Source organism: Meleagris gallopavo, chromosome 1 (genome assembly GCF_905368555.1).
Source record: "Meleagris gallopavo chromosome 1, MGAL_WU_HG_1.1, whole genome shotgun sequence".
Taxonomy (NCBI): Eukaryota; Metazoa; Chordata; class Aves; order Galliformes; family Phasianidae; genus Meleagris; species Meleagris gallopavo.
In genome coordinates, this window is record NC_139404.1 from 39,067,322 (window position 1) to 39,270,332 (window position 203,011).

The 203,011-nt window shown below is 38.3% G+C and overlaps 3 protein-coding genes and 2 long non-coding RNA genes across 34 annotated transcripts; 2 read left to right on the forward strand and 3 right to left on the reverse strand.

Annotated features, from left to right (window-relative positions):
* Positions 1-762: 762 nt before the first annotated feature.
* Positions 763-123,972, reverse strand: PPP1R12A (protein phosphatase 1 regulatory subunit 12A). Of its 10 annotated transcripts, none has more exons than XM_085221791.1 (27): positions 123,736-123,972; positions 79,047-79,177; positions 61,494-61,612; positions 51,175-51,334; positions 49,307-49,451; positions 46,692-46,766; positions 46,173-46,261; positions 45,887-46,044; positions 42,236-42,342; positions 38,731-38,847; positions 38,154-38,369; positions 37,294-37,388; positions 34,414-34,536; positions 31,966-32,127; positions 31,353-31,529; positions 28,897-28,987; positions 26,969-27,166; positions 26,625-26,793; positions 24,209-24,327; positions 23,573-23,638; positions 17,161-17,177; positions 15,783-15,924; positions 14,980-15,084; positions 14,006-14,053; positions 9,218-9,268; positions 7,532-7,693; positions 763-2,923 (listed from the first exon to the last, which is right to left on the reverse strand). In XM_085221791.1, exons 1-26 carry the CDS (start codon positions 123,970-123,972, stop codon positions 7,559-7,561), a joined length of 3,252 nt encoding a protein of 1,083 aa, XP_085077917.1. In that variant the 3' UTR covers positions 763-2,923; positions 7,532-7,558. The 10 variants fall into 10 exon arrangements, with proteins under 10 accessions (XP_085077917.1, XP_085077943.1, XP_085077941.1 ...); XM_085221817.1 differs by lacking the exon at positions 7,532-7,693 and adding an exon at positions 10,314-10,326; XM_085221815.1 differs by lacking the exon at positions 7,532-7,693 and adding an exon at positions 10,296-10,326.
* LOC146545260 (uncharacterized) lies at positions 120,460-122,645 on the reverse strand. Its single transcript, XR_014882779.1, has 2 exons — positions 122,129-122,645; positions 120,460-121,154 (listed from the first exon to the last, which is right to left on the reverse strand). It is a non-coding gene; the product is annotated as an uncharacterized LOC146545260 (long non-coding RNA).
* On the forward strand, positions 123,032-130,544 carry LOC104910134 (uncharacterized). Of its 14 annotated transcripts, none has more exons than XM_085221861.1 (5): positions 123,032-126,263; positions 126,437-126,520; positions 127,636-127,939; positions 128,483-128,687; positions 130,375-130,544. In XM_085221861.1, exon 1 carries the CDS (start codon positions 123,032-123,034, stop codon positions 123,770-123,772), a length of 741 nt encoding a protein of 246 aa, XP_085077987.1. In that variant the 3' UTR covers positions 123,773-126,263; positions 126,437-126,520; positions 127,636-127,939; positions 128,483-128,687; positions 130,375-130,544. The 14 variants fall into 14 exon arrangements, with proteins under 14 accessions (XP_085077987.1, XP_085078028.1, XP_085077977.1 ...); XM_085221902.1 differs by having other exon boundaries at positions 127,819-127,939; XM_085221851.1 differs by having other exon boundaries at positions 123,032-126,072; positions 126,189-126,263; positions 126,437-127,939.
* A 10,325-nt stretch (positions 130,545-140,869) lies between these two features.
* Positions 140,870-198,459, reverse strand: LOC104910147 (uncharacterized). 8 transcript variants are annotated; one of them, XR_014882790.1, is made up of 5 exons: positions 194,651-198,459; positions 185,010-193,161; positions 148,794-148,950; positions 146,534-146,658; positions 140,870-141,278 (listed from the first exon to the last, which is right to left on the reverse strand). It is a non-coding gene; the product is annotated as an uncharacterized LOC104910147 (long non-coding RNA). The 8 variants fall into 8 exon arrangements; XR_014882789.1 differs by having other exon boundaries at positions 146,534-146,670; XR_002112682.3 differs by lacking the exons at positions 140,870-141,278; positions 146,534-146,658 and adding an exon at positions 148,248-148,681 and having other exon boundaries at positions 194,651-194,788; positions 195,306-198,459.
* A 107-nt stretch (positions 198,460-198,566) lies between these two features.
* On the forward strand, positions 198,567-201,531 carry RPS16 (ribosomal protein S16). Its single transcript, XM_003202105.4, has 6 exons — positions 198,567-198,673; positions 198,753-198,808; positions 199,474-199,575; positions 200,073-200,169; positions 201,159-201,206; positions 201,334-201,531. The coding sequence occupies exons 2-6, from the start codon at positions 198,761-198,763 to the stop codon at positions 201,477-201,479; spliced, it is 441 nt and encodes a 146-aa protein (XP_003202153.1). The 5' UTR covers positions 198,567-198,673; positions 198,753-198,760; the 3' UTR covers positions 201,480-201,531.
* Positions 201,532-203,011: the final 1,480 nt, after the last annotated feature.

Here is a 203,011-nt window from a genome sequence, read left to right on the forward strand (position 1 = left end):
GACACAGTCCCTCCATCCTCCCTGCACCTGGTGCTGCTTTCCCACACATGGTCACTCCTCCTCTGGGGGTTACAGATTCGCTAATGGGTGGTTCTGTGCATTCCCACTGCCCCTTCCTTCAGCTCTGTCCATGCTTCCATCTGTATTTGGTGTTAACTTGTGGCACGCAAATATCCCTCCCTTTCCACACTGGGAGAGGTCCTCCGAAAATCTAAGCTGCTGTTTTGAATGACCATTTCAGCTAGTGGTCACTTAAGCAGGCTTGCTGGAGTGAGCAGCTGGCAATAATGTATTTCTCATATGCAAACTGTCCCTAAATCACAAAGCAGTCTTCTGTCACTATGCTGTTTCTGGATCAGTGTGATTTTCCTAGGCTGCATATGGTCTGCAACACAATGGGTACAGTATGACCGTGACACACGGTTGCAATTGCTCTATGAGCTTGTGATAACATCACATAAAAAATGGTTCTCAGATTCTGCACACAGACAGGTTTATGTAAAATATATAAACATTTGTCCAAGTTGTTACAGATTGCATAAATATGGCATTTTTACTGTAGCATTTACAGATGTGCATGTACAACGATGTGCAAATAATCACCATTTGATTACAATCTTTGAAAGGTACTCGAATTTGGCATCCCAATGACGCGATGAATGAAAAATGCCCACCGAAGAATTTCAATAGCAAACTTACAACATTGATTAAGTTCATAACAAATTTCAGTGTCTTCTCAGTAAAACTTTCACACATTTAAAATAGTTTGTATTCATTTTATTTGTATATGTCAAAATACTTTTTTTTTTTTTTCCAAAATAGTGGGTTTTGCAACTAGTTTCATGCAGATACAAGGTCTGCTCAGTACTACCAATAAAATCAATATAGCACAGTAGCCATTCATCTTTTTTAAGATATAAAGAATAAATAACCTAAATATAAAACACTAAAATATTAGAAACACGTATTTAATCATTCACAGGCATCCAAACTTTACCAAATATAATCGAGAATATGCCTAACTGTCTTGTAACAGAACTCAGTACGCTGCAGCCATTCAAACCGTTCAGTTCTCTGCTTATTTTATGTTAGCATATGACAATGGAAGTTCCCTGTGGTTCAGCCCCACCTCTCACACAGATCGATTACAATCAGGTATCTCAGACTATCCGTGTACCTTTGAAATCAAGAATCCTGAGCTTGGTAGTAAGAGCATAACCTTACATCTTCAAAAAACCAAACGACGGAGAGAGGACATCACGTCTTCCTTCCCCAAACGTATCCCACCCCCCTAAAGCTAACCCCACCCCCCAGGAGGCAGTAGAACACAATGACCTTTTTAAATGAAGGGGTACAAATTCACATTTAATATAGTATACAATATAATCAATAATACAATAGCTACTACAAGCTTTACAATGTACAATCGGTTTTAATGGCTGATCTGGTCAGTGGTTTTAGGCAATAAAGTATGTGCCGATAGGATGTCGTATTCTGAATGGTTTAATGAAATATAAAAGCTGTTTCTAACAAAAGCAATCTTCACTTAAGTACTTTTTTTGTTTTTAAAGGCCACTGAAATGTATAAAATGGTCTGACAGGATGGTGTTATCAAATTAGATGCCTTCTCACATGGCAACAGTGCATATAAACATTAATGTGAGTGTAACGGGTTATGTTTTTCAAATGATTTAGTAAGATTACTTTGGCTAGCACAACAGTTTTGGACAGCACTCAGATAAATACAGGTATGTGAAATGTAGTGAAGCAGTTATATTTATGCATCTTTTATTATGGTGAACACTATCAAATGAAAAAAAAAAAAAACATGGGAAGAAAAGATAATAAAGTATTTTATATAGTTTAGACCTTTTGTAAAGATAGGGCTCCATACAATGTACAATGTCTAAATTCTTTATACCATAAAAATTAATGAACTTTGTTAAACACACTATTCTGGAGTAGCCTAATTTGCATTAACAGACATTTGCAATAGGGAAATATATTCAAGCATGCCACGTGGTGGTCTGAAAAATCAAACCAGTACACATTTATATATACAGCATCACTCAGTACCTGCTCAAATGAATGTGACAATTACAGGATCTAGCATCTTTCACTACAAACTTTTTTTTTTTAAGTGACCGATGAAGGCAGAAAACAGGACTCTTAAAATAATTCTAGTTTCAACTGACTTTTAAAGCATTCTGTATAGGAAATAAATGCATATTGCACAAACAGTGAAAGCAAACGTTCCACCAAACATCTCTGTTCCAGGTGGTTGGACAATACAACTCTAGGTAGCTACACGAATATGTAATTTAAAAGGGTGTGTGGTCTCTGCAAATGGTAAAGCTGTGAAAACACTGTACAAGAAAATCTGGTACATGAATAATTAGAAGGGAAAAAAAATCCAAACTTACGATTTAAAGAAAAACTGAGTATAGAAAAAAAAAACCTGGGAGTTGTGGCACAACAAAAACATTATTGAGTAACTGTCTTCTGTGAGAGCTGAAAGCTTTTGTTGATGTAAAAGTGTTTATGTACAACTAAGGCTTACTGGTTAAATATCTGAGGCGTATCTGGCCTTGAACACTTTCCTTATAATGCTGTAGCTGTAAACAAGATTTCTCAGTCATTTTTCTTCTCAGCAGCTGCATTTTAACAGAAACAATGATCTTGATACAAAAACACACAGGTAAGAGGGCGTTTGGCAGGATATCTGAAAATGACAGTCTCCAAGGGATCTTCCCACACTTCCAGTGACTGCCATACCATGGTCCACTGGAGTTACTCATGATGTGCAATACCGTTATCTGCTGCTGTAGTAAGCCCTTTATTTGGAAAGTTTGCTTATAACTCTGATCAAGGCCCCATTTTCATCTTTTAGCCTCTGGTTGTCTGCCTTCAGGTCTGGTAGCATCTATCAAAAAAGAAACACAATGGTTATTTGCTGTTATACTCCAAGTAACAGCAACAAGAGCAGACAAGCACTGGGGATAAAAATCTTCACTCAGTTGAAATATTTTGGTTGTTATTGCCCCCTTTGCATCAGCAGTTCAGAAAATTCTCATCTTTTAGCACGACAGAGTTAGGAGCCTTATATTAAGAACTTTCAATTGCCTGGTGTAGGTGCACTAAAATGAAGCGGTGCAGATGAGCAGCCTCTCCACAAAAGCATTTAGAATAGCATGAGGAAAGCAATTAAATGCTTCAGATTTCAGTGCAAAACAAAAATGTTAATCAGTGACAATTTAAAGAGGCTCGTCTACACCGCACTTGCACAGTTTCAAAATAACATGCCGTAGCTAATTATATCTGCCACTGTTCTCTTGGATGATTTCATTCTGATCAGATACAGTGTGATTCAGCTTATTAGCTGAAAGCATTAATCTTTCAATCACTTCCAAACTTGTGTGCAAGCTCACATCCTGTTCTTTGAGGTCCCATCCCTGAATAGCACGGTTCACACAAGATCAGATCACCGAAACACCAGGCTGCGGCTCAGGCATACCAGTTAGGAGATGGCAAGTTAAGGTTGCCACAGGAGATGGCTGACACGCAAACACAAGAGCTGGAAGGCAGAAGCCAAGTGAGGTGAGAGTTGGACAGGATCAGATAGGAGAGCAGGACAAGCCAGTGCACAGAGCTTTGTACTGGGAGAGCAGAACTTATCAGAGAAACTAGAAGCAATCTCAGAAATTCTCAGTGTCAGTATTCACACACTGATAACAAGCCACCTATAAAACTCACGGCTATATTCTGTGTATGGTTTCTAACAGCAGGTTTCCACAGGAGGCAACAGCCTATTTCTGCAGTGTAATTATTCAGGAACCTTCAAGGTGCAAGAGCACACAAGAGGTCCAAGTCCAACCGATGACCTATGTAACAACCACTACTTAATTTTTCTTGATGAAACTTCCATGCCACTAGTTTTGTTTTCATTTTATCCTTGCAAAATCATACTTGTAGACCCATTATACTCAGAACATTATTATGGAGCAGAAGGAACTGTGAAGTTTAAGCCTTCATTTACACATCTCCTCCAAAGGATTCCTGTCCACGATCAGTTCACTAGCAGCAGATTCTCAGAGTGAACAGGATGGTGCATAAGACACAACTGAGGCTATGGGTTCTCTACTTTCTTTACCTGCAAATACCAGAGTATGTGAAACAAAAGGTATAACAGGATAACAAGTGGAAAAACAGGTCATCTCCACAATTAGAATCATTCTGCTAGCCTGGATTCCAGCTCTACTCCATAGTGTGGCCCAGGGCAAGCCACCCAAACCAAACTCTTCACAGGGAGTCAGTGTGCTTTAATTCTACAGCTTCCATCACAGTCAAGTGAAAGCTGTGCTCTGAATATCAACAGCTATAAATACCAATTGCTTTCAAAATCCATGTCAACATATTTGAACATGAGCAACACAAGCCATCATTTGACAATTTTCAAATATTATCTGTGATTTTTACACTGTACAATAGCTTATTACCACCACTTCATGTCATTTATCTGCTCTGAAGAGACACTGATTTACTTTCTGAAAAACTCACAGTGAGAAAATTCACCAAAAAAAAAACCAACAAAACCCAAATCTTAAGAGTAAGAGGAGATAATTTTGTGTTCTGTGAGTTTGGACCGTTACATTAATAAATGCTGCTACCTCTTCCATGAAATGCAGTGCCTGCAAGAGGAAAAAAGCAAGAAGCTATTGCACTATCCAAAAGAATTCTAATATATACACATATAGGGATCAAACGCATTCTGTATTTTTCATTCTGATGTCTTGGATTTGTGACCTCAGATGAGTGTCTTGTTGTGACTGGGTAGGGTCTACTGGGACAAGAAGGGGCAAGAACCAATCTGGACAATCAATCTAACCACAGCAATTCCAGTTACTTTACAGTCCTTCAACTTACTGACTAGGGAGCAGCAGTCAATAATATGTTATGCAGGCAGACCCAGAAACTGCTGTATTTTCTGATTAATCATTTTAATAACAACAGCAAAAAGGCCCCATTCAAATTTAGATCTTTAACATAACCCGGTACCGTTACATGTCTGCAAATCTCCGTGGATAAATTTAAATCCTCATTAAAGTAATAGCCAGAATACATATTAAAAAAATATTTTCTTTTGTTATAAGTCTGCTAAAGAATAGAGGAAGATTGGTGGAAGACAAAAGAAGTTGTAAGTAATAGGAGGTTTCTTGGAAAGGATAAGGTTAGGTAACATAAAATACACTTCCCATCTATACTAATCCTGACATATAAAACTACATATTAAGCCCAACTAAAGACATTTATGCAATTTTCTTGGAACAGTGCATTCCTATGGTACTCAAACTTATTACGAGATGGCATCACATGCCTTTCACGTGGAGAAGCAGAAAAAAAGCTTTGCATGAAACCCACTACAATTTGCAATTACATACTGTACTTAGTATTTCAAATTCCAATTTCCTTTTCAGTTAAGTAATAGAGTATCTTGACTTGATGAGATTCTTGAATAAGATTAAAAATGCATTATTTTGCCTACCTATATTATATGATTAGCTGGTAACTTTGCAGTACTGTAGCAGATCAAATAATTTTTCAATAACCACTTGCTGGAACCAGCTCAGTAATAATGTCTGTATTTGCTGGAGGATTTAACAGTTTGTATGTAACAAAGAGCTTTGTACATTAAGATTAGAGAAAGCTCATGCACTGTCAGGACAACTGTTCAGATTAATCAGCCACAGTGCTATGGTCAAGCTACCATCAAAACGTCCAGCCTCCCTGCTGTGTAGCCACTGCTTTTCTTTGCTAGTGCTGCTCCTTGAGCTTCACCACGATCTGCCTTCGAAAACTTCCTCTAAAAAAGGGAATACTCAATGATTTTATGTGGTTTAACATACTGAAAAGGCTTAGCATGGTTAAAGGAATGCCAGTGCTTGCAAAAAAACCATACTAGGGACCTGTGGCTGTGGACAGCTTGACACTAGATTAGCTTGGCTGTGTTGAAAACCCACGTTGTTAGCTGAAGCTGGTCTAAGACAGGCTGCCCAGAAGGGACAGTTCCCCCTCCTCCTGCAACAACACGCTCCTGCTGCTGGGTGCTAGCTTTAGTTACACAAGCACGCTGCAGTAAGATGGATCAAACTGTACAACCACTAATGGGATTTCTTTTCAGCCAGGTCAGACAGCTGACCAATTCACTAAGGGTTAACACAAGGGAATGTTCAGGAATGCAGGGCGCTGACTAGGATCAACCTTTCTATCCACATTCTATTGTTAGGTCACCTTCAGGGAGACATAAAGGCAAAGGATAAACTTGCTATTTATTTCATGCCTCTGACTGGGAAAACCGGAGATCTGACTCCGTAAGCAGAAAGGAAAAGTGTGCACTCATCTCTTCGCTTCTGAGAGGGAAGGGGGGCAGGAAAGGAGAAACATGTTAGCAAGAATCACTGTGCAGAAGAAAATTGTTTTATCTTCACCTACAAATCTTAAAAACTTACTGAAACCTCCACCTCATACAGCTGTTATGTTAGAGGAGGAAGAAAACCTAATAGATCTGTCATGGAGTGAAACTATATTCTGTTCCATGCAGAAGTTTTGAATCTCCAGTGGGTTTCCCAAACAGCCCTACAATAACACTACAACAAACTCATGTTTTTTTCCAAAATAGCAGCTAAAACAGTTTGTATCTTTAGCAGAAGGGGAATGGATAGGATGACCCAATAAGCGTAAACCAATCTAACACTCTGGGCAGAGTATTTTTGTGTCTGTTTAGTCCTTGCATGATAGGACCATAGGTCCATAACTGGAACACCTGCGGCGTATGTAGCAATATATATCAGTAACTCTCAAATTAGTGCTAAAATTGCAAATTCTAAGCTTAGTCTAGATAAAAATAAGGATTGTACAGCACCACGCAGGAATTTTGTAAGGAAAAGACGAACTGACTTTCAAGTCAATATTTTTAAGGAAGACTTTGACAATCTCTGAACACAAAATCAGACAAATGTAAAAAATACAGTTGCTAATGCAGCTGTTCAGAAATGCAGAGTACTGCACCAGAATCTCAACTTTCACCTCTCAAACTTTCTTTAGTTGCAGCTAGATTTGTTTTAGTTCTATGCATTTTAGTTATACTGCAGTAAGAAAGACCCATTCTTAACTTCAATTTGTTAGAAAACCGGAGATAAATCTGTTGATTAAAGCATTTATTCAAACATCTAGATGGTGACTTCAGGGTCTCCTACTGCAAACTCAACACAAATCCTTTCAAATTGTTGCCAGGGTGTTAAGGCGTCAAAGATCTCGTGAACCCTTGCCAGCTTAGCTACAAGGGAAAAACAACAAGCTTCAGTGCTAGTATCAACAATACCACACCATACCAATATAGCTGCAGCATCTCCATTTGGTACACCAGACACCATGCTTTAGCCACACTTCCATAACCAAGCAGTAAGTCAGCTTCCAACACACAGGTGTTAATAGTACAATTCTACCCAAGCACAAACTTATTGTCAGCACCTGCCTGGCTACACAAAGGAGAAGGAAGAAATTACAAGTCCACAGAACGCAGTTGCCTACAGGACCCTGACAGCTTGGCAACCACCCGGGTCAAGGCCCTATTCTCAGTCACCAGTCGCTCATTTATGTGCCTCAAAGACTGAATCTGTTTTATTTGTTGCAGGTTCTGCGGGAATCAAAGAAATAGAGGTGAAAATAAGAAAGAAAAAGCACACATGCATATTATGTTTAAAAGAACTAGAGATAGCAGGATTGAAAGAAAACTTAGAAGAGACAGTCCTGTTTAAAGTAGATAACTTGCTGTGAAAGGCAAGTATCAGACAAGTGGCACATTCCTGAAAAGCAATCTAAGAACCAGCAGTGATCAGTCACAGCTTTCCAAAACAGTTCACGACACATCAACAATGAAAGTTATTCCTGGAATTCTTTACTTAATGTTGTAGTTGTGCCAAAAATAAAAAAAATAAAATAATAAAAAAAATCTATTCAAAAGTCTGTAAATAATGCTGCACTTAATATTTATGTACATGACAGTGCAAGAAACAACAGGAAGAGTACTAATCTTTAATTCAAAACTTTCACAAATTGAAAGTTGACTTTTGAAAAACACAAGGTATTTGCATTCCCCTTTTTCCTCTGTATCCCAACTATCCCTAACAACCATTTACAGGCCTATAATAAAAGTTCATATGTCCTTCATCCACCTCATAAAACCAATTACGTTTCTATGCCATAGAAAGCTTTATACAGATTTCACTTCTGAAGACCCCTCTAAGAACCTCATATGTTGCATCCTTAGATGCTAACTGTCTTGTCCCAAATACTGTTTACTTCTGCATGTCAGGTTCGATTACATCAACAAACCTTAGTGCATGTGTTTTAATGACAAGGATTTGGTAGTTAATACAGTTTCCAAGCACCAGAGGGAGCTCAAAAATGAGACTGAAAGGAAACTTTTTAATTGATGACAGCTTTCAAACTCAAAACAGTCTTTTTTCTTTAAAATTATGGCATACAAAGATGTTTTCATCATGTTCCAATGATAAAAATGATATCCTGATAAACCAGGGAATGAGACAAGTTAAAGCACGACATTTTATTATTCAGTGCATTGGTAAATGGTGCTTTTCTGTTACAATCTGAAATTTAAATTATCTGCTGCTCTTTTGGTCACTAAAAATTGATTATTACTAACTCTACATAAATATAATTTTTTCTTTTGACACTGGAAACATGCTTCCTAATACATAATTTAATGAACATGAGATAAGGATTGAAGCAACATTTAATGCTTAGTCTATGAAATTATCTATGCTTAATCTACAGAATTATACAGCATTATTTTTAACTGAATAAACATGAGAGTATTGTATCCAAAACAAAGATTGCAATTCTGCCTTGATCAGATCAAGATGTATTTCACTGCCAACATCTCTGAATGCTTCTCATCAGTGAATGTGCTATACCAGTGTAAGTCCCAACACCCTCCCAGAAGATGAGTCCTACATACATGACTGCTGATAACACCAAAAACAACTTCACTACAAAAAAAATGAAATTGCTGACTTTGAATGTGCCTATAGTTTCTTTATTTTCTATTGAAATTCTAAAGACTGGAAATACTGCTAGATTAAGTGTTGTTTTAAGCCACTGACATCAATACACTGTGTTAGTACTTAACAATACTTACTTTCAGTTCCTCTTCCATTTCAGATATCCTTCTTTCTAGAGCTCTTCTTTCCTAAATCCAAAAAAATGTATGTTAACACCAAATAATGCCTTTTTTACTAATTACTGCTTGTAAATACTGTGATAACTGTGAAATATTTCAAGTTTCAAAGATCATACAACCAGAAGCACAGTGTAGACAGGAAACTTGTGATGGCAGTGATAAATAGAAAATATTTCAATGCTCAATTTTAATAACTTAGGAGGAAGAGATATCAAGTCCTACAAAAGATACCCCTTCTTTTATATAAATTTAGACAGCTCATAAGCACGGTTTATTTGGGCTTTATTTTTTATAAGCTAGGCTTCTGGAAAAGCTTAATATACAAGAAATGCAGAAAATGATCAGAATCAAACAAGAATATTAAAAGAAAGAAGCACAAAAGCGTAAGCTTTCAAAGACAAGCAAATGTAGCTGAAACATCTGCCTCAGCTCACTGGGATCTGTCCACACTCTAAACTGCAACGTAGTGTAGATACAACCCAAACTTAGGTCAGTTCAGCTGAGTACCAAAGAAATCTAGCCACATAGGACCACCTGCTTCTTCTGTAAATGCTTCCTGAGTATTTTCTGCGTTTCTAGTATAGTATGTTTTTTTTTTCCTTCTTACTTGAGAAGCAGGAGAAATTAGCCTTTGTCAAGAACGTCAGGTTCTCATTTAAGTACCCAAGGTAGCTTACTGAAAATTAGCTTATGGTTTTCTATACTATGCTGCAGTCTGCAGTGCAGATACACTACCATGTTTCTAAGCACTATTGTTTTGTTTAAACCTTGTTTTCACACATCTGACAGATCAACAGCTACTGCAGTAGACTTCAGGGGTTCATAGCTTGCTTGCTTTCCTGTGTCAGACAACGCAGTGTATCTCGTTTAAAAGCAGTTGTGGTTATTCAGTATTCTACATTCATATTTTTTCCAAAGTGTGAAAGGCAAAAGCAACAGATTATTGCAAGGTGTACATATGCATCTGCATACAATGGTGTTATGCAAACAGCAAGCAGCATTGACTGAGGTGTGTAAAACTTTGGTTAGATCATACCGCCCAGTAGATACTGACTCTTGCCGGACACCTTTCAGATACAAATCATTTGAATTTAGTTTAATCATAGTGCACTTATTCCCCAACATTTTCCCATCTTAGCAAACAAATCCAAAGGTTTATCAATATAATAGATTACTGCAGTTGTTAGTACTTAAGGTACTTTACTCCTTCAAGTTACTAATTTTCCCATAATGATACCGACTGGTAATAATTGCATAATAAATACCAGTGAGTTAACTGCAGCAAACAAGTGACTAACAAAAAAAAAACTCATACCATTTTACATTAATTAGAACCTTAGTATACCCAGAAGTTTTGCAGGATAACATATACTATCAGTGCTGTTACAATAAGCAATATTGGGCAATTCCTGTAATTACCGTGAGATGAATGACCGATCAAATAATCTTACAATTTCAGATGGCAAAAAACCTTAGTCCTTTGGATGAATTTACTTAACTTGCTTGTTGAACTTGTTTAAGAATAACTACTTGCAATAAAGGCCAGTTAAAAAAAATCTTTATTTCATCACCTTTGCATGCCTCAGATTATATAAAATAAACATTTAAATGGACTGGACTAGATGTAAGATTTGTTGTAAAAAACATATAGTTCTAATTAGATGAAACTATGTTCCTTTTTTTCATAGAATCTTAGAATGGCCTGGGTTGAAAAGGACAACAATGATCATCCAGTTTCAACTCCCCTGCTATGTGCAGGGTCACCAACCACCAGACCAGGCTGCCCAGAGCCAGATCCAGCCTGGCCTTGAATGCCTCCAGGGATGGGGCATCCACAACCTCCTTGGGCAGCCTGTTCCAGTGTGTCACCACCCTCTGTGAAAAACATCCTTCCTTTTTTCCTGCACTGCCTGCTATTTCAGGAAGTGGCCAGCAAAGGACATACTCAGTTTCACTGATAAGATTTGCCAATATCGTCTGATTAGTCTCTGAACTCAGAGAAAGGCTTTGAAATTTACTCAGCCTAGGATGTTTTGTATTTCAACATTTCTCTAAGGTATGACAAAAAGTATTTGCAATTCTCAAGATGAAGAAAAAAACACTTGGCAGTTTCTGAGTGTATAAAAGACAGTAGCTCATTGCCACGTATTAAAGCAACCAGAAACCACAGTCGGTGCAATAAGACTGAGGTACGTGGATATATACAGGTTAAAAACTCATACATTCAGTAATAAACAAACGAAAAAGCCCACCTCGTCCCATCACAGATTCTTAGATGATGAATCACAGAATGGCCTGGGTTGGAAAGGACCTCAAGGATCATAAATCTCCAACCCCCTACCACATGCAGGGCCTCCACATTTAATACTGACCAGGCTGCCCAGAGCGTCATCCAGCCTGGGCTTGAACACCTCCAAGTATGGGGTATCCACAATGAATTTGGAGCTAACTGGGTAAAGGTACCTACAATTCTGATCCATAATGAAATCTTGCAGTATGGGTTTTAATATACTTTTCAGAGTGATAGATAACTGTTAATGAAAGCCATATTTTTGCCTAATAACTTATTGCTAGTCCTTAAATGAAAAATGTTGACTGTGCATAACCAAAACACATAATAGAAATCGACTGATGAAGGTTTTAAATTTATATTTTCTAAATTCTGTCACAGTGAACTTCTAGGTTTAATAAGCATTCCCACCTTCTTTGCTGTAAAAGTATTTTACAAGTGGAATATATTGTAGTTCAAAGACGTTGTCAGGTTTTTCTCTGCCAGCCTTCTACTTCTCCTCATCTGTTCTCGCTACTTTACTTTTGTCCTCCGTTTTTCTTTTATGAACTTACATCGGTATCTTGAATTTTGTACTTTATTTTATTCAAGTCATACTTGGAAAATTACACTTAGAAAAATTCTACAGTTTGTTTTTAAACCTTTTTCATTTATACTATTATTTCACCCATATATGGAAGACTTCTTTAAATTATTCCTAAAGCCCCACAATTAGTAAGCTTATTTCTAGACCTGAGCTAGTTATGACTAGCAGCTGAGAATCCTACTTCAGTCACTGTCAAAGTGAAAGTAACTCTGGATCTAACGGGGAAAACAGAATCACAGATAAACTCCTGTTCAAAATTACTGTCTGACAAGAAGTAAATCGAACATCATAAAATAGAAGATCTCCTAAATCTTGTGTAGATCAGGTTCCAGCCGTACAGCACTACCACTAATTTTATTTACCTTTTTAAACTGCTCGTAACAGTCGTAATAACTTCAGAAAAAGTAACGTTTCCAAAAGACATTTCTGCTACTGAACTAAGCGTTAATATGAGAAGAAGGTGCAAGAATTCCCAAAGCAGCCAATTGTCTTAACACAATGGCATATCTGAGGAACAAGCAGCACAGTAATTTAATGCTGAAATAATGTCAAGATATACGGTACCGAATGTGGCATCTGTATAATAACACATACAGTCAAAGTCAAATCTATGAAATAATTAAATGTCCACTTGTGTGGCCATGATAGCAAGCAAGAAACCAATTAAAGCTGCTGATGAAAGTTTTTTACTGATGAAATCACTGCCTACAGCACGAGGCCACAAGAACAAGCAGAAATAGGTACTAAAAGGTTGCTTCAATTATCTGGAGAGATTATTAAGATAAAACTAATGGAACTTCACAAACTGCCTGAGAGGATTTGTGCATCTTTATGTTCTCCAATAAAAGTGAGTATTTATGTACCTCATAGGTTTGTAGAACTAAAACTTGTTTTCTAAACCTCAAACACTGGAAAGTAAACGTACAGGGCTAGTAAATGTCAAGTTTACTAGGAATAAGTAAATATATACCATACCACTTAGTACCATCAAAGTCCATTTAGTTTTCTTCCCAATTTAATATCTAACGCGTCATTCCAGGATCAGGAAGGAGAAAGGTACGTGTAGCCAGGGACATAAAGGAAGCCAGGACCACATCAGAACAAACTTTGTTTGCTTTAAATTGTTGCTGAAACAAACTTTTATTGGGATGGGTTTTAAATGAGCGTAAAACTACAGCCTAAAATTATAATGGGCACAACTACTGAAATAATCCCTGCAGTCTGTCTCATATGTGGATTTATTACATGTCTCCTTTCCCCATCAATTTAGGGCTGTCTCTCTCTAATGCCCCTCTTCCTACACCGCTCATTCATTTGCCTCCACCCTGCCCCTACACAGCATTATAGTTCCTCTAGAAAAAGGTACAGTACAAGGAAAGAGACAGTCTGTAATTAGTGTTATAACACGAGCAGGTTCAAGGTCTGATGTCTGTGGGACAGACACAGCTACTTCATTACCAATAATAATTGGTAAGATGATGCACATGCCTCCAGAAAGCTCTGAGGAAATTAAGGTCTCTGAATGTTGGAAATGCACTAAAAGATGAGATGCTCTGAAAGTGCTTAACTCTCTGGAGTGCCAATATTGTTTTGGAAGAGATGGAACAAGTGGCAAAATCCTGGAGGACAGTGGGGTTTAGAACCTGGTTATCAACAAGGCAACCTGAAGGCAATTCTTAAGAGTAATTCCATCTGGCAGTCCTTCATATTCACTGCTACTCTGAAAACTAAAATCCCTCAGTCTTCTAAAAAATGCAAGTTATAAGAAAGGCTTCTGTTCCCACTAAAACATATCCAAGTCAGAGGTTGCAAAACAAACTAAAACAAAACCCAAATCGAACTACTCAAGAGATGTTTGGCAGTAGCTCACCCTTTTCTCCATTTCCAGGAGCGATCTGTCAGCAAATCTTTCTTGTCTCTGAAACACAAAATTAATGAAGATATTGTTACTTGTTCTCAAACAGCATAACAGTGAGGAAAAGCAATATAAAACGCATTTCAGATAAGGGTAACTGCTACTGTATTCTGTCCAAAGCATGCCTTTAAAAGCATTTTAAAATGTGTTCAAGGAAGTACCACTGAAATAAAAACTAAAGAGGAATGAGCTGTATTTATCACAAGCTTCCTGTGTCACCATCCTTAAGTAACTTAATCTCTGTGTAGCCTTTGGCAAATAGTAGTAATATAGCTTTTCCTATTTAAAAGCTCTACAAAACAAACATCTTCTTATTCATACTTTACTGATATTTACAGAGAACATATGGAAGACACTGAAATATGTACACAGGTCAGTTGTGGCAAATGTGATCTGAGAATGAGGAATATTCTTTCTACAGCGATTTAAGAAGAATTTCAGTTTTGTGTACATACTTGGTGTTCCTGTATGCAGCACTGTTATCTGACAGCAGTTACCTATAAATGAAGTGCACTATTTGCTCTTCAGCTCTCAGGTACAGCTATTTAACTAGGTAGGAAGAACTAGCAGATTATGCCAATCTGCCAGTAGGTTTATGAATTAATCAATCAAATCAGACTGACAGTTTGAACACAGGCTTAGCAGTGTTCAAAGTGTTTATTCCTACCTGCACAGAAGTCCCACATATGTGCTGGCAAGAACCACCAGCACTTAAACAAGCAGGAAATGGCCTCACACATTTTGTTCAGAGCTGAAGACCAGAATCCTGCACTCTTTTCTCTTTATGAACAGAGAGGTACACTTCTTCACTCCCATCTTTGGATGAGAAAAAAAGCTGATGCCTAGTAAATAGCAGCCCCTATGCTAGGATGCTTCTCAGCTTAGTTTGCTTTGTCAGCTAAGTATGGGCCTTTTTGTTTAATACAGACCTGAGTGGTCTTCTCCAGCTGCAGTTTAAGATCTGTAAGTTCCATGTTGGTATCATGTAACTGTGCTTTCAGCTTCTCGTTTTCAGCTAGGATCTGTTCATAAAGCTAAGACAAAATATTCATTTAAAAACATACTGAGTAAGAATTCAGTGACATTAGATAAACATTTTAAAAACCATGACTGAGCTGCATGTAAAATGAACAAATACATTAACAGCCTAAGAAGTAAAAATCAGTTTTAGAGTTTAAGGATGGTTAGAATTAGCAAACGCTTTAAAGAATTGCTACCAAATATCTCCAGAAGAAAGCAATTTTGCACAGGGAGCATGTAACTTACCTCACACATTAAAAGACACTTGCCAATTTTTTGCTTCAGACATTACAGATGAGACAACACAGTCCTTTTCTTTTTTTTACCAACTCCAATTTTAAAGCAAGATTTAAATGTATTTTTGTGTGTATGTAAGGTAGCAAACATCAAATAAAGGATTTAATGTATGTACGAAGGAGTTTTAATTATACAATGAATTACAAAAACCTTTTGATCAAATTTGTCATAAAATGATGAAGTATTTTGACTCCCCAGGATTTCCTTGCCTATGAAGGGAAAAGTGCAAAAGCCACAGGCTGTTTTGTAATGTATATTTCCCCCCATGGCAGTGGTTGTTCTGCTCCTCCACTTAGCCAAGTTGCTGTAAGTTGTGATGCAATAGGAGACTGTTTCCAAATAATTCATGGGAAAAAAAAAAAAAGACAAACAGTAATAAAGCATTTTTTTACAACAAAATTACTCTATCAGTTACCTTCTTAAAATCAGTGCTATCTTCTTTTTCTAGTCTACTGCAGTAAGGTTTTCGATCTTCAAGGTAACTCTGTGACCCAGATCGCCCCTGCGCTGAATCGTAACGATCACCCGAAGACACACTGAGTGATCCCGTGTCATATCTGCAAAATAAAAGTTGTTAGTCTTTGTTTCTGTATTCAGACTGATAGCACTCACTGTACCAGACGCTGTAAGCGTGCCATCATTCAAGTGAAAAAAAAAAACAACCACATGCAATTATGTGTCTTAGTTAAGCCACTATAAACTAACTCGATGCAAGTTAGATTTTGATGTTCCTTTACTGTTCTTCAGTACATTTCAATATTCTCTCCGTGAAGAAGTTTAAAAATTCCCAACTAGTCCAAGTAAATGCCAGCATTTTATGCTGAGAATTTAAAAAAAAATTAAATTAAAACATTTAATTGAGGTATTGCCATGTCTTAAAAAACTTACTGGTTTAGATACTACTTGGTTTTTGAAAATCTATTTTTAAAAATATGTAATAGAATCACAGAATATTTGGCATTGGAAAAGATCCCACAAGGATCATCATGTCCAACTCCTGGCAAGGAGCACTTTAATTCAAGTACTACCTTAAATGTACTACTTTAATTGAAGGGTTTTTAAAAAGTAATCTCTAAAACACTGGCCACAAGCTTTACTGGATAAATGAAGATTTCAAAACTACTTATTGCAAATTCTAGTATTTCAACAGAAGCAGTTTATGAAACAGATCTTCGGCAAAATCCTTCCCCTGTCAAGCACTAAATTACAAACAATATTAATACAGTTTTAAGCAGTTTCATAGTGCTCACTCATCATCGTTCATGTGCTGTGGTAGTTCTGTTTAACACATTTTCAGCATAAACAAAACATCATTAATTAATTCTAAAGGTCCAAAGTCAAATGCAAACTTATAAAAAAAAATTATTGATACCTGTGCATTTTCATTTTTAACAAATCTTAAGGAAATATGATTTTCGGAGGCTCAGTATTTTTCTGAGATTCCTTAGAAATAGGAATTAGGATATTCTGTGTTTTCTTCATGCTTAAAAATTTGTAGGGAATGTTACCATGTCCACTAAATTCTACAAAATGCCTCGCTGTCCTTTGTGTACTTCAAATACAGCATCCAATACATTCTCCAGTATTGACCGTCCCACCCACAAATGGGGAAAGAGCCACCAAAACAGTACTGTAGCTTTACAATCATATTCCACATAAATTTTAAATATCATTATTGCCTTTTAAAATCAACCCAACTCACTGCTGAGTTTAGGCTAATTTTGTACATCAATTGAGAATATGTGACTAAGAAGTGTAATAATTTTAAATTAATTTACTTAAATTGCACATACCTTGAAAGGCTATCACTCTGAGGGGGGGGGAAGGAGTAAAAAGAGAGAAGAAAAAAAGATCAAGTCAATAATTTAATTAAGTAAAATATATAATAACCTGTGAACAAACATAACTAAAAAGTTACATCAAAGTGCATGTACTATCTAGCACTACATATCGTAGTATTGTCAAGTTTCAATATTGTTAGGTCTGGAACCAAAGAGACAGATGTGCCTTCTATGATTTCCTCTTCTTATCAACAGCATCAGAACCATGTTCCCAGAATTCTCTCTTCCTCTTCTGTATTCTGTTTTTGGAAAGTCAACTTAATATTGACTTCAGCTTAAAATAAAAATATAAGCTACAAGACCATTGCTTCAGCATCCCTCAATGGGAGATGACTAGCTATTAAACCAACAACATACAGAAGTACTTATTAGACTAAATTGAAATTATGTCATTTCATTCTTCATGTTACTTTAATTAATTCATTAATTACAAGTGAATTTACAGGCATACAGCATACTCACTTTACCTGATGAGTGAAATTTAATTAAAAGTGATGACTTGAGAGCGAAGGAGTGTCCCCTAAGCATTACATCACCCATACAATCCTTTTCCCCTCTGGGTAGTCAATACAGACTCATCATTTATTCCAATTATTATAATAATCTTGGGTGAAGATATTTTACTCCAGAAATAATCCTCCGGACATCCTGCAATGATGTTCACTTAGCAGTGACTGAAGCCTTAATCAGTGATGATTTTTATTTTTTTATTTTTTTTATGGGGGGTGTGCTTGGATACAGAGGTTGCTTGCCTTCTAAGAAGGGGCCGCATTTTTAAAAATCTGCATAGAAGACATTAGTCACATTCTCCATAACATGTTAAATTTCCCCTTTGACACCTTGAAGAGGACTTACAACACACAGGCTTCCAAAAGTATGTGCAGCAGCCCATAGCCCTTCGTATCACAATAATGCTATTTTCTGTAGGAGCATGAATAATGTTAAGAATTTAAGGGAGTTTTATAGAAAACATCACAGCTAGGTGTAACACAGATACACATTTCTGGTTTTTAAGCTTTGGGCCACAACAGTTTTATTTTTCACCCATGAATCTTATTTTGCATATTTTACGATTAAGTAAGATCCATGCGAAATCATAGAATTCTACTACGTTATCAATATCCTACAAAAAACCCCTTCCCACTGCTTGCTCCTTCTTTCTCACTTTAACACAACAGAGGAACCTTTGTCCATAAGAACTAGGTTTTCTCTTTTTACCTTGAAGGAATGCCATCCAAATGAAAATGCTAAGCAAGCCCCTTCTAGCCTTTAGCTACAACTGCTAGCACAAGAAATTAAACCATTCCTATATTATTTCTTAACAAATAGGGTTCTAAAGGCTGCTTTTCTTTGCTTCTAGTGGGCTCCCCGTGGTGCTGTGGGAATGTGAAAACCTCCGGGCTCTCCATTAACCTGCTGCAGTGTAGCTTCCTGAATGGAAAGCAAGTTATTAAGTCATATGCAGAACAGAAATTTCTAGCTATGCAGGGAGATAACAAATGAGCTGGTGAGGTAAGAGTCCTGGATACAGGAAAGCACTAATTCCCACAGACAGGAAAGCAACAACCCAGCCCTTTCCCATTCTCCAGGCTGGGATGCAGAGCAGCACAGCCTGATCTCACAGCCTGCAGAGAAGCGTGCCTCAGCAGCTTCCGCTTCCTGGGAGCTGCGAGTCCTGTGGCTGGAGGGCTGGAGCAGCAGCCAGGATGAGGAGTTCACGTCTTAAGCACATGCCTGCTCTTGTCTCCTGGCTTTTCAGAAGCTGTCTCTGTTATTTTTTGAGGTGTTGCTTTAACTTTTTTTTTTTTTTTTTCATCTTTCCCTTCAATTTCTGTCAGTTTGGTCACAATTTTTCATATTTTTCAATCTTTTTTTTGGCAAAAAAAATTAACTAGAAGTCTACAGATTTTGTATGAAGCTTGTCTGAGGAGAAGGGAAGCCAACACTGATCTCCCTGTACATCCAAACTACATGAGATGGATACCCCTAATACATTCACAAAACTGAGCAGACTGTGGTAGCCAAAGTTCCATGAGCAGCATGCAGGAAGGAAAAATAAAAAGGTATGGGTCCTCATGTATACAAGCTGAAATAATACACGCTTCTAATCTTATACGAGCAGTTTCTATAGACCGTAAGAGTTCAACTACCAAATAACCACGTATTTGAAAATGTACAGTAAGCTTTCAGATATTTATACTACATTTTGGTGAGTTAGGATAATTACTGGTAATGGAAATGAAATATACAAGTCAGGTGGAATTTTACATAGTGTATAATTGAATGGCTTTGTAAAACTGCCACAGCCATGAAAATGAGGAACAAAAATTTGAGTGCAGCATTTAATCAATACTAATAATGACAAATTCTTGTGTCTACTGCCACAGAATTAGAAAAGTTAAAAATATTTATTATCCTAACATTGCTAGCTTTCACCTTTCAAAAATCATGAAACAAAATTAAGTCAATTTAATAGTAAACTAACCAGTTGTAGTGCATATTTAAATTCTTATTTTTTTTGAATACATCATCCGGGGTGGGGTGAGATGTTGTTTTGTTGTCTTCTGGTTTTTTTACTCTGCCTCCACCCTTCCCACTTCTATAGGTGTCCTCCTGAGTATAGTTCAAGTGCACTCCAAGCTTTGGTGCTAATGAAAGAAGGACAAACTGCTAATAAAAGCAATAAAATTTGAATCATTGCCATTTGATGTTTCTCTCTTGCCCATTCCTGAACAGATTATTTCTTTACCGTTTTCCCATTCTGATCCCTTGGTCAAGTAGAAGTAATTTCTCATTTACCACATATATTCCATATTATGTCCCCTGCAAATACTCTTGTAATGAAATGCTTAACTCTCAAATATATTTGATAATATTTTGTGTGCTTAAATTCTACCCCATTTTCCTTGCCTCATACAAGTTCCTTTTTTTTCTTTTTCTTTCATTATCTCTTACTGTGCCTCAGAGGGAATAAAGGGCACCATTTTCAATAACAGCAGCCAGATTTCCATGAACAAAAGATGGCTGGAATGGAATGATACAGTGAATCATCTGATGTAATATGGGGAATACAATTTTTATAAGAATAGCAAACACCACACTTTCCTCATTATCAACAGACTTGGTAACTCTGTTATACCTTAAGTCCTTTTTTTTTGTCTGTCTGGTCAACATTCCACTGTTAAATCAGACTTTAATCACATATTCATACTTTGAACTATTTTTGCTTAAGGCCAAATAGCTAACCCAAATAACTTCAAAAAGCAAAGAAAACTTGGGAATCTTAATACACAGACCAAGCTCTAATCAAAGTGAAATCTAATTATCAAAAAGGAAAATAATACACTAATTCTTGAAGTCTACATCAACAAAACTTCAAAACTTCTGTAATCAAATACATCTTCCTCTTCCGCCAGCAAGCAACTAATTGCACTGTTCAGACATGTTTAACAATCATGGGAGCTGTCTCACAGCTCACTCTGATACACTCATTCAAAGCTATTCTTTAAGGAAACTTACTAACAAACTGTGTTTGGCAGTATTGTTCTCTCACCTTACAGGAAATGTATTGCGATTTTCCAAAAGTTCATCTTCAGTGATGTACCAAATGCCTATACTGAATAAGACTGAGCAAGCCTATACTTTCTGCTGTTCTGTATTTACTAAATTCAGGTCAGAGTTATCCATACGGAAAAAGGTCTATATATACTTCTGGAATAGTATGGCTATGAATAGCATAGTTCCTAACTCCCATGTCTTTCAGACTTATGATTTCAGACATAACTGTTCTCAGAAGCCAGATGATGGAACAAATTACACAAATAAAGTTCTTCGGTGCCCAAGAACAATGCTTTTTGATGACTGAATGCATTTATGCAAAATCAATTTATTTTTTCATAGCCTCAGTTTCAGGAAGAAACCCATAAGATGAGAGCTGGAAAACATGCAAGCTAACATGTAACTGAAAAAGAACAGTTTGTTGTTTTGAGAATCTGAGTTGCCAAAACGATCTTCAGGCTTGCTTATTTTTCAGCTACAATCCTACAGCATATTTCTAAGATTATCCTTCTAGAGGAGCAAGGATTTTCTGAAAGCAACGTGGCATTCTCAGCTCTTTGCACCTAAAATCCCAAATAAAATTTAATTAAAACAACCACCAACTGTCACAGTGTTAGCAAAATTTTACTTCTTTTTAATAGTTCTCCCCTATGGACAAATGATCAACTAAGATTGAATGATAATTCTGTATAGGGAACAAGAAAGCACAAACTGAAATCTCTTTCAAACCACTCTGAAATAAATGGTATTTGTCAGGTTCTAGAAGGACTTCAAGCTAGAAATTATTTTGTCTAAGGCCTTTAATTTTCTTTATAGCATGTATAAGGCTTATTTCTTGACCTATGAATTCTTGAATTACTGCCAAAACTCTTGAAATTTATAGTTAACCATCTTCTACCACTGACTTGTAGCTTCTCCAAGCAAAAAGAACTCAACAGCAGCACCACTGCTGAAGGGAGTTAACAGAGAGGCTTCTGTCTTCTGAGCACTACATCAAATAATCAGTATAGAAAAAGAATAAATATTTTCAGAATGTTAGTACGCCTTTGTAATTCTAGTTTATTCCATCTCTCTTTTCTCAAAATTGAAAAGGGTCTATCAGCAAATAATGGTGAATTTTCTACAATGAACTGTGCAAGATGTGTGCCAAGGTGAAGTAGATTTAGCAACCACAGAAAGGATTTGCAATTTCTGTAAAATAAAATACTTTTTGTCACTGAATTGGGAAGAGTTTGCCATTATAATGTTCAGTCTATATTCCATTTGCTTTTTCTACAGGTGGCAAAATACTGCACTGTCAGAAGTAATGCATCCAGTTCTTAGTTTATCACTGAAAAACTCTAAATAGTTTTTCATCAAGGAAAGCTAATAATGTTTTAAATTATGTTTTAAATCTCTGATAAACTGTATGCAAAAGAAAAAAAATCACACCTTAATATGAAAACACTGCAATTATTGTATAGAAATTTTAAGATGTCTCTCAGTTAACCAGAAAGTAATAGTAGTTAGAATATTATCTACAGTTCTGCTACTAGACTGGAAATTCAATAGTAGGTTCAACAGTGTTTATAAACAAACCTGTTAAAAACACCTTATTACTTATTTTTACTCATTTACTCATTACTTATTTAACTCATTTTCACTCTGTTTTCCTACTTTCTACAGTTGATCTGGCAAAGAGCTTTCATTAATAATAACAAAATGAATCTATGTAGTTAGGTGACAGTGAGTTTGGTTCACATGTTTATACATATTTCAGAGCTCTCTATGAACTCAGATCTGATAATACATTACCAAACAGCCAATATCTTTTTGGAAAAGTATATGCAGGCTGTGGGAACACTTACAATTTGGAAACGGATTTTGTGCTACACTTCTAAGACGAGCCATGAATTAGGCAGCAAATTCTGTACTCTTCACTACTCCCCCCCTATACGCTCATCCTTTTTAACACAGATCACACTTGCAATTATAGGCCCGTTTTACAAAATTTCATTGCGGTTTTATAGAGTTCTACTACAAGCATTACATTCTACCAAAACGAATTTCTACGGAGTAGAAGATGGAATAATTACAGATCTAACAACAAGTAGTGGTGGGAGAAATCAGTTATACCTTTTGAGTTTTATTACTCAAATAATGACCCTAATTCTCTAGTATTCTTTCAGAGATTAGGTAAAAAAAAAAACACAGTCTGCTATACCATTTAATTGTACAGACTAAGTCAGTACTTCCCTTTTAGTTCTCTTTATCCTATTCTCATGCACAAATCAGTTTATAAGGATTTTTCCCATTAAACCAAGCTTATTGTACTGCTTGCCACTGCCTTTTTAACAAAATTGACAATACTGAATTAGGATGCTCAGAAATTCTTCAGCGCAGAAAACTGTGCTCTTCAACAGTTTTTCTCATATTACATCTCAATTACATTTTCAACACCACTTTTTAATTAAATTTCAAAATTTAAATGTAAAAGGGTTCAGATTAGTGTGCAATAGTCACAGGACATCATTTCACTGAAAATAAAAAAGCAGATGAAACAAAGATATTTGCAATTTAGAAGCAAAAAATTTCCTCCAGTTACTTGCTGCAACATGTCCCTGACATGTATGTCTGAAATTTCACCAATACTTTCTGGGTACTAATTCCACATTAGCCAAATTAAACCTGCAAAGAAAGTGGCACTGAAACACAACATCAGGTTATGAATCAGATAGTATGTATTGCTTTAATTGAATCCAACTGCAATAGAAATTTTACAGTCATAATATATCTGTTAAGAAGTTAATATATATTTTTTAATTACCTGAGCTTCTTTCTTATTTGTTCCTTCTTCTGAATCAGACTGGTGCTCTTGTTCATTTTCATCACTCTGGTGAAAGAGGTGAGAGAGGAAAAATAGTTAAGCTGTTGAAAGCTTTATGAAAACTTAATGTATTCTAGATTTTTCGTATCAAAAGCTATGAGTGGTAGAATTCTACCTATCTAAAATCTACAAAACATACCTGGGATATAAGATTAAAATTCTCAAACAATAATTATTTTCAGTACTAACAGGAAAGGAATCAGAATTTTGCATTTGGCACAGAAAAATGTTCCTTTTACAAAAATACGGATCCCATGACAAAGGAAAGGGCAAGAGAATCTGCTGAAAAACTGACCATACCCTTTCAGATCTTACAACAGTTCATTCAGGTTTTAGTAAACACAGATCAAATTTTTAGCTATTTGTAACATTCTAGATAGTGAATCTCAATCTCGTTGCTTTGGTTTGCATGCAAGAGAAAATAATAACATTAGAATTATTACAGTAGTCTAGAATATCCTTCAGCATTCTCAGCATAACTTAAGACTTCATACTTAATTTGTTCCTAAAAGCTTCAAAACTGAGAGAAACTTAGAATGCATGGCTACAAACCAGAAGTAGCAGTCTTTCACTTACATCTTGAGTCCAAAATGAAACTCCTGTAGATCGTCGTTTTTCTCTTGGTCGCCGCCTTTCCCGTATAGATTTGGGCTGTGACTTATCTTCTTCTTTTTCTTCCTCTTTTTTGCCCCCTTCTGTTAATAATAACTTCTTGTTCATTTAAGTATAACACAATTTTCTGAAAAGTTACTGAAATATTTCTTAGTCTCTAAGATGTTTACAGTTAATCACACAATCACCTAATAGCAGGAGTTGGAAGGGACCTCTGGACATCATCTAGTTCAACCTCCAGCTAAATCAGGTTCCCTACAGCAGGTTGTACAGAAAAGCATCCAGATGAGTTTTGAATATCTCTAGAGAAGGAGACTCCAACACCCCACTGGTCAGCCTATGCCAGCACTCTGTCACCCTCAAGAAAAATTTGCCTGATGTTTGTATGGAGCTTCCTATGTTCCACTTTGCACCTATTGCCCCCGGTTCTGTTGCTGGACACAGCTGAAGAGAACCTGAGTAATGTTTGCACCTGAAGTAAGTTCACTGTAGAGCTTCTTACCATAAACAGGGTTTGCTGTAATAGAAATTCATCAGAACCCAGCTCTAAATAAATACAGTTCCAACTGTTGAACAGCAATGGCAAAGTACTAACTCTACTTCAGCCACCTAAACAAAATGTTTTAGTTTAACAGTAACACACTTCAAAAAGCAATTTTCAAATCTCTCACCTAATAATTCAAATTTATGCCAGTAGTTGTATGGAAGTACAAAGGAGTAGTAGGAGATTATTCCTCACACTATTTTTCAAACAATATTTTTTGCTTTTATCCAAAATTCCTTATTTTAAAAAAAATTCAAAAGTCTGTTAAGTTCTCCTTAAAATTCCCTTTTTCATCACAGTCCTCTTTATTTTCCCATCTAAGGAAGATTAGAACTCCAAGATTAAATTAATTCTATGTTACAGATTTCCCTTTTCTTTAAATGAAATGCAACTGCAGTTTAAAGCAGGCATAATACCTCAGGAGTGCTTGATCCCCTTTATGTTTAGAAGCAACTTGCACAAAGAGAAAATAAATAAATAAAACAGACTTGCCAAAATTGATGTTATTTACCTGTTATGATGTTTGTTCAGTTTGCTATTCTTTTATTAGAAATAAACCATAGAGTTGAGTTCAGATTGATGCATCCCTACTAATCTAACTGTACCATAACTGCTCTTCAGAGGTAAATGAAAACTTCAACATGAAGCAAGAAGTAAAAAATGAAGTAAATATAAGTATTCATGGTGAACACAGACCTTCCCTAATTAAATAAATGGTGATTTTACCTTTGGTCTTTCAGACAGTAATGTATTTCTCCTCCTAAAATCATAATTTGAAAAAAAAAAACTGCTGTAGCTAGCTGGTATTTAGCCACGACAATCTTTTCCATAAAACAGTCCAGAAAAAATTGCCTGAAGTAAGTATGCATATGCATTACCTAAAAATCTTATTCCAAATTTCAGTTAATTTTAGGACAGAGAGGAAAAATCAGAAAACTTATCAATAAAGCTTAGTCATAATAACTTCTTCAGAAAATACCATGTGGAGAATATAGCAATACTGCTACATAGTTCATGAAGATTTTATCAATAAATTACTTGATCTGATCCTCTTTATAACAAAAATATCAATTTCAGTCAGTAATTACATACCTAATCAACAGCTTGTGTTAAAGTATCTCTCCCAAGTTATTAGTGACACACCCCAGAGAGAACAGGAGATCACAACATGTGTCAACAGCCTCCTCCTTTGACAACTGAGCATAGTGTTTTTAAGAATTTTAACAGATTATTCACATTTGAAAAAAACTCTGGGCAAAAGCTCTGTGACATCAAATAAAAGCATCCTTCTATCTCTGAATCAAGCATTAGTGTAAGATTTTATAAGCCAGTCAAATATTTAGAAGAATAGTTCAGTTAAGTATTATTAACTAACACCACACTACCACCAGAGGTATCCTTTCTCTCTCCTTTGTTTTCAGATGTGTATTAAACAGTTCGTTTTCTGAAAGCATTACAGCATTGCTCCACTCCTACATTATAGAACTAAAACAAAACCCAAATTATTTAGAAATTATCAAGAACAATTCCTCCTCAATACCTGCACATATTTAAACTCTGACTTGTAGTATTTTATTACAGTTGCTGAGTGAAAGCAGAAATCAACCCAGACTCACATAACAAAATTGGTGATGAAAAACATCACCAAGTCCTGAAAGTCCTTTTTCTCCTCTCTATATACAAGTTTTGGAATTTCTTACAGAAGTAGGAGCAACGTGTATCACCCAGTGGTCCATAAATCACACCCCATTTTGAACAGTCTTTAGAAACATAAACTGCCCTTTGGCAATCAAAAACAATAACAAAAAAACCCTTCACAAATGTTAGCACTCCTACCTCTCTCACTTTCTTTTGTTCCACTCCGAGAATAGGCAGAAGTTATACCTATAAGGCTGTTTGGTCTGTTTAGCTGACTTGAACTTGAAAGAGAGCTAGTGGAGGTGGAGAGCGAAGAGGTGGATGATGAAGAAGTCGAAGTTGAAGTCGGTCTATAGCGATGATATGGCTATTCAGCAAAAAAAGGTCAAAATTAATTTACAAACATTAAACAAACCTAAACTATAGGATATTAAAGCTTTTAATAAAAACAAATAATCGTGGTAATATCAAAATTGTAGTATTATTGTTGTAGTTAAGATTCATATAATTTCTCTACCTAATGAGATTCATCATGAAAATACCTCTTCAACAGTTCGGGAATATCTTTGTCTATAATCATCATCTTTAGTTTCAGATTCTTTCTTTTCTTCTTGTTTTTCTTTGTCTTGCTTTTCTTTCTCTTCCTTTTCTTTCTCTTCATTTTCTTGTTCTCTGGTTCGTGTGGAACGACTTCTTCCTATAGTTTTTTCAGCTTCTTGAAGATCTGTCAGTGTTACACCCTGTGAAAACAGCAAATAGTACAGTATGTAACTTAATTTGTGCAAAAGTAGATCACCACATTATATAAATATATTATTTACATACAAAATTCTGCTTAAGAAAATTAATTATATTATCTACATATTTTACTTATAAATGTTTCTCTTGAATCCTGGAAATGATATCTGCACTTTTTGATTAACAGCAAGTGTTTGCCCTAGTGTGATCTACCAGAGTCTTCAATAACTCCTTTTTAGTTGAATTAGCACATAAGTATCAAGTAGAAAATCATGCAGAAACCCCTGAAGTATCCACTAGATCCCTTCAATATCATCATAAGCATAACAAATATTTTGGAAAGTCTGAAAATACAAGACTTTAACTTTTTTCAGAAATACTGATGATTTACAAATTCACTCAGTGGAAGTGGATTTTTAAGCTTAAAAGCACATCAAAGAAATACACCGATAGCACTTGAGAAAGATGTAACTTGTTTCTTATTTCCTTGCTATTCTGCAGCTAAAAACTAATTTTCAAACGAGCTCAGAGAGCCAATGATTTCCTAGTTAAAGAAAACTTCTCTGTACGGTAATTTTCACCTCACACATCTCATTGAGACACTGTTCTCAAACAGCATGAAAACACTCCTGACCTATTCTCCAAAGCCAACTTTGTATTTCATTAGTTATTTGATTGCTTTTTATGCTGATAATGCTCTAATATGGCAGTTCCTTGCATTTTTTCCCCTGCAAAGATCCAGAGTCGCCCGTGGTTTGACAATCTTTGAAGGCACTGAATTTATATCAAGAGGTTAAAAAACAAACAAACATGTCCAAACATGCATCTCTCAACAGGAAGAGTTACCAGAGATATTTGAGGGGTTTAAAATTAAAAAGGCCTGAAAGTAATAACAGCAAATCATAGTTATAGATTTGGCCTTAATGCAGATCAGGATACCATATGGAGGATTTCATTGTTCTGTTTTATCTAAGGACTACTTCACAGCAGAACAAAGGAGAGACGGGTAGACACATCTGATAGAGGACAGTAGCTGATAATTGCTCCAATATTCACAGAGCGTCCAAGTAGTCTTAAGACATCATCTCTTTTGCTACCGTGACATCCTTTTCTGTGCAAAGTTTGCACTGGTTGTAATTCAGTATGAAGTAGTTCTGGCAAATATGAGCCATGAGTGTTAGATTTCAGATTAGTAGTAACTCTTCCCAGTATTCTTCTGTGTCCACAGAAACCAGGCTGAATGTAGTTTTTCTACGCCACTGATACTACCAGTTATCTATATGTTTGGTCAACTTGATCACGTTATCTTCGACAGTCCATATACAGGAGCCTTTGAAACTTAAGGAAATGTAACTACAGTACTCCAGTAAAATCCTGAGACAGAAGCTGTTAGTTTTTGAAAAATTAAAAGTTACTCTACATAACATCAGAAACAGCTGCTTGAGTAAGCCACTATAACATAATGCAAACAAAAACTTTTCAGTGGCTGCTTCTCTGCTTTCAAGCTTGCATTAAGTTTGTCTTTGCTAATTAGAAAAAGTTACCTTCAAAACACAGTAAGGACTCCTCAAGCTTTCAGGAGAAGCAGGGAAATAGAACATATTCATTGGGGACAAGTCATTTATGTTTGGAAGACAAATTGGTTATTTGAAATTTAGTGGGAAACTAAAACTTCACTGTACTTTCAGAGTTTTATGTTTCCATAAATGTAGAAGCTGTAATAAAATTGTACCTGCGTAGATCTTCTGGACTGTCTTGCTTGCCTGGATCTGGCTTTTCTTTGGGACTCTGACTCTTCATCCCGTACTGGAGTGAGGTATGATCTAAAGAATTAAGTACAAACAAGTTGGCAAACTATAATTTTTAGACAAATTCATCAGATGGTCAGAAAAATACAAGATGGCATGACAAAAACAAAGCAGTTTGAGAGAACCTTTGACTGTATGAGATGAATTACATTTTAGGCATTTCATCCATAGCACTTGTTCATCAAGATTGCAACCTTAAAACTCAATTAGAATACATATGCTTTCCTACTTAATTTAGATTTATTTTTATCTAAATGTAACTTCTTTAGTCAACTAACATTGGGGAGAAGACCTCATAAACCTCAGCCAGTTACACATTTGCACACAAAGTATATGTCTGTGTGTGCATGCACATGTAAACCTTTAACATAACGTTAAGGCTTTAGAAAAAACTAATGTATTCCTAAGGCAGAAAATCTAATGAAACAATCTATTGCTTCTGAGATTAAAAATTCCTGAGGAAGTGACTACCATGTCTTCGCATGAATCATCCATGCATTAGACAATCCAAAAGACAGATCCTGGGCAAAACCTCTCTGAGCTTCTTTAGATCATCAATTTTAACTATGTTAAAAACTGTAGACTCAGATTCTATACTATTTTCTGATTGTCTATATACTACTTTCTGCAATTCTTTATTTAAAAACTGGCTATTGATTCAAATACTTTGTTTGAGAAGCTATCACCTATTGACGCTTAGAAGATTAATCTATGGAAAGAGTGCTTTAGCTAACCTGAAATACAACTGGTCACGTGTATCTCATTTACACTGGCTCTAGTTTACAGTTAGTCAATATATAATTTAGCCACAAGTATCAACCTACCTAAGACAGTTCTGGTTGCGGAGTAGGTATAACATTTAGAGCTTGCAAATTACTGCAAATTACTCAGTAGTAATTGGTGTACATACTCCTATCCTCCAAGAAATGAAAAACTTTAAAACTCATTGAAAGAAAATAAAAACTCAATATTTGTCATGTGCACACTTGAAACTGGCTCTCCATATGTATGATTCACAGGTCAGTCATGCAGTGTTATTCAAAAAATAAAGATTTTACAGATTTACATTTGTCATTCTCCTTGCTGTTTCTCTGAAGCAATCCTGAAAATTCAATAAAGAATGTAACTTCTTCAGTACATTCAAAAATATGCTTCATTACATATTCCATTACTAAAATCAGTTCATAATGTGTTTGCTTCTCAAATATTATTTGAAATGCTACTTCAAACATACTTTCCAAATAACGTTCTTTCATGCTACAGATATGAATTCACCAACTTCATTTCTTAAGAAAATATTTAGCATATAATATTTCATAAATAGACACAACTTACTCATGTGCATATAAACATACATAGATACACATACACACAGAGAGATATATGTATCTGTATATATACAGATAGATATGCATGTGCACATACTTAGGGTATGACATGCACACAGTAAATATCCAAATTTTGCTGATTTTTTTGAGATTTAATGGGTATTTTAATATGCCATCAAAAATACACCTACAGTGGTATATTATACAATCAGCACTGATTAATCAGATTAAAAGCAGAGAACTTCAGGCCGACTGCAGGTATGTAAGATGTATGTAGCATACGCGCATTAGTATACATACACTAAGTGAGAGCAAACGAGACAGTGAAAGCCTTAGTTCTACACTTTCGTGCTTTTCTAGCTCATCTGCTACTGAAATAGCATTTGCGTTTTAAAATTGGAACTGTTTTTTGAAACTGATGTACTTTGTTGCCTTATGGCTTTATTTAAAATGGTTGTGGCACCTGTGGGCACTTCCTGAATCACGGTGGAGAAGAAAACACATCTGTACATTATGTTTCACATGGAAAAGATCCTAAATGATGGAATGAAATGAATGAAGTTAAATACTCTTTACTCAATAGTGTCAGGCATAAGTGGTAAAAAAAATACCACACAGTAACTTGTCAGCATACTGCCTTTGGCACAGCAGCTCAAAAAGCAGCAATGTACTCAAAGTAAGAAATTACTATTTTTCTTTTTTTTTATTCAGTGTTTTTAATGTAGTTCCATTATGGGTATTTTTAAGAAAATCCATGTAATCTATTAACAAAAAATGCAAATAAATAATTACTGAATATCAAAAGAGAACCCAAAGACAGTAAAAAATAAACAGAATTGAACTTTGAAGTTTCACGGATGAGATCCACCAGTACTAAGTTCTCAGATAAACTGAGGCATGCTGCTAGTTGTTTCAATGAACAGCAAGCAAACACCACTCACCGCTTTTCATATTGTACTATCCCCAATTGAGGTAAGCAACACATTCCTTTAAATAAGAAAATAAGATTACTTTTGTACAAGAGCAACATTACTCGTAGGACCTTTACACACCTCCGTCTCTCCCTGACCTCTGATGTTGAGGACACAGTGCCAGAAGTAGCTGTAGTCATGGCTGTGGTAGTGGCCGCAGCATTTACAACAGATGGTGCAACAGGAACCGTCACTGCTGTAGGAACACTGTCCTTTTCTTTCTCAGTACTATCCTCAGCCCACAAACGATTTGAGGTACTACAGCATAACAAGTAGCAACACAAAAAAAGAGAAAAGGAAACAGCTAAACAATGAAAGCACTTTACTAAACAACTAATAACATGTAAATTGAGGGATGGATTTTTTAAAAAAGCAATCTGAGAAATGTCTCTACGGTGAAAGCTCAACTTGAGCTATTAAATTGATTTAATTAGGAAATGAAAAGTTCAAAACAATCGAACTCTTCACACTTCTCATATTGGATTTATTCTTTTAGATCAACATGGCTGTCACTTTACAGTAGAAAGCCATTCACAATTTGAGCCAAATTGTGTAAAAATAAAAGAAATTCAACAGGAAAGTGAAAAAATCCAGAGCCCCAGGATCTACTAAACAAGAAAGCATGCACGTACATAAGCACACAGTAGACCTGACAAAAAAAAAACAACAATAAAAAGTACACTGGTGGCACTACCTGCTTTGTACACCTGCTGAAGTTGAACCCGTTGTACTCTTTGTAGTAGTGTTTGCGCTGGCAGGCAGTGTTTTCTGAAGACCAGCAGAAGAGGTAACTGTTGATGCAGTACTTGGAACATTAGAACTAATCAAATCATCTTGTCTTCTACCAAAGGAGCCACTGAAGGAGAGATATTTACAATTCGTGCATTTGTATTACTTATCTTTCTTTGTTCAAAAAATATCACAAAGCTGTGAATAATTCATTAAACTCCTGCCTGACCACTCTGTGTCCCAGTTGAGTCTTTCTGGGGCAAAGGAAGCATTTTTCCAAAGCGTTTCTCTTCATTATTTCATGGAATATGACTTTTAACTTATGGCCTATGAAGGCAACAGACCTAACCATTTCTCCACAGGAAGAGAAGATGAAGAATGACATTTCACTGGTTTAGGTGTTACTGTCTTGACTGCATCTACTGAAATACTGACACAGAGTCCCCAGTGTTCCATTTTAAATTGAAAACACAGAATTTTTCACAGCTTGTTAGAAAAAAATATGTCATCAATACCACTCCTCTAACAATTTCAAAAAGTTTAAATGTGCTTTTTTTAAAAAACAAACAAGCAAAGAACAAAACTCTTAATTGATCTCCCACTTATGCTTTTCCCCTTCTCTTCTAGTTTTAAAGATGGCAGCGGTTTCCACATCTTTATCCATTAGTTCTGGCTGAACGTATTTTGCATTATGAAGTAGGATATTTTCACATGTTAACTCTACAAGTTAAGACAGTTAAGACAGAACATCACATTACTAAGTACAAAAGGCTTAAGGAAAGATGGCTATTTGTCATTCTTCTACTGATCTTTCTTCTATTGCAGAAAAGTCTAAAATGAAAAAGGAAAGAAAAACTGTACAAGAAAAACTAAGAAAATCTACAGTGAAAGCACTACATATCATATCAAAGTGATGAGCACATTGCATTTGAAGTCTGAAACATTAATACTGATAAAGACTAACATGCAAAGACTGTTTTCTTAAACCAAACTGTTAATACTTCCCATCCAGAACATGAAATCTGTGCAACAGTTTTCCTGAACTCAGTTAAGAAAACTTTTTGTTTTAAGATTAGAGGTTAACAAAGACAGAAGATGCACTAGGCTGTATGAAATAGACTGCATGCCACTAAAAATGGTACAACTGAAAAAAAGAACTTAAGCATCTGTCACCACTTACATCACCAGCACATACAAGTACAAAACTTAGCTACCCAAATGTCAAACTCACCTTTTTGATCTACTTGTTTAGATATTTATTGATCACTTCATTAAAATAAATGAATTTCACTTAAATATCTGCCACTGAAACTATATAGTGGAGTAAAGTTAATCATGTATATAATTGCTGGATATGACCTCTTCCAATATAATTCTGTGAGACAGGAACCATGTACAACTGGAAATTATTTTCCTATCAGTCACCATTCAGTTTTAGTTTTACATACACACTCTATGATGGTAGAACTCAAAGTAGGCGTGCCTATGATCTACTGCTACGGACAGCAGTGCAAGACCTCCGACATCTTCATGTAAAAACAGAATTCAACACTTCTCTTTTCAGATATGAGGGAGAATTACTTCTGCTCCAGCAGTTAAAACTGTTATCTCTGGCTACTAATAAAAACTGGAAAGAGTCGAAAGAACCTCAAAATAAAAAATAGGAAAAAGAAAGCATATAACTCTGTATACGAGGGCTGCTCCAAAAGTAATACCTACTATTTTATTCCGCTGGCCCATGACATTAATGGCAGATGTTGGTGGTATGGAAAGAGAGGTGGAACCTTCCCACCCCATTCCATTCCATGTTGTTGCTGTGTGACTGATGGCAGCAGAGGGGCAGTCTGAAACAATGGCATCTGAGATGGAAGTGCGTATGAAGCAAAGATATGGCACTGAATTCCTCCATGCAGGAAAAATGGCATCCATTGACACTCATCAACGCTTCTGAATGTTTATGGAGACCAAGCAGTGGAAGTGAGCACAGTGAGGCAGTGGGTGGTGCATTTCAGCAGTGGCAACAGCAACACTGATCACCTCTGCTGGAGCAAATTTTTATGAGCACGGCATGCAGGCTCTTGTTCATCACTGGCAAAAATGTACAGCTAATGGTGGTGGCTACCCTAAAAAATAATGTTTTGTAGCTGATAATTTGCTCTATCGAATATTATTGTGCTCTTTGTAACTGCTGTAATTTTCATGGAAATAAATAGGAGGCATTACTTTCAGAGCAACCTATGTAGCATTTGATCTAATGCTCTAAGCTGGTAAAAATAGTATGGCTTAAGTACATACTTTGCAATTACTATGAACACTATTTTATCAAGGTTCAAATTAAGGATTCAGAAAAGATTTTTTTTTTCCCAATCTGAAATCTCATTTGATCAAAAAAAGACAAGAGAAAATCCCACACCTTCTTTGATAACTTGTGTTTAAGGATGTAGGACCTTCATTCAAACTGTTTTTCTTGACATCTTCCTCCCATTTTCTCCTTGCATAGGAACTGCCACTACGTATTGAGCTAGCAGACGAGTCCCTGTAAATAAGATTTTGTTTTAGCAAATTCATATTAAAGCAATTGGTTTTGATGAAAGTTGCAAACGAGTTAAAGATGGAAAAATTGTGTGTGGAAAACACACTTAAAATAAACATAACTGTAGAGAAAAAGAATAAAATGACCTGTTATGCACAATATTTTTCAAATTTCTATCAAAAAATAAAAGATCCATATTAACACTGTTTGAAATAAAACTGAAAAGAAGTATCAGAAGAAAAACTGTTAAAGGAGAAGTCAAACATCAGCTTTTATCTGTGACCAGTGCTGGCTTTGTTTCACTCTAAAAAGGAGTAAGATGCTTCTTAATTGGCTGAGATAATTTTGTGCCATCAAGGGAAAACTACTTGTTGTTTTAGTAGTTGATTTCATGAGATTATGCATGTTAGAACTCACGATACTTTAGACTAGTGTAAACTGGCCTGCAGTAGCCATTCCTGACTGGTCTGCCATATATCACTAGTTGACATTACTTCAGTCATGAAGAATTTCTATTCTATTGTTATAGTTTATAGCATCAAGAAATAGCCTAGCAAAACTATTCTTGGAAAAACACTGAAGACTGATGCAGAGATACAAGAATTTGAACTTCTAACAAAAGCTTCTAACAAAAACACAAGGTTTGAAGTTCAGATGGAAGAAAAAAATATCTTGCACAAAAGTACAAAAGGCAATCATATGTGTGTAAAAGTAAAGTCCTGCAAGATGTGTTTTATGTTCAAGATACCTTTGGACTTCAGATTCTACTCCAAATATATCCTTTTGCACAAAAATGTATGGTAGCACTTTGGTGGTCACAAGCAATTTCAGAAAAGAATCAAATTCTAGCCAATACAGGCCACTACAGACATCAAGCACTATAAAGGCCCAGCTGAGATTAATCTTGAAAATCTGGCATTTCCATTAGGCACAGAAGGAAGATGGATTGCATTACATCATCTATTATCTAGACAAGCAGTTGTTCAGACAGGTGGAACAAGAACAAGGCATTAAGCTAAGCAACAAGGATAGAGATCTGGGACAAGGCAAAACTCTTAGTAATTAATTAATGTACCTGTAGAGCAGATAGTTAAATTCCACATGTAAGAGAAGTCAGACTAAGTGTCAAAATTCTCTTATGACTTTAAGTAAGTTAAATTGTCTGCCATAACATATACTAGGCAAGGTACAGGTGCCTAAAAAAGATGGCCTAAGACCATGCTTTATCACTTGCACATCAAGGAATAAAGAAAGTTCTCAGGTCAACTGTTTAGTCAACACCAGGCCTAATGGCATTGATGATCTCTGGTCAAACATATCAGGAAAAACATGATATAACTGGTAACAAATTTTGGAACTTGGTCCGTGAATAAGTCATGATGGTTAAGACTGGTATATCAAGGAGACAAATATACCTCGACACTTCACCAAAATTTAATCTATTTGTGACAAGCAATGAAAGTTTATAAGAAATATAACTGCAATTAAATATTTATCCCAAAGTTAAGGTATCACCTAGCCAAGACATTTTTGGATAGTGAGAGTATTTGAGAAAAATCTCAAAAGAATAGAACTTGAAACAAGAACAATCTATAATCAAATCAGGACTGTACATTCAATCTCAAATAAGAATATAGTACTCTCAGAGACTGACAACAGAAATCCCAAACTGCAATGTTAACAGAAATACAGATTTGAAAATATGCTCAAGTAACACAAAAGATGCCAAAATAGTGAGATGAACTTTAAGGGAGCATGAGATCTGGAATACCTGTTTCAGAACAGAATTTGTCACTCAGAGACTGAACTTAGCCAACAGTATTCCACAAGCATAAGAAAAAACAGAATGCATCTTGTGCTTGCTCTTACATGAGCTATTCTCAAGTATATCAACAGAAATACTCCAAAAACAGGTTAGTCAGCTTTAGATACAATGATTACAGAAGCACGTTTTGATCAATGAGAGGTACTTCCGTTTTTAAGTTATTCAAAATTTGGCTGTCTAGATACAATCTGACAGAAACAAGACATTAAGGAGATTTCTCTGCTTTATACTACACATTCTATATTAAAACTCAAGAAAGTAGCCAAGTAGAATCTTAATAAAGGAGAGAAGTGAAAACTGGGAAGATTCTCACAAGGTATGTCATGGAAGTAGTCTGAATCCTAATGAGTGACAAGCCTCTGCACCTAAACTTTTTATTCCCTTTATACCAAAAGCTGAAGGAAAAAATACTAGTAAAGGATTAAGCATCTCCAAAAGATGATGAAAGACCAACAATCAAACAAGAAAGACAGAAGTGGAAGTTAGAAAAGAACTGCTAGGATTTCTGTAAATGGCTGATACCGAATGATATGGTTTTAATCAAGTACTGTAGGAAAGAATATGGTTTCTTTTTTTCTGCAAAAGTAATAATGGAATCCATTAAACTGTGGTTTAAGACAAAGCAGTAAAATTCCTTCTATATCCTTCATTAGCTGGAATTCTACAACTTACTATTTTGCATTTAATTTTATTTTCTCCCCCAAGATGACAACACTCAATGCCCAGAACTGCTGCTGCCACAAAATAATGTGGATTTTAAAAGGAGTTATCATGACTTACATGACAAAAACTCTTTCAGAATTCAATTACCCTACAGGTCAGCATAATCTATGAAACAGGTTAATGCTACGAACTAGCATCATCTTCGTATCTGTATGTTTTTCAGCCACTCTAAAATCACATAATTTAATATTTAGCAGTAACTTCAAAGTCACCTGTTTTCTTTTTCATCAATGTCAGAGGTACTGGCCAGTCGTCTTGGTATTGTAGGTGCAACATAGGCAAGTCTAGTTCCTTTTCCATCTTTCTCCTGAAAGACATAGATTTTTAATAAGTGTTAGTATTATTGATTATACTCCCTGTTAGCAGGAAAATCGCCATTATCACAACTTCATTTGTATTTACTGTGACTCAATTATACAAGTGTGATTTAAGTTTCAGTTAAATATCTTAAGGATTAAAACAGGAAAAGGGAACTGCTTGTGATTTCATGGTAGTAATGTAAATGACTTGATTTCTCGTTTAGAACTGTATTACTGGAAAGCAGGAAACTACTTACTGAAAGAAACTATATTAGTATTTTTATATACTATAGCTTAGTATTATTCCTGAGAACAGATTTAAACATTTGTACTTGAAACAGAATCATAGAATCACAGTATCACAGAATGGCTTGGGTTGAAAGGGAATATCAGGTTTTTCAGATACCTGTTCCAAATCAGTCCTTCACTACAGTATATTTGCATTTAAATATTTAATTTTTTTTTTTAAATAAAAAATGACCACAGAATTCAGTAAGAGCTTTCTTTTTCAGAAAATTCTTTCAACATCATTCTACAAGTGATGCCAAAACTGCCAACCCTCAGATCTCCATAACTGTAAAAAACACTACTACTGACAGTGCAAGTCCCTTAAAGAGGTAAGTCCCACACCTATGTACCAAGTCACAAGACAGTAAAGGTGCATACTGTACTTTTAAAGAGATTACACAACAGCCATATAATTTAACAGCTTGGAATTTTACTACAGAATAAATGTGCGGTAAAAACACTGGTTTCACTCTGAAAACAATTACCTTTTCTTTGTTGTCCAATGAAGAGGAAAGTCTAGGACTTGAAGCAGAACGTATAACACCTGCAGAGTCCTTTTCTTTCTGAGCTTCTTTAGAAGCAGTAATTTCTGCAAGTGCACCATAACTACCAGTTTTTCGAAGACCTAACCTCCACGAAGCAGGAGATTCATCTTTCCTTTCTTCTTCTTTGGGAGAAACCTTGGTTGTAGATGTTGGAAACTATAAAACACAGTAGCAAATAAAAGGCTATTAATTTGCACTAACTGTAGTAATTCATGTTCCTTGCAGAGATTTGAGAACACAACTACATTTAATAATCACAGAAGTACTGAATACATGGGGAAGTTGTGGTGAGAGACAACCTAGGCAATCTTCTCTCTTATTAGTTAATGAGATGAGAAACATAAAAGAGGTCAAGGAGTACTACTCCTCTAAAAGTTAGCTTGGAAAAACTCACACTTTGTAATACACACAGTGATCATGAGATACAAAGTTAAAACCATGCAAATCTGCTATCAACATTTGATTAAACATGTTATTTTGCAACCTGTACACAAGTCTGTGCACACCAGAACCTCACCATTGCCTTTTCACCCTTATTGGGCACAAGAACAATGCCAGTTTTGCGCAAGCCCTGCCTCCATGATGCAGGATCTACTGACTCCACGACAGGCATGATAGGAGGAATGAAATCATACTAAAGCCAATTGAGATAAGACAAAGATGAAAGAAAGGAAAACAGAAACAAAAGGTAGTTCCAAAAGCACAGTTTGTTCCTATGTTTATGGGATGTAGCTCTTCGTTACACCATGAAATACCTAAAAGCAGTAAGATAATTAAAACTTCAGTAACAGATTCTTATTAAACACAACACAGTTCGTTTAGCTAATTCAGCAATGGAATTACGGTTTGCAGAGGAGAGGATAGCACAGCCTCTAGACCTAATAAGGTTCATGCCTAAATCATGGTATATTGGAGAATATTTCAAGATTCACACTAACATACCCATTACCTTTCTTATCTTCTTTCATATTCCATTCATATCCCTTAATCTAATCACAATCTAACTTAGCTATCAAATCTTATACCTTTATTTGCACACTTGCCTAAGTTTAATGTCTTCAGATAGAATGCAGCATTACTGAATGCCATAGAGATTGAAGAAAACCCAAATTCAAGTTTAGTACACTGCATCTGCAGCACTTGTGAGCAACACACGGTTCAGCCATCTATGTTGTAAAATCAGAAGAGTAACTGCAGTAGTACAGATATTGCAAGCCTGAAAAGGCAGGTGCATGATTAGGTTCAAGGCAACTTGTACCTGTACAAGTTTTACCTTTTTTCAGTCAAAACATCTTAAATCATTTTCCTTCATTGACATGAGCTGCAACTGCTTCTTCAGGTCACATGTGCATGCTATGTTACAAGATGATGAGCCTCAATATAAATATGCATTTATTTTGGAAATACAGAAGACATGGAGTTTTTCCACATCAAATATTAGAAAGACTACGGCAGTGTACTTTTAATCTGCACCTCTCGCCTTTTAGACCAAAAAAAAAAAAAACCAAAACGAAAAGCAACATAAGGTAAGCCATTAATTACTGCATAATAAAATCAGAACGAACTAAATGCTTTATAATTTACAAAAGGTTCTTAGCTAGCTTAAAGTCATACTTACTTCTTCTCATTGAATTTTTTTTCATACATCATCATTTAAACACATACCAGAAAAATTCTGCTTAACTGATCATACAAGTCTAGAATATGAAGCCACGTTCCAAGCTTGTAATGATTTGTTAACGTCCTATCACTGAAGATCACATAGCTTGGAATACTTTTGTGCAAGATGAAATAACTTGACCGGGAGGCACAAGCTAGGAAACTTTTAGTGAGACATGAAAAACAAAGATTTCTGAAGTGCTGGATACCTTAGAATATGAATTCTGGTATAAAATCTGCCTGGAGAGTGTATCACTTAAACTGAACAACTGTCAGAAATGCATTACTAAACTGTCTTCCAAAAATAAACTATATAAAGTAGATCTGTCTCCTTGCAGTTAAATTCACGCTACATGTTTGCATTCTGTACAGTTACAACATTTAGTAAAGCAGAAATTAATCAGTCTTCCCTATCCCCCAGCTCCCCATTTGCTGTAGTTTGCATAGAAAACTTGTGTCTCAAGTTCTGTGCAGCTCTTGAGCACACCAAATGCAGCTGCCATGACAGAGAACCATAATTACTAACTGAGCCAGTGCTAAGTGTTTAGACTAACATAACAAGGTCAGCCTGGAATCTAGCTGTTTGATGAGACGCAAAGGCTCAGAGCTCAGAGTGGGGAAACAGCAGTCATTTCTACCAGGAAGACATGGCCACAATTACCTTCTGTTCTTATCTCTTTTTTAAGAGAAATCTCGCGGAAGTCAGTTGTGATGATTTTTACAAAGCAGCTTTTAAGATCAGGAAGGCTGGTGCAACCATATTGTACAGTATCACAGAATATGATGCAATTGGGCATTTTAAAATATACTGCCTGGATCTTTTACATAGAATCAAAGAATCAACAAGGTTGGAAAAGACCATTAAGATCATCAAGTCCAACTGTCAACCCGTCACCATGTCCCTAAACCATGTCCCTAAGTACTACATCTGCCCTTTCCTTAAATGCTTCCAGGGATGTTGACTCCACCACTTCCCTAAGCAGCCTGTTCCATTGCATTACCGCTCTTTCAGAGAAGAAGTTTCTCCTAATATCCAACCTGAACTCCTCTGGCACAACTTAAGGTCATTACCTCTTGTCCTATTACAAGTTACCTAGGAGAAGAGGCGAACCCTCCCCCTCCTTGCTACAATCTCCTTTCAGGTAGCTGTGCAGAGCATTGAGGCCTCCCCTGAACTTCTTCTCCAGACTAAACAATCCCAGTTCCCTTGGCCACCTCTCATAAGACTTTTGGTCCAGGCTCTTCAACAGCTTTGTTGCCCTTCTTTGGACATACTCCAATGTCAGGACCATTAAGATCTAACCAACACTTTCTAAGATGAATTATCATTAAGTTCTGTTATGCCTATGAAAGCACAACTCCAATTAGCTCCAGGGAGCTGAAAAATATAATAATACATTGTTTTCCCTCCGTTTTCCCTTTCCTTCTCTCTCTACTGCGGCTTCAGTGCAACACAGTCACTATTTCCCCTCAACAAGCTTTCCAGAAGAACCTGTAAAGAGTTAAGCCTTGATTACAACATGCACAGAAAACCTTTGACAGATGACAAAGGAAGCCTTCCCAGCTTGCTATCCAGTTTACTCATATATTATGAATGTTTGACTTGTATACCATCTTGTGACTGTGTATTATTGTCAAATATATTTTTTTTTCCCTCGTCATATACACCTCTCCTTTGACAAGCAAAATTAAGATTTGTTCTAATCAATTTTTTAAATCAAGCTTCCTATAAGCAGTATGGCTTTGCTGGGTGTGTTTTTGTACTGGTTAGGTTATTTGCACTGAATAAATCATTATTCCCAATGCTCCAGTTTTTTCATTAGATCCTAACCACACTTGAATCAGTGTTGGAACCTACAACATTTTCTACTTCTTACTTCACACATTATTTCAAATTTCTGTGCTTATCAATTTTCAACTTCTAGCATTAACTGAGTGCTACTAAGGACCCCAAAGCACTTTAGTCGTGCATGGCTCCCTTACCTTAAGACCAACAATACTTTCTAAAACTTTAGGAGGAGTCTGGCATAAAAAAGATTTTTGAGAGATTAAGTTTAGCTTCAGAAAAACAAGAATTCCAGTTATTGTGCAACAGACTTTTTCTTTTTTAAATGGATCTTGTGTTCAGCTATGTTGCAGCTACATGTTTCAAATTCCTCGATTCCTGTTTAGAATCAAAACTGTTCATTCAAATTTCAAAATTTATGAAAATTGAACATAGTTTCTGTAGAAAAAAAACACAAACAGTATTATAAATTGGCATGTTTTCATTAGCTCACTGGATAACTCCATTCAATTTCAAAACAAAAAATGTACGCTTCCACTGGAGAACAGATGTGTAAAATCACAAGATTTTATTTTACCTTCTTAAGAGGTGATGTGGGTGTCCCTTGACCTCCAGCTACTGAAGCAGTCATCGATGCTGACTGTGTACTCGTGGTATTTGCATTAGCCAAGGTTTTGGTCTTATCTGAAAAATATATACAAGATTTTCATTTTCATTTTTAATCTGTCATTCTTAAGTCCCTTATTTCTACAACAAAGACTTGAATTTGTTTTGAACAAATTTAACAGTCAACTTTCCCAACAGTGCTTTATTATTTATTTCTCAGCATTTTCCCTATCCCTCTCAATCTGTATCATAGTTAAAGTGACCTTTTTTTCCATGACATTCATGCATATAATATTTTACTTGTTTTTGTTATTCAGAAAGACTCAAGAGATGCAGTGACAGAATCACAGACTAGTTTAGGTTGAAACTGAGCTCAGCAGGTCACCTAATTCAATCTCCTGCAAAGTCAACATTACATACAACCCAGGATGCTCAGGCCTTTGATGAGTCAGGCCTTGAAAACACCCAGAGATTGAGGTGCTACAACCTCTCTAGGCAGACTATACTTTAGCCTTTGGTTAACGACCCTAAAAATTAAACAGTGGGAGTTACATTGGCATATAATAGTTAACTTGAACTATGGAAGATGCCAATTCAAAGTAAAACATTTATTCTTGGATAACTGTGTATGCTGAGTATAAAGAAATATTTGACTGCATGGAGAATCCAGCCAGGAACTATGGACAGCAGAATTTAGCTGAGACAGGAACCTGCTGTTCCTCTGAGAAACAACAAGAGCTCTGACTTCCATTTGCTTTCTTCCTTCTTTGTCTCTTGTTTTTCCCACCTAAGTTTCACTGCCTGATTAGTCTAACCTCTTCTGGTTGTCCTTCTGGCCCAGTATTTCTTTCACTGCATACCTTAATTCCTCTTAAGTAAACACACAGATAATGTCCGGGTTACTGCACAACTGTTGTCACTGCACTTGCTCGCGCTGCATAATCTCATGCCTCATTTGTTTCACATATTCAAATTACAAATTCTTTGGAATTTCTTGCTACATCTTATTTCTGCAGTGCTGAGCAACAGGGGATCAGTCTCTTTTGATTTTGCCCCTCCTATAAACATGCCTTCATTTCTACATTACCCATTCAGTACTGAGCAGTGAATAACTTACATGACTAATTACACTTAAGAGAAAGCTCTTTTTAAACACAAGGGGAACGTTCCACAGAGCAATGCAGGCTGACAGGAGAAAGTGAAAAAGCTTTACAGATGCACAGACATCTGGAAATTTGCAAGCAAATAATTCAGCTTAATAATATACAGAAAAAATTATCAGGAGCGAGAGGAAAAGATGGAAAAAATGGATTTTTCCCAATTGTACTCTGAAATTGTTGCAAGGACAGACGGAACACAGAATCGTGCATGGCTGAGCTAAGAGTAATTTTCGAAAACCACAGAACTATCTCAAAGAAAGTAAGCTTAAAAACTGAACTGCTCTAAGTTTTGATTTTTAGTTTGTTTCCTTATCTTTTTACTTTTGTAATCATATTTCACTGCTTCATTTTACAGAAAGAGAAAAACATTTATTTTTAAGCTGTACTCTCAAAATGGAAGTTTTAGGAAAACATTTTGAATTTACTAACAGATTGGAAATCAGACAGTTTACAGTACTTCAGAACATTGTTAACAATGTTATCATTTTCAAAATGTAATATTTTAACAATGTTAAAACATTCTACAACCAAAATGCTCTTCATAAGCTTAAGATTTTTCACCAGAAAACCACCTTAAGGTGAAAAATGAGAACAAAGGGAAAGCACAAGCTTGAAACTGAGAGATGCAGTTCTGCAGAGAAAAGCTTAAAGTCCAGCTTGCCAAATAAAGTATGATAAAGCCTTGTTGATATTAAAAACCCCAAAGTTTACATAAATTAATTCTTGTGTCACAGTCAAATTTTCCTGGCACAAACTGTCCACTGGAAACGAAGAGAACACAGTTACCAGAATCAGAAAGTTCAGAAGACATTACAGTTAGTTCAGTGACTGAGAAAGTACTACATGTTATGTAGCACAAGTGTTCTGAGTTTGTCCAAGCTCAGTCGCTGTAAATAAGAGATGCAAGTATACGAGGTGAGAAAATAATCTAAAGATGTGACAAACTTTTGTTCCTGTTTAATGAAATGTTAGCTTACAAAAAAAACCCAACACCTTAAAAAACTCCAAGAGCTATTTTGATTTCATGTTTTATTTTTATTTCTGCCTAGATCAAATATTTAAGATATATTTACTAGCTCTAAAATCCCTTTTTAACTGTAGCATTTCATTTCAATACACTAGAAAAAAATGCTTTAAAATAGAACTGACAGCTCACCAAATAGGTTTACTCACTTTAAAAAGCATAAATATAAAATATTAGCAAGATACTTCTAATGACATTTACTTCTGTGTATTGCATTACTGAACTGTAATTCTGAACCCTTTCATTAGGATTGAATAGTTATCTTCAGAAACACTGGCTACTTGATATTTGTCTTCTAATTCGAAAGAAAAGATTGCTGTGCTGTTCTTACATTGTTATTTGCTTTAAGACTCTGAAAATCTTTCAAGAAAAAAAAGCAAGCTAAATTCCTCTGAAGGGCACACTGTTGACCAAGAGATGCAGTACTGAATGACTGTGCCTGTAACTTCACTGTAAATTTCATGTACACTTAATCAGTCACCACAGCAAACAGTGAAAAACAATACACGTGACAAGACAAGCAACAGAAGGCAAACATGGGACAAATAAGAAGGAGTAACAGTAGAAGGAATAAATGAGTACACAAGGGTACTTTTCTATATTCAGTAATAATTATAGGAAGCGCTCATAAATCTGGATAGCGAGAATGGCGAAATAAGAATACATGGATATAATGATCATCCTAATTCTCTTCACTTCCTCATTTCACTGTTTCTGCTTCTTCACTTTTTCCCACCTCATTTCACCACGTGAGGACTTTTGAGATTCAGACAACTTGCATAATTAGACAAGGAAGTTCATGTCTCCCCTAGTCTAGGCTGCATGAATTTAAATTAAACATCAATATTCAATTGTATGTATACAATTCTAAACTTTTCCAGGAACATTCTTCTTGAAGTGAAGTTGTATATGAAATGTTAAGTTAAAAAGCATTTCTGGAGTTCATTTCAATACATAATCAAGAGTAAGCATATACACCAGCACTTTATGAATATCTACAATTGCCATATCCATTGGTATTTACTTCAGGATGATAAGCACAAATGAGAATGCTTGTGCACCTGCTGTTTCAACCTCTATGCCAAGTCCACGAACAAAAATTGCTAACAAAGACTTCATCTCTCCACTGACCTTTTAACTTCTTCAATGTTTTTTTGACATGCTACTTGAGGCTTATACATTCCACATAATTAATTAAAATTAGTTGCTAACTAGACAACCAAATAAGTAGATTAACTCCTTTAACCATGAGCACCACCAATAAAGGCACCTTTGTATCTGTGTTATGACTTGAATTTAGTCATACATAAATATCCTTTAAAGTGATTGGAAGCATAGTGAAATGCAGAAGTGAAACTTAATATATTTAATCCTCCATCCTGTGATACTAAATAAATTTCTAAAGCAAAAACTTAAAGACAGTAGTCAAATAACATACCTGTCTCTGCTTCGGATTCTGAGTCATCATCTTCTTCTTCCTCACTGGAACAACTGGATTCATCCTTCTTTCCCTCTTCCTCTTCATCTGCTTTCTCCTGCTCCAGAGACTCTATACTAGATGCATTCTTTTCTTGCTCCATAATCAATGTCTCTTTACTGAATTTGGAAAGAAAAATACCTCCTAAGTACTGAAAAAATTACTAAAACCTGCCAGGTAGGACACTGTGACAGCTGGTGAAATTATATCTTTCATTAAGAGCACATCATTTCTCTGGTTTACTTACTTTTTGAATGTTTTCTGTGTCTGGTTATTATCCAAGTTAGCTGTGGATTCAATTAGGGGAGATTTCTTTTCACGTTTTTCACTATGAAGCTTCAAAACAAATAGAATAATGCAGTTAAACTGACAGAATGGCATCTATGTAACAAAATCACTAGTAGAGAGCCCTCTAACTACTTAGAACACTGAAGTATATACACTTTCAAAGTATCTAACTTCAAAATTCTAAAATCTCAGAATCTGTTATTTCCAGCAAATTGCTGACTGATTGCTGCTGCTTCAGATCATAGAATACCTACGGGAGAAGACAAATAGGTAAGGATTTTCTCTAATCCAGAGCTTTTTGGTCACCATAACTGACCAAATAATGGCATGAAAAGACGGTTGAGATGACAGCTGGCATTATTGTAGTTGAAGCCTCAAATCAAAACTTTAATTTTAATCTGTATGTTATTCTGAGCTAACCATGAAATATCATCATATGCATAACAAAATATAATTTATACATATGAAAAAGGCCTACCAGATTTTGCTTCTTTTGTAATTCTTCTAAATATCCTAGAATATCCTCATCTGCCACATCAAATGCTGTCTGCCCCTGGAGAAAAAGAAAAGTGAAACACCATTTTTGTACAACAGAATTTCAGTGCAGTAGATTATGATGCCTTATCCCATTGATGATGTGGGTAAAGAGCACAATCATTCTGAGAAATTAGAACATATAAGACAAGCTCTATTACAAACTGTTAGTCTGTCAGCGATTGAAAACAATTTTGTAATATTACTTTTTCTTTTGTAATTGAAAAAGAAACATCTATACCTAATGCTAATGACTAAGCACTTTTTAAGACAGAAAAACATGACTTCAATAGAATGTTATTGTCTTTTCAAGGGAAAAAAAAACCTATTAAGGAAAAAAAAACAAAACAAAACCAGTTGAAAGAATGAAATACACAATATTAGTTCCAAACAGCTATTCCAGTGGCAACTGTTTGCATCAACACAAACCAGTTAGCATCCTGTCCATCTTCAGACTAGGAAGTATGATTGATTTTTTGAAATTAAAATTATTTAATAGTTGCACTTTCATACTTTGACTTTAAAACTGTTTTTACATGTCCTGTTCCATTTTGGAAATGATCTGCTACAGTTGTTTGTTCTTATCTCCCTCTGTGGGTGATTTTCAGGGAATGTGCTCGAATAAACATCACACAGTGATTCATTAATAGAGAGTAATGCCATCAGCTGGAATTTCTTCACCTTGATGTATCTTACATCATCTACATGGTCAGTACAATTCTTGACTAGACCAGATGCCCACAGAACATGAGATTCTTCTATCTTTAAGATCTGAATTGACCTTTTAAGTCACTACTTTTTGACAAACATAAAGCTTCTAATCATACAGCAGAAGCACATGCTCCTTCCAACAAACATTACCCAAAAAAGCTTGAGGTCCTCCGGTGGGAACCATTCCATTAAACATAGCACATCACTAACTTAGAAACTAAACAACAAAATTATCTATAATTTATATTTGCATCGTGTCACAGGTTTTAATCTGGCTATTTTTAGGCAGCTATTAAGTGGGTTTATTTCCAAAAAAAACATCACATTAGACCTACTTTGATAACAAAACATAATTTAAAAAAAAACAAAACAACTCTTTTGTAGTTGGAAGGATGTATCTAAACTCAGTACACAGATATTAATACCTGAAGTCAAGTGTCTGAACAATGATGTTCTCTGTGGTGCTAAGCACCTACAACTGAAAGCAGATGTAGTGGAGTTCTCAGTCTCTACAAGCAAAATCACTTAATGGCTTACTGAAGAACTTAACAGGCAAACACTCTTAGCTTGCACAGACAAGTCCATCCCCCAAATAAACAATTCCTAACTCTCTGTAGCTCCTTTCTTCTTATTCTTGCCTCAGTTGAGCTGAATACATTTTTACAAGTGTTCTCAGGAATACCACCCCTCACATTCTCATGAATCCTGTTAAAATGTCTAGCACATAACTTGATAAACTGGCTTCAACTAATTGCACCATAGAGTCATAGAATGGCCTGGGTTGAAAAGGACCATAATGATCATCTTGTTTCAACCCTCCTGCCACAGGCAGGGTCGCCAACCACTAGAACCACTTCTGATTATCTGATACAATCATAGCTGATCTCAAGTAGTTCTGTAAGTATTATACAGAAACAGAGTTAAACTACTTGAAATATAATTTCAGATTTCATTTATTTTATTATTAGCAATTGTAACTTTGCTTTTATATAAATACTGGCAAATTCATGATCTAGTTAAGAGTCTGTATGTACCTATTTCCCTAATTAACTTAAAAAGAAACGTAAAAACTTGAAAAATGAAAATTCAGTGAAGAAACCGTGCTAAAGGTTGGGCAGGAAATCTACACATACAATATTGCTAGAAACTGAGAAGCAGATCAGAATGTAGCTGTAGAATGTGATGCAAAGAGAAGAAAGGGAGCTTCAGCACTTACACAGTTGAACAAAGAGTCTCGGGTCCTTACGACACCTATGTGAATCATCAGTATACTTGTACCTGTTGGGAGCAAGGTCTTGCAAAGCCAAAAACTTCACAGGCCTTTGCGCACAAGTCAAGGAAATACAACTTAGGTAGCATCCAAGTTACGTCCAGGGAGTCCACAGATGCCTAGAAGTTTCTAAGAGTACCTCCAAACCAGCACAGTGATCTCTCATCAGTATTTCAACACAAGCTGATTTTAAGAGTTAAAAGCAGATGCTAATGCCCAATGCTACCCAAAGGCATCATGGTTGTCTCTGGCAAACAAATGCTGACTGCCTGTTTGCAGTCTATCTAGTCACTAATTTCATAAGTCCGAAATATCAATAAAACTATTTTGAATTTCACTGTAAAAGATTACATGGATCATGTGATATAGAAATGAGTATAAAGTAGGCCTTGAAACTAATTTAGACAATCAGGGAATTTAGTTATGGACACAAACATGCTGTTTTGACAAAACATGCATTATATAAAGCTCCATGTACAGTAAACAGCAGTTTATCATCACTTCTCTTACCCTGGCTTCTAAAGTCACTTTAGAGACCAGAACTTTGTATCTTGACAAGGATTACATAAAAATCCTACCACTTTGTTGACAGCCTCCATATCACAAAGGTTTTCCACTAAAATGCGACATGCTTCTTCTTTACCCCAGTGAGCAGCAGCATGAAGTGGTGTCCAGCCATCATAATCTTTAATATTTACATCATAGCGAGCCTGTATTAAAAGCCTGAAGAAATTCAGAGAATTAATTCTTGACAGTGCTGAGAGAGATAGTAAATGCTGTAAAATGATGGAATTATTGAACAGCAGTACCTTTCTCCTTTCTCATAAACTATACATATCTTAGTTGCATTAATGTCAATTGATTAATTTTATTTCTTCCCAGAAATACCTGTGTTCATCATATTTACTTTTACGGAAAATTCAAGAAAAAAAATCATTTTCTGTTTTCTTTCTTAGTTTTTTCTCATTCAAATTCCATTCTGCCTATATAGTAGGTATTTTTCTCTATATGTGCAGCAATGGTGAAAAGCCTTTTCAAGGAATATGAAGTGTCAAAAATTGCTAGTGATATCTTATATAGTAAATTATTAAAACTTCCTTTTATTCTAATATTAGTTGCTTGAAGCTTTCATCTCCTGCCACTAACATTTGATGCTGTAACAACTTAGTGTTTACACGCTTCAGTTGTTCTCTGAGTAGTAGCAGAACTCCTCAAATGGGAGATCTGCTTTTCAGCATGCATTTAACACATGAATTTGGTACAGCTCTGAAGTGAGTGCTGAAGTGACGACACTCAACCTGACAAACAGCTCTCTGAAACACACCCTATACTTAATAAAAATCACATAACCTTGACGTGTTCTTCTGAAAAAATTCTATTCATAACTCAATAGACAATATACTTAAAGTAATAACTACCACAACTTCCACACAAAGCCTTGCAGCCTTGTATCCTTCACAGAGCACATTTTTTGCTATTTTGAAATCAGCAAGAAAATTGTCAGGGTATGTGTTTTCTCTCCTCCTAGGATAAGTACATGGACTGGACTACAGAAAAGACACTGGCAGAGGTTAAAAATAAGCCCAACAATTATAAATATAAACCTTTTACAGATGCACACTACTCTAAAATAAAAATTATTCTTTCCGACAAATCACCCATAACATCTAAAAAAGTTCTGTCAGTCAACTATGGCATTGACAAAGCTTTACAAATCTTAACGTTAGCTATACTTACACAGTGTGTGCTCTTTTTCATTCATTTTTACAACGTGTAACTATTACTAGTCCTGCCAAAACAGTCAAATACATTTATAATCGCAGTAAAGCAATGCATTATCAAATATGGTGTTCTTCTACTTCACTAAAAGCTTAAATGAAACCTCCATTACTGCATATTCGGTCTGCTATACTATATTACTGAAAAGCTATCTGTGAATCAGAGGGACACCAAAAGCCTGAAGACTTCCATGAATGACTTCAAGAGTCACGATCTTCAACAACCTCGAAAACAGCAGAATTCTTTATTTTTTAGGTGTGAAAGCCTTTAGTCTAGAACGTGGATTCTGCTCTGGGTATGCAAATTAACCCAGGCATCTTGAAAATACTCTTTAACTAGAATGCTAGCTGGCATTATAAAAAGATATTAAACTTGTTTACACAATTGGCTTTGGAAACGGGTAAAGATTTTTTGTCAACTTCCATTCTGAGTACTAAGGCTCATCATGTCATTCAGTTCACATTTTGAATGACATCTGGAAAACTAAAAGCATCAAGATTTATGAGTGCTTGAAAACATTAAATCAAGCTTCAAGGAAAAGGCAGTTCTAGAGACTGTAACAATTTCCAAATTTACAACCCTCAGAAGACAGATGTCCTACCATACCAAATCCAAGCTGCAATATCTCAACCAGGCAATCAAAAATTTCCATTTAAATCACACTTACTTTAAGACTTCTGTATAGCCCTTAGCAGCAGCAACATGAAGTGCTGTACCACCAGATTTCGCGTGCCTGACATCATTTATATGGCCACTGTTAAGCCACTGTCGTGCATCTCTAAGCATTATTCGCTCTTCTTCTTTTCGAGCTGCCTCTATATCAACCCCTAATACAGACACAAAGGGGAGAAGGAAAGAGAGGACACAGTGTTAGAATTCAAATACTTATATTCAATGATGCGACAGACCTTATATCACACTTCCATGATACAATAAAATTATGTGAATATTTACAGCTAGATATGAGTATCTTGAAGATAAACCCCGAGAACTTACAGAAACATCCATTGAAACATCAGTAACAGACTTCGTCTGCGTAACAGAGGTTTTACCAAAAGAAAAAAAATCTATAAAAACGAGCCCTCCAATTTTAAGAACTTTTACCATCACAATCACAATTTCTGAAGTGACACGTTACATTAAGAGAAGAAATTTCAAGTTTAATCTTACAAAGCCCCAAAGTATTAGTCTTGTCTGCATCTGTAGAAACCAGAAACTGGCTACAATTTTTTAGTAGAAGAAATATACAGAAAGAGGAACAGCTTAGCTTCTAAACATGCTGAATATTTACAAAAAAGACAAAACTATGTCTTTATACAGGGATAGAACTACATCTGCCATACTTTCTTAAGACTTTCTTGTTAAAAAAAAATATAGTCTTCAATCGCTATAAAACAGAAACAGTGTAATCTAAGTCTTTTGAAATCTCAAAATCTTGAGAGGAAAAGAAAACACAGCATGCTTTAAAGTCATTTTTATAGCACATTCTACAAAAATATCTCTGACGCTGATGAAAATGGACAAACACGATATAACGTTTACAATTACATACAATAGTTTAGACAGAAAGAAGGCTCAAGCTCTGAATACACAAAGCAAAATATGTATTTGTGAGCATTTTTTAACAGCTACCACACAGAGAGATCTAGAAAACACAGCAGAAAAGCGGTCTTTAGAGAGAATTATGCAGGAGTATTGCTCTATGTTGACTGAAGACTGACATCTTTGCAAAGAAAAAGGTCTTAAGGAACTGTGGTTATCATGAGCACAAAATACAACTGAGTGAACTTCTGAAAGTAAATTCATCAGTAGACCAACGTTCTTCAAAATGAACTCATGTATATGATCTGTCTAATCTTTAGATGCTGCTGTGCAGGGTCTTGGGAAAAATTTGCTGCTCCTCTGAATTTTTATTTTCTTTTGGAGCAAAACATAATTTTGTAATGGTTATCTGAAAGCATGCACTGATTTACTGAGTACAGTCACAAATTTCAACAATAGCCTTACACAGCCCATAAAGCACTAGATAATTATTTTTAAAATACTTGGGACAGATACAAAATCTCTCCTGCCTCTTGGTTCAGAATTCTACTTTCTTTCAGTATTTCCTGCAGAGGCTTCATATGTTCCCAAACTTCTTCTCCAGCAAGCAAGTTTGCATTATGTAACTTTTCTAACTGTCCAAGTAATCAAAGTAGAATATAAAGAGACCACAAACAAAACTATGGAAACCTAGAACAACTCTTTTCAACCTATTCTACCTAAATAATTAACTTTAATTAATTCTCAAAGCCTTTATAATGAAAAGCAATTTCAGGCTGTACAGTCTTTTAAGAAACAGAGCTATTCATTCTTTACAGACTGAATGAATACTCAGAATACAGGAACCAAACAAAATTCAATCTAACTCTTGCCTAACAATTGAGCTGAGGGTTAAAATGGTCTCCATTAAAGAAATTACCAACATCATAAATGGAAAAGAATAATACACAGATGATCATTTGTAGTGTAATGCATCATTCCTACTGCATAACATATGGTAAAACAAATTATAGTAAATCACCTACACCAAGTTTTACCAATTGTCTGACAAAAAAAAGCCAGATGTGGAGAAACAAACAGGCAAACTGAAAGTAATTAGGATGGCACTTCTAAAACACCCAGCAGGCAGTGGATGGCAGACTGAGATTTGTATTCTGGTACACATGAATTTGCATTTCCTTGATTATTTTCTATAGTGCTAACATAATAAAGTATTTCTCACTGAGAATGCCTTTGATTAATTTAGTTAATTACAACACATCTATTGTCATAACAAAAGCTCCAATTCTGCTTTATACAAGTGAAAAAAGGCACCTTCAAATGGCGTGCCCAAGTCAAAAACTTCACTGACGTGCAAACAGAATGAATGTGACGATTAAATGCTTCTGGAAATACAACATAATTTGTTTGGTGTCAGGTAACGTATGACAGAGCTGAAATCCCTTTCACACATGAAAAATGCCTGAACTAAAAGGAAGCTATAGAGCCTATTTCTTCCCTTTTGGTACATGCATAAAAACAAACAGTGCTGAGATCTAAACGGTCCCTTCAGAGCAAACTAACAAGAGATCACTACAGCTGAAGAAGCGTTGAGGGTTTCTGTTTGTTTGTTTTTGAAATAAGTAACTAGCATCTTTTTTTACTATTTGTAAACAATATGAAATACTATTACATTCAATTCAGCTGCAAGCTTCATAAAAAGGCCTGCAACAGATTTTACTTCTTCACTTCATTCCCATCGTAACAGATACTCCAAAGCAACAAATATGCAAACAGGAATTTCTTTGTAAAAAACTGTACATTAATGATGGACATAAAGATGCAACTTTACTTGGTATCATAAAATAACCGAGCAGGTAATATATAAGTATTTTAAGCAGTTGACTGAATTTCTACATTCACCCTCTTAACCCACAGATCAATCATCTCAGTCTTCGCAATTTAATAAACACAATTAATTTTGATTGGAAACTGAAGAAAAAATCTGGAGGTCAAGTCTGCAAGATGCAGGAAGACATAAACCATTGCTGCAGCACTAAGCAGAGTCCAAGGAAAAGCTGAAATATTGAAGGAAAGTGAGACAGAAATTAAAGAAATTGTTGTTTATGAAACTGCCAATTTCAATACAAGCCATGACAAACAAATCTGCAGACATTAAATTTTACATATCTAAAATCTTTATAAATCTGGTCAACATGAAGAATGAAAAACAGGAACTTTGAATCAATAACATTTTTATATCATATCTTCTCATTTCTCCAGAAGACTTTTGCAAGTTTTACATATGAACTAGTGCAAAGCATACATTTCTGGGGCCTCTGTGTTTGTTTGTTTTCCAGAATGACACAGCAGCACATCAGCAGACCTTGGGAAAACAATTCCCTAGAGTAAAATCATTTACATTTTACTGTTTCTTGCCAGACACAATTATGCAAATAAGGAGTTTATGTATCATGCTAGTTACAATTATGTCCACCCTCTTACTGCATGCCAGAGTTCTAAGTGAAAATACTTCTAGGCTCAAGTAACTTTTCCATGCAAACAATCCTACATAAATTCCTTTCAGTGGACAATTGCTCACGTGTGCTTGTTCTGATGTGGCTTTAGTGCACAGTGAGAATAGAGAAAATCCTTGACGCTGATATTCCAATGGCTCAAGCCCCAAACATAATTTTCACATACATCTGAAGAATTAATTATGTCAAAACCATAGAATCAAAGAATGATTTGGGTTAGAAGAGACCATAAAGCCCATCCAGTTCCAACCCTCTGCTGTTGGCAAGGCAATCACCCAGCAGCTCAGCCTGCCAAGGGCTCCATCCAACCTGGCCTTGAGTGCTTACAGGGATGGGACACCACAGCTTCTCTGGGCAGCTGTGCCAGTGCCTCAGCAACCTGAGTGAAGAACTTCATCCTAATGTCTAACCTAAACTAACCCTCTTCTAGTTTAAAACTATCCCGTCTTGTCCTATCCCTATCTATTCATGAAAAAATATCAGTGCTTTTGCAGAAAGTAATATTAAATATAGCCTCCCATCAGTATCACAACTGAATGCATTTGCGAAGCCCGAACAAGGCAGAACAGCTGCAGAGGACAAACATCTGCATTAATACTATTAGTAATTAAAATTATTAATTAATTATTAATAAAATAATGATGATTAATATCAAAATTATTAATTATTAATAATTAAAAATAAAATTATCAATAATACTAATAATTAGCTAACAAGAAAATTTCTGATCATGTTTCAACAGGTGAAAGTAGAAGAATCTTGCCAATCGAAAGAAAACCACTCACAGTACTAACTGGCAATTGGACTTTGTGACAAAAAAAAAAAAAAAGAAAAGACAGTGCTTTGAGATAAGCTAAATATTGCTCCCTTTATTAAATACAGAAAATGGAATATGAACGGCCTTTGTGATCCCTTATATGGACCTTCCTCCCCGCTCTTGCTTTCCAAACTCTGCAGTAGGGTATCAGGGACAAGAAGATAATGCTCGGCACACCTCCCGGCCACTTTCTGCATGCGGCCCGTAGATGGCAATGTGCGGCCTCCCAGCTCCAGCCCCGCTGGAGCCTTTGCTTACAGCTCTACTTTGCTTAACCTCTCTGGCTGCCTGACGACTGCTTAAATTGTTAATAATTCACTGCTAAATGCTTTCATTTTTTTCTGATCAACAAGTGCTATTCAACAGTTCTGACCTGATTTGATAATCCTGCACTGTTTGGTGAGTGTTCAGAGAAACTGAGCGTGAACCGAAATGCTGAATCATTGTTTCAGCGCTGCTCGGCCATATAAAGGCATGTTTTATAGATACTACAGGGAAGATCAACCCGCTTTTTACTTAATGTAGTTAATGTTTATATACAAACGTAATAGTTCACATTTTGTCCACATAAACAAAGTTGAATTAAGCAATGCGTTGCAGATAGTGTCACTGCATTCACCTATGATGAAGAACGAGGAACACCGGCTTCTGCTTCAAAAACAAGAAGCAATCTCCCTAACACACAGTAAGTGCTGCCCTGTATCATGAACTCCCGATTCACCTCACGTCACCTCTCCCCACTAACTCACCCCTCAAGAATGTCTCCTATAATTCAAAATAACTGCTCAAGCAGTTTAAAATAATTTTAAGAGGGCATCTGATGATAAATAACCTTCCATCACCAAAAAATCGCTTCAACCGTAATGCTTAACCCTACTCGAGACGCCAAGGAGTGCCAACATTTTAAGCCGGTGAGTTTTAAATATTACTAAAGGGGTAGCTGGAATTAAAGTGGTAGCCTAGCAAAGTGGCTCTCAAGTCTGTTAGCTTTCTCCTACCCCCATGAAAAGGCTTTACACTACTGGCAAAAGTCAGCTTCCTTAACTACAGCACACTGAAATACCGCAGAGCAGAAATACAGGGAATCATATCAAGAAATTGGAAATACTGGTATTTTTACTAAAGGTAAACATTTCCATGGATTGCAGTGACACCTATATACGTGGGACCAGCCCATGACAGAGACATTAGCCATATGGAGAGACAACAAAACAGGCCTAAGAGGAAGTATTTTGTAAAACAGAGGAAACATTTAAAACACAAGGCATGCAAAGATTATAGTTGTTCTAGACTGCACTGGAATAATTTCCACAGAATGCATAATTTTGCTATTTGTGAAGTGCCATGTTCATAATCATGTCAAAAAATCTCTGTAACTTTCAATGGTATGTTTACCTTCTCACATTTACCTTCTCACAAAGTACAATTTACCTTCTCACAAAGTACAAAATGAAACTAGGTTTTAAGCTTAAAAAATAATTAAGCCATTGCATGCACACGTTAGAAACAATATAATAGATTTATCTTATTATATCAAATACCAGAGACAATACCAAAACATCAGAATAGTGAATGTTGCAAAATTACTCCAAACTAGTCAAAATTCAGTACAAAATTTACTCCCACGTGAAAGTTTAGGTAGAAAAACACTTTCCCTACTGTAGAGTGCTGTGGCTTCACCTATAAGGCAGTCAGTCTATTAGTTCACAATGACAGCAAAGCTTATATCAACCAGTCTTTATATATGCTTCCCAGAATACAATGTGTCCTGGTTTAGGGGCCCGTGGCCCACAGGAGAATTTATAAGAAAAGAAGTGTGAATCAAGGGTCACAACTGAGAAGTGTTGCACAAGGACTCCAGAATAAATGAAAAAAGATATTAGTAATACATAAGCTATATTTTTTCACGTACGACACTCCTTATCATTGGACTTGTAAAACAGGAGATTAATTTGGGTAGATGATCATTTCCTCTCTAGGTAGTTTAGATTTTGGAGTCTGAATACTAGAACAGGATGAGTAAACATTCTGGATCCCTCTTTCTACTATGCCTGTAACATCATATAGAGCTAAATTGTATGCTGTTCTATAATTCGCATATGTGAATTTTGTGTTATAGTCAGATAAGTCTGTAAAATATAATTCAATGGTTTTAAAAATTGGTCAAAAATATAAATAAAGAGATGAAGATAGAATAATTGCACTATTGGAAGGCTCCGACTTCAACTCTGAAGCAGCAAAAAGGATAAGCTAACATGGTAATTCTCCCCAGATTTCCAACAGAAACAAATGTCAAACATCATCACTACAAAATATTTGAAATCACAATGAATCAGACTGATCTCTCCAGGCAATGTTCTGCCACAAAAAAGCCCTGTTGATGTCAACATGTAGGAAGCCATAATCAGAGCATTAACTAAGCAATAAGGGAAAAAAAGAAGCTATAGTGAATGTTTTATCTACACAGGGCTAAGACTTTTGTCACTTGAGTTTGTTCCTTTTCAAAGTAAATTTGCTTATGTTCCACTACCAGTAGCACTGAACTGGGGTTTAATGTTCCACAGATTTCACAGTTCATTTGTTTTACCTAAACTGTAGTACTGCTTTATGAGGAGCAATGCTAAAACATTTAACCATACGTACTGTCAAAGATGAAACTGTCACCATACATCAGTGTTAATTCCACACTGAAACAAACAAGTTATTTTAGAGCTTAATTTTAGAGCTTTATGTTAGAGGTCTAACAGCCAAAGCTAGGTAGAATATACACATATATGCATATAGAAATATACATACGTAACAATCCATATAGATAAAACAATTAACAAGATAAATTCACATAGAACAACACATACACGAAATTTCTAGTCTAAAACTCTGCAGAACTAATCTAGATAGGTTTAACTGCAAAAAATACCAATGTTACCAAATCCTGTAACAGACTTTTAAGTAAGCAAGCATTAAAACCACTTCCAAATATACCTATGTATATATAAATGTATATAGATATAAAATACGTCTGAAATTTTCAGTGAATTGTGGCATTTAGTTTAGACTGCCAATGCTGATTTTACAACTGGGCTGTTCAAAATAATTAAACTCAATAAAAAAATAAAAAATAAAAATAAAATCGCATGTTGATTTTTTACACTGTAAAAATATGCATTAAAACATGTAATTATATATATATACATTATCGTGGCTTCACCAGGGAAAGGTCATGCTTAACCAATCTGGTGGCCTTCTATGATGGAACGATAGCATTGGTGGACAAAGGGAAGGCAACCGATGTCATTTACCTGGACTTGAGCAAGGCCTTTGACACGGTCCCCCACCACATCCTTATTTCCAAATTGGAGGGATGTGGATTTGATGGGTGGACTACTCGATGGATAAGAAACTGTTTGAAAGGCCGCAGACAGAGGGAGGTCATCAGTGGTTCTATGTCAAGGTGGACAGGGGTCTGTCTTGGGACCAGTGCTCTTTAACATCTTTATCAATGACATCGATGATGGAATCGAGTGCACTCTCAGCAAGTTTGCTGACGACACCAAGCTGAGTGGTGCGGTTGACACGGTGGAAGCAAGGCATGCCATTCAGAGGGACCTCAACAGACTTGAAAGGTGGGCCTGGGTGAACTTAATGAGGTTCAACACAGCAAAGTGCAAGGTTTTGCACTTGGGCCGGAGAAATCCCAGACATCCATACAGACTGGAAGGAGTGGTCCTTGAGAGCAGCCCTGGAGAGAAGGACCTGGGGGTCTTGATGGATGAAAAACTTAACATAAGCCAGCAGTATGCTCTTGCAGCTCAGAAAGCAAATGGTATCCTGGGCTCCACCAGAAGAGGGGTGGCCAGCAGGGACAGGGAGGTGATCGTCCCCCTCTATTCTGCTCTTGTGAGGCCCCATCTGGAGTACTGTGTGTCCAGGTCTGGAGCCCCCAGTACAAGAAAGACAGGGAGCTGGAGAGGGTCCAGAGGAGAGTCACAAAGATGATCAGGGGACTAGAGCACCTCTCCTACAAACACAGGCTGAGGGAGCTGGGCTTGTTCAGCCTGGAGAAAAGAAGGCTGGGGGGTGACCTCACTGCAGCCTTTCAGTACCTAAAGGGAGCCTAAAAACAGGAGGGGAGTCGACTCTTTGAAAGGGTAGATAACAGCAGGACAAGGGGAAATGGTTTGAAGTTGAGGGAGGGAAGATTTAGGTTGGATGTCAGGGGGACATCCCTTCTTTACAGAGGGAGTGGTGAGGTGCTGGAACAGGCTGCCCAGAGAGGTTGTGGATGCCCCATCCCTGGAGGTGATCAAGGCCAGATTGGATGGGGCCCTGGGCAGCCTGGTCTAGTATTAAATGGGGAGGCCCTGTCTGTGGCAGGGGGTTTGGAGATTCATGATCCTTGAGGTTCCTTCCAACCCAGGCCATTCTGTGACTCCGTGAACTAGTCAATTACAGCCATGTCAGTAAAGTCAAATGCATCGAAATCCTCCTAAATCATTTAGGTTGATGTACAAGTTAGACATAACTCTCTAGCAAAGACTGACAACATTCTTCTGGAAAAAAAACAGAACAGCTGCACTTTTTTTTTTTTTTTACCCCCAAACCAATTAAAATAGACAGATGGTTGCACTCACACAAAAATATTCAAGCCTATCTAATCCGGAGTTCTTTATGTGCTCACTATAAAAACTGTCAATTAAAATTCATTTAACAGTAATACATGAGTAAAAGCCTTTGTCAAATCTACAGTCTTCTACATATTAGCACTTCTTATTTCCCTATTTATCATGCCACCCATTTTCTTTTTAACATTTGTTTTTGCTATTAAACAGGTTTAAGCATTCAAACTACATCATGGCAAAGGTTCAAGCAATTAATTGTTTACTACTGCATTATGTAAATCCCTCTTAGAGATATAAATTCTCTGTTACAAAAAAGTAACATTTTCATGGAGGAAGGAGGCTGTTAAGAGGGAGGAAGGTGGTTGGAAGTGACGGAGATGCAGATCCCCAGCACATCCCTCACAAAGGCTCTGTCTTCACTGAGTGCCATCTTCCTTCAGAGCATGATGCAACTTAGACCACATCATCTCATTTCTTGTACTGGGAGCTTTGGGATAGTAATGCATGCCTCATGTCATATCAGTAACGCATCGTCTTATATCATAAGACTTGAGACGATGAGACGCCATCTGAATATTCTCTCCTATGTGGAACAGAAAAACCTGAAACTTTCTAATAACTTTCCCTGGAAAATAAGCATTGAAAATGGGAAATAGTAGAATAAGGAGGGAAAAAGTATCAGAGAAAAAGGAATAAATATTCTTTTTTGAAGGCCAATCTCTTTTATAAAGTCAGCACTGCTAGATTTGCCCTACTAATTTTATAGGAGTATACTGCCCATATTTAGGATGTGCACTTTAAAATGAAACTATCAAAACGTGACACTTATCCATTAACTGTATGGTGCTCTCAGGTGAGCACAGAAACTACTGGAATTAATTTTTGTTCTCAGACCTAAAACAAGCGCAATTTAAGACTCCTTATCTTACCAGGTAGTTTCAGACATTTGGCATTGTGTAGCAGCACTCAAAAGGTCAAAACTAGATACAAAGGGTTGCTTACATGATGGGGTATAGTTGTTTACTTTTGGTTCAGTTATTCCAGGGTATCAATGGAAAGAAACAGTTATCTTCAGGCTGGATTCATCTCATCCTAAAAGGGACATCTGAGTCACTCTAGAAGTGCATATTTTCCTCTTCTCTAATGTAGTTTCCTTCAGTACAGATTTCTGGCTTTAAACTTAATCTAAACTGGGATAGATGAGTCTACGCTCCAAATGGATGGTACACCATCCATACTATCTAAATACCACTTAAATTCTGCTGTGTGAATGTAGGAATTCAACCAACATCTGCGTTCAGTACTTCCACGTTCTTTCTTCTGAAAAGGTTGGGATGAGCTAAAATGCTTGGAAGACAGCTTCAGCAACGTACACAGTATTAACAATTTTCTTTAAAAAAAGTTGACTTTAAAATCGTTAATTTATACATACACTTTCAAAAACATATTTAGCATTCAACAAACAAAACCAGCCTTTCACATTTAAAATTACCTTGTCTATTCACTTCATTCTGAAGCAGCTCTTCCATTGCTTCTTCTTCAGCAATATCTAATGGAGTGTCTCCTTCACTATTTACAGCTCCTACATGTGCTCCTTGACTAATTAAATACCTGCCAATAGAAAAATAAAAGTCAACTTTTTGGTAGACAAAAAGGGAGGGTGAATTTCAGCGCACTGAAGTTGATGCAGAAATAGCAGCCAGTAGGATATAGCATATAATAGATGCACACATGATACACCTGTACACGCATAATTAATAGAATAAACTATATTTGGTATATACAGAAAAACCCCTTCATGACTCCTTACAATCACAGAATGTCAATACGACTTTGTACTCTGTTGGCTCTTCAGTTTGTCACAAACATTTCCAAACATATTAAATATGTACTTGCATGAACTGGGAAAAAAAAAAAAAAAAAAGTAGCTATATGATGAATAAAAGTGAACACATAAACAATGGTCAAGACAGCATTTCCCATAAGCTCCATGTATTAAGCCACACCTCCTAGAACATCCATATTTAGTCATCTTTAGTACATCTTTCCAAGGGGTATCCCTTATGGCCTAGGAGATGAAGAGTCATCATTCTGAATGAAATAAGAAATTAATTCTGAATAAAGCCAAAATCACCTCTGCTGTCAAGTATTCACAAGGTTAGGTTTTGGTGGGGTAACAGGAGAGACAAAGAAACCAAACAGTACTCGGCATTCTGTTTAAGATACACTGTTCTTTATTTAAAGTACAACTGACTTAGGAGTCAGCAATCCAGCCTTACATACCTCCCGCCTTGCAGAATTTAATTTGTACTTTACATATACTTGTGGAAAACAAAACCAACAAACTAAAAGGAAATACTCAGACCTGAAGAACTAGTTACCCATTTGATAACAGATAAAAAAATCAAAAGTGCTTTCTTAACCTCACTACAGCAGAATGTTAAATTATGCAGGAATCGATCACAAAATTAATCCACCACTAATATAAACGCTTTAAAATATTTCTGTTTAACTACTGTCAGTTAATAATGACAGATTCCTAGCCTAGGATCATTTTATCCTTCTCTATATTCAACAACTCAGCACCTCATGTACCCTCCTACTTCTTTTTTCCAGTGTATGACTTAAATAGCACTTGCTATTAAATCTCTGCAATTACGTCAAGAAAAGGTAAGGACTAAGAGATCACAAACTGGAAATGAATTCCTAGAAGTGTAACTGTATCTCCTGGGGCATGTATCATCAGTTGCCACCACTAACTTTGATGTCAGTATGCTGTGCTGTTTTTATTCTATACTTCTTGGAAGAGCAGAGCTGTGAATCTTAATGTGTCTTGATCTTAAAGAATTAACTTTTGCAAGAATGAAAAAATAATTCAAAGTAACTGCATTTCTCAATGATACCACTTGCACAGTTTCAACTGTTACACAGAATTTCAGGCTATATATCTGATACACATAACTGCTACACAGGGTATTTGCTAAACACACAAAAATAACAATAGGGATATGTAACTTTCTCACAAAGTCAAAACTTTGGACTCAAAACCAAAGTCAACCACCAACAAAAATGTCCTTGTTAAAAAAATCCCATGTCGGTGTTCAGGTAATTTTCAATTTCCTTTGTCTAACACAGACACAAAAAAGTGATGTTTAATAAAACTGTTTTTACCTGTTTCTACTTAACAGTAGAAAATGAAGCTACTTTTGTAAGGAAAATATTTACCTCACTGAAGCTGTTAATTTTGTTCAACTAGTTCTAGGTCTGATGAAAAGAGCAGTGCATAAGAAAGCGTAGGTAGCCAAGAAAAGGCTGCAGTAGCACTTCACAAAGTTATTTAGCCATATGAACGACTTTGTAATCAAATGATCCTTTAAAGCAGAACCCAAAACCGAAGCAGCTTACAGACCAAAATGAGACCAGCAGGGCTTTGGGACCAGTAGGGCTGGAGAAGTGGAATTACTGAGTTCCCCTCTGCATATACTTACAGGGTTTGGTTTTTACTGGGGCAGCGAAAGAAGAACCAGCTGATGAGTTTGAAGGGATAGAAGAACTAGGAGAAAGATGACTCTTTGGAGAAGTGAGATCTCCATGGTGATGATGGCCCTTTCCCAGCCTTTTTTCAGCTGCTCCATCTAGGCACTCCCTCTGCTACCCCTACCCCATAAATCAATAATGAAATAGCAACACAGTCTAAAATATTATTCAAATACCAACTTTTTAAATACAACTTTCCAATTAAGCAATGAGAGTGATGTTTGTTCTGCCTTCTGCATCATTCAGTGACAGACGATCCCAACCCAAACAAGTTTATGCATTTGTTTATTTTCCTTGACTGCAAGAGTCATTTCAGCAAAGTAATGGCATGGTTCAGATGGTGCGTGAAGTTACCTCGGTGCCTACAGCATCACAGCTGTAATTGGGAAACCTAGCACTGCCAAGAGAAAGGAGAACTGTTTCAGACATGTAGGAAACCTGACTGCATCACATACGGAAGGGAGACAGATTTGCTAGCTGAGAGCAGGAGATCGATGCTCTGTGTTTTTAGGACACAGCTGAGCCTACAAATAAGAAGGTTCATTTTCTTTTTTTTTTAAGCCATCCTCCAAACTTTCAAACTTTCACGTTAATTGAAACTGATAGTATGATTTCACATATGGGCATCTTTGACATCATCAGAATCATTAATTCTGATACCATACTAAAATTTTCACCTGTTACAGCATATTGTTCTGTGTAGGTTTGTGTATTAAAAAGTCATCAATGTTTCAAACTAAAAGAACATTTACTGCTTTTTAAAATCTCTAAGGCTACTTCAAATTTCCTTTTTCTAAAATAAGTAAGCAAAAACTAGCTTAAATTTCCTCCACTGATATTTATTCGATACAGCTACATGGTATACAAAGAAATTAGGACAGTTTAATAAAAATCTACAACCATAGCCTTTGATATCAAGTCCAGAAAAAGATGCTTTTTGCCAGGCTGAATGCAATGGAAACGTAAAAATCTACTGGATTCTTGCAGTCATCTCCTTATGAAACCTTTTGCAATTAGGCAATTAAATTTGTATCTTTTGTAATTCATTCATTGTGACGTTCAATAGAGAGCTACAAAAGAATAATTCCAGAAAATATGACTGTTAATTTACACAATATTCTTGTAAGTGCTATTCAAAATATAAATAAAAAAGAAGGAAACAGTAACTTGAGCTGTATCATGCTTATTTTTTGGAGCTAAAGCTTTCAAACATTGATATTCAAGCTAAAGCATCTCTTCCAGATACTTCTGTTGTCTAAGTAAAAAGAATTGCAAGTATCAGACAAATATCAGAAAAGACAACAGCAGGAAAATAAAATTGTTTGTGATACTTTTGCCCTGATGTTTCCATGACAAGCATTATGCAGCCCAGGTAAGACTGGAAGAACAAGTTTGCTTTGTGATTATGTTCTATGAAGGTAAAAATACTTCCATTTGAAATCTGCATTTTAGGAATCCTCAATATTCCTCAATTGAAGTACAGAGTGAAGTTAGCAACCTTGAAAAATGTGAAATATTTACTTTAAATAATTATTATGCAACCCAGACCCTCCTATCACTTGTCAAAAATACATTTCAGTGCTTTTTATAAAAGATTGGAATCTCAGCATCTCTGAGACAACAATTAACTCCGTATGAAAGCCAAACAGTACTAACCCAAACTAAGCTCAGGAACTGGAAATTAAAAACGTTACCTTACAACTTGGCCTACAGTTGGCCAAACAAAAAATACTTTGGATTTTCTAAACTTCAACAGCTGCAACCAACTTGATATGGTCAGGAAACATTTTAACCATATTTACTGCAGCAAAAAAAGAAGGACATTTGTTTACATTCGAACCTCAGTTCACAGTATCTGGAAACAAGTTTACTAAGTAATTAGGGATATAATTAACTTTAAGAGCTTGCTGAACCTGAAGGTCACAAGAAGCAGGGTAAGCGAGGAGCACGGCAGAGCGGTGGCTCCTGAATGGATTTGGTTCTTACCTGCTGCCTGCTGAGCTCATGAGGAAGTCAGCAGTGAAACCAAGTGCTACCTTCTGCCTCCTAACACCATTGGACAGGGCCCTCTGACCCCAAGATCTGAAGAGAGGGACCGTCCTAAAACCTTTCTGCTATTTATCCGTGTAAAATAAGCATGTCTACTTCAGCCTTGCAGAGAAATGAGATTTCATGTTAGCAAGGCAACAGCACGACTGGACTCCCACGGCCTTTTAACCAATTTCCCATTTCAGCTAAGCCCAGCTGTTTGTTTCTTTATATCCATAGATGATGGAGTTCCTATTAAGTCCACGAGAGCCCCCAGTGAATGGCAATAAGGAGCCAAAAACAGCAAAGTGTCACTGCGCTCAGACAGATGCCATCAACTGGAGACACAAAATCCAATTCTGCCAGAAGGTAACAACTGACAGAAGGTAAAAACAAATTAAAAAGTTTCAAATCATTGGAATATATATTTTAATGGCCTCCTTTTAAGACAACTTCCAGCAAATAAAGTCTTAAAAATATTTAAAAGTACATCTTCGTAAATCATATCAATTCTTTTCAAAAAGATACTGGCATGGGGCCAAACAAGCAGACATTCAAGCCACATCTTACAGATTGAAGCTCTAAAATGTTAATATTACTGTTTCAAATTTATTTTATTTTTTAAGTACATTGAAGCTGTAACACTTGATCCTTTTAAAGGCTTCTATTGGTTTGAGCGCCTGGGAATATTTCTTAAAAGAATCAGTACCAGAGAAGTTTCACTTTTAGGTTCCTAAAAATGTTAACATTAACTCAGTCGGAAGTGGAAATGCTAACTCAAACTCCTTAGGCTTTCTCAAAACTGGTTTTGGTTTGTTTGGTTTGTTTTGTTAGATTTAGGGGGAAAAAATAATACTTAAGGGCAAGGCAAGGTAAGCTGTAAGTTGTACAGGCCGTCCAACTCACCAAGGGATTAAATCACAGCTTCCATACGATTCTTACGGTGAACTTGTCAACGTAACTGCTTAAAGTAACAGATTAAAGAAAAAGAAAACAGAAAACACAACTACAAATACTCCAAAGCTGAAGCTAATTAATACCCAACGTGACTCAGAGGTCTCAGGAAGCACGGCGAGTCCTTGCCCACAGAGGTGAGATGGGGCGTGCGGCTCTGCACAGCGATCCCTGAGCCGTTCTGAGCACCAACCTTCAGATAATTCCCCTGCTCCCACCTCCGCACAGGTGGGATATTCCTGCAGTTGTCTCTTCTCCTGGGTCTACCCACAGATGCTCTAAAGTAGGAAATGAAGGTGCCAAGCGAAATACCATAAGCAAAATGATACAAATTTCATTGGGCTGAGAATATCTGCTGTGAATAATAAGGCTGATGTAGTGAGAAAACCAAATGGTTTGAGAAACAAGTCAAACTAGCAGGAAGCCTTATTCAGGAACTGTGCAAAATGCAACTGATGCCAGCAAGTCATGGCTGACGTAAGAAAGGCTTCTCCAATGTAACTTAGACTACAATTGATCCATCAGGCATTTTTAAGGTTATTTCTCTTTGCACATCTTAGCAGATTCTCTCATCTTTCTCATTTGAGAACAAAAAGCTGCAACAGGAACATTTACCCTAAGAGCAGTATGAGCAGCTACACAAAACTCTGGGGTAAATAAGGCCAGCTAGGATTATTTGGCAAAACTTGCTGATTACTGCTCCTGAAATACATGAGTGAAGATTTGCAGCTAATTGGTATCAACCACAGATGTCAGGTGAATTTATGATTTCTTCTGGAAATTGTTAACAGTAGGGAATATTTTTTAAGTGATTAAGAAATCATTGCTGGGAAACAATTGACCAAATGACTTAAAACCAATTGGAAGTGATGATTTCTTTTCAATTTTCACTTGTTTAGCCCAAATTTCTAAGTTTGTTTTTCCTAAATTATGGACTGATTTAGAAATGTATACCCTTCAGGTATGCAAGAGCTCTTCCAAATAGAGCAAATCTAGCTTGTTCTCATTCTCAAATCTGCTATGAAAGCTTCTTCAACACACACAAATCTCTGCTTCAGAATCATCAAATACCCCTCAGTGTGATCCAAGTAGTATGTCACAGAGACGAGAAAAAAAATCTCCCTAGGCAAACAGCTCTTTCTGTTGATTCTGAATAATGTATACAGATAAGAAATATATTTGTGTTTATGAAGAGTACTTATGAACACTCTGAAACGTAGCAAAACAACACTGAGCTGGCTGTCCCTAGCCTCCAATGTAACTTGCACACCCCAAAGAAGCACAGTAACTAAAAAAAAAAATCACATCTTTTCACATGTTTTCCTTTTTAGTAAGCAGGAACATGGAAGAAATGGTGCAGATAACTGTATCTGGTTAGCCTTAAGTCTTCCTGAGTGCCAACAAACCTATGAAACAAGACAGCAATAAGCTCTAGAGGTATTCGTACGTAGGCGGCTACCTAAACATTAACAGGGCAAAGATGAAACAGTAAAAATTCCTACTTGCAGCATATGAAAAGGAACTAAGCCTACATATTTTACCGTATCCATATAGAGGAAAAGACACACGAGGGGTGGCAGAGCAATGTTTAGGTGAAAGTAAACAGTGACTGAGAAGAAGAAAGTAGGAAACCCGAAGAAAGCTATATAGGGAAGCACATGCTAGAACCTAATCCCACCCCTGCCCCCCAAAGAAGAACTGCAGCCTGGTAGTGCCAGGACGAACACAGTGCAAAAACCTCATCAGGAATGAAATCAAACGAAACAAAGATACTTTTCAAGTGCACATCAGAGGTTAGTTTCATTATACGTTTATTCTGAAAAATTAGTCAACACTTTCTCTGCTGGCCAGTGAATGCATGACAATTATTCAAGCTCAAGCATATGAAATGTTGTAGGAATCACTTTCAAAACTAACACGGTTGTTTAAATAAAAGGAAAAAAAGGATTTCAATAAATCAAGTGTTAAGATACCAGACCAACATGTTTTGAAGTCCAATGTTCTCAAAAAATACTAGAAATAAAGAAGTGACACACTGCAACATCTGACAATAAAAATACACCATTTTTCAACCACAGATGATAATTGGCATTTTTTTCTCTAGAAATACTGTTTTTTTTATATAAAGCTGATTATCTCTTTTGCATCCTAGAGTGCAAAAATGATTAGGTTTGAAAACGTCTTGTTACACCTGTGAGTACAGTAACCGTACTACATGATGGTCTCAGTGCTCAGAATGCTTTCCTGCAGCAAATCCTCCAGCGTTACGGTGTCATCAAGATGAATACTTAGGGCTGACTTACACCGGTTTAAAAGAAGAACAAACAGCAGCACTGAAGTAGAAAAGGAGCCGGAAGGGAAATCATGCTGCTGCACACCCTCCTCAAATGAACGCTCGCCAACCAGAGGTGATGGCAGAGCCAGAACATTGTCCCTCCTGCCTTTTGCCAAGGGTAACATTGCTGCAGGTCAGAATCTGTGATGCTACAGAAGGCTGATGCCTTTCTGTTACACTGAAAGTTATGAGTATGGACTTGACAAACTTATTTTCCTGCAACAGTGACGTGTTGGCATTTATACCAGAGAAGTTTAAACCGAGATCAATCCTGAAAAACCCTTTTACTGTACTTAAACAAATATAAGCAAAGATATAATTTCTACACTATAGAATTTACCTTGTTAATAATTAAATTACACAATACTATAGTGACCAAATCTTGGTATAAAAACATTGCTGCCATAGTGCAGCTTCTAGCATCATGCAGCAGCACTGAACTCAGTCCGACCTCTCGCTAGGAACTGTCTGTCCATCTGCAATGCACAGCAGCTGTTCACCTGCTTGGTTCACTTCAAACTTCTTTGAAAACACATTTCCTCCAAAAGCACTTTCATTCTTCATTCAAATATTTGATGAGCAGTACCCTCATCTGCAATCAGCAGGTGCCAATAATTCCTGTTTTTATACTTTCATCTTGTCATATTTGCTGTTTATGAACAGAATTACAGTTTTGATCTCTGTCTCTGAATTGTATCTCTGTATCTCAATCTCAGAGTGCAGCAGCCCCACATCTCTATGGACACCACTCTAAATCTACATGGATTTCAAAATAGTTCCAGCTGCCTTAATCCTGCCTCAGTAAGAGATAAGAAGACTAGAAACATGCACACAAGTGATCACAATCACTTGCACTGAAATGACGTAGCTGGGAACATCCAACAAAAGACACAACTTTAAGAAAGGATAAATAGGTGCATAAATGGCCTTAGTGTCATTAGAAAACTTACTGCATACTGCAGAAGAGGATCAAGCTCAAATAAACACATTTATGCAAAAGCTTAAAGAATACAAAAGCTGAAGTGCAAAGAGGTGACAACTATACCACACCCATGTTTTCTCCTAGAAAACAGCACTTGAAACGAATACTCCTACATATTTGTCACTCAGCTGCTCACATTTAATTAACTTCAGAATTCAGAGGTAAGATAACTACTGTTAATTGTTCTTGGGATACCAATAAAATCTATGCTCTGGGAGAAACAATTAAGATCTTTCCTATGCATATCACATCTTCAAGCAGGATTTTTTTTTTAACCTCAGTTGCACTTTTAAACTCTCTTTCAGCCAAAAAATTAGGGCACTTTGAGCTTTACTCCAGGCATCTGTTCCTTGATTTTTCATTAGACCCAATGAATTAGACCCTTCTACTCAATCATACAGCCTTGCAGAAGATATGTCTAAACTGAAGAATACATTACGTTTACTTTTCTAAGAACAGAAAGGCAATATGCTTACAAATAAAGTCACAAATGGCAGTGCACACAGTGATCCCATCTGAAGAAGGCAGCTATAGAGCACACACAGTTTTTGTGCATCCTACAGTGACTATCTCCCCTAGACACCCTTGGCTGAACAAAGAGGTATCAAATCAGGCAGGCCATACAATTTCTGCCAACCTATCAACCATATCTTAATGTGCATTTCTGCCAGTTGGTTTATATTCAAATGCCAGATCACTACTTAGCTACTCAGCAGTAAAGATTAAACTCTTCCACGTAATGACATGATTTTAAAGAGCAGATTTCACCATCAACCTAAACAACTCAATCAGTGTTTTGTTATTCCTAGGAGAGATGTACATGCACAAAAACATACTGAAAACAGTACACTGCCACAGTACATCTTCATGAAACAAAAAGCCAGTTGATATTAACTCAATGATCTTCAAGTTTGACTGTTCTTTTCTATTACGGAATTTAGCTTTACCTTTGTAAAGGTCTCATAAGAGTTTGCAAGAGGAGGAACTTTCATGTTCCTGATAATGAATGAATACTATAGTTGGGGGGAAAAAAAAGAGACTGCAATGCGAGCCCGTGCTCCGTTTCATCCCCCGCTGACCAATAAACAATCTTGCAATATCCTTAATCTTCTTTTTGCCAAACCCTTCTTTCAGAAAAAAACAAGGCAGCAAATAGAAAAGCATTAACTGAAACAATCTTTCAAAGCTTTAGTGATCTTTTCCCAGCTATCAAAACAAACACTCCATCTTTACCACTGTCAAGTTGTAAGAAGTCAGTCATTCTTCTAGAAAGCTGTTATTCTGCGGCTGGAATAATTTTTCTTTGCCTGCTTTTATTTTGCCACCTGATTAGTTTTACAACATATCCTTCTGAAATCCTATTCTCATTTCCCAAGTGGGTCGTGTTAAGGTTCATCTTAGGTCCTTTTTCATTTTCATCACAGAATGGTTTGGGCTGGAAGGGACATTAAAGACGATTCAGATCCAATCCCCTGCTGTGTGGAGGGACAACCTTCCACTACCTCAAGGTGCCTAAAAGGCCATCCAGCCTGGCCTTGAATGTCAAGGGATGGAGCAACCACAGCTTCTTTCGGCAGCATGCTCCAGTGCCTCACTTCCCTCATAGTGAAGAAATTATTCTTATAGCTAATCTAAGCCTCTTTTAGTTTAAAGCCATTGCCTCCTGTCCTATCACTACACTCCCTGATGAAGAGTCCCTCCACAACTTTCCTGTAGGCCTGCTATTTCTTTCCAGTAATACCTCAATACCTGCAGATGATCAAGTTAGCAAAACTTGGAAAAAAACTGATTAGAAACTGCTTTGAAAGCTACGTTGTGGTTCCACCATTCTGAGTTATTGCAGAAGAACATTCAGCAGCACCAGCTGGCTCAGGGTCGTGATGTGGGGGAACAAGGAGAGACTTCAGCTCAGCAGAGTCAGCGTTCCACAGGCAGGTTTCTGCTCAGAGGTGTCTGAAAAGCAGCCCAGACTTTTTTTTTTTTTAAAATGCCTGCAAATCTGTGCCAACTGCTGTTGGCAAGCCAGATCAGCTCACTGATCCAAAAAAGAATAAACTTTTCAAAACCCCTGCAGGCTAGTCTTATACTAATGGTTACCACGCTGCTGTGTGATTGTTAGCTACTGCTAGAGGGGGAGTAAGAGTCCCAAGCCTGCAGAGGAGGGGAGAAAGCAAAGAGAAGAAGGAATGGCTGCCTGTTTCTGCAGTAGTCTCAAGCTAGATCACTTAAGCATATGGTGAAAATGTCTTGGATTCCCTTCATTATTTGTTGCTCAATGAGCATTGGAATCATCCCTGTAACAGGGGGGAATCCCTATCATCCAGTCTGTGCAGCCAGTCCTTTTAAGGCAGTGAGAACTTTAAGCAGAACACCTAGAACTGAATATCTATGTATTCAACTGCAGGATGGCAGGGTTGTCTCTCAGTCCCCTGTACACAGGACAACAATCACTTGTGCAGTCTCACTGGGTTGTCACTAAAATAGAGACATCTTGGGATAAGGGCTTGCTGAGGTCTCAGCAAACCAGTTTGGCTGGGTTCACTTACAGGCGGCTGGAGCCCACAGACACAGACAGGCGCCAACAGCAAGACAGTGGCTACTCAAAAAAAAAAAAGCCTTTTAAAATGAGCTTTACACACTGGGGGAAGGAGGTGAGGCAAATTACGAAACTTTTGACTCCTTCATATTCTTTGAATTATTCAGACAGTTGATACCATACACATCATTCAAAATAAGAGCAAAACATTTACCTTCATGTTCTGTTTTTCCTTCCCTCTCTGTGCTTATGATTCCTAACAAGAGAACAGTGCTTTTGCAGACAAATCAGTGCCTTTGGAGGTGCACTGCATTATTGCTTTGTTAGGAAAGGATATGTTAAGCCACCAATGAGTCTGGGAAGGAAGAAGTGGAACTTCTAGCTGCTAAACACTGTGATCAAGTTCTAACTAAAGAGTATTACGAGGGCTGCTCTGAAAGTAATGCTTCCTATTTTACTGCGCTGGTACACGATATCAGAGGTGGATCCTGGTGGAATGGCAGAAGAGAGTGAACCTTCCCACCAATACTCCATTATGTTTTGCTGCTGGGTGACAGATGGCAGTGAAGAAGCAATCTGACAAAATGGTGGCTGAGATGGAAGTGTGTATGAAGCAAAGGTGTATTATTCAGTTCCTCAGTGTGGAAAAAATGGCACCCACTGGCATTCATCAATGCTTGCTGAACGTTTCTGGAGACAAAACAGTGGATGTGAGCATAGTGAGGCAGTAGGTGGTGCCTTTCAGCAACACTGACAGCAACATGAAAGACAAGCCATGTTCCAGATAGCCATGCACGGCTGTCACACCACAAAATGAAGAGTGTCTATCAGCTCACCCATGCAAATCGGTGGATTATGACCAGAGAATTGTGTATGGAGTTGAATACTGGCTTCAATGTGTTGGAAATAATGGTGGCAATGCGGAATATCACAAAGTTTGTCCCAGATGTTTTCACAGGGTATCAGAAAGAACACCGTATGTGAGTTTATCAGAACCTAGTGAACCAATATAAAGCTGAAGGCAATGGTTTTCTGGATTTTATCATCACCGGTGTTGAGATGTGGTGTCAGCACTACAAGCTGGAGTAAAAAGAGCAGTCCATGGAGAGGCAACAGGTGAATTCCCCATCAAAGAAAAAGTTCAAGAAACAGCCCTCAGAAGGTAAAGTGATGTGCACTGCCTTTTTGTGTAGGAAAGGGGTGATCCTTATGCATTTTTTTCTGGAACCCTGATTGCAATGCTGCCTAAGCTGAAAGTTCCAATTTCCAGAGTCAGTCCAGAGAAAAAGAAAACCTTTCTCTTGCAGCACAGTAACTCCAGGCTCCATACCAGTCTGAAAACTCTGGAGCACACTGCTAATCTTTGCTAGACTGTCCCACTATACTCACTGTACAGTTTAGGATTTGGCACCTTCTGACCTCCATCTTTTCAAGCCAATGAAAGCTGGACTGCATAGGAAACATTCTCAACACTGCCACAGCAGCTGTTGGTGCAGAATTTTATGAGTACAGCATGCAGGTTCTAATTCATCACTGAAGAAAATGCAAAGCTAACAGTGGTGACTATGTAGAAAAATTGTTTAATAGCTGAGAATTTGCAGTATCAAATAGCATTATTGTGCTCTTTACTGTTTCTAAGGAAATAAATAGGAGGCATTACTTTCAGAGTAACCTATGTAGAAGTGCTGTAGCAGTGATGGCCTTGGAAACAAACAAAAATAAAATTAAAGGTCAATTTCTGGACTGGATTCCATCTATAACGCAAAGGACCTACAAATTAATGTAGATTCCGTTTTGCAGAGCCCAGAAGAAAATGAATAGCTGATCTCTGTAAGGTGCTGGAAAGTATTTAGATCATCTTCAAAGTGCCACAAAGACTTTGAATAGATATTTCGGAAACATCTATTAGCAAGCTCAAATTCTGAACGATTAAGGAAGCATGGCCATTAAATACTGCCAGATAGTCACACCCATCAATTACACCAAAGGCCGATGGAAATGTGTAGCCACTGCTTGTCATTAGTAGGGAACACATTTAATCATGCATTTTAAGAAAGATCGTGGCAATTTTGCTCGTTTCAAAATGGCAAGTTTGAAGTCTAGCATTTAAAATAAGGAACTTCAGGGACTACTGATAAATACAGATGAAAATTAAATACAAACTGGAAGAAAGTTACTGTCAACCAAACATTTATTTCAAACAACTTGACGAGATAAAGGGAATGTGAGCGTACAGTTTGGTGATCTCAAACTCATCCCAGCCCTGCACACTGTGTCAGAGGACGTTCCTCAATTCAAGCTATCTGCAAAGTTTCCAATACAATATTCAGTAGAAAAATTCTATTATTAACTTAAGAGACACCTTCCTTTCTCTCTTTTCTTTTTTTTTGGGGGGGGAGGAGGGGTGAGGACAAACGTGTAACTGTCAAATGAATAATTAATTCAATTTCATTTGTTTTTTGCTTTTTTTTTTTTTTTAAAAGTCTTTCATACATTTTCTGAAAGATAAACATCCTTCCATTCTGGTAAAAATGAAAATACATTCGTAGCAGTAAAGCTACATTAAGCAGTAAAACTACACTGTAGCCTGCAAATGCTCACAAGCAAACTCAAAACTCAATCCCAAGCTGACAGCTAGGCACGGGAAATGACTCACACGAAAGTACACTTTCACACATACTTTTTCAACAAGAGAGAAATATATGCCATTTTACATTTATTTTATATTAATCTGGTGCAACACAAAGTGGTGTAAAGAAAAAGTATTTTAAAATACCACTCTGCACTATTTCTTGATACACTAGTATGTTTGTTCTTGTCTTCTGCATTCTAAAGAGTAATGTGTTTATTACCCAATACTAAAACAATATGTAAGCTTTTAAACTGCAGAGGAATTCTATCATACAAATCAATGCGTTACATTCACCTGAATAGTTCTATTAGATGTGTTCATGCTTCTGTGAAAGCTCAATTTAAGGGTCCTACATATTAAACAATATCTTAAAGAATGCAGATACAAAATTTCTGCTAAAGGGCTTCTGCATTAGTTTGCTTCCACATTACTGCAATTTTTCAAAGCATTTGATGTTGACATTTTAATCTATGCTAACAAAATGAAGGCAAAGAAAAATCTCCTTCATAGAAAGCTTTCTGTATAAGAAAAAGAAAATAGAAACAAGTACAAGGAGACTATTCTACAGAAAACCCACCTGTTTTGGCAACTCTGAATAATATCCAACACATTCATATTACTATTACTTGTAAGCTAATTCATATGATCATAAAACAGATGAAGTGTAACTTAGAGGAAAACTCTAAAATTGAAAAATTCGAAGAACTTCCAGCAAGTTGAAGCACTCCCAGCATTTGCAGATCTCAGAAACAGAAAGAAAAGGTGCTGTTGCCGCTTATGGTTCTTTCTTTCCCAGAATAGCCCTCCATCTGCAACCAGCTGACACTCTGTACCACATCAAACTACATTTTTCTTGCTGTATTTCACATGAAGTATACTTCTACAATGCTGACGTTTCTTAAAGTAGAAGACACACGTTTTAATGGAGACAGGAAGCACATTCAAGAGAAGAACATTCCAAAGAAGCTACAGACTGAAATGGGACAGGAGATGCTGCTGGGAGAAGACGTTAACAGAACTGGTGAGTGCAAGATGCACTGGAACTGGGAATATACCTGCAGTGTGCAGCCTGCTGGCAAGACAGCAGCATGTGCACATTAATACATAGAGAGATGATCGGCAGTTCTCTGAAAGCACAGAGAGATAGAAATGATCCTACACTGATCAAACAGCCACACGATCACCTGTTAACCAGGGGGTGATTCTCTGCCATTTCCATTTACTGTACAGAATATGAAATGGTTGCTAATAGCAAATGGATGGAATATTTAGAAATAACATCTGAATTGTAAGACGATGGTGTACTGATTTAATTATAAAGCAGTATGAGCAGAAATCTTTATCACTCTGTAAGACAGTACATTATCCATCTCAGCATAATTCTATGGAGGTCAAACAAGCATCAGAAGAAGCCTGGGATTAACTTTTTTTTTTTTTTTCTCTCTCTAAAAGCAGAAAGAAGGCTTCACATCCTATTAATGGATCTGCAAACTCCAGCACAACATATCCTGGTTAGATCTCACAGAAAAGCCCTGGTTAGTGATCAGGCAAGAGTACCATGCATCATTAACAGAACTTCTGCTTTCTTTCCTCCACTTTCCCCCCACCTCTTTTAATTCTAAAAAGCAATGCACACAAATGCACAAAAAATATTAAGGTTGCAAGTGTGCACATATTCAACACAGAGAGGACATACCTAGAGTGAGAAGTTCCCCATAATATGCTGTCAACACATAAATGCCCTTCATAGCAGAAAAGATGCCAATTTCCTAACTCTGTGCCTTACATACAATTTTTGACTTTGAGAAACAAAATCCTGAAAAAATGAAGTATCCTATATAGTGCTGATTTTTTCTTATGAGTTCTAAAAATGTACGCATTGCAAACAAAATCAAAATATTAACAAAATCACCATATTTGGAGGATTTTACAAACTATGCTGTTCTAAGAGAAAAGTTCCACTACTCACATTTGAGGGAAGAACACCCGAGGTGGAAGCAGAGAAAGCTAAAGCAGATTGCTGAATCCCCACTTTGACAGGGTATACAAAGCTATGCATGAGGTAAAAGTTTTACAGAAGGAAAAGAAAGGAAAGCACAAGTCAGACTCTCCTTGGTTGTTTACTAATAAAGCTGGAAACACCAGAACACATTCCCTGATCCTTTTTTTTCCCCTCTATTTCCTTCTAAGAAATAGGAAATGAGCAGAAATCATTGTACAAAAATACCAGTCCACATCATAAGGGACACAGAAATGTCAAGCTACTAGCTGTATTTTTTTTTTCAGAACTTTAAATATAATCTCCATAATTTCTCCAAAGATCCCATCTATCCAAAGTGCTCCTTCTCTTGAACAAGAAAATTTACCACTAAAAATGATACATACTGGGTTCAGCCACAGACACACAAACTTCTGTGCTTTCCAAGAAAGGTATATTCTTAGTGGAACAGATGCTGAATCCAGTGTGTGCCACATGCCGAATAAAATTCCTAATGCATGGTAATTTCTTACACAACCCCTTCCTCTTCCCCAAGTCTTGCCTGAGCTGCAAATTCTGTTGTCAATTTTGTAAACTATTTGAAGCTGAGCTCACTCCTGGAGGGGTAGTCAGAAGGAAATCTAAACTCCGCTCCATTTAGGTCAGGTTACCCCTCTCTCTTTGATGTACGTGGGAAACAGTTTCAAGAGCCTATTTTTAAAATTCCTTGCACCTTAAAAACCCCGATCTTCCAGCAGTTTAGATGTCTCGCATCCTGCAGAATTATACTCCAATAATCTCACTTCTTTAAAGGACATTTCAGGAAAGTATGTGAACAGGTCCTCCCAAAGACTGAGAGAATAAAAATCACTGGAACCTTCAGAAATATTATAGGTTTCAGATTACTAAGGTTTCTTGTGGATAAGGGAATGCATTGCTCCTTCCTCGCTGCACAGCTGCGTCTAGCCTAGGTTGCAATGCCAAATAGAGAACATTTACTCAACTTTTTCCTATTATGGAGAAAGGCAGGTGTTTTACCTCTACTATACTGAAGAAAGGCATCTATTATCTCAGTCTGTAGGGAAATTCTTGTCATAGTATGGCCAACAAGTCAACACTTCCAACATGCATGCAAGAGAGATTACAGCATCAAACATCTGCTTAATGTAGAAAGGCAGATTACAGAAGTCAGCAGTCACAGTGTCCCAGTTACATAAAGAATACACAAAGCACTTCAATCTTTGAAAACCAAAAAATAAAAAATTTGCAGGAAAAATGAGAAACAGAAGAATCTCCAGAACTTCTCCTTTCCCTTAAAATTCGAACAACCAAATCTCTCACACTCACCAGACAGAAAACCAATAAACCATCTCCTGAAGTTACAATTGTCATCTTTTTCAATTGTAGTCAGTACATCAGTGGAACTGCATGATAGATTACTACCCTACATTTGATCTAAGCCTTACAATGGATCAAACATGACACAGTGTTTAGCAGAATTAGTGAAGTCTGCATAAACCCAAAGGGTATTCGAAAAACACTGTTACCCTCTTTACTGCAAGAACAGCATTCTGAACAACAAATGCCCCACATTTTCTCGAATCAGTCGTTGCTTCAGGTTAAGAAATACAATCTCCAGAAAAAAAATGATTCTAATGCATCTTCAGTGGTCCTCAACAGGCTTAGAAAATAACATCAAAAATCACTTTTGGAATTCACTGTCAAGTAAGCCTTAACTAATGCCGTAACAGGCATCTAACTTCAACAGTAAGATTCTGTTCTACAGCCAAAATATTTAGCAGAAGTCATCAATTCATACCACACCTGAAAAACAAAAGTTTCAAGACTGGAAATACAATTGCAAAATCAGTCTCCTACACATAGACATATCCTGGGATAATGTTTCAACTACAAACAGAATGTAAATTAGAACTTTCACCCCATGCCTCCCCCCAACAGTGGAAAATAATTTCTGAAAATCACCCAACAGTCTACTTCTGGTACCCCTCCAACAATATGTTAGCAAAATGCATGTATTTGAAATATAGAGGAAAAAGCCTTACTCTGCTATATCAAGATATCCACAGGAAGCAGCTGCATGTAGAGGTATCCAGCCTTCATTATCTGGTTGATTAATATTTGCTCCATTTTCCACCAGAAATTTCACCATATCTACGTTATCATCTATACAAGCCTATAAAGAAAGAAAGATGTAAGAAATAAGTTCACATTAAAGTTGTTTTTACAATATTGTGCATCATTAAGAAACAACTTCAGAAAAAAAATAATCGCTTGCAGGTACGACGTGGAAGCAAGTTTTATCTGTTGGGATTTGACAGCAAGACAAAAAGAACTGGAGAAAAAAACACCAGTTAGAAATTTGTCAGCAAATCCTTTAACACAATAATTTAAACAGAGTTTAACAAAACCAATGAATGTGATTTCCTCAGGTAAACTGGCTCTGTTTTTCTGAAACCAATTCAGAGCCACCAGTATAAATTTTTTGTCCTGTACAAAGTCATTCCCTTTACCAAGCCCCCAGGCTCTAGCTCTATCCTAGGTCCAGCTTAGTCAAATGAATTATATTACAATTGCCAATAGCCAATCACTACACCACAGCAGAATTATTGTAGTCAAGAGATGTGGAGCAGTTTTGAAAACAGTGTTGTAACATGGTTTTAATTATAACGTAGTTCAGACTAAGGAGTGTGGAAGGGGATGCTAGGTTGCATTTCAACAATACCCTGTTGTTTTCTACTGCAGCATGTTTTATACCACCATACATCTTTTAACAGTCTTTTAATCACTCTTGTTTATAAACTTACTTGAGTATCAGTTCAGCATATTGCAAAGATATTATCTTTTGTGCACATACTATACTTTTGGAGCACACATTTTCATTACCAAACAAGTAGTGCTGCAGACATGCACAACTACTGGCACTCTCCAGATCCCCATCTTGACTGGCTCCTATTTTGCCTTTCTTCTCTGTGTTTGAGTATTTTTCTCACAGGGTGCTCAGTGCGTTTTCTTGCCAACTTCCATACTGCTGCCCTTAAAAGGGCAGAGTAACACAGACAAAAGTCCCTCTGCACTTCAAGACAGCAAGGACTCAAAACAGACTCCACAAGACTGCTATTAATTTTTTTTTTACCTTAATAAATCAACAATACTACAAAACGAAAAGACTGAAACAAGAACTGCTACTACCAGGCTCCCAAATCCTTCCAGAGAATTATCTGTCTCATAAAAATGCAACTAAGGTATAACTCTTACTTTTTAGCATACTTCTAAAACAATCAGGATTGAAAATTACGTTCTCCTTTACTACTGTAAAAACCGCAGATTTCCTTATTTAAGCAACTGTGCTTTCCAAGACAAATCTCAAAGCTTTCCCTCATTCTGTAGTGCTGACACAGCAGTTAAAATATATGGGAGACACACTGCTGTCCTGTTTAACCAGACAAACAAAAACAGCAAGAAATTATCCCTCTTTGACCCCATTTGCTTTAGTAAGGTATGAACTTTAAGCTTCATTTAGAATGCAACAAAGAACTGCTTTAACAGCAAGTCTCCTCTGCGCTTCTTCATCAGTAATCTTTCTGCTGGACTGCAACTAGACTGCAACAAACTTTGCATTATTTGTTCTTCAATTAAAAACAAACACTCTTAAAATAATAACTTTCATAAACCTAAGTTCTTCCCTACCTTTTCAGGTACTCTTGAAATGTGCCCTCTTAAAGGATTTTCTAAATTATCTTTTTAGTAATTTCCATCTCTATAATCAGCAATTCTTCCAATAACTGGTTTATCAACATACTTCAACAATAAAGACTACCAATTCCTCAAGGATACTGCCTTCGTTTTCTTCTAGTTATTATCATCAGCACACAATGCCCACATGGTATTAATAAGCACTTAAATAAAATAATCACCTTTCTTTGCAAGTCATTTTCTTACTCAGAATGAAAGGAACTAATCGTAAGACGTAGTAACAGATCAGGAAGAAAAGCAATTCAGGAAACACAGATGTTTACACTTCACAGAAACATTAGCCAAGCCATGCTTCACACATGTATTACATCATGTTTTTCTGGAAAAAATGCTATTTGCCTGACCACAGATATCCTACCTATCTCATAATATCTACCAGTTTATCAAATGCAAAATAAACTTATATCAGAAGAACTCACAACCTCCTGAATACTGTTAAATTCAGATCTTTCAGTATTACATTTCAATATGCTACATACTCATGTTTGTTGCAATCCTCCAAAATGCATAATATGTGAAAAAAGGATATCTTAAAATTGATCGGCACTATTAAAAAAAGCCAGACCGTCTGTTAGTGACACAACCTATCAAAGAGCAAACTTTGCCTGTTTTTCAATTACACGTAAGAAAAACTGGCAAGAACTACTCATAAAAATACTGTTGCTAAGTGAATCAAAAGCTTACATATGCAGCACATTAAAAGACATATGACTAAGTGGCTAAAAATATTTGACCAAATTTGGGCAGTTTATTGTGCCATATATGGCAAGAATCAGGGGAGCTCAAATGGACTTCAAACGTATCACCGCAGATTGCACGTCCACGACAGGCAGAGATAAACAACCTGCAAGACTATGTATACTGGGATGAGAGAAGAACAACTATTAAGATAATAAAGGAATTTACTTGTATATGCAAATGGCAAAGTACTGGCATTGCTGGTGATCACATTTATGTAGTTTAAATAATGTTTCTCAGAACTTATTATCCAATAACACTGTCATTACAGAACAACGGGACTCACAGAAGCTGACGTTGAGGAAGAAGGTTGTATAATTTAAAAATATATCACTTTTGAGTTTCTTTTAACAAAGATTACTTAAAACTACATCTTGTACCTGGAAATTCATATAGGAAACTCACTGTGGACTCCAAGAAGCCTATTACCTATCTTAAGGCGAAGAAAAGCAAATGGTCTTACTGCTGAAGAACATGTACATAGTATGTTCTATTTACCTCTGTCCCCAGAGGTGTCTGATGGACCCTCTCTCACTCTCATCACTTGTCACGCAAAAGACAATTTTGACTATCAGCAAGTACCTTAAGTCAGAATGTCAAGAAACAAATGTTATTAAAGAAATGTTATCTCCTCAGTTTTCCATTTCTATTCCGATTGTCATCGTATTATCACCCTGGTCCCTTCTAAGAGCAGGAATTATCAAGTGCCAGAAGTGCCTCTATTGTTAGAGAATGACATCTCAGCCCCAAAAGGAAAGCATTTCAGAATTGCATGATAAACTTAAAGCGACAGGCTCAGAAAAGTCTGCCCTCCTACACCTCAGTAGGCCTTTATCTAGAAATTGTTAAAAAGGAGAAAGCAATGTATATGCAACATGCAAATAACAGGACTTCCACTGATATCAGAGTGAATTAAAAAGATAAACTCTCACGAATGCATCTGGGAGTCTTCTCACAGAGTACAGGCATAGGCCCTCTTCATCCATGACTGCCACGGCCCTTCTAGGATCCATTTCCCTTCCTGGCTCCATCTCTCCCTCCCTAGTCTCTCTCCAGGCCCCCCAGTTCCAGCCCACAGACTCAGTTACTGCTAAAGCCACTTCCCAGTGCCAGCCCAGCACCAGAGCATGCACACTAGGCCTCTGGGCTCAATAGAGCCGGCTGGGGATTTCCCCTCTGCCTCCTCCATTTTATGCTGTCCCTCAGCCCAGTTCCCACTCTCCTCTGATGTGGCAGAAACACAGTATTTCTCCATTCACTGTTCTGTCAGTTCTGACAGAAGTCAGCCTGCAGGCCCTAAACTCATCAACAGCTGGACAGTGCAAACAAATAAATCTCACTTCCTTTAGAGACTGATTTAGAAACTAGGCTTATTAGTCATAAAGGAAGCAAAACAAAGCAAAGTTGATCATACAAAGCCTGCCTACCTTTTCTGATTAGAAAAGACGAAATCGCGAAGGAAATCTATTAAGGCTGAGGAACTAAAACTACTTTCTCTTTCCACAGCACCCTGCAGCCTGGACTGCACAGAGCAGCAAAGAACAAACAAATGCAGGCAGGTCCAAACTGTCCTGGAAACAAGATGCCCATGTGAAGCAAAATGATGCTTTAGAAACTTTTCCCAGAAATACTTTCTGATCGCTCAGTAAGGGGTAAACAGAGGCCTGCTGAACACACTAGATTTTAACAGTTTCCAAGAGGACTCGATATCCCAGTGTCAGCTGCATGTGATCAAGATGGCTGTCTTTACAATCAGGTGTTCAGAGGTGAAGGGGACAGACTTAAGTGAGTAAGTAACCTTAAAAATAGATGGTTTTAAAAGAGATCTCTAGTGTGTCATGTCCCTCAGTGAATATCCATCTTAGGAATCCCCTAGACAGCACTCCTCCCTCTCAAAAAAACAAGAAAAACAAGTCTGTGTTTCTTAAAGAAAATTTAGGCAAACTTTGGAGAGAAGAACAATCAGTTAAACAGACTACTATCTTAAATACATGAAGTAAAGCTATGTCGTATCTTACACTGAACTATAATTTTACAGCCTTTAATCAATGATGAGATCTAACTATGTAATGAAGTTTAAAAGTTCCATTTTTTACCATTACTTTCTAGCAAGAGACTACAACTTGCCTTTACCTGATCCATTTGACAAATCAAGATATTTTGCCTCTAGTGAAAGGAAAGAAATATGGCCTGTTTAATCTCTGTCACCACATTTCATTCTTCCTCATTTACCCTTAGTACAGAAAGCATTCAAAAATTATGAATCACAGAACAGCTTAGGTTGGAGAGGATCTTAAAAGATTACCGAGTTCCAACCCCCTCCCTGCCATGGGCAGGGCTATCAACCACTAAATCAGGCTACACAGGAAAACAAGGTAATATATTAGACATCGAACTATAAAACAAGCCAATCATTTTGAAATCCTGTGGAAAAGCAGAAACCAGGAGAAAGGAGAAACCCCTCTCACAGTTGCCTGTAGAATAGTTTATCTCTTCCTTTTGATTCAGCTAGTGAATCACGCCTGGCAAGTACACTGGATCTAGGGAGGTTGTTAACATCTTTGTTAATGTACCTGAGAACTAAATTAAGGGATAGCATCCACATCCACCAGCACAGCAGGTTATAAAGTTTCCTGTTCTCTTCACTCCCAATTGCTTGTTCCTGATTCCATTACATACAGCTAGGCTGACAATCTTTACTGAACTGGATCTAAACTGGATCAGAGAACCAATTATAAATTAAAATTATATAAAATAAGAAAATGACAGTAATAAGCTCTCATCCTTATTGAATTAAAACTGAATTTGATTATATTAAAGTGCCTTTTCTACTCAAAGATGTATTGAAATTCATCTTCATGTCCTAATCCAACTACCAGAATAATAAAATTTTGTATTACTGTGGAATTTCACCCATTAGAAGCCATTTGCTAAAGCTTCTTTTTTCAAACTGACTTTTCTAAATTTGCAACCCACATCTCTATCACTCTCACTGATACATTTTACAGGCCATTTTAATCTACTTTCCTGTCTGCATGGATTTCCATGGAAAATGACATTACTTGCTGTCTACCTCTGTCCTCCATCCCTCAGCAATGTCAACTGAAATAGGGCTAGAAGTTGCAGAGAACTGAAGTCCCTCCTTTTGACAAACATAATGGTTAAAGAATGAGTCTTCTGAATTAATGCCACCACAATGAAACTTCTGTGTGCACTAAATAGCAGTTTAATGAGCAGTTATACCACAGTTTGAAACCAGTCTCAGTCTTCAGTGAGGATAGAGATTTTTGCTTGGACGGAAGAAATTAAGGTTCACTAGTCACACTGTTTATCAACATCTTTTACTAATCACTCCTTGGGGAAAAAAGAAGAAATTCACATTTTGCAATTACATTTACATTTGCAATTCCTAATTTGTTTTTTTCTTTTTTAAATTTCAAATTACAAAGGTGTTAGCAGAAATTTGGTGACAAGATCCAAAGCAAGTCTGAGTAACACTCTCCATATTTGTAAGTCACGTTTCATTTTTTCATTAATTAAGAACGGAGCATAAACAAATGAAGTGGCATTAAAGTATATGAACTGAAATCATAAGATGTAAATAACTTCCAAGCTACAGATATGAGGTAATCTGGCAGTTATAGGCTCTGAAACAAAGGCAAAATACTCTTTTTTTTGCACTTGTAACTTGCTTGTGGGACATTAATCCAACGCTTTCATAGAAACCATAACATCTGAAGAGCCTAATATTAGTAATTACAATGGTCAAAGACTTACTGAATATTTGGGAACACTTCCATGATAAAAGTTACTAAGAATCATCAGCAAATTTGGTCACAGAATATTTCTGATTATTGTATCTATTAATGGTTTAAGGAATCAGTATAAAAGCAGGCATTTTATATTTGATGACTATTCTTTTCAATACATTACATACCAGGTAGAAAGACTGCTGTTTATGTTCACAAAGACGGTAAGGAACAGGAAAGGCCTGGTGTTGTAACAGAACTTTACTTTAGTATTAAGGATGAGAAGTGTTGCTCAATTATGAAATGAACTATAATCTTTCCAGCATTCATTTAGCCAACCCACAAGTTATAGCTTATATTTTTCAGTAAGCTGGGATAATTCTGAATATCTCTGTATATTAATAAAATACAACTTTTAATCATTAAGTATTTTATTTTTTAAAGTATATTTACTAGTAGAAATGGGACAGCTTACAGGTATTCTTGATAAAACTAGTACTGGTTTTTGCGACACTAGCCTAATTTAGTTTAATTGTTGGTAAATACTGCGTGCATGATGCATCTGTTATTTTCAGTTAATAATGGCCTATTACTTACAGTCCTGCACGATTGATCCACACAAACTTGTTAAACTGATTGTTGCCAAATTAAATAACTGAAATTAAGAAATCATTTCATAAGCATTTATTGCTTCTGAAGTTCTGGAGGTTTGAAATGCACTGTTTCTATTTTTCTCATTCAATTTGGGCATAAATACCAGCTTCAAACTCTGGTACCCCACTTCTCGAGAGAAATTTCTTGGAAACCTTTCACTTCTAAGTACAGAAAATGGGGGTCCTCCATAGATGCTTTCAGAAACAGGTGGAGCTCCTAAGAAGAAAGCAGTACTTGAGGCTGATGCAATCTTTCATGTCCGTTCAAGTCTTATGGGGAAGGCATGCAGAGACTATTGAAATTAAGCACCCATTAAGCATCATTACTTAAATCAAGTGCAGTATAACTGTCAACTATGACAAAAACAGACAAATCATTCCAGAATTCAAACTTCTCTAGCTATTATTTCCACTTCATGTAAACAGCTTGTCATATGCAAGAAAGAGTGTATCTCAGTAGAAGTTCACCCAGAAGATATTTACATTCAAATACGTGCACAAACCAGAAGCTACATACAAATGATCATTGTCTAGCTCAAATATTCCGTAAGAAAGTGATGTCATTTCTATACTGACTACAGTTTTGTCCTGTCTTCTCTGTTATACTGAACTACTAAATAGATCACATGCAGGTTTGCTAGTTTGCAATTTACAGTTAACATATAACTTAATCTACAGTACAGTTCAGGAAAACACTACAATCGACAGCCACTGAGATTGATATAATCTGCATGTTTTAAAGCTGATTTCACAGGGATTTCCAACTATTTGAAGCCTGAAGAATGCTTAATCATGGTTCTTACCCAGGACTGTAATAGAACACATATATTCAGGTGTTATTCATGTGTTTCAAGTAGAGGTGCAGTCACTCTTGTCCTCTAACCTCCCTTTGAGATAAATAAGGGCAACAGGAGAGCTGGCCACAATGTGGTACCTGCTATAACCACAGATGCTATCATTCCTGCTGGGAATCCCAGGAATGGATCAAGACTCACTCCTACAGACATTTTATGGAGAAAACAACACAGGTCAATGCTTTAGTATTTTCATTCAAAAGAAACAAACAAACCTCAAAACCTGGCTACCTAATATTACGTGCAAATCTACTTTCATTTCTTTGTTCGCTTTCTTGTTTAGCTGCATGCAAATCTGCTTTCAAGAACACTTGAAATTCTGCTGTTCCAGTGCATTCTACAGAACAACAAAACATGCTTCTAGATGTAGATTCAGATTTCTCATTAGCTTTGTAATAGCACCGCAGGTGAAAGAGCACGAGTTCACTGACAGAAATGGAGAAAAGAAGATCTGACTGACAGTATAGTATTACAGCTAACATGATGTACAAATTCCCAAGACTTTTTGAACCCTAAAGGCTTGGGCATGTATATATGCACAAATCACATATGACAGATTCACATTTTACATACACATTGGTGAAACTTCTGTCATTTGTTCAAAGGCACCAAATCTGTGGGTGCCGGAATATGGGAGTTAAATCCAGAACAGACTTTCAGGCCACAGAAACTGCTGTCTGAACAGAAAGGCATTTCACAAATGGGGCGTCCTCACTCTCCTGAGCTGAGTCTTCACAGTTTACTTTCTGAGACAGTTACAACAGTCTTGACTGCTGCACTGTGCTCACTGTGACACAGATACACAGCACTCTGCACTATCTGCTGATAAGAACAGAAGCAGTCTTCATTAGTTTAAAAATATGCTTCTTAGATCAGAAGTAAGCAAAAATTTTATACTGTAAAAATAAAGTGCCAAAACGCAGCTATGATTTTATTGTAACTGTTTTGGCAGTTAGTGCTAGTTCTCATGACAGAAATCTGGTAATAAAATCTGGAAACGTTAAATTTGAGAAGAAGGCTGAAGAGTCATATAGTATATGTATTTATGCCCCAGACAAATTAAAGAATATGCCAATTGTATTTTAAATTCTTATTTTTTTTTTTTTTCCCAAACATAATCTTCTTTTAGCATACTGGCAACTAAACAAGCTAAACAAAGCTGCCAAAGCAGCTTTTCAGTTTAAAATACCTAACATTCTGATATCCCCTAATACAATTTCTTAACCAAATTAAACATCCAGCAACACAAAAAGGCATCAAGAAAACTTATTATAGAATTTGCTTATATAAATAGGTTTGTTAAGTTAGTTTCTTGGATTTAATTTAAAACACAAGTGCTAACTTCCCCTTTTTACCTCTGTGTCTAACTATTACCTCCACAAAGTTCTTAACTATTAGTTCTTCAATGGGGAAAACTCTGCTTTCTTGGTGTGAAAAGACAGGAAGCAAACAGAACGGGCTGTGAACTCTTAGGGACTACAGCAGAAAGCTACAAGTCACCTGGCCTCCTCACCCTCTGCTTGAGTGGGACCTCAGTAGATCTTCAGTGCTTCCTTATTTAAGCCACAAGAAGTGGCTTAGCTGAGTAGAATAAAAGTAATAACCCTGAATTTCATAAAAGCAATGATAGGCCTCCATTCCTTCAGGCAAAAAAAAAAAAAAAAGCTCAGATTTTGATTGGGAATACTGAATTATGTGAGACAGACTTTCTGTGAGCTCACTTTTTCTATTTCAGTTTACTATTTTCAGGAAAAAGCAAGTTTAACAGAAGAAACCATGATTACAGGAACAAAAAGGCAGTAAGATGCTCAAATTTGCTAGTACAATTTGCATCTATGCATACTTCCTCCAATTAGCACTAATTACGTGTGGTTTAATCCTCATCCTTATATGAAATACTAGAAGCAAATGAATAGTGTTAATATGCTGGCTCAGATGGTATCAGTCAAGGCTTTTAATCCATAAGTAGGATTAAATAAACTGTAAATAAACTCCTAATTTGTACAATTTAATGAAATATATAAAATAAGCATATAAAGAAATAATATAACCATGTTGCACCTGCATGGACACAAAAATTAAATGGGAAGCAAGTAAAGTGGCATTGTGTATTATCTTATATGTGGGTAAATACACTGAAGTTTATCAAAACCACATGGTTGCTGTACATGAGTAAATTTTAAAATAGCTCAGTGTGTTTCTGATTTCAGAAATATATTCAGTTCACTTCTGATTTCAGAAATATATTCATCCACATATCTCAGGAAACGAGGAAGTGGTTTCCCTTTCTGATAAGCTGAAGACCGAAGGCATTACTCAGGAGTACCAAAGGCACACACAATGTTGACGGACAAACTGACAAATTCCATGACACGTAATTGGTTTTTTATTTTCCAGTGCAGACACACACTTGGCATCACTTTGAACACCTAATCTGATCTGTTGAAAAAAATGTCACTGTGATCCCCAAAAGGTAGGGTACTTCCAACAGACAAACATCACTAAGACATAAAATCCTCTCCATAAGAGGATAAGATTGACACAAACTGCACCCGAAGCCAAAATTCAAACCAGAGTAGGCACTTCAGGAATCTCTTCTTCCTAGTTAAATCAGGGTGCACTCACACTGTGCCCTAGTTAAATTTGCTAAACAATCTTCTCAAATAGCTTACATGAAATGCACTGCAATGTTTTAATATAGTAATCAAAAATGTTTGTATAAGCAAACAAGATGATTATCATATGTACTGTAATCCTGTTAGGTATAAGAATAAAGAAAAAGCGTACCCCACACCAACTTCCTTTCTCTCAAAGGCTGGCTATACAGCTGTTCATCTACACAGACATGGTTTGTAACTTCTGAAAAGGGCATTTTTGCCACAGTGTAACTGAATACTCTATTTCCAATAGGCCAGTCACATCACACAGATGATCCTCCTGGTTAGAAGGACAAAGCTCTGCATTCACTTTTGTGTTCTGCCACCAGCCCAGCAGAATTCCCACTCCTACCTCCAGCTACAAACATAAGACGACACCCACTTTGTGGACCTTCTCTTTCCCAAAAAGGCCATGGCAAAAAACACCAGCTTTGACACCTGACTCTTTCTGTTATATCTCTACAGGAAATACCATGGTACACGTGTCCCATTATAAACTCATTATGACATTAATGAACAAATTGCAGGCAATCACAAGTGCCTAGGAAACCACCTACCTTCCCCATTACATTAAAAAATGGACAGGAAGACAACAGTCAACAAGTGAAACTAAGTTTATACATACCCATCTATCAAGTCTACATACATGACATTTCAAAAGTGGTAAAAGAGCTTCCTTCTTCATTTTTCTAATGTGTACCACATGGATTAGAAGCAGCTATTCTACATGAGAAAGCAATCTGATGAGGAAAGTACAATAGTGCACATAAAGCCAAACAACAGTGGCAATTAAAAATACAATATTTACACTATAAAAATTTTAAAGGGTATAAACCAGTATTAGCTGTAGAAACTTGTAAAGGATAGTTATAAACATCAATGAAAAGCACAGCTGGTGGGGGCACAAGCGCTAAGGCATTTCTTAAGTATATTAAGAATTGGAAAAAACCTGCCACTGATGTTCAGATATATATGAATAATACAGGGGGGAGTGAATTGGTCAACAAATATCTCTTCTGGGTGTTTTGAAAGAAGGAGAAGGTTTAATTTGTATTACACAATAAGGATTATATACCTATCACTCTACGAGTAATAAAATAAATGCTAAAACCCCACTATGTAACTCAACAGGCTTCACAGGTCTGCTGAGGCAGCTCTCTAGCCATTATTGAAGAACTCAAGGCAGCATCAAGTCTGCTGATACTTATTTTCTGAACAGATCTTGAAATACCTGAGAAACAGCAGAGGACTGGTAATGCTGCATTAGGAGATGTGCTGGTTAAAAGAACTTAAAACAACAAAAGAACATCCGTGACATGTCAAGATAACTGACATTCATTAGGCTCATTATCAGAAGGAATGCCATGCCAGTGCTACACTGCTTCAAAGGCTCACTCAGCTTCACTGCACTTTGGCATCACTGAGCCAGATCCAGTGACCAACACTGAGAGACCCAGACTGACTCTCACTTCTAAAACCCAGGGCACCAGCGATCACTATTTTGAACCACCTTGGGCCCACTGAGGCTTTTTACACCTGTAGCATTGCCATATGAAAGCTGACTCAACACAGGCAACTGTCTCTGTTTGTAAATGCTTAAGAAAGCTCATTAGCATTCATGTAGCAAAGACACAGTAGCTGCTGAGCCTCAACAGGCTTCCTTGTCAGAGGACATCCTCATAAATGTCCCCCCAGATTTGAATTAAACACATGCCTCATTTTTTTGGCCCTAATAGGCCCTCAAAAAATACCAAGTACCAAAACCTCTCCACTGTCTTGGCACATAATGTGTGAAAAGCCAGCAGAAAGGGAACATTTTAGAGGAATAGCTCTGTAGACAGCATCTGAAACCACTATTAATATTCTTCTCACAAAATGAAAGGGAAAAGCAAACCAGACCCCTCAGCTCCATACATATTCTATACAGGAAGGAAAAAAAAAACAGCCATATATTGACTTTCTGTGATTATATTAAGAAAGCCAGTACCAGGAATGCTACACCAGCGATCAGCATTTTAAAAAAGCAGCTTACTATTCTTCAAACTGTTGTGTGCCCCCCTGCCGACATCTCTAGCTCCATTCTGGCCGAGCTGTGTGTACACTACAGCTCACACTGTGCCACCTTCCCCACTGCCACCAAACACCAGCACTGTACGCTTGCAGAATCTCACGTGGCAGGACTTAAGGACTCTCCAGGTCACAGCTGTTGTCACTGTCTAATTTGTGTGATAAGTACTGCCTGAAGAGGTACCGCCTGCTGTCCCCGAGTTCTCTGCTGACTCCACCACACTTCCTCCAGAGACCTTCCTATTTAAGGAGACAGAAATGTAGAGAGGAGCAGCAAGCAACTACTGTCTCCTGACACTCGTTTTTATGCCTCCACTGACATGTTCTATTTGTGCAGTAGAAAATGTCTAGGAAGGAACTTGTAAAAGAGGAAAGGACGCAGCTGTATTTTCCCCATCTTCTACAGAGCCCTGGGTCCTCAGAAACCAAGCACAAAGTTAAACATGTAATCTAGTTACCTGTAAGTTTTATACTTCATATTAACCTTTTGAAGAGCAAATTTACCCATTCAAGCAGCCAACAGGAAAATGCCATACCTACGTAAATAGTCAATTGAGGACACTCACCAAAATCAGCAAGACATTCACATCACCTGCTCTTTTTCCAGAGCACCAGAAATTCATATGTGTTTACACATGCAGTGGTTTGTTTCTACCATGCCAGTGCCATCTAACAGATGTGGAAAGTGTAGAACATCAGTTTCAAGGCCCTGAAAAGAACTCTCTGGGAAATCAACGCATGTCTTAAAATGGCTAAGTACTTATATTCACTTATATTCAACAACAGTGACACTTTGCAGGAAGGCTGCACTTCAGTCAAAATTTCTTCAAGCGTCCTTACTGGCACGCATTGCCACTTTTAAAAATTCAGTAAAAGAAAACTTTGGTCAGTTATTTAGTCAGCCGCTGATAAAAACACAAAAGTATCCTAACTGAGTCTCTTGGATGTTGGCAGTTACACAGAAACGCTCTCCCAGCTGATAACAACTAGGCCAACAACTACGAAAATTCATTAGAATCTCTGACCTTCAGAAGATGACAGCGTTTCAAAGTACTTGTAAAATATCCTTCCTATTGAATAACGTTCTGCATTTCAAGATGAGTTTTAGGCAATATTCTGTTCTGCACAAGGCAGTGTTATAAAACGAGCAAAGCATAACATCTTTGAGCTAACCACCCAGGGCATGATTTTGCAAGAGCTCACTGTTGACAAACAGGGAGGTCCCAGTCTCCCTCCTAATTCTCAACTGCACACTCCCAAAAGCATTGTCAGACTCTCAGGGGAAGGAAAAAACGTGCTGGGAGGAAGAAGCAAGAGCACACCCTTTCAGGGCAGTGAAGCATTATTATTATTTCAGCTGCACCTGGACCTGCAGCCACTTCTGACTGCTCACTCTCAGGACCAATTCTGGAGAAAAGGGTAAAAGCCTGCATTTCTAATTGGGTAGTACATCCTTTGTGCTGGCTTGTGATTTTTAAGAGACCACTGACATCTCTAAATCCCACCAGGGCATAACACACACTGGCCTCCTCCTGACCAGTAGTACTGTGTCAGTTTCAAAGAATCGAGAACCCAGAAGTCCGTTGTTTACCTGTCCTTAGCAGTGTGTGTGTCATCATGAAACTGATTGTAAATGCTTTGAAGTTTGCTTCCTGTACATCAGACTGCTTGTTAAATATTATAATTATCAAAGAGCATGGAAATGAAAGTCAGGTTTAAAAGCTCTGGGTTTATTCAAAACAGTGGGACTGACTTTACTAAGTGCATTTCTCCTGTAAATACTTAGGAACAACAGCTCAAGTACCAAGGGGAGAAAATGCGAAGAATGAAACAGATTTCATTATATAGAGAAGGTATGCACACTGCCTGAAAATGGGGAAAGCCCAGGTGCTGCAGCACTGGGGCAGGCGGCACTTCAGGGGCCCTGCCAGGGACATGGCAGTGCCAAGGGCAAGAGTAGGCTTTGACAGGAAGACTCCCAGCTTTCCCCATCCCAGACAAACTGACAGAGGCCCACGCAGCTTTCTCTGCTACTCAGTCACCTTCCACTCCTCCTGCAAACCAAAAGCTCTACTGTGCAAACTGTACTGAGGAAGAGTTCTCAATTCAGACTCGTGAAATATGCAGCCATCTGGCCAGGGGCTATGCTTCATATACCTCAAAAACAGCACAGTAAGAAACTTCCTCCACATTAAACAGAAAACTGAAGCTCACCCCTTAATGAGCCAGGAGACTACCTCTGCTGCCTTGAGCTTGCTTCTTCTCTATGGTGCACATCTTGACAAGAATTCCTGAAGGGGAAAGCTGTTCTGCCACTTAATTTACAATATTAAACGCGCTTAAGCTTTATGCTTCTCTAAGGACTCTACTTTTACATTAAACATTATGCACAGACCTATATTTGAGCAATAGTAAGGTGAAACACACAAATACCTCAGGACTAAGAAATATGTTAATTAATGATGCTCAAGCCAAATCAACTGGCCACACAAGCATACAACCTATGTACAGTCCTACGTGATCACTACTCCTCTGTGTTCAAAGCATCTCAATTCAGCCAGTCTACGAGATGGTCAGTGTGCAGCTATTCAAAACTTTGGATTTTTCATTACTGTTCACAGCTTGGCCCACAGTACTCATACTTTGTTCCTAACAGAACTCACTGCCTCATGGGCTCGTCTACACATCAATGCTTATCACCATTTAGGTGCATAAGCAGTACTTTCATAAAATCTCTGGCACGAAAGAATGGTATCATCTTACAGGCGGTAAACAAACAATGTCATCGTAAGTAGTATTCCCTGATTCTTCCACACTATTTGTAATGCCACAAAACTGAGATTTTAGAATAGACACCATTTCATACATATGAAGAAGTTTCCTTTCATTATACTTTCAGCCATAAGTATATTCTGCTTCTACAAAACTCTCTGCAGTCTCCTACCCCATATACCATTCTCTTCTTTTCCTCCCACTGACACAGCAGATGTCTCCCACACAACAGCATCTTTAATTGGTTTGTCTGTATTATCTCAAGAGCAAATCCTTTATTCGAGCCCTATAAGACAGGTATGATTACATAATAAATTAAAGAATTATGAGGTTAATGCATCAAAGTCCAAATACAGATTTCACCATTTACATTAACTACCTGGCATCCAGTACTCCACCTTCAAGTTCCACTATTTTGATGTTTCCAGTATTATCTTTTCTACCCCACTTCCTTTTCCACACCACCATTTAATTTTCCTAACTTGTAGTTCACTCTGACAGCCAGCCCACATCTGACATCTCCCTTCTGCCCCCTCTCCTCTGACTCACTTGCCATCTCTACTCTATTTTTGCATCTTGTGGCTTCTTCCTCTGTGCTAGTGAAGGCAAAGAGGTCATGGCACAGACAGTACTAGCACATCTCTAAATGCATTTCAGAGGTCTGCAGCAACCTGACATCTGTGCTGTTCCTGTAATCTGAATTGCCGTGTTTGAAAGTAACTTAAATATAACACTGTACAGTACTACACGACTCTTCAGCCTAGAAAAAAATTACTTTGAAGACCATATAATAGATGACTATTATAAAACATAAATTATATGGAGAAAGTGAGTAGGAATCAGCTGTTCACCCCTTCTGCTAGGACAAGGAGTAGAAGTCATTACAGGAAGCTTGCAAGAGCTGGGACCAAGAGCCATCATAAAACAAAAGCTGCTTTCTGAAAGCTGATTGGAATGCCTCGTATCAGCAGAAGCAGAGATGACTTATTACTGAGCTCAGAAGATTGGCCTTTCCTTTTAACACAAATCAGGCACTGGAGCTATGTGATTAACTGAAAGAGTCTTAAAGGCCTCAGGCAGCCTAGATAGAGAAAAAAAGAAAACACCCTCTTCAGTACAAACCCCATGAACACTGTAGCACTTCTATTGCATGCTCTTCTTGGCACAGGAAGTAAGAAAGAAAGTGTCTGTTTATTCCTTCTGTGACAGAATATGTTTGTGCTTTTCACCGATATTCCAAAGAAAGGTACTGAGACTTACATTCTCAACTGATCATAGTTCCAGTAAAACAGGATTCCACGTATCTGGATAAAGAGATGTGATTAGTTGCAGTCTCTCACTCAGGAGGGTTTTTTAAAGTACAGGTATGTAAGTTACCACGGAAGAATTACAGTAAAGCCTACGTGCACCCTAATACTTGGGAGTAAATACAGGGTAGCTTGCACCTCACTACAAACACAGTCATTTCCAATGACTGGTGCCACTCTTTCCAGAGGAACCTGAACCAGGTCTCTCTGAAGCAACAGCTGCATATGCAAGCCTCAACAGACACTTATTTGAAGTGTTAGCATCTCTTCAAGCAGTGAACAAACAGGTCAAACATACAGAAAAAAAGGATGCCGCACTGTGCCAGCTAATTCTGTTTATAGCAACTACAGGAATTATCATCAGTTTACAAGCTTGGGGAAAGGCACAACAACTGATCTGATAGCGAAAGTTCAGAATACAACAAAGCTGTATTATCCGTGTGTTACTACTCTTTATTAAAATAGCATTATCTCCTCAGCATACAGTCACTGCCACAAAAGCAATTTCTTCCACTAGCTACATAGGCTCTTGCCACATTTTCAGTTTTAATAATTAGCTACTGTGCTACTGAAGGAGGCCAAGAAAGAGGGTATTATAGACACAGCTAAAGCCAGCTGGGCTGTTTATTTTTTTGTTGGATGGCTGCCTTCATTTCACTGAAACACTACAAAGCAAGTTGACCATATAAGGCACTGGGATTCCCATGGAAAATGCTTACACAAATCAGACCCACACAGCCTTTTCAGTTTATATATTATAGTCAATACGAACACTTGCCGTACATATTTAAAACACACTTCAGAATCAAATCTCACAGACAGAACATTACTTCTGCTCTAACGGAGCTTATGTAAGTAGCCTTCCAGAAGTATCTACAGCCCAGCACCCAACTGAATGCATTTCTTCACACAATATTAGACCAGATCAATTTCAGAATTGCAGGCAGCATTATTAAGCACAATGTCATTGATTTTGGTGCAAATGAGAAGTACCAGAAAAGCCTAATTCACAATTCAGGGGCTGACAACGAGCAAATCTCCCTGCCAACCGCTGGCTGCAGCCCACATTTATCAGAGGCAGCAACTTGCTGCATGGAAAGATTATTTGTAGCCCAGATTCCAACAAGAATAACTCCAACAAGCAAGGGCTTATAAGGAGATGGTAATACAGAGTCTACAGAGAAAGGGCAGAGAGAACTGGAGAAAGCACCATTCCTGAACAGCCGGGGGGTGTGAAACAAGAGGACTGCGGCAATTCACTTCAGAGGGGAAGGAAAGCTTTGGAGACACTGAAGGGAAATGTTGAGAGTTTCAAGAAGGAACAGGAAAGAAATACATGAGGGCTCCAGTGCTACGACAGGCAAACACAGGAATACAGAAAGCTTTATTAGAACTGAGCCAGCACGATGATGGGAGCTTCTGAGCTCCAGGATTCATTTTTTTGAAGGAATAAGCCCAGAATGTTGGGAAACAACACTTCTAACACTGTATCAGAATTACTACTCTGTCATTCCTCTTATGTCCCATCTTCACTTGCTTTCTGTATTGAAAGTTCTGGGGTTGTTTTTTCCTCTGTAGGTATGAATTTCACAACACGGATAAACACCTGGAGAGAAGTTTATTTTGCCAATGTGTTGTACAGTTTGGTGAGATGTCCACACCTCACAGCACTCTGTGCAGCACATTGCTTGATCTTGTAAATGAACCAGGATGTTTGCATCTGCTGCGGCAGGGACCAGAATAAAATTCTTCCAGCAACACCAAGTCTGTCGGCTCATAAAGACAAAAAATGTGCCTGTAGTTTAAGGAAACCTGAAGAGAACTATTCCTTCTGATAAATGCCAGCTGCTGCTTTCTTGCAGTTCATAGAATATCTTCCACTGCTTTTATTTAAAATAATATTCAGCTATTTTTGAAACCATCCCTACTCCCTTATTAATATACTGCTGACCAATGACTGTATGACACAGGCTTGTGCAGCGTGATGTTGGAAGTTGGGATTTTCAGTATAGAATTCTCCATCTAAAAACCCCCTTCCCCTAAGGGAGAAATGAAATTTTAAACCGTCGCTATCCTGTCCATCAGGGGAATAAGATATGTTCAGTGAAACAGCGTGTAGTAATAAGAAATAGTAATTAGTATCAGCCACCAATGATTCTACTCATTAAATACTCAAAATTTAAATGCTTCCTCGGCTGCATATAGCTTATACCATTCACTTTAATAGCTGTTCTGGGATTCCGTCTGCCATGATCCAACTGTTTACAAATGGAATGACTATGACACCGACCTGTTAGCTACTATTCCAAACCCTCACATCAAAGGATATGTAAAACTGCAGGTAATGCCCTCAACTTTGTACACCCTCTATAAAAACACAGGCGGTTCTAATTGAAGTAGCCATTTTCATTACACTGCCTACAAAAATATCTGAGTTTTTCCCACACGCACACTGGAAAATTCCATTAACTGTCAACATGCAAACACCATCTGCTCTAATACCGTGCTCCCCATCACATCACTTTGGCACCCCTACATATGGCAATTTTTGAAACCAAAAACTACACTTCACATATTTATCTTAAATATAACATCCTCTACGTTTGTTCAGATTTTTTGTTTGCTTTGTTTATTTGTTTTTAGTTTTCTGAGGAAAAGAGGAAAACTATGGTTCCAATGACACAAAGCATTAATTTTAATTAATGCATAGCTGACATTTTTAGTTAGGTGACTGCCAGAAGACAGAGTTTTGATTTGGAAAAGTAAAATAACTTACAGAAGGGTGAACATTCTATTCCAAGTACAATACTGCTTTATGCTTGCAGCCATAATCAGAATACAACAGCCATAAATTATAAACGTGAGCAACTCTCTTCTCATTGAGAACTTTCAGGACAAACTTCTAAATATTAGGATGAGGTTTTTTTTCCCACCATGCAAATAAATAGATTCAGAATCTGAATGGGATGAGTTGATAAAATTAGAAGTTACTTTGAAGGGACAGTCCTCAAGATTTGGGATACAACGTAAAAGCAGTAAGATTCAGAAACCCACTGCTTTCTTTTCCCATAAGATATTTCCTTCAAAACAACAATTCTCCAGTGGTGTGTGAGTGGGGGACTGTCTTTCCACAGTCACTAAATATAAAATGATATTTAAAGTCAGAACAGAAATTTCTGTTGAGATATTTTTCCTATTAAACCGTATATACACATATATATCTCCTGAAGATGTCTTTTCTATTGCAGTTGAGAAGCTGAGTTACTGGGGAAATTCTGAACACTCACTGAGCCCAGACATTCCAGAAATCTTTCACTTCGTTTTTTTCCTGGAAGGACTTGTGGTCTCGGCGTATAACTGAAGAGAACTTAACCACACAGCATGATTTTCACACTTATCGTGCTCAGTACTGAAGTCCAACTAAGAATCTAAGGTTATCCTAGACCACTAACGTCAGAACAATGAATCTGAGTCAGATCACTAAGATTTTACTGCTGAGTTTTGCCTCACTACAATAAAACAACCAATCAAACAAACAAAATAACACGCCATGTTTAAGGCAGCCTTAAATCTCACAGACACTAAGGTTTATGAGACATATAAGATAGGCAATACCACTACTAAAAAACACAGGAAGAAAAGTAGCACACTGCCAAACAGGACCCATAATCTGTTTTATTGCAGAGCATTAAAGTACATATGTGACCATGGTATAAATACACACACAAAGTGGAAAGAGGCCAACTACATTTCTGTGTAAGATGAAATTTCAGTCTGTTCTCAAATTGACCCCCAAAGCTAAGCACCTTTGAAACCTATGTGCCACACTAGGAACCAGAGCTTTTTATATGCAACTTTGGCATTCAGTTCCCCCCATATTAAAAAGAACCCTTAAGGATCACTAACGTGTTTAGATTTATGCAATTTCATCCACTGAGAACTATGACTCAATTTCTCAAGGTCTCATTATTGGGTTGTCCTAAGCAGTAATTTACCGGACTGTTCAATTACTTCTTGATACCAACGTTTTAGAAATTACTGCGTTCCTACTGCTAGCTTGTCTACCACGTGATTTGCCAAGTAGACAAATTAAACTTCTTTCCATAAAGCACAGAACCTACAGGAGCTGTCTACAAGTAAGTACTGTGCTTAAATAAGCATTTAGTCTGTAATAATGACAGCACCATGTCTCCACATCCCTAACTAAAGCAAATGCATGTAGTCCAGGAAAAAAAGTATAATTACACCAGGTAACTCTACGGTAGCTACAACCATATTTCTGTTCAGTAAGATACCAATTTGCAAGTTTGTTTTAGGCGGCCTTGGACTCAAAAAGCCACATATACGGACTCTCCTTTGATGTTCCTTCTCCTTTGAAGTTTCTTCTAAGGAAGTGTACTCATTCAACTTCTAAGCATCCTGTGGGACAACCAGGACCAGGACCTTTCTTTTGGAAGTACTGCATATGGCACTGAGATACTTTTAGAACCCATCAAAGGTAGTCTCAAAAAATGTTGCACCAAATATGTACCATCACTTTAACATTGAGGCAATACAGCATTACTATTGCTGATGGGTAGATTGTTGGACTGGGTGATCTTGTGGGTCTTTTCCAACCTTGGTGACTCTATGATTCTATGAAAATGCTGCTGGCCTTAGAAGTGGCACACAAAATATCTCCTGCTCTGCTGAGCTCATACTTCTTAGATTAAATTAGGTTAGGTAAAAATCACAGCACAACCATAGTGTGCAGCAGGCATTTGAACTCCATGACCACTACAGGTCTCAGTCCTCTGCAACATGCTAGTAAGCAAGAGGAAGAGGAAAATGAAATGGCAGGTGAGATTTTATCTTCCCAAGTCAGTCTAGACTATAAATTACCTCATTCTCGAGAAAACAACAATACCTGAGACAGAACAGGTTGCTGAAACAGCTAAGTACTTTTCACTTAAATGTCCTAAGCTATGGTGAGGTGTACAAGGATTGGGGTCCTACACAGACCATATCTGATGCTGTGTGGTCACTCTTGACCTCCTTGTCCAGTCACTGGACTGGCAGTGGCTAAAGATTTCAGAATCAGTTAATATCTCACCCACTTCCCCTCCTACTGCCTAGGAACTGTGAAAAGGGCAATCACGCATCAAGAGAATTTAGCCCAGCAATCTTTGTGATCACTTAGAGAAGAATGGAAATTCAAGTCAGGGCAAAACAAAAGCATACACCCTTATTAGTTTAATGAATGACAATTTAGAATGTCTTCAGCCTTGTACGGTCACAAAAAGTAATAAGCACTCCTCTCTCAAACCTGATCTTGATCACATGCTGGGGCGCCCCTCATCCTCATTTGTATCACAAAGTCACATTTCACACAACTGTAAAGGACAGCTGTAAAAGATGACAACATTGCAGAACACAAGTGTCACCTCTTGAGGTGAAAGTGAAGAAAATTTCAGATCCAGACTAGTTCAATCCAAATCCAACTAGGTAACCTGGCCAAGAAGCTTTCAGCAACTCTGCAGCTGTTTCTTGTACAATGCCATATTGTTGAATATTCATTGATACAATGGCACATGCACACACTTGCATTGAAATCAATCTAGGTGTTCCAAAAAAAGAAAGACTTTGTTGTAAGATACCAGTGAGAATCAATTCTCACTCCAATCCTTAATGAAAAGCAACAGGATATCAGTAGTACCAGGAGCAACACCCTTATGAATGAGGTCAATATCAGAAGAGAGGAAACAGAGCTGAGCTGTGTCCCTCAGAGTTTCCATATGAAGAGGTCAAAAACAGTGGTGACAAAGGAGACATTCACACCTTACTGCTCCAGAGGTTTCAGTTTAACCACAGGATCCTGAAAGCAGTGTGTATAATTACCAAGCAGACCAGACAAAAAAACAAAACAAAACAAAACACCAGCACTTTGATACTGTCTGCAGTAAAACAGGTTCAAGTATTATCATAGATGGCTCCCTTCACTAGCAATTTATTTAGTAAAAACAGATGCAAACACTGTGCTTAGATAAGAGTTGTTTACTGTTCTAGAGATGGGGAAAATAAAGCATTTGCAAACAGAGAAGTCACCAGCACAAGTTGTACTAAAATTACAAATACTGTTTTGAAGAATCCAGAATATATATATTTAAATGTGAACATTTACAGAAGGCTAAACCTCATGAGTAAACCTTACAGATAATCTTATTAAAGCTGTGGAATTTACAGGAATTTAAGTGTTTCCAGGTACAGATACAACATTCAGTCACTGAACACGCTGTGCTCCCATGTCTATCTACAGCAGGAGCCTGGCAAAGACATTCCGATAAATTAAAATCAAGCATGGATAATTGATTTTTTTGGATGAAAGTGTCACAGCTGGGTTAACAGCATTCTTAGACCAATGTTTAGTATAAGCATCTATCAAGCATAATTTGAACCAGTTTCATCACAAATAGGATAAGAAAAACTGATGAATCCTAGTAATTTTCCCTGTGGTTTAAATTGCTGCATTCATGTGATTGTAAAGCTTTCTCTAACATGACAAGAAAAACACTGCTGGTTTTGAACCTGGTCAATGCTCAGAAAGATAACAAAAGCCCTTGCTTTAGAATGTCTCTATTCTTACTTAGAAAGCTAATGCTATCAAGGGATACAGCCTATGCATATTTGTGCTTTGAGCCACCTTTACAATAGGGCGCGTTCAACACAGCAGGAGCTGAGAACATCAGACACTGAATGTGGGACAGTAAAATCAGGGTGAAACAGAATTATCACTGGAAAAATGATTAACCAGAAAGTTGTTGTCAAGTCCAGGTGGAGACCAGCAGCCCAGTTTAGGACTGTATGCTTTAACATCTTTATCACTGACATAAATGATAGGATTGAGTGCACCCTCAGCAAGTTTGCTGATGACACCAAGCTGAGTGGTACAGTTGACACAACAGAACGAAGGGAAACCATCCAGAGGAACCTGGATAGGCTTGAAAAGTAGGCCCTCGTAAACCTAATGAGGTTCAGCAAGGCCAAGCGTGAGGTGTTGTACTTGGGTCAGAGCAATCCCAGATATACCTAGAGACTGGGAGAACTCCGCTTCAAGTGCAGCCTTGTGGAAAAGGAGTTACCTTGGAGTCCTGGTAGATAAAAAACTTCACATGAACCAGCAGGATAGGCTTGGAGGCCAGAAGGCCAACAGAATCCTGGGTTACATCAAGACAAAGAGGGCCAATAGGAAGAGGGAGACTGTCCCTCCACCCTCATGATACCCCATCTGTAGTAATGTGTCAAGGCCTGGGGCCCCCAGTGCAGGAGGAACATGAAGCTGTTGGAATATGGAGAGAGGGGCTAAAGATGATCATAGTGCTGGAGCACCTCTTTACAAAGACAGGCTAAGGGAGTTGGTATTGTTCAGCCTGGAGAAGGCTCAGCACAGATATGATAGCAGCCTTCCAATGCTTAAATAGAGCTTATAACCTGGATGGAAATCAACTCTTTACACAGGTAAACAGAGATAGGTCAAGGAGAAGTGATATTAAACTAAAAGAGGGGAAGTTTAGACCAGATATCAGGGGAAATTTTTCACTGAGAGAGAAAAGAGGCCCAGATAAGCTGTGGGTGCCCCATCCCTGCAGATGTTAAAGGCCACACTGGATGGGGCCCTGGTCAGCCTGACCTAGTGCTTGATTTACTTGGCAAACCTGCCCACACCAAGGAACTAGATGATCTTTGAGGTCCCTTCTATCTCAGGCCATTCTGTGATTCTAAGAATTTTCACGGTAAGTTGTGGTAAATCTCTTCCTCTTGGGAAACCTGCTAACAAAGTCAGTCTAATTTGGAACTCACGAGCATGTCAAAAATTAACTCTAGCTTTTACATGTGTTGTTATGTTACATGTGGGCATACATTTAAGGATCACTGAAGTAACAAGAAGTGCCCATAAAAATAGATGTCCACTCAATTGCAACACATTTTATAACAAAAGTTTCAAGTACTGTTTTGGTAGGAACCAACTACATGCAAAGCACCGTAGAGTCTGACACAGAACATGACTAGGTAGTCTGAATAGCAGGGCCGCTCTGAATATAATGCCTCTTTATTTATTTCCATGGAAACTACAACAAGGAGCACAATAACAGTATTTCATAGAGCAAATTCTCAGCAATAAAACACTACACAGAATATTTTAATTGTTAGCTCTCATTTCAAAAACAATACACTTAGATAGGAACTCAAGGAAAGAAGCATGCTATTGTTGATTTAATTTATATGGTTCCTCAGGAAAGATGTTGACGAATTTGCCTCACTCAACTATGAAGTAATGACTCATTAATTACAGCAATCTTCTCTATTAACACTAAGTACAGCTTAATTTTAAATACTAAAAGTCTTGAACTGAAGATCTGAGGTCTAAATGAAGTGAAACGCAGAACTGCAATACATGATTTGTCTTGCTTTAAAGGAAACAGAACAGTTGATACGATGGTATCAACTGTCAACCACCTTATCACTGAAATGAGGTATGCATCTCATGACAAAACCAATGGATGATGAGAGAACTCACACCACCCTTACTGTCTGTCATTGAAAAGTGTGCAGAATGAGTTTCCTCAATTAAGTTGTACCTTAATCTGATGACTGCACGTCTCTGGCTTTGGGTTCTTGAAATATTGAAGCACGGAAACTGTTTTGCTAAACTGTGAAGGTTTAGTAAAAATGACACACGAACACTATTAATGAAGTGCTTGCAGAACTGAACAAGAAACAGAAGAGTGACCTTCAATCCAGATGTCAGAATTATTAACGAAGTGCTGAAATTTTGCTTCTGTTGTAAGGATCACCATGTATTTGCCTTTTAGCTAATTTCTATTTTCAACTTGTGCAGAGTCATGTTTTCCATTACTGTAAGCTACCTGTTTTTATTGGATGCTTTCAGCCTAAGCATGTTCATAACATCACATCTTCAAAATTATGGTTAAAAGCAAGATAAAATTTGCCAATTTTAACAAGTAAGATGAGCCTGAAGCTATTGCTATCGCTATCTACTTTTGAAAAGAATTCAATACATCCCAAAATATGAACTTAAACCATTTCTTCTTTAACATCAAGTATAACAGTTTTACCAGCTTACGAATGAATATTAGCAAATCAACATGTAAAGTGTGTCACTGGGCACCTTACATCACAGTGGTTAGAAGGTAATTAACTGAGCTGTTTTAATTTCTTACTTTAGGATCATAACACTACATAGATGAAAACTGAGTAAAAACTACAAACCAAGTCTGCTGCTTTGTAATACTACCAATAAAATTCTTAACAGCAAGATGGTGTAATTTTTTTTAATAGGCATTACATTAAGTACAAGCAAACACTATTACAGAAAAAAATACAGCTTAAACCATCTGATAGTTTCACATTTGTAGAATTTATGCCAGTTTTCACAGACAATACATTTAAGAGTTATAGCAAAATTACTCTAAATAATTACTCCTTCCCAACTATTCAAATTTAATTCATCAGGTGAGAAAAATAAATTAAGTAAAAACACAGTATACATTTTTCTTAGTTATTATTATAGCTCCCCAAAATTTGCAGGTATAGATACAAACTGAGTACAATCTACCTTTAACAGAATGATATGACAAATGTGTTTTCCTTCAACTTGAAATTGCTTGCATTATCTCCAAATTTTGCACATCTTCCACTTCTTCAGACTCTTCACACAACAGAAGCTGATGTTTCATTAGGAATTTCTGCTCACTCTGTATTGTCAGGCAGTTTATGGCTAAGAACAAGCGGTCAAACAGTTAGCACAACTTCCTAGTATCTGTATTACTGTAATAACCTAGGAGCCTTAGCCACCAATCAGGATCTTTGGATGAAATATAACATCTGGGGAGCAAGAAAGAAGTTTCTCCTTTGACATCCACACCTTTTTAGACATGGCAAAAACAGGAGAGCTCACAAAAAGAAAAGGGGGGGGAGGGGAAAAAAAAAAAAAATTGAGCATTAGTTAGCATGCCACCAGAGGTCTTGAACTCCATAAATAACACTATGGAAAAAGCTATCTACGGCATCTGAATTTCTGCATCCACTTCCAAGCATGACTGTTCAGTATAGATCATCTAAACCATGTTTTAATTATGTTCAAATTGACTTCTTGTTTTGCCAGAGCCTCCAGCCTCTTCTCTTTTAAAGTTTTCACATTTTCTATACTACAAAAAGCCAAAAGATTCCTTTTGAACATAAAAGCCCCAGTCTCAAGAAATCGAGAAGACAAGCTAAGGCACAGACTTCTGCAAAATGTAGAACGAAGCTGCAAAGCAACCGATTTATAAATTAAATGCTTCTACTCACTGAACTGGATTTTACACTGCTGCACTGCAGAACAAAGAATAATTTGGTGTAACAAAATGATTACTCTTTTCAGTATCACATCTATTCTGTACACTATCAATGTCCCTCCCCTCACTTCTCCATTCTGCTCTTCCTACATTATGCTTTCCAGAACCTATGACCACCTAAATTAAGCACAGCTTCTGCCAGGTCTGGGAGCAGACTGAGCACAGATATATCCCTTCTCAACACAGAGGAGGCTATGTACTTGCACACAAACTAGAGTAAATCTCCTCGCTTGGTTCCGCTGGACTGGGAAGAACCATACCAGAAGCTATAGAGGTCAGTAAAATATCAACCAGTATTCCAAAACTGTGTTTACTACAACATATTTAAGAGAAGACCTGAGCAAAGATTACCTTACTGCCCCTTGTAGCCTTGAAAAAAATAAAGGTCAATCAAAATACAGTACCTGACTGCAGTAAATATCTAGACTCCATAAATACGTCTTCCACAGCCAAGAACCTGAAGGTAGAACTCCTTAGATCCTCATAAATAAAAGAAGATATGAAACAGATTAGAAACCATCTCTCTCGAAGTAGATGCAGACATCCCCTCTCACTTTACTCCACCTAAGAATACTCAGGCAAAAATTAAGGAAATATCATTCAAGTATCTGAATGATAAGAATATCTGATGGTACAGCCTTCCACTAGGCACTCAAAAGAAGGGGTCTAAAGATCCTTTTTTTTCCCCCCTGTAGGTTGGGGTCCTGCCTGTGGCACGGGGGTTGGAACGATCCTTTGGGTCCCTCCCAAGCCAAGCCATTCTCTGATTCTATGATCCATCTGTTACATACTTCAAAAGCAGACCATTTCCTAGCAGCAGGCAGCACCACGATCACAGTACTGACTCCTTGAGCTGAATCAAGAACAACATGCAACAGCAGCTTCTAGTTGACAAGGCCCAGTAGAAAACACTTTGTCTCTGTTTGCCACCTCAAAGAAGTTTTTAAGCATGCCACAGCTCTACTTAATCTTTTAGCTTTCCAATGATCCTCCAAAACAATACTTTTCATGAAAATAAATTACTAGTGTGACTTGAGTACTGGGCAGGAATCCCAGCCATTCTGCATATATATGCCATTAGATTCATTTTGGGGTTGAGGTTTTTTTTTTTTTTTTTTTTTTTTTTTTTTTTTTTTTTTTACAGTTTTAAGGCACAAAAATATTTTTCTTTCTTTGAAGGCGAGGTCAGAATACAGCTACCAGGCATGACAGATAACGCTCTAATGAAACTGCATCATTTTTCTTTCCATTTTTGTAGGACCCTTGAGAACATGTAAGCAGACCCACTTTGTAGTATGCCTGAATGAACACCCAGCTCTGCTTTTGCTTAGAAGCAACTCATGCAGTGCTAGCAGCAGATCCCCACCTAAACCTGGAACATATAGCAAGCCTTCCCTTAACACTAAGAAGTCTCAGATCACTCAGATGGTTTTATAAGTTTAAGTAACCCTTCATGAATAGCACAGACCACTACCAACAGTAGTCCTACAATTTCAAACAGGTTTTGTCCTTTATTTCCAAAGCAGAGTCAAAATTGGAACAGGGAGCCTTCCATACAGGCATGAAGACTCCTGCTCAGCCACAGTGAAGCACAGACTGGTAGAAGCACTCATAACTGAGCAGTTTCTGACTTGCACTTAGTCCCTCAGCAACTCCATACCTTTCTCTCAGGCTGCAGGCAGTCAGTCACTACTGCAGGAAAAACGTGTGCATACACAAAGCTGTCTAACTCCCCTAGTTCCAAGCCATTCAGCTTGAAAATCTGATTGCGTATGAAATAACAAAAGGAAACAGCCACACAAGTAAAAGTTTGTGGTGTATAGTGAGAGATTGTTGTTTTGGAAAAAAGAGTGAAAAAGTCAGGGAAGAAAAGAACTATGAGGAAAAGGCTTTAAAAACAAAATAAACACGAAAATCCACAAAGACTTAGATATTAAACAATAACTTCATACAGCTACAAGCTGACTTCATGGAAAAGATGTTTCACTCACAGAAGAAAAAACAGTAGCAAATGGTGGAATCAATTGTCATTTGGTTGTTGAACCTAAGTAAAGTTATGAATTTGCCTCAGTATTTCTCTCCTGGAATTCACAGCTGCTTGGCTCCAATTTCCAACTGCAAAATGAATAATTTCCATTTTAGGAGAGCAGCTTGCAGGAGGTCAGAGCAATCTGGCTATCCTTGATTATACACCATGGTTAGTTTACCGGCTGACGGATCTGCTTGTGCTAGTACATGCACAAAAACAATCTAACTTCATCAAAGCAAATGTACTAGAACTTCAGCTGAAGAAGCTGTATTAAGTTTTACTACAGAGATTCAGCTACCACTGGAGAACTTTACATCTGCTTTGGCACTTTTAGCTCAAGCGCTGGATGAAGTTAATATTCAGCCCCACCTAGCAGTGGTTTCACAACATTCAAAGACATTTCTTCTATCTTCAAATTCAGCAGCACGAACAAATCAATGTATGTTTAGCAAGTACAGAACATCCACCCTCATCCATGCCACGGAAGAAGTCAAAGATTAGTGGCTTATTGTATCTAGTGGAAGTATACAAAATGGGATATCTGCCTGCATAAAAGAAGAACGAACTATGACTATGCAAAAAAATAAAAATAAAAAAAATAAAAATCACAATTATTTCATTCAATGTGGCACGTATACCAAAGTCATGGGTCAAACTCAATACAAACTAATTAGAACAAAGTTAAAACTTGCCAATTTGAACATCCTTCTTCTATACAGAAAAAAAGTTACTGTTAGTGTCACCTGAACAGAGCTCAAAAAAGAATGCTGTCAACATTTATTACATTAAATGTTTCAGTTAAAATTCTGGCTTTGTCTCTATTTGTTTTACAGCTGAAGAGTGTTCCTAGTCTGCTAAGCATCAGTACTGTTAGGTCACCAAGGCAGTCAAAACTCTAGTAAAAGCAGTGTTAAGCAATAAGTATTGAGATTAAATGATGACATGGAGATATTGCATGTCAATTACATCACAACTAGATATCAAGAGGTTCTAGTACCCATCTGCCTATTCAATCCCGAGCTTGAGATTCCACAACACAATGTCAACAAAACACATGATGTTGAAATGTCTCCTCCCAAAAGCTATTAGAAAACAATTCTAGAGTGTTTAAACTTGAGGGGGGGAGGACAGAGGAAACATAACCTCACAATCACCACAAGTCCATTCTGAAGATATACTACCATTCTTCGGACCAGAATTAAAAAGTTCTGTGAAAAAAGACAATGGACTAGAAACTCAGACTCTTCTAAAGAACTTGAAAAATAGACAAGTAATCACAAGCATTCTGAGTTCACTCTTATCTATCACCTCTCAATACTTACTGATAAAGGACATTTAATTCTGCTGCAAAACTTAACTTTTGTTCTCCACAGTTACTTATGACTACAGCAGCTTCAACAAAAGATTTCAGCTCAGAAAGCAAATGGTATCCTGGGCTCCACCAGAAGAGGGGTGGCCAGCAGGGACAGGGAACTGATCATCCCTCTCTACTCTGCTCTTGTGAGCATCCCATCTGGAGTACTGTGTGTCCAGGTCTGGAGCCCCCAGTACAAGAAAGACAGGGAGCTGTTGGAGAGGGTCCAGAGGAGAGCCACAAAGATGATCAGGGGACTGGAGAACCTCCCCTACAAACACAGGCTGAGGGAGCTGGGCTTGTTCAGCTTGGAGAAAAGAAGGCTGCGGGGTGACCTCATTGCAGCCTTTCAGTACCTAAAGGGAGCCTAAAAACAGGAGGGGAGTCGACTCTTTGAAAGGGTAGATAACAGCAGGACAAGGGGAAATGGTTTTAAGTTGAGGGAGGGAAGATTTAGGTTGGATGTCAGGGGGAAGTTCTTTACAGAGGGAGTGGCGAGGTGCTGGAACAGGCTGCCCAGAGAGGTTGTGGATGCCCCATCCCTGGAGGTGATCAAGGCCAGGTTGGATGGGGCCCTGGGCAGCCTGGTCTAGAATTAAATGGGGAGGCTGGTGGCCCTGCATGCGGCAGGGGGTTTGGAGATTCATGATCCTTGAGGTCCCTTCCAACCCTGGCCATTCTATGATTCTGTTTCCACTGAGCTTTACTTTACACTGCAAGTTCTATGGCATTTATCATAATCAGTCCTATCTAACATTTTCCTGTCCCCTACTCAACAGGATACCAGCATAAGAATACACATTCCCTGTCAAGATAGGAAAGTAGCCAGAACTACTGGCCTTGGTGGTTGAAGAAAGGATTCTGCTGGTATGACTGACCATTTCATTTGGTCATTACCCAGCTGCCTAATTATAGTTCTATTTGACACTGTGCCAACTCAAGGGTGTAATTTCACAAATTAAGTGCTGTTCTCATTCACTCTATAAAGAAGGAGCAGGCAAATTGACTTTCTTCAGTTATTCCAACAGACCACCAACAATCTGCTGCTTACCCGTCACACATCAGTGTAATCTTAGAAGCAAGACATTTACTTTACTTGTTCTCTTCTTTTAAGTTGGCAACAGTTTTATTTTTGTAAAACTACAGCAGGGAATCCTATTTTCCTGCAAGAGACTGACAACCTTTCACAATAACCACCAGACTGTTAAAGCTCTTCTCCCCTTCCCAAGCACAGAATCAAGTTCTGATAAAACTCAGTCACAAGTATCTGGAACTTGAAATCTTATATTGAGAAAAAAAGACAACTGTGAGGAAAAAAAAAATAAATCAAAAACTGTATGCTGCACCCAAAATAGGCAGACTATCTGCATCTTAACTTATGAATTAAAAAAGGATTTTAGAATTACTTTTAAAGTCAGAGTCAGACTTTACCCAGAAATACTTGAAATTAAGAAGGCACACAGCCTAACAGAGATCAATATTCTCAAAGAATAAGCTCTCCAAGAAAGGACTGCAGACACTTCATGATCAGCAAACCGTAGACGAAAAAAGCAGAAGATCACCAAAACCTCCAGTTCTCACAGATGACTTCATACCTATCACATGTTGCCACTGTGCAGTAAAGTTAAAAAGATTCCAGAGAAATAATAATGAAGACACAGGTTTGGGAAACTGGGGTGTCATCTATCCACTTGAAGTCAAGAGGAGCAGAGAAGTAAACATCTTGTGTTTCAATGGACACTGGCATTACCAAAGAAAGGAAGTAAACCTGCAATAGATCTTCAGTGGAGCAAGAAATCAAAGCAGGGTATGTGCTCTACTTCCATAAGCCCCAGAAACTTGCTTACCTTTCTACAAATGCAAACTTCAATTGAGTCTGGTTTTATATCTCAAAAATCATAGCCAGCAATTCCTACTAAGAGAATTTAGGAGGCAACAGAATTCAACCATCAAGACCCAGTTTCTACAAAACCAGCAGAGCAAGACAAAAAAACAAAACAAAAAGACAAGGAGATTAGAAAAAGGGGCTGTTTATCTGTACTCAAAAAAAATTCCTGCCTCTGTCACTGCTCTGTCTTACGCTCAGGGTGATGTTCTCTACCTTGTCTTTCCCTGTACACCCTTTCACCGGTGCTCAAGATCTTGGAAGAAGAGCAGTTTATGCAACCACGGGATGCAGCACAGGTCTCACAAATCTAAGGCAGCTATCAAAAACAAGATACAGAACTATATTAATAACAAATCCAGAAATTTACTACTATTTATTATTTATATGATATCCATCAATTTTACAGCCAGCCACTTGAGCTCAAATGCCATCCATTTGAAGTCAAATTTTAAATCACCTTTGTTTTAAAAACAGAAGGCTTGGCTTAGGTAGTAAAACTCTCTAAACCTTAAGTAATATTTAGGGAGCTGCAACAGAACCACCCAGATCAGCTGACTTAAGCTATTATGTTTTTAAATTCTGCAGAAAGAAACACCTTCTAATTACTGACAGAATGAAAATAACTAACGTTATCTAACATGGTATCTGCAACAGGGGAATATGATAAAGCCAAAGAAAAGGGAAAAATAGCAAGAAAATTCTTCCAAATTTAACTCATCTAATATCATTTACTCTATCTAATTATAGAAGTGTAAGAAGTCCTCAGAGTAGACAAATTAAGAGTCCAAATGTTTGCAAAGAGAGCCAAGAATAAAAAAAGAAGGTTGCTGTATATGCAGGTAAACAAAATGCTGCAGAGAGACAAAGTCCCTGGAGGAGCTCCAGAAGAGAGGAAATTGGATATCAGCTCTTTCAAGCAAGCGCTTGAGTCATACCTGTGCAGTTGGTAAGCTGTATCAGTGATGCATCTATGGCTCTGATGTAAACAAGGCTTCTTATCAGAAAACTACTTTAGGTCCTGTTTGGTCTTTTATTGGAATCCTCCACACCTCCTCCCTTCCCCCTCCCCCCCGTTCACACTTTCACCCTTCAGCAATACTGTAGTTAAACATCATTGTTTTGCAAAAATAATTTAAATGGAAAAATATTTTTAGAGATTTCCATTATGCAAGTTTTTCCATGTCAGTTTTTCTGTTTCCATGCTTTAACCCAGCATTTACACCTGACATGACAAGGCAGTTATTCTGACTGTTTGGCATTCTCTTTTAAGATCATCAACAGCTTTTAGAAGCCACCACTTCGATTAATCAAGTACTTTGTTTTCGTAGAATCTTCAAGCTTTTGTAACTTTACTGTCAGTCAAGACTCCACTTAACACTGTACAACTGATCTTCCCTCAGGAACTGCTTCATGTACACCCAGAAAGACTTGCCTACTGCTGTGTTCCTTATGCTAGAGGGTCTCCTATCAATTAGGCTCCAAAAAACTACAGTAACTTGCTTACAGGTACAGCAATTCACCGTAGTGATTTCCTTGTAGTAACAAATAGATGCCAGCTCCACACAGAATGTCACTCAATGTAGCATGCACCCCTCTAATTTTGAGATTTTTTTGTCCTGTTTTGGTGATAGGATAAACAACAACAACTTGATAACTCATTGTTACAGTAGGATATTTTAACTTCAGTGAGAAACCTACAGTCCTCAGCAGAATTTGGAAGGTTCAGAAAATGAGTGTAAATAGCACTTTGCAAGAGAGTCTGACAAATACTGCACGACCCCGGACGCAACATCCTACTCAGACTCCACAAATTAAGTTCACATCTACTAAACTTTGATTGGTACACACAAAATAAGTTACTTACTCAACCAGTTATAACACTACAATTATCCTACCAAGTATAACCAGGTCCTGAATGTGGTAGCTGCTAATTATATTTTATATTTGTTTGACCTTACCTTCATGAACTGTGAACTGAAAATGCTGATTGAGGGAAAAAGTTATCAGAACTCCAGAAGTAATTTCACTAACGCACTGCATTCTACTCAAAACCACAGTAGATATTCTTACTAGTCTTTAGTAAAGAATGTTCAGGGTGGCAGTCTTCTTACAGGGAAAAGGGAAATGATATGTTTGAGCACAAAGTTCATACTGAAGACAATATGACATTCAAATATTTGGGAAAGCCTCTAGCCTTAAACAAGACCCAAACCATCAAACTAAATCTTAGTATTAGCTAACCTACAGCTAGCAAGAAGATGAATCAAAACAGTCCTTCTGAGGCATACAAAGACAGTACGATGGAATCACTCTGCTTTGTATGTGAAGCTTACAAAGCATATTTTCTAGCTCCAAACAGGCTTTACCTGCCTTACATTTAGACCTATCAATATAGTACGATTCTGCTTTCCCAAAGACTGTAAGGGAAAAGCAGTGCAAGAACTTAATTGCTGGAGTCCACTGAGTATATCTAAGGTGGTTTTGGTTTTGTAAGTATAACAGGTAGTATAGCTGAAGCTGTCACAGATGAATCGTGAGATAAAAAAAGGCAAAGGGACAGTTAACTGAAACCAGTTTTTTCTTCAGTTACATAATAACTTTCTCTTGCATGTTTTCCTTCCTCTTGCATGTTTTCCTTCATGAAAATGAAAAGGCTACAACTAACTGACTTTCCTGCCTCAGTATGTTAGTATTAACATAACACATTTACCTCACACCCTGTAAACAGTATCTGACTCTGAGTATTTTTCCTGGTTAATGGTAGCAAACTGGCTAGAACTAACACTTTGCAAAGCAGGGGTCACCCTGCCGGAGAAGAAAGAAAATATTCTGTCTGCATTAATTTAACATAACCTCATTGTAAGACAATGTTGTTTTTAGCATTGCTTAAACACTAGAACAGCATATTGACTCCAAACTCAGTCCAATGAAATTAAATTATCATTGGTATTCATTTGTGAAATGCTAGCCCATCAGCAAGGAATTAGTCAGGAATTATTAGTTTTAAGAGAAAGACAGCTACATACAGAGGTTAGAGCTAGGATAATCAAGTTCAAAAATAACTCTCCAAAGGAAATCAAGGAAAAGGGTAAAATCCCCCCAGTCTCCCATCCTATTTTCAGTATACAGGATCAGAAAAGCAAGCACTACATCTTTTTAACAAGAATTCCTATACAGAAACAGTGAGAGGCTGCTCACATTCCCATACTTCACATCAGTATCTACGGTTGCATCCTGTACCGGGATGTGTTGCCAAAGCATGAATTTCTCAACACAGCCTCTTCCTGAATTCCAACAGCAGCTCCTCTGAGAGCTTCCTTTTCACAAGCTATTATGTTCTATAAGTGATTTTAGATTTTTCCCTGAGTTTTATATTCAGTCTGTTTACACCTGGAACTATTTACATACCAACTGGAGAAAATTTTTCTCTTATTCTAGAGGCAGCAAGGAGCCAGAGTAACACAGGCACTTCTTAACAGAGTGTTAAGCTATTTTCCACAGACTGTGAGGCAAAGCAAGTAGTACTTGTGAAAAAGAAAATATCATTAAAGAATAAAATAATTCAAGTTGCTGAACATAACCAGTGGTGGTAAACTGTTAAGCCTGGTAAGCTTTCTAAAAGCACTGTTCTATATGGTTTGATAGTGGCATAACTACTAAATAACAATGCTATTCATCCCAGTCTTCTCTGATTAAAACATAAGGCAATTCATTTTTGCCCAAGTTCTCAGCAAGGTAGGCATATAAAGTACCTATGTACAAAAAGGTCAGATGGGAAACATTTCCTAAAAAGACATATACTGAGATGAGTACAACAACTTTAAGGTTTGAATTTTTTAAACTTTTTTTTTTTTTTTTTTTAACAATTTTTAAAAAGCTAACACTGCAATAACAACAAGCAAGGTTACTTATAGCATACAAAAAACTTCTACTGGAAAGAGAGTGAAATTTCAGATCAAGTGAGAAGATCAATAGCTTTGGATTATTTCAGTTCTAGGATTTGGGTGAGGGAACAGGAAGGTACTTATGAAAACTTAACTGTTTTCATTAAGGTTACACATGTAATTAAAGCTTTTTTTTTTTGTATTTATGTATAATTGCATGCATTCATAAACATATGGCAAACAACAACACTTGTTAAAACTTGAGATGACACCTTCTCTAATGTTTAAATAACCCTTTTTCCTATTTCAGTAATGGAATTACAGGTTTTCAACCAGGAACGCTGTAGCAAATTTCAGGACAATACTAAGCCCAAAGTTTCAGAGCCAGAATTCCTAGACAGCATTTTGCTTTCAAGAGGCCCACAAGGATCTCAGATTTAACAGAGGAATGCAGCTCATCAACGTAGTCTTCATTCTATTTAAGTATTTCAGAAGGTAGCACTGACAGCACATGCAGTAGCGTATGCTTTCCATCAGCTGCATTTACCTTTGTTGCCATACTATCATTTTGCCTCAGAAAAATACTCATACGTGAATTCCAAGAAAAAAATTATTAGGTAAGTCATTACAAAAAGCTCGAAGCAGAACTGTTAACAAACGGGTTTCGTGTTGCCAACTCATCTTAGTCATTTTGTAGAGAAACTGAAAGAAAAAGTAACAGGAAAACAAGTCCGCAAACAGTGGCACATAAATATTTTAGATGCACATCAGGGAACTCCATACATATGTTGCAGAAGAAACCTCAAATAAAGTATGTACACAAGGTGCTTGGGTTATTTTTCCAGTTGATTATTTGGATAGTAAAACAAGAAACTAAACAATCACCTGAGAACTAAAACTTGGGTAGCAATCACTACCTGCTGTCTAACTGATCACATCAAAGATAACTGCCACAGTTTACAATCAAAGCCATACGTTATCATCACAGACTCAAAATAAACAGAAGGATATTTCAGTCTGATTTTAATTCAAAAGTTATTCTGAAGAAATCTGTCTCTAACAGCCACTGCTTACAGCTAGTTCGGTACCACAGTATATGATTCTGTACTAGCTTTAGTTAAAATGTAAAACGTTTGTATGAAACTACAGTAATATCAGTACTACAAGTAGCCTTGTAAACAAACCTACTGCTATTTCACTGTGTAGGCCCAGAATGAGGCTACATTGGCAAGTCAACTTCTTTCCTCAGAGGTGTTTTGCTAACTTCTTAAAGCCAAATCCTCTCCTCAACCATAGTAACAGACTTTCAGATGCCATTAGCCTAAGAAATGTACTGTTAAGGGAGGTAAGCGCTAACTTTCATGCATAACAAGGAAAGTGCCTTGTTCAAAGACTTTATCATATTGTTACAATTGTTTTTGTAAGTCAAAGACTCAATGTTTGCAGGATAAACACAGTGGTTGAATCTGTGTTCTAGAAAATAAACGACAACAAAAAAAATAACCCCACAAACAAAAGCTGGGTACCAAGTCTCGTCAAAATAAAGCATTAAGAATAACTATATATTTATAATATATACCTACATATAAATGTATTTCTCAAAACATATATACCCCCATCAAGTATCCTGATCATCTTTTGATTTCTTGTTCTATCCTTACACTCCTGAAAGTGCTAGAAAGGAAACAGCTGAGGAATGCCGCCACTCCGATGCCATGCTTTCCATCGACTGCCATTTCAGGAATGCATATAGGGAAAGTAAAGCAGCATGGAATGTCTCCACCCATCCAGCAGCATAAGAAGCTGCCCAGCTTACCAATAGCTCCAACTGCCTCGCAGCTGCATTCCAATAGGCATTTCTACAGTCCTACAGATCAATAAAGAAACACTGTTAAGCACTGATACGACCTTTGTTGGCTAAGCATCACCATCTGCAGCATCTCCTACCCGCCACATACTACATATTGGTAGTACCGCAGTAACAAGGTATAGCTCACAATTTCTTGGTTGCAGAAGTCCCAGAATGATGTCACCATGCTGCAGTCGTCCAAATTTACAACCGCATTTCACTTCAAAATTGTGTATTACTAGTGTATCTAACTCATCTGAACATACTCTTGGTATGGATAATGTAAACTCTTGGATAATGTAAACTTAAATATTTCAATGAACACGTGCATGTTCTTCAATCCTGTCAGCTCACCCTCAAAAGAGACGACTGTACAGAAAGCAGGAAGAAATGTACTGGGCTCAATTTCTGAGTGGATTGCAGAGCCTTACTAGCCCACGTCAGATGATAGAGAGCATGCATGAAGGGATAAACAAGTACAGGACTGGCCAAGAGCCTGTCAAACCATCTGTTCCAACTAAAATTTAGCATATACCCTTAAGCAGATTCTCAGCTAGAAGACTTATGTCATATCTCTACTAATGATTTATACTGCCTAGTTCTCCATCTCCTAACCTCAGATCCAGCTAATAAATTGAAAATTTCTCATTTGGTAAGTAGTAACAAAATGGCAATCAAGAAACTTGCTATTAAGATGTCAAGATCAAAAAGGCTTCAAAGCAAGCATGCTCACGTCAGATTTATTAACACTTACAATTGCTCATACCTACTCTCAAAAGGTGCTTTTGATGATTCATTATGAAAGGAATATTCTAAGATACAAAGCATATGCCAGAATATATACAAAACCATGGATAAAGCTTTACTGTAAAAGCAATGTTAATGCTACAGTGGAATTCATAGATAGAGACCAGTAGAAATTGTCCCTGACCATTACACTTCTGGGAGACAGATAACGTAATTCAGATGATAAAGCTTTGAACGTAGAACTCTTACAGCGTGACTAGATGAATAAGTGTAATAAATCTGACAAACAAAGGAAATTGCTTTAAACAATATAACTGACAGGTGTTAGAATTCATTTGAATGTTCTGTGAACAACATCCATAGCACTCAAAACTATTTGAAAAAAAATTCTGACGTCAAATTTGGCAGAGCAGACAGGAGATAAGAAACCTAGAAGGGCAAAAAGAGTGTTACTTCTTTTCTGCTTGGTATAATAACGGAAACAACTGTTGTAAATGCAGCATTTAAAATTTCCACTGTTATATTTAAAGTACATTTCAAACAATCACTTTTTTTTTTCTCCTCTTGCTCCATTTCAAAGGGTGCAAAAACCAAAATCTCAGATGACACGATCAGTAGGAAGTTAACAAGTACTTACTGTAAAATCAGAACCTATCTACAGTAACTATGGAGGGAAGGATCCATGGCCCACACAAGAACCAACTCCCATTACAAAGGGGATTTTAAATGAATGTGTCTCTGTAGTTTAATCGCTTACTGAAGTCAACATTACACTTATTTCAGGATTCATTTTCTCGCTGCTTTGTTGTAAGTTGGAGAATTAAACCAGGATAATGTAATACAAGCTTAACAATGACTAAAGTTTTCACTTGTGTATCACCTACAAGAGTTTTAGGGCCTGTGTGGGTGGGAAGCTGCTTCTCCTCTGAAGAGGAGGTTTTAGACATTGAGTTCATGGCTAAGGACAAAATCTTTATCCACAAAAGGAAGTTCTCCTTGATAGCCTTGGAAAATCAACGGCTTCAGAGCATGCAGTAATATTTCCACCCCCCCAAAAGAAGCAGTGCAGAAGTCATAGCTGGGAAGTTACCAAGATAGCTTCGAACTATTTCCATGCCTTCCTTATCCTTGGTTGTTGGGTGCTACTGCTATGATGCAAACACCCTGGAGATTTAAGACTGTAGCAACCTGTTCTTTGCTCTTATGACTTTACATGCTCTGCATGCTGTGGCCCCAGCACAAATATATGACCTGTGTTATCACTTGTCAAAAAGGATCCCAACAGTACAGTCTTAATGCCCTCTATCTAGTCCTAAGGCAATGGGATCCAGAGCAGGTAAAACTTACAATCCTTTTTCACCTCCTGTTGGAAAAGTAATCATAACAAAGGTGATAGTTGATGCCTACTGCAGCAGTACCCTATTACCATACTCAGTTAACTATGACCACACCACCAGGAACCCTGACAGAATTTTTCATTAAACTACTGAAGAAGCTCCCCTCATGGAAGAAGAACCCAAGAAGTAAAACCCAAGCACAGGACTGACGGAGAATAGAAATTGTCCTTCGCTGGTTAGTAAGAATGAGCATCCTATGAAACACTTGCAAATTGTTTCTCAGCATCTTAATTAGAACTGATGAACAAATGCAGACCACCGTTATCAACAGCATCAACTAAAAAACTGTATTTAGCATTGCAGAGTGCCTATTTGTAAACTGTTATAAAGTGGACCAAACAGTCAATGTCATGTGTTTATTTATTACTTGGAGAGTTGCTAGAAAACACTGATATTCACAACAGAAAGAAGGAATAGCCTATGGGAAACTGCTCAATTAAGCGGTACTTGTGTGCACTTTCACACTGAGGATGAATTCTCCATTACAGGTTAGGCAGTCTTCTTGTTCAGCCTCCATCACTGACAGTACCTGGCACACTCAGTGATCCTGTGCACAGCCAGGACAACAACACTCTTCCAAGCACAGCACCCTCTCAGGCAGGGAAGAGCAGCAGCACAGCAAGACATCTTCCATGCCTCATGGTGGGATGAGATTGCAGTAGTCCTCTTCCTCCCCAAGGTCCAAAAACCAAGCTATCGCCTACTAAATCTGAGCTGCCACAAAGGAAGAGGGTAGCCAAAAAGCAAGCTGCCTGAATTGTCATACATACATACTTAAGTGCAGCTGTCTTCTTTCTCAGGAGCAGGCAGGTACTCCAGAGCACACACCCATGCTCCCAGGGGAGAGGCACATGCATGAAATCCAGGAACTCACTCACATATCAGGCCCTCCCCAGCACATGCAGCCCTCTCGCGCTGCTGCCCAGAAAGGCTGCCCTCCTCCTTCCTGGACAAGCTCTGTGCAATTTCTGTCTAAACTGCTTTCACTCACTTAAGCAGTATGAGCCAGCAAATAAGTCCTCTTTCACAGAGGGCAAGAAATGAGAACGGGAGAGAATCCAAATGCTTTGAGGAAAGACAGGTGCTTGGCCTTTAAGAGGACAGAATTGAATCCCATTCTTAATAAATACGTATGTATGCCCTAGAAGGGACTAGGTTTTATTGAAAACCATACAGCCTCTTCTTATTTCAGAATATGCCACATTCCTCTTCTCTGCAGAAACCATTAACTTGTGAGATCACAGCTCACCTTCGGGCCGTTTTTCTCCAGTTCAACTGTTCTGGCAGATAAGAAAGGCTGCACTATCTGTATGTTGGATCTCACCCTGTGTGACAACTGTCAGGGAACATAGTATTATGAACATTATCCACTTAAAAACCAAGTTTATTGAACAGACTTCCAATGTGAATTTACAACTTAAATTTACAGGTAAGTTTTCTGGTCTTCCAGACACTTCATATACATGTGTGTACATAAGATATTGTAATAGGATGCGTAAGAGTATCTTCCTGCAATATCCTACATTACATACATTCTCCTATAAATGGATAAGTTACACACCCAGTTTCATCCTTAGTACTGAACATCTAACCTGAAGGTATGCTAAAAAAGTTCTTAAAGGAAGAGAATGACATCTGGATCCAACACCATATACAGGAGTAATCATCATCATCTAATAACAAGTTTGTCCTTCAGTTCTGCGAGATTTATTTTTTTAAGCTCAAATTTAATAAATGCCCTCAAACGTAACACACTATGTCCATTCGTCTCTGCACAGCAAAGCATACAAGATTACAGAGTGGCAATGACAAGAGATGAAAGAAGAACCTGCACATGCTCTTCCCATTCCTCACAAGCTACCAAGCCAACAGGAATTTCTTCCCCCTGTACATGTTAACGGAAACAGACCTACATAAAGCTTTCTGATATTCTACCCCACTGAAATGGGAGAAGTCCAGCTAATTGCTTTAGTAACAAAATGTGATGCTCCAATAAGGATCAGATCTGAATTTCAGTATTAATAGTACTTCTTCCTTCAGCACCTCCAACCACTCAGGCTGTGGAGACAACAACAAAAAGACACAGTTTAAACCCTTTCCAGTTAGATATGGAAGTTACAAGAAAAACAAAGGCTGAACGACAACAGAATTAAACATTCAGATACAGAACGTGAGCACCAGAGCTAGATGATCTTTAAGGTCTATTCCAACCTAAGCCATTCCGTAATTCTATGAATTCACCCTCAATGACTGTAAAAAAATATTAGATGCAAAACTAAACCATACCCAAAGAAGGTAGGATCACTCTGTCCCCACTAACAAATTCATTCCTGTAAAGCAATATAGTGTACAAGGAAACTGACAACAACAAGCAGCAATGCAACAGCAAGGACAGTAGTTTTCAACAAAATGGACTTCAACACTATTGATGTTAGTCAGAACTGTCAGGACAAATGACAAGTTTTTGAAGAATATCCCCTTTGGGAACAGATACAGCTTTGCTTTATTCCATAACCAAATCGGATTAAATGAAACCGTATTACGGACGGCATACTGCATGATGTGCACCTTTCATATGATATATTAAGAATCTTGATAATAATGAAATAACAAAGCAGTCATGGGAAGAGGTTTGTTATTTTGCTATCCTCCGTCATTGTCTTTAAAAAAAAACAAACAAAAACAAGAACAATAAAACCCACAACAAAGAAAAGCACACAAACCATAAGATGCCTGGGCTGCCTCAAGAGGATTATCATCTCACAACTGATCTTCTTATTTGCTTTTAATATTGTAAGACCAGAAAAAGCTCTCTGGTATCACTACAAGAGAGTGCAGGACAACAAGCAGAGTCTTAGCAGTGTAAATCTTTATTCTACTAGACTTTGCCCTTTCAAATTGCAAACATCTACAGGTGAAAAGATAGGCAGAATAACAGCAGAGTAATTCTGATGCGGGCTTCGCTGTACGTAACATCAAAACCACTTTGAAAACGCTATTTATACTTCATGGAGAAAAACAACATCATTCACCTCTCATTCTCAGAGAGCCGAGTCAGACATCATCCCTGCCCACCAATCGCTGGTGCGCAGTCGGTGACTTGCAGATCCAACGATCTAACCAGTTAAGGAATGACTTCTAATACTGAGTTCCCTTCAAGCACAAAGCAATCATATCCTGATTAGAGAAGAATAAATGCACAAAACCAGGCTTGTGAGCAACAGGGTAGCCTCAAGTCAGGCAAGCCTGCTGCAGTAACACTCTGACAGCCTTAACCACAACGCAGTCATTCTTCCAGTTGAGTTCACAACTGAAAGCAAACCTTACACTGCCAAACAAGCGATGACACACACAGGAAACAGAGCAAAAAGCAGTGAGATTTTGTATCTGATATTCAGAATTGGATTATATTCTTTATTACTAAGGAGCAACTTATATTTGTAGAAATTCACATCTCCGGATGTCTATATGGGTAGGATAACACCCACTGAGTTCACCACCTCATTTTTGTTTAAGTACAGTGCAATATAACAGTGTCCCAATTACCTCACTTGACCATTCTGGGAAGACTGCAACTTGATCAACCCACATCTCAATCTTTTTCTTCCCCTTGAACTAGCAAACAAGTTCTGAACTTCAGAACGACAACCGGGCCCGTCAAAGATACATACATATAATCTATGTATTTTTTTTTACTTTTTAGCTATCCAGGGAATTTAATACGGTGGGGAAGCTTTTGGCCTCCTAGAAAAAGAAGAACTATTCGGGCAAACCCGCATTATCTCCGGATTGCCACAGCCTTTCCTTATTTGGCTAACGTTTTGAGATTCCAATCAGACTGCTATGAAGTTCAGCGTGCACAAAGCATCCATTTTGAGGAAACTTCACAGCCTGTCTCCCCGCCGTGCCCCTGCCCCGAGTGAAGTTCCCCCTGGATGGCAGCAGCCCCGGCCACACACCCACGCCCAAACAAAGCCACTCGGCTTCGTCGCATTGCTCTCCGACACGCGGAGGAAGGCTGTAAAAGCCCCGCTTCCCTTCAACTTCAGCTCGCACACTGCGGCAGAAGCCATCGCTCGGGAGAGAAGCGGGCTGTTATCGACACGCGTTCCTCTATTAGACACAAATCGCGAGTTTCCCCTCGGAAACGGGCTGGCTCTCTCCGCGCACGGAGGAGAGAGCTTTTATCGGCCCGAGCGCGGCCGAACCTCCGGACGGACGGAGGAAGCCGGAAACCGCCGCGGGGAGCGGCGGCAGCGGGAAGCGACCCCGCCGAGCGCCTCCCCTCACCTGCGGCCCTGCCCCGAGAGCTCCCGGGGGGCTCGGGCGGGGTCCGCACCCCGACCCCGGCTAGGGTAACTCCCAGAGGGCCCTACAGCGGAGAGGGGAACCGGCCCCTCGCCCTCCCGAGCCGGCCCGGAGGCTCCGGAGCGGAGGCCCCGCCGCACGGCCACTCCCCCGCCGCCCCCGAGCCCGACCCCGCTCCCCGCCGCCTCCCGCCCCGCGGCCCCTCCCCGCCCCGACACCCCCCAGCGGAGGGGAGAGCCGCCGCCGCCGCCGGTCCCTTCCCCCGCGGCCGCTTCCCACGGGGACGCCCCGCAGGCCTCGCCCCCGGCCCTGCCCGCCCGGCCGCACCGACCTGGTGGAGCGCAGTGAGCCCGTCCACATTGGCGTAGTTGATGTCGGCGCCGCGCTCCAGCAGCCGCAGCACCTCCTCCGTGTCCCCGCTGGAGCAGGCGGCCAGGAAGACGGCGCCGTCGTCGAACTTCACCTTGGTCTTTTTGCGCTTGACCACGGGCGGCTCCAGGTCGGTCTCGGAACCGATCCAGCGCTTCAGCTGCTCGTTCCGCTTCTGCTTGGCGTCCGCCATCTTCATGCCCCGCTCCCGCCTGACCCCCTCGCTATCGCCGCGCCGAGGATAGACTATATACCGCCGTATCCCACAGCACACCGCGGCCCGCGCTCGCCCTCGCTCACGCACCCACCCAGATGGAAGCGCAGGGCGGGAGGGAGCTGAGGGGCGGGGCGGTGGCGGCGGCGGCTCCTTAGCATAATCCCGCGAGACTTGCCGGCGGGGCGGAGCCCCAGGGAGGAGGGCGGGGGCGCGGGGTGGGCGAGGTGTGGCCGTTGGCTCCTGACGTCACGGGCGGACGGGGGCGGTGACGGGGCCGGGCCGGGGCTGTGCCGAGGCGCGGTTGGCCTTTGCGCGGCCCGCGGGTTCAAGAGTTCAGCCGGAAGGGTCAGCGGTTCTGTTAGGGCAGCCGGAGCGGGCCTCGGGAAGTAAAGCGAAGCTGCAGGCGTGCCGCTTCCCTGTTCGCGTTTTCCTCCGCTTGCGCCTCTGTTAGCAGAGTGACTGTAGCCGCCCTGAGAAGAAGACGCGCGGGGCTGCTGAGGATGCCCTGCTTGGGAAACTTAAGCGTGCCCGCGTTTGGGCAGCCTGGCGTCAGAGCAGCGTCTCCTGAGGTGTCTTGCACAAACCCCCCTGCGCTCACAGGGGTTTCTGTTTCAAACCCTTGCTGCTGCGCTGGTTTCTGTTACGTTTCACTTTTATTGCCTGTAAATCTGGAGCAGTGCACCCTGTTTCAGTTGGGAGAGGAGGAATTACAGCGCGCGCAGCCTTTGAAGACACAAACATTGTGCTCAGAATTGCTACTTCTGGGAACCAAGCTGTTACAGGCAGTTAATTTCTTTCCCTGTGCATAGCATGTTTTCTTTAGCTATAAACAACGTATATTTTCTTCTATATTGAATAATCTCTAGGGGTAAAACGTGGCTTTAAGCTTACTGGAAAAGAAGTTATCATTTCAACTAATTATAGGAAACAAAGTATAGTTTGAGAGGGTCACCAAACCTCGCACTCATCAAATTTTGTGTGGTTTGTTCTTTCCTGTAATCTCTCCTTTTGCTGCAGTCTCTCAGCCTGCTCAGGCTTCTTATTTCAATCATTAAAAATGTTGGTGGCATTTCCCAAGAAGCAGTGGTCAGAAGGTTGCATACCTGCAGCAATGTGTTTGGTCAGAAGGTTGCATATCTGCAGCAATGTGTTCTCACTAACACTCTTCAGAGCAGGTTTTCACCTGGAACTATTTGCATAGCACCCATCAGACGTACTCATACAGCAGTGCATGACACACAGCCCACTGAAAATGTGCAGATGTAAATTGCTGGCATTTGAAAGACGGCATCTGGTAGACAAGATGAAAGATTTGCCAAAGAGAGGTTTGCTATCCAAATATGTCAACAAAAACCCAGGATCTAATTAATACGTTCCTATTGATGATCCATGTGTCTACTCAGAGATACAGCTTAGGTTCATGGATCTGAAGTATGGCTGATTGTGCACAATCCACTTCAGAAGTGGTCATCGTAACATTTATTACTCACATGGTTAATTGAACTATGGCTAATACACACATTTACCAGCCTACAGCTTGGCTGCATCTACTGACTCACATCTAAGGTGAGGATCTGTGCATGATCCAGCTACATACTGCAGTCTTGTCCTCTTCAGTACATTTCCTTGGGGATGGACTCTCAATCCAATTACGTTTGTGAATTATACTACTTTCCCAGAGAAAAGCAACTCAGGAAAGAACATCCTCTGTCCCCAGATGTCTCCAGTATTTTAAATATACCCTCCCCAATAGTCTACTTCTTTCTTTCCCTCTCAATTGGCTGTCTGAAAATTTGACTCTTCAAAGAACCCGCATACCTACAGAACACAATACAGTGATTTCAGCAAGATTTAAATCAAGTGCTCTACTGGCAGTAAAGTAATTCTAGGCAAGTTGATAGGTACTTGTTTGAAATGCCCTCTGAGGAATTTCATTGGTATGGAGCACTTATTTTAGGTTTTCATAAAGTTTCCAGTCACCTCTCCTTGACTTCATTCCTCTAGCTCAGCTTTTTCTATTTGATCATCAAACCTCCTTCATTCCTCAAGCAATAACAGTAGGTTACACAGGAAAGCATCCAGGTGAGTTTTGAATATCTCCAGAGAAGTAGACTCCGCAACCTCTCTGTTCTAGTGCTCTGTCACCCTCACAGTCAAGAAGTTTTCTTCATGTTTGTATGGAACTCCCTGTGTTCCAGTTTGGGACCCTTTGTCCTCTCACCTTGCAACCCTGCAAAGAACCTGGCCCCATCCACATGACTCCCAACAATGAGGTATTTATTTTATTTTTCTTACAAGCATTGCAATCATTGTTGCAAACTAATTCATGCAAGTTTCTGTACTACAGAAGTATACCAATGTGTTACTCAAAATAGACATGTTCTGGAACATAGGATTTCTCTTTCGACCTCTTAAGGATAATTGTTGTCTTCCATCTTGTCATCAGCAACAGAAATCTGACACATTGCGGCTTCTAAAAATTTTGTCCCAATGTTTTTCACTCTCCAGTGAAGACAACCAATATATCAAGGTTAGTTTCATCAATTCTAGCTCTGGGAAGAGTGGATATTCTGAAGAAGTAGTGGCAAATACTTATATATTGACATAAAACTCTATTCTCCGTGGTTTCTATAAAGAATCATAGAGTTTAAAAGGAGAAATGGGATACAAAAATATGAAACCCTTTTTCAACATGGAAACATAGTGGAGATACTTATCATAAGAAAAAGGCATTTCTTTCATATTTTAAATTTGACAGTCATATTCATTTCTATTTTTAAATATGTTGCATTCTCTTTTCTAATTGTGTGGCAAACCCACACAAGAAACAGTGAAATCTCCAGTACATTCCTTATCCAGAAAAAAAGAGATGGAAAGACTATGCACAAAGTGCTATCAAAATTTTGATGTAAATTATGTAAGAAGAAAAATTGTTTTTTTTCGGTTCAGAGCAATGTTCTTACACAGAAATGTCAAGGTGGGTTACTTTTAATACTGCATAGTCCTGAGTCACCAAAACCAAAACTAAAACTACCATAGCAACCCAGGCATATATTTATAGGCTGTGCAGTTCTGAATCAGATTTGCAATAGTGTCTTCTCCCATCGTCTTTATTGAGCTTTACAGATTGCCATGTTAATGTTCTTGGATGTTAGCTAACATTTAAGCTTGATTCACGTACAGATTCTCTGACATATTTCTACTTGTACCAACTGCTAAACTGGCATTCATTCTACTGATAATTTCAATAGTGCATGGGTTACGCTAGAAATAGTTGATTTGGTTACTGAAAAGTAATACCATGTCCTTTGCAAATGGGAGATATGCTTATTTATAAAACTGACTTTATAAAACCATTTAAGTTTTGCATAGCCTCTTCATGAAAAAAAAAAGAAAAAAAAGAAAAAAAAACAACAAGAAAATGAGATTGAACTGTATTTTGTACAATAGAAATATAGGCACTCTGTTTGATCTCTGAGGTCCTTGAGATTTCTCCCCATGTGTAATTGTAGATCTCTTGTTAGACACTCTGCCATGACAATCACCCATTTTGTCCATGTGCTGTTGAGAACAAGTATCTTAGCTTTATTCTAATGTCCAAATTGTCACATAATTTTATGGTTGTTTTTATCAATCTCTGTTCAGCATTTCTTCAGGTGAAGTGTTTCCTTTCCACTCTTCTCTGTGGCGTGATTCAAGGAGCGAGCTGTTGAAATGCACAATATAAATGCTTGGGGGAAGGGAATGACCCATCACTGTGAAATGCATGCAAGATGTTCTCTGTGAGCTGCATTCTGAACATATCACAGCTGAGAAATGTGCTTCCAGGGCTGCAGGAGGACGATTTGAACAAAGAGAAATTAAAGACATGCTGATCTAGCTTCTTACAATGCAAACATACATATACTGAAGAGTTATTGGCTGCAATGACAGATTTCTGCTACTGGAGGTACTGGAAGATTTTCCTGTTTTGATATCTGAAAGTCTTTCTTCAATTAAAAGTTTAAAAACACTAAAATCTAAAATTGTTAGGCCAAACAATTGGCTTGGGTTGGGTTTTGATATCTGTAAGTATGCCCTGCTGCTCATAGTGCCTACAGACTCCATTTTTATGAGCCAGCAGATCATATGAGATAACTGCATGCTCGCCTCAGGACTGGTCTTAGCAATGTAGTAACATAAGTAACACACCTGTAGCAGTGACAAAAATAACGGTGTTGTCCTTTGGCCTATCCAGGCAATCATATGGAGAGCCAAATTGTTTTCTTTGAAAGAGAACTGGCTGATAGTACAGTGATGCTTATGTATAAGAATATTTTTGAAGACCTTTTCCCCTGAGTGCCACATAAACAAGCAACCAAAAGCAGTTTTCTTGCTCAGAAATCACTTTTCTAGTCTAGTTCAGCATCCTTATAAACAATCCTGCCATTGCTTTGTTTGCCCTATGTTTGTTATGGCCTGTGTGTTTGCTACACAGTTTTTTCTTCTGTAGGTGACTCCTCAGGCTACGGATTCGCTGATTAGACTTCATTCTATGTCATCAAGTGACTCCTCTGGTGGCTTCCTATTGTTCCGTAACACAAGTCCACAAAGAAATTGAATTGCATCATCCTGTCAGTTCTAAAGAAGGATGGCTTAACTGAGTAAATTAATCTGACGTAACATTAAGCTGTGGCAACCTCTTACATAACATTAAGGTACTCCAGAAGCTTTAATTTCAATATCGTGACTGTAGAGATGCGCACTTCAGAATCTTTTCAAACATCTTCTCGTTTGTCAGGTTTATGACTTTCAACCCTCATCTGATGAAATCACATTTCTTAACCATTCCTAAATTGGATTGCTGGCCTGCATCTCCTCCATTCAGACATCACTATAACTTGAAAAGCCCAACTGAGAAGAGAGCCAGAAGAGTTTTTTTTTTTCTAGTACATGCATAAAGTAACTCAAAACCAGCTTCTTCCCACCACAACACTGTTTAGTCACTTCATATAAGAAAATGAAAAGGTCATTCTCTCTAGATCTTAATCAAAATGTATGCTTTCCTTAGAAAACTTGGATTTATGGCAGAACCTACTATCTGCCTGAAAGAGACAGCATCCATTCCCAGCATTTTCTCTGAGTCTCTTCTTCTGAGACTGGGGATGAGTCTTCAGATAACTGAGGCATCCAGACACGGCAAGAGCCAGTTCTGTGCCCTCTGTACAGTCCATTCTCTTCTCCCAGACACAGACACTATTCTCAACCTTTCCACAGACTGTGTTATTCGTTTGACACCAGAGTATATTGTCAGCACTGGCTGACTTTTTGGCTTGGTTAGTTCTGTGCTGCTCTAGCAAACCAAACAGACCTGTCACCAAGGGGTGACAGGAGCTTTCCAGAGGGATGGGAGTGCAGGCTTGCTGTTCTCAGAAGCAGGGAGACATTAAGTAGAACCAACAATCATAAGAAATCTTACCCATAGTTCTAGCTGTGAGCATTGTCATTATTCTCCCCTCTTGAAAGATATTTTTTTATGATTTGGTGTACTTTACTCCTAGGTTCTGGCCTGTGTAAGATAAACCTACTAGTTAGAGTAAGACAAGTGAGCACAGCTGAGACAGTTCCCCAGGTTCTTTCACCACCATTTTGTCTTTTGAGCAGAGGTGCTGTGTCTGTCAGCATTTCTCTTTCCTTCCATGTGACAACTGGCAAATAGAGCTTTGTTCAAACATGGTAAGGAGTGTAAGGCTAGATAATTTTCATATTAAATAATAAAAATAATCTCATTCTTGACAGTCTTCATTTTAAAGCATCTTGAGTGTGCACACTTAATACTCAGTCCTGGGAGTATAGCAACTGCAGTGTGAAGAAAGCCAGGAACCTCACCAAAACTCATCCCAGTGCACAGCTGGGCTGTGGTTTGTCCTCCGTGTCTTCCTGCCCCTTCCCCACAGGCGTGTTTGTGCCATGGTCACTTCCCTACATGCAATACTGGTATAGCTACTTTCTTGTAACTATGAAATAGTCATAGGATACTTTTACTTCAAGCTCTAATTGAGACCTGAGACACTGATATTGCTGAGCCCAGACACTTGGCTCCAGGTTGTGTCAAGTATTCCTTGATCTGTATATTTATATATGTGCATTTTGTTACTCCTTCCTTCCTTCTAAAGGAATAAAGAAAGTAAAGGCTGGTCCTATAAAACTTCTGCATTATACTTATTTTAAGACAGATATATTGATAGATAAATATATATTGTGAAATGCTAACATTTGAACTGGATTAATAGAAGTAAAATGAGCTTTCTAATTGTGTGATTAATTATAGTTTACAGTTAGAATTTTAAAGTTGAATTGTTTTGATTATTCTGATTATTAACATTTTTATTATTTTTTTTTTAGGACTGCAGCCTGATGGGTAGAATAACTAACAGGAAGTTAAAACATTTGTGGTTCTGCATCTGAGTCTTGATTTTACATGGAATAAATAACTTTAAGTTCCTAATTTTGAGTTCCTACCTCATTTTGTATTTAAAACTCAGGAGCTGAATAAAGAATTTTGATCACAGTAATTAGCTTCTTTCCACTCCTAGTCCTTACAATTTCAGATTCTGAAGATTTAAGTTGAATCCGTAATAAAGATACAAAAACCTGTTGCAGATAAAGACCCAAATGTTGCAGCTTCTTTTGCAGTGGGAAATTTGACTGAGGGAGGATTACGTGCTCACTCAGAATACCCACAATCACTCTTGTCTTTTGGAAAACAGCACAGTGATTGCTCTGCTAAAATGTTTGTGTTACAGTTTTTGGGTTCCTGTATTTCAAAAACTTAGATTTTGCATAATCTTGTGTATAATATCAAATCTTAGGATCTTGCTAAAATCAGATCATTGCTCTCCAGAAAATAAATGGCAAATGATTGCTTCAGAAAGGCAAGGGCCTGGCCTCGCTCTCTAGTCGCTTTACACTAGATAAGATTGGAGAAGACAGAAAAATACTATAGAAATAATAGCTTAAAGTACCTTTCTGATGTCTTCTTCCTTTACAAAATAACTAATCCATACTAAAAATTCAAAATCTTCCACTACTTTTCTGCGTCGCATATTTAAGAACACTGTTAACTTCAAAGAGATATCTGGCAGCTCCCTGCACAAAGTAGGAATATCCAGCAACCATATCCATGCATATTCAAGGTTATATAACATACACTTCTCTGCAGCAACAATAGATAAATGGAAAAAATGATTTCTTAGTATTTTATTCCCAAAATATATGCAATAGTTTTAACAGCAATTAATTCTAGAAGTATAATAATTGCATAGGTAATAGATACATAGAACACATTAGCAACTTGCTCCAGCTAGATGGACTATAGATGTTTTATTTTATATCCATTTTAAACTGTCAAGGATAGATTTAGGAACCCTTACTTGTTTTTGTAAGTTTATGTTAGCTCCCCCAAATGTCCCACTGAAAACCACTGCAGTTACTTATACACCTAAATGATTTCCAGATAAAGTATAGTTTCTGTAATATGAAACTAAATGATATGTTGATTTATTATGGGGTTGTACACTACACAGACAATTTACAGCCTGGCTGTTTATTCAGATTAAACATATTATAGCAGAGCTGGGATCACATTCCCTAGTTATACAACATTCCCACAGATTTGCACTTTAGCTTTGGTAGGGAGATGAAAATCAGGCCTCAAAGCAGTAATTACCCCACATGGTACTCATGCATAGAGAGATAAAGCTAAATATAACATAAAGAATGCCATTTGCCCATACAGTGTTAAATGAACTCCATACCATAATCAGAACAGAGTTAAACAAAAACACACAGTTACCTAGAAACAAAAGCACAAAAGTCTGTCTCTATCACATGCTTGAAAGTGTTTATGGTCAGATCCTACCACTGTTGTTCACATTGTACAGCACTTATGAGCAGTCCCATTGAGGCACTTGGGTATTAAAATGATTTGGAAGTCAATATCTCTTCATTTGCCTTAAAAACTGCCTGAAATTGTGCGCCATTTAGATCTAACAATGCCTTTATAGGTTCCAGTGTACAATAACTCTGTTAGGCTTGCATTACCTGGTTTGGGTACAAGCTCCACAAGCATAGAGCTCAAGCCTATGCTGCAAAAGTCCTCAGTAGGTTCCCACTGAGCTTTTTGCAGCTCTGAGTACACTGTTACCAGGAGCCACACTAGTTTTAAGGTAGCTCAAGCACATCTTAGTGATATACTCCAAATCTGTTGATGTTTCATCTGTACACATGAATCAAATCATCAGATAGTGAGAACTTACTGTAACTATACCGGAAGGAGGCTTTCATTTTAGTACTTTATGTCAAAATTTTGAGTTTTTCTTACAGAAGTACATTTTCTAATAAGAGTCCAGACTAAGTATACTGAAATGAATAAAGACAACAAAGTCTAGACAAAGACTTCACAGAAGTGTACCTAAGAGTAGAGTTTGGCTGATAATGTCAAAAATTAATTTGCTTCTCCCATGCTTTTGGTCTTCGTTTTCAAAATGAAAATGAATACTCCACACACACAAAAAAAATAAGTCAAAGAATGGGATGCAGGGACAACCATCTTCCTTTTCCACGCAGCTTCTAACTCTTAAACATACTGAAACACAGTTTCTGTGCCTCAGCTGAGTTGCACAAAGACAATGTTCTTAGTTAAGCTAAGAACAGCTTTCAGGCCAAATGAGCTTAGTAGAAACCTTTCTGCCTTGGCCCCTTGTGACCCACACAGCAGATTTCTATCTCCTTGCATATCATGAGGGATGTTCAACATCTGGGCAAATGAGTGGGGCATCTACAAAAGTTATTGTAGGTTTACACGATACATCTAAAACTGAGCAAGTATAGGCAGAGATGGATTCATTTTTTCTATGCCCCAAGCTGGTGATATGTCTTGTCTGGAAGTAAAAAGGCACTTCATTTCAGATGATGCGAGCATGCAACTTCTAGATCAAAGTTAGCTTGTTCTTGCCTGACTTTGAAACAAGCTGCTGTCTGCCTGCACCTGTCTGCATAGATTGTTATGACGGGACATGGGTGTTGCAAGCCTCCTGGTGAGGCCCCAGGCTGACGTCTAGGTGGAAACAGGAGACAACTGATGTAATTAAGGCAATCTGAAGTTATGAACCAGAGCCATACAACACTCATTACTTTAACAGAGCAAGACAAAAACATAGTCGAAGGTAGGGTTTGGCATCAGAAAGTCAAGGAGCTTTCATGCACCTTGACAAGAGCACAGCTTTACGGTTACGACTGCAGGAAGAGCAGGCTGTAATGGAAGTCCAGAAGAAGGAGCAGATAGAGCAGGAGCAGAAACAGATAGCTTGGGTCACAGCTATGGCTGAACAGGCAGCAGGCATGAACTGGTCCTGAACCATGAAACCAAAGACAGTGAGAGGGACAAGGCCTAGAGGCAAGGCAGAGATCAGAGTTCAATCCGCTGTGCTTGTTCTGAGGACATCTTTTGTTCACACATCTATCTACCACCATCTAATGACATTCATCTACTGGCTGTAACAGCTGTTTGGGAGCCAGGTCCACCTCTGAAGGCACAGTACCCAGTGTCTGGCTGCCTGTGGGATGTCTTCCTTGGCTAGTCTCTTGAAGAGACTGCACTTACTAATTTTAACAAAATTAGAGCAGGATTGTAAAGAAATATGTGGAGTATTTGTTTCCACACAATATTAATATAATGAGGTGCGAACATGTAATCAGTCCCATTGAAACCTATAAGGCCTAATAGGTATGCACATACTTGTATGTCTGTTTATTAAGTATACACTTATTAAAGAATCTACTTTAAAATATTTTTTTTAGGGATGAAAAGATGCAATAAACAGTGGAACTGGGTGTTTCAGTACCTGTAGGGCTGATGATGGTGCAAGAGGTAGATGAGCCTTCTGGCATGGGTGTCAGTCATTGCATTCTGAGGCAGAGGTATGTGAAATGCTTGGTATGAGATTAATGCTATATAAACTGTGATATTTATATTAATCTTACCAAAGGGATACAAAAACAATTGTGTCCACAGTATCCATTGCCCTCATGCAATGCAACGGAATGGGATGAAAGCCTTTTTCCTTTAGCTCATCTTCATCTATCTGGAAAGCTGAAATTACATACAGGTGAGAGAAGTTGAGCTTCTGTCAAAATGCCATTTGACATAATGCCAAGTTTTAGTCCTTCAGAAACAAAAAGCTTTTGGCTTTTGCTATTTGGGCACTGCACCAGTTCCTTCCCATCTTACTCTTAGACTGAGAAACTATTAGTAAGACAAATGACTGTCAGCAATAAGATAGGTTTTTCAGGATGGGGTGTTCTTACACACCTATAAATGCACATATGAAAGCACAAGTAAAAGGTACTTGTCTGCACACTGAATTATCCACATTTGTTTGTTTCTATCTGATGCCTTCTTCAAACAGAATTTTTGTCTTCCAGTGTCATACATATGTGACTATAAAATGCACTCATAGTTGATTATCTTCTGGGTTTGTTGTCAGTGATCTTTGTTTATCCCAGAGGGAGAAAACAAAGAACAATAATTTAAAATAATTTCCGTATTTCTTGGGTGCTAAATAAGGAAATGAAAAAAGTAATGTCTTCTCTTACATTGTGTTTAAGGTATGTATCCAAACCGAATGAGAGGTTTCCAGTGCCATGTTTTTCAGATGATTTTATCATATCCCGGTAAACAGATTGCAGTCATACATTACCCTTGCTCTAGCTGGAAGATTTGGCAGGTCTTTACTTTTGGAATCAGGTACTCCTCTGCTTGCTGTTTATCAAGTAGTTTATAGTTTATAAAAGTAAATTTTATAAAGCCTCAGGATTAATTTCCTCAGGTTCTACAAGATAAAATTGGAACACATCAAATTTAAGAATCACACGGTTTTCACATGAAATAAACACATTTATTTTAAATCATGCTGTACAATAATCACTAATTTTACATATTTTTAATGCATTTAAATGTTTTTTTTTTTTTTTTTCTATTACATTCTGGAGGTCCCAATTATCTTGCCACCATGTTCTAATGCTGTGCATTAGAGAGTGTTTCCATTGCCTGAGTCATCTAAGTTAGGTGACCTTGGAAAGATCTTTCACTTTCCAGTGACTGTGGTGTAAAAGGAGACTGCTCTCCTAAGACAGCTACCTGAAGTTTGGCAGCATTAAGATCCTCCACTTCGCTCTAATTTAAACCAATGACATGTGAGTCCAAAGTGAACCAAATGGGCTGACTTCTGCTGGGGTAATTTTAAACATTCATGTTTTTTTGCACACCTGTAAATGTCTGGACAGTGAATTGAGCTGTTTCCATTCCATCTCAGTCTGCAAAGAATCTCATTGACTGTATGCAGGTTATATGAGCAAAATAAGTGAATCCAAAGTGAGACTTACAGAACAACCACCCTGTAAGAAGAAATTATTATTCACAGCTTTTCATGCTCTGTGGACCTCTTTTGGAACTGTGTCCTGTCTCAGAACCAGAGTCCCTGTTCAATACACAACAATCAGCTCCGCACTACCAAACGTAAGCACCATGGTCACATCTACATTACCAAGTAATTCAATGCAATCAGAGCAGATTGGCAGCTGGAAATGACTGGCACTGTGTCCTGCATTTGTGTTCTTTGCATTTGGGCCATCGAACCATGGTAAAAAACTGGAACATTGCATTTTTCACTTTATGTTGTCTTGTGACATGTGGATATAAACCAGCTACCATGATCTTGTGTGCAGAAAGTAAAAATCACTCTTCATTTAAAACAAATGAAGACAGATGCTAGTTTTCATTTCTTTAGAAGCAAGAAAACATTTCAGAAGTTACTGTGAATATGTAAATAATAGTAACCTAAAAACTCATATTTCACTGAGTATAAATCACTCTTATTCTTCTTACATTTTTAGTGTTTAACGAATGATTTGCTTCTGTCCCAAGGCATGAACTTTTCAGTCCGACAATGAGCGCATTTAATCCCCAACTCTCTTTAAATAGATTCTTCCAGCTCAGAACAGAGAGGTCTGGCAACAAAAGTGTGTTAATGCCATACTGATGGACGGTTTAAAATGCTATTTCACTTAGCCACTAATAAAAGTTATTTTCCTGTAACTTTAACATTTTAATATAAGCAATAAAAACACCTGGTCTTCATGTAATATTTGATAGTTGCTTTACTAAGGTTAGCATGTCCATGAAGTCCTTAGGAAAAGACTTGAAAATTCATATTAAAAATATATTATCTCCAACTCTGTTTTTACCCAAGGATAAAATCTGCTGAGAACTTCTAAAAAATAGTAACCAAAGTAAAATGGAAGATAAGCACACACACACAAAAAGTTAATTTTAAAATAATTTGAGTTAGTTGTGTATAGTGTATAAAATTTACAAAGTTTTAGAAAATAAAACATTAACTAAGATAACTTAGTTTAACTTTTAACTGCCAAAGACTATTTACAAACAACATCTATACAATGAGTATACTTAGAGGACTGCTTAGAAGTGCTGGAAATGCTGTAAAATGAATCACAGTCTGGTTTTCACCACCACACTTTCTTTAAATAATATGTCCACGAGAGATGTGGCCAGAGAAATATCCCTTTTGCTGGAAGTTAGTGTATTACATCCGCAAATATACAAATGTCAAGTAACTAGCAGAATAGGAAGATCCTGTTTTGGACTGAATTATACATGGAGAGCTTACTCACTGCAGAGATTCTCTTTAATAGACAACTGGTGAAGGATTTTTGGTGTCCTCTGTGTAATAAACCCTCTTAGTACTCCAAAAATGAAATATGTTTCAGAGGGGTCTGTTAAGGAAAAAGTGTTTGGGTAAACAACAATTACTTAGACAGAAAGTTCTGCTGAAGAGGTACTGTGTATACCATTAGTGCTGGGAAGCCTCGGTTGCTTCCATACTGTTAAGGCAATAGTGACTCAAAGTGATTCAGCAATTGTTGTTCCATAATAAGCAGACACAAAGAAAAAATAAAAACAACAACAAAAAAAAGCCATTATTTGAGCTGGCTCCTACAGATTTAAATTTTGGCAACTCTTTCAGATAGATTTACAATATTAAGTCTGTCTTTATTTGATGATAGATACTCAAATTAGAGAAGGCTGAAAGAATTGACTTTTAGTTGATATGTCTTCACTGATAATTAGTATGTACTTTGTATTTACCCTGAAAGCCAGACATAGCCTCTCTGCTGAACTGACATAAGCTACATTCTGCTTTTTCTTGTTTCATAAACCAGCCCTTTGGCTTCCAGGCATTCAAGGACATAATAGGAGGAAAAATTTTTCTCTGAGTTGAGCCGTTGAAGAAGGTTCTGAGCAGAGGCTATGGAGTCTAAGATATGAAGACAGATTTCCCAATAGATGAAATTAATATACCAGTGCGTAGGCTGCAGACTGCAAATAGTAGAAGAAGAAAGATATGATTGTCAATATGATTGTCAGCAGCCTGTTTGCATGTATAACTATAGTTTCAGCGATGAGTAAGGTTTGTCATATTTTAGATGTCTTCAGAATAATAATGAAGACGACTAACATTTAGCAAATCTGAAGCACTTACTGTTAAAAACAAGTAGCCGTGGTTGAACCACCATGATTTTATCAGCAGATCTCCCCTCAGTCTGACATTTACTTAAACATTGCGATTTGAAATCTGGTCATTAAAATCTCAAATGTATGCTTATTAAATAGAACTAGCTGACATATAATTACTTTTGATCCTTTTCCATTAGTGCATGCCTGGGTGTTGCATTAACTCTCAGCTGAAGCTGTCCTTCAACAGCTATGCCTATGTTCCTACAGCAAGTTACAGTACTGCACTCTATGGCCTGAAGTCATAGCAATTACATCTCAAAGCACTCCTTTCCCTCAATTATACAAGTACCCACTGTGTTTTTTAAATATCAAGTACTTCCACCCCTAAAACACAGAGGTATGGCCTGGTGCAACATCCAGCTCCCTGACTTTCTCATGAGAGGAGTCCTTAATTTCTCCACTGATGTGAAGAAGAACAACCACATGAGTTGAAATGAAACTCTAGCAGAACTATCATTGTGAGATATCCCACAGCACAGCTACTCAGTCCATTTCAGCTCATTCCAGTAAGGCTTTGGCACCCTGACAAGCAAAATATCAGTCAGAATCACAAGTATAGTCAGTTATCTCATCACCATTGACATCCAACAGTTCACTGGTCACATCTTTCATCTATTCATTATGCTGGGATTTGCTGAACTGTCCTGAATGAGCAACCCAAAACAAATTAAATACTTCTAAGAATATCCTTATGGAAAACTTTAAAAAGTTTTCTTGTTTACGTGTTTTTCCTTGCTCATCAGGTACTTCTCAGTGATGTTTTTGTACTATATGTGAACAGCTAGTATAGGAACTTAATCAGAAGAAAAAAGAAAAAAAAAAAAAGGACGTGATCTCTAGATTAGGATTGTAGACGTTAGCTCATAGGATGCTAAGAAGTGGTCTGAGTACCTTTTCAAGAGATAGAAGGAGAACCAGAGGGTGATTCAGGAAGATGTTTTGCAGCCTTTAAGATACCAAGAATGTATTACAAAGCATTAGGAGGCAGAAGAATCCAAGATTGATTTGCTGGGAGCTACTGTACTGCACAGATGGTTGTGTGATCTAGGTTGCATTTCATCTTCTGACACACAATAATATATTATAGCCAAACCAGGTCTTTTACTTGGCCACACTATATACTATAAGGGGAATCATATTCTAATTTGTGATTCATGTAAGAATAGTCAGCACCTTTAATTCTGTTTTTCATGGCTTAAATCTTCATAGAAGCATCTCTGTTTGTTATTATTTGATATGTAGATCATGATTCACATTGTCTTTCAAAACTGACATTTAAAATCAACAGTTCATTTAAAGTCTATGTGCAAGCCAACTACAATGACAGGAATTAGCACAAAGCAGATATTCCTCTGATTCTGACATACCATCAAAGTATGCCCTTCAGGCCTCCTTCAGGTGTGCATCTCCACTGTCTGCTCTGATAATTACCTTTGTGTCTGGAAGTTCAAAATCTGCAGAAGTATTTCCATTCCTACCCCCTTCCCTTCTTTTTCTCTCCTGTTTTACAAATATTCTGTAAAATGTGGCATTCAAACATCAAAACAAAATAATTTTGGCTCAGTTAGTCTAATTTGGAGATGTTTCCAGCATCAGACTATAAATATGTGTTAAAAAGTCATTGTGAATTGCACTGCAAAATGTTCGGGCAGAACTCATATTCTTCTTTGCACCCCAGTGGCTCCATGATGAATAGAAAAAATAGGTATCTCCTTGGGAAGCTGTTAGTCTGACAACAACACCAATGTTAATGTGGCAGTCTGGGAAGATGGACTTGCAAAAAAGCCTAGAAAAATCTTTTTAGAAGTATCATGTGCCTCCCCAACAAGCTGTGTTCAAACTAATGATCTGTCCCTGATGAACCAATAACATTTTCACAACCCTGGCAAATTAGCTCTTTTACTTCTACTAGCAAAGTAGAAAAGATGGCGTGGGTGGAAAAGCTGTGATATTACTTTTCCCCTAAAGCACCATTTAGGAAGCAAATTGCATTGCGTTCTTCTGTTGTTTTCCTGTGATGCCAATGATCATGATATGATGCACCAGGGCATTCTTAGTAGCTTTGAAGTCTTGGATCTTCCAGCTTCCACACAGTTGCTAAAAAACCTATACAGTATTCTTTAGCAGTGCAAGTGTAATCTCTTTTTCCTTCACCAAAGCTCCCATAACTCAGGGGATGATGGAAAGTTGGGGCTCCAACTCCAATAGAGCTGTCTGCCACAGCCCCTCTCCTCCTGGAGATCATACAAATTTGTACAACTATTCAGCCTCACCTCTCTGGGAACTTCCTGCCATGAGGCCCATAATCCTAACAATGGGTTTCTGGCACCCCAGTATGCTGCTGGGCCATCTCATAACACGGTGTTGTAGCTGCAGTGTGGTGAGGGGCTCTTGGGACACACTGCAATGGGAAAGCCAGCTGCAGAGCAAAGGGTCCCAGTGACAACTGAGGATGCTCACCCCATCCACCCATACCACACTGCTGCCAGCCATGTGCCAAGGGAAACATCAGCAGGTAAACATCCTCGTGTTGACATGGCTCCAAGTGTTTGAAAATAAGCCAATGTTGAGTAGCTCCTCCGTGTCTGAGAACCTGTGCTCTGCCGCAGTAAAGAGAAGGTGTTAAAGTAAGTACTTCCATGCAATATTCACAAGGCTTGTCTCCAAAGCGCGTCTGCAACTGCAGCTTGCTCATACACGCAGTGCTTGCCATGTAGGCCTCGGGGCAGAGCTAAGGGTCCATTCCAGAAGTGGATGTATTTCACCTTTCTACTTCCTACATTTTAGAAGTGTGAGTTTCTGTCATTTTAATGATTCATTTCTTACTTTTTAGAGGTTTAATTGCCACAGTGTAGGTACACTACTGAGGGAGTACTGTCCCTGGCCAGGACTTCCACAGCTACCGCTGACTGTCCCAAATGGCAGGTGCTGTCCTTCACCTAAAGTTAATTGTTATATGGCTTAAAATCAATATATTTTTTTAAATGTGTGGTGCATGAGAGGAACATGATCAGCATGGGAATTGTTTGAGCCATAGTACGAGCTCAAATGTGCTTAAGAATGTGGTAGCAAAAACATGGTGATTTTTTAAAACACATGTTTTGAGGGAGAGTATAATTCCACAAGTCAACATAACGTTGGTCACTGAAGCTCCTCCAGCATTAACTAGAGCTAATGAGTAACGGTTCAACAGCAACAGAAGAGCAACAGAAATGTTCTTTATTTCAGTCAAAATTTTCATGTTTAAATAGTAAGTACAGTTCTGTCTTTAGAGAGATTATCATAGCAGCATTGAGTCTGAGGAGAAGCTCAGGCCACAGACTGTCATCTTGAAGAGGAATGGAAATCTTCTGAAAATATTTATATTATATCAAATTGAAATTGACAGTGGAAACATATTCATAAGTCAAGATAATCTTTGTAAAACATTATAACAACAACCTATTTTACAACACATGTCCTGCAATTAGGTGAAGCTTATGACTGTGAACCAGAACCAGAAAGAAAGAACAATAAATGTGTTTGCAGGAGGCCTTCTGCTTGACCATTCTGTCAAATGCAGCAGCACTTGGCATAAATCATACACTGCTTTAATACTCCTTCTTCTGAAGACAGGGACGTAGACCAAGGCATTGGGATTATGGGGTTGGGACTGGTGAAATGAATAAATAAGTCAGAGTTAATCAAACAGAAGGAATACATTTTAGAGTGAATATGGAGGAAGATGAATAAGTCTTTGCTATTTTAAAATCATAAAACATAGAATTAATTTCTGAATAGGTAGAGCAATATTTTGGTACATTATTGAAGAAGTAACATACTCTAAAATACAAAATGAGAAGAAAAGTCTTGGTGGCTAAAATGTATATTCCCCTCATATTCTACAAAGGCTCTGGAGAAATTTTGTATACTAAAGTTTGAAAACCTTTTCTATCTCAGCCATTTCTGAAGTCTTCGTTTCCCAGTGTATCCACATCTTTGGGTATTTTTTCATTTTGATGTCAACAGAAAGTAAAATGATTTTTCAATCTATGTGTTTATTTATCTTATGAAATGAAAACAAAACAAAAAACAAAAAACAAAAAACAGGTTGATAGATTGGATAGATGGATGGAATGGATGAGTGAGTGGATGGTTGGATGGATGTGCACACAGACACACAACATCCCACCAGCATATCTGCAAGGAAGCGAATGATGAAGCTGAAGCTGGATGTGTCAGCACGATTTAGCAAATAGTAAATTGATGGATTCAAAAATACAATCAGGAGCTGGGAGATTGAACATCCATGCTAGTAAGTCCTTTTAAACTTCTAGGTTTGCATGTAGGGGCAAAAGTTTTCCTCAGGGCATGATCTGAATAGACAGATGATGCGCAGGTGTCAGAGTGGGGCTGCAACAACGATCCCTCAGGGCCACTGTGTCTGCTCCATAAATGCTAAGTTCTTGGGATTATAGATGGTTTTTTAACTTCCATCAAGATCCCTCCAAGGGAAAATGCTCCCATGATAGATATGCTTCTGTGACAGTGATCCGTTTCTTACTGATCTTTTAACAGAGTTTCAAAGGTACTTTGAGCTAACAATCATTTCCTGCCCATCTTCTCTCAGGGCTGTGCATTGCTGCAGGCTACCTGTGCAAGGCAGAGTGACCTTTAGAGCAACACAGTCCTGAGATGAGCTGGTTCCCGCCCCTCCTGCTTCAGAAAAGACCTGGCTACTAAGACAAAGACAGTGCAAGTCTGTCTTAGCTCTGGTAGGCACCTCGATGTAAGAGCTCTGGAAAATGCCGAACTTGAGCTATTATCTGGAGTCAGAACCCAGGCTACTTTGCTCTTCTTGCTGCTTTAACCTGTTAGTGAACAGAGCTCAGCTGTCAGCAATGTACTTCTTGGTGCCCTGTAGTCAGTGGGAGTGGCAAGTCATCTTCTCTGTGATGCAATATACTGTCACCAATCACCTAATTGCTTTCAAGAAAAACTGACATCAGGAAAACGCTTAATGTATTTAAAGGCATCTTCTCATACAATTTTAGCATGGAAGCGAGGAGGAGCCAACATCTTACAACCAGCTCTTTGCTGACATAAATAAAGCTACTAAGAGCTGAGAACTACTGCTTAGTATGCTGCTGAATACCTTTCTTACTGACCCCCCCTTTCTTGAGTATGAGCTTTTCCTGAACCCACATGGCAACACATTTTTTCTTTGCTATACAGTTGCTGCAGAGGTGTACCCCCTCAGGAGGTGTTCTCCTATCTGTAACCCTTCTTTTCCTGAGGACATCTGCATGGACCTTCCACCATGAAATTTACCTGAACAGTAGATGAGGGCTCAGATAATGCTGCTGAGGAAAACTATGGAGTTAAATAACATAAGGAGTAGTTTAAATGCTACAAGGAAACTAAAGAAACAGCAGGTCGTCAAGAAACCAGACTCACATTTTCCTACAGCACTACTGATGTCAATGGCTTTGCTTCAGATTTATGCCTATATGAAAGCAGACTGGTTTCACTTGAATATGGCAGTTCTATCCCTGATAAATATATGTGAACAAATATGTTTCATTATAAAGATTGCATGCAGGTAACCCTGCCCCTCTGTGAGACCTCAGATCTTAACTGGGGATGTAGAGGAACGCACAAAGTTAAAAGCAGTGCTTGCAGTATTATAGGCCATACTAGAGCGAGGTCAGACTCACAGTTATGCATTAGTATGATTTGTTATGAAAAGTGGCATTTAAATATTTAAATGTACCAGGTCCTATGTGTTTAATTTCTTTGTTTAATCGTTGCATAGTTTCCCAACTAAGTAGTGGCTGGCACGGAGCAGTGGGCTGCTCTTTATTTATGCGTTGCTGCAGCTCCTCTCCAGAGCTGTTCAGTGCTGGAGAGACATTGCAGCTATACATTATCCCCTTTTTGCTCTTGAAGGTTTACTCAAGATATACAGGATATTAGCAAACTTTTTCTCTGTGAAACATATTAAAAAAAAAAAAAATGTATCCCTGCACAGAAACCCTTTTAGAGAGCAACTGTGAATCTGCCTATAATGGATTGTGTCAAGAGTGAGCTCCATGGTAGGTGTACATGCTGCAGAGAACAGCAGGAGTTGCATAGATAGAAAAGCCTTGCAGTAGTCTGGTGGAAGGGCACTTTGAGGCACTGAAACAGTGTTTATCAGGTTGTAGCTATTGTATAGGATAATCAGCGACAGCAAAGGCCATAGATAGCATCCTAGCTGCCTCAGTGTGTGCACTAGCAAACCTTCCTAATATCACGTTTTATACAAAACAGGCATTCTCACTGATGGGATGGGATTGCCTCCTAAGGACTGTAACCATGCTGACATCCAGTTTGGTTACACAGACAACTGAGCGATCGATACCGAAATGTAAAACTCAAATTGTTTGCACTTATTTTGCTGAGCACCAAAAGCATAATAAAGTGAAGTCATCGATGCTCCCACGTTTAAGTTTACTATGATGTTTATGAGAAAGCCTCAAGCTGTAAACGTGCAAATAAATGGAGACAGAGGGCAAAGACAGAACATAATTCAAGACAGAGAAAAGAAAGTCAAACATCCAAATGCGAACATGTAACAAGCAGTTGGAAGTAAGCTACTTGAAAATTAATGCAGTCGGGCTTTGAATATTTATTCAAATATTTATTGCCGTTCTTCTTTCCCTACAGACCCAGTAAGAGACTACTCAGCAGGCCTCCTTCTGCTGGAGCTGGATGTGATGGAGCTGGGGCAAGGCAGAGCGTGCATCTCTTTTTGTTTGCAGGTGTAGGTTTCTGTATGGGTGCAGTCTGCCCTGGAAAAAGCTCCCAGGTAAGCCCTCTTTTCTCCTAGGATTACTGGAGCTTTCCAGAGGAAAAGCTGAAGAAAACACTCTACTTTGAAAGCCAGTTGCCTTGTGCCTTGTGTTTTGGATAACTGTTTTTTAGCGTCATTGTGCATGCTAAATTTGCTCTTGCGGTATTGGCATTTAGTCTTTTAGGACTGTTGTACATGTTTGGCTAATAAAAGGGATATTTTGAAAATAAATCACTTAATAATTTCAAGCGTGCTCCTAAAACTTACCAAAAAAAAAAAAAAAAGTTATAGTTCAGCCTCCAACATTCGCTCTGTTTATGTCACCACAAAAGCCCCTGCAAGGAACTAAAGGCATCTTATGCACAGTTCATGTAAGGACGAGTCCTTTTCTCCCCTCCCAGTGAATCCTCAGTTGCACTGTCAGTAATGCAGCCCGCTGCATAGTTTTCTATAAACTGCCTGCACAGGCACAAGGCCTGCTTGGGTCCAGGACTTGTTTTCCCACAAAAGTTGTGCATTTGTTAGTTGACACAAGCCAGATGAAAGCAGAGGTAAGACTGTTCACACAAATGTCACTTAAAAAAATCTCAAGTACGATTTGTTGTTAAACTGGTATATATCTGTGACCGAGCCGGCCTCCAGCTTTGGCTGCGTGAGAGAGTGTTTATGCAGACAGAGAGTTCTCTGCAAAGCTGCGCACGGGAATTTCCATCCATATTCAAGGCATATACAGAGTTACATGGAACAAAATTTATTTTTATCTGGGAAGATGGAGCTGCCCTGCGAGTGCACAGTGACATGGTTACAGCTGTGCCAGGCGCACGTGCAGGTGGTACTGCTGGGGATCCACTTTTCTACTTCCATGGGAAAGCATACTTTAAAAAATTACTGATATTTGAAGCCATGAAAATTATGCTAAATCTGCTTTTTTATATAAACTTTGTTTTGGCAGTGATCTACTCTTCCAAAACAAGTCAAGAAAGTAAAAGTAAATGATCACAGAAAAAAATGTACTCCTCCCTGAAGTCAGTAAAATGATGTTTCTTAACTATCCGTGTCTTGTTCTCCTCAAAAACAGAATAAAAGCACTAACACAACCCAACTGTCCAGCAGCTGGCGACCCAGCAGTCCCTGTGTCCTTCAAGGACTGTCCCTGGAAACGTTCCTTCAGATATGCAGAGCTCTGCTTTAGATTATATCGCCCAGCCCTGAGCTCACAGAGAGCCCCACTGAAAACAATTAAGTAATTTATACTTAGAAGCAACCATGACCTTAGCCAGACAAATACCTTCCCATTATTAGGACAAAAGAGACAGTATGTTATTTGGCTTTCTCTGGCATTATCTACTACTGCGGTATTTTAAAAACTATGGGAATCAACTAAAAAATAATATGCTGTCTAGCAACAGAGAAAACAGACACAAACAGAAGTGAAATAGAGTGATAATTCTACTTTTTGTATCATAGATATCTACCTTCAGGTAAGCTCAGTAAAACTAAAACAACAAACAAGTTAAAATGAACTGGAAAATTAACCTCCAAACAGTGAATTGATACTGGGGCTCTGGGTCAGTCCACATGGGTGTTTTATTTCAACTTTAGAAGCAGCTGAGATTCATTAAGGTTCTCCAAGGAGATTTAACTTCATAATTCAATCTTTTAAGTTAATCATTAACTCACAGAACAAACATCCTTTATTTTCCACTTCAGCCAAGTTTTGCTCTTGAACAGAAAGTTTAACTTCAATTTTACCCAAACTGCATAGTGAGAAATATTCATCTCAGAATCAGGGGTATCTTGAAGAAATATGTGGTTTTGTGCAAAACATCTGTATAGAAACACATTAATTATGCCACAATAATATGCTAACTGGCATAATAAAGGTATTAATAGAAATGCTGATATAAGCAAGCTTTGCATTTAACTTTACAGGATATGAACAGAAAAAAATAATAATAAAAGAAGGGAGAAAATTACTGTTGAAAAAAACAGGACCAACTAAGTCCACTGACATTGGTGTTATGGCCATGCTATTAAAACCACGTCAAAGCTGAGCTCAGTGGCTAAGTGTACCTACCAGTCATGATGCTTACCAGCTGGAGTGCTCCTTCAGACATCCACATGCTGTATTTGAAGAAACCAGCAGCTATGTCAGACGTTTCAGATCATGGTCCACCTCCAAGCACTTGTCTGCTGCTGCAGTGGCAGCATGTGGTCACTGCAGAACAGACTTCAAACAGTACTTCGAGTTTTCAAAAAAGAAGTGGCAAGGGATGCTAACCACCTCAAATCATCAGTGCTGGAAAGCCTCATAATCTACCTCATGGACCTAGTCTTAGGAATTTTTTAGGCTTAAATTAATTCAAGATAGAACAAAACCATATTTTTACCTATGATTTCATTTGTTTCATCTGTACGTTGTCACACCTTATAGTCATCTACAGCATATACGCTTGGTGAAACAGTGTCAAGACAGGCACATAAACATCTAAATGAAGATTCAGATAATTTAAAATGATTCAAACATTATAATAAGATGTTGTTGACCAATCAAGGCATTGTTAGCAGCCATGTAATCACTATATTAAGAGAAGCAAAACTTGCAAATTGTGCCCAGCCACTAAGAATATTAGTGATGTCACATCTAAAGGAGCAGTAACAGATGTCTAATAATCTTCTAGTTATCTAAACAAGAGTAAGTAGGAGAACTCTGAAGACCTAACATTTTCTTTGAGTGAGAAATATATTTGAGCAATGAAAGTGATTGAGTTACAAGAAGACTGTGCCAGAAGTAACTGATAAACAGTACAATTTGTTGTAACACTTGTGCATGTGGTGTGGCATTTGGCATCCCCGTACGGCACTCTTCAGCCAGAACTAACTACGTGACTGTTGTAGCATTTACCCTTCCTTTGTCCTGAGGTTCCAGATTTGCCTTCTGGAGCAGTGGTTGAAGGCAATAGCTATGAGTGCTGCTGCTGAACTGTGAAATAAGTTCAAAGGATGAATTAAAAGATACAGTGGTGATGATAGTAACTTCCTTTCTCTACTGACGCTAACTATAGTCTGCTCTGCTGCGCTGTGATTAAGGTTAATGACTTATTTTATGCTGTTGCAAGCAACTAAGGTAACTAACAAAAGGAAGGCATACAAGGCAGTTAAGAGGTGGATCATGTGCATGTTTCCAATTTGTTATTCATTGTATTTCAACAGTTTTATACAGCTTTATCTTCTCACATGTAAAAAGCCACTAATGGAATGAATAAACTGTATTTTCTTTTACTTATCCACAAGATTGGTGATGCAGCTAAATAATCTTTTTAAAATTTATCTGTTTATTTTCATAAAAGCAAAGAATATATTTGTTTTGGAGAGAAAAATGAATTTCTTTTTGTAGCTTTCCAACATGAAACAAAAGTGATGATCAAACAACATTCACTTCCTCATTTTTGTGACTAAGAGATTAACTGGTCATACTGCTTTTTAGTTGTATTATCTAATTTCCAATGTAACTCAAATACCATCATTTTTAAATAGGCAAACTAACCAGATTATCAACTGCTAAGGCCTCATGTATACCTTTACTGAATTTAGCAACTGTTTAAGAAACATTTAGCACTATTCATGAAGCAGCTGGACTAGAATTATTGCAAAGTCTGCTGGCTTGAGAATAAAAATGAGAGGAAGTATACAACAGTTCATACTGCAGTAATTTATGTGTCCAATGTAAAATTCAATTTTGCTTTTGCTATGGGAAAATGAGGTTTTGGCAAAAGTAAGCCCAAATAAGAGACATCTCAGACTGTCTCTCTGCATCCTGAGAGGATAACAAAGCAAGAAGTAAGGAGTAGCAGACCCTGAGGAATTGTCAAGAATAATTTGTCTATCTAATTTCCTTTTATAACAAGGTAATGGGCCTTGTACACTGAAGACTGAGCCAATGAAGCAGAAAATAAATTCATCAGGAGAACATAAGAGGAATAATGAGGTTTGATCAGACCAAAATTTTCACCTAACCCCATATCCCGTCCCTGACAGTGGACAAAGTGGTTGTTTATAGAAGAACATAAAAACAGGCCAAACATATAGTGATACATCTTTAATATGTTCTTAATTTTTTCCAGCACTTTGTGGCTTAGAGGTTGCATAGGCAGGAGGTGATAATGTCTCTTCATTTCATTAATTTTTTTCTTCTTAGAATGCATCCATTTGGTTTCTGAATCCATCTAATCCTTTGGCATCTACAGCAGAGTGTTGCAGATTGTGAGAAAAAGTAATTTATTTTGTCTTCTATACATCTTAAGTTTTGAACATTGTTTCTTACATTTTGAAGAATGATAATTCTCTGCTCACCTTCTCAAAACTGCTCCTTATTTGTAGATAATTGTGTTCAACTCCAGCACCCTTTTTTTCAAATCCAACTGGCCTTTTCTTCTATGGAAACTGCTCTATGCCTTTCATCTCTCTTTTGGACCAGCATGTAACCATTCCAATTCAAAAAATATTCTTCCTGGAATGGAATAAGGCAACCAGTAAGAGGTGGGTTCACCATGGCTTGAACTATAGCGTAACAGCATTTTCATTTTCTGTTTTCTTTTTTAGCTTCTTTTCTTTGATTTGCTTTTTTGCCCTCGTTTGTCTGACTGCCACAGAGCTGATGTTTTCATAGAGCCATCTGATATAAATCCCAGATCCCTAGAGATTGCAAAGCCATAATATTGAGTCACTGTGCGTATAAACTGTCCTTCCTTATGTGCATCGTTTTGCATTTATTAATATCATCTACCATTTTATTGCCCAAGAATACACGACCATTACATCCTCTGGAACTCTTTGCAGATTGTTTTTCTTTTACTACCCCGAATAAATTTAGTCAGCAAACTTAATCACTTTATTCTCTTCCCTTTTCAAGGTCATATATAGACATGTCTCACGACAGAAGTCCTACCACAGTCCTGTGAAGAAACATTGGTGAACTCCCCTTGTTGTAAAAACAGGACACTTACTTCTAACCAGTTACCTATTTTATAACAAATTATAGAGCAGTTATAGAGTTTAATTTCTTTTAGATTTTTTGGTGATGAGCACTGTCAATATGTTTCGTGACAAATTAGAGTCCTGCCTGGATATATATATAGAGTGAGGCCTTCGGAGAACACTGAAAGGCATCTGAGGCATGAATTCCATCTGTGAAAGTTGTTATATTTGTCCATATGCATATTGGTTTGATTCTAATGACTGCCTTTTCATTCTTACGCAGTTCAGAGTTAAGATATATATGACTGCTTCCCTCCATCTACTCTGGCGCCCATTTCAGCTACTGATTATTTTCTAGCCTATATTTTTGTGACTGGTGAACAACTATTCATGTAGCAACTTTATAAGAAGGGAATTAAAGATTGTAGCGTGTTAGACACTGAACAGTCTGACTACTACACAGAAACAGAAAAATGACACTAAGGCGTATAAATACAACATAACATGTACAAAAGCTGTGATACCATTGCTGCATTCTGCTCAGTGCATGCACAACCTCAGTTGGAGCTCTACTTTCAACTAGTTGACTCTGTTCAGTTGTTGCCATACCCCTAAATAATCAGAACTAGAGCAGTGATACCCTTTTGGATTTCCAAAAATCATAGTATAGGTGTAAAACCAAATCTGTTGATATTGCTAGCCGAAAAAGATACAAGAAGTCAATGGTAACGATCTTCAGTTCATGAAAAAATGTTGCTGAATAGGAGATAAATCCAATGCATAAGACAAGAGGTAGCCAACATAATAAGAAGCCAACAAGGAAAAAAAAACAGGCTTAGAAAAATACCTAATGTTTACAAACAAGAAGGGAGCACTAGAACTTGTAAGGTGTTTGCAGCATTGTCAAAACACGATACCTTTCAGAAATGCTTAGACAAACATCTGCCAGAAATGATTTACTGAGAGTTGATCATGACTTGGGAGAGTCAGTAGTAAGTAGTACAGCTCTACCCTCAACCATGAGGAAAAGAACAGAATTTATAAACTCCTATCTTAGGAGGAATGTTGAAGTGTTGTCTTGCATAGCCTTTCTCCAGTCTCTCAGAGAGAAGATCCTGGATTCCTGGATCACCAGGGCAAGGCCTGATCGTGCTTGTGGTTCAAGTAGGCCACACCTGGCACTGGTGCCACTGGAACGTGCTCCTTCAGACACAGCCAGATGGACCTTTCTAGCTGGCTCTTTGCTCCCCAGAGCAGGGCAAACAGACTGGGATGGTACCTACTGTGCATGCTTACAATGTTAGGGAACTCAGTTGTCCAGTACGGTGACAAGATTGTATATATTAAGGGAAAGACCTGGAAAAAAAGCCATAAAAACAATTTCATGTCCAGAAAAAATATAAAATAATTTAAAAGGCACGGCATATGTTGTCCACAGACAATCCATTGGAGAAAATCCAAACGAGATTATTCAAATACATTTTAAAAATTATTGAAATGGAAATGCAGTAGGTTGAATATGTCGAAAGTTCCCAGAGAGCAGTGTAATCCCATGAAACACATTTTATGCAAGTCTGAACCTTAGGATCACTAGAGAACAAGATGCAATTTGTTGGTCCCACTTATCATCATTCTAAGAGTGACAAATGGTACAACTAGAATGCATAAAAGTATTTTTTACAAGTTGCTCCAGGGAACAAAAGAAACCAAACAGTGTTTCTTTACTGCAGTATTTTCCTTCCACAGGGAAGGTCCCATTATTATGTCAGTGTTGTTTATCAACTCTGTGTAGAAGGAGAAAGTTAAAGGTTTCATTTTGCTTCTCCAGCCATTGAGTTCTAGAAACAATACAAACCTGTAGGTCTGTCATATTCTCTCAATATTTCCCTCCCAAGGAGAGGCCTGATGTCACCTGCTAAAAACCATTAGCTTTCAGCACTGCTCCAGAGCCCAGTACTGTGGCTGTTCACAGTGGCAACAAATTCACTGCTGTAAATGGATTCAGTAGTGCAAAGATCATGGGAAGTTGTATCCTTTTGGTTTTAATTTTCCCCCTAAGGACAATTTGTTCCAATTAGTGCCTCAGCTAGCAATTATTATTGCACAGTGCTCTGATTTATTTCTGTCTGAACCAGCTGAATAAAAATCAGAGTTTCACACGCAATACAATACAAATCTAGTCTAGTGCAATTTCCCTAGAGAAGATTTCTTGTTAGGGCTCACTATAGTTTTTTCAAGAAAAGGCTTTTCCTCACTGTCATGCTTGGTCTTCTATTACACAGATATATGGGAACCATTTTCTAAACCTTAAGATAGACTTCCTTTGCTGTAAGTGCATGCACTCCTAATGAATGTGAACAAAACAATCCACTGCACATCTGTATGAGTGGTTTTGTTGCCACTGCTCTGTCTGGCTTGGGCCCTGGCTTCTTTCTCCTGGATGTCTTGGGCCTCTCAGTGGATGCAGTGGGGCCATGCTCCTGGGGCAGTGACCAAGACAACAGACATTTGAGTGTGAGATACTCACTTACAGCAGACACCAGCTCCATGTGTCCTCTTTTCCTAAGTAAGGACAAAGCCACATCAAATGGTCACGTCATAGCTGGTTTTGTCAGATATTTAAAAATAAAGATTCATCAGTAAGCACGGCAAATTATTTCATTCAAAGAGCTTCCTCTGAATATAAAATTTTAGTGACGTAACTTAGGAAGAACCTTGACAGAACTTTAGTTGATGGGTTGCACTTTCCTAACATTGAAAAATTATTTAAAGGAAGAGCTAATGCAGAGCTAATCGGAGCTAGCAATCTATTTTTCATACAAATAGATGTGGAAAAAAAGAGACTGCAGTGGCTCCTCTCTTATTATTGTCTGAAACTGTGCTATATGGCAAAATTTAATTTCCCGAAGGTGCATTTGCCTGTATTGCCTTCAGCTTCTAGATATCTTTAAATATTACCAAGTAATGAGGAAACCCCTTTATCTGAGTTAGTGTGCTCATTTTCTTACCATTCTCATACAGACTTGTTAAGAAAAGTTATTAAAAGAGACGAAGCTGACTGAATCTTAATATTTTCACTTATGAAAAGGTAAAGAGTATTCACTTACAGCTCTATACAAACCCCCTTTTTGGGAGCCCAGGCTAGAATTACAATTTTTATCGTTCCATTGGAACTAGATGCTGAGATGAGCTGCTGGCAAGCACACACTCCCTTTGGACTTATTAACAAACAAGTCTACAAATGCAAAGTGCAGCCTAACACTCCCTGAGGTCCATGGAGAAACTGTCATTAAATTCAACAAGCTTTGAACCAATTAATTCAAAGAACATGGTGCACTGTGCTGGCTACACCAGGATTTAGATTTGGATTTGGATTTCCAGTCTGTGTTTTCCAATGTGAAGTTCAACAGAAGCAGATTTCAGTGATCTGTTTTCATGGGACTAAAAAGTCTTAAAAGTTACATTTTATTTTGGTATGATAAGAAAAAGTCGCATAAAGGATATATGGCAAGTTTTGTGAAGTTCCTAATGATTGCTATTGAACTATCTGATCCTAGATGTTCTCTGTGTGATTATATCTGCATCCACATCTTTTAAGACTTCATGATGCCTACACTCGTAGTCGAAGTAGTATGTTTCCTAATTAGACATGACATTTCTCACCACTTAAATTTAGCCATTTCTGGGATAAAATCTGGCAAGGGGTTAACAAGCTACACAAAAATTTAGAGTAGGAAATAAATAGCAGGTTTGTTAGAAGAGGCAGCACCTCAAACTGCACACTGTCTCTTAGCAATTGACCCAAGAATTTGTTTAATATTGAGTCAGAAGGAAAGGTCTGATATACACCAACACTGCTTTCCACAGCACTGTGTATTTTTGTTGGAGGATTCCCAGACATTGGAGGCTTAACTCAACCTTGCTCAGCTCAGGAGCTGTGAAGAAGGCTGAGGTATCTATTATGGTATCTATTCAGGATAAATTTGTGAACACATAACACCTTTCACTACTGTTTATCTCAGTCAAATGTCACCAACTCTGACACTGTTATCTCTGCCTTGACTGAAGTCAAGAACTGATGTAATATTTTCTTTATTACGTCAGTAAGGTAGATGAATTGTAGGAGGCAATTAAGGACTGACAATAGATCTTAAGCTATGTGACAGTTTTCAGAAAGAAAAAGATTTCTGAAATCCACTGCTATGATATACTAAAAATCAGAGGAACTAACTGAGGCAGGATTGTTTTCACTTCTTTTTGGTATACAAAAGGTACAGAATGAGCATTGTATAGATTTTTAATTAAATTTTCCTAAATTTTCCATGTGTTTCATGTGCATATGTAATCAAATTTTATATATATCACTAGAATTTCACAGAAAATGCTGTAACAGCATTTAAGTATGGAGGTGACGAGCCCCATCAGTAGCTCTTTCTACAGCATGAGGAATAAACATGATTATATGAATATTATTAAATAAACAATTAGAAAGCATGATAATAAATACTGTAATAAACACTGGTTTTTATTTTTAAAATTTGTAAATTTCTTGTACCATTCTATTCATACATAGGAAAGAAAAAGGGAATCTAATAAGCACCCTCCACTACATTTTTCTTCTACCAAAAAAAAAAAAAAAAAAAAAAAAGGAGTCTAATACAGTTTTCTGGTCCCTGAGTAGGCACAAACTGAACTAACTGAAATCACACTGCTACCATTTAGCTATTGGTTGTGGCAAGCGAGCAGTTGTTGGTCAACAAGCAGAATGACAAGGCTTTGGTACAGTTATTTGATACACACTTGCATAGTACGTAAGGAATGCTGACACAGCAGTTTACCACAGGTTCAGTCCGGAGACACAAAGAGAAGTCTGAGTTTAATGATCCAGAGCTCTAGTAAACTCATCGCTCACCATGCCTTTGTAATTATTTCAGCTTACATGACTCTAAGAGTGATTGCATATGTGTTAGTTTTAGTATCATCTTCTATATGAAAATATTTTGCAGCCACTGTTTTAACAACACACTGCTGCTAACCTGGTGGGGCTCTGAGGCTTAAATTCCTGGCACTCTGTTTTCCTGGAGTGTTTCACCTGAGTTTCTAACAATAACGTTGTTCTATTTGAAGTCTCAGCAGACTTCATGCTAGAGAGAAACTTGGAAGTCAGCTTGGAGTGTTTTCACTCCCCAGAAGAGGCTGAGTCTTATGACTAGCCAGCAGTTCCTGATCTCTAGCCCACATCTGTCCGGAGAAGTATGCTGCGTCTGGTTTGTCTAAGCAAATTCCTACAGTGTTCCAAACTAGATTATTCTTGACTAAGACCTTAAATCATCTTACATCTAGGGGTTTTTTACCACCCTATGAGAACTTATGTGCTTGGACCAAGGGGTGCATCCATCCAGTGCTTAACAACCCTGTAGATGGCTGTGAGGCTGGAAGTGGGGGTCTGCTGTGGAGATGACACCTCCACATCAGCAGCTGTTTGATGTACAGAGCACAGAGCAGAGCCTTCCAAGCTGGCAGCATGGAGAACTATGCCAGGAACAGCAGCAGTGCTGAGACATGATGCCACCTTTGAAGAACGCTCCTGCTGCTACGTGCCGAAAAAAGTCAGCCCTTTAATAACTAGGCAGAGTACAGAGCAGGTTCCTTGCCTTTTTGTCATTCTCCTATCAAGGTGAGAAGTGTTTCTTGTTTGGAAATACTCACTATACTGACATCATAATTCAGGACCTTCCTCTTAGATTAAAGGGAAACCAAAAATAGGGCTTTAGCACACCTAATGGGAATGGCACAGGGTAGGTTATCTGCATTGCTCTGTCATTGCCCTAGAGGATCCTGAAATGGCTGTTAGGTTTTTGATGTCCGCTAGGCTGACTCTTAAACAAAAGAAAAGAGGCCATCATTGAAGATGCAAACTGCCAAGCCAACATTTGATGCATATTTGATAATAGTACACTCATATTGGCTAAATGAGGTCTCTATTTTGGTTGACATCTATAGTGGGAAACTTACAGCTCATTTAATTTTGCAAGGGTTGAAACTAATTCTTCTTCCTCTGCTGGAACAGATGAACAAATGGTGTGAGGATACAAGGTTCCACAATAAATGGGAACATCAGCATCACATAGTTCATTAGGAAGTTCCTGTAGTGCCTGCATCTGTGACGGACATTTTGAAGGTCAGATCTCAGACCTTTGTGTTAGAGAATATTGAGGTCTGATACTGTTCCCAAAATTGCACTTAAAATCTCTGCCAAAATGCTGATTACAAGCACTGTTTTTAGGAGATACAGCTCACTTTGGCTCTGCTAAGAGCACAGGATCTTGGCTTCTAACTGAAGCTTGATCCCGACCAGCAAAAAGAAAAGTAAGTGTGAATTAATCCCTAATCTGCTTGGATGCTTAGCAGTACAATTGTTTTGTTCACCTAGCCAGAAGTGGGAGAAGAATCTCATACAAAGATCTGAATTAGCCAATATGTTCCTAGAGAAGATTAACACAGAAAGAAATAGGAGCAAAATGTACTTTCAAAATGTTTGGTACTGCCACCAAAATCTGGGAATGAAACTTGTCAACCCAAATGATGGGTTAGAAAGCTGGTGTTGCCAGGTATCACTGAAGAAGTGATGTGTCTTAAAGAAGCTTCTTATCATTCTCCAGGAGAATTTCTTGAAGTTAAAACACTGGAAAGATATTAAAAAATTAGCCCCAAATTTTGCATGCAGTTTTCTTTAAGGAGGGTGATGCTGTTCAAAATCAAGAAGCTTGGCTCCTCTATTCACTGATTTAAAAAGTATTGCCTTTGGATTTTAGGTCCCTGAAAACTTCAAAGTATCCATGCAACCCTCTGACCTCATTTGCTTACTTATTTGTTTAGTTCAGCTTAGAGCAATGCAGCAAAAGCAATAAAGACCTACATATGAAGTCATTATATACAACATTAAAATCAAACAGATATATACAAAATAGAGAAAATTAAACATATATAATCACCTTTACCAAACACAAAAATAACAGGCGATACAATTCAGGCTAGAAATAGATGGCTCAGTTGAATTATACAGCTTCAGATTTCTTTAATTACAAAGATGATACTGCTGTTAGTATAAGATTGCTCTTGCAATAACATATATAATTTCTCTTTTTTCTTCTCTTCCATTTTTTAAATGTGAATTAGGCTAGAGTAAATAATTTCTCAAAGTAATACACAGCTTGTGGAAAAAAATTGGATTACTTCTCTAGTACCAACATAACATAATAAAAAGCAAGTGTTATTATGCAGAGTATATTGTTATATGCTTAGTTGTTTCTGCCATGAGAAAAAAAAAGATCAAATGAGAGAAGTATTATCCATGCTATTTCTCCTATAGCATGTGCAATAATATGTGTTTGCAATTTGGGTAGTTTTGGCTTGACAATGTGCTTATAAGATAAGAAATATTTAGAGAAAAAGGAAAAATAACCCATACCTGAGAATACTTGTAAATGTCTAAACAGGAATGCATTTTAGAGATCCAGATCCCTTAGATTGTAAAGACTGCATAACATTTGCACCAAATGCTTATGAAGCCAAACAGAGTTGCCTTGATTTGTATGGCACCAAGATAGTTTATCTCAACTGCGAAAACTTCACTCATTACAAACAGAAAGCCCTTATAAATGTGTTTAGAAGGCTGAAACTATGCAAAAGTCGGTTATGCTTGCATCAATAAGTTACCATATTAAACTAAGCTAAATTTTGGTTTAGTCAGACCATCATATCCACTCCAATAAAAGAATATGACAGAAATCAACATCCCTCACCAAAGAGGTGATCCCTAACTTTGTGTCGTTCCTTGTCAGTAGCATACAAAGTAAATCACTCACAATTTATTTAAACGAATGCATTCTGCGTTGTACTGAAACATATCAAGAATACATCATTTAAACTCTTCTCACACAGACATGGCCTAAATCATAAAAATCCTGTAAACCTTGTTAAACAGTCACAATCTGTGCTGGGAGTCTGCAGTGTTTGTCGTTTGGAAAGAGAACATGAGATGCCATGCTCCTACCCAGGCAGCTTTGAGCCAACTTGCAATTAAGTTTTGTTTTTGTCCATAAAAACAGGGGGAGATTACAAAGTTCATACTGGGATATAGAGTTTTCAGTTTATGAGGCTGCCCATGTATGCAGTCAACAATCAGACCCACATTAGCATTTAATTTTCAGTCACGAGCAAAGAATACTCTGTGAGGTGCAAAACTAAATCTCTCTCTCTTGGTTGTGCAAGCTCCTGACAGTTCAGAGGAAATCCAGACACATTTGCATGGAGTAAACTTCTGTAAACATGTTCTGCACTCCAGTAAAGAAATAAATGTCAAGGTAAGCTTGGCAAGCAACGAAAAAGGATGAGTCATATTTCTCCAGTTTCATTCCAAAGATGCTATCTTTTACCTTCCTCAGTCCTGTAGTCATAAGACTGACACTGTTTCTGCTCCTTTATGGGAAACAGTATTCAAACACTACGGGTAGATGATTTACTGGAGCCCCATAGTCATTTTTCACATATACTTTGTTTTCATTACGAAAATCTGGAAAGAATAAGTTCCCATATGCAGCAATCAATGTGAAATTGCCTATCTAAAATGTTTATAAGCCACTCCTCATCCATACTTTTAGCTGATATGTTTACATTAAAGTATGTAAGTTGAAGTCATCCTATGAAAGACTTCTCGTCAAGTAATTAATGGAAAACGTTATAATCATTTTGCAAAAGAAAAAACTGTGACGGTGACACTAAGACCATATTCTAAGCAATCATTAGATTCAGATTGTTTAAGCTCTGATTAACCAAACTGACATATCTTGGAAATTTATTTTCAAGACTGCTATGCACTGATCAACAGGATCTATATGCAAGTCCAGCATCCGAAATTCAGGCCAAGCTCTTAGAAGTAAAGGAATTGGGGATGAAAGGCCACTTTGGAAAAGATCTGTTCAAGATTACACGTGTTGTCTCGAACATGGCCCAGAACTGAACTCAATCCGCAGTCTCAAACCAGGGGATTAACAGAGTAAATATTGTTCCTGCTAACGTTACTGACTAGTAAGCATTTTCTTAACAAGGACAGTTAAAAGATGCATAGAAAGTACTTAGTACTTTCTGTCTAACACATCCCTATTTCCCACTGGGCTGCTGACCTGACTGCATCTAATTAACACATCTTTTTTTCCAGAATGCTTAACTACTCTCACTCAGGTGAACAGAAATCAGTACATGATACAAGTATTGTATATCCTTGAAAACACAGTGGGATAGTTCTAATGACACTATGTTATTCAGCATGATTAGCATTGAAGAACACATCCACGTTCTTTTTTTTCTTTTTTTTTTTTTTTAGTAAATTTCTACCTAATCCAGATAACAAAATCTGGATGATGAAAGCACTTTTGATCTGGAGCAGGCTGGATATTTTCACAGGATCACAGAATCACCAAGGTTGGAAAAGACCTACAAGATCATCCAGTCCAACCATCCACCCATCACCAATAGCTCTCACTAAACCATGTCCCTCAACACAAAATCCAAACGTTCCTTGAACACCTCCAGGGTCGGTGACTCCACAACCTCCCTGGGCAGCCCATTCCAGTGCCTGACCACTCTTTCAGAAAAGTAGTGTTTCCTAACTTAATAGTAGTATTTCCTAATGTGGATATTTTTAAGCATTTCAATCCAAGTATAAACAAAGCTCAGTAAAGGAGAGGGAAGTTATGCTTTAATGACTTTTTGATACTTGCTCATGTACATTGATGTACATGCTGATGCACAGAGAAGACATTTACATTTACATATTTTTGTGCCAATGAATAATATCAGACCTATTTTGAAAAGCAACATCACCACATTTTAATGCACTTCTGCCTATCATAATAGCTAAGTATAAGAAAGAGAAGTATCCATAAAATCCATTCTGAAATCCCACAGATGTCTTCAAGATAGAAACATTTCCAAGACATTTCTCTGTGTTATTGCTTTATTAGTGTCTCAAAATCAAGTGTCTGTATTTCGGATAAATTTGGGATTCCTCTTAGTTATGAAATCTTTCTTGTGGCAGTGGCTCTGGGAGCTTCCATTTTCCCATTTTCAGGCTACGTAAGTAAGTGCAGACACACAGAAGAAAAAATACTGAAAGCAAGAGAGATGCAGGATCAGTTCAGAGAAACTGTGATCTTATCGGCATGGATCCATTCAGCTCTACTTTAATCACTCTTAGCACTGTGATTCCCTCAGGTGTGCCTGAACACATTCATTGAAATCACAGGGCTGACAAACTCAGGAAATATCAGTCTCTCTGCTAGCAGCCAAACAAGATCTTCCTTTATATCTTCTGTCCTTCAACACCTTCTATCGCAGACTACCCCAGAGGTACCTCCTTCTTTGCATTTTCATATACCAATTCTGTCAGTTCTTCCTGCTGTTGTCTGTCATAGCATCTTTATCTTTGTTCATTCAACATTGGAAGAAAAAGATAAGTGACTTAGACTTGTCAAATTGTATGCATAGTCATGCTCTGTAAACACAAGATGAGCTTACTGTGCCCTCCCACTGTACCTTTCCCCAGCTTATTCAGCCTCAGTTCAGACTTTTAGGGTGGAATTCATCTCCCTTGACTTCAGCCATCAACCTCTGAGCCAGAGTCCTGTGGGGCTGCCTTATGATCACGGAAACAAATACCAGCTTAGTGACATGATTCACCTTCTGTGTTTTAGATGCCTGCCTTAGGATGAAACTACTTGTGTCTTAGAAAACCCTCCTTCCACTGACTGCAAGGGTAAATCACAAGATTACCTCAACAGCAAATAGCCCAGTTTAGGTACTTACAGGTTAGAGGGATCTTAGTGATATTTAAGATAGTATGACTGTGACAATAATTCTGTGTTTCTCAATCATGTGGAAACTGTGAATTTTCCCTTTCTCCATGTGAAGTATCACTAGCATATTGACCTGACACAGGGCTGCAAGACTTTAATTGCTTTACCACAGAAAGCCTGGAGGAAGCCAAAGAGGATTTGAAATTGGGTGACAGATGAAAACCACAATTTAAGCTCTGAATAGAAAAAGAATTTTTAGAGTTGGCAGTATTAAATAATGGCACTGAGACTGAATACAAGACTGTAATTCATACGATTTAAATAAAATAAAGTTTCAACAAAACTCTAGTCAACAGAAACTGTAACTCTCAAAATGATCTTGTAAAAAAAAAAACAAAAAAAGTTTACACTACAGGTTTGGCTTGATTCTGTAGATATTACAGCTGCCACTCTTCATCTGGTTTCTAAACACGAAAGATTGGATTTATGTCCCTATGAGTGTGGAGGTGAGGAATTGCAAGAAAAATAAACACATTGATTCACATGAAAAGTATGAGCCAAATAAAGCCTTAAATCATTTTATGCAGCCTGTCACTCATATGTATTTGACTGTCATCCAGATTGTTGGAATTGTCTTTCATACAGAAAAAAAAAAATCTGGTTATTTTTAGGTTAATTGGAAAAGCAACAGAGTATCTTTAAATTAATGAATAAGTCATTTTTTCTAAGCTAAGTAATATTTTCCATCGTTCCTACCTCCTTAACACCTATCTTCATTGCCTAAACATTCACATATTTTGCTTTTTTGTATTCAGATGAGTCATGAAGTCACGTTACGATGATAAATACATCATCTCCGTTTCCTCTTAGTATTAACTCAGCTGCATGATTCACACCATCAACCAATTTTACTCATTCTATCCTTTGTTGTTCATAACCTTGACTGTTCACATCAACAGTATTGCTAGAATCACGTTTTTACTTAAAAGCTAACATAAATTTTTTATCTGTTTTACATATAATAAATTCAGTCTGGCACACTTTTTTTTCTCTTATGTAAGCTATTCACATGAAATCACAAATGCCACTATAATGCAAGCTGAAGAAGCTAGCCTTATACAAGAAGTTGGTATTTCCCCATTATGATGCTACCTAACTGATTTGAGTTAACAACTATTTGTAAAAGATGTTTAATAGAAGTTCTTCCTCTTTTACAGCTTAGAATACAATTTAAAGCTCAGCTGGGATTGCTTTGAATTGCTATCTTAGAAAATCTATGCACCCTCTATACATCACAGAGTCCTACTTGGACTTTCTTGCATGACCTCAAGGTCTATATTTATATTCACAGCATCCCTGAAACCCAGAGTATGTACTTTGCTTCTCTGATTTCCTATGAGTAACAAATGAATTCGTTATAGTTCTTAAACTGTAATGTCTGATGATCCTGACTGAGAAAAGTTACGTGTCACTAAAACAACACGTAACTGAGATGTTGTATTCTAAAGATAGCAATACATCATTATCTGTGTGAGTGACTGAGGAATGAGGAAACATAAACTCTTCCTTAAGAGGAAGTTATTAGAAAATTAAGCAAAAAGCAACACATCAACAGTTGTTTTCTGAGCAATCATTCCTGAGCAATAGGAAGCTCCATCTTGAAATTAAGTCACTAATTCACCTGGCTCATGAGTCTGGAGCTCAGTGGAGCACAGAATAATTAGAAGTTGCTGGTTAATGATGAGGTGCAGAGAGAAAATGGTTAGATTTTCTGAAAGTGAACATAAGGACACACATATGCTGTGGGAGTCCCTGAATGCATAAAGAACGTTTTTCAGCTTCTAGGCTCCTAGCCTTAAGAAAAGACAAACAAATGCGGTGACTCTGTCTTGTAGCTGTAGGGGTGCTTTTCTTTTTTTTTTTTTTTAATGCAAACAAATGATTTCAAATATCTTTAATGTTTTGCTCTTTTTTTTGCTGAATACATGTCAGGTTTATTTGGAAGGGGCTTTGCAGGGGTGTGATGTGAGTACATACTGTGAAAGCTGGTGTTAAGACGCGGGGGGAGAAAGAAGTATTGTGTGTTTGCAGAAAGCTGAAAAACTTTCTTGTTGGCTTCTCATTTGTAAATTTTCGTCTGCTGCTCCAAAGGGACAAGAACTACTGAATGCAAATCTGCTAAGGTTTGCACTGAATAGCCTAGACCTCAAAATTGCATGGCTAATTGACCAACAAATGTGTTGTTCACTGATGCATGTGAAAATCTTACTGTTAATGTCAGTGTGTCAAGACATTAAAGCTCCCACTGGGACTTACTTTTTAAGTACCTTGACTACGGATCTTTGAACATCTTTGGTAGCCATTTCATTTCAGATATTTAAACAGCAATAAAAGTCAAACTTCCATTTTCATTCAAGGATGGAAGTTTTTACGCAACTCAGATTTCCTTGGTTAATTTTAATGTTCATATTAAACACGAAAATGTTGTACTACTCAAAAAGCTCCTTTCCTTGAAAATCCCCTCACCAGCCCCTTCCCACATAACCCATTCAGCAGCAGGCTGCAGGCCTTCTTCCCTCTCCAGGTGGAATTTCAACATTCTCTCACCCACAGCCCAGCTTCTCTAGTGCTCAGTCACATCCCACAGCAGGTCCAACCGGCTCTCACATCTGCCAGGCTGCAGAAGCTAAGCATAGTGACAGAGAGGCTTCTCCCAAGCAAAATATGACTTATAAGCAGGAAAAGAACAACACACTTGGGGAGGAAAATGTTAAAGATGAGATTGTGTCTCGTTTGTCTAAAGCATAGACAAAACCCAAACCCTAACTCTTCCTTGGAGCCCCCTTCCTGGGGGCTGATGCCATCTGGATGGAAATGTCTCTGAAGACAGGCACTTTTCCTAGCTTCGGAGCACTTACCTTTTCGTTTTTTTTATAACCAGGCAACCCCTCTGTTTTCTGTGTCCACAAGGTTGTCTTGCCAAACTCTTTTGGTGAAGAAAGAAATGGACACTGGAAACATTCTTCTGACTGCCCTGCTTCATGTACTGCATGCTGCACATCAGCACTGGAAGACACGGTTTCTAAAAGTGAACTATCTCCTTATTAACAGACTCATTCACTGAGACACTGAGCTAGCAAATGAGTTGCACACAACTCACCTGTCTGTGCTGCCTCCAAGCTCTGCCTTCCTGCAACCTACCCTCTTCCCTCCAAGTAATTTAGCCTCTAAGTACCTGTAGGTGGCTGGCTATGTACTTTTATTTTGTATGTGGTTATTGCTCTGGGAATCTGTGGAAAGCTTTTTAAATGTCTCATCTCCCTGCTGCTTTAATAGACGATGATACAACAAGGGCACATGTAATATTCAAAAGGTTAACAAGTGGCCCCCAAGATTTTCGTAGTTGATTTTAGAACAGCCTAGAAATCTACTTGTGTTTCTATAACTTTGTTGTTATTTGGCAATAGTTCAATTATGCTATAATTTACATTCACAGAGTAATCTGCAAAGTATTAATAAACGCAGACAAACATTTTTAAAGTAGCATAAATTTAGAACCAAAATCAAAATTCCTACTTCATTTTGTGTGCTTTAAGATGATGCACATTAAGTATTGATGGCACTATCTAAATATATAATTGAGGGTTTTCTTTCTTAACAGTGGTGTTATCTTGATTCAGGAGGTAAATTACAAACTTCAGAACCGAGAGCGTCTTTCTGAAAAAAGAAAAAATGGGTGGGACACATATTTGCTGCATCTTGTATTACTTGCAGGGAGTAGTTGCTTTCCTGGTGTCATTGCAAATGATATCAACATGTTACTACTTGCTTGTTGGCATACAGGCTAGAAATAAACTTTTAATCTATTTAATAAATGGCCTTCCTACTGGATCTCAGGTTTCTATCTAGTGAGTTAAAGAGTTAATCTCAGTTTTCAAGCTATGAGTTAAATCTTAGCCCCACAGATGTCAACAGGAGCTTTGTCATCAAATTAACTGGGACCAGGATTTCACTCAATCAATAGTTATTGGAGAAGATCTTAAATACTGAGCTAGGGAACAAACGAGAAAAATTTCAATCTACAGAAATGTAAGACGTTCATTTCCATCCTAATGTTAAATGACTTAATACCTGGAGTCAGTTAAATTAAGCTAGGTTAGAGTTTCAATTTCTGCTAAAAATTCAGCAACTCACAGCTAGAATAGATTTTGTTTTCTCTAAGACAGATACAGACTCCAGATATTTATTCTGCAACATAGCTATGACAGTTATTTTAGGCATTGCATCAGTGTAAATTAGATGGTTTAAGATGTCAGTATCAAAGGCTGATTGTCTTAGAAGTTCCTCTTATTGTGCTAGAAAATGCATACTGCTCTGGGAAGGGCACAGCTTGCAGGCATGTTTCCTGACAAAACAAGCAAACATGTTAGCCAAAGCTTTTTATCTTAAAAAGCAGTGCATTGTTTCAGTAGCAGCTGATCAGCAGTGTTCTTCCAGCTAAAGAAATCCAATTGCCACTCTACAGCATGGAGATTAGTAACTTAGTATACCCAACAATAGCATTTTGAGTTTGGAAACTGCACTGCATAGCCAATACATATCACATAATAATATGCAGCACTGCATGGATGCTAGCCTCCTAAACTCTCAGTGGGCTTCAAATTGGAGCAGGAAGAAAATTCTGTGAATGTACCACCTGAGAATACAGTGCCATTTCTGCAAAACTTCAACACTAACATAAGCTGGGATCATTGGAGCGAGGATGAGAGTGTTTAGTGCAGCACCCAGGCTGTGCAAACACAGCACTGCGCCAACTTTGTATTCTCCTGGTTAGAACCCTGTCAGGGCTGGTGTACAGCAGGGAGTTTAAAGGCTAGTATAGATGCCAGCACTCTCAAAGGGCTATTTGAGTGGCCAGGATTACTGGGGCATAAAGGAACCACAAAGCCCCTGCTCTCTGACTGTCATATGCCAATAGCATGCAGTGAGGAAGGGAATAACAGGAGATGCTTCCAACAGATGAGGATTTTACTCTGCCAGGTGTATCTTTTTGTGAGAGATTCCTGTCTGAACCATGTAAATCTCTCCCAGATTGCCAGGGCACAGGTACTAGAGTTTTGGGGAGGCAGCTGAAGTGCTGCAGATTACATTTTAAAGATGTGATACTGACAAATTAAGTTCAAAGTCTTAGCAGGGCCCTTCCAAATGGCAGCTCTCCAAGGCTAGGCAGTTATAGCAGTAAGTTCTATAAATCTTTTCAGAAGCTCCTTGGGCTTCAAATACTTCCAGCATTTCGTCATTCCCTTTAAACAGGGAAAATTGCCCAATCCCTTTTTGGAGGCCAGCGTAATTATACTCTTGGAAAATAATAATAATAATAAAGTTTAAAAAACAGAGCACTGTTGTTCACACCGCAAGGTACAATTAGTTAATTCACACAATAAATACTAGCAGAAATGTTAATAAAATGGCTGTCTTAGAAGCAGTCCTGTAAATGAATGTGGATGCAAAGAAGTACAAAAATCTCTTCTAAGAATTTTGTTTGGGACTTCTCATTGTGGCTAGGGAGAATTTAATTCCAGATATAAAACCCCTGTCAAGCTTTTGTATGTCTCACAGTATAATGTGAATTTTGTTATTTAAATAAATAAAACCAACTGGGCAAAATGCTTGTGTTTCTTTCCATCTATTGCATCTTCTGCCATCATATTTGCTTGCTAAAGCTGTCCAAGTTCATTAGCATCCTGGAAAACTCTGGAGGAAATACATGTGAATGCGAGTGTCAGAGAAGTCTCTTCCATCTACAGCAATAAAGCCCATCAAACTATTACACCCTAAAGCTCACAGGAGAGCTCACAAGACAGTATAAGCTATCTGCTTTGTGCAATTGGCTAACTCCTTGGATTATTTCAAACACAGTATCACTTCTTTAAAAATGAAATATTTTATGTGAATTTCCACTTCACAGTAAACCCTCCAAAGAAGACTCGCTTTTCTTCTGTCATGAATATAGTAATCTTTACAAAATTAACATCCATCCTCACCTATTGTATGTTTTACTTACTTAACATGAAAGAATTCAGACACAATCTGGGATAGTTTTATGGCTTCAAAAGAAGAAGAGAATTAAAAAAAAAAAAGATTTTAAAAAGGAAAGGAAATATTAACATGATCAACTGAACAAATGTGATGTGCTGTGTTTGGACCCTGTTGTGTTTCAGGCTCCCAGAATACCTTCTCTTGGCAAGTGATTAAATTACTGCCAATCGCTGTTCATTTACTTTTTACACTGATGGATGATGAAAGTGATTTTGGTGTTTACACATTGCCTTAACTAAATTAATTAATCTGACACTAAGTTCACTGCTTTTCATGGTACTTCCTTTACATGGGAAAATGAGACAGAGTTAATGCCATTTGTATTACCTCAATTGAGTACTCATAAATGAGCTGATGGATTTGTGCTAAGTTTTCACAAAGATGGAAATCACGAAAAGAGATCCAAAGGAGTACTGGACATTTGAAACTTTTCCTGAAGTGTTTGTTGTTAACAGTTCATAATTTCAAACTAAGCAGCTTCTTGTCTGGATTTCATTTTATGGATGTGATCTAAATGAGAAACTTTGAGTAATGACAAAGAGAAACATCTTATCTAGGAGTAAGCAGGTAGTAACAGGAAGAAACCCACAGGTGTGGCTGTGGTGGTTGTGTGGTCACCTTTCAGCACTAGATGGTCAGTCTGATGGAGACAGAAGGCCAGCAGAGGTGAGGCCCTCCCAGGCAAGCACATGGGAGCCAGAGGATGGAGCTGAGGAAGAGGATACTCTGAGAGGCAACAACTGGATGGTGGCCTCACAGGGAGAAGAGCACGTATACATATGCTTGTAGTGATTAAATTGTATGTTTTTCCATTAATTAAAAAATGCACACTTTTAACAGAGTTTCAGCACGGTACCTTAAAAAGCCAAAGCCTTTGTTTAAATGAGGAATACTGATAGAGCCAAGGTACATAGCCTGTGAGGAAAAAGGAGCTTAGCCTGTTACAGTACTTAAATACTGAATCATTTCCAGTATTCTGTGCCAGATATTCATTCAAGTGTAAGTTGTACCCATATGATCTGATACGTCAAGAGTCAAGCAAATTACATCAGTTCTCCTGATCTTATCTGAATGTAAAACCCGTGTCTCTTTTTTTGTTCACTGCATCATTTCCCAAACTTTTTTTCCATGTTTCCTTCCTGGATGAACTTCTCCATTCATCGACTGCTAATTCCTCGATGCAATTAGCATGTCCCAGCAGAATTCCGTTAGTTCATTGTCTGCTGCCTGAGCATAACCCCAGAACTTGTTTAGTTGTCATTCTAGTAGCCTGGAGGTTATTTCAGTCACTAAGAGGGTGATAGAATGTCAACGGTTTACGGGCTGGTTCGGCCCGGTTCCGTGACTAGAAGGGCGGAGGGATCCGCGGATCCGCGCCCCCGGGAAAAAAAAAGAAAATAAGGGACCCCGAAATAATTGAAAACAGTGGCAACAATCTGAGGTAAAACAAAGTAATTTACTAAATATGGTATCAACAGAATTTTATAAGGAGAGAGAATGTGAAATTGATAGTGGATCGGCCTTACCACAACGCTGAGATGAGAAGCGCAGGCAGAGAAGCGCAGGCGAGAAGCGCAGGCAGAGAAGCGCAAGCGAAGCAGCGCAGGCAAAGAAGCGCAAGCGAAGCAGCGCAGGCAAAGAAGAGAGCATCAGGTGACCTTGCCGGGAGTTATATCTCCTCGTTGACCGCAAAGCCCCCTGGGGAAACGTAGCTGCTCTTCTCCTCTGGACAGGCACCCGGAACTTGAGCATCAGCAGTCAAACCCCCAGTGCATTGCATGATGTTATGATGTGGAATACCGATAATGAAAAATCATGAAACCATGACATTCCACCCCTTATTCCACATCACTACATCATGCTTAATATATACAAACAAAATATAAACACACGCACTAGGAATTACTGACTGCACTCCCTCAACATCAAGTTCCCTTGCGGTACACATTGAACATCCCCGTTTTCCTGCATCACCCACCAAGTGGACCCAGGTCCCTGGGCAAAAACAGTTCCACGAAGAGGTTTGTCCTTCTCAGAGGCTGGAATAACCCAAACTGCCTTTCCCAACATATTCTTTACATGTACAACAGGGACTTTATCTCCCTCTACGGTATGTAGGGAGCTGGACTGGGTTGGACCACCACGATTGATAGATCCTCTGGTATTGACTAACCAGGTGGCTTCTGCCAAATGCTTCTCCCAGTGCTTAAATGTACCGCCTCCCATTGCTTTCAGCATAGTTTTTAACAACCCATTGTATCGTTCAATCTTACCTGAGGCCGGTGCATGGTAGGGAATATGGTAAATCCACTCAATACCATGACCTTTAGCCCAGGTACCTACAAGAGAATTTTTAAAATGAGTCCCATTATCTGACTCAATTCTTTCTGGGGTACCATGTCGCCACAGGACTTGTGTCTCAAGACCTAGTATGGTATTTCGGGCGGTAGCGTGGGGTACTGCATAGGTTTCAAGCCACCCAGTTGTTGCCTCCACCATGGTGAGCACATAACGCTTACCATTACGAGATCGTGGCAAGGTGATATAATCAACCTGCCATGCCTCCCCATATTTGTACTTTTGCCATCGCCCTTCCTCCCAGAGAGGTTTCATTCTCTTGGCTTGTTTAATTGTGGCACACGTGTCACAGTCGTGAATGATTTGCGCAATAGCATCCATAGTTAAATCCACCCCTCGGTCTCTAGCCCACTTATATGTCGCATCTCTCCCTTGATGGCCTGAGGTCTCATGGGCCCATCGGGCTAGAAATAATTCACCCTTGTTCTGCCAGTCCAGATCTGTTTGGGCCACCTCAATTCTGGCAGCTCTGTCTACCTGATGGTTATTTTGCTGCTCTTCAGTAGCCCTATTCTTGGGCACATGGGCATCTACGTGACGCACCTTTATAACCATATTCTTTATTCGGGCAGCAATATCTTTCCACAGGTCAGCAGCCCAAATAGGTTTACCCTTTCTTTGCCAGTTGTTTTGCTCCCACTGCTGTAACCACCCCCATAGAGCATTTGCCACCATCCACGAGTCAGTGTAAACATAAAGCATTGGCCACCTCTCCCGTTCAGCAACATCCAAGGCCAGTTGGACAGCCTTTACCTCTGCAAATTGGCTCGATTCTCCTTTTCCTTCAGTGGCCTCTGCAACTTGTCGTGTGGGGCTCCACACAGCGGCTTTCCATCTACGGTGTTTCCCCACAATACAACACGATCCATCTGTGAATAGGGCATATGTCTTCTCATTTTCGGGTAGTTCATTATATGGTGGGGCCTCTTTAGCACGTGATATCTCTTCTGCTGGCGGTGTTCCAAACTTTTTGCCTTCAGGCCAGTCCATGATCACCTCTAGGATTCCTGGACGGTTGAGATTCCCCATCCGCGCTCGCTGCGTAATCAGCGCAATCCACTTACTCCAAGTGGCATCAGTAGCATGATGGGTGGAGGGACCCTTTCCCTTGAACATCCAGTTCAGCACTGGCAGTCGAGGTGCCAGAAGGAGCTGTGTTTCTGTACCGATTACTTCGGAAGCAGCCCGAACCCCCTCATACGCGGCTAAGATCTCCTTCTCAGTTGGAGTGTAGCACTCTTCAGACCCTCTGTATGCCCGACTCCAGAATCCCAGGGGTTGGCCTCGGGTCTCTCCTGAGGCTCTTTGCCACAAACTCCAAGTGGGACCTTTCTCTCCAGCAGCAGTGTAGAGGATGTTCTTCGCATCCTGTTCCATCCGTACTGGCCCCAGGGCCACGGCACGGGCTATCTCTTGTTTAATCTGCTCAAAAGCCTGCTGCTGCTCAGGACCCCACATAAAATCATTCTTCTTCCGTGTCACCTGATAAAGGGGGCTTACAATGAGGCTGTAGTTTGGAACATGCATTCTCCAAAAACCCACTACACCCAGGAACGATTGTGTCTCTTTCTTATTAGTGGGTGGAGACATGGCACTGATTTTGTTGATCACATCTGTTGGGATGTGACGACGGCCATCTTGCCACTTTATACCTAGGAACTGAATTTCCTGGGCAGGCCCTTTCACTTTGCTTCGCTTAATAGCGAAACCAGCACGCAGAAGGATCTGGATTATTTGCTCTCCTTTCTCAAAAACTTCCTTTGCTGCGTTGCCCCACACGATGATGTCATCAATATACTGTAAGTGCTCAGGAGCACCTCCCTGTTCCAGTGCAGCTTGGATCAACCCATGGCAAATGGTTGGGCTATGTTTCCACCCCTGGGGCAAACGATTCCAGGTATACTGAATGCCCCTCCAGGTGAAAGCAAACTGTGGCCTAGATTCTTTGGTCAAAGGAATGGAGAAAAAGGCGTTAGCAATATCAATGGTGGCGTACCATTTGGCTGCCTTTGACTCCAATTCATATTGGAGTTCTAACATATCTGGCACAGCAGCACTCAATGGGGGTGTGACTTCATTCAGGCCACGGTAGTCCACCGTCAGCCTCCATTCTCCACTGGCTTTACGCACTGGCCATATGGGGCTGTTAAAAGGTGAGTGAGTCTTGCTAATCACTCCCTGATTCTCTAGTTGGTGAATCAGCTTCTGAATGGGGAGCAAGGAATCCCTGTTGGTGCGGTACTGCCGTCTGTGCACCGTTTTTGTAGCAATCGGTACTTGTTGCTCTTTCACTCGTAGCAACCCCACGGCAGATGGATCTTCTGACAGGCCAGGCAAAATAGACAACTGCTTAACACCTTCTGTGTCTACAGCAGCTATTCCAAAGGCCCATCGATACCCTTTGGGATCCTTAAAATATCCCCTTCTGAGGTAATCAATACCAAGTATGCATGGAGCCCCTGGGCCAGTCACAATAGGGTGTTTTTGCCAGTCTTTACCAGTGAGGCTGATTTCGGCCTCCAACATAGTCAGCTCTTGGGAACCTCCAGTCACCCCATGAATATAAATTGATTTTGTCCCTTGGTGACTCGAGGGCATTAGAGTGCACTGTGCACCAGTATCCACCAGGGCCTTATATTTTCGTGATTCTGATGTGCCAGGCCATCTAATCCACACAGTCCAATAAACTCTATTATCCCTTTCCCCCCCTGGCTGGGGGCAGGGCCCCTCTATTTGTTACCTTCACTGTCTGCAGCAACTGGAGCAATCACCTTTTTAGAGAAGTTCACCTTGGTGGTTGATTTGTCTTGTAACTCTCTTACCCGTGCTTGAAGTACAGGAGTAGGTTGTTTATGCCACTCCTTCATATCTTCTCCATGGTCACGTAGGTAATGCCACAAGGCAAAACGTGATGTGGTCTTACTGTTGTCACTTGCTCGAGCAGGAGAACGTCTTCTTTTGATGGCTGAGACATTAGATGCCACCGGCTGGGAGGAAATCAAGTTGATCAGCCCCTCCAATAGGCTGTTTTGGGGATTCTGGTCCCCATTTGATGTATCCGTTACCTCCACGGATTTATCAGCTTCAGGCACGGTTGATAGTTTGTCTATTATATCTTCTTGTTTGTTCTCCATTCTGTCCAGCTTTTCAGCTACTTTTGTAATGGCTGAAACACAAGCTCGCAGAGGGCTTAAATGTAACTCAAAGTCTTGAAGTTTATTAACCAATTCACTTATAAGGGGTCTTCTTTCCCCTCTGCCATACATTGCCGCAAATGTGCTGGCGTACCTTTCTGGTGCGGTCTTTGTGAATGTACGCCACATGTTTGGTGTACACCTGACTCTCTCGGGATCATGCTCTTGGTCTGGCTCGTCAGGAATGAAATCGGGGCTATGTAGCATTTCCACCACAGCATATTCTCTTAAATAACAGATGCCTTCTTCCATATCAGCCCATTTCTTTTTCTCAGGCATCAGATCATCTTTGAAGGGGTATCTTTCTTTTACAGCTAACAACATCCGCTTCCAGAGGGTAAAGGCCTGGTTCTGGCATGTACTAATACCTCTGTCAATGGCTGAGTCCCTAGCAACGCCACCCAGTTGGCGAGCTTCTCTACTATCCAGCCACACACTGTTGGCCCCATTGTCCCAACATCGAAGTAACCAAGTGGCAATAGGCTCATTTGGGTGACGTGAAAAGTCTTTTCTCAGACTTCGAATTTCATTCATTTTCAGAGATCGATCAACAATGGTAACGATATCTTGCTCACCTCTTACTCTTTCGGGACTTCTTGTTGCCCTCATTGGCGCCGGTGACCGTGGTCTTACTGAGGGCCCCTCCCCTGGACTTAGGGGTGCTTCTTGTGGATCTTGGAGCCACTCCTCTGGACCTCTCTCCTCTTCTTTCTTCTCTTCTAACTGAGTCGAGATTCGTTTCATTTTCCGTCCTCTTACAGGGGCAAGTGACATCAATTGTGGTGCTTCCTGTAGTTGATCAGGTTGGTCAGTTCCAATGCTCTCATCCTCCAGTTCAGCTCGGAGCCTGTCTCGTTCGATGATGAGAGTATCTAGCTCAGATTGGAGGGTGTCTTGTTGAGATTGAAGACTGTTGAGTTTGGATTGCAGGGAGTCTCTCTCAATTCGGAGGGCATCTCTCTCAGATTGGAGGCTGTTTCTCTCGACCAGGAGACTCTCTCGCTCATTTTGCACTGTTTCCCTGAGACTCTCCTTTTCAATTTCACAAACTCTCTCCCTCTCCAGGATAGTATTGAATAAGGCCCGGTAAGCATTAGCCAGGCCCCAAACAATTTGGGCCTCCTCAGATCTTCCTGAGCCACGACATTCCTGTCTCAAATATCTGTTTAAATTTTCAGGGTCTTTCAGGTGTTCTGGAGTAAAGTTCCATGACACCGAAGATTTCCATCTCTCTAAAGTCTCACCCAGGCCTCTCCACATTCCCTGCCACTCAGTATTTACTGGTTTTGGGGCAGACTTCCTCAAAATATAATAAATACTAATAATAAGTGAAATGGTGAGCAGTACATTCACGGAGATTAATAACGTGATCAGGTGAGCATTGAAAATCCGCATAAAGAATTCAAAGGAGAGGCTGGAAACCTGCTTAAAAATCCCCAACCCTGTAAAATTAGCAGCTCCCTCTGGAATGGTATGCCACATAATATGCAGATGCCACATAGTTATTTCCATCCATGTTTTCAATTGGCTATATATACCTATTGCTCCATAGAGCAAAGTGGTGAACTTAATTAAGGCCCAGTATGTTTTTAGCATTAAGAAAGAAGAGACAGTGGCATGCAGCCCCTTAAAAGGCAGTTTCAGTAGAGAAAGCATTTTTTCTCTTTTTTTTTTCTTTTACAGAAACAAGATAGCAAGGCTCAAAGTTTACAAATATCCTAGAGTATTGGCCGTCCGCCTGGACTTTTCAAGGTCACGCTTTCAGACAGTACTGGTGAAACAGATAAACTTTCCCAATGAAGCTGTCTGAGAGCGGAGAGAGAGATTTGTTCAAAAAGCTAAAAAGCAACTGTTGCCCGCATTCTCCACCAAGAATGTCAACGGTTTACGGGCTGGTTCGGCCCGGTTCCGTGACTAGAAGGGCGGAGGGATCCGCGGATCCGCGCCCCCGGGAAAAAAAAAGAAAATAAGGGACCCCGAAATAATTGAAAACAGTGGCAACAATCTGAGGTAAAACAAAGTAATTTACTAAATATGGTATCAACAGAATTTTATAAGGAGAGAGAATGTGAAATTGATGGTGGATCGGCCTTACCACAACGCTGAGATGAGAAGCGCAGGCAGAGAAGCGCAGGCGAGAAGCGCAGGCAGAGAAGCGCAAGCGAAGCAGCGCAGGCAGAGAAGCGCAAGCGAAGCAGCGCAGGCAAAGAAGCGCAAGCGAAGCAGCGCAGGCAAAGAAGAGAGCATCAGGTGACCTTGCCGGGAGTTATATCTCCTCGTTGACCGCAAAGCCCCCTGGGGAAACGTAGCTGCTCTTCTCCTCTGGACAGGCACCCGGAACTTGAGCATCAGCAGTCAAACCCCCAGTGCATTGCATGATGTTATGATGTGGAATACCGATAATGAAAAATCATGAAACCATGACATGTGATTGCTTAACTTAGGTGTCTGGTGCTATTTGAGCAGCCCTAATGTATCTAAGCCACCCACCATAGACTGATAACACAGTGTGGGAGTCTCATACTCTTGGCAGGTAGAGATGAGGGTGGGTGACCTCTGCTTCATTTGAAGTTAAGCAAGATGCCTATATTTGGGTAACTGAAATGAGCCTGAGCAGCTGATTCTTAAATGTATTAATTTGCTTTTCAGTTTAAATATAAGCAATTTTTAAAAAATGATTAATGTTGTACATCTCTTCTCACAGTCTGCTTTCTGCAAAGCAATTAATGGTTTGCTCAACCTTATCACTAGTTCATGCAGTTCAAGAAACTTCAGTACAGGAAGTTAGAATAGACATACAGTTAGAATAATACAGAATGTTAGAATAACATTCAGAAGTAATTTACATAATCTGTTTTTTACATAAATCTGTTATTTACAGATTTATTCATTTGCCTTATTAAATGCGTCATTCACCTTTTAAGCTTAGTTTTCTGTATCCATAGGAACTGAGTAAGACTAAAAATGGCGTCACTTACTTCGTTTTTTGTTTACTGATCTTGAAAGGATTTTCTGAACCTGCAGTGCTGCATCCTATCTCATGGGCATTGTTTCAATCCACTTTCATGTCAAGTACTGTAACTTAAAAACTAAATAACATGCCTCATATTTGAGCATTTGATATTAAACTGTTCAGTGATCCTTTACGGTACTATCATTTCATGCCATTGCACTAACAAAAATTGTTCTCATTGCTCATTCTGTCCACCCTATGTGTAGATGTTTTATGTGTTCCTGCTTTACAGTTCTACCACTTATTATTGCTTGCTTCATACCTTCCTTTCTTGACTGCAGCTGAGAATGATGTTTGCAGAAGAAGATAGATGGTAAAGTCCTGATGTTAGAAAAATACTTGGCACCTCGAAGCTGTTCCTATGGCAACTGAGGCCTACACCAGTACTATTAAACCTTATGTCATTTTTAAGCACAGTGTTTTTGCAAATGTGTTTTTTTCTTTTTTTTTTAAAGTACCACATTATACCATTCTTTTTGGTAAATTTCACAAACATACATGAAAATATGTTCAGTGTTTTTGGGAACATATATATATATAAATATTTTAATACCACGAAGAATTCATCACTCAAAATGGGGGAAAAACCCCTTGAGAGTAGTGCTGTGGAGAAGGACTTGGGGGTCCTGGTGGATGAGAAGCTGGACATGAGCCAGCAGTGTGCGCTTGCAGCCTGGAAGGCCAACTGTGTTCTGGGCTGCATTAAAACAGAGGCAGCCAGCAGGGAGAGAGAGGTGATTGTCCCCCTCTACTCAGCTCTTGCGAGGCCCCATCTGGAGTACTGTGTCCAGGTCTGGGGCCCCCAGTACAGGAAGGACATGGAGCTCTTGGAGTGGGTCCATAGGAGGGCCACTAAGATGATCAGAGGGCTGGAGCACCTCTCCTATGAGGAAAGGTTGAGGGAACTGGGATTGTTTAGCTTGGAGAAAGGGTGGGTAGTGATAGAACAAGGGGAAATGGTTTTAAACTGAGACAGGGAAGGTTTAGGTTAGATATTAGGAGGAAGTTTTTCACACAGAAGGTGGTGACACACTGGAACAGGTTGCCCAAGGAGGCTGTGGATGCCCCATCCCTGCAGGCATTCAAGGCCAGGCTGGATGTGGCTCTGAGCAACCTGGTCTGGTGGTTGGCGATCCTGCACATAGCAGGGGGTTAAAACTAGATGATCATTGTGGTCCTTTTCAACTCAGGCCTTTGTATGATTCCATGATTCTGTGATTTTGTTCTGTTTTTGAGATAACGATTGCAACAGCACATTACTACTGGATTTACCAAACTAAAACATATTAATATTAAAAAAAGGTGAGAGTACTCAATCACATTCAAGTATGTTACATAGAAAAATGATTTTTTTTAAATTAAGCTTGGACGTAACTATACCTAAGACTAAAAACCTCTTTTATTTTTCTTAACAGCTTTGTAAGTACATAAATATATGTTCAGTTAAAACATTACTGAGTTTGTATTTTCATGGATGAGTTGCTTCAACTATCTGAAGCAGTCCCTGGATTAAGTCAGAAAACCCTAGTCTGTCGCAGGAGCCTGACGTAAAACTTGGGGTTTGTCATTGATGATGTAGTTTACCCGGCCACGGTCACCCCTTGGTGAGCCCTCAAGGTGCTGCCCAGCCCTGATACTGGTGTCCAGTCTGACCTTGCTGCTGAGTCCCACCTAGAGCAGAGGGGACAAAGCAGGGACAGCAGGGCAGAAATAGAAAATAGAAAAATTCAGGCACATGTCTTACTATCTGGGTTCCATCTCTGGAAGTGAGAATTCTCTGCTCTCGTCAGACTTGCTGTTTTCCCACACAAAAGATCTTTGTTCTGCATGGTTAGCTCTTCTGTGCACCAAACCTTTATAATTCTTGCAAGTTAAAAAAAAGAAGTTTCTTTTATGCTTCAGTTGGTTCCTTGTCCCAAACCGTTTCCACCTCAATAGTTGACTACGAAATTTTAACATTTGATTTCTTTGTGGGAGATAAACTCAAAAGTCCTGTCAGAGAAATGAATATCCAGACAAGAAGTTTCATGACACATTTTTTTTTCCAGGTAATAATTACCTTCTAGTGTTCTTCTTTGTCTGCTACTGAAGAACTCACTGTCAATATTGTCTTTCATGCTTACTCTGAAGACTGTCTTTTATTAATATAATTCAAATTCATACGTTGCATCACTGGTGTCCTTAAAATTATATTTCAGGCTGATGTGTTTCCTACTTGAGCCTGAATGGGGTACTACAGTCACCTTTACTGTGACCAAAGAGGTCATGTATAAACCATTCTTCACTGAATATCCCGCAGAAAGAAGTTTGGATTAAGGTCTCTCACAGAATCTTCGCTGCCTTTGGACTATAGTTTTCTATTTTCATCGACCACAGGTACTGCATCAGAAATATGCCTCTATTTAAAAAGCTAAATACCTTACAGTTCAAGGCTTTTTTTCTATAAGTGTAAAGCAAAAGTGATATCCAGTGGCCTGCGAATCCAAATTGATCAGAGTTCATATTACAAAAGCACTGCATAACTTTTCAAACAATTTAATCTTTTGCTGCTGACTTGCATGAATTTGCTCTTCAGTAGTTTCTTTCATAAAGTTATAATTTGTGTTAAAAATAAGATTATAATGCTAGAGTTGTGAACAAGTTTGGTTTGAACACATAAGATTTTTGACTGCAGTGAGTAAGGAAACATTCAAGAATTGCTTCTCTCTCATCAAGGAGAGAAGTTAACTTTGTGAGGGTTTGAGTGTTTCACTACCGATACTGAACCTATGGAATGCTTTGGAATAGTTTTTTAAAGTTAATTTAACAGGAGTGTAGACATTTCATAGGCAATTTTATAAATGTGAGTAAACAATAAGCTTGAAAAGATGTGCCTTCTGGCTAAACATTTCCCAGACTATTCTGCAAAGCAATCCAACAGTTCTGAGCAAAACAGGACTAGCCAATCAAATAGAAACACAGCGATGAGAGGGAACACAAATGCCCATGGGAAGGAGTGGAGAGCATCAGTAGCCTGAAACCAGAACAGAGAATTACACAATAACATTTTGCAAATGAAAGCTATTTTGCACTCTGTGCTCCTTGCCTTCTTAACCAAGATTGATTTCAGATAGATAAGTCTGCCCATGTAACTCTGCTAGTGCATCTCTGACCAGAACTGCTCACAAGCTTTTTATTCTATGAAGAGCCTATACATAAGCAGCTTTTAACTTCTGGACCTCTTCCTTTTGATACTAGATGCTGTCAATATACACAGTAAGTCTCAGAAAATAAATGGAAGAAGACAAAAAAAAAAATACAACAACTTGTGTGGAGACACAGAAGGAAATGATTAAAAAAAAAAAAAAAGATAACTAAAAGACAAGAGCAAGAGGCACTGCATAAGAGGAAAGCCAACGTAGTTTGTCATCTTTCCTAGAACAACCACTCACTAATAACAGGAGCACCATCCAAATAACATAGCAGTCACCTTTTTTATCTTAGTAAATAAATCAAGATGCAATATAACCATTTTGTCTCATCATCTTTCTCTCCTCCTCTCACAGTTCTCTAGCCATCCGACTGGAGTCAGCCTCAAAGGCAAGCAGACTATCTCATCACTTTTCACTTGTGATTCACATTTGCCTAAGTAAGCAGGCCTGTCTGTATTTGATAACTGTTAAAACAGCTGAGGGCAAATTAGTAAAACACTAACTTCTTTTGTAGGCAAGAGTGGCTCCTGTCTTGACTCAGAGTAACAGGATTGAGGTGGAACTGACTCTTCTATTGCTGCCACTACAGTTATATCTGCTGGACAAGAGACACATTTCACAAGGAGCTGGTTCTTTTATGGCAAAAAATAATAAATATCAGGCTGCTATCTATTCACATACCTATGAGATTCCTTTGTAACAAGCCTTTCTGCAGGTGGGCAGTCTTGTTTGGGTGTCTTTCATTTACAGAACAAAGCTAGAAGAGGAAAGAGAGTTTAACTGGGACACAGCCACCAAATTTGGCAGTATACCCTTTGCATATTTTTCTAAGCATTTTGTCCATATGAGTTCTGAGCACAAATGCCGAATGACATGCAGGAGAGAAAGATTAAGCTGATAAAACTGTGCTGCGGTTTTTTTTTTCTACTATTTTGGCTGCTTGTGGTGTACAAATTACTTTTTTTTTTTTCTTGATTAAAATGAAAGGCAGATTAAAATGAAAGGTACTAGCTTTCCTTTTTAATTAAAATGATTTAAAGAGATCATCTGTGTATTCGTCCTTTCATTTCATATTTCACTAGCCAAATTGAATCTCAGAAAAACTTCATTAGATAGGATGTCTCTAATGAGGTAGCACTTTTTTTTTTTTTTTTGCAGGTATCTGCTCATTTTATCTGGATGTCTTATTGTTAATAGCCTCATCTGCCCACGCAGCTGTGCCTGTTACAGCAGAACAACATGTTCCCTCCAGTACAGTGGAGTTATTTCATGTCTGATGAGAGATAAAATGTAAGCTCCCCAAAACGGACCTCCAAATCACCCTGTAAAAGGAAACTGCAGAGAGACAGGCTGCTGGTAAAAAGAGAGATCAAAGGGCTACATTAAGGACTCATAGCCATATTTCTCTTTCATCAGGCCAGATTATGCAACCTGCCAGGTGCAGAATACTTGCAGTTTCTAAGGGGTGAGCAAGTATTGCAGATAGAATTGGAGTGAATACCTTCATTTCAATGACACACTCGAAAAATAAAGTCATTTTGCAGGAAGGTCAGGATGTGTTAGGAACAGGTGGCAGATGCAGATATTTTAGATAGCTCTTCCACACTTTGTGGCAGGCAAGGGAAAAGATTTAATCTGCATTGTTGCAGGAGCTGATGGTTATTTCCCTTCCCTACTTAGATAATATTTACTAAAAATGGAATGGGATAAAATGGTAACATATTTTTTAGCTTAGGTATTCCTTCAGGGCAGTGCTGTGGAGCGCCTGAGTATGGCCCTGTCTGTGGAGGGCCTGAAGGCCCCAGGGCTGTTAGAGGGCCCTGAGCTGAGGGGCAGTGCCAGGGCTGGGGGAGCTCTGTGTGCCCTGACACTTAAGGGAGGGATTAAATCCCACTCCCACTTAAGGGAGTGGGAAAGCCACTCATCCTACCCTCAAGCAGATAGAACACTGATGCAAGCTTTCCATTAGCTGCATTCACATGAGGTTAATCCCTCACAGAAGATCTCGACTTACTCTATCTCATGCTTCAGGATGAATTTTATCAGGTTGCTTCCTCACTAGCTGATTCAAGAATCTTAAACTTAAGCACTTGTGCTTTCCTTACCCAAGGCCCTTTGTCACTTGTGTGATGTGACCCATGCCAGCCATCTGATAGCAGATATCCTTTGTGGAGAGTTTGGACCCAAAAAGGCATTAAAGACTTTGGCCCTCTCAGTATCTTCTGTTTATATATCTCCTCCTTCTGGAGCAGCAGACAAAAGCTTTCTCAGCTTTTGCAATTTTAGTGCAATTACAAAAGGACTTCCTGTTACTCCTTACAGACCCAGCCTTTCTGCTTTCATCCAAAAACAGAATATTACACTTTTAATACTGTTGTCGTGCTGATCTTTTTAGCTGCTTCCTTCTGCTTCTGGATGGCCAGCAGAACCTTCCCCAGTGGCAGCTCTCTCATCCTCCATTCTCCTGCCTTGTTGTTTCCCGTGGGTTTACCTATCATCCTCTCAAAATGGTAAAATCTACTTTTTTTGAGTACCTATTGCCTAACACTGTTCCTCTTTTCACAAAATAGGGAACTCAGTGCAGAAGCAGAAAGCTGCTCTCATCATGATCTCTACATTTGTCGAACAATTAATTCTTTTGTATTATTTTTCCAAGTATTTGAAGTACTTAACTAGCAACAAGCCCTGTCCTTCAGATGTACAAATGTAAAATCGTTCAGAAATGAAAGTAGATTTCACGTCTCTGGCTTCTGTGCACTGAAATAGGAGCCCCAGATTTCTCGCCTTTATGTTTTTATAACTGCAGGTCACATTTGGCACAGTAGACTCAGTAGTTTGAAGATGAAGGTAAATAGAAATCCTGGGGCTCGCATTATAATAGATAAATTGGTGGGAAATATGAATCCTGCATACTGTTTTTAAAGAAATTGTTGTATATTATTTAACTTTGATTCTTTTCAAAGCTACATAATAATTTAAATCTATAGTATCTCAACCTCAACCCATTGAAACTGATGGAGAACTTCCTGAATTCACTGATCAGTTTTCACTATAGCTGACAGAATGGAGCAAAATGGTATGTACAATATAAAATTTTTTTACATTAAATCTCTGTAATCAAAATTGGAAAGGATCTTTGTTTTTTTTGCTTATATCTGTAATAGCAATATGTTCATGATTACTATGTCTTATTTTATTGGCTTTATAAGAAGCACAGTATGTTCTTAATAAAATCATTACTAGTGATCTCACACAGTGATCTTGTAAAATGTAGACTGTCTAAACTACCCCTCCAAACTACAATTAATAGGTTTTTTGGCATTGGATTTACCGAATCAGATTTCTCAGTCTTTCTGAGTAATCTATACTGCATTAAAAGCTTAACAGGCAAATACATTTTATTATAAACAATATATTACACAAATATTGATGCAATTCTTTACAAGTATAGTCCAGAGCCATTACAATATGAAAATAACAGTAAAGGAAGTAGAGTGATATCATGTCTTGTTTACTTTCCTCTCTGTGCACAAGGTAGAAAAACTTAAAAAAGGTATTCAGAAAAGGAGACAAAGCCCCATTTTTATTTATTTTTTCTTTATTTTCTCAGTAGTAGCAAAAGACTTACAATAAAAACTTGGAATTAGGTCTCCAAAACTCTAAACAAAAGCTTGGTGGACATTTCAACGTGAAAAATCATGCTTGTCAAAACCACTTTTTGGATGAAAACGGAAGTATATATCAATATTTTTAATAAAAATAATATATTTGAAATAAAAAACTGACCAGAACTAAAAATTATTTTTCATATTATGTAAAATGTTTGCATTTCTTGCTGTGCAATGAGGGCATCAAGTATTTCCAGATTTTTGTTTATTTATTCCAGGGAATGTTTTGCAAATGGAGCTTGCACCATTTTGTACAAAGATGGGACAATATACGGTTCTGAGATTCCCCATAAACTATTTCATCCTTCACTAAGATAGTTAGAGTCCTTATGAAAAGAGAAATAACAGGCTGATAAGGATTTTCCTCAGAAATCAGAGAGTGATGAAGTGTCTGAGAGAGGTGTGCTTATTTCAACAGATCTTGATTTAATGCAGAACAAAATCTTTGTCTGAGCAGTGCAGCACCTAATCACATTCAAGCCAAGGAAGCTGCGCACTGCATTGCACGGTACCTCTTGTGTTAGCATTCCAGCTCCTGCTCCCAGACAAAAGCAGCTTTCATTTAAACTGAGAGGTATTGAGTAACGAGCCTCTGACCAGCTCAACAAACTGAACACAACTGTTGCAAGTGAGACTCTATTAAAGCATGGGAAATTTGCCATGTCCTCAGGATTCATCATTTTAATTGGAATAAGACAGATCCCATCAACAATTACTTAACAGAGCAGCAAGAAGTGTATGTTTTTCTTTAGCAGTTGTTACTATGCAGGATAGACAGAGAGCCAAGGTAGGGGCAGAAACTCTTTTCAGTGTAAACAGATAGCCATCTGATCTGTGGAAGACATGTGCAGGAGAAGAAGGAAAACAGGATCTTTCAGATACAATCAATACTGAAGAAGCAAAATAACATCTTTTCTCAAAGACCTTATATGGCCACAGCAAGACTTGGTTGCCTCTTACAAATCCTTGTGCTAATGCTTCAGTAACTTCACTCCGTTTCTTGTTGGCATATTTGAACAGGAATATTCAAAACTTCATTCCTTGACCTTCCCAAATGCTGCTCCTTTAGAGCTTGTTTTTATAGGCAGCAAGTAGGGATCAAAGAGGACCACCATCAAGCAGGAAATAAACAGCACGCATTATTATAAATCTGGTATTTTCACGATGCTAGATTAAGGATTTCAATATTACACATCAAGATTGATTGAAAAGACCACAAGAATTAAGTTTAGGGCTATAATTTTAATCATAGCTGAAATCTAATGGTCATTTTTGCTAATGCTTTATAATCTTAGTGAGAATTACACATCATTGAGCAGAGCAGCAAAGTACTTAAAGCATGTTAACTTTTAATGCAAACTAATTTTCTGCTGTAAAAAAGATCTCTGATGATCTAGTCTTCACTAAGATGAAGATCACTAGCCCCCTCTCTGCATACACACTTATTTCTGAGAAGACAATATAGTAGGAACCTAGGCACCAGAGACAATATAGATCATGTTGGGAACATAGATTTCTGCTTCAGGGCACACTGAAATGTACGTATATGTAAAGGTAATCTAAAAAATACAAAATTCTAAAATTCACCTCAAAATGTCTCATAGGATAGCAACAGTCAGCAATGGTTGATAGACAAATAATAATAATAATAATAATAATAATAAAAACAGCCACAAGATAACTGTGCCACTGTGATCCACATCCGAATTCTGTGATCAGTTTTGGCAGGCAGTGGGAGAAACATCTTAGAGGTGAGCAATACATATGACCAGCTCCCACTTGAAAATGCTGTATGGATGAAAATGTTCACCTTGGGAAAGATACATATGAAGAAGACAAGCTGGGAACCTGCAAAAATATGGCTGTTATCAAGAATAGAATTACAATTCATTATTTCTTATAATGAAATTGGTAGATGTTAAACTATAAATAAATTGGATTTTTTTTTTTCTTTTTACTTAATTGAGCTGTAGAATTTGTACTTAAAAATACAGATGAGTTTCAAAAAGGTGAGATGAATCCAGAGAGTGGTGATCCAAAGCTGTCTGTTAAATAGGATAATTCACGAGCAGTTTATATTGGAAAATGAGTTAACTGTAAGATGCTTACTGGATAGGTGAGAAAAGGAACAAATGTGTCAGTTCACGCACTTTATTTTCCAACACTTTTCTTTTGCCTTTAGCAAGCACTGAGATGCTTCATTAGTACACATGACTTGAAAATAATTAAAATAAAAGAATGTAAACAATACATTTATATTTTCATTACAGTAAGGATGCTCATACAGCTCAGGTGACAAGCAATCATATTTGAGTGATGTACCATGTCTCCCTTTGATTGTCATCTCATATCCTTCATTACTGATCACTGGCAGCTTAGTGCAATAAAAAATATATTCTTGTTCTCAAAGCTAAACTTGTTTCCTTGTGCTCATTAATAGTAGAAAGATAATCTAGATTTATTCAACAGAACAAATGGGTTTTGATTAAGTAATATAATGCAGAAACTCCAGGCAAGCTGAAACACTGTTTTCCAGAGTTGCATTCCCCTCCAGTCCTGATACAGATTGAACCTATCCATGAAATGTATCAGAATTAAATTCATTTCTGTTAATTACTTTAGCAAAAATACTCCATGGTAAGTAGTAGGCTAGAGGGTAGGTAGGATGTTGACCGTTGCTGCCATGGGTTTGTTCAAGTATGATGCAGGAAATCTCCAGCACTCCCCTTTTTCACATCTCTCCCATACACAAGAGACAGAAAAGAGGTATCTTTTTTTCCCATGGAAAAAAACAACAACAACAACAACAAAGCACACAAAAACTTAAATTCCCAGCTACCTCCTACACTTTCCTGTGAGTTAAAACTCCAATCACATCCTGACCAGCTCTTGGCTGTTCTCAGTTATACACTGTCAACTCAGAAATCTGTAGCACATTAAAAAAGCAGAAGCTGAGAACTGAATTAAATGATGATAAATATCACAAGAAATACCATTTTAATTCAATTAAGCCATATCCTCTTTATTCTGTCTTTTAGCAGAGTTTCCACTCTAAGATGCCAAAAAGAAAAAGAAAAAATCAGGAAGTGCTTAGATAAAAATACAGTACACTTTGGTTTGAGTACTTATGGTCTTCTCCTAAAAACCAAGCTCTGCAAATTGCACGAGTATAATGTGGTTCAAAAGAAAAGTAGAATAAAAATACAAACCTACCTCAATCTCCATTTCAGGAAGTGATGCAAATACAATCCACAACGAAGCTGTACCTCCCAGAAATATTCTGCCACCCACAACAATGTATAGCTTTCTTCTAACACAAAGCAAAATTGTGCTCAGCTACTGTTGGCACCAGCTAATTGCACCACATGTAACCTCACCAAACATTAAAAAAAACAACAGATGATGTTATTTCCCTCCCTCTGCAAAAGAGTGTCTGATGAAGCTCCTGTTATAAAGCCTTGCTTTGTAGGAAAGCCTGTAGCCCTGAAAAAAAAAAAAAGCCCTGAAGCTCCTCCTGAGAATACTACCTGTTCCACACCTTGCTGAAGGCCAAGGAAAGGTTGGTTTGCTCATGAGATGTCTATGGTTGTGATCCTGCCTCTTCTTCACTGCTGGTGCTTCTCTATCAACTTTTTTTTTTTTTTTTTAATTTTCTCTTATTTTTTCTTCCATCAGCCAGTTTTCATTTATCTAGCCAGAATTTTCAAAGCTGAATGGAACTGTATCTTCAACTGAAAACTCAGCATCTGACACTTAGAGGCAACACTGATGCAATAACCACCAAAAGGCAGTTGTTGCATCATTCTAAATTTGGCTACCACAACACTAAGTTTTGCATATAGAGTATCCAACTGCCTTATCTCAAAACTAATACTCGTACACTATATGCATTTCTACAGAATGCTTTCCTGCCAGTGATTGTTGCCTCCAAACACCAAGAACATTGCTCATCCTGCTCTTGGGACAGCCGTTTGTGTTGTTAGTTACCCTATGGCTGTGAGGCCACAGCTTCCCACTGCCACTGCAGAAGCAGTTCATCTGCTACTGCCTTCCTGCTCACTGCATGGGTTGGTGGCAGGAAGCTACAACTGTTCTGTATGTTTATCTCTCCCCATCTCACAGCCCTGACAGAGCAAGTCTATTTGGATAGCAAGAAGCTGTGGTTACTAAGCAGCCACAAAATCTAAAAGGCATATTTCCCAGCTACTGACACTACAAAGAGTAACTGCAAAACAAGTTCTCCGTAACACAACAAATATATATATTCTTGAGTGAGTAAAGTGAGAGAAAAGAACAGCAGTTTTTGTGTAGATACTTTAGTTATATAATCTTAAAGTCTTTCTACTTCAGAACCAAAAGGACTGAGTATCTCTGACGAGGATATGAACAATAACTTCAAATTCGAGTGTTTCTATAGCTTGTCTACAGCCCTCATGCCTACACGTGGCTAATTCAGCACCCTTCTCTCTAGCAAGATCTCTTTTCTTCAGGAATTACCAAATGGCTACCTTCATGCAGCAGTAGACCCACTGGATGCCCTCCTGGCCTGTTTAACAGCTCCCCTGTTAAACAGCTGTGTTTCAGTTGAACACCAGCAGACAGCTAGAGAAAAGTTGCCATGGTGGGCACACAGAGCAAGCTCCACCTAGGCTTCAGCTTTCCCAATTCAGCCCAGGACAGCCTGTGGGACCAGGAGCAGGCTTGCAGTACATGCCAGGACCTGCACGTCCCACAGGGCAGCCTGCGCTCTCGGATTCTCTCTCTTATTTTCATTGATTAAACAAACAATGCTTGTGACCGCAACAGGCTCCAAGTAGTTCTAACAAACAGACATGAGAAGAGGGAAAGTGCATTTTAAAGATGAAGAGAGTATGCCGGCATTCCTGCAGAGGTGAACCTTCTGCTGCGTGCATGGCAGCCCTCCTGAGCCTTGTAGGCCATGCAGCCCTGCTGGGCCCACCCGGGGCTTGTGCTGCCCCAAGCTGTTCTGAGAAGGTGTTTGTGCATACATTGCTTTTTCAGTTGGGTGGGATTTTCTGGCTGCCTTTTACTGCTTCTCCGATGCAGAGCAGTCATAAAGTTTAACTGCCCAATTTAGCAAGGTTTATAGTTGCTTTGCATTGCTGCAGTGCCACGTAGCAGATTGAATAAACCAGAGAATCCGTCCCATGTGTTATATTTGTTGGGAAAACATAAATGTGGTAAAGCAACCTAGAGAGAAGTGTTTATCTTGCAGTGGAAGGTATGGATTTGAGTGTTGTGGGATGAGGTGAAAATGAAGGTCCCTGGTCCCTCCCTGCTGTGGTTGTAGCATGGCTGGGAGGGAGCAGTAGGTGTCAGGCACGAGGCTGTAAGGACCATGGGATGGGGAGAAGCACAGAGTGGTGGTGGCTGCTGAGCCAGGAGAAACAGCCTTTTAGGAGTGAGACATGAGAAAAGATGGAAAAAAACCCACCCAAGTAGCAAAGAGAATTTTTAAATGGAGACTGAACTTTAAGGGGCAATAGTGTAGGCCCCAACAGATTATGGCTCAGACAACCTCAGTCCACAGCCCTGCCTGTTGCTTCCTCACTGTCCTTCACTAGATCCCTCCTCTCACAGCTCTGCTCGTACCTCTGGTGGAATCCTGCTTCTTTTCAAGCCTCCTGGTTGGAGAGGTGATGTCTGATGTGTGTACACAAAGTGGGGAATACAACCAACCCTACGATGCTGGAGGCCTGCAGAGACAATTTGGCTAGAAATAAATACCACAGAAGACACCTCAGTAAATGTGCCTTCCTGATTTCAAGAAAGATGCTTCATTACTCATTGGTTAATATTATTATTATTTGGTGATGGGAAACCTGAGGGAACATCAGTCCAATTGCAGCCCGTGGTAATGCTGATCCCACATGGCACAAAGGCACTCATGGCTACACACAACTACACACCTTCCCAGTTTTTCCTTCCTCATCCCCTCCCACCCACACGCATTTAGATGAGTGCAGAGGCTTCTCCAGATTTCTCACAACGCTCTGGCAAAGAGACAAAGGGAAAAAGAATGAGAAGAGAACTAGCAGAAGGAATTGCAGGAAGAGGAGAGATGGAAGACATCCATATGTGGTGTGGGAGAGATGAGTAGATCATGGGATGAAAAAAACATCCTGCAGTGCTTTTCAGATACATTATGTTAGGTAAGCACTTCAGTAATAAGCACTTCTATAGGAGCTCAAGAGGATGACAGGAGTTGCAAAGGTGAGACTTGGAATATAATTTCCCCAGTCTTCAGGATATCTGCAGCTTCACTTCAATCTGTTAGACTGTGCTTTCCACAAACATGGCATAATAACTAGGCTGGAAACTATCTCTAGTTCTATTAGAATTTAAAATGAGCTTAAAGGGAATCCAAAATAGTTCATTTTAAAGCTTGAGAGTGGGAAGTGCTGAATAGGTCTGCTAAAGAATATGGAGACATCTACTTCAAGTGAGCTGATTTCAAATCTAGCATAAATCAGAAAGGTCTGGAGGCATGATCACTTCAAAGTTATGCAACAGTCACATGTGCAACCGTCAGCTGGTCTTTGTCATCTAGTTTGAGTGATACGAGCCAGCACTGCAAAAGATCTGAGCCGTCTGTCTGAACCAAATCCTCCATCCAGTCTTTTCTCTCGAGAGCTAATGCAGGAGTAATGGAAAAAAAATGCCTTTTGTCGTTACTCTCTTCTTTTCAGAACAGACTGCTAAGCAGTTGCTTCTTTTTGATGTTCGGGAAAGAAGAACTAAATATATTCTTTAGAGAGTTATAATGTTTAGAGCAGACCTACACTGTTTAGAGCAGAGCTACCTATTGAACAGCTGTCACATCACTACTTACTAAACATTTACTTTGGAATCCAAAGAAGCAGAGGTTAGCAACTTAAACTAGGAAAGCAGAATCTTTAGATACAGTGTGCATCACAAACACTTGACACTGCTTTACAGAAAGTAAGACTTCAGTTGCTAGGGTTTCCAAATGGCCACATTTTGCAAGGAATCAATAAAGGCACTGAATTAAATCAGGAAGACTGACAGGGACTGAGCAGCTTCTGACTTCTTGTGAAGGCAAGGGCTCCATGCATGGTCAGCCAGAACTGCTGGTTAGTTTAAATCTTTGAAGTCAGTGGACTGGATAACAGCCTTAAGGAAACTCATACATGTACAAAGGCAGAGAATATGGCCTTTTTGTTTTTCCTCTTTTCACAAATGGTAGTTCAATTTTTTTGTGCTGTTCAAAGGCAAGCATCTTGTCCAGCTCACTTGAGATACAACTAACTGCAAAACTCTCCTCAAAAGATAAACCAATACACCATGTTTTAATGTTATTAAGCATGCTTAAATTTATTAAATGTGAACTGTAAGAATTATGTTTTATTTAATACAGAAAATCTCAAGCATTCTACTCTTTTTAATTAAAAAGATTTGAACAAAAAATATATTAAAATAAATTTCCAACAGATTTGAAAATTGTTGTCGTCTTTGGATAAAAAATACTGATATCAGCTCCATATGATGTGAAAAAAAACCACAATTTTTACTGAACTGATTTTGGGATCATGGAAGATTGTGAAAAGTTATGTGGATGGCTTATCTATCTGTCTGCTTCAACAGGATTTTGAAACAAGCCTGGAAGTTAAAATGTCACTGATCATGGAATGGAATGACATGGTAGAGATTATATGGGAATTATTTGTCAAAATAAACTCTTTAAATAAACAGCTAGCAACTGAGCCCAGAACGCACAATAAGCAGACTTGAAGAGCTTTTAATCCATTCTTAAAAACAAAACAAAACAAAAACACCACACACACACACAAAGTATTTATATTAGAGTAATAGTCCAGTGGAATATATTCTTTCACTCCATAAGGTTCTACAGCATTTGTCCCAAGGCTCAATCCTAGTCTGCCTGTGAGATATTTGTCCTATTTGCTTTCAGTTCCTGTCAAGTAATGGCTTTGCTAGATGTGAGAGGGCTATTCTATTTGATACAGGGAGTACACTGGATATAAAATAAAGTTTCCAGTGATAATGAACAGAAGTCCTATTTTCAAAAGATACAGATACCTTAAAAAATCTAATCTAATTAACTTTCAATTAGATATAGACTACGAATCTATGTAATGCTGCAGATGGACCTCAGCCTCCCAATTTACATAGGTTGCTCCAAAAGCAATGCCTCCTACTATTTCCATGCAAACTGCAACGGATACAAAGAGCACAAAAACACTAGTTGGCAGTGCACCTTCTCAGCTATAAGACTCTATTTTTTAACATAATTACCATTAGCTATATATTTTTGCCAGCAGTGAATAAAAGCAGCAATGAATATGCTGTGCTTATAAAAATATGCATGGCCATCCAGAACATGGCTTGTCCTTAATGTTGCTGTCACCCCTGCTGAAACACGCCACCTACTGTGCTCTCATCCACTGTTTGGTCTCCAAAAACATTCAGCAAGAGTAGATGAATGTCAGTGGGTGCCATTTTTTTCCACGCAGAGGAATTCAATGCCACAACTTTGCTTTCCATGATTTTCCATGTCAGATGTCATTTTGTCAGACTGCTCCTCTGCTGCCATCTCTCACACAGCAAAAAAATGGAATGGAATATTGGAGGGAAAGTTCAACTTCTACTGCTGTACCACCAACATCCACCTCTGATGTTGTAGGCTAATATAATCCAATAGGAGGCATTATTTTTCGACCAGTCTGTGGACTTACAGGCAGGAGTATTGTATTGCTCTAGTTATCAGGCATCTGAATGCCATAAACATTACAAACATTTTTGAGACCTGAGGTTTATTTCACAACTAACTATTGGTTTATATACTAAATGAAATGAGCATAGTTTTATTTCAATACTTAAAATACTTTCCAAACTCTATTTGACAAGACTTCACAAAATTGCATCAACAGTACCTGTACTGTGTTAGACCACGTGCAGTGACGATTAGGATGTGAGAATTATTGCTAATTGCTCTGTATCTTTGTTGCTAAGTGCTTCATACACCTGCTGATGTATCTTGGTCCACTTTCAAAGTCTGTTTTTTTTTTCAGAGACTCAACAGCACCTCCCAGCTTGGTATCATCAAAATAAATTTTCTTTCTGCTGTGACTTACAAACACAATGCTGATGCTATCATTCCTATGATATTTATTTTGGAAAGATAATACATTCCAATAAAACTATGAGGTAGTCTTTGTAATGTTTATATGAGCTTGACGCCTTTGCTACTAGTAAAAAAGAAACCTGCTCTTATTTTCTGAATCTCCACAACTCTACTGAGAAGAATTATAACCCTTAAAGAACACTTTTATAATGTCAATAGCTGAACAAGAATATGGACAAAATGAAATTTCAGCAAAATTAAAATTGGACAGAATATGTTTAATCGGAAAAGAGATCACATCTCTATTGAAGAGATATAAAGACAATTTAGGTCATATGGAACAAAACAAAAACAAAAGCTCTGGCATCTGTTATTTTTCAAGTCCGTTAAGGAAATCACAAAAGCAACTTCTTGCTTCTTAATCTGCTAACCACAATACATGTCACTGCATGCCGCACCAACATGTGACTGTGGAAATACACCTGCCAGAAATGCTTTTTCCAAACACCAATAAGAAGCAATAGGTAATATAATCAGAAAGAAAAAAAAGAAAAAAGTGGTCCAAAAACTCCAGTAAAATTAGATATAATAGATAGACTAGACATTCAAAAAAGAGCTTGATGAGATATTATGGATCACCAGATTTCTGTGTTATGGGAGGCTACTGCCTGAGTAGTAGAGCTAACATTAGATTTTTAAGCCAAGATCTTCACTTTGTATTGAAATAATCTGGAAGCTAACTCCTGTTTGCCATTTTATCAGAGAATGGCATGTGCTGTATAAAATCACCATTTTATGCGCATAGAAGAGTGTGAAAAGTAGGTATGCCCAGACTTTATGGTTAAGATAAATGTACTATCTGGGCTTAAGGTAAAACTAAAGCTACAGGATTAGAAGGTCACTTTGGTAAGCGTCAAGGCTATTTTTCTATCTCTTTCTCCGATACCAAAAAGGAGAGAGATTTCCTAGCTGATACTAACCAGATTCTTTCAGTAATATCCAATTAACTCCCTTCTACTTTCCTTTACAGCTGGTCAATTTCTGTGTTTTCATTGCCCTTAGACTCTCAACTGTTCTAAACAAGGTCTGTATCTTCCAAAACAACTTTATAACACATAACAAATAAACTGCTCATAATCCTCACTAAAACTCTTGGATACTAATGCAGTAGAAAGAAGCAACATCATGTACAAGAGCAGCCAACAAGCACGCCAGTTATGTAATTATGATGATAATCTGTATTGAAAGGACAACAGACTACTCAATGAGACTTAAATTTTTATGAATGTTCCAGTCTATCACCATACGCCATATATATAATTCTACTTTGTGTGTGAAACCTTCTCTAGAGGAACAAAGCCCCTCCCTAAATGTGAACTTTGTCTGCATAAATAAAACCATCTGGATTGCTGTCTAACCATCTGGTTTGTCTAAAGTTTATAGTCTCCTGAGTGTTATTCACAGACCCACATGCAATCAGGCCTCTAAAGACATTTTTATTTGGTAAGTGCTTTCCCACAGCACTTTTATTTTTTCTATTTGTTTTTGATCTTGTAAAAAAATGTCATTTTAATACGTGTGTTGTAATACTGCATGTGTTTGTGTTTCTGTGAACTGCTTGTAGTTCTACAAGTGGGTAGATATTACAGGCTGGATTCCCTTGGGAACAGAAAAGAAATACAAAAGAGACACTTGGAGATACCAGATCCTGAGACTTCTTTACTGCCTTCCCTGAACAAGGCATTAACACTGAGTGGAGAGATGACTTAAAATGCATCAGCTATTAACATGTGATAAGACAACAAGAACGGAACTGTCTCAGCTCAATAGCTACAGCTGATAACAGGTAACCATCACTCTGTCAGTTGTCCACCAAGCAGGGACTCTGGTTTGACAATTTCAAAATTCCTGGCAGCGTGCAGTGTCCAGATAACACAGCAGTGTGCTCTATGTGAATAAAATGCATAATTATTTTCCTCTAATGAGACAAGCTGAACAGTCACTACACTTCTGTTTGCTCTGGCTTCATAAAAGAAGATTTTCCACCCAGAGCCCTCACAAATCCTTGCCAAAAGGGTTCATTCTCCTTCAGAGTTCAACTGCTCCCGTTTCTGGAGAAAATATCTGTTCTCCACAGATCAGTAAGTATACAACAGTTCACGAGCTGCGATGTTTCTGTCTTATCTGCTCCCTTACCACAAGCAATGGAAAATGTCTCAGTTGAAACAACAAACAGATCTGAAATCAGAAATAGAAATGACCTAAGTAGAGATTAATATAACTTAACAGAAACTATCTCGTTCTGTTCTAAACCATCCCCGATGTGTCAGCAAATCAAGTGTGTAATTGTCTATGCAATCACTAACAATAATCACACCATTTTATATATCCAGAAGACATATTCTCTATGAGATTTAAACTTAAATGTAGATCCACAGGTCATGGAGTGTTATCTTATATTTGTAATCTGAACATAAGTAAAGCAACTGGGGCAAGAAGCCTATATTTTAAAGATGTGCAAAACAGATGTCCTTTTCTATAGTCACTCTTCCTCAAATTTCTTCAGCATAGAAAGATAGAAAGGATGCCAACAAGCCTGCGGAAGCTAAGACCCAGGACAATTCATCTCTCTGCTGAAGAGTTGAGAGAGGGCAGCTGGATCCCACTGGACCCTGCTGTGTTTAGTTTCTATAAAAGGGAACTAAAACGAGGAGCAGCCTCCAGAGGCAGCAAAATACAGCAGGAAGCCTGGAGATGCATCTCTGTTCCAAAAAAAAAATAAATTGTTTCATGTATGTGATTCTATTTACTTGTTAGCTTATTTGTGTAGCTTGGGGGCCCTGGGTTGTTTCCCAGTCAGCTTCTTATAACTCTAATTCCTGTTGACATATGAAAATGTGAGTGTACAAGCTCACGCACACATACTCTGGAGCAGTTTCTGTGGATGTACACAATAATTTTAAATAATTCTAATTTACTGTCAATAAATTCCACTAAAATATTGGATACTGTAAGAGAGGTTGTAAATGGATAATGTCTTATTCCAATTGTAAGGCTTCTTTGATTTTTAGATTTTAACCTTTCATGGACATAGTCTAAAATAAGCAGTGAACACACAATCACTTTCCAGCTAAATTGTGTTCATTGAATGTATGCACTCCCAGCCCATTGTAAATAGGATAAATGTTGTAAATTTAAGCCACAGTATTTTATCAGATTCTAGCAACAAGTTGAGCACCACAGCTAAAACAAAGAGCCTTAATGACTGTCTATATGTTCAGATCCAAGAAGGGCTTTGTTTGGAGATTTCTTTTGTTAATTGTACCAAAAAAAAAAAGCAATCTTATTCATTCAAAACTAAAGTCAAGACAATCATTAATTGTGATTTTTTCCAAGTAGCAATGCTGAGTGGGTCCACGAGTAATCTATTGTATTGCTAACTATTTAAATCAGTAAGTTTCAGTGTGAATATGTTTGTAACTTTATCAATTTCTACATTAAAAATAGGCTAGCGTTTTCAATCTTAATGTGCCATAGATGTTTATAATTTTTGAGTGGGAGTCAGTATTCACATCAGACAGGATAATGCTCACCCTTACGTTCCAGAGCTTATGTTATAGTTTCCTTTGAGAAGTACGATTAAACCAAAAACAAAATTTGCTTTAGAATTCAAATATTTTCTTAGAAAAAATTATTGATTAATATGAAAATCTTGTGTGATGCTTACTTGTTTTCAGAACGTTATTTTCAAGAGCTGGGGAGGTTTGCTTTCTGGCAAGCATCAAACATTTTTCCATTGGTCACAGCATTCTTGCACTAATTGAGTTTAGAAAACTCTTCAGCTGCTGAACACGATGAACATGATCTGTGAAAAGCAAGCATGAGAAATAATGGGATCCATTAGCTAGTCAAACATGCATTAGTTGCAAAATATAATATGAGAACTGTATTCTGCTACTCCAGACCTTTTAGTTACCTTCTTTCCTGATATATTTCATATTTATCAGTGAAGGATCCCACTGATCTTCAAAATGCATAAAACTGTACAAGACAAAAGCCTTCTGAAGCTTACAGTAATGATTTTGCTGTCTGAAGTAAAAACTGCAGGGAATATGCTTTGTTTATTTCAGTACTTATCATGCATGACCAAATCTTTCCCCTAGTTAAAATTATCCATTCTGCTAAAAATAATTCTACAATATACAATTCAACTGTAAAATGGGACATTTGCATAGAAATCATGGATTTTTAATATTATTATGGGCTATGTAGAAGAATTTTTTTTTTTTTATTTTCTCTAAACTCTTCCTGACTTTTACAATTTTATTATATATGATAGCATACATTAGATAAAACTGATCTTATTGTGCTATAGCTCTCACCTTTCTATTAATGTTTCAGATATTACACGGGGAAGATAATCACACTAATTCCCACATCATTTTTCAGGAACGTTGTCTTTCCTTTAGATAGGGGAAAACTTAGAATCACAGTACAGCTGGACTTGTTAGCATCTTGACCTTCACTCTTTGTTGACTTACACTCTTGGTAGCTACAGACTTCTGTGTTAATTAGAAGCTAAAATAATGCTCTCCTGGAACGTTTACCTTTTGAACTTACATGTGAATTTGACTTACAAGATAACAAGGTCCAAGTGGAGAATGAACATCGCGATTTCACATTGAAGTCCAGTTCGCTTGCTACTTGAAATGACATAAAATGTCATTAAAAATGCAAAATGCTAAAATTTTCAGTTGATTTGATTCCCGCACAAAGAAAGCAAACAAAATCTCCATTAACATGAAAGTAACTAATCTGTCTGAATTTGAAATCTTTGAGCTGCACTACTCAACCTCATGGCATCAGTAGATGGGTCAGTGGATTGACACCCAGGTTGCGCATTGCAGTTTTCTACAAGCTCTGCTAACAAACAGACGTGATGCTGCTCTCTGGTCAGGCCAGCTCACTGGCTCTGCCGGCTCCATCTTTGCCCACTTCTTGCCAGTCTTCCTTTTCTCTTCCCAGTGGAGCCATATTAACCTACCTGTGTGAAGGAAACAGGCGAAGAAACAACTGGAGACAAGATGTATTCCCCTACCGTGCAGGTACTGAAGAAGCGCGTGAGGGCCGTGGGACAACAGCAGGTCTCAGCAACATCTTATGCTACAGCCTACAGTGAGACTGAAGCAGCAGTAGAGGAGGTCAGCCATCAAGAGATTTTCAGTTCCTTAAAGCCTCACTAAACTTCCATGTAAGAGATTTAGTAGCAGAAGGATACTGGTTGGTATAAAATATACAAGATATCATCTGTTAGTACAATGCAGAATCACTGTGAAATCAAGGACTGAGACTGTAGCCAAACTGAAATATTTTTCTTCCATTAGGAAACAATAAAAATGCCTTGGCAAGATGAGTTCAGGCCTTCTGACTTTCTCTTGAAATGCACTTTCTGGTAAAAGTAGCTTATCAGCAAATGCACTTTAATTTCTGTAGCTCTGATTATTAACTTTTGCATGCTGTGTACCTCTTCACACCTGTGCAAAGTCAGGTAAAAGAGGCTGCCAAACAAGTGCCTTACATTCCACAGGTGCAATTATTTCTGAAGTATAAAGGAACAGAAAACAGGTCAGTAGATGATACTTGAAGGTTCTTACTATATTATTATTATTTTTTTTTTTTGAAGTTAGATACATTACTAGTTTGAATTGTTCTGTGCTTAGTAAGTAGGGCTATTGTAGCATTTGGCCTTTTCTCAAAAGTATAGTATCTTGCCTGATTTCCCCACTCTGCTCTTTTCTTCTCGCTACTGTAGTGTACAGTGATATTTATTATCTAATTCTCACTTCCCACAGTACAATCTAATTCCTGCAGTAACTACTTGCTAAATGCATTGTGGTTCCTATTATTATGCCAGAAAGCAAAGGCAACAAGCAGCACAAAGTATTTAACCTTTTTTCTTTTTTTTTTTTTCTTTTCCTTAGGCCATGCTATCAATATATGCTGGTTAACTCCTTATTTTTCTAACAGAAAGTTATATATCTGTAGCTATATTACAAGCTTTACAAATAGTTTCCAAGTAGAATGTACAGCAGACTAATATTCAAATGATGATAAATCATGCAAGACCTAAGAAAGAATGCTTACAAAAAGTAAGCTTTATATAAGCAGCCATTTGACTAGCAGTGTATTTAGGTATTAATACATGGTTCTTCATTAGCAGACCTCAGATAACAACAACAAAAAGAACTGATGCAGATTTGTTCTCTCTTCCTTTCAAAGCATTCTGAACACCAAACAAACCCCAGTTGCTAATGGCTCACCTTTGGGTCAGTCGTAAGTGTTGGCTGAACTCTTTCCATGGGGTTAAGTAGGAACTATGTTTTATTTTTCAACTGAACGTAGGTTTTGTGATTCCTAATACCTCAGCCCCTGCATCCGCTTTCATTATGCAAGTAAAATATTTCTAAGCCTGAGTCACCTATTTTCACCAAATATGTGCAAACAGAATTGTTTTTCAAATTTCCATTCTCCTGTGATAACTACCAGAAATTAGCCAATACTCTGGCTACCATTCCCCTCCCCCTGATGATGGGGAAAGAGTGGCTGATAGCCATGTGTGACTGCACAAACACCATCTCTAAGAAAACAGCTTTAAAAAAAAAAAAAAAGCAAACACTTCTCAGGTCACATGTTGAGGCTTTGCACAATCGGGGGTTTGAGATGTGCTAAATCTTACATGCTCTGCACAGTACTACTCACTTGAATAGAACTAATCACTCAAATTGCATAAAGCTAAGTGCTTGTTTAAATCCTCACATGACTGATGACTAATGTTCAGTATTTAAAATTCTGTCCAAAGACAGTAGAACTGATTGTTTCATTTGAGCAGTCAACTTTCACATTAATCATAGCAATCTAAATCTCTATTGTTTAAAATCTCTAAGAATCATGACCTTGCCTAATTGATGGCTTCTACTTTTGTACTTCTGGAGAATTTTGCATAGTGAATATCAAACTCTAGAAGGAAAATATTACAGCCTGAAAATGACAGAAAATCCATCTTTGATGACACACTGAATATGGAAAACAAAGATAAAATGTCAAGCTGGCAGTGTTCTCGGCACATGGATCCCTGAATTTAACCACATCTCCTTAATCTTAAATACAATGGTTGTTGGCTATTTACGCGGGTATACAGAATTGCCTGAATATTCCTGACTCAGTGCACGACGTCAGAACAGAATACAAACGTCAACGTTTCATTCTCTCCAGAGTGTTACCAGGTATTTGAAAGAAAGCTTCGTATACTGCTGAACACGAAGGAGGCTCCATCAGTGTCTGCAAACCCCACCAGCAGCCTTTAGGGAAAAGCATGATTTTGTTTGCTATGCAAAACCGGTTGGGTTCTGCTCGTGAATGTGCTACGTAAAAAAAGCTCATCCAACACTACAGCGCCAATCACGACTCCGGAAGAAACGCACGTGAGAGAAAAGAAGACTTAAAAAACAACAGCAGAGCAAAACCAAAAGCTAGGAGACGACTGATGCAACCCTAAGCCCAGGTCCGGCGCTCGGCCGGAAAGGGCGAGTGAGCCAGCCCACGGATGGCTGCCGCAAAGCGCTGTCGTAAAGCACGGCCGGACGCGGTGCCGCACTCCCGGAAGACGAGGTGCGCTTTACGGCTGGCCCGCCCCTGAACACAGGCTGGGAAACCCCGTTCGGTCTTTTCGCGGTGCTGCCACCAGAGTAGGGTGAGTGGCGGAGGGCTGTACGGCCCGTTTGCGGCCCCGCACCCGGCACCGCTAACGTCTGCTTTCCTCTCTCTTGCAGGAGCAGTCATGCCAGCCAAGGGTCCTCTGCAGAGCGTCCAGGTCTTCGGGCGGAAGGTGAGGGCACGCGTGGCGGCTGCTCGTACCCTCCTCGCTCTTAGGCCAAGGCCGCGGCTCATTGCGATGGCGGCTCTCTGTTCCCGCTTGGGTGCGGCGGCGCCTGCCGCTTCCCATAGCGCTGCGGGGAGCGGCCGTGCGAGGCGAGTCGGACCGCGCCGGCTGGGCCTGCTGGGCCGCCCACGTGTCGCCCTATGCGGCGGAAGCGGGGCCTGATGGAGACACTGTAAAGGAGGGAGTCCGGATACACTGCATCGAAGCTCTTTTGGGGGCCTGGTTACCCCCAGTACGGCCTGGATCGCTATCGGTGGTGTCCGATGGCCATATTAAACGGGGGAATGAGCTATTGCACTGTTGGGGTTCGAGAGCTCAAAAATTGAGAGATCAGAGGCTGTTGTGAAGAGATGAGCCACAAAAGCACTGTGTTGCTGAATTGAATGGATGGGGTAGCTTTCCCAACTTCAGTGTTAATATAGTCTTGTTAAGATAGTCTTGTAATATTCTAAGCGGATGCCTGGAAATGTCAGAAGCAGTGCTGTTGCATTTACTGAGAAGTGTTAACATCCAACGTGAGAATAATATCTGTGAGTCGTTTATGAAAATTATACTTTATGCTGCTGGTCTGAGAAATGAAGTTTTGTACTAACACGCATTTGCATTTTTAGAAAACAGCAACTGCTGTCGCCCACTGCAAAAGAGGGAATGGCCTCATTAAAGTGAACGGAAGACCTCTGGAAATGATTGAGCCTAGGACTTTGCAGTATAAAGTAAGCATCTGCTCAGCTTTCTCCACCCTTGAATGTTAAAATACCTTTATATATTTAATCAGTTGAGCATGGGTAGAGTTGCTTTCCTTACTGATACTACTAAATCTTTTTCTGTGTGTAGAAGTACTTTTGAAAACTGAGTAGAATGTCCTTCCATAATGGTGTTGTCGGCAGAGGGGTACTTTTCTTGCTTAACTGAGTGTGTTAAAATTTAATAATCTTGATTTGTTTTTCTGATTTTTGCCTAAACTACTTGGTTTCTGTTAATTTCCATGTACATAAACTGTGCTGCTCAGAGTTTTGAAACCTAAAAAAACAGTAGTGTGTTTGTTTTACAGTATTACTAGTAGGTGTCAGAGAACCCTGCAAGAAATGAAGTTAATCCAGTCTCTTGGTTTTCAAAATGTTTAGCAACTTCACATGTGGTAAATCTACAGACTTGTGTCCTTGCTGGGTCTGATAACAAATTAATTTTGTTAATCTGTTTTGTTTCCTAGCTGCTTGAACCTGTCCTTCTGCTGGGAAAGGAGAGATTTGCTGGTGTTGACATTAGAGTCCGTGTGAAAGGTGGTGGCCATGTAGCACAAATCTATGGTAGGATTTGGAGTTGAGCCTTCATTGTGGGCTAGAACAGGTGAAACCACGTATGTGAGAGGCTTGAGTTTAGAATAGTAGCTTGTACATTTCAGTGTTCTGTTTCTTTTTCACTACTCAAACACTGTTTTCTTCAATATATTTTACCTACAGAATTGCAGCTTCTGGAGCAAGTTGAATAAAATTCATTTGTGAAATTCAAAGGAACTGAATTCAAAGGAACACCTTGTGGTGTGACAGTTGAAGTGTTTCTCAATACGAAGATTTTGGAGGAGAGAAAAGAGAACTTTGCATTAGAAATTAAGAATTTAATTGTAAATTTCCAGGTTGTCTAGAAGCATCTTTCATTTGACCTGCAGAGCATGCTGTGAATGAGAGCACCTGTAGGCATCTGCAGGCGCCTCTCTTGCAGAGCATATTGATAATGCCTGAAGTTGATAGCACTCATTTTTCAGAAAATTCATATTCTAATCAAAAATGTAGTCCCAAACCAAATGTTTACGGCTGCTCCCATAGTGCTTGTTTGAGTTCTGATTATTATTATGGGATTGTTCTATGGAGGTGTGCTAAAACAAGTCATGCCATCCTATTGTGCATTCTGCTGCCTTAGTCTTTGAACATTTTTATCTGTGTTGAAAATTAAGAGACATTTTAGGGAACTATTCCTAAGGATTTTGAAAATTAACTACTTGGTAGAAGATAAACAGATTCGTATTCTAAGGAAGGTGATGAAGACAGCACTTGTACCGTGCTTTGTCTAGCTGGCAGCTGTCAAGCCAGAAGATGAATCGTGGGTGGCCTCTTGGCACAGAGTTCTTCAGATTTGCCAAAATAAAGGTCACGTGTAGTATGTGGGAGGGGACGTTAAGGAGGGAAAGGACGCTTTGGCAGACAACAAGACAGCAAGTTTCTGAGAGAATTGGCACTTTGTGTTTAAGTTTTGAATATGTTTGCAATCCTTAGTAATCCTTTTTTTTTTTTTTTGACAGCTATCCGTCAAGCTATTTCCAAAGCATTGGTGGCTTACTATCAAAAATGTAAGTTAATTGTTCAGATTGTTATGTTAGCATTAAGTGAAAATATTTGCCTTCTGACAAGTGTGAAAATGCTAGTATAAATCAGTTCCTTTGAGAAACGTTCAAAACTTTTTTTTTTCCTATGCAGATGTTGATGAAGCTTCCAAAAAAGAGATCAAGGATATTTTAATCCAGTACGACAGGACTCTGCTGGTTGCAGATCCTCGCCGTTGTGAATCCAAGAAATTTGGAGGACCTGGTGCTCGTGCACGTTACCAGAAGTCTTACCGTTAAAATTGTTCACCAGTCATGTGACAGCCAATAAACATAAAGAGAATTTGATAAATTCCATGTTTTCAAATTGCTTTTTTTTTTTTTTGTGGGTAAATAGATTTTCACTTCAGATTGATTTACAAATCCATCAATACCAGAGTAAAAGCAGGTGACTCTTGCTCTTTTATCCCTTTTGAAGTAAGTCTTGATCGTCTTGTGGGGCCTTGGTAATGAAGGAAAACCTTGTACTATGGATGTATGTGTGGTTATTGAAACATTAAAAGCTTGCATCCTCTTTTATTTGGGAGGGGTGGGATGTCTGGTGAGGTCGGTACATGCAACAGTTTGTTGAAGCAGATAGAAATATGTCCAAGCAAATGGACCTTTACAGGGAGCTGAGTGATTCTGGTGTTACTGATGGAGATGATTCTCTCTGCATGAAAATGTCAAAGCCTTGATGCTGACTTGGTCTGTGATGTAGGAGAGCATCTGACTCTTAGCTGGTAAGCAGTATATGACTTGTCTTAGTATGCTGTCTAGGGGTAATTCTGCATTAAGTATCTTTTATGCTTCTGTGTTGGCATCTACAGTCCTTCCAAATGAATTCCGTTCTTATTTTAGATTCATTTCAATTATTACTTCACAAGTGAAGTTCCAAACATGACCATAGAGTATTGACAGTAAGTACTTCCTATTTGCATGAACTGCTTATACTGCTGCACTGTTAATGGCAAGTGACAAAATGATTTATTCCACTGAGGATAACTCCCTTAACGTGGTGTTAAAGTATATATTCAGGTAGGTATTGCGAAGTTTGAAGTTCACATCATTAAAAACAAAGTAATTATATATGCTCGGGGTCAGCTCAGTTATTACTGGAAAATGAGCACGGTTTCTGGATTGATAGATCTAAATGGAGGAAGCTTTTTTTTTTTCTCCTGAAATGAACTCAGGATATTCTATTTTGTAACTGTAAAACATAAAAAGGACTGTTTTACAAATAGCATTGCATCTAGTTTATTCATCCTACAACTACAGGCAGACATAGAGAACAGCATCAAGTGTTCAATTTGATTTTCTTATGAGTTGCTGTCATGAGCTAGGTGAGGCAATGGAAAGCCTTAGGAAAGCATGTGTGAAAAATCTGGAGTTGAAAATATGACTAATTTTGAAAGATATATTTAGGGTATGCATTTATCAAACATGAAATGTTGGAGAAGTTCCAGTTTCTCATCCATTGAAGCTTTGAAGACCTTCAGAAATAATCTGATTAGGAGGAGGGAGAGTTTAGTTCTGAGTAAGACATGTGATGTGCCAAGGAAAGGCTGTTAAGAAAGGCTAATTCTGTCCCTTGGAAGAGTTGCAAATGATTGAATGAGAACTTGGATATGAATTGACCCAACTGGCATGGAAACAGCTCTACATTGTTGTTTCTTGTGTTTGGAAAGCAATTGGAGAGAAAATAGAAGAAACATAGAAGACTAATCAAGCTACAGCACCCTACCTTCTGCTGCATTGCTTTTGAAATTGGATATTTTTTCTGTCTTCTGTAT

Coding starts and splice junctions, on each gene's coding strand:
- LOC104910134 (XM_085221827.1), top strand. CDS start 123,032: ATGGCAGCAGCCCCGGCCACACACCCACGCCCAAACAAAGCCACTCGG.
- PPP1R12A (XM_085221791.1), bottom strand. CDS start 123,972: ATGAAGATGGCGGACGCCAAGCAGAAGCGGAACGAGCAGCTGAAGCGC. Junction 38,370..38,730: donor ATAAGGGTGAAAAGGCAATG/GTGAGGTTCTGG, acceptor TGTGTTTTATAG/TTTCCAACATCTACAACCAA. Junction 7,694..9,217: donor AAATGGAAGAGGAACTGAAA/GTAAGTATTGTT, acceptor TGATTCCCGCAG/AACCTGCAACAAATAAAACA.
- RPS16 (XM_003202105.4), top strand. CDS start 198,761: ATGCCAGCCAAGGGTCCTCTGCAGAGCGTCCAGGTCTTCGGGCGGAAG. Junction 199,576..200,072: donor CTAGGACTTTGCAGTATAAA/GTAAGCATCTGC, acceptor TTTGTTTCCTAG/CTGCTTGAACCTGTCCTTCT. Junction 200,170..201,158: donor CCATGTAGCACAAATCTATG/GTAGGATTTGGA, acceptor TTTTTTTGACAG/CTATCCGTCAAGCTATTTCC.